This window comes from Hippocampus guttulatus, chromosome 11 (genome assembly GCF_054856545.1).
Source record: "Hippocampus guttulatus isolate MCC_2025c chromosome 11, RoL_Hgut_1.0, whole genome shotgun sequence".
Lineage (NCBI taxonomy): Eukaryota > Metazoa > Chordata > Actinopteri > Syngnathiformes > Syngnathidae > Hippocampus > Hippocampus guttulatus.
Genome location: NC_141271.1, coordinates 14,172,057 through 14,383,488, shown reverse-complemented (window position 1 = coordinate 14,383,488; position 211,432 = coordinate 14,172,057). Strand labels below are relative to the sequence as shown.

Here is a 211,432-nt window from a genome sequence, read left to right as displayed (position 1 = left end):
AGCACAAAGTTTGCACAACTCATCAAAAGCTGCTCTTGGCATGTGTGCTTGCGTGTGTGTGCGTGTGCGTATATTATATACATATACATGTACTGTATATATGTATACAGTATATATATATGTGGTAGGTAAAAAAAGTTGGGGGTTTTTTTAAGTAAATATCAATTAAATCTTATGATTTAAGTAACTTATTTGTTTTGGTTATTTTTTAAGGTAAATAGTTGTTTTGTTTTTTTTGGAGTTGATTACAAAGCAGGTCAAAAAATATCAGCTACAATATGTATATGAAATAAATGTATTTGTTTGTACTGTTTTTGAGGAAAATATGTTAAATGAGGGAAATGAGTACCTAAATTATCTTCAATAAGGTCAATGATATAATGTTACCACGGTGCAAATTTGAGAAAATGTGGTGCCGTTTATTTTTTAGTGCTGCTCATTTCTCCATGATTCTACTAATCATATTGGTCCGTTAAATATCCTTTTGGGTATATCCATTCAAAAATTCTTTTCTTTCTTTCCTTTTTTTTTTTCGACCTCCCTTGGATTTAATCTGATTAGATTGTGCAAGAGCACCGAGTGAAGTGAAAGCACACGACGTGAAAGCCATCATGTGGAATATTAATTCTTCCTCCGTCCCCTTGGTGCTTGACATTTTTCAAGACAATCATTAACGATAATGTCTAAAAGGCAGTTGTAGTTCATGACGCCACGGTTCAAGGGATTAAGAGCGGGAGCAAACATATTTCCTCACAGGCAAGTGATTCCCTGGAGGATTGTTGGCACTTCTGTGGTTGCCAAGCAACCAGGAAGGACTCGGCCAAATTCTAATCCTGGACTTGACTCAAATGTAAAAGCAAGAACCAAATTGCATTGCGTTTATTTATTTCAGACTCCTCAGAGAAGACCAGCGAGAAGGCTCACATTTGAAAGAGACTGCGCTTCATGTGCCGAATTCTATTTTAAGTGGACCACACACATCCAGAACCAATACTGAAATTGAGAATTTTTTTGATGAAAGTCATGAAAGTGTGCCAACAAGTGCACGACAAATAATTGACGCATTGGCGGTCACGCCTTCTGTCTCCGATGCGTTGTTTTTCTTCGGATGTGGTGGTTTCTTAAAAATCGAAATAAAGGTAGGCCAGAGATGATTTCTCACAGGTCATTTTAGGTCACACAAGCATGACAAAAATATATATATTTTTTGAAATTACAAACTCTACCTTTCAGTCCCTCTGAGTGGAATTGTTTCATTTCAAATTTTAGAAATACAACAGTTTTGTTTTTTTGATCCCCCTCATAATAACCACGCTGGGTGCTACATTTTTAAACGCAGCACTTTTAGACAGCAGCTTCAAAGACACCGAATTTGTTGCGCCGTAACCTGCACACTTGCTGTTGTATTATTTATTCCCTAAGACCGTATGTGTGGCTCTGTTTCTTTTTTTTCTTCTTCTAAAATCTAATGTGCAGTCAGTTGCCTTTCATTCTGCACGCCATACAAAAATAATAACTGCGATGCCGGGGACGCGCTGCCACATTGCTTCTTCCGGGTAAATCGTCTGGGCCGACGTTCATTTTCACACTTCCTTCTGTGTCGGCACAATTTGTGCTCTCATTTTTGTCCTTGCTTGGGTGGATTCTTGCAGATGCATCTCATCAGTCTGCGAGCGCAATCATAGGGCGGGCGAGGCAGGCGAGACGGGAGAGGCACCAGTCATACGTCTGAGGACGCCGCCATATGCAGTGCCTGCGGGCCAGCTATTTGCTCTATAAAACCGTACAGTACATACAGATTCTCAGACGCTTTGAAGAGAATTTAAGGCTGTAATCAGTCACGGCGAGCTGGAAATTATACGTATAACCACTTGGAAAGACCACGGAGCAAAAACATATGGTCCATGTGACTGCAGACAAACTATGGTATGAAGCGGCATCTGTGAAAAGTCCAAAGCTCCGATAGTCATTGTCTTCCAAATGATCATGAACGTATGTTTGTTTGTTTTTCGTTGGCCTATTGTCCTATTTGAACTTTTGTTTTTAAACAAGCTCATTGGTATTTTCTTCATCATATTTTTGATTAAATCATTTTTCTCACAGCCCAAATGTTGAACATGTTTTCTCTCAGATGGCCTTGAAACTGTATGAATCCGCAATCGCTATATTATTGTGAAATATGTCCATCCATCCATTTTCCTCACAAGGGTGGGGGGTGCAGCAGCCTATCCCAGCCGTCTTCGGGCAGTAGGCGCGGGACACCCTGAACCGGTTGTCAGCCAATCGCAGGGCACACAGAGACGAGCAACCGTTCGCGCTCACACTCACACCGAGGGACAATTTAGAGTGTTCAATCAGCCTGCCATGCATGATTTTGGAATGTGGGAGGAAACCCGAGTACCCGGAGAAAACCCACGCAGGCACGTGGAGAAAATCCAAACTCCAAACAGGAGGGCTGGAGCGGGGATCGAACCCACGACCTCTGAACTGTGAGGTCGACGTGCTAATCACTTGCACACCGGGCCACCTATGTGAAATGTGAACAACACATTTAATTTGAAATCCGAAGTCCTAAATAATATATCTCATAGGGTAACGCAGTGAGTGTTACCCTTTTTGTAAAGGTAATTCTACCCTTTGGTGTGGCCTGCGAGTGTGTCTCCGCTTCTGTACTTCTGCCAAGGTCTCTCTGTCTCTCAGCGGGGGAGAGGACGCAGAGCGAGAGAGGGTCGTAATCAGCGAGGAAAACAAGCTATAATCATGTTGACCTTGACGGAAAAGAAAAACCACCAGACGAGTGTGGCAAGAGAAAGGAAACTATCCCGAACCCTTTAATCAGACGTGCTGGAGGGACACGCAGACATGTTTGGTGGATATGAGCCAATAAAAGAGAGAAGAAAAAAAAAAAGAACAGGTGGGGAGCCTTTTTGATTTCATCCTCCGAGGGAAGAAAGACCAAAGCATGTTGAAAAGGAGCCGATCTGCTAATGTACACCACACGGAAATGAGGCCAGATTGAAGAAAACTCTCCCTCTACTTTATTGCATCGGAGGGGTGGGGGGGACTCTTCCTGGAGGGCTTGAATAAATTGGGGGGGGGGGGGGGGGCTGGAGGATGTTAAGTCCGGTCTTGTCATCCATCATGTGGCTCACTGCTCTGAGGGGGGCTTTGCAAAAGAAGCAACAATCGCCAGACGAGTCACGTCCGTGGGGAAAGTTAAAGGTGGATTCAGAGAGGAGCGCGGGTGTCGCTGTCTTTGTGTTGTGATTGTCGTTCTATCTTTGCGTGCCAAAGATTTGATACCCCACCTTTATTGTATCTGCAGTTTGTCTTTGTGAGGACATTTTGGCTGGTGTGTGTGTGTGGGGGGGATTTTGGTCCCGCTCACTATATAATCCTCATCCTGGCGCTTTAATGAGTCCCAACAAATGAGTGGAGACAATTATTCCAATCTGCTTTCATGCACTGCTCAGCTGCAGCATGTTTCAAAAGTCTTCTGCCAGAGAATGTGCACCCGAAGCCTCCGCCGAGAAACTATTGTTTTGGGGGGGTCATCTGTGTTTTTCTCTTTTGTTCATAGGATGGTCAAGATCAATTCCTATGTGACAAATCAGATCTATGAACTGAAGGAAAATAAAGAAATAAGACACGGTTTGTTTTTTTTGGGCCTCGGGAGGTCTGCGCTCTACTGTCCTAGTTTTTCGCAAAAGTGGCCAAAAGATGCGAAGCTCTTGTCGTGTCGGGTGTGATGAATAAATTGTTTCCTCTGCCTTTTTATAGCTTTGATAAATATTCATCTCGGTGCAGCGCAAAGCGATTGATGAACTGAGCCAGGATTTAGAGTCATAATCAGGCCGGACCGGCGTATCGTTTTTCACAACGGTTGGGGTGAGTATTCATCCCGTCGGTGGTCTTGTTCGTTATTCCTCCTGCTGATGAGATGCGATTGTTAAAAGCTTATCCAATACACCGCCCGGCAAGTAGTGGGACAGTGCGGCGCAAGCTTGCGCACCGTGTCCGATTTGTGTGAAGCCCCCCCAAAAATCTTTGTCGTGGATTGTCCAAAGAATCCTGATGTGAATGCAGTTTTTTATCATTCCGTTTCCATCTTCTTGTTTTTTTTTTCCTTCCCCCATCTCTTCCCGTCTCTCTGGGGGGAAAGAGTTAAAGGCATAATACTGGGAGCACTTGAGCATAGAGGACTCCTCTTGAATGCTAAGCAGTGTTCAAGTAGCGCACTGAAGCACAGAACTTATTCGCAGGGGTGTATTTGGGAGGGATGCACTGAAATGAAAATTCTTGATCGAAACTGAAAACCCCAAATAAGGAAACCAAGGTCAAAAACCGAAACGTAGAAATGAGAAGATTTCAGAAACTTAAGAAAAAAAAAATCCTTGGCTGGATCATTTTCTGCACTCATGTGAAGTGTGAACTGTCTGGTTCCTTCTGAGCGATGCGCACGCTTTTTTCACGGCCACCGGAAAAACAGCCCTCAGCCAGGCAGCCTCCTTGCCCCGGGCCAATTAAATGTTGCGTCGAATTTAATTGGCCTGGGATTACACTCCCCATTGATTTAAAACGGTGTAACCTTCACATTACTCCACAGACCAGTTGTGTAATTATTTATCTCATGTAAATGATGGCACCTCCTCTAATTTAGCATATTTGGACCATGATGCAGATATTTTGTAATGTATTTAATTTATTTTTGTTCTTCGGCGGGGTGCATTCAATCGGAGTTTTTAACGATGCCCTTTGATGCACATATTTGATACGCATCAGATTTGAACCCATATTTGGAAAGGCTATCTTAAGATTCCATGCATTTGGGGGGGGGGGGGGGGGTTGTCTAGTTACGCTGCCATGACACACATCCCAAGTTGACCACTTGGAAAATCTGAATTGGGAATTGTGTCACTTGAACTGTCCATCCGTCCATCCACCGATTTTCCGATCCGCTTTATCCTCACAAGAGTCGGCTGGAGCCTATCCCAGCTGTCTTCGGGTAGTAGGCGGAGTAGACCCTGAACCAGTTGCCAGCCAATCGCAGAGCACGCAGACACGAACAACCATCCGCTCTCACACTCACACCTCAGGACAATTTAGAGTGTTCAATCAGCCTGCCATGCATGTTTTTGGAATATGGGAGGAAACCGGAGTACCCGGAGAAAACCCACACAGGCATGGGGAGAACATGCAAACTCCACAAAGGAAGGGTGGAGCCGGGATCGAACCCTTGACCTCTGCACTGTGACCACTCGACATGCTAACCACTCAACACGCTAACCACTCGACCTTCGGGCCACCTTCGCTTGAACTATGCAGTGTAAATGCAGCCTCATCATGCAGAGCTGAATTCATTTTCATGCTTTGGTCTGAAAGTTCAGAATGCTATTTCCAGTAACCATCACTCATAGAATTAATAAAGGGACAGTTTGAGCCTGGAAAAAAATATTTACCTGTCGTGATTTGACAGCAAATTCAGTGAGTGAATCCACTGCACATTTGGGAGCCGCATCTCAAATTCTGCCCTTACAAAGACGACACAAAGTGCAGGGAATGAAAATATATCGCAATGCATTGTATTCATTGACACTTTTAGAAACGTTCCTGCGGCTGTTGGAATCTAAGCCAAATATGAACTTTCATCTTTGGTTTACAAAGTGTGACAAACCTGCTTGGTTTTCATGCTTCAGATACGCTGTACTATTTCCAAAAATCACAGCCATGGAAAACACACACACACACACACACACACAAATACACACCAAAAAGGCAACATTTCATCTGGATGCCACGCTGCCTACACTGATCCTATTTGAGCTCTAGTAGGAAGTACAGGGCTGCAGTATAGTGGGAGTGGAGGATGTGGATGGAGTGCACAATTTCACCCCCACTTAGTTACTGTTGCTATGTCCGAGAATCTTTCGACATGACCTTTCTGCACACCCTGAAGAAATATCCCATTTTTAGGCAATGAAGATTTCAGAACTATGCACAGTATGCCTTCAAAGTTACCATACATCAGCGTACATAAAGATGGAAGCTGATGCGTGTGCACAGATCACTTAACGTCAACGACTGCACTTCAAATTAATCATGGGTGTTCCTCTGAAGCCGATTAGATCTCAATTGACGATTACAATCATTCATAAGCAAGAATAGCTTCATCCAGTCTGTGGCACAGGTGTGTGGAGTTGCCAAAAAAAATTACTTTTGAAAATATGACTTTAAAAATAAATGCATATTCACTGTTAGCTAATAACTGGTTGGGCTACCCTCAGCAGCAACAGCTGGAGACATTTTCGCCCACTCTCCCTTGCAAAATTTTATTTTTTATTTTTAATAATTCAGCAACACTGGAGGGTTTTCCAGCATGAACGGACTATTTATAGTCATGCCATTTTAATCAGATTAAAGTCCAGACTCCAAAACCTTCAGGATTTTTTTTCAGGAGTTGACTTGCTGGTGTGTTCTATGTCATCGCCCTGCTGCAGAGCCAAAGTACACTTCATCTTGAATACACAAACTGGTGACCAAACATTCTTCCTCAGGCAGAATTCATGGTTCCAGCGATCACAGCAAGTCATCCATGTCCTGAAGTAACAAAGCAGCCCAAGACCATCACATGACTTCAGCCTCCATGTTTGACTGTTTGTATGATGTTCTTTTTTTTTCTGAAATTCCGTGTTATACCTGTGCAAGATGTAAGGAGACACACAGCTTCCAAATAGTTGAACTTTCATCCCTTCACTCAACACCAGTTTCTTCCAAAAGTCATGGACATCATTCATGTCTTGTTTGATTTGCATTAGGCGAGATTTTATTTTCTCTTTAGTCAGCAACACTTGAGGGTTTTTGAGAATGGAGAGCCTTTTTTAGGTCCTCCCGCAGCATTTTAATTGGATTCAAGTCCAGACTTTGACCGGGCCACTTTCAATTCCTTTTTTCAACCATTAAGTTCGCTGTCCTGCTGCAGAGCCAAAGTGTTTTTCAGCTGCAGGTCACAGACCACTTCCACCCATGTTCTAATCTAGAGCTTACAAAATCTTCCCCTGAAAGCCCATTAATACTGTGTATATATAAAATTCCACCTGCATTTAGTAGGTTGGCAGGTGGTAATGTCAAGCCCATTTTACTGTTACAGAGCAAAGCAATAAAGTCAACCTTAAATGTATTTTTGCATTCAATGAAGCCCTGCCAGGAAAGTCTTTGACCTCTGTTCTGCTCTCTGATTGGACAGGCTACGTTTCGGCGGGTTTGGCCCTGGGAAAGGTGACTAAGTGGGGGTTGATTCAAACACAGTTTGTCCTGTATACAACAGCCTTGTGTGTGAAAGTTGTTCTAAAGCACTCACACTGACATCCAAGCATCACTCAGCAGGCCTCCTGGCATTGTGACAGCACATCGGCATAAAGATTTCATGGAGCAGTAGGGGATGCCGTCTGCGAGCCTTTAAATGTTTTAACATTGCCATTTCTTCCTGCTATGGCGGGAAGTGAGTGTTTTCCATCCCCGTTCTCTGCCGTGTCGCTGGTCCACTTTCTGTTGGTCCTCGGCGCAACAATCCCCACGAGGCATTGACGCATTGATGTCCATGTGATGTAAGATTGACAGAATAGTTGCTCATGTCCCCTGCTCCTAGTGGCTGAGGACACCAACTAGATTTGCATGTGTCTGTCATTTTTGGTTATTTGTGTTTGTGTTTTATAAAACACTTTGCAGTGGAGCTATTTGCTCTTGCTCCTGAAAACTAATGATAATAATAATCCACCCATCCATCCGTTTAATAACAATAAATTGCATTTAGCTTCTGACAGAATTCCAATGGTGCTGTTATGAAAACAATGTTTTATTCACTATGAAAACAGTTCCAAAATAACTCAACTTTTTTTTTTTTCAAAACATAACCCAATATTTGGGGGTGTTTTGGGAAAAAATGGCCCAGTTTTGGGGGGTATAAGTTGGGTCAGATTGATCCAAGTAGTGCATCGGGCTCCTTTTTTTTTACCCAATTTGAGTTATTTTTTGACCAACTTATTTTAATGTGCTCTTTATTTATTTTTTATTTAGACTACATACAGTGGATGGATGGATGGATGGATAGATGGATAGATGGATAGATAGATAGATAGATAGATAGATGCCACTAATTCTCACTTCAAATATTTCTTGTGTGTGAAAAAAGAACATCCAGGACGATAAAGTGGTGATACTATAGTACCTTTGTGCCAGTTATTCAGTGATTCCCTTTCCTCCTATCCAAATCTGTACAGGGACTCACTCATGATGGAGTATGCCAACGTGCACCCAAAGATGGAGGCCGAGCTAACTTTCATCTTTTCATCTTAGCGTCTTAATAAAACAGCCGCACTGACAGAGATTTCATTCGACAGCCGTCGCCCACTCGCACACACACACTCTGTCGTTTTCTCACAGTTCTTTTTTCACACTTCTTGGCCTCTCTCTGACAGAACGCTTTTACACGCACGCACACGCACTCACCGGATTGAAAATGGGATGCAAGAGCCCCCGTTAAATGTAAGCCAAGGAGAACATACAACATGAAGACCTGTCAGCGCAAAACTCACTCAAATAATTCACTTTTTTTCTACACTTTTTTGCCCTCATAGAGTAAATCGATCTTTGTGCCGTCTATGCTTGCCTTTAAATTAAAAGTAGCAAAGAGCATCTTTTCATCATGCAATTTCACCATTTGAGTTAACCTATTTAACTAGACCAGTGTTTTTCAATCTTTTTCAAGCCAATGCCGCGGGATTTTTTCAATGAAAGAAATGGCACATTTCTTTCATTGAAAAAGAAATGTGCCATTTCTTTCATTGAAAAAATCCCATTCACACCACTAGCTGAAAATGTGAAACAGCTTATTTTTACATTTAAGTGTTACTTTGTTATTAAAAGCGTTTTTTAACGTTGAAAAATAACACTGTATTATAACACCTTGAATAGGAATCAAATCAACATCAATCAAATATTTTATAATCTTTCATATTCATTCCCACTCAGTGTGATAAATGTTTTGGATGAAAACAGATCTGATATCCTGGCAGCAATCGATGAAAGATACAGAAGTAGCTCTCATTCTTTCTATGTTTTTAGTTTTTACAGCAGTCAGGTTATTTATTTAGCCGCTTCGGGTCAGAACATCTCATTCACAATAGCTTTGCAGGCGGGAAGTATTACCGGTAATTGCTCTGCCGCTGGGACTTTTTGGATTTCGCCACACGTTCAGCGACATGGTAACTCGCTGTTTTTCTCATCCAAGTTGCTTGTTTCTCCGTGTATTCACGCAGGCGAACAAAATACTCCACGTTTTTGTTTCAAAGTGAAGGGTGTTTTGTTTGGAGATGCAGCTGCAACTTACTGCAACCGTAGGGCTGTTGGAGAGCTTTTCACCACATACCAAGCACTACGGAATCGGTGCCGTAGCATCTCCGGTAAAAGTAAATCCAAATGAACGAAAGCTTTCCTTGTATTGCCTCGCACCAGAAACTTCGCTTGTCTCGCAGCACAAGGCAATAAGCGAGCTGCTGCTGCTACCTACCGGTATGGAAGAGTACTACATGATTACTCTGACCGGCGATAGACCCCACAGGCATACATATTGGATAATTTCCCACGGCACACCTGACAATATCTCGCGGCACACCAGTGTACTGTTTGGTTTATTAATGACACAAGTCATGATGACGCTTGACTGATGCTTTAAAAGCATGAAAGGCAACTGAGAGTAACGGTGGCAAGCCGCACCTTGCCTCTTGGGTTATACCATTTTAACTAGACCGGGGGGGAGATAGTGGACAAACATGTACCGCGGCACAGGATTTGAAAAACACTGAACTAGACGGCGCTGATTATGTTAGCAAAATCAATATATAAGTTGAATATAGGTGCCTGTTTCCCCCAATTTGAACACCCTTGGCAGTGGGTGCTCTTTTTTTCAACTGCCAAAATTGTTTGACAGCGTGAGCGTGTGTTCGCGCGTGCTCCTTTTTTCAACTGCCAAAATTGTTTGACAGCGTGAGCGTGTGTTCGCGCGCGTGTGTGTGCGTGTGTGTGTGTGTGTAACAGAGAAACAACACTACAACAGGCATTTGCATGTCAAAACTTTTAATTGACTACAATAAAAAGGATACAAATCATAAAGGGGAGACATTAAAATCAAATGCAGGATGATGAACTAATGTTCGTACAGTTCATGCAAAAATGAATGAAGGCACTTTCAGTTCATGAGGCCAACAAATATTCAGTGCACCGTTTCTCTCTTGTGGTCATATGGCAGTACTACAACACGCATCTCACTGCGATGTACTCGTGAAAAAAGCTCGTTTTTTTTGCACTACGCAGCAAATACAGATGTAAACCTTCAAAACTCCATTTTGAAACGATAACACTTTTAATATAGGAATTTAGTTGACTTCATTTAATTACTTAATTAATGTCTGTATTTCGTGTGTATTGCATTCATTCATGCTTTTAAGCCAAACAATCTCCAAAGTCATTTTGAAATGAGGCTTGAATTTAAAAAAAAAAACATGCACAACCTCCATTTTTTTTCCTACAAATGCAGATGTGAGATTTGTGAAAATATAAACGTCGAACTGTATACAAAGATCCTTCAGTGTTTGCAGACACCCGTTCATTTGTTTCTTAAATCACACGCAAACAAAAGTGAAAGAGAGTAACATTTACACACAAACATATACAATGTTGTAAAACGAAGAATATGAACATAGTAACAAGAAAAATAAAGGTTCTGTGTGTGGAAAAATAGATCAAATGCAATCGGAATCTTTGCTAGTTTGTCAGAATAAGTGAGCGGGCATGAGTGTAATACTGGCACCTTTACAGGAATAGCAAATAATCAAACCTTCTTCATAAAAACTTTTGAACCCTGTGTTACTTTATAGACATGGCAAATATTGCCCTTGAGCCACATTTGTGTCTGCGCGGGGGGGGGGGGGGGGGGGGGTTCCAGCAAGGATTAGGACAAAAGTCTGCTTTAGGTTTTGGTCTTTGAGAAAATACCAGCGTGGGCTAAACAGTCCAGTGCATTGAAGAATAACATGTTGAATTCTGGATTGGTTTGACCCTCATTGCACAAATCAGATCATGAAGGACTGAGTTGGTTTGTAGGTCTTGATCTGGGGAGAACGCAAAGAAAAACAAATACTTTCTTTGAATTAGCCAGGGCCTTCGGTCATCAGTGAGACATAAACGGCAACACAAACAACTCACATTGTGAATGGGTGGAGGAGGAGGAGGGTTGTACGACTTGGCGCTGCAAGACAAACTGCACAAGTTGCTTAAATGTCCAAAAATGGTTGGGCAAAACAAAAGACGAGCAACTCACCTTTTTGTTTTCTTCTCTTCTGGTTGGAGGGAGAAAAATGAGAAATGGTCAGCCATTCGCATTGTCAAAATCGTGCAAGACATTTATGAGAGTAGACAGATTCCTCGCTCACAGGATAAATGCTCCCATTGTCATTTTTTAAAATAAAACCCCTCATGTACGCTCTGTAAATCTCACAGAATTTGTATGTGTCTAGGTTTCACAGTATGACCCTCGACAGCTATAATATGTACCACCTATTGATTGTTATGCTTCCAATTGGTGTATACTACATCACTCTAAAAACATTTGAGTCAAATATAACCCAACTTGGGTCAAAAATGGACCGATCCACTACTTGGGTCAATTGGACTCAACTACCCAGGGGTTGTTTTTTTTTGCACACAAAAAAAAATGCAGAATTTTATATAAAACAACCTTGAAAATTTGGACTTCTGATTGTGTTTTGCGCATGTTTCTCACTCTTAGTTTTCAAAGTGCATATGGCAGCGACGGTAAGACATTACTCACTCTTGCAGCATCCTTGACGTCGGCATACACACACACAGATGCAGCAGAGGAGCGTGAGAACCACAAAACCTGAAGCGCCAGCGATCAAAATGGCGGTATCCACTGGATCTGTATCCCCGCAAAAAAATAAAAAATAAATAAAATCTCTCGTCAGTACACACGTAAAGCACAGAAGAGTAAGTGCACGAGTGGGAAAACTCAACTTACAGTCAATAACTTTTAGTTGTTGTGCCACGCAGCTTTTGGGTGCCCCCACACTGTTGGAGGACTCGCAGCGATACATCCCAGAATCCACTTTGGAAACACTTGTAAACTTCTGCTCCGGGCAAAGAGTGAAAGAGAGAGGAAGAGCAACAGCTGCACATGTGTCCCTTCGCGGGTCCATACGAATGCACAAGTGTGTGCTTTGTGCTCGGCGCGCCATGTGTCACACAGCGGGGAGCTCACTCACCAGGGTGCCTCTGCGCGTGTCCATGCGGTACGGCGTGTTGGACGAGACCTTCAGGGCCCTGTTATCTTTGTACCAGCTGTACATCGCCGGGGGCACGCTCTGCTTGTCTTTGCACAGGAGCTCTAGGTCGGAGCCCACAAACACCGAGTGGGGCACTTCGCAAGACGGGATATGAGGCGGCACTGAGGATACACACAACAGCAGCGTTTGCAGAATACCTAAATTACATCTCCATAACATCTAAAAAGACAAATTAGTTGAAATTACATTGTGACACAATTCTATTAAAACATTCTGGCCCACATCTCGTACGTAGATTGGATTTTCAGCAAACCACCGCAATCGAGGAAAACCAACCAATCAGACACAGAAGGTGTGACCGATGAGGCGGCAATCATTTGCTGTGCACTCACAGACACATTTGCAGCGAGCACGGTCCGCTGACCTGTTACCTTTGGCTTCAGGAACAATGCTGAAACTATAGCGGAATAGCTACACCAGACAAGTTTAAAAAAAAAAAAAAAGCGAACACAAGCACAGTGAGGGGACCACGGGCAACTTGCAGCTGTGGTTCTCACCTGTTCTTGTGGTTGTTGTTTGTAAAAATCGTAACCCTCATGTCGAGAGACATTTCTAATTTGTTTTGGCATCCAAAATAAAACTGCAGCCAAAATAATAATTAGCTGCAGTACAAACTCTAACCCAAATATTCCGTTAAATGAATCCCCTGAATTATTATTATTTTTTTTTTCATACCGTGTACATCGAGGGTGACGGTGGCCTCTCCGAAACTGACGTGGTCATCGCCGGCGGTCACCTCACAACGATACTCCCCGGAGTCTTTTTGTGTCACCGAGTGGATGGTCAGAGTGGCTCCCTCCATTTTGGCCCGGCCTGCATACGAGCCTGCGGTGATGGGAAATCAGCGAAGAAAGAAATTTGCTGTTTCAAACACGGGAAAACGGAGCGAGAAGTCGTCACCCACTGGTAAATTTGTGATTGAAGTAGACAAAGGTCACGGCTTTTTCTTTCTTCTTCCACTCAATTCGAGGATTCTGGTCCTTCTCAGTGCGGAAGTCGCAGGACAGAACAGCATCTGGAAGGTCAGGACACGCTTAAGTAGGATGATGATGTCATGTGCAATATGACACGGCTGCATTTGTTATTTCTATGTGGTGCATCGGCATACGATTGACTGATTAGCCCCTTTTACACTGCCTGTTTTGCCGGAATTTTAAATTTTTTTTTTTTTTTGCGCAGTCGACCAACTATTTCTTACATCGCACCAAACGTTGGCGTTGACACGTCTCAATTCGGGTTGCAATGCTGCTGAGCGAAATCACGCAAGGTTGCAGCAAGAAGGCTCCTCTGTTTGTTTCATTCAGATTCACACACAGCAAAGTGGAGATGATGTGCTCTTACCTGTGTGTTCATGGACCTCCACTTTGGTTTTTGGAGAGCTCACCGTCACTGACATACTGAGCGGACCTGCGAGAAGCAAAACGAACGATGAACTTAACATTGACAGTTGAGATTTTGATAGCGTGTGCCCTCACGAGGGCTGATGATACATGTGCTGTAGCCTATCCCAGCTGACTTTGAGCGAGGCTTCGGGTACACCCTGGATTGGTTCACCAAAACAACTATTCAGACGCAGGATTTTGACGGCGCTAAAGATCATCTTTTTGGAACGTGAGAGGAAGCAGGAGAAAACTCACACTCGCACGAGCTTACTCTATAGAAGAAGATTTGAACCCAGGACTTCAGAACTGTTAGCCAGACACGCTAACCATGAGGATAGCTTGCTGCCCGTGTTGCTTTGTAATGTTTAAAAAATATATATCAACTGTTGAAAACTCTTTTTTTCTTTAATATATTTTAAATGCCACGGAAGAATAATTTCTTGAATGTTCTGAATTCCTGTTTCCACTGCTTGACTTCAAGAGAGTGGCTGCCTTTACAGCAGCTCCAATACTTTTTGTTCTTCAAGCCAATATTGAACTGAAAACTGTCCAAATATGCCCAAAACAGTAACTGGACCATTTTCAAAAGGTTGGTATGTGCAACATCAATCCCTCTCGTGTTATATAGTTTGATTGTCTTTTTGTAGCTTTTTTTTAATCACAAAAGATTGCCAAATAAACAACAATTGTTAATAAACAGTAACATTTTAATCAATACAATTGGATCCGATTATTCCATTAACCGATGTAATATTCGATAGAAGAATCGACTCCAAAGCATTCAATTGAAATCCCTGAAATATTTATAGCCTAATATGATTTCTTTCTTTGATATTTCCGCATCTCAACCCAAATACACAATTTGTGAGTGGATTGTCACTGTGTGTGCGCGTGTGTGCGTGTGGTGCTTGCTGGTACCAGGAGAGCTGCTGTTTTGGAATGTAAAAGTGATGGACGACTTTCAGACGGGGTGGATTCAAGGCAATACTGATAACGTCCTTCTCAAGCGTTCGTTCACACACAAAAATCCAGAGAGAAAAAAAAAAGAATGAAGTCGATTTAAAGTATTTGAGCACAACTGTACGGTACACTTGCATCGTTTTAACAAGAGCCAATGCAAGACCTGCTTCAGAAAAGTAGGATTTTAACTGCATGGCTAATTATGGATGTGAAGTAATCACATTAAACCGACCCAACTTCAAAAGGGAATTCACTGATGATAAATCGCGGTCAACGGGGGAATAATCTGCATGATAAAGACCACGTGACCACCTCTCATCAACCTTGCGCATCACCGCTTCAAACAGCATCAGAGACCCGGTTCAGTGTAAACACAACCGCTCCTTGCCTCTCAAGACCCTTCACGACTATTTTACAAACGTGAAATTGACGACAAAAAAAAAAAAAACTGTACAACAAGAAAATAAAACATGACCTCAGACTAACTGTCATCGAAAAGTCCAAAACTGTTTAACTGTTTAAAGACACGATGGAAGTTTACAAAACATAATCATCGCCATAGCTACATTTTATTTAACTTGTATTTTACTTGATATTCTTTATAGTCGATATAAATACCACAAACATTATTGTCACTCAATTTCAAAGTTACCTGACCAAACGCTGTGGACAGCATGCACGTACAGCTTTTTTTTTTTTTCACATGCAACCGATCAGCAAACTATTTGGACGTTCACACAACATGAACAGAGAACAACATGCAAAAAAAACGCCACTTTTTGAGCACTCACAGTGTATGCAGAGTAGTAAAAGAAAGAATATCATCATCGTCGTCATCGTCGTCTGTCGCTAAGCGTGAGTTCGCTCGTGCGCGCTCTTGCGCTTGCAAGCGTGTGAGCCTTCTTAAATTTCACTACACACACAAACAAGAGGGGGCAAAAAAAAAAAAAAAGGCGCGAGCGCGGGCTGTGGAGCAGATGACGACACGTGACCGTGACGACACTTTGTTTGTCTTCATCATCATCATCATCACCACTATCACCTTCATCTTCACCATCGTCATCGCCGTCATCATCATAAGTGGTAGGGGTGGTATTAGTTGTCGTAGCTAGTACAGTGCTGTGTAATATTTTACTCTGATTTTTGTGTGTGTGGGGTGGGGGGTTGCATGCTTTATCGCATACAAAGGTTTCAATTCATCAAACCAAATTTAATATTACACGGAGGAATATTAAGGAAATTCAAAATGCAGTTTCTAAATGACAATTCAATTTATCAAGGCACACACACAAAAAAAATCCAAACCTTTCTGACCCTCCGTGAAAAATTACTACCCCTTGTTAAATCGCAAAGCAAAAGTTTTGGGAAAGCTAAGTTCAATTTCCCAGGCAGCATTCTAGTACCACATTTGTTGAATCAATAGATCAAGTAAATAGAATCCGGCACACAAAGTGAAGTAAGCTACAAGATCTCAAGAAACAAACGCACCATGTCACGATCTGAAGAAATTCAAGAAATTGGGGAAAAAAGTTCTTGAAATCTATCAGTCTGGAAAAGGTTACAAAGACACTTGCAAGACTCTGGGACTTCAGTAAACCACTGTAAGAGCCATTATCCACAAATGGAAAAAACAAACTGTTTCCAGTGGTAGTCGACCAGCTAAAATTACTCCAAGAGTGCAATGACGAATCATCCAGGAGTTTGCAGAAGAACTTAGAACAATACCACAAAATCTCCAGACCTCGCTGACCATAGTTCAGGTCAGTGTTCAAGCATAAGTAAAACACTGGCCAAAAATGGCAGCGATTGGAGAGTTCCCAGGTGAAAACCACTGTTGTCCAAAAAGAACACAAAGGCTTGTCTCACGTTTGCCAAAAGATATCTTGATTATCCTCAAGACTTTTGGAGAAACATTATGTGGACTCACGAATCCAAAATTGAACTTTTTGGAAGTTGTGTGGCTCGTTACATCTGGGGTAAAAATCGCACAGCATTTGATAAAAAGAACATCATGTCAACAGTGAAGCATGGTGGTAGCAACGTGATGGTCTGTGGACCAGGACAACTTCCTATGATTGATGGGACAATGAATTCTGCTGCCTACCAGAAAGTCCTGAAGAAAAACATCTGACAATCAGGTTGCGCCCTCAAACTCAAGCGCGCTTGGATCATGCAGAGGGTCAACAATCCAAACACATCAGCAAGTCCACTGAATGGCTAAAAAAAAAAAATAATAATAATAATAATAATTACGGTTTTGGAGTGGCCAAGCAGCTGGACATTAGGATTCAAAATAACAAGACACTATGTGTAAAATGTAGTAATATGTGATATTTATGGACAATACAGTATACATTTGTATAAAATTAAAAAAAATACTAATTGTAGTACTGTATTCAAAAAGAGTAGCATATTAAACATAATGGGGGATTTGTGATGCAATGGAAGTCATAAATCATTATTTTAAGACTGAAACCTTCCTTTTTAAGGCAAAAAGTTGCACTTACAGGGATAACAAGAAACATTTACAAGGAAAAAAGATCACATTTTTATGAGAGCAATTTGTAATTTTACATTAAAATGTCATGATTTTATGAGTGGCAATTTTGCATGAAAATGTCTTAGTTTTGTAAAAATAAAGTTGAAATTGTTTTGGTGATAATGTGGCAATTTTACGAGAAAAACTAAGTAAAGTTGTAATTTGAAGAAAAGAAATGTGTTATTTTACAAGAAATAAGTCTCAGATTTATAACAGTCAAATCGTAATTTTATGACAGCTCATTTGGAATTTTATCAGAATAAAGACAACGTTTTATGTCAGTCAAGTTGCAATTATCTGAACGTTACCAAAAAAAAAAAAAGAGAGCTGAAAATTCCAGTTACACTCAAAGTTGCGGTACTTCTCAGAGGAAAACAATACAAGGATAGATAGCTGGACGGACGGATGGACAGACAGAAGGACAGACAGACAAATAGCTCGCTAGCTAGATAGCCTGTCCGCCTGTCCAGTATGTCTGCATGCGAAAATGAAATGGGAGGTGGGCCAGCTGGTCATGCTGGGGGCCTGCTGGTGTCATCGCCATGTTTTGGTGCAGCAGAAGAAACAGAGAAGAAGAAGCAGCTGCTGCTCAAGCTCCAACCGTGTCCTTGCGGATTGGGTTTCCCCTCCTGCGTGGCCCACACAAGCGCCCATTGTCGCGTGCGCTGCTTGCCTGTGCCACATGCTTACATTTGGGGCCATATGCGCGCACACAAAAAGACGGGGGCTACAAACGCACCAAATCTTCACCGCCGCACCTGTTTACTCGGTCAGCTGTCGTCCTGTGACACGCGCACACACACACACACACACACACACACACACATGACCCTTTGCACAGGCGTGTAGTCCATCCTCACATAATAAATCCCATTGGAAGCGAATCATCAGGCCACCACATTAGGTACAGCTGCAAAATTAAATGACTTCCATAACTAGGGTGGAGAAGCGTTCCTAATATTTTGGTTGCCTTATTTAGCTACATGAGAAGGGGGTAAAAGTATCATGCAATAAAAGTACCAAACGCAAGTATGCTGTTTGAGTGAGTGGTGGTGGGGCAGGACCAGCAAGGCCTCAACTTTAAAAAAAAAAAAGAAAATGCTGTAATGTTTCTTTAAGCACAATCCATAATGTTGAGCTCCACAAAAACAAAGTGATATCATCCTCAAATATTCAACCAAACATTTTTTTGTCACACCGCATGAATTGAATGGCTATTTTGCTGCTCCTCTCGGCCACCTGGGGTCACTACAAAATAACCAAACGGATATACTTTTAAATGAGACCTCTCAACTCCTCTCAGATCATCAGTAAAGCCCCAATGTTGGTCATTCATCACTACTAATGTAACATCCAAACATCACTAAACGATCATTTGCACGGTATTGGGGGAAGGTTGGTAATGTAGCGATATCCAAACATAACTAAACAATAATTAGCACGGTATTGGGGGAAGGTTGGTGATATAAACAAGCTGACATTACTCACGATATCGTCAAGAAAAAGCTCATGTTATGGGGGGGGGGGGGGGCAGAGTAACAGCAGTGACAAAGAAATAGTCTTGGCTCGTCACTTTATTGTCATGCGTTGTTTTTGGCTCAACAGTGCAAAGTATCCTGGTCTATGTCGTTCACAATGCTGTGTTTGGATGAAGTTTTAAAACAAAGAAACTGGGGAGTTCAAAGTGTTTGTTACACTTGTGTCACAGTTGGCGCTTATCGTCTGCTTTTAAAACACTCAAACATGATGTCAGAATTTTTGTTCGTTTTGCCACATGGTGTGACATGTCTGCATTACTGTATTGCATATTCATTCTATACATTTTTGTTATGGAATTTTTTTTATTTTTTTTGTCTTACAAAGCAAAGAGGAGCCCAGGTTGGACACGTGAATGCAGCAGAGTGCATTTAGGTGACAACTGGTGCAATGCCTGTCTGTGTCCACGTGGTGGCACTACGTTCCTAGTTTGGCAGCTAATGGAGCACAAACTATTCCAAGATGCTCCCGGCCCCCCTCCGCCCCGTAATTTATCTGAGAAAGGCTCCAACACAGCCACGACCCTATTGAGGATAAGCCAGATGGATGGATGTGTCAAGCACCAAAGTTTGCCCACCCCTGGTGACTAGCATGATTCCACTGTGCGGTGAACTGTATGCAGGACTTATGACGAACATATTTATAGAATCATGTATTGTTGGTTCGTCACAAATAAGCAATTAAAACAGCGTGACTTTTTTTGTGGCAGTAAATCAGTCATCGTGCAGCAGCAGACAACTGAAATAGAGCCCCCCTGTAATTCCGCAGAGGAGGAGAGCTGCTAATGCCCTGACTGGTTATTACACATGCCTTTTCCATGACTGTGACAAAGTGAAACTCACTGATGATACCAATGCTTGCCATCTGTCATATTAGGACATTTTATGTTGTCAGATGAGATCTATGTGTGTGTGTGTGTGTAGCACGCACAGCCTATCAGGCTTACGAACCATCATCACAGTTTGTGTGTTTTGCTTTCCAGGCCTGTGCACAAAGCTTAAAGCTTTGATGGCGCACCACTAATTCGCGGGCTTCATTCAAATGTCTTCCTGGTGAACACAACACAGCTGCCAGCGCCGTTCACAGTCGCACAGCTTTAGAAACACCTGCACAAACTAATATGTGCGTCAGCAATATATATCATGTTTGTATTTCTAATAGCCATCTGTTTTACAAGTGCAAAGGCATATTTTTTTCTGACAGTCAGTGAAAGAAATTATAGTGTGAAGTGAGCACATTTAATTATTTATCAACAATATAAAATATCTATTTTATTTGCCATACGGTGCCATGATATTTTTATCCATCCATCCATCCATTTTCCAGTGCGCTTTATCCTCACAAGGGTCGCGGGTGGTGCTGGAGCCTATCCCAGTCGTCTTTGGGCAGTAGGTGGGGGGACACCCTGAACCAGTTGCCAGGTAATCGCAGGGCACACGGGGACGAACAACCATCCGCGCTCACATTCACATCTAGGGACAATTTAGAGTGTACCATTAACCTGCCACGCATGTTTTTGGAATGTGGAAGGAAACTGGAGTACCCGGATAAAACCCACACAGGCACGGGGTGAGCATGCAAACTCCACACAGGAAGGCTGAGCCGGAATCGAACCCTGCACCACTGCACAGTGAGGCCAACGCACTAACCAATGGACCCACCGGGCCGCCCGATTTTTTTTATTCTTCTCAAAAAATTAGGTAATACTATATTATGAAGCTGCCAATTAAATATTTGTTTCCACGATCCATATATTGGGAGAAAAAAAAAATCATGATGCAAGAATACGGGATATCAGCCAAGAGTAAAGTATATAAACATATTTAAATGATGTAAAAAAGTATATATAAAATACTACTACTACTACTGTATTACTACTACTAATAATAATAATAATGATAATAATAATAATTGTTGTTATTATTATAATTCAGGTTAATAGGAAATCTAAAGCATGTAATGTTGACGATGACGATGAAGATGATGCTGAGGCATCCTCTCTCCCCGGCAGAGGTTAGAGGCGTGTCCCATGGTGCTGCCTCAGTCTATAAACACGAGAGCAAGGGCGAGAGGCGCAGAAAGAGTCAAAAACGAGGAGGAAGGTTCTGGTCAACTGCTTCACAAAAGGTATGTTTCATTTTACATATGATGCACACGATGGGATGCATTTCAAGGGGAATCACGCGAATGAGTGAGATGATGTTTTATATGGGGTATTAATTGTTTTGCAAAGACAGTAACTGCAGTCAGCGCTCACGCTGTAAATAAATACATGGATGTGGAGGGCTTAAAGCAGCTGTGTTTGTCGGGGGCAGTCCATTGGCGACCACAGGGACTATCACACTAAGTCCAGTTCATTCCAAAACCGTCGAGGCTTTTCGTGAGCTTATACTCAAAGCATACATCATCAATCTGGGAATCGGCACCGAAAACAAACGGGAGGATGAACAGTATCAGTTTTCTACATGCAAATGGACATTCAAAAATTTCACATTATTACACTGCCAAAACGGCAGTGGGAGTCCAGGTGTATGTTCTAATATTTCAATTTTAAAGTTGTAAAATTAACCTAAAAATCTGTTTGAATATTGGGAAAAAAGCATTGTGAAGTTTCATTGTGTTGCATGCACGGTATCTCAACTGGACGCACCTCAGTGATGGAGTTGCGCCTTTGCAGTTTCCCAGTTTTCCATGGAGGGAGTTTCCTCAATTAGTTCGACAGTCCTTCGAAAGCAACCTGAGAAGGAGAACGCGGCAGGTGATGGGATCCACAATGAAAGGATGAGAGGCACCGATGACGGTATACGTCCGGTATGCATTTCTATATAAGCTCAATTATCATGTTCACTTTTGGCTCTTGTTGGTGTGTGTGTGTGTGTGTGTCATCAGACTGTCAAGTGACAGCGGTGGAGAAGCGGCATGTCTGGGAGTCAAGCGTTTATGATGCAATGCAAAAAGAAGCCTTCTATTTCGTGGGTCATCGCATCTGCATCCGGGAGTCCACGGATAGCTTTGGCGCGCTCGTCTGGCCTGGAGTAAGTTGGTTTTGAAAATTCGAGGAGGGGTTAAAATTTATAATGTATCGCTATACTTTCAATGCATTCATACTCAGCGTCACCTATACGCAGATTTTCACTATTTGCAGGCCGGCCCGGTCCCTATTCCCCACAAATAGTGGGGATCCATTGTATTTTTAAGTGTGTTGCTTTTCATGCAGGCACTAGCGTTGTGCCACTACCTGGAGAACAATCAGCAACAGGTCAACCTGATGGACAAAGCGGTGCTGGAGATTGGAGCAGGCACCGGTTTGCTGTCAGTAGTGGTGAGCTTGCTTGGTAAGATCTGACCCTCAGAAGCCTCTGCACCTTAAGCGTTTCTTTCAAATTAAGATAAGATAAGATAAGATATCCTTTATTTGTCCTGCAATGGGGAAATTACAATCAGAATTCAGAAAGGAAAAACGCTGGGTAGGGAGAGGGAAAAAAACCACGCTCGAACTATCCTCTTCCGAGGATAATTTAAGTCCAGGATAAAAAAGACCCTAGCACATGAATAAGCATTAGACAGTTACAACAAGTCACAAGACATAACATGTATAAGGGGGGGATGAATGGGAAGGGGGGGAGGGCGGGTAGGGTAGGGTAACCGTGACCCGGCCCAAATGACCAGCTGCACGGATTCACACTAGCGCTCTGCATGTCGAACCACGTCACAAGGGAAAAAGAATCGGAGCGATGAAGACGGTGATAACAAGGATGTGTATGCGCGTGTGGTTGTCCAGTTATGTATGTGTATGCGTGTGCAGGTGCAGGCGGACGCTTCTGCTCTGCTCCCTGCCCCCCCCACCTTTTTTTTTTCCCTGCTCGCCACTTAGTCTTCTTGTGCTGTCTTTTTGTCCAACTTTTTTCCCTAGCCTCCTACCGTGTTTTCATCCGAAGAGCTAACCATGGAATTAGTTGGCTGGTCTCTCGATGTAATTGACAAAAAAATTTCGACGAAAAGAGCGGGCAGTGGGGAGCCTGCTTGCCCTCCGGGGACACTTGCTGCCGGATACGCCCTGGATCCATGGAGGAAGTGGAGACCGGTGTGCCTGACAGTACTGTCCGTGGAGGATGTGGAAGACATCTACATTATTGGCCTTTTGATAACAGGTATGCTGCTGTTTGGTGTTGGCAGCTTGCTGTTCTATCGCAAGATTCAACCGACGGGAGCGGCTCTATTGGAAGTGAAGAAGCTGCCGGTCACTCTGGATGGCTTGGCGCGAATGTCCAACACTCAGACTCAAGCGGTGACTGAGCTCAATCGCAATATTGTTGTGATTTTTGGAGCGACTCCGCGCGATCGATAATACCATGGAGACGTTGGAATCCACGCTGCGGAAAGAATTTCTGGATCAGACTGATCGGCGCCACTGAGGAGATACAGACCAAGGACTCAAGGCTGTCTGGAATTGTTGGCGGCCGTCTCTCCAAAACAAACAACGCTATCTGGCCTTTCCCCTGGATGGAAATACGCACGGAGTCTAGGGCCCCCCACCGCCCCCTCCTTCTCGGCCATGGACTGATAAGCCGGGACTGTCTTCACGATGAGCAGACCTCGACGATACAGCTATGACCTGCACACGCATACACATACATAACTGGACGACCACACGCGGATACACATCCTTGTTATCACCGTCTTCATCGCTCCGATTCTTTTTCCCCCGTGACGTGGTTTGACATGCAGAGCGCTCGTGTGAATCCGTGGAGCTGGTCATTTCGGCCGCGTCACGGTTACCCCTCTCAACCCCCCCCCCCCCTTCCCATTCATCCTCCCCCTTATTACATGTTATGTCTTGTGACTTGTTGTAACTGTCATATGCTTATTTATGTGCTAGGGTCTTTTTTTTTATCCTCGACTTAAATTATCCTCGGAAGAGGATAGTTCGAGCGTGGGTTTTTTTTCCCTCTCCCTACCCAGCGTTTTTTCCTTTCTGAATTATGATTGTAATTTCCCCATTGCGGGACAAATAAAAGATATCTTATCTTATCTTATCTTAAAAACTCATCAAGTTGTAAGTCAATGTTCGAACAAAAACAAAATCCTAATATCAATCAAAAGTTGTAATGTTGCGGGAGCAGTGTTAGTGTTCGATTAAATTGAATGTATAAATATTCATAAAATCATAATACTGTACTACCACTCAAAAAGTTGTAAGGTCACAAAAATAAAGTAGTAAATGGTCGGTATTGCTATCGAAGATGAAAAAAGAAAAGACATTTAACCGTAATCATAAGAACACGTTTTTCACTATCTCGTTTTGCTTCTCTGATCAAGGTGCTTGGGTGACAGCGACGGATCTTCCCGACATTTTACCAAATCTGTCTTTCAACTTGATTCGGAACACCGAGGGTCGTTCACGACACACGCCGCAAGTTACGACCCTCACCTGGGGTCGCCACCACCCACGAGACTTCCCCCAGTCGACCCGCCGCTACGACTACGTGCTAGCTGCAGACGTGGTTTATCCCCACGGAGACCTGGACGGGCTGCTGGACACAATGTGCCACTTCTGTCCGCCAGGGGGCGACAGCACCCTCCTGTGGGCCAACAAAGTTCGCTTCCAGTCCGACATGAGGTTCACCGAACGCTTCCAGAGAACTTTCCACGCCACGCTGCTTGCAGAGTTCCCGCAGCAGGAAGTGAGGATTTACAAGGCCACCGCCAAGGAGTGACAATCAGAAAGGAAATTTCGATATTTAAACGTGCTTTCGATTTACATTTAGTAAAATTAGTTCCACACTAAAAAAAAAAAATAAAAAATTTCAAAGTTATAAAAATGACAAGAATTAAGAATTGTCTCAAAAATCGTTATAACACTGTACCCTTATTGTATAAAACAAAAAAGAAGTATAAATCTGCCAAATAACTAATATTGTTCAAACTCCCAAAATGTTGATGAGAGCGCCACCTACTGAAGCGGAGGTAGATTGCACTTTATTCTAAAATTCATAAAGTTATAGAAATAGTCCGACTACTAAATGAAGTCAGAAAAGTACAAGAATTAAGTACGTAAGACTTAATGCTTCAAAAATTAGCTACAAGAATTATGTCGGAAGACTGCAAAAAATTAACAGTCACAAAGAAATGCAATCAGAATCCAGGAATATAAAAAAAATTCAAATCAATAAATAAAAAATTAAAATCCAGGAATAGTTTGAATATTCGATGTCCTCATATTAAAATAAGCGCAATTGTTTTGATTTTACATTCCAGAAAAAAAACCAAGTTCCACACATCAACTGCTAGATTTATTGAAACACAATTTGATAGAGTACATAATTACTTTTTTTTTTAAACCTGCCCAGAACATTTTCTCTACAAGGATATTTGCCTTACATTGTTCCTCACAAAAAAATGTAATTATGAATCTTACAGTACAGAACTATTCATCTGGTCCCTCGTCTTTGGATTGTCCATGACCAGCATTTTGTAGAGCAGAATACAGTAATTACTAAGAAACAAAAACAGTTGTCATAAATTTCAGGGAGCACAAGAAACAGACACACACAACGAGGACTTGATCAGCATATCACATTGACAGGCATTCCCGCTTGTCAATCCGCTTCGCTGTTGCTTACCGTCGTCTGCAGATCCCGCAAAAAAAAAATCAAGGGCAGTCCCTGTGCATTTCAGTCATCACTGTCGAGTGACCCGCTAGGACACGCAGCAGGTGGACGACTTGGGCTGCTCTAGTATGGACTCCCTGCGCAGGTCATTGGGGACTCCGCCCTCGGGGCCCCACACGTTGAGCTCGCCGTAAACACCCATTTCGATCATCTCCTCCTGCCAGGGGATCGGGATGTTGCCCGAGGAGAATTCGTCGAAAAAGCTCCGGTCCGGGTCCTCTAGCGTGATGCCCTTGACCGAGGAAAAGGCGCCCACGTCGTCTAGACTTTTGGCGTACACCACCCTGGGGTCCGGAATGAACGGCGGGGGAACGATGCCTTTGGAAGGGATTTGATTGATTTCATTTTGTACCCCTTTAGTTATTCATTCATACTCTGTATAATCCCTCAATTCAACTCAACAATGATGCGAAAGTTGAGCAATTGAGGAAACTCTGATTTTTGGACCATTTAAGTGCCATGTTATTTCATTCATACTCTGTATAATCCCTCAATTCAACTCAACGATGATGCGAAAGTTGAGCAATTGAGGAAACTCAGATTTTTGGACCATTTAAGTGTCATGTTAATTGACCGATTTTCATTCTGATGTAGAACATATGCATATTGACAGCAAATTCTAAATATAAAAAGACATTGCTAATTACAACGAAGTGACTGTTCAGTCAAAAACCTTCTGATTTGTGAATCATAACTATTTCATGGAATTTTTATAATAATAGATGAGTTCAATGTTTCTGCCATTGAAATTTCAAGATTATTATTGTGACTATGCACATCACATCACATACTTTCAATTTTAATCATTTCAAATGCAAAAAAATGTGTCTACACTAATGATATTATTTTAAGAATATAATAACGATAAAATACAAATAAATGAACACTACTGCATTTAAGTATTTCGAAATATGTAGATATATAAACTTGAATATGAATACCATTCATCAATTAATACAAAGGTAAGAATAGTATTAAAATTACATTTTTATACGCAAATGTGTCTATTTTTGAATTATAACACTACTTCTGTCACAAATTATTAAATATCAATATTCTAAATATTATAAAACTGTTGTGATCTGCCCAGGGTGTACCATACTTCTTCCCCAAGTTTAAACATATTATTGTGGTTAGTCTGAATTAAACTGAGCAGTCATATTTCCTGCCTCTTTTGTAGTTAAAGTAACTAAGATATTAGATCTGACTTTCGTGATATGAGTGTACACACCAAGTGGGAATCAAATCTTGAACTTGATTATGTACCTGCATTCAGCTTCCTCCAGTTGATGTCACGAAAAAAAGGGTGCGCTCGAATCTCGTCGCAGCAGCCGTTTTTCAAACCGATTCTCTTGTCGACTTCTCTCGCCAGCAGCCCGTTACATAGCGACTTGGCATTCTCGCTGAACTTGTCCGTGTAGATCACCTCCCGGGTTAGCATTCGCTCTTTCATCTCCTCGCGCTCGAGCTGAACAAAAGTCAAAGCAAAGACGTTAACCCGAGGGTCATGCGCTTTGATGTCAAAACAGGGGCAAGCAACTGTCTCTGTATGTTTGTTGCAGAATAACGAGAGACCGGACACCGGCGTGTTCGTTATGTGCCGTTGTATTCAACACTGCCGGCCGTACAAACAAGCGCACGCACTTCCCCGCGTGCTGCTGGGGCAAACCATTCTGAAAGAGGGGGGTTTCACTCCCCCTAACAGCAACCTTCTCTCCTCTGTTCCTGAAGGGGTTCTTGGCGGCGAGGAACTCAAACAAAGTCACACCCAGAGTGAAATAATCGACAGAAGTGTCGTATTTTTCTCCTTTCAGCATCTCCGGCGCCATGTAGCCTGCAAGACACAAAGTGGAACGATGACCCAAAATAAATCGTCGCAGGGGGAGGTTATTGAGTCACCGGCAACGAGTAGTAGGCTTCTATTAGAGGGGAGGCGTCTAATGTCCAATTTCAATATGTTCAGCCACTTAAAAATAGAGTAATTGATTCTTTTTATACTCCACGGTCAGCAAAGACTGTGATTTTTTCCCCCTAGGGCAAGTTTAACTGAGGTGTGGTGTTTATTTTACTAAACTGACATATTTGCACAACCTGATATTGCATGAGGCTTGCAGCCCCCCCGCCCCCTTCAGGGGAAACCAGGAATCTTCTATTTGAGGGGCAGCATTTTTTTCCAAGTGGTCACTCCACTCGGTTAATTGATGTACAGTGATCCCTCACTATATATCGCACTTTTTATCGTGGATTCACTACATTGTTGGAAAAAAAAGCAGCACGTCAATACCGATTAATTGTCTTATCATAAACACATCGGCTGCTGCGGGCATAGCTAGCCAGGAGCTAGCTGGAGACGAAAGGCGGCTACACCGTCTGTCAGAGTTTTTCTCGGACAAAGAAATAACTCGGCACACGGGGAAAATTGTCTTCATTAACGGCGGGAGGGATCTCTGAGGGCGAACGACGGTTGTTGCCCCGGTAATCACGCTCAGAGTTCCCTGCCCGCCAGTTTGAACTTTTATTGTTTGACAAATGCAAAATACAAGAAAAACACTGCCCCTGATATTTGCATACCACGCCCCCAGTCGGTAGTGATTGGTTACCTTGATTTAAGCTTTGAACCACGGGTACGTTGACGCCTTTCTGTCTGGTCTACAATGAATCAAGTTGCAGACGACAAATGTCGCCTGGGCGCGACAGGCATTCTCAAACCGACTTTTGATGTTCACCAATGCTTTGTTCCCGAATTATTTATTCCCACTTTGTGACCTAGTCTAGCCTTCTTCCCTCTGTTTGCCCCCTTGCTTTGACGTGATAATTGTGGACTTCAAAAGCCCTCCGCCCAGACGGCCAACGCCTTTGCGCACAGGCATTTCGGGGCCCGGATACGCACCCAAACGTCTAGAAGTGCCCAAATTAAATGAAACTTTAAACATGATACAATTTTACCCATAGATTTCTCTATCACCGTCAGAACGTAAAGTGAGAGTAACTCAAGTCTCTTCTGTCTTTCTCACAAGGCAATGCAGATGAATGTTAATTTCTGTATAAGGTTTTATAATTGAAGATTTAAATAAATAAGTGTACAGCTGTAGACTTTGTCTCAAATGTGTAAAGTATATATGCTGTTTACATATTTTAAACATGCTGGTGCCCACATACACTTACACAAAGATTCCGAGGGGCAATTCTGCTTGCCGATTTTCACATATCGCGGCAGCGTCACCATTAACCGCGATAAGTGAGGAAACACTGTACATTTATAAGCGTAAAGGGCTCTATTTGGGGAAAAATACGGAATTGTGATTCAAGATGGGATCCTCAAGAGTTACCTGGTGTTCCAGCATAGCCTTTGGTCATGGTTTTGCCTTCTTTCAACTCCACGGCGAGACCCAGGTCAGATATACGGACATTCCCTACCAACAGAGACATCGATCATTACAAACTTAAATGACAAAGAGAGGTGTTTACTGTCACGTCGATTCTTGAGCGTTACCGTCATTATCGAGGAGCACATTCTCGGGTTTGAGATCTCTGTAGATGATTCTCTTCTGATGCAGATGCTCCATACCTTGAATGATTTGAGCTATATAAAAACGGGCTCTTGGCTCATCAAAGCCTGGATTGTTTTCATCCACCAGATAGATGTGATACCTTCAAAGAAGAGAGGCAGCAGGCAACTTTTTCAGAGCCATATCCCAAAATGTGCTGCTTAGCGTAAATAGCCTGCAGTGTTTTTTTTTTTTGAGCGCCGTTTTGCCTCTCATCCGAGTAGGCTTCATCAATTCATCACACAAGGCACAAGTTGATTTATACAGTAGATAGTCGAGTCAAACCGGGACAACTTTTATGCGGTTACCTGATAAAAATGGGTCATCTACGACAATGCTTTTCTAGTTCATTTGGAGTCAGTCGTAAACAAGCTCATGATTTGATGGAATGGTGCAGGGAAAGCTGTCCGTTTTAATCACTTTAAGCATATATAGACCCGGATACGAGCACATACGGTTGAGCCTTAATTACTTTTCATTCGAGGCAGAAACGCTTCACATTTCCTTCCATTTTGTGATTTCATCACGTAAAACACAAGCTTAAATAAGTTTATCTTAAAAGCTGGGTGTGACGCGCTTATGGTCCAATTTTTTTTTAAGCAGTGTAATTTGAGCAGCTGCCTTGCAACAGGTGAGGTATTAAAGAAAATGAATCAAGAGCACTTCTGTACATCTAAACTGCATCTGCTTGACAGTTAAACTATCAGCACAACCTTCTAAGTTTTATGAAAAAAAAGAAAAAGACAGATGCAATAGACAGTATTGCCTTTGCAAAGGCTAGCTTCCTCTTGGAACATATTTGCATGACAATTTAACATCTCATGATTTGAATGAACATTGTGGCACATATGGCCAGGAAAAAGTGAAACAGTTGGCGAGCATACCAATAGAAAAGGCATTTACTCAAAGGTGATAGCGGGCCCATGGCATCATTTGTGCATTTTGAGAAAATGAAATTACTTGAGATCCCCTCCATTCATGATGGTCATGACCAGACACAGCTCCTCCTTTGTCTGGAAGGCGTAAGCCAGTGACACAATGAAGCGACTGTGGACCTTCTCCAGAATCCTCTTCTCCACCATCGCCCCCTAGGGGAGGAGGAGGGAGAAGCTGGATGAAAAGTACAATTTGCCAATGTGGATTTGAAAGCACTTGGTCATCAATTGGCCATAGACAAGGGCAATACATAACTGCGCCAAGCAGTTCCATGCAGAAAAGCTTTTCGGTAAAGCCCCGACTAATCACTCTATCCTTGTCTTAGGGCTTAATACCGTAGCCGACTGTAATGTAGGGACAAAGATGAGTAGCAGTAGCAACAAAAGCCACTACATATTCGTGCAGTGGAACTTAAAGAAGAGTTATAATACCGTGGTTTGCATTGATTAGCCATGCACCGAAAAATTAAATGCCAAGATGTATGCCATCGGTAAAGAGCAATTCACCAAACAGTACAGCCACTGCGGTTTGCTGTGGTGTCAAGACGCACCGCAAACATCACCTATACAGATGTCACGTCTGTCTTTGTCCAGGTTATTCATTGAACAGCGTGGTTATTTGGGTTTGCGGCGGTGCAGACATGCACTGCAAACGTCAGCGTTACAGACGCTATACCTGCAGAGGTATTGACAGAAGAGCTTGCATTTTCCTGATTGAGAATAGGAGAGGTGGCATCTGTAAAGCTGACATTTCCAAAAACGTCATTAAAAGAAGAGACAAAATTTTTAAAACGGGTCAAATTGAATTTTTAAAGAGAGCAGCACAACTTACCTCATAGCCTTTCCGTTTCTTCAGCCTCTTTTTGTTCAGTTTCTTACAGGCGTAAAGTTTCCCCGTGGCTTTCATCTGACACGCCGACACCTCGCCGAAGCCTCCTTTGCCGAGCACACGGAAGTCCAGGAACCAATCCGAGTCCATGGGCTGCATCTCTAGCCACTTCCACTGGAGGAACCTCTTCAAGTACATGCTCTCCAGGAAGAACACATAGGGCGCCTCCCGTAAGTAGTCCAGAGTAGTGGCCAAAGCGGCTGCAAACAAGTCATCGCCAACAGCCTCCTGGCCCTCTTTCACCTTGGCTATGGTGTTCTCAGAGAGGAACGGGCAGAAATGTTTGGCTGAGGCATCCATGTAGCGCTGGACAATCTTCGAGGCCTTCTTGGCACGATCCGAATCCTCCGCCAGGTCATAGTCCTCAATGTCCCGCCACAGGCGACATGCACCGTGGTACTCTGGGTTGGTTTCCAGGAATTCCCTAAAGAGACGTTTGCCGATGGGCTGTTCCACGCAGACGCCATCAAACCCCAAATCAAGCGTGTCCTTCAGGCCTTCGCACACTGTGATGTGAGGCAGCTTGAGGCGGGAGTGGTACTTCTTGTCTCGAGCCGCCGCCGGGTTGGAGCCATCGATGCTGCCACGGGCATTGATGTAAGCCGAATTTGCCACCACGGTGGTCAGTCCCCCAATATCCATGCTGGATTTTTAGGCCACGCAAAGAGAGTACATGGCAAGGCGGGTAGGTAGCAAAAGTAAGGAGAACTGGGAGAGAAATGGCGCCAGCATCTGAACCGGCGCTGTTGGCGGACGTGACAACTGTGCGCACATACACACACACACCTGAGTCAACACCTTTCGGTAATCCCCTAACACCCCGATGCCCCAGACAATGAGTGCGAGCACGTACTAGAACAGAACGACACGGGCTGTAGGGGACACTTTCACAACAAGATTTTAAATTGAGCGTGTCCTAATTGTGATCCGAGATAAGACCAATGAGGGCTCCTACAAAAGGTATTGGAAAACAATAGCTTAAACTTTTAAATACAATATAAGATTGGGGGCGGCATTTGCTCGGCCTTTTAGCATGTGGCATCAGGACTGCAGGTTCTAAATTCTAAGATCCAAACCGTCAACTAGTGGTTTGTTGGCTGAATTGTGTCACAGCCATGTCAGATGCAGACCTAACATTTAACTACCTACCAGACCTAACTTAACAAAAGTTTGTGTGGTATCTTGGGCTTCAAGAATTTCAGATTTAAATAGTGAAAAATAAAATTTTAAAAATACAGAAAACCAGTGTTTTTTCGGCTGGACTTTGCATCACCACTACGACAGGTGCAGAAATACGGTCAAAATATATTATTGCTGACTTGTTTGAATCATAAAGTGCCAGATTGTGAATACTTGGTGTACAATATCATAGCATTAAGTTCACTTCGAATTTCAAATTTTTTACCCTAATCCTCCCATCTTCAATTGAGACTCTTAAATAAGCTTCTCCAAGTAAGAGTGACGAGAAGAGACTACAGATTTCTCAAAGAAAGTTCTGAACTTCATGGTACAATGTTTTGCGTGCAGATCAGAAGGCAGCCTGTCTCTGCCGAATCAAGCCACGACGTGGATAACGGTAAATTCCACACAACTGAGGCACAATTCTTTATAATGAATCAATCAGAACAGCCATCCCCAAATGAAACCAGTTTTGTAATTGCATGTTACTCAAGACCATTTACAGAAACGTTTAAAACAATCTATATTTAATTTGAAAACTTATATTAGAATACAGAAAAAGGGTATTTGGAAGAAGTCAGTACATGTGTTGCTCAGTTTTGAAAAGGAGATCTTTGATGGGAGCATACAAAGACCTGTACAACCACACATTAATTACATGGATACCGTCTGATGGTCTAGTATCGATATCACTGGCCTCTAAGGGATACTATGAGCTACAATCAACGGGGTTCATACATGTCATTAACAAAGCTTATTTACCTATCAGGAACCTGGGTTAGGAAAACATTACCTTGCTGGTGCCATCATTTTGTAAACACGACCAAGGTGTCACACAGGCCGCTCATGAGAATTCCTTAACTGCGGAATGCAAAACAATTAAAAAAAAATAAATCAAACTAGCAAATAAGGTAATGTAAGCAGCTGCCTACAAAACAGAAGGAAACCACCTCAATTGAGTGAGAAACGGAAGAACCATTTGAACCTCTGCACCAGACCAAAATAAAACCAATAACAAAACGCATGATGGAGCCCCATCACAGGATACCAATTTTATCAGGCCATTGTGAATTCATGGCGGCCTCCTTGAACAAATACTTTGACCATTGGTGAACATTAAAGATCGTGCTGCCATAGAGAACAGTGGCGTAGCGACACTTTTTTTTTTGTCGTTCTCCAAAAGCAGTCTGTTTTTGTTTCTCATGGGATGGCTTAGAGAACAATGATCTAAATACGCAAAGACTTGAGCTTTTAGGTTAGGTCGCACGCTACAGTTCCCGGGACAAAACCCTGCCCGAGAACTGCGGTGCATGTACGAGCGATTCAAGAGGCAAAAGGGGGCACCTCACGCACGTCTCCCCTCATTCTTTCAATACTCATGTCGAGCCCTGAGAAAGCCAAACAGAAAAACAGGCATGGGAGAGAGGGGGAAGAGCAAAGACAAGTGGAGGGTGCAAGACATGTGTTTGTGTGTAAGTGGGGGAAAGGGGGGGGGGGCGCGACGGCAGTTCTACGTTCCCATGTTGGCGCTTTTGAGACACTGTGCTTATTGGAGTGGCAAGGTGTACACAGGTTAGTCTTCGTCGTCATTCTCGTCGTACTCATCCTCGTCGTCGTCGTCGCCCATGTAAGACACCGGCGTCTCCACGCGAGAGCCGCTGTAGTGAGAGTCGTTCGAGCTGGATGCCATGGTGCCATCGGGGCAGCCGTCGCTAGATAAAGGAGGGAAATGGTTCAAAATAAACGGAAGGGACAGATCTCACTTTTATAGTTGCTAGCTAATGACAAGAAAAAAACCCAGACTAAATTAGTGTTTTGGGATTTCTTTTTAAATGTTATTTTTCTGTCTCGTTCATGTGAGACATGTGCCTGACAGGACTTATTCTTTTTATTATCGTCCCAAAGACATGCTTTTTAGGTGAATCTGAAGATTATAATTTGTTATAGGTATCAATGTTCATCTATGTGTATGCTATGATGTAAGGCTAAGGGCGGAAGGCATCGGCTGGTATGAGATTCTGATGGTATGAGGAGATGAGTCACAGTACTGCAATCACAGCTCCAATATGCATCATTTTGAAATTTGGAGGGTATATTTTTTTTTTCATTGAACCAAGTGTTCTTTGTTTTTGGCATATTATTAAAAGTGAAGGGAAAAAACAACAACTGAATTTTCACAAGTAAAATCAAAAGTACCGGGTACAACCGTTAAAGTACAGCACTTATTGCTTGTGAATTGAGTATCTACTCCTCTGCTTTTCTTGATATAGTAACTTCAAAGTGAAAAAGAGCTGGCGTTAGCCGTGCTATTTAGCCATGTTATCCGCCCTCAGTAAGTCAACACTGAGAAGTTGGGGGGAAAAAAAGCGAGCCGACTCCCACCTGGCTATGTAACGGGCTCCATTGGCCGAGGACCCTCCAGTGATGTAGACGCTACTGATGGGGCCCTTTGCCATCTCTGGAGAAGGAGAGCCATCATTTTAAAACCGTGAACCTCGATGTGAAGTAGGAGCAAACGTGTGTGACTGACCGATCACGTAGGGCTCCAAAGCTTTGGGCACCAGGCTGCGTGCGACTTTCAAATCCTCCGGAGAACACTTGCCCACCTCCAAACCACAAGCCATGCCCATACGCTTCAGCACCTCAATGTCATCGTGGATCTCAAACATGCTGTCGAAGTTGAACAAGTACTCAAACCTGCCAATCAAGAACAGAAAACCTCTTCAGCAAGCGTTGAACGGGAAACATGCGCAGCCAATGTGTGTGTGGTCACGACGTGGCCTACTTGTCATTGGAGATGCTGCAGTCAATGACCGTTTTCTTGCTGGTGTTGACGATGATGAAGGGAAGGTGTATGATGGAGTTGGGCGGCGGAGGTCTGTTTGCCTGCTGCTCACTCTGCCTGTTTCTCTGAACCAGGTTCTTGAAGGCTATTTGCTGCGACAACAACAACTTGCCTTGAACAAGTGTACATGGATCACTGTAGGTATAACCGTTCAACGACAAGCAAATGCACGGTTCATTGTTCGATTGCTTTCAACACATTACATTTCTTATGAACCGTAAAACCTCTACTATTGATCCCCAGGTTTAATCCCTGCAGCGAGGCCAATGAGGCAGCCCGCCCCCCTTCATTTTTGCCACGTGAGCGAGCCAGCAGTAGCTCGTTGGCAGCTTCAGTGGCTTGGATGCAGATTTTTTTGGGGGCTTGTTTGTTATTAAATACCTGCAATAACAAATGTCACGGGCGTAACGAGGTGTTCGGTGTTCAGTGATTTCCATCACAAAATACGGATGATCCGTAACATTTGTCAACTCTGGTACAGCTTGGTGGAAACATGGCTCTCAGTCACTCCTACCTGTAGTATGAGCTCCTGAAGCTGCGACTGTTTCTGTTTGATCCTTTCCAGCCGCCTCTGTCGCTCCACCTGCCATCGACAAAAATAATACTTCTATACAAAGGAGGCAACAGAAGTGACATGCTGTGAGACTTGGAAGGATTGCGCATAGGTACCTCAAGGTTTTGGCACTCTTGCGCTGAGTTGGTGGGCAGGCCGATCCACTTGATCTCTTTCTTCTCTTTGGAGATGATATTCATGGCCATGAGGACGTTCAGGGCGTCGTACACACGCCGCCGAATGTTCTTCTGGTCATATACATGCTAAAAGAAAAACATCAGCAAGAAAAAGAGAACCTTGTAGTTTCCACCCGTTTGTGTGGTGCGTGGGTGTGCATCATTTTGCAGCAGCAACTCTCACCGAGTCGTTGGGTGACATGAGGTTGTCACCCGAGCTGAATTCTGCCACCAGCTCATCTGCCACCTCGTTGTAGGTGGTGACTCCTTTCTTCTGCACCTTCTCGCACACTTTCATGGAGAAATGCCTCAAGCCCTTCCCATTCTTCTCACCTTTCTTACCACGCTTCCTGCAAATAACAGTGAGCTCACCGGTCCATGCTGTGATTTGCCAAAAGAAAAACAAACAAAAAAATAATAATTAACTCCTCAATGTGCTTTTGAGGACTTACCCTGATGACCAAGGAGAGGCATCAGAAGGTTGAGTCTGAGTCAGGAACTGGGAATTGGGCGTGTGTGGACTGTTTACCAGTATAGTGTTGGATACCGTTGGCCTCTGGGGTGTTCCAATTACCTGGAAAAGAAAGGGCAGTCATATCCTTCTCAATCACATTTCTTCAAATCGTGGCCAGGTGTATTTAGTCACTCCGCCGCAGAGTAGCAGGTGTTTATATTAAGTGGATGACAAACTTGTGGCAAGGCTTTTAATACGTTGAGCAATATCTTCAAGTTAACAATTTCTACAAACCCCGTTTCCAATCAATTTGGGCCACTGTGTGAAATGCAAACAAACAGAATACTGTATACCGATTTGCAAATCCTATTCAACCAATACTTAAATACACTACAAAGAGAAGTTATTTCATGTTCATGCTGATTAATAATGTGACTGTTTTTATTTAATGCAGACTGGGACAAGTGAGGAATCCTTGAAAAACAGTTTGAGATTTCTTCATCTCCCATCCATATTATCATCAAGAGACTCAGGAAATCTGGACAAATATCTCCAAGTAAGCGGCAGGGCTGAAAACCACCACTAAATGCCCATAACATTTGATCCCTTAGGTGGCATGCATTAAAAACCATTTGTGGACTTGCATGACAATTAACACATCAATCCTCAACAGTATTTTGAAGGTTGAGGTATTGTCTTACTGAAGTACTTGAAACAAGGTTGACGACATCACTAGTGCTAGAACTCAGGCACTGTGAAGGTAGGCACTCGATTCCTTTTCCAAGGTGATAACTAAGCTGATTGTCACAATGTATAGATTCCATGTATGTAATGGGATGATGGATGCAATCCTGCTGACTGTAGCGCTTGATAAGCTTAGGATCAACGCCCAGCTATTTCTCCCGCCAGGTCACCTCGCAATGATAATGGAGGGGGCTTACACAACAGCGAGACGTGGCAGAAAGGGCCGGCGAGCAGAACATAATATCATGTGTGATGTACCTGTATATGTGTCTGTTTTATTGATGGTGAAGCAGGTGTGGGAAAATTCATGACAGGACTTTGTGCCAATGAGGACTTACCATGTGTGGCAAATGTTGCATGTGTGCAGCAATATTCACATTGGACGGCCCAAGCGTTTTGGGCAGGAGCTGTTTGGCCATAGGGGCGGTGGCAGGCTGGACAGCAACCAAAGACAGGACACCTAACAAGACACGTGAGAGAGTGAGCAATGAGTTCGCACTGTTGTTCCAGCTCCGACAGAAGAGACAAATAGAGTGGAACCAAAATGATGGGGCAAGCCGATAAATTTGATTGCAGGGGGGAAAAAAAACAAAACAACCCCCCCCCCCCCATGCTTTAGCGGTAATTCAAGTACAAAACAAGGATAATTGATACAGCCGTTCATTTTACATTTCTCTTTTTCTAGTGTTATTGTCGACTGAATGCGCTTGCGTAATTGGGTCTCATCTCGAAGCCTCGTAATTGAAACATTCCTGGCGCCACAAAATATCAAAAGGCCATCTGTCGGTGTGTTATTACATTCTGCTTTTATTAATTATGTGCAGCGTCAGAGGAGCACAGGTCTTGAATGACAGAATGCATGACAGCGGCTGGAACGCTTCACTCCAAAGTGCGAGTATCAAAAGTAAACAAATAACATGGCTGGCGAGGAGAATGTTTGGCTTTAGAGCAACATGAATAGTGATATATTTATAGGGCTTCAGACCAGTTGTCAAGTAGAACAAGTTGTTAGAAAGCCAGATACTGAGTATAATCACGAAATACAAGTCATACTGTATATTTTAGTGTGTTTTATATTCACATTGCCACTATTGCGTTATGTCACAGTGAAGTCAAGGGACTACCCCTAGCGTGCAATCCAGAACTTTGAGCAATCATTTTCAGAGTCAAAAGTCAGTAATTCCAACTTCACAGCAAGGTTTTTGCACAACTTTTGATAAGTATTTTCCCTCCTGAAAGGTTTCATTGAACTCTTAGTTGTAATACTTCAACTTCAAAGGTTCCAGTGGATGTGTTTTTCTTTTTAAAGTATAATTTAAAGTGTGATGTACAAACTACGTTCAAAAACAGCTTCTACCTTTGCTGGGGCTCAGATTCTGATCAATGAAAACCTTCAACTCTCCATTTGTTTCCATTAGACCAGCCTGCGAAGGACAGAAATGTTAAATAATATCCCCTCATAATCTAATCAGACAAAGTAGGGCATGTCTTAATGTCATGACATGAGCACATAGTCACTTACATCTTTAGCCATGATCCCAAAGGACCGGGGAAGTTGAGCTTCAGTTGGAAAGGGATTTCTTCTTCTGTTTCACTATTAAGACCCTTAAGAGAGAGAGACAGACAGACCAACTTTAAAGTTCCACAAAAAAAAAAAAATAGATAGTTGAACATTTGCATAGACACAGAGCCCGTGAAATTGCGGCATTAACCTGCTTTTGCATTTTTGATAGAACCCAGCCAATGGCACCAATATGCAATTTCGTAACTTTTGAGGAAATAGAGGCACGACATAGGAAAACCACCGGTGTGTAGGGGAGTTCTGCAATGCCTGGACACGAATGTGAAGCTCAACAGCAGCAGACGCTAACATATTGCACCCTGTTGTGTTGAAAGCAACGATCACTGTCTAACAAGTCTTTTCCTTGTCACACAAGACACGAGAATCATTTAAAGTACCACTGTATTCATTATAAACGAACGGAAGACATATAATTTGATATATTGCATAATGATGGTGTCACATACAGTATATGCAAACTTTCCAAATTGTAGATAACCGAAGTACGTATTACCATGAACCGCATGAAGGAGAATTTACATCTTCCAAAACGAGTTCACCTCAATTAGCAAAGTGGTTTGTCCCAAGAAACAAAGCTTATTAAAATACATATATGGCACATATACCTATTAAAATTACTGCCACTACAGAAATGGTTATTTATCCCAAAAATGATGTGCCTGATGGAGGATCAGTCACCTATTTCACCTCCTTATATCTTGGCACAATACAAATTGATCCTAAACCCTTTTTGGATCGGAGTACACGTTTGGATCCCCGCTGATAAGAATGAACCCAGTGTAGCAGCATAGAATAGGAAGTTAAGAACTTTTGAGTGGTGATGACCGCACAGGGCCTACTTCAGGTGGAGGAGAGGTGGCGAACTTCTGCTACAGGTCTTTGCAAAACATATCAACTTCACGTGCAACAACAAATATGGACAAAAAAGTAATATCACGACGTGTATAGAAGGAGTAACGGCACGCTAGGCCCGTATCCCCCCCATCGAAGCACTCTTTTGTTGAGGTGCGGCTAGCTAACTGATACCGCTAACCCACCATGGCTGGATAGAGCCCTGCTGCTAGCTAGCGAGCTAATGCACGCTTTGAAAGACATTATGGGCGAGATAGGTCCCGTTTTTCGGCCCTCGGCGTTTCAGTGGAGAAGTCCGTGATCCGTTTGGGCTAGCGTTCGAATGAAAAGGGGGAGTCAAGCGGGCGAGATTGTGTGCACTTACGAGTGTACTAGGGCTGCTTCTTCGACGGCTGCCGTTGTTGTTGGCATTTGAGAGCGGAGGAAGAGGAGGTCTAAATCCTTAGCAAACAGGAAACATTGCGAGCAAAGTCAAACTATACTTTGGGGAGCATTGTGTTTTTGTGAATAATTTCAAGTTCACTTAATTTTTTTATTCGCGAGTACGGCAGAAAGACAAAAAACACACTGCGTGTGACATGGAATTGGTCAAGACTTAAATCGGTCGATGCGGCGTTGATCTTAATCGTCATATGCACACCTGTCAACGGAAAAATAGTGGCCAATTCGGTGACCGCTACACTATCATCATAATGTATTTGCAGCAGTCTTACGCGTTCTGAATGCACAGAACTTCCTGATCATTCCGTTTTGCTTAACCGAATTCTACACTACTTTGTTTTCGAAGACTTTCAAGCGGCCACTTTTGTCTTGCAATCCTTGCCGATAAAGAGGCACGCATTCGAAACTCTAAAGTTCACAACGAGGACACTTTTTAAGTGTGAAGTGCTTGTAGAAACTAGTCTCAAGTACACAGTGACAACTGCCAACATTGGTGGCTTGGCAATTACTGTGTTTGTTAGCAAAGTGCTAACTCGCGGTCACCAATGAAAAGCCACCGGCGCTTTGTTAGCCGACCGCTAGCAGCTAGCGGCCGAGCTAAGCACAGCTGTCATTGACAAGACCACCGGACTTAGCTTTTAAAACTCAGTTGGCGGTCTCACGCCGAGTTGTTTTAGAACGTCCACACAGCCTCCGAGCCGTGTCACACACAAATATGTCGGAGGCGAGGCCAGAGACGTGTTAAAACACGTGCTTACCGGTGCACTCCACAAGTTAGCAAGCGTCGTGAGCTTCTTCTACCACTCTCGGCTAGCCTTCCTACGGCAGCGCGACTCACAATCTGATCTTGGCGGTGTCTGGCTTCGGTTGTCTCTGATTGGTCGCCTTCCGCAAGACGAAAGCTGAGCAGTCAAAGTAGTCCCCGCCCACTATCTAAAACGACGTTCCGATTGGATGATGCACAGGTTTGATATTGAGGACACTGCCACCTGTTGCAGAGGAGGTGATAAAACAGTATGGTAGTTTCCATTGAAGGCTTTGCTTTGACAAGGCTAAAGGAGACAATTTGGGGTATGCGTATGTCAGATGTCATTTCAATTTAATGATTCTACTTTTTATTCTGAAACCGTTACTATACACGGTAAACCTACATCATTTTCCCCTATACCATTTCTCTCTCTCAACCTCTTGAGAAAAATAAAAAGGACGTACAGGTACGTATACATACATATTATATTGGGAAATTGTACAGAAAAAAAAGCAATGTACATTTACCGTGAATGATGGGAAGTCGTTTGTATCAAGAAAAAAAGAGTACAGCTGGCAAAAAAAGAGAACATTAGTTTTAAGCAAAGGAAAGCAAAGGAAGGGAGAAAGGGAACTAAACTGAAAAGCGGGCCAAGGTAAGGGGGATACAGGGAGGAAAAAAAGAAGGAAGGAGTGACAGCAGGTCAGGAAGGAAGAAAAAGGCAAATATCATCAGGTGGAAGGAAAAAGCTAAGGAAGGAAGGCAGAAAAGAAAGTTTAAGTGATGGAAGAATAGCTGCATGAATAAAAACAGGTGGAATAAATAAACTGAACTAAAAGTATAGTGAATAAAAACGTGTGACCGAAAGGAAGGCAGGAAGGAGGGAAAATAGGAACAAACAAATGTCGAATACTGTAGTGCGTTTCAGCAAAGGAAGACTTTTGCACAGTACTTTATATATTATTTGTGTCATGACCCTAAGTAGGTGGTAAACTGGTTAGCATGCTGGCCTCACAGTGCAGAGGTGTAGGATTCGATTCCAGCTCATGCCTTCTTGTGTGAAGTTTGCAAGTTCTCCCTTGCCTGCATGGGTTTTCTGGTTACCTTTTATTCAACAGTATTTGAGGCGCATAAGTCTTGCTGTTGTCATCATGTAATGATACTTTTTGAGTCCCTTCATTGTAAGAAAAAAAAAAGATGAAGTAAGTCTGACAGTGACAGATATAGTCTATCAGCAATATTTTTGTGTGCAGGCGTCCACACTTGTTGCGGAGTGCATTCTTGCAGATAAAACTAATCTAAACCTGCTAGCAACAAAACTTGCTGAGCGGGGATGCAGCGCTGCAGGCATCATATTTGACTATTAACTGCAGGACAATATGATGTATGAAGACCGTTTAAATGTGTCAAGCATCTACGTTATTATTTGTATGGGAGATACTGTACTTTGTATTTCCTAATTTAAAGAAAGCATACATATTACTTCTTAATATTTGCTTATTTGTTGTAAGTTATTCTTTGTTGTAAGTTGATATATATTTCATTTCTAATGTTATTAGATACAATGTTATGAAGAGGTGTACTAAAAACAATTGCATAGACAAATGATACCATTTTTGGCCCCGCTGGCTAGCTGGTTGGGGGTAAAAGGTTTGTTTCTTTAACGTGTTTCACGCTGAAATTTAAATGTGTTTACTAAAATACAATACAATAAAACACTGTCAAACACATAAGAATTCATAAAGTTGCGCCTTCCGCAGGTCGCTTCCATGCATGCGCACAACGAGCGGCTCCCAAAGTGGTGAACTAGCGGGTGTGAAAATGGTAGGTAACCAAAATAAACACATTCCCCCTCTCGTCTCGTTAACCGCCGCGATGTCTTTTAATACGCGTCGCACCTGTCGCTTTACTATTAACACTTGCGTCGCGCCCAATCTCCACGTTGACCAACGAGTGTCGTTCGGCTTGCTGTTTCTCAACGGAAGGTCAGTTGATCTTTTTGGGGGCAGCAGCAGCTAGCTTAGCAACACAGCTAGCCGCAACGTCCCCGTGTTTGTCTGTCAAGCATGCTAACATAGCACAGGCTCGGCCACCGTAGTTATGAACCTGGAACTACGACACGCATGCAAGCGTAAGCTCACTGACACAATTGCACGCATGTTATTAACGTTAACAACAGACCGAAGCTAAATAATTGGCGTCTAGCCAGTAGCTCGGCCATGCTAACCCAGCGATTCCTATTCCCACCACCGCTATTCTTTTGCCTTTGTTATCCCCCGTATACAGAGCTCGCCATAACGTAATAATGCTTATGACGGTCCACTGTCACTTTACCCAAAACATGATGAGCGGCCTGTTATAAGCGTATAATAGAGGTGCACAACCTGCGGGTCGTGGGCCTCAGAGCTGAGCTAAAAACAAATACCACTTTTTGGGAGCTGTTATTAAAACCTCTACAAATAGTCAAGAGTGGCTCCTATTACATCAGTCATGTGAGGGCCTGCACTTGGGATCATCCTAAATGTTGCAGAGAACTAGGTCTCAACTCCCCCCATGTGCCCTGAATGCCTGTGGACGCAGTCCTGTGCGCGCTGGTGTGTCTATGCGCGCTGCTCTGTCTTTACCTGGTGTGGGCGCTGTGGGGCCTGCTCGCCACTGACCGCCCGTTTGCCCTGTTGCCCACGCAGCACAAGTTGAAGTCGTCGCAGAGGGACAAGGTGCGGCAATTTATGTCCTTCACGCAGGCGGGCGAGAAGACGGCCGTTTACTGTCTCACACAGAATGACTGGAAGCTGGAGGTGGCCACCGACAACTACTTCCAGAATCCGGACCTCTACTGCAAGGAGTCCATGAAGACGTCCATTGACCGCAAGAAGCTGGAGCAACTTTTCAACCGGTACAAAGGTAGGGATGTTTCAGTCACACTTGTTTGACACCTGAGGCCAAGTCTAAATCTTTGGTCTTCTAGTTTCTGCTGATAACAAGTCCTGATCCGATACCTTAGTGATACAGGCAAAGAGTACACATCCAACTGAGTGATTTCACATTGTTCTCTTGCCTCGTTGTTGCTCCAAATAGAATCAAAGTCACACTGACCTCTAACCTTTACCAATACACAGGGGTTGTTAAAAACATTAAATAAAATTCAAAATCAGTGATCAATAGCACATTTCACACACAACGTAATTGAATCTATTCCACATACACATACAGATCCCCAGGATGAGAACAAGATTGGCATCGAGGGCATCCAGCAATTTTGCGACGACTTGATGCTGGATCCGGCCAGCATCAGCGTTCTGGTGGTGGCGTGGAAATTTCGCGCCGCCACCCAGTGCGAGTTCTCCAAGAAGGAGTTCCTGGACGGCATGACAGAGCTGGGGTAAGCCGCTCTGTGGGAAAGAAGGTTCCGTGTCTATATATACAATAGAAATTAAACAACAGCAAGTGGCTCAAGTATCGCCGTTACATTTGTATAGCATCAAGGCTGCCATGTTGTAATTGAACCAGGAGGTTTAATGTTCGGTGCCTCTACCGCCTTGTAGGTGCGACAGCCCCGACAAGCTCAAAGCCCTTTTGCCAAGACTGGAGCAGGAGCTGAAAGACGGCAGCAAGTTCAAGGACTTCTACCAGTTCACTTTTAACTTTGCCAAAAATCCCGGCCAGAAGGGTTTAGGTAAGTAGAATCACTCATGCAGGTGGGTGGATTCAGGTCCACGGTGGGGCGGCTATGATAAAAGTCCTACTCATAAGAATAAAATTGAAAAAGGCATGTTACAAGAATAAAGTCAGTTTGAAGAAGTTTTTAAATTATGGGAACATTTTTTGGGGGGAAGCGATGGTATTACAAGGGAAAGTACAATGCATGATCAAAAACGCTTGTAATTTGGAGTAAATTCTAAATCATGAGGAAAAATGTCAACGTTGCCAAAATTTGACCAGATTAATGTCATGATTTTTATTACCATATTATGGCAGTAGACTCTTAATTTTGCTCGAAAAAAATATAAGTAACTTTTCATTCAAATAAAAAATGAAAATAAATGTAACATTTTTAAATTGTACATGATGAAAGTCCAACTGTATTATGCTGTCTTATGGCATCAATTTGAAACACAGACAAACTTCAGATGACTTCTTTGAGTTTTCCTTTTTTTTTTCTTTCCTGCAGACTTGGAGATGGCTGTAGCTTACTGGAATCTGGTTCTTTTAGGAAGATTTAAGTTCCTCGACCTTTGGAATAGATTTCTTTTGGTGAGTCAAAAATCTATGGAAGCAGCGCTGTTGAAGCACAAATAATATTAAGCATATCTTGACGCCGGGTCGTTTCAGGAGCACCATAAACGCTCCATTCCAAAAGACACTTGGAACCTACTGTTGGACTTTGGAAACATGATCGCGGACGACTTGTCCAACTACGACGAGGAGGGTAAGAGTTGAAACTTCAATGTTGACAATGGGCAAAAAAACAACCAAACAAAAAATTAAACATTTTATGAGGGGTTGCTTAACGAAAACGTATACACATAAAAAAAATTGTGATTTTTTTTTTTATGTGTATGCGGGTGTCCAATGTAACATATTTAGGCTCATGTGATGAATTTTAATTTTCTGATCCATGTTTTTTTTTCCTTTTAGGGGCGTGGCCAGTGCTTATAGACGACTTTGTGGAATTCGCTCGACCGATCATAACTGGAACAAAACGTAAAACTCTCTAAAAAACAAACAAAAAAACCCCCCCAAAGAACTGGGAAGGAGAGTATTTCTTTTACAGAGACTTCATCGGGATTTTTTTGAAGGTGGATTATTGTTATTTTTTATTTAAACAATGGTGGCCAACAGCAGCACTTAGAGGAGAGTGCAGAGGAGGGACATTTCCGGATTCATCTGGGCTCCTCCTGCCGGATCCTCAGAATCCTGTGAGCGCACTCCGCTCCGGGATGAACACTGATGCCGCGCCAAGACGAGTGTAAATGGACTGGAAAAGAAAGGACAAAGGAGTGCTCAACACCAGCACCACAACTTGACCGTACATACTGTATCTATTTACAAAAGAGAATTATATGAAGCATAATATAAATATGATCCTGTTTATAAAGCATCCTTTTATGTACTCTTGAAGATGTCTCATGGGTTTGATGTCAGTGTCGTGCGTCACCTTGAGGCTGTGATTGCATCTTCGATTTTGGTACTTGCTGTGAAATGCCCCCCCCCCCCCCCCAAAAAAAAACATTATGTTCTGACTTCCTTTGCCCAAGGAAAGTTTTGTCTAAACTGCTTGGAGTGGGAATCGGCTTTCGAAAGTGTTTAATCATGTCTTGAATGGATTAAGGCAAAATGGAGCACCTCTTGGCTGGGAACAATCGATTAACTCTCGAGTCTGCTGTTCAGAACATTTAAGACCAATCAAATAATTGAACCTGAGCAGCGTTCTTGATACTTTTTAGACGTCCCACAGCAGTTAGGAGCTATTCTGAAGCTGCATTGCAAAATGAATGATAAACAAGCCTTACCAATTATACAAATGTTATGTTTCTGTTCACTATTATTTACAGGTAGAGACAAATGAACATTCATGTAAGTACAGTATATTGTTACATTTAAAGATCAATAAAAGCATGAGTTTTTCCATAATATGGATTTAACTCCTCTATCAGTGGTCCTCAGACTTAATACCCAAGTACCGTGTTAAAAAAATACTGAGCTCTCCAAGTTCCACTCGAAGGGCCTACATGAAAAAAAACTGGGTAACCTGAATTTTGAACATTTATAACTTCATCAGCTATGCTCCGTAATATCAAAAAGTTCAGAAATCTGGGGAAGTCACTGCATGTAAGCGGCAAGGCCAAAAACAAACGGGGCAAACTAAGACCAACTTTCAAATCACTTTTATTGACCATCGTTTAGAAAACATCTTAAACAATTCATTAAAACCAATACACACAAATGAACGGGTATTCAGATGAGGAACAGTAAACAATACGGTAAACCAAAAATGATAAGTACTATTACATAATGATGCATGTTTACATACAGCCCTGTACAAAAAAATGTGAGAATGAAAACCGCAGGTACTTCTGTATTAACATTGCATGACATGTTGCAGCAGGGAAGGCACTGACAAGGAAAACAGTGATGTAAGCAGAAAACTACTCTTCAATAACAGAAAACTACTCTTCAATAACAAGGTGAGGAAAGACAACGTGCAGATTTTCCAGGATTTGTGCTAAACTAGGCTAAGCATGTAGTCAGACATTTTGAAGATATAAAATAAAGTTTATGAAGTTACCAGGTGGACTAAAAAGAGCCTTTAGGCACTCGCCCCGAAAAAAAAATTGGGGCGGGGCGTGCATTTGACAAAATTTCATTTTTGATTGAAGAAAAACACAGAAATTAATCTAACATGATGTAATGCAAAACAATGTGGTTGTCAAATAATGGTGGAGGTTAAAAAGCCAACCAAAAATCTAATTGGACCCAGATGGGAGCCTTGTGGCACTCAACTAAAAAAATTAAAAGGATTGACAAATTTGCTAATTGGGGAAATTAGTACTCAGTTAATTGAGCCTGAACCCAACATTTATGCTGATCTTGGTTTGTGATTAAAAACATTTTTTTTGTTGTCAAGGTAACCGCTAAAACAAGTAGATAGAGGGGAGGGAGCCTTGAGGCAAGCTGCACAAAGTCTGATTTAGGGATTGGCATTTGGGTTATTCTTTTGGGGATGATTGTGGGAGCTGACAGACCTTAACTCCAGATAGATGACCACAGTAAGGTTAGGTTGTTTTAGCATAAATCCTGAGTCACATTTGGTTAATTGACCATTCATTTTCCCCATTATTTTGTCAAATGGCCACCACCTATTTGTCTTGCAGAGTGCCTCGGGGTTGCCAGGTAGGTCCCCTTCATTTTTTGTTGAAGATCTTGACCTCCAACATGTGTTTGTTTGATCACCACACTCAGGTCAACAAAATGTAAGGTAAAAAATTAAAACAAAAAACCTAAGGGGACATAGACAAAAATGTGCTTCGTCTGGGTGGGTATTTAATAAAATGTGCTTAATCTATAATAGGGAATACCAACACTCAAGATATGTAGTGTAATCCAGAATTTTTCCTGAAGTAGTCTAACCTTAGTGTGGAAGTCATGCCAGAAGGCAGTCGCATGATTTAGCTGCTGAGCTGAATTTTGCCAATCCTTTTATTATCAGACCAGTCAAGCATTTTAGCACCCAAAATCCAGTTTCCTCAAACAAATCCCCCATGCCCTCTCCAAATGAGTCCATGTCTCCAATGGATGCAAGAACATTGCCACCGGCCATTCCTGAGACTTCACAATCATGACTAAACAAGCAGCCGACATTGAGGTACCTAGCGAGAGATATTGTGAATACTAGTAACTGAACGTTAAACTCCAAACTGAGACGTAGTGTCTTCACCACAAGAAACACTAGTTATTGTGCTATAAATAAACAAAACCACTACAGGTTGGCCCCCCAAAAGAAGCAAGAAGTGGCCTGAAATCCAATAATTCCCTTTACAAAATGTATAAATAGAACACAATAATGAATCCTTTCCTTTCTAGATATTTCCTCACAAATCTCACAACATCCCTTTTATTATTATGATTTAGCTTATGCATCCCCCAGGGTTAAGGATACAGGAGTTTGTGGCGTGTTAAATGTGAAAGTGGTTAATCACGGAGAGAGAAGGCTCGGGTTACCGGTACATGCGAGCGGATGCCACCTCAGATGGTCTGGTAGCCGGCATGGCTCCTCCTGCCAATGAGGTAGGCAACGAGCACGATGAGGACCAGGCCAGCCAGAGCCGCCCCGACCACGATTGCGATCAGCATGTCGTCTTCATCCATCTGGCACTGCTCAGCTAAGAGAGAGAGAGAGAGAGAGAGGTTAAGCGTTTTGTGTGTGTGAGTGGGGGGGGGGGGTGAAAAATGGAGGGCAGGCAAAACGATTGTGGGGAAAATTGACACTTGCTCGAGATGGTTTACCTGTGCCAAACTTGTTCTGAGTGAGGCCAAAGGGCTGCACCTGCAACTGGAAGGTATTGATGGACAAAGCCGGCACCACGTCAAGCGTCTGCTCCTCGCGGCACATGTACGAGAAGCCCAAGGTTCCCCGAAGGTAGTCCAGGCTGCTGTTACGTGCTAAAAAGGGCTCTGATACAGGACACAGAATGGTTTTATCATGACTACTACTTTGACAACAGAGTTAGCATAACAAAGACTAATTTCTGAAGAAAATTAGCAGTGTATAAACAACCAAAATACAAGGGGGGGGGCAGTTATTTTTGTCTGTATTTCCATTTCTTTAGTTTTCATGGGTGTACCTAATGTTGTGGCCAGGAGACTCACCTTTCATGTCCGGCCAGATTGCTGACAGAGTAATTTCACTCACGTGGTACTTATTGGACGTAGTGTTCTGGAGGGAAAATAAGATGCAATTCAAGACTTTCACTTCTGCACTTCGCTGCCGACTTGTGGCCATTCCACAAAATGCAATAGGCACAAGTAAGTTTCGAGAAACTTACAAGAGTGAAGAAAAAGGTCAGATTGGTTTTATTGGCGTCCGCCGAGAGTCGCAGCGTGGCGCTGTCTGCGTCACATGACCCGGAGGCCTTTGTGGTGTTGGGCTCGAGGTTGACGACATCCTGCACCGTCTGCAGATGCAGTGAGATGGACCGTGAAGCGTTTTACATGGAGAGATAAACAAGGGTGTGTACCAGCACCTCGTTTAAGGATGCGGAGCTGAAGCTGATGTTGAGCTGCAGGCCCATGTACGCCAGCAAGCACACGCTGCCATTAGTGCCGGTCACTTGGTAGTGCCCCGTCTCCGGTCTGCCAGGCTCCTTGTGTGGTGCATCAGTGCTGGGGGGCGTCACGGTAGCCAAAGTTTGGTGCAGGACCACAGCGGCTTCAACCACATCACACAGCATGTACAGAATATTACATAAATCCATTCTTTCATTTTCAATACCGCATTATCTTGATTGCAAAAATAAAGTCAGAAGAATACAAGTGATATTTTTTCAGTTTAAAAAAAAGGTTTTTAGGAGAATGTAGATGCATAATTTGACCCCCAAAATAAATATTATCTACTTAATAAATAAATTTGACAAAATATAACATTCACAAAAAACAAAATCCTACAAGAAAGGGTTGTTTTGTGAGAATAAAGTAACAGTGGAACCTTGATTCAGAAATTCTGCATCACTTTTATTATCCCCACAAAATTCTCAGGTGTGTATTCTGCAATGCACAAGGCCCTTTGTTAAAATGATGATATAATACAGAAAGTTTCAACAATTATTTCATATTTCACCATCATTATATTGTATTATTTAAGCCTTTAAATAAATATTCTGGGGGAGTTTTCGCAGTCTAAAATCTAAGTATCGAACATTTTCTGCGTGTTCTATCTTCTTTCAGCCATTCCTCATGGAAGGATATAACCAAAGCCTCCTCACCCCAAAAATTGTACACAGTTAGATTAAAACGATAATAATTTTAAGTGGATAATACTTAACATATTGTTGATGAAATATTTTAAAAAGCAAGAACAATGCCATATTTAAGAAGCTGGTACACGTCTCGTCAGCGTCAATAAACTTCACCAGCAAGTCAATTTCTGTATGATTAAAAAACAAAATGGTTTTGGACGGGGCCTAGTCCAGACTTGAAAAGCTGTGGCATGACTTTAAAATGGTTGTTGATGCTCAAACTCTCTCTTGTTGCTGAATTAAAGCTGATCTGCAAGTTAATAGTTGGCCAAAAATATCACCACATATTTGTGAAAGACTCATTGTCATTTATAGAAAACACATCATATAGTTTTCTAAGATTAGGGGGTAAATCATGTTCCCACACAGGGTTAAGTAGCATTGAATCGCAAAAAAAATAAAAAAAAAAAAAGATTCTTTTTTTCATTAACTGCTGCTTTGTGACATCAGTTATGGTCTCCCAAAAAAACTCATCATAGCCACGAAAACAAAATGAGACGAGTTCATGAAAAGTGATGTTATTAACATACCGCTAATAGAGCGTGCCTAAGTGTGTTTTTAACCATTAATAGCGCCTTTTAAAAACGTCGAAACACATGTATGGTTCAGATAATGTTACATATAACTTGGTCACGTGGGTTATGTTGGTAACCTTCCATACTTTCGTGACGTCCACAAGAATGTGTTTTGTTTACCTTTGATAAATCAATACATACCAAAAATAAGATGCACGGTAAATGTCAGCCACCGTGTCTGGACACCGCCAGCGCTCGTCATGTTTTTCTGGTAGTTGGTGGCGGTGAGATCTTAGTCGAAAAAGAGCTCGACGACAACAACTTCAGCTAACACAGCTAGTACGCTACCTGTCTGTATGCTAACGTTAGCATGAAGATAAGGCTTGGAGAGCGGTTAAAAGCCCCAGGCACTGATAGCTCCCAAAGTACAGCAAAATGAGTAAAGCCGTAGCGTTAACGTGTTTCTGCTGCAGGGTTTAGGCTGCTAGACTTGGACTTGGTTTTAATGAAGCGCGGCCAAAGACCGATCAACAGGACCATGTGACCTATAGTTATACGAACGCCTCCGTGGTCACGTGACAAGAAGCGCCGGTTTCTTATTTGACGACTAACATATCAATCAACAGAACTGCTTTCGAGAGGAGGCCAAGAGTTAACTTGTGCCCAAATTCATTTTTTAACGGACAAACGGATCACGTTAAAAGTAGAAGAGGTTAAAAAAACAGAACAAAATATGTATCCAATTTATTTTAACCATGGAAAACCCAAGAACCCTTTTCTTCTTTGGAAAATGATGAATTTTACATTAAATGACTGTGATATGTTCACTGAACACCAAAATGTTTTTTCAAATATTTAATGCTTTAATCCTAAAAATAGCAACAATAATATTTAATAATTGAATGATGTGGAAAACAACTGTAAATAGCACTGCGATTTATCCATTTTGTATTTATATTGCACTTAATTGGACGGTGTTTGTTTGTTTTTTCTTCTTTCTGCCTACATTCTTGCTGCTGGAGGCTGTAAATTTCCCCAGTGTGGGACTAATAAAGGATATCTTATCTTAATTTAGGATTAGGGCCAAATTTGACCCTTTGGGATTTAAGGGTAGCATTTGAGTAGCAGAATTTTTGGGGCCAAATTTGACCCCGTGGGCTCTCCAGGGTTAAATCGTTTATTTTCATAAATAATTGTTTTATGCATTTAACCACACGTTGAAACATGAACACGTTTCGCTAAAAAATGTTAAATATTTTTTGTCACAATAAATAATTAAGCATATATAAATATAATAGACAACAAAAAAGTAAGATTAACATATAGCATATACAGAATATTCTTTGCATCCTAATATAAGCGTTGTTAATGGACATCCTAACGTTTATCTTAATGACATCCTAACGTTTATCTTGACATAAGAGCAAGCTTCTCTCATTCCAATTCAAATAGAGGACAGTAGTGCTGTCCGACCAACTTTAAAAGGTTTCCTAGCTAGAAAGAAATGTTGCCTAACTCCTAACAACATAAGTGTGCTGCAACTAAATCAAGCAAAAATAAGGAATGCAAAGATAATGTCCTCGTATTGAGTGATAGAAGTTAAATGTTGCACATTACCTGCTATTTGAGACCGCTGCCCTAGAGTCTAATGTGGTTCTTTTCTCTGCCACGTCTTCATGCACTCCTGACAAGATTCTTCTGGGATCCTGTGCACCGCCGTTGTGACTCGTCACATCCATTTTGATGGCATCTGAATCTTCAAAACGGGTCTCTTGATGACGCTCTTGAGTTTGGGATAGAGGAATTTTCAAACTGAGCCAGGTCAAGGATGTTGCCCGAGTAGGACGATGCTCTTCTTGGCCAAGAACTGGACCCTCAGGCTGTTGTGATCAAGCATGTTGTCATGCCAAAAGTTGTCCTGCCACAACTCTTGCCTCTTCTTGCACACTGAACAAAGTAAAAGCTGCAGGATCTCTCCTTAAACATACTGATTGATCATTTGTCCTGTGTTGAAATGGGAAAACTCAGTTTGTCATGTGGAATTTATCTTTTGTGACGCACAGGAAGGTCCAAGCTGAGCTTCAAACCATGAACCTTGGAACTGTGAGGCAGCTGTACCTATCAGTATCCCATCATGCTACCTGTTTATTTCTGTATACATAATTACATCATTCTTAACCATGCATGATTTTTGGAAAACGGCACATGGTTAAATTTCACATGAATAACATTTCATAGTTTACTGCATTACAAATTGAATTCATTTAATGAAGAATCAGAAGTCTGGGTAGGAAGACAGAGAACCAAATGTTTGTTTTGGCAGCGAGGGAAAACGAATTAGCGGTCATTAGAACATGCTTGCATTTAATTAAAAGTCACTGGGGGCAAAACCTCAGTCAAAGTGCTTTTACATTTCACACCGTTGTCTAAACTCTTGATGTAACTTACACCAACCCGCGTGTTGAAGTCACATTGGGGTGTGATGCAGCCAACTTCAACTTTCATGTCCATAATATGAACAAACACAAGAGACAGTATCTAGCAAACATCACACACACCTGTAACCTTTGGAACAAACATTCATTGAACAATTTTGAAATTTTACACTGTCAGACAGGTAGTCATTTAACATTACATTGAGGACACTGGTTGACAGAAAAATGTTGACACAGATTTTTAAAAAAGAAAATGTCTTTACTTTAGTGTGGCACATCAGGGGTTTTTTCTTTGTAAAAACCTGTTGGGCTACGGGAAAAAAACAAAACAAGGGAAGATTCATAATCAGCAGATTTTTGAGAAATGAGCCATCGTTTGGCCGATTTTGTGCTTTGAGGAACGGCTATTCAGTCCACCTTATGAAAACAAAACAAGCTCATGTCAAAACACTTGAAAATGGTTTAATGATGTTTACAACAAAAGAGAACTGTACACTTACAGTAAAAGATTTGTATATGTGTAAAAAAAATACAGCAGACACACCCATCAAAAACTACTATGCATCCTGATTCACATACTTGAAACTCCTACAAAGTCTTTCAGTTTTATGCCACCATTGCTGGAGGCGTTTTTTTTTTGTTTGTCTTTTTTCCTTTTTGTTTGTATTTCCATGTATTTTTTTGGGAACAGTGTCCCTCAGTGTATTTAGTCCAAGATGGTAACTCTATGTTAAGAGTTCTGCTAAAAAGATTAGACCGCAGAGAAAAAAACAGTAAGAAAAAAAGGCGAGGGGAAAGTGTCCACTGTGAGTAGTTTTACACAATGACTTTCTGAAGATAGACAGAAAGAATATCTACATATTGGATTTTTTTAAAATCGTTTTTCATCATATTTTATCTTTCGATAAAAGCCCTGGTCATTTTGGCTGATATCGCACAACACGCCCAAAAACATACAAAAATACAATGTCTTCAACCTAGTAAGACAGGTCTGCAATTAGTTCCATGCTGCGACAGAGACCGAGAGAGAGAGAGAGAGAGAGAGAAATGACAACAAACAAGAAACGGACTATTATTCCACACACTTGATTTTTTTTTCTTGACAGAAAGATATCAAAATATACATCTGAGCTTTGGAATTACTGAGGCTTGGACTCAAAGCCAGTGCTGGGTTTGTCTCTTAATACACATGCTGCAGGGCGGTTAGGAAGAGAGAGACAGTTGACAAGAGATATCTTTGGTATCCGTGTTTTGCCCATACACACATACACACACAAAAGTTTAAAATATTTGGAGTTTTGCTTTGGGATCTATAGCGCTTGTGAGGGTTCCCGATGTCTCACTTGGGAGTAAAGCATTGAGCAAAGTGTCACTGAATACCCCACCGGGGGATGCATAGTGTCACAGTTGATCAGTCTGTAGTGAATGAGTGAAGGAGGAAAGGTACGGAAGGAAGGACGGGAGGACACAGTGTGATGCGTTTACAGCAGTGAAATCGAGTGGGTTTGGGATGTGTCACTCAAGGGTTGTATGTCCTGGGATGGACTTTTTTTTTTTTCTTCTTTAAACAAAGTCCTTGAGAGAGAAAGTCAGAGGGCGAAATGTGGATTCTAGTAACAGCGCTCCAAATAGACAGACGGTCAGACACACAAGGAATCCTGAGCATGTACAGAGTGCACAGGATTAACCCTCAGTGTGTATTAACAAACATCACCCAGCTACCACAAACAAGTGTCCATCAAAGAAGCCCTCTCAACCACCCCAATCCCGAGCCTCTCTGGGTACCCCCGCCCACCCACAGGCACTGAAAACTGCAGCACCGACCGTGGCGAAAACATTCGCATGCAGTCAAAGCTAATGCACCCCAAACACGTGTGGGTGAGCTGCTCGATGAGGAGCAGTGAGGCAAGAGGGTGGGCCGCATTTATGTACAATCAGTTATTAGTCTTTGGTTAATGTTGTTACCACGGGATGGCGCCACCTTGCAAAGCTGGTGGGAGGAAAGGGAAGGGGTGATAAAGCATCCACACCAGGTTAGTCAGAAAATAAGCAGGATTGTCAAATTAAAAAGGACGAGTAATCCAGGTAAAGTGTGCGAGAGACATTGTTAAAGAAAGCAAACATTCGTGAGTACTGGTGTGTACCCCTCGTGGAGGACGCATCACATCAAGAATGAGCGGGCTTCTCCGAGGACACGTTCATATGTTTTCAAACATTTTCTTATTAAGTAGGTTTCACTCAGTTTTGAGTTAGAAATGAGGTATACTGGTGCACCCACGCTTCATCTGTCAACGTTATGAAAAAAAAAAAAAGGAAAAAAAAGCGCGGTGGGTCGACTTAACGTACCAATCCACCGGGATCTGCAACTTGATCAAAATGAAGCGAAGCAAAGCCAGTTGACAAACTATTGCAGGTCTGAAACCATGAAACAGCGTTTGTCACCAACAAGTGAAAATAGGGATGGGCATTTGTCCAAATTTCGTTGCTCGAATATAGAAAAATACACTTAATTGAAAGAATGTTTTTCAAACGCTATTAAGGATGAAAGAAATAGTGGCCCAACATTAGAACCTTGAGGCGCTCTAAAAGAAAAGCGATAAGCAGTTCACAAAATTTGAATCTGTTAAAACACACACACGAACGCACGCGTGCGCGCACGCACACACTCACTTTTTCAGGAATCTCACAGGATGAGAGTCAACTTGACCTTTTATCATAGGATTGGTACGGTATAGGATAAAAAACAAATTCATGGGAACAGGATTATTCAGTAGGGGGAAAAAAATCCTCTGAGACTCAATGAGGAAAAAGGGGTGACAAACTGTTCAATGAATGAGTAAATTGCAACTTTGGTTGTTTGTTTTTTGTCACGCACTTGACCTACAAATTGGGAGTGGTATGGGAGTCATTCTGTATGGGAGCAGGACAAGAGTGGTTTTCACCAGAATGTGACAGGGTTACTATAGGATGGGATTTTTTTTCTGTGGGAGTGGGGGGTGAAAATCCACTCCTATCACCTACTAGCCCTCTCGAATGTGCACTCTAACCGCAATTGGCTGATGAATATTTAGTATGAGGGCAGACTCGGACAGTTTCATTGGTCCACTGTGATGTGTTTGATAGTTTCATTGGTCAAGATGCGTCGAAACTATGTGTAAATCTATTGGCGGCTTGAAGCTTGTCAGTAAAAATCCATAAATAAATCACCTCAAATTATCAGCCGCAGTGTGGAAAGAGTAGGGAAAAACAGCGCCTGAAGGTCAGGAAAATACATTATATTTCAAAGGAAAGCGAAAACCTGCACTCCAAAGTAGACAGAAGGAACGGCAAATCTGCTGGTTGAAACAAATAAGTGTACCTTATTTTTTCACAATTGCTTCACGACATGGTACAAAATAGCAATCTACAATCAAAAAAATCAACCAAATTCTATTAATTTTAAGATTAATCGATTATTATGCCCATCCCATCTCCAAAGTCAATGATGAAAAAAAATGCACAATGGTTTGCAGACTGCGTTTCAATACTCCACAATGCTCACTCATTCACATCCGGACGCCTACCTGTTGAAATTATTAGTAAAGCTTTTCTTACAGGCATTGCTTGAGTCACACCTAAAATACACAGGTAGCAAAGTGAGCATTTCACACTCAAAATGCCCAAAATACACCGTATCGTGTCAGTGACAATGCACCTAGCGACACTAAGCTCGAACAGACAGACACACAGACAGACGTTACAATGCAATCATGTCATCTACATTACAATAAGGCATAAATGATAACATTTATCGTCTTTGTCAAACTAAGAAAGCCAGTGATCGTGCCCTCTCACACTATACAAATCAGTTAGGCATAAAAAAAAAATGATTGTTTAAAACAGCACAGCAAATCAAGTCCAAAATGACTCAACTAAAAAAATGAACATATAAATTTAAAAATAAACATACTTCAGAGTCTCCGCTTTACCAGCCAGACGACCTGAGCGTCAAAGCGCTTCCCCCTAGCGAATAGACATTGTCATGTCTTTGACTGGCGCACTGACCGCAGTGTTTTTTTTTCTTCTTTTTTGGTCTTAACCGCTTTAAAAAAAATAAAATAAAAAATTAGGAAGATTTGGGGGTCATAAACACTACATTCAGTATGAGTAACATACAGGATCATATATAAAATATGATATCTTACACGTTTGTGTGTGTATATATATCTATATATCTATGTATAGAATTAAGAAAAGAACATTTCTCAGATTCTTAGGTCTTTCCTCAGATAAATATATCAGTAACATCCTATAGCACCGATGGTGTCCGGTTCGTCTCGCAAATGCGTTCGGATGTCGCGTGACTACAAACGGCAGCGGAATAGAACTGGCCTCCATCGGTGCGTGGCGGCCTCAAAGACACGAGCAGCCATAAGCCGGCCGAGCTGCAAAGAGAAAGGCTATTACTTTGGCAAGAATGATCTCTTCGTCAATCACCATGAATCCGCAGAAGAGAAAAATTAAATAGTAGTACGAGAAAAAGCAGTAGTTGTCCTATCATGTACGGTTCCTATGTAGCAGTATAACTTGTGAATGGCGAGCCAAGCGTTACTTATACATTCGACACTGTATTACGACATTTCAAAAAATGTGAACCTTATGTTTAAGTGCTGCTGAGGTATATTCAGTCAAAATTAGTTGACAGAAAAAAAGTACAAGACGATATCTTGCTGGCGACATGCACAGTGATTTCTTAATCACTGCTATATGGTTAGTCAGAAGCAGCAGAACAGTGACGCTATAATTTTGGGGTTTAGTTGAATGTGTGGCACATAACAGTACTCAGCCAAAAAGCTGCAGTGACGAATTGGAGCCAAGGCTCTGAGAAAGCTTTGGGGCACTGCATTGTTTAGATGCTGGTTCAAATGGTAGCGATGACCAGATCTACAGTATATGTTGACTATGGATGGGCATTTGACAAAATCAGCATGAACGATTTATCACTGGTTGTTATTTTGGGTTTGTTTGTAAATTACATGATGAGTGAACAAAGAGTGGACCTCGATAAGAGCCTCGTGGCTCACCATGGTTTATGTCTAAAGGATAAGCACTTTGCAAAATTTACTGTACTTGATCAATTTATGGAGAATATTTGAAACACTATATTTGATAGGAATGACAAATACTGTCTTGAATGTTTTAAACCTTTGAGGAGCAAACTCGACTGAATCAATGGCACCTTTGTTGGTTCCAGCCACGTAGTGGACTCCAATTTGCCCCGTTTGCTTCAGGACACTATGAATCAACACCAATTCCAAACAAACCAAATTCTTCAATTAACCTATTATGTTATGATAGTGGCGAATGAATCCACCAGTAGTGCATTCAATGTCACTTACTTTGAGACGCGATTCATCTCCAAATTCATAATCAATTCCAATGCCCATCCCTAGTGTTGACATAGTGGAGCCTTACAGACTCCTGAGCCACAAAGCCTGCTCTTCACACAATGTGCTAATAAAGCTATTAAGAAATCACGGAGGGGCAGGCTGTTAAAGCGAGCATTCCACCCGTCCTTCTCCAACTGCACCAAATCAAGAAAAGTGGGTGCTGACATTTGTGAACGGAAACTGCAGTGCTCAGACAGGCACAGCCGCTATTAAGGAAAACCACTTTGGTTCAAGCTGTTGTTTTATGGCTGTATTATTTGTACAAACCCCGCAAAAAAAAGGAGTTTTTTTCTGCTTCACAGACACCCAATAGATGCTACTAAAACAGGGCCATCGAATGGCTCTGAGAGCAAATGTTTGGGTGAGGCCCAGTGAAATAAAAATAGGAAACAAGTTTGTCATGCTGCAATCCAGCCCTTCCTTGGTTTTTGGTCAATTGTGCTGCCAATTATTATCTATGAAAGACTTTCAAATAAAAAAGGTAATCTTTGGAAAATGATGAAAATATTGCATTTTTATATTCCGCTGACAAAATGAGAGATTCTGTTCATAAATAGATCAACTAAACTACATCGACTACAGTTACGTTAACAAATATTTTTGGTATATCTTAAAGTACGCAGCCACTCGAACGACCGCAAACAAAAGGGAAAAGGTAATTTCTCTCACAACAGCTCATCAATCCAGTTTTTTTTTTGGTACAGATACTGTGCACAAGTAGATATGACGGTACTACCATTATAAAGAAAAAGATAGAAAAAAATATATTTAGTCAACATCACCCTACATTTAGTGTGACGACCACACCCCCTGACGGGTGATCTTAGTTCAAACCACTGAGCCTTGTGGATCATTTGGTTACTTAAGTCTCAGTGTCACTCTGAGCTTTACACAACACGCGGAGATGTCTGCCCTCCATCTTTAACCACTGTTTCACTCCATGTGTTTTTAAAGCTGTTGAACGTTTTCAGTCATTTTCCATCAGTGTCTACAATCGGCAATGTTTTTAACAAGCTCAGCGGCTGTTAAAAGTCAGTGTTTCCAGGAAGAGAAACCCATAGAGACCAACCAGGTCCCTGCGCTTCTTAAAGCAATGATAACCTTTATATCGGCCACTTATTACTTGTTTTTAAAGCCTTACAACCACCATTTTTTAAAAGAGATATTTAAATCTTAACTTACTATACTTGCAAAGTTGGGAAAAAAACAATACATTAAAAAAAAAACAAAGAAAATAAAAGTGATATGATTCATATCAAGGCCTGTTCCAACAAACGTAAAAGTTGATCCCCATTAATGATAACATGTATTATGAGGTTAGTAATAAGTTAAGAGCAAAATCATTTTTTTCTTCAGAAGTTGTTCAGAAAAGATGTTAAATGAGACTGCCTGAAATAGAAGGACGTATGTACAAAATGTGAGGAGCTTGACAGTATCGAGGGAAAATTATCTTCCTGGTTCAAGAAGCCAGTCCACATTTGGCTACTGTGTCCAAAGATCATAAAGATTAAGAGAGAAGAACCCAGAAGCAAAAAGGTCAAGCACAACCCTGTGTGGTGGTTGTTGTTTTGTTTTTTTGGGCGTGCGAAAGCAAAAGGGACAAGACTAAGTAATAACAGATACGATGGAGCAGATATATGTGTGTGTGTTAGTGAAGCGCAGAACCATAAATCAAACGACCTTGCCTATTTCCTGTGCCATGTGTGAGGAGAGCAGTGCACAGCTCAAGAAACAGGGCGTTCATTCCGGATGCAGCCGGACTCACTGCGCCTTGGAGGCAGTGGTAATCGTCGTGGCTTGCACAGGCACAGCGGCCGTGGAGACCTGGTGATGGCCGTCAGTGGTGACCTGCAGCCCGCCCGCCCCAGCCGACACCAGGCTGACGGGGTTGCTGGTGAGTAGCGACAGGTTCTGGGGGTTGAGGAAAAGTGGTGTGGTCACCAAGTTGGGTGCGTTGCTGCCAGATGCGTTTGCGAACAGCAGGTTGCTTCCATCCAGTGCCGTTATTGGGATTGTGCCGCTTGACGCCAGGGCTGTAGGGACACCGGTAGTGAAAAATGAAAAAGTTGTTTGGTGTCTAACAAATAAACGAAAGATGTGTCTGAGCAGTGGCATTTCTATTTGGAAAAGAAATCGGTGGAGCTTCAACCACCGATACTTATTTACTTCACTGCAAACTTGAAGAAAATGTTTGTGCAATTGGACAATAAAGATATATAACCGTTTGGGTAAGTGTGGAGCTTGTTACTTCCATGTATTACAGTACCGTCATCATGCAAATTCACCTAGGTGGGTTATTTTCTGTGGAACCCATCTCCAACTGTTTAACAAAAAACTCAATTTGTGGTTTTTGTGCACTTTCTGAAACGTCCTCAGATGCCACAAGATCATGCCCAAGATAAGTCTAATAGGAAGCTAGTGCATTCGTGCCAAAGAACTATGTTGACTTCACTTTTCGACTGGGATCTCATCTTCCCATGTAGCTGAGGAACTAAATTTAGCTGAGGTTGTTAAAAGAAAAGAGTCTTTGCCACATCTGCATGTATACATGCACTTTGGGAGGGTTTTTTTCCCCCCAAAATCAAAACACCTGTCATACATATATTTTTACGGGTTATGTTTCGGGGTGTGCATCTCTTGTATTGCTCACGCAAGTCTCGAGCTTGCGGACTTCAAGAGAACCATTACCGTTTCTCTTATATATATTTACCAGCAGTCTAGATGGTCCCTGACACCATGCTGCCACTCACGGGTCAGTTTTGGTACGACATGTGTTATTTGTATGGTGTGCAGTGTCAGTTCTATCCCATACAGCACCCCACACACATGCATAAACACTTAGAGCAGTAAGCATACATCGTGATTGTTTTCCTTGTCATGTGTGTAAAAATCGGTTACGATGTTATAAATCATTGTTTAGAGCACACTTCACAATGAGAAAGTAATGCACATCAGCACTTTTCATTCAAGTTCTTAAATTCTTGATTAGTCTAAATAAGCAGAACTATTTGTTTAATTGAGACATGGTGTCTACCAGAGTATTATCTGTGTGGTTTAAAATTAAGCCTGCACGATTATGGCCAAAATGATAAACACAATTACATTAATCACCATTTTAATCATGATTATGACTCACCTTGTGTCTATCAGGTGACCTTTTCTCTGGAAGTGGCATTTGCATACTCTAAGATTCTGTATTTTTAATGAGGCGGAAAGGTGTAGATGTCATTTTAATGAGGTGATTACATTTATAGTGGGAAAATCCATTAAACACAAATTACAAATCCGAGCAGGGATATATTGTCTGTCTGGAGAGGATATTTATCTTTTAGTATGCAATGAATGTTGCGATGATGTTGAGATGAATGTATTCAGCTCAAGAGCACTTTAGTGCAATGAATGTCCTTTGCCTTTAAGTCATGTACTGTACATATTCATTTGTAAACAATTTGATTTGATATTTTAGTAATCCACTTAAAATTTAACACTCGAAGCACACACCTGTAGAAAGCCTTGTCATAGGCTATCAAAACTGAATTGTAGTGGCAAAACATTCTTGAGCAGAACTTTTTTGTCACCCCTCGCCCCCACAAAACACTGTAATACCCCATTTTGTAGCTTTATTCTTTTCAATCATTTTCCGAAAGTCATCTTTATATTAATTGTAAGAAGCAATCATTGGTAATATTTGGTGGTTTGTTTTTTTGGGGATTTCTCTTTGCTTTTGTCAATTTTTCATTTCTCAGGCCAAGGATTTGGGGACTATGATGCCTCGCATTTGTATTCATACATACAGTACACATGTATGTAGATATATCTGAGTGATCCCACCAGAAAATATTTGTGAAGTAAAATGAGGCATAAAATGATACTTACCTTGAATTGTGGCCAGCATGCTATTGTTCATGACAGCAGGAGTCAGGGCACTGCCAAGGCCACCGGGGGTCAGACTGAGCACGGCCCCACTGCAAACACACAGTTATAAACTATGGAAGAAAACCACTGACGAGATGATAATGAAGGAGGAATTACTAACCCTGGAGGAAAGGAGGAGGAGCCCATTAATCCTGGATTCAGCCCTGCCGCAGCAGCCATGGCCGCAAAGCTCGCGCTGGTGGGCAACTGGGCAGCCCCCTGAAACGCTGTGGACAGACCTGGTGCAGCCACCATCACCTGGCCCGTTCCGAGGGTGGTGCCTATGGATGTCGGGGCCTGGGTGACGATGGCCTGCGCCTGAGTACTGACTTTATTCTCTGTGGTGTTGGACTGAACAGCCGTCCGGGACGGACTTAGAGACGGCGAGCTGGTTACTGTGGTAATCACGGGTGTGGTGGAGATGACAGATGCAGTGTTTGTGACTCCAACTGTGGTGCCTTGGAAGGAAAGTGGGTCATTAGGGATTATTTGGAGTGGGGAAAATGAGATTTATACAGTACAATGTCCCAAGTAAAAAGCTTTAAAGGTCTAGAAATTGTACTAGAATTTTCTGAATAAGTGTCCAAAATAAAATGTGTGATGTGGCGGTATATCACACAAGCCATCATGAATGCTTCAGAGTCTTGTTCATTAGGAAGGATATTGGAAAGTGAGGTAGGAATACCCACTGGAAATTATCATAAATTTGAGGTACCAGTGTAACACACATACCTGTGAAGGATAAACTGGACACACTGGTGCTGGTGAGAGGCATCACTGGATTTATAGTGAGAGTGGTGGGTGTGTTTATCGTCGGACTGTTCACCAAGCTTGCTGTGCTGGCCACCTTGAAAAATAAAATATGAATTGACTTCTTATGCCAACATTTCTTAAAAACCAAATACGAATCTAAGGGCAAATGAGCCAACTGAGCCTGTATTTCTTGTGCATGTGCTTCCTCACCAAAGGGCTACTGGGTGTAAAGATGGTTTTTATGGAGGTACCGCCTATGCCGCCTGTGCTCGGGGGGTTTATCCTTTTCTCTTTCTGACGGCGATTGCAGAACCAGACCCGGATCACCTCCTTTTCCATGTTGAGCTGGTCAGCGATCATGGTAATCTCTTCAGAGGTAGGTTTTTGGTTCTGCTTGAAGAGGGCAAAGAAGCCAAACAGACCTTGTCAGTACAGGTCACTTGTGACTACCACATCTTTTAACATTAAAAAAAAAAAAAAAAAAATGGTCCGCCCAGCCAGTCTCATTGCTTCAATTAACGATACGCAGTATGTTGCTTTAAATACAACTGGTTTCTAACCTCCAGAAAGCTCTTTTCTAAGGCCACGCGGATGTTGGTTTCTATACTAGTCCTTTTCTTCCGTCTGCGGTTGATCCCCTCAATGCCCATGCCAGGGGAGCCGAGGGCACTGGGGGTGGACAGCCCCAGGTCAGATGTCAGATTCTCTGCACAAACAGCACCGACGCAACAGAAGGAGAGGGAGGTAAAGGCGAGGAACTGTCGAGATGACCGCACCAATTGGACCGTGCACATAAAATATGTTTGAGGAGGTTCAGGGACAAACCTGCATCATTTAGCCACTTCTCCAGCAGTGGCTTGAGTTTGCACATGTTCTTAAAACTCAAATTCAAGGCCTCAAAGCGAGAGATAGTTGTTTGGCTGAAGTCGTTTCCATACAGCTTACCCATGGCCAGGCCAACGTCCCCCTAGTCACATGGAGGGACACGGAGTGTAACGAAAGACAATATTACAGGAGCCATAAAATATATTCCATGGGCAGGGTACCTGTGTAAAGCCGAGTTTGATTCGTCTCTGTTTAAATGTTTTCGCAAACTGCTCCAGCTCTTCCAGATCACTTGGCTCCTCCAAAGTGGGCGTATCCAGCTGTTTGGGTGGCGTCTGACTGTGGGGCAGCGACTGAATAGGTGTGGCTGTCGTGGTACGTGTCGGAGTTGCAGGCTAAATGTTACAAAGAAATAAGAAAAAAAAAGCAAAGCAATAAGATTTGAGAGAGGGTGCTAAAGGGGTTTTTATGAAACACGTTCATCTGAAAATAACACCAACCTGTGCTGCAAGAGTGATGCTCGGTTGCGTCGGCAGGGGGTTAGCTTGGCTTTGAGGTAGTTGAGTGAGAAGACTCTGCGCTTGCAATATGCCTACACAGTTAACAACAGCCAAGGGACGGAAGATAATAAAAATCAGCTCTTGTTACTGTCCCTCATCTTTTACTTCCCCTGAGACTGTTGTTTTCTTACTCTGCTGGGCCTGTGGTGTCTGGGAGATGATGAACTGAGCGGGCTGCAGCGGAGTGGCGATCGGGTGGCCGGGCTGCACCAGCACAAACTGGGGCAGACTTAAATTCTGCTGCTGCAGCTGCCGAGAGAAAAACAATATTTTTAAGACGACACATATGATGACTGCCATTTAGGTTTACATCATCTATAAGGGATACGCTAAATATCCTCTACTGCTGTTTCGTCGTCATGACAGGTCTGCAGCTGATGTTTTCGCCCAATATGTCGTTGCCCGTACATTGATGAATTATTCCATGTAATTCTCATGGCACAAACACAACATGAAGCTATGTTCACAATTTAGCTCAATTCCGATTGCTTTGCCCATATATGACACAGATCAGTTTGCCCCCCATACAGTAGAAACGTACAATTCGGATTTTCAAATCCAACTCCGGGCCTCTTTCGTATGTGGATATAAATCAGATATGTATGTGATGTGTCTAGTATGAATGCTCATCCAGACACATTTGACCTATACGTCATCAAAAGCCCAACATGCACTAGGCGCGGGTGTGGTTGAATGCTTGGTAGGAGATTATTGACAATAATCTTCCACAAATCTGCATTCTTTTGAGAAACAGTGCCGACTTTAATTACACTTGAAACATGAAGCTTGAAGTTGAGTTATTTGTGGTGAGAGTAATAGTTCAGTAAACGGTTCATTGATTACAAAATAATTTGGCATTTCAAAACATTACAACCCAGGGGGAAAAAAAAATTCCAAATAAATAGAAAATTGACAAGAATGATGACTATCTTACAGGAGATATCTGGATGGGCTGTGAGAGGGGTAGCTGAGTAATGGGTGTGGCTGCAGAGGCTGAGATACTGGCCCCACTGGTGCCGTTCTGCTGGTTGGCTGAATGCTGCACCGCCGCAGCCAGGAGCTGAGCCTGGGCCTGGTGGATTAACAGCTGCTGCTGGGGGGTCAGGGTCAGCTAGGGGAGAAGAGAACAACACACAAAATTAGAAAGGGGGGCGGGGGGGGAATATACATCTCACACAGAGGGAGAATTGAATGGTACAAAACATGGGTGCCCAAGTGCAGTCCTCAAGAGTCCCTATCCAACCTGTTTTTCATGTTACCCCTTGGTTCCTTGCTATAGATTGGAAGGCACGGACCTAGTGAATACAGGTCAATGGGATTACTTTATTTTATAGTCTCGTCCCCTCACTTAACTTTTCATAAAGCTATCAAAGTTGAATTTTTTTCCTGTCATAGCCTAACAAATGAAGTTAGGCAGGCAATATGGACGGAGACTAATGCAGTTGAGCCAGGCCTAAGTGCGAATATCCATGATGTCACTCAAATCAAACAGCACAGCAATTATGACTTCCGTTTACCCAGCCAACCACTCTATTACATGAAGGCATCGCCTGTGAAACATAGCCACTGAGCCGAGATGTGATTAGCCTACTGAGGCAAAACATGTTTTGCTTAAGGAAATATTCAGAGACAATCTGAGGGCCACAAAGATGGAGCAGACAGATGTGGCAAAGTTGGCACTCGCCGTGTAGCAATGAAATCGGGGCAAGCATTCTCACTTCGGTCAGCCGTATGGCCGTAAACCAGCCTATAAAGGCAAAAGGCCACTTATTCCTGCAATCCATCCCCCGGCCAACATGAGCTGGGTTTGAGGCAATGTGCTCTGGTGGACGGAGGTCGGAAGAGCACTTCCGGAGTCTTCCGACTTTGACTAGTGGATGGGGAGAGGCATAAGATGAGGGTTGTTGACTTGGTGAGCTCGTCTTTTTAGTATGGCTGAAGATGTTTTAGATCATGTATAATTCAGACCAGACATTTTGAGCCTTATTTCATGTATAATTCAGATCACAAATTTTGAGCCATCTACTAACTGATCACCTTTGGCGAGCGGCTGAAGTCTCTGCGGGAAGTGAGACGATTTCAAGTCAAAGAAAAAGTGCAAGAGCGAGCACTTAAAAATGTGCCGCAGCCTTTTGAGACAAGGGAGGTGCGAGGGAGGGCAGGCGCTGCAATTGCTAATTAAAATAGCGGTTATGTGGCGCATGTAAATCCTGCATAGATTTGCATATTCCCTGCCATCTGTTTCCAGGCAACGGCGAGAGCAGCTAATTAGCATACAGGCTTGATTAATCTGCCTTGTTGCCTGGTGACGGCAAAGGAGCCGGGGCTCATTTAAATGAGGTTGTTCTGCCTGTGTGTGTATATACATGAGTGCCAAAGAGCAAACCTCTTCAAACGCAACTTAAATTCCTTCTTCGAATACAGCGGAAACTCTTTAGTGAAACCCAGTCCATTCCGTTACGCTGGGTGACTTCAAATTGCTATAATTTCAATTGCTACAAACTAATATTTCGTCACGATAATAAAATCTTGGCAAAGTATAATTTTAAATTTTTTTATTGTTTCAGTGCATTCCAAATTACAATGCCAATTATGTGTTCCCCCAAATTTTAGTTTATGCAAATTGAACTGGAAATTTTCAATTTATCAAATATTACAGAATAATTTGAATGTTTACAAATAAACCTGATAATTTCTTTTTCAAAAATAAAAAGGAAGTTTTTGTTGAAATGCACTGTTTCAAATTATTATGCACAGCAATTTTTTCATAACATTTTGTAGGTTGTAAAGAACTGAAAATTGTCATTTGTTGAATTTACAACATCAGGCTATTGTATTTGATGAAACCAGACGCTATTTCAATGAAAAATATCTTAACAGGTCAAGTTACATTCCAACATATGACCTCTTATTTGATAGAAGCTTTGAACGTCTTGCATCCGTTGAACTTGATAGCTTTTGGACAGCTTCCGCTTTAATTTGTCTCTCTGATGTCCGCACAGCCTCCCAGAGCTGCTGTTTGGATGTAAACTACCTCCTACCCTCATCATAAACCTTTTGCTTCAAAGGTTCTCAATGGGGTTGATGGTCAGGGGACGATGGGGGCCACAAACAGGTTACTCTCCTGTTTTGCCCATAGCAGCCCATAATGCGGAGGAATTTCTTGCGGCATAACATTGTCATGCATGAAGATGAATTTGTTTCCTTACTTCTGTTCTTTGTTTTGTAGCATCGAACAAATTAGTCAGTCAGAAACTCCACATAGTTTTCAGAGGTTACTTTCACACCTTCAAGGACCAGCTCGTGTCAGGACTCTGCTGCTAACTCCCTGCCAATGTTGCTGCCTGGTTAGGGCATGGTGGCCTATTCCATCTATTTTGACCATCCAGGTGTGCACAGCACTCATCAGTCAACAATCTTATGCTGCAAGGAATACCTTTGCATCATTGGTTGCTGTGGGCACAAAAGGGGAGAAACACATGGTGCGGCCCCACATCTTACCTCAACCCTGTTCAGAACCTTTGGAGCATCCTCAAGCAAAGATCTATAAGGCTGGGAGGCAGTTCACATCCAACCTTTTGATTTCAGCATATACAGCCTCTGAATACTCCAAATGCAACAAATGACAATTTTCAGTGATTTACCAACTATAAAATGTATTGAAACACTGTTATGCACAACAATTGAAATTATTCTCTAACAGTTTACTTGAATGCTGAGTGCCGTTTATATAGACTATTTATAAACATCTGAGGAAAAACAATTTGCGTAATAATTGCAATGTACTGTATATGTCAAGTAAAAAGGTGAGGTCGTATGAGAATCGTGTAATTAAATGCAAAACGGTTCACCGTTTCAAGATTGTTCCGGTGGATTTTTATGAATATTGCTGGATTTAAGCAATGTGCAGTGTACAAGCGTTATTGTACTTGGCAAAGAAAAAAACCCCTGCCATATAAGTGAGACACGCGATTTGGGTTGAACCAACTCCAATCACCAACTGACAATCGGGCGGATGTTACAAAACTGCAGTTGTTTGTTTAAATTCAGCCTGTAGCCAACTTGAGTGACGTTTTTGACAATGTGATCGCGATATAACTTCAACATCGCAGCACCCACATAATGGTCGATGGAGATTTCCATCTAGAAATAGTTTCAGACAACACGTAGACTGTGCAAAAGAGGGATTATGGCTCTGGACCTCCTCTATGCCCAAGGCCAATGGGAACGCAGCTATTTTTTTTTTTGGATAAGATTATTTTACTGTATTTCTTGTTTCATTTTTATTATAATCATTTTAATTATTGTGTTAGTGATGATTATTTATCATCATACGTAAAGCGCCGTTACAGCTGTGATTGTTTTTTTCAAGTCTTATACAAATATACAGGAGAGGACTTGAACAAAAGTTCCACTGTAACTCATTTAAACCAGATTTTCAGAATGAAGCATGTGTGACCTTCTTGTTACCTGTTGGAGGAGGGCTTGTGCGTGTGCATTGGTGATTGCACTTGTGGTTGGCACGGTCGGCCTCTGAAAATCCAATCCATTGATTGGGATCCCTGCGGACGGACACGCAGTCAAACATCTGGCGAGTTCAAGGATGTTTTTGCTTACACAAGTACAAATACAACAATGGAAACCCACAATGAAGAAGTATCACTGCATTGCTGTCGACATCTGTTGTCAGACCTTAAGTAGCAACCTGCATGGATCTTGTTTATCAATACAACCATGCATAATCACTAGCACTTCTTTGTGAATACCACGCAATGAATATGTTTTCATCTAATGAGTGTCAAATCATTAGTTTCATTGGCACCACGCAAAGAAGAAGTTACTCGAACATTTTATCGTCGCTTTGGTCCAATTCAGTCATCCAACATGTCATCAGCTGTTTGGCAACTGTTACAAGTAGGAATAAGAGGCCTTTTGAAAGTCAAGGAGCAAAGGAAAGGAATGATGGAAAATTCACTCACCAGTGTTCCTGTCACCACTTTCCATTGCACATTTAGTAGTTTCTGACTGATTATTCACTTTAACATCTGAAAGAGACAGACAGGAGAAAACATGATGATCCAACATACAGTAATTATTCTCTTTCGATTCTAATCGCTTAAATGTACTTCATCTCGGCATGACGATCTCAATACAACCACTGTAGCCCAAAACCACAAAAGGGCTATTTGGAATGGAATGCATAAGCATAGCAGTTTCTAAAAAGTGTCTAAAAACCGTCAGGTTGGTGTTTTTCATTTCTATTGGGACCCACTACTTATTAACTCTATCGCAGCCCCGTTTAAAAAAAAACTACAGAAAAACTCACCAGCCTAAGCTCCACCTGTGGTCTCAAGCATGGTTGCAGAGACTATTGAGTGAAAAAAAAAAAAATACCTCCGTCGGGCAAACCCCTTCCCCACTTTTCAGTGCCTCCGGTGCGAGGCTCCTCCCACTGCCCTTTTCCCTCCCCCCCTCTTTCGTGGCCCACTAGCAGCGGTCAAGAGCAGCAGTCGCGCTTTACCGAGTAACACTGGGATATGCGCACGGACAACGTTAACAGGGTTTAAGCAAGCAGCACTCCTTCCTGCTATCTTCTTTTCTTGTGGCACTGCCCCCCTCTCTCTCTCTCTCTTTCCCTCTCTCTCCCCCCCTCAACTACATCACACAGCCCAAGTTGCTATAGCTACTACATCACACAGCCCAAAAGTCTTTGGCTTTTCTTGTTGCACTACTACACGAAGCGTACAAGTGATGTGATGATATAACCATTGGATAAAGGCTGGGAAAAGTTAACCACAAAAAAGAAAATAAAAATAAAAAAATTGAACCACACACAAATTTCTGCCTCAAAACTATCATTAATAATTTTAACACCATATTTATGACACCCGGAACTAATATTTGGCCACTTCAATGTTAACTGCACGGACATTAGTGCAATACTCAAATATTAAAACAATGCCCAAGGTCTTGGTTGTTATAGACTAAAAAAAAGGGAACAAAAGGTTTTATGTAGTTATTGCAAAGTGGAGATGATGGATCTTGGAGACAGGAATGTGTACTCGTGGTGACGAGCCGGCCGGCCAGTCGGCGGACGCCTACTACAAGAGGTAATAACTCCACTTTAGTGCCTTTTAAGTAAACTAGCGCTGAACAAGCTGAAGCCTTGTCACAGTGCGTCGTTCACTACTTTACGGGAGCAAAGCATTAAACGGTTAAAGTGCTCGCGTCCATTGCCTGCGGGCCATCAAAACAGCCTAAACGGCTGCGAGAGGCACTTTACCCAGAAAGAGAGCATGACACTGATTCCAAATCTGCAATCATGTCGATGATCGATGCATATTTTGGAAACTTTAACCTTTTGACTTTTAATTTGAATGTCAAATTGACCCTGATGATCACATGATCTTTTTTTTCCCTTCATGAAACGTAACCACTAACCTGTTCTCTAAAACAAACATTTCAGAGATGTTCTATTTTTTGGTTAAGCAGCAATAAGTCAAACCCTCAGATTTTCAATGAATATTCAACAAATATTCAATGAATATTCATTGAGTAATCATTGAAAGTTGAATATTCACTGAGTAGTCATTGAATATTCATTGCAAATTTAAAGTATGGATACTTTGATTCCTTATTGCTGCCAAACAAACAAAAAAATGTACGTTTCTTAAAGTTATCCGTTTTAGAGATGTGAGAGATTACATTTCCTGAAGTTTTTTAAAGTCACACAATCCACAAGGTCAATTTCACAGTCAAATTATAGGTCAAATTTTTATTCGATTTTTTTTCTCTTCCCTAAAGCATTTACAATGGCCGGCAAGAATACATGGCTTTTCAGTTTTACGAGACGGTATCCCCGGTGAATAGCAGCGATCCACTGTTGTTTAGATATTCATTGGAGGGGAGGGGGGGTTGGCATGGAACAACCTATTTGTAAAAAAAATTTTCCTCTCCACACACAACTACTTCACTAAGTCCAATTCACTAAAAAACAATGAAGCACACATTGCTTCTTTTTGGAGTACGGTTGAGTATGCCAAGCCGGGACTGAAGACATGTATCGTTTTTTTTTGCCTCGCGAATCTAATGATTTCAACTTTTAAAGTAGTAAAGTTGTTTTTCACAATTATAATTTCACATACACTTGAATATAAGAATCGCTGTAAAATCGCTCCCTTGACACTCTGGAGGAGGTGGGCAACAGAAGGATGCTAACGAAGCTAAAAGCTATGATGGACAGTCCCTCCCACACCCTCCAGCCCGCCCTGACAGCACTAGGTAGCTCCTTCAGCCAAAGACTGTTACACCCGCGCTGCAAGAAGGAGAGATACCGACGCTCGTTCCTACCGACTGCTGAATAAAAATAATAACAATAACAATAATAATAATAATAATAATAATAATTTAAATGATGTGAAAAACAATTGTAAATAGCACTGCGATTTATCCATTTTGTATTTATATTGCACTTAATTGAACGGTGTTTGTTTGTTTTTTCTTCTTTCTACCCACATTCTTGCTGCTGTAGGCTGTAAATTTCCCCAGCGTGGGACAAATAAAGGATATCTTATCTTAAAACAAGAGAAAATTAAAACTACTCAACGGAAATGAATGTGTACATATTACACTTTCAGGATCTTCATTGAGATTAAATGTATTGCGACAGTGACAGTTTGAGTATGAAACTGATTAATTCGCTTCATTTCCTGTTGGTAAAACTTGTTTTGAATTTAGAACAACTATCTGTTCGACATTGGCGCTTCCAATGTATTTGCGAAAAAAAAGTTTCTCTCCTCTTGCTAGGAATGAAACAAATGACAAGTGCAGCTGGCGCACTCCACCCGAAGCCGCCTCTTCCAACTCTATAATGATGCATAATCAGTATTCAGTTGATTAAAGCCGTATGCAAATCTTCCGCCGCCTCGTTAGAAATGCAAGACTTTGAAGTCCTTCGAGTGACGCATTTCACACCGGGACGGAATGAAAGCTTTCTGCATAATTTAAAGGGCTGTATAAATATTTATCAGCTCATTAGCATATTAATTGGATGTCTTTTAGAGGACTATAGGAAAAAAAAACAGGGAATAAGGAGGGCGGTGAGGAGCTGCAGAGGGAAGGTGAGCGCATAGCTAAAAATTAATTAGGTAAGAGCAGGTAAAGGCTGGAGTTATCCCAGACAGCAGAGTAAGTGCCTGTTGGTTGACTATTCATGCAAGAGTGGCTACTGAGATTCCACAGAATTCATGGACCCCGGGGATAGGCAGTATTATGAGGATTGCTGTAGGGATGTGAGGGTACTCAGTCAATCGGAAAGAAATAACTTTGCATTAATGCAACACAAGCATGTCATTACTTATAGGACACCCTGTGGCTCAAGCATTCCACAGCCAGTGGGTGGCAAGCAGATTGCTGCCGATGTTTATGAAGTGGTTGTGGAGGGGGATTAGCATATTTAGATTGGCTTTTACATTTCATTAGTGTTTCACTTTTGAAGGCGCTTTGAATTCGTTTTAGCCAGTGTGTTAAGACAGCGGGGGAAGCGTGTTGTGTGTGTGGGGGGGGTGCACATGTGTCCAGTGAAGCCCCAACGACGAGACTGGAATGCGTGGGACAGTCCGCAGGGGGAGGAGCTGAGCAAGTAACACCTTTATTCAACTTCTTCACTTATCCACCCTTGCCCCCGTCTGCCTGACAAGACGGATTTTGCATACTAGTCAAACAAACCCAACAGTAACTAGTATGTACGATATCATGGCAAAGCAAACACATTTGTCACTAAAAGTAAATACAGTGAAACAACACACATTCCCAGTTTAGCATTCGAATGTTATTTAGGTTAGTAGGCTTGCTGATATTATTGATGACGTAATGTGAAGGCGGGTTGTGCTGAATAATTTAACTGCTGAATGCAATCATATCGGTGGCAGTTGGTGGAAGTCTCGTATCTCCATTTTCAGGGGAAGAAAAAAAAATGTCATGTTCATCCAACCTTTCATATTGCACTGTCAGAGAGAACAAAACATTTTCAACAATGTACCCTGGTCAATGGTGGGCAAAAATAACAGACTCACATCAGGGCTCCAGACTGCGACCAAAATGGAGGCCTAGGCAACCTTTTTTTTTTAAGGTGGGTGAGTCAAAATTTAATGTGGTCGCCCATACATTTTAATGCTCCCTCCAACACAATCACTGTATTACACATTGCAGGTAAAAGTCACCACAGTTACCAGCCCTCTATAGTTTCCGCATCGTGTGCACGCTGAATGCTTTTGACTTGCTCATGGACCGCAGATGTGCATGATGTTTCATTCACATTATAGTTTGCAGCATTTACACCAGCATGGGTTCCACTCGTGCGCAATTGGTTCACGCGTCCCCATCCATCAACACCAGCATTTATACTTTGCCATGTGTGACTTACTGCAACCGGGGGGAAAATCAAGGGCAAACTGCATTCCGCTGCCAAGTGCAAATGAATGTGCCATCAGGAGCCATAGCTCATTTATTGTTTGTCGGTGATTCTAACCCATACGTACACCAGGTGATGAAACTTCAGAGATATTGCAACTTGCTACAGTATCAAACACTTAACTGCTCTGTCACTGTAATGTCACTATAATATAGCTGACATTACAGTGAAATTGCCCCACGACGAAACCTACATGGCCGAAAATCCCCCTTGGTGTGAAAAAAATCTACATGCATTAAAACCATTCCCACTTTTCTGCTCCCCTACAACGAAAAATCCCCCTGTTGCGTTATATGAAATCCTTTTCTCTGCCCTTGCCTCGCAATGAGATTCACTACAACGAAAACAACAACCTCAGCCTACAGCGACTCCTACTGCTTAGCTCGGAAACGGCAACAGGAAACACCACAGTGGCTTACACATGCGCAGTAGTACAGGAAGTATTTGTTATTGTTAGTTTCAGATGCAGCACGAACGTTGTGTTGCTAAAATGGCTACAAAAACGGACCTTTGCTGACCAAGGAGTGAAGAAAAGCTTTAACGCTTGAAGGATAAAAGTAATAAAAATGAAAGATGGAGGAAGCAAAATAAAAAACATCATGCAAGAAAATGATGTAAGTGAAAGCAAATGCTGATCGTAAATTTCGCAATATTTTTCCTTTTTTTTTCTTTCTGCGCTGGCTATATGAAGTGTCAAATAAGTGTATGCTCATACGTATGCACTGTTGGAGTAAAAATAAAGAGTACACATACGTGTGTGTGTGTTTACATCCGAGATAAATTTGCTATTGTGAAATGTCCCCTGTTGTGAAAAATTTCTTGCCGCAAACATGATTTCGTTGTCGAGGAGTTTCACTGTATATATTTTAGCAAACTACACTGGTATTCTCTGCAGCTGATTTGGGAGCAGCCAATTTGAGGAAACACAGTGCATCACATAAGTCAATTGCAAGCTGCTTTGGTTACTGTGTGAATTCGACATTTTGTTCACAGAAGTTCAAGTTTCTTGATTGCTCACTTTTTTTTTTTTTTTTATCCAAACCAAATCTCGGTTTACAACGTAGACTTTTGTTTAACATGAGTGATGTTCATACCATGGGACAGAGACTGCAAAAGCTCAGTGTACATAAGTTATTCAGCTGGTCGATGTGAGAAAGAAAAAAAGACTGCTGCGGAACAACGCATGAGACAATTACCCTGCATAGAGAATTTTAAATGGCTCTCTCATTAGCACAGTTATACGACAAAGGCTGTCAGCGGTTAATGCGAGCAGAGAGATTCAACACGAGACAGAGACCAAACATAATTAGTCCATCCACATTCCCCTCAAGCGCCTATAATCTTCATCATACACGCGGCGTACATCAAGATAACGTGTGTATGTCTGAGCAGTGAGCTGACTGTGAAACATGCTGGACATTATTCTCTGCAACTTTAAGCTTGAGGGAGTTAACTGTTCAAATACAGGCTGTGGCCTTCCTGCGTGGAGTACAATACTCTACAATCTTTATTTATAGAGCGCTTTTTGACTGATGAGAAGTCACTCCGCCTCTTAAAGTCAGCTGGAATAAGCTACAATTCATCGGTGACCATAATGAGGATAAGCAATACGGAAAATGGATGGACGGAGTTAATAATCAAACAATGTAAAAAAGTGACATCGTGTAGGATTCAAACAAACATTTCTGGAAAAATCCCAACTGGCACAAAGACAGTTTTGTTTATACTTTGGCTTTTTGGAGATCCCAATACAGTGGGGTATGATCGATGGACAAAGAGGAGAAATGTGATGACAACTACTGAAAACTGAATCAGAATTAGCAGTCCATGTGTACTAGCTACTTCCTATTCAAAAAATTGCCTGATTTCTAACACACCGACATAAAATTCAGAACAATACATACGGCATTTAACTGGCCGTGTAAAGAAATAGCTTGTCATGTTAGGACATAAATGAGTCTCAGATACGCATCACACAAGGAGTTATCTGTTCGGTGCACAAGCACACAACTGTGATTCATTACAATTTTAACCCACTGTGGTGGAGAAACTTGTGCGACTGGAGCTTTCTCTGTACCTTTGGGAAGGCATGTTCTGAATTTATTACAGCAGCGGATGCATTATTCATAACACACTTGTTTACATCAATGAATATTCATGACGCAACTACAAGGCTGAAATCGGGGTGAACTGTATAACCGATTAAATGGGGGGGGGGGGGGGGATGCAAATGGCTTTCTTATCAGATGTAAATATTCAGGAGTTTAATAAGTAACTTGTAGTTTGACCAGGCTTTACAGGAGGCATGTGCCATTAATGAAACTATCACAATCCATGATGTCACCATATCGCATAAGCTACCAACGCGGCTCACTAGACCTTCTTTGGCAAACCATCAAACGATAAACTATATATTTTTTCAAGAATGTTGACAAGAGACCAGGAATGTGACAAGAATGTTTCCAGAGAATCCTGTCCACGAAAGTTAACGAAGGGTTTGAAATCATTCTTTAACAACCACAAAGGTAAATTTAGTTTCAAAAGTCAACCAAATTGGAGCAGTGTCATTAAGCATGAGGTTCCACTGATATTGATATTTAGAATTTATTTTTGTGGTTTAAGAAAAAAGTGACAAATCTGAAGTATTATTAAACTATCACGACAATTATTTTGGATCTTTACACATTTTAATAGCTTCATAGTGTAACAATTCAATTCGTGCTATGTCAAGTCGGGAGGAGACACAAGCTCCTTTCAATACCCTGCTTTGACTTGCAAAGACACTGCATATTTTTCCTGTCTGAATGCAGCGCACACATGCATGCATGCATGGGTGGACAACATTGTCCCACTCAGTCCTCTAGGTGCTCCACAAAATTTATGAACAATGCATGGACAATGCGTACTTTCAAGAAAGTACATTTTTAACACTATTTTATTCAAATGGGGGAAAAAAGCATTGTCAGAATTTCCAGACTTTAGGGACAGCCTGCATAAAAACCATATGAGTTTTTTTCATCATCCTTTGACAAATGCCATATTATTTTAACCTATCCACTACTCGCAAAAACCAACAAACAAAAAATAATTGAAATTTGTTTGCGTGCTCGTTACATTATCTGTCTCCATGTATTGCTCCTCCTTTGCTTTAAGAGTCCGAACACCACGGCACAGACTTAGCCCATCTTTGGCGCTCAACTAAGCTGACTTTTCTAAGGAAAGCTATTTGGTTGATTTAAATCTTTGTTTTATGTTCAGTTGGACAATAAACTTCAACTGGGAGAGGCAATAAATGGCTTGAAACCTCTTTTCAGCAACCTTCTGCCAAACCACTACTTGCTGATAAGTCAGGTGAACTCACGACCACCATTAAGCATTTTTTTTTTCACCAGTCAAAGCAAAAACAACAGCTTATATCTGGAAGAGTCTCGAAGTTTGGTGACTTGTGTAAGTTGAGGGGTTCGTTGTTTTTGAATGGATGGCTCTAATTTATGAAACTGCAAAAGGAGAGATGGACTCCATTTGAATGCAGTTTTATTGACACGATCTTACACTTGTATCTAAAGGCACCACTGTTGTTGTTTTTTTCTTCAGCTGTTGTACTTCAATGAAAACTGTTTTGTAAAGTTTTTTCCCCTAATAGAATTTCTATCGAGGAGAAACGCGATACCCGAGTTTGAGGTCTAAACGTGTTAAATACGCTGACCTCCCCCCCTTTACACAAACAACAGAAAACACAGCGGCATCAAGCTGCGTCTTGCCCAGTCATGAAAGCTTCCAGTGAACAGTTAAGAATGCCCTGACTGCCTGTTATTATTGTGCCTTTCCTGGAAGTGGGCCTCACTACTGCCCCAGGGTGGGGAGAGAGGAGAAGGAGGGGGTACAGGTACTATCTTTGTACCTGTGTGGGGAGACAAAAGGTGTCGCCAATAAGTCTGAATCTTTTTGAAAAAGGGAAAGCACGGCGAAGCGTTAACTGTCCCAAAAATAATACAAAAACAACGTGAAACTGCCATTCTCTTGATGCAACTGCGTTTACTTTGCTCGTTCAACGAGATCCGGAATTTTAAAAACATCGGCCGCCGAATTCGGAGCCCATTCCTCGGATTGTTGTTACCACCGCTCGATAAAATCTGCTCAACGGCGCACTCCGGCTCGAGCAGGCCCCGCATGAATAACACAACAGGCTACTGTAGCTCCATACTGCGCCGAGCACAAAAGGATGATGGAGGAAAAAAGGCAATAAAAAAAGCATACAGAAAGTGACCATGTACTAATCACACAACAGCAGAGAGCATTGAACGGTTGTTTTATTTCAACCGGTCACAACAGAAGCAGCAAACCCCGGTGCTCGTCTCGCCGAAAAATGAATATGCAAAGCTGGTTCAAAAAGCATAGCACACCGTTTGCCATCAACACAAAGCCTAGCGCTTAGCATTCGAGGCTAACGCTAGCTCGCTCGCCATTTCAACTTCAGCGCGGGTCTTATTGAAATACAGAAATGTGTCAAACGCGGACGCGACTTGGTGTTTATTAATAAAATATGCTAAATGGTGTTTGTCGATAGAGGTATGAATATGTAGCGGCCATACAGGCGTCTAATCACACAAAGGGGGAGGCATGTTTCCCCCGTGTAATTTGTCGTCGGACGGCCAATAGCTCGTTTCCTGCTATGTCAAATTACAGCTGGCTAGCGTTTCCAGAGATGAATCGGAGGAGTCGTTATCATCCCTTGCCGTTAAATCGACGTTCCCTCCACGCGTGTATTCGTTTCTCATAAATTGTAGCGGCCGTTTGAATATGAGTATGAATATGTAAAATGCGGTAATCATTACCTGCTCCTGAACTCTCATCTTGACTCGCTGCTCCTCCGTCCGCCATTTTGAATATTTAACCCGAAAATCCCAGCCCTGCCTGCTGGGCGCGCACACGCGTACGAGCACGCGCAACCCGTGCAAAGTAAATACAGTACAGTACAGGAGTGACTAATTTGCATACATAAATAGTCATCTATTTTTTCCTTTTATTTGTCTTGTACTATAAATTTAGTAAAAAGTATCAAGTAAAAAAAGGGGGTTCGATTGGTTGAGTGACTACATTAACCCTTGACAAAAGCGGATGTGTTATTCCCCATGTATTTTTCTTATTCTGTAAATTAAGTCAAAAGAAAAGTATGTATAAAAAGGGTGTTCCACTGATTGAGAGACTAAATTAAAATTACAGCAATTAGGTTATGCTTCTTTTAATATAAATCACAGGTGTCAAACTCAAGGACAGTTAAAGTTGAACAAACTATTATTCTTGACTTCTGGTTTCAAAATTAGTTCTTTATCAATTTGTTGTGTACTGTATATGTAATAATTTGAGGGGGTACATTTATAGGGGTTCAAAGTTATAATGACACTTCTAGGAAAACTGTAATGACAATGTGGCCCGCGACAAAAATGAAAACACCCCTGCTAAAAATGGTTAGAAATAGATATATATTTTTAAAGTTCAATTTTAAAACCTGCAGCTGTTGTGAAAGCGAGAAATAAATAAAGATGTATTGTATTGTGTTGTAAATTCTCTATTCATTTTTATTTTCTGTATTGCTTAACCACAGACAAATGAAAGACAATAGACATCAAGAAGCTAAATGGAAGTGACCATATATGGTGCCAGGTCCAACTATTGTATACTCTGAATTTCCATATTTTCTAGTCTATTTTGTTCTATTGATGGGCAACTACACAGAAGACCTGCTGAGCGGAATAATAACAGGAAAATAATTTGACCTATTGGTGGCTCGTGGCTCGTCAATGGATTGGTATCCTCAGAAATATGGCTTTTCAATCCGGGTTTATCTGTTCTTCCTTTGCACAGGAGCTGCAACAAAGGATAACCTTGGAATGCAATTATTACCCCTACCTACATTAGAACAAAGTGTACCTTTAAAGGACAGAAATTCACCCTTCTTTCTGGCAAAGTGGTTCATTTTAGTCACCATACTACAGTGTATTATATGAGCAGAGTAAAGTGTGGGAGAGGTATTTGATGGGAACTTTGGAGGCGACAGAGCGCAAACACAATGTACTGAGCAGAGTATTCATCACAGGAGTGAGAGGTCACTTAGGCCCAAGTGCTACTTCCTGGCACTGAATGCAAACTACACACTCACGTTTATGAGAATTCTCAGTGACTTCCATGCGCACCTGACGTCAAACAATTCGGAATGCGACCCAGACTTTAAGGAAAACGAGGCTTGTAAAATTGGACAAAATGTCTGACATGTTGGATTATCGTGATAAATTGACGGCATTACAAGATTTAAATTCAGCGTGCAGCCAAGGAGTAACATTGTGTTTTACTTTTTCTTTGGCTTTGCAACTGCTATAAGAAAAAGAAGACACAGGAAGTCCCATTCAAGTGGGAGTCTGACTCCAACGTCCTCACTTGACAGTGAACATTTTACCTTGGCTGTGGCGAGAGTTTGCAGTTTTAAAAGCTTGCAAGATTTGAATGTAGCCCCACTCCGCTACTCTCTCACCTCCTATTGAGTCTCTGACCAAAGCCGTGCCCCTTACTGGTATGCACCAGGGTGAAGCTCAAATGTGGCCATGACATGCGATTATGAAAGTGTGCAGTCATGATAATTATAGAGGATGCACATCCAGCTTCAACACAACAACGTTAGCAATATTCAGATTGTGCCTTAGAAGGGTTTGAATTGCTTCTCCATCCTCTCACCTGCATGCTCGTCAATTGTTGGCAAACAAGCATTTTTGTTTTTAAATTTCCTGGAGCTGGATATTCCGCCATCATTTCAGCAAAACGCCTGAAGCCGATGGTAACAGTTTAGTCAGTGCAAGGCTGTGGGGGTCTGTCCGTTTTTAGTCTGCAAGATGGTGTAGGCACCTATAGAGAAAACACACTCAACCAGAAGTGTTAAATACGGTATGGTGGTTGTATCAGTACCAATTAAAAACAGATAAAGACAGAAACATACACATTCATTTTAAACATAAAAATGCATCCCAAATTCCCACGCCTTCCCTAACGTGACTACTCTTAAAGTTTGTGTGAAGTGTTCACCAGTGGTTAGCTTTTCACACTTGTATGACTGTTTAAAAAAAGTTAAAATGGCACTTAAAACATTGCCGTTAAGTGAGGTTTTACGATGGTGGCAGTTTGACGCTGCAGCAAATAATTTCTACTTCCCATTATTTCCTGTGGGAAAAATAGTTCAGAATCATAAACTTCACTGAACACTGATAAATTGTACTTCGATTATTTCCTATGTAAAATTGTTTGGAACCATTTATGTTCGACTTTAGAGGTTCTACTGGCAAAAATATATACAGTATATACCGTATAAAGAAGAAATGCTCTTGGGAATCTTCAAATGTGCAACTCATTGTCAAGAAGAGTTTCACTAAACACCTTCAGCCTTATCACTTCATCGTAAAAGCTAGAGATTATGGCAGGAAATTGATAATAAAATAGGTTTGTCAAAGGACTTGTGTATCCACTCCAGTCAAGTACAACGTCTTCACATAATTTGAAAAGATTTGCAAGAAAAACATAAATATCGAGGCTTATTTGGAAACAAATACACATTCATAAAATAACACGCTCAAACAAATATTACAGATTTTAGTTATCGTGGCAACCAATTGAAAACAATACTCGCTTCCAGCTACAACATGACTCAACCTCATTTATGGTGTTTTTATCTCTGCTGTATAGAGAGGCATGTTTCTTGATCAAGTTGCAAAACGGTTAATCAGACAGCGTCTTTATTGGTCCAATGCTACACCCTGCAGGTCAAAAGGAGGAAAATAAATATTCATGAATTTTAGGGTCATGGATGAGATGGAGCCTAGCCCAGCTAATTTTGGGTGAAAGGCAGTGTACACCCTGGACTGGTCGCCAATCCATCACAGGTCACCTAAAGAGAAACACCGAATGTGCATGTTCAAGCTGGAGTACCTTAAAACGTGTAATACAAAAAATATTTTGCCTGGAGTGTCCAACTATTACATTAATTGAACATATGACATATTTCCAAATATAATTTTGCATTATACTCAAGTATGTATCATATTATACACAGCCGAACCTCCAAAGATGCGCAGCGAAAAAGTTTTAGAATTTGTAGTTCAACCAACATGTTCTGTATAAATATGCCTCGAACGTCAAACGATACTTCAAACCTCAGCAAATCTCTCTCAATTTAAGATCAGTGAGCATCTACAGGACTCAATAAGTCCGTTTTGCTTTTTCTTTTGCTTTTTGTGCAACAACCATAGACCCAGATAAGGAACTGTTGAGAATATCTGAAACTGAGGGTCTGTTTGCTCAGTACAACATGATCAATACAATTAAATAAATATCAATTACATAGACATTAACATTATCAAGTGGATGTGAATGTAAATTGTTTTTATACACCAGTAAATGAAATTAATTGTAATGGTTTTGTGATGGCAACAGTTGGGCCCTTCGCCTCCGTTCCTCTATGTCCAAAAAAATTGAATTGAACACATTGTGTTCCGCTTTGGAGGTTCCACTCTATTGCTGTGTGCTGCTAGTCGTGGGAGAGTTTCGGTGAAACCCTTATTGGTGGTTTGGTGTCACGTGACCTATAACCGTTCACTTATTACCAGGAGGAGTCAAACACTCCTCACCTGAGAAAGCAATCGCCGAGAACGTTAGGCGGCCTTTTCTTCCAAGGACATCACGCTCATACTTTGTTTGATTTTAAAAATGACAGGAACGAAACGACTTGCATGGCATCTACTTCTGACACTAACAGGTACACTGTATGTCTTTTCTAAAAATCCACACCACACCTTGATTATATGATCATGAGAGTCAATCATTAAGCCAACGCTTTGCCTCTATACAGGAAGCAGGTTAATTTGCTTTTGTGCTGAGCACACCTAGGCAACCAGAGGAAAAAAATATTTCATTATTTCTCCTGTTCTTGTCTAACAAAAAAGCAGATTAAGCATTTCACTTTCTTTTCAGTGCTTCCCGCCTGCAGGAGTTTGCAGGTTTCGATCCCACAGGAAGAATATGAGGTTGCGAGTGGAGAAGATATTATTCTGACGTGTTCCTTTATTCCGGCAAAACCCAACTTCAACATGCTGCTTCTCACATGGGAAGCGTATCCAGACGTGGTCGAGGATCCAATGGTGAGCCATTAATTGAATGACTTTGCATTTGTTCCGTTAGCTTTAAAGAAAGTCAAACATGGGGCTTTCACCATGTCAACGTGCTTGGGGGGCATATTTGCATGGTATTTGAGGATAACTATGGCCTTTAGGGGGTTTATAATGCCTGTTAAACCAGGATTTTTTCACTTTTCGGGGGAGGGGGTGGGGGTTACTATAATGTAAATATGAAAGTCAACAACTCATCCTGCCACCTTTGGAGGTACAGTATTGTCAAAGCCTTAACAGAGGCAGGATGACACCAGTGTAAAAGGTGAATAGTGGGACTGGGTTGTGAATTTGAACACTTGACAAATCACCTCTACTGCCCTGTTGCGTTAAGACCAATTGTTGCGGTCCAAAGTTTTTTATGAGTCATACCAGAAACTGGTACGACTCATAAAAACTGGCCAATGTCATTCACATCTGTTATGTGATTGAAGAATGAAGATTTGACACATTTTTGGCATTATCCCTCCTTTGCTGGGTTCTGTATAAAAAGCATAAGCGGATAAATGCAGGATGTTCTGTTACTGTGATCTTCCAGCATGTAAAAGAGGCTGTTGATATGTTTTGATGTAACCTGTGTTATACTTTGCTATTTCTCTTTCATCAATGACAATTTAAAATTGGTGGGGTGTTGTGGGATGACTTTGGACATTATTGTGCTTCCTTTTATTCTTTGCTCACATGAATAACAAAAAGTACCTTTCCATCCATCCATTTTCTAATCTGCTTATTATCACAAGGGTCTAAGGGCGTGCTGGAGCCTACCTCAGCGGTCTTCGGGCAGTAGGCGCGGTAGACCCTGAACTGGTTGCAAGCCAATCAGTCGCTTAACATGTCTATCCATTTATTGTAAATAAATAAATCCCCCATTAAAGAACGAAAAGAAACTGAAAACATGTTTTACAACAAATAAATACTTCATATTGCCATTTCAAATTGGGTGCTACCCTGTAGTTCGGGATCGGAACTGTAGTGACTGATTCGATGAACTTGCCTGGAGAGCATTAATCGATTGTTGTTGTTTTTTTTGCATGTCTTTTGTCCAGGAACCTGTGGCCACCTATTTTTTAAACAACGCAGTTGACATCGCCCCCCCATATGAAGGCCGGGCATTCATGGAAGTGGATATTGTCAAACAACAGAGCACACTGCATCTCACAAAGGTGACCGTACAGGACAGCCGTCATTTCCAGTGCAGCGTCAAGATACCAAATGATGATGAAGGAACTACTGCGGCCTCAACTTCCCTATTGGTGCTGGGTAAAAACAACTCATATGCCGATATGGTCACTGCTCTGTCCAATACAGCTAATCACTTATGACTTTGTTTTTGTCTTCATGTTTTAGTTCCTCCCTCCAAGCCTCTGTGCAGGCTGCAGGGAACAGCAGAATATTGGCACAATGTCACCCTCAACTGCATGTCTGAGGATGGCTCCCCAAAACCGACCTATGAATGGAAAAGCTACAGTGTAGAAAACATCCCCAGACGATTTCCGCCCAAAACTACTGAGAGTATGTTTGGTTTGAGAACGCTTTCATCGATGCAAGAATATACAGTGAAAAGTTGAAAATGAAACACCACTGAAGTGGCACAGCTGGAAGAATTTGCCTCAAAAATCAAACCAAACCTCTGACATGATTGAATGCTGTTTGACATCTAAATGTTTAATTCTACAAGTGTGCTTTGCCTTTGGAGTTTTTGTGATGCCACCATAGAAGGGTACCAATGATGGCAAAGAGGAAAAATGTAATGATAACCATAGAACAAGAAATGGAACTTACTGATATTTATAATTACCTTCACACCAAAAAAATCACTAAATCTTGGAAGTCAAAAGAGAACAAATTGCATTCAGCATAGGAGGTTCAACAGTTTAATCGATGTGAATGATCACAAAATTTACCAGATGATTATTCTGTACCTTAGAAGATGGAGCGCTTTCCCTGTTTAATATTTCAAGAGAGACGTCTGGATTCTTTATCTGCGTATCAACAAACCGGGTTGGCTCCGACAGCTGCAACTTCACCTTAGCAGTGATGCCTGGTGAGTGTCAACATCTTGCTTAGCTATCAGTGATAGACCAGGACAAGTGTCACACACAGTTACTTCCGGAACATGTAGTTGGGAGGCGGGCCTAATGTGAGGATGAGGAGGCTTTTACTAGCTTTTCCTGCAGGATTAACTAACGAAGGCAAATTGCGCCCCTGACTGGTGAGCAGTCCGTCACAAGGCACATATAGAGACACTGTCCGTGATTTGGCCCTGAAAATATAAGAAGAGACCGTCTTGTCTGTCCTTCTTCCACACTCTAGGCGGCATGAACTTCGGGAGCACAGCGGGTATAATTGGCGGTGTTGTCGCTGGATTTATTCTTCTCGGCATTCTCATCTTTTGTTGCTACAAGAAAAGGTCAAAAAAGAATAAGAACGTTGACAGGTATGTCCTGTTTACTCTCACACCTCTCACACAAAACAGATCCTTAATATTAAGGGTGCAACCAGGTCTTAACGCTTTTTCTGTTTCTGTTCTTGATGCCTCAGATCCTCCAAAGAAATTCAATTTTCAGATGCTCCTGCAGCCAGACCTCAATATCAGGATGAAGAGTCTAATGCTGAAACAAATCAGGTGGAATACAAAGACGCTGTTCCACAAAACAGTCACAACATGGGAACTGTTGGACTCACACCAGAAGATAATCATCTTGGTTCCGATAGTGGTCAATATATGAATGAGCGAGACCAGGCTAGCCAGCGTAATCAATACCATGGTAGTCGTGAGTGCCTTGATAGGAATGAGTACAGAGGAAGTCGTGACAGGCTTGATGATTGCCGCGACAGCCGAGACCGGCTTGATGATCATCGCAATCGTTATGGCGGAAGTCGGGATCGCCTAGAAGAACGGAATGACTATAGAGGAAGTCGCGATAAGCTCGAAGAACGGAATGACTACAGAGGAAGTCGCGACAGGCTTGATGACCAGCGCAGTCGCTTCAGTCACGATAGGCTTGATGATCAGCGTAATCTTTACGGTGGCAGTAGAGATCGCCTGGAAGAACGGAATGAATACAGAGGAAGTCGCGACAGGCTTGACGATCAGCGCGACCGATATGGTGGAAATCGTGAACGCCTTTATGACGACTACAATCACTAGCTTCTGTATTTGATGTTAAGAAAAATAAGTGGATACATTTCTTTTTTTTCTTCATTTGTTTTAACATAGATTTTTGTTTTCATTGTGCCGGTTTTTAACATGCAAGTCTGGGAGGGGCAATTTCAATGCTGGAGGGGGCCATGTGCTTCCTAAACAGTTGTATAAAAAATGCCATTCAAATATGGACAAAATACACATACATACACGCAAAATATGTGCTCTTAATAATAAGACATTTCTTAAGGCATATACAATACTGTATAAAATATCCACTATTCAACAATACAGGGTTTGAAGCAAACAACAAAATAACTACATAGTGTGATTTTTTTTCAGTGCAAAGGCTGTTGTGCATAAAAAAATCCATTCAAGGCACAAAACAACAAACCAACATAAAGTGCAAGAACTAATTTTATATATGTTTCATGAAAATCAACTCACTCCAATTTCTTATACTATTGAGGCACTATGTTTGTCCTGCATGTAATTCCAAACCTGCAAGAAAATATTAGACGTACTGTAATAGAAGACAGTATAAGACCGGTGCAAGCGCAAAAAATATCAATTTCTACCATCTAGTGGGGGTGATTCAAGAGGTGCAGGCTGTGAACGTTAAAACTGTGTATTTTCCAATGATGCAATGAGTTGTAATTTGATTTGTTGGAAATGGCTTGGTAAGCCTTCCAATCTGACAACGATTCAACAATTTACCCTGCAATATCAGTTTTGAATAAATGTATCATTTATCAGTTTTGAATAAATGTTATCATTTATGTATTTGGGAATGTAGCACGTAAATCCGACTGAATCAGGAAGCGTTTAATACATGCAACACATCTTTTTGTACTGAAAATAAAAAAATAAAAAACGTAATAGTCAAGTCTCTATCTGTTATCTTAACTGCTTTAAAATCGCGAGGGTCGAGGCACGCTGGAGCCTATCCAGACGACGACCAGTCCAGGCCTCCCTGTAGGGAGGGCGTTCTTTTGGAATGACTGTATATCAAAAAGTTCAACCTTGGTTTCATCTGACCAAAGTAATAATAATAAGATATCCTTTATTTGTCCCACACTGGGGAAATTTACAGTCTACAGCAGCAAATATGGGTGGGTGGGGGGGGGGGGGGTAGAAAGAAGAAAAACAGTGTTTGTGAGCACAAAAATATATGTAGATAAAGAGAGTTGTACAGAGTGCATAATAATATAAATAAACAAGCAAAGTACATTACGGCTGTAGGAAATCATTTACGCTATCAACCCTCTATATTATCATTATTGCAAAGTACATTACGGCTGTAGGAAATCATTTACGCTATCAACCCTCTATATTATCATTATTATTAACACGGAAAGGAGCGTTCAAAGCATTTGGGAAAAAAAAGTAAAAAAATCCATTTCAACATATTTTTTTTCAAAATGTCAATCATGCTAAATCACACACACACACACACACACGCTCGCGCGAAATGTACCAATATTTAAACGCAGGTAAAAAGTTCAAACATTACAAAAAAACATGCCTTATGGGACTTGATTAGTGGGAGGGTGAGGAGAAACGGTTCTATCCCCTCCCCCTCACGGGTGTCATGAAGTGGTACAGTCCGTCCCGTTAGTTTGTTGTGTTGGGAGTCCCTCCTTCGCTCAGCAGTTGCCGGCGACTACCGTGTGCTTGTGCGTGAGGATACGTGCTGGTCCTGACCGACAGAGGGATTAAATGATGAATTTCCATCGTTTGGCCGTTTTAGTAGGAGCTATGGGTAAGCGCAATTGTTTCCTTTTATTTCGATTTTGTTTGGCGAGAACATTTTTTTGCAACATCAGCGCAACAGGTTGAAGCCTCTTTGAACCTCTTCACCAGCAGACGATGCTTCGTATCAAAGAACTTGCGTCATAGCCTTTGATTGGGTTTGCATTCGCAACGGGTTTTCAACTTGTTTTATGCATGTATAAATCGTTATAAAGGCAAGTGTATGATAAATCTCTGTAATTGCGTTATGGGGTATGCTATTGCTGTATTTGTGGATACGACACAATTTCTGTATGTGCTCTTATGATACAAATTCTGAGTGAGGAGGAGCTGTCCATCATGAGCAATTTTCAACTTACATGTTCATAAATGGTCTCTCTCTGCCCTCATGTTGTCATGAAATGAAAGGTATATAAATTGAAATCCTAAATGATGTACCAAATTGTGTTAATAATATATACGACTTTTAAGACTATAACAATAACCTGATAATAAGCCCTTCTATATTGCGTAATTACCATTAAATAATCAAAGTGGTAACTGATGATTACTCTCCTACTCTTATGATAAACAGCACTAAACCTATTCCAAATATATCTGTGCACATGCATCTCCAAATTAGGTGATTTTTATTATATTTGATAGCATATTTATTATCCAACAATTATACTAAAAGTATGATCTATAAAAATGTGCAGGGTCTGCCATAATAAAACATGATTAGATGAAATACCTATCTTATATTTTGTACCTTGAAAAGATCTCATCACATTGTAATGTTTTGTATTTTCAAAACAATGTATTTTTTTCCGTATCAAATATGAAACTGCTTAGTGGGTCTTATCAGTGTGAAGTTTTTGTCGGACAAATGATTCAATATGAAGGAATGTCTGAGTAAAAGCAGGAAACGTTGAAAGGAAAGGACTGACAGGAAACATGCTGCTTTGTCACTGGTATACATGTTCAAAACAGGCTTTCCCGTCATGTATTGCCGTGACTTCTATTTAAAAAAAAAAAACACGACGCACATAACTCAAAAAGTCATTTGGCAAGAAATGATGTGCCTTGTTCACAATTCATAAAATCAGCTCTTTTAATTAAAGAAAATGCCTACAAATACCCACCGTTCAGCTCTAATGTTTGGGAAACCTTGCTTTAAAGTATAGGCACAACATAGTCCCTTTTATCAAAGCAGCTGTGTAACACTCGCTGTCAACAATACTTATCGTACTGAAATGACAGTCAGGTTGTTCTGTGCTCCCACTTGCCGACTGCATTCGTGGGATCTAACGGTCCGCTATTAATCCTTAGCAGTCACTTGGTCTGTTCATGCGCAGCTGGGCCTGGCCTGATCTTCTCATTGGCTGTGAGGGAGTAAACTCCTGCCCCTTTCTGGACCTCAAGTGGGACAGGAGGGGGTGGGCGGGGGGGTGCAGCTTACAAACAATGGGGAAACAAAAGCGAAGACTTGTGGGAGGAATTTCAGAGCTCGGTCAGGGCTGTGAAATTACATACTCATCATCATGCATATGCGGGAGAGGCATTTATGATCAAGCAACGTGTTAAGATTTTAAACTGACTTTGCTATCAGGTATGTCTTTTGTGGGTGGGTGCTCATTTTATTTTGGTCATTTCCCGTCTTTAGGAGTTGTTTACAGCGATTTCCTGCCCCTCCTCAAGTTAACTTAACACGGTAGAATGCAGCCACAAGTGTCTGCTCACTTCAGCCACCCCCTCCCTCTGTGATGACTATCCCGTGCCTCTTCATACTCCCTCCTAATGCACCCACTCCCCGCACACACATTGGAATTTAACCCCCCTGACCCTGGCAGTGTGGCGGCCGCAACACACACACCGAACGTCTGCCTTTTGTTTTGATACTGGACAAGTTATCTACCAAGCGCCGCTTGTTCAGGTGCAAAGTGGTTAGTTCAGTTAGTTAAGAGGGAAGTCAAGTTAGGCATTTTTGTGACATTAAAATGTTCTACACTGCCCCACCAGTCGAAACGTGGTTTTCTGACTAATTGTGTATTTGTGGAATATGAATTGAGCAGCAAAATCTACACGGTTTTGTCCATCTAAGGGGGCTTAGTTTTATGACATCACTTTGATGCAACCAAAAAAAGGCATTTGCACAGTTGTCCAAATAAGAGCCAAAATGATGCTCGTTTCCAAAAATCAATTTATTTTAAACCCCATCTTGAAAGAAAAAAAGTTCCCTAAATTTGGTACGCGCTTTGATGTGTACAATTATGACATGTATAATTGTGTCAACCATCGTGACTTTGATCTTCATGGCGAACTATTCAAATATTTGGGAAAAGCTCTGAAAAAAAAGGTACAAATGATTCCGAGACAAGATTGGTTGTATGTCTGTTGATCGAAATGGAAAATTAAAGAAGTCATGCATGAAGTGTATGTAAGAAGTGTATGTCGCAATTGTGTGTAGGAAGGTGTAAAAATCAGTGTTTGAAACCCCCATAAAGAAAGACCTTTGAGATCTGTCTTAATGTCGAATTGTCCGACTTTTGCAAAAGAATTCACTGTGCAATTCATTTCGCCTTTAAGTGTTTGTTTCAGGTATTCTTGATCGGAACGTGTATTCTAACAACTTATTCTTATGTGTTTTGTCAGTGTGCCTGTGCAATGGCATGTACGTCACAGTGCCGGAGAAGCAGCAGTCCGCCATGCTCTTCCAGTCAGTGGTCCTACCGTGTCACTACCGGACATCTTCCACACAGCAGCCGGTGGTGCAGTGGTGGTACAAGTCCTTCTGCCACGACCGTACCGGCGACTCCTTCTTGCCTCTCCACCTGCCGGGTACGAAGGCCTCAGGGAAGGCCGACAAGTCCCACGTGGACTGCGCCGACAGGTTCCGCACGGTTCGGGTGGTGGCTTCGGCGCAAGGATCCACCATGACGCGGGCGGACTACTACACGAACAGGGACATTTCCATCATAAACAGTAATATAATTTATTACTCTTTTAACGTTTTCTTGAAGAATTCCATCCATCCATTTTCTATTGCACTTGTCCTCACAGGGCATAACGCGGGCGTTTGGCGGAATCCTCATATCTCCAAAGCCATGAAACCCCCACATGACATATTTGTTTAATAACAATAATAATAAAATCATTAACACTCATTTTAATTTTATTGCTTATGATTCGCCTGCGACCTTTAAGAGGATAAGCGGTTCAGATCATGGATGGATGGACTATTTAGAAATTATGTCGTTATGATTATTATTTGGTAACTTGAAAATGTAAAATAAATTTGACCAATATTTTGTATTTATATAACAAAAGTAAAATAATCATTTGTGCTAATTTTTAAGAAATTATGAGTAGTTTATAATTTATTAACTAAAAGTTTGATTAACTAGTTATTTAAAATAAATGTACTTTCATTTTGCTAATATGTTGTATTTATTATTTTCAATAAATCAATTGCATTATTTAACTGAATAAGTGAAATGCACACTAATTAATTGGAAAAACAGGCTAAAATATTATAATAGGACTCTGGAATATTTAACAGAGTGGACCATCAACATGTATACCTTTGTACCCCACTGATTTAAAGTCTTAAATGAAAAATAATGAGAATCTTGTCTGAATTTACACACAAAATGACTTCCAACTGTGGAAATGTGGGCCTGTTGAATTGAATGCACAAGTGAGATAATTGCAGGAAGCCAAGTCTTAGCTGATGATCTGTCAGTTGGGAATCACTGCCCTCATTAAATCCTCTTTGTATTTACCTCACAATAGGCCAACACCACTTGTGAATACAACCCTCTTCCACCTCTATTCCACTGGACCCCTTTTGAACATCAGGCCTTATCAGAAAACGGCACACGTCTTCTCATAATACGCTAGTGTGCCACTTTCAACAGGGAGCGATGCATGACGCACAAACCTTAATCTTTGCAACAAGATGCAGGTGACAGTTGAACGATCCTAAGGCCGTACAATTTGGAGTTCCCGGCACTGTTCGCTAATCAAATGTAATTAGTAGTGATGACTACATTTCACCAACGTGTTCAAAACCGTGACCAATTAAACAGTTTGCGAACATCTGGTGAACTTCTCCGCAATTGCTTGCGACCTTAGGGGTGTTCACACGGCAAGATTTGGTCCGGTGCTACGACGGGGCTGCCCCAGTAGAGCGTTCACACGTGCAAATTAGCTCCGGCGTAGCCCCGGAAAACAGCTTACACCGGACCAAATTTGATCCACCTCAGGGAGGTGGTTTAAAAATTTGCTCCAGAGCAAATGCTCGTTAGCGAAGCAGCACCGGTGTAAATTTGCACGTGTGAACGCAACTGGGTTAAATTTGCTCCAGAGCAAATGCTTGTGAAGAGTTTACGTACGGCGAGAATGCGTTGCTTTCGTGCTCTGTCGGACTTCCGTCATGTGTTTGTTTAATAACGACACAAGACTTTGCTGGTAACATCTTTCCTTTTGTAGAAGACTGGACTGTCTCGGAGTTGTTTGTATAGTTTGTTCATTTGTTGTGTGTTCACAACCCCCCGCTCCCCATATAATTTATTTTGTGATTTCCTCTCTTGATTTTCTGTTTGGCGCATTACGTGTTTGCTTTTCTGAGTGTCATTGAAGTCATCGTTGATTTACGTTTTCGGGGGCGGTCACTCTCCAGCAGAAGGCACGGAGACCGAGAAGGAGAAGGACGTACCTGTCCAGTAGTCGCTTGAGTTGTGTATACGTTTTAAAAAGAACCAACACGACAGCTCATTTGTTTTCTGTCGTTTTGCCCCGCTGCAGAAACTGCCGTGTGAACGCAAGTGGGGCTGCACCGACGCTGTGCCGGTGCAGACACGCTCAGCGGCTTTGTACGTGTGAACGCTCCACACAATTTGCTGCGGTGCAAAATATATCGCAACAAAATACATCGGTGCAGCGCCGGAGCAAATGTGTGCCGTGTGAACACCCCTCTTGAATGACTCCTGACAAGCCATCAACATTCGCCGCTCAGTGAGATACTATCTTAATGGCAGATTTTGACATTAAGGGTGGCCTGATGGCCCGTGGCCACTACAGAGGCTAAGTCAAAAACGGTCCAAAAATGCATATTTGGTTTCAGACCAAATTATTTGCCATCAAAACTACCCTGACCGGGAACATTTTTTTCCAAACGTTATTTGAATAAAGGTAATGGAGTAAATGTAGCTCATTACTGCCCACCTCTGGTGATGCCGGTCATGATTATCACATACATCCATCCATCCATCCATTTTCCGAACCGCTTGATCCTCACTAGGGTCGCGGGGGGTGCTGGAGCCTATCCCAGCCGTCTTCGGGCAGTAGGCGGGGGACACCCTGAATCAGTTGCCAGCCAATCGCAGGGCACACAGAGACGAACAACCATCCACGCCCACACTCACACCTAGGGACAATTTAGAGCTTCCAATCAACCTGCCAAGCATGCTTTTGGAATGTGGGAGGAAACCGGAGCACCCGGAGAAAACCCACGCAGGCCCGGGGAGAACATGCAAACTCCACACAGGGAGGCCGGAGCTGGAATCGAACCCGGTACCTCTGCACTGTGAAGCCGACGTGCTAACCACTGGACTACCGGGCCGCCCTATCACATACACATTTAATGTAAGACAGTCAATTATTTTATAAAAACGGGTTTCTCATCTTCGTGCAGAAGCAGACCTGCGGATCGGGCAGGTACAGTGGGGCGACAGCGGAGTGTATTTCTGCAAAGTCGTCGTCTCCGATGACCTGGAAGGCACTGACGAGGCCCAGATGGAGTTACTAGTGCTAGGTATGAAAAACACTATCTTAGGTGGACACTTCATGAGGTACGCCAATACGTAGATCAAATGAGAAATAAATCTGCTTTGACAGAGATGATCCTGCTCAATTTTGATTGACAGTTATTAAATGTCTAAAGCGTAACCGTTGGGTTCAAGTTGCTTTAACACACACATATACAGGCATTCATCCGACTCAATCCATAGCTGGAGCTCTTTTTTTTGGGGGGGGGGGGGACTTGCTTGGACACACTTAAAAAAATATAGGGGGGAAAGTTGTCTTATTGTGCCCCCAAAATTTTACTTTTTGCTCTAAAAGAAAAAAATGAAAGTCATAATACGTCACACTCAATCAGAGCTTTGAATCGGCCTAAAGCTAAGCTAAGGTTCAATTTATTTTGCCTATCCGCAAGCTAAAGAGCGGCGACTTCAGTTTCAAAACTGCTGCAACAGAAATGTAGTGGTTTCCATCCTTCAAAAACTCTCACGATGCTAACAGGCTTTATTTTGAAAGAGCTGAATGTGTGTTCAGGGTGGCTAGTGGTGATGTGGAGAGCCACAGGGTTATCCCGAAATGTCTTTTTTTTTTTGCCAAAGATTTTTTTTTTCCCCGAAGGTTATGTTCACACTGAGAGTATAATGCACAATTCGGGTTGTTTTTTGTTGAATCCGACCGTTTCAGATAGCCTTTCATGTTACAAATATAGTGTGGACAGAAAGTCTCTGAAGTGACACATATCAGCGCAAAATTACATCACAGCAGGCACAGCGGCTGCGGAAGCTATATGGCACTGTCTGTACGCCGTAGTGCTGATCCATTTTGTGGCAATTCATAAGATTTTGTGCAACTGGAGCCAACATTTTTTTGGCCAAATCATTTCAAATCATCTTTTCGCCACTGTCTGTTTTATAATCCTTTATTCACCAATGCTTTTGAGACTTGCCTGTTTTGTCTAATGTGACATTTTGAGGATGAAAAGGTCAGATGAACATGATGTGAGCATCCTGAGTTGAACAGATTGTGCAGTTCTAACCCTAAAATAAAAAACGGAATTAATATAGACTCATTATATGGTTCAGTTTTTGTTTTTGTTCTTGCTGAAAAAAACCCTTAGGTCATTATTTTAGGAACATGAAAATGTCATGCATGGTTCACTGATTTCTCTTGATCCAGGTACATTCTACATGTTCAAAAAAGTATTCCGCATGTAGTAGTAGTAGAAGGTGGTAGTAGTAGTAGTAGTATGTAAGCATTTTTCTTTTGAATGCATTTTTCTATGGCATTCACCCCTTCTGACATGCCAAGTCTGCTCACATCCTCTTATTGCCTCATATCCTAGGACCGCTTTATCTTTTATTGACTTGCTGAGTAACTCCCACTCTCTCTCTATGTGTGTTGTGAAGTATTGTGGTATGTGCATGGCACGCCAGAGTTACATTTTATCAGAGTGAACTTGCTGCTTGTTTTCCTGTTGCTCCAGAGTTGGTGGCTAACATCTTTGCATCCTGGTTTTTCTTTTTAAATCCGTATATATAAAGCACAAAAGTGATACTGTGGTGTAATTATGTAGGACCGCTTCCCATGTTAAACTGCTGTAAATTGTGCCCCAGTTACAGTTCACACGCCTCACCCTTTGGCCTTTGACAAAGAGAGCTAAAAGCATGGTGTTCTTGTGTACTTGACATGTACTGGTGTCTTGTAAAGCACTGTGTGGCCATTTGGGGGGTTAAATGTGCTATAGTATGAAAAAGGCATTTAATTTGCTTGAGGGTCAATGAATGGCTAACCTCTGTTTAGCATGCTAGCATCCCCAAAAAAACAAGCTAATACAGTACCAACTAGTTTGTTGAAGTTCAGCCGTTTCCAGATATAATGTCAGTTGTGTTATTTTAATATATTCATTAGAACAATATTTTCATATTTTGGCATTCATGAAGATGATCTGGAGCTAAAAATAAAAATAAAAAATAAAAAACAATCGGTGCTCATTTAAGAATGAGCATTTTTCAAACAATGCAACTAAATTTAAATTTCATTTGTTATAGAGATACGTGAGTCATAGTTTGTTTTGTGAAATAGTTAAACGGTGCTTGTCAGCAATGCTGGTGTATTATTGGTCATTTTTTATTTACCAGTAGTCTACTTAACGATCCACAACCGCTGATCATTAATTTAACAAGAGCTACCAATTTGGCCTGATCTTACCTGACTTCCTCTCATGCTTCCCGCGCCCTCTGCGGACCTTCCCCGCTTATCTCCGTCTCTCTACAGGCAGGACATCTGAGCAGGCTGATATCCTACCTGAGTTTGACGTGGAGATTATGCCAGGTACATTTTCAACACTTTTCTTCAGGTCTATGCTTAGACGCCTACTGCTTTTATTACTTCCTTTTTTACTTTTTACTCTCACGGGTCGATGTATTCAACCGATATTTTGACACTGTGTTGGACAGAGTGTTTCTGTTTCCTTCATTCTGTATGCATTGTGCTGTTCAAAGGAGTTCCCAGCAGTTCATGTCTCACAAAATCAGTTTTCATTTTGCTTTTTTTTTTTTTTTTTTTACTGCCAAATCCACTTTCTTCAACTTGAAACCTCAGTGTGAAAGACATTTCATCTCCTGTTGAATTCTTTTGCACCACCACATCTGAAAAATCTCGATTCATGAAGTTGTATCCTTCATTCGAGTTGGTGTCCATTTGTAAATATGTCCAAAATGCTTGACGAAGGTTTATTGTTTATGAGGTGCACTTCTTGTTTCAATCTTGAAGGGGGAATGTCAAGTCAAGGTTATTTGTATAGCCCTTAATCACAGGAGTCTCAGAGGGCTTCAGATGACAAATATTAGTGACATCCCCCACCTCCCTGCCCAAATGGGCAAGGAAAAACTCAAACCCCATATCGGGGAAAAAAGAAAAAAAATTGAAACACTATGAGAGGGGGAATCCCCCATCTGGGATGACCATAATTATTAGACAGATAAGACAACAATAAGAATGACAATGAGAAGATACTGTTAGCCACAGCTGGCAGTGTACTTCCAATTGCTAGTGGAATATGGTGCCATATGCCAGATTGTTCGTTGTTCATTGTGATATGACAGGATGATATATGTTAGCATTGTCATCATAGGTCAGATTTTTTTTTTCCGGTTTCACTTCTAGATTCAAGTTGCAGGAAGGTAAGAGGTGCCATGGCACGAGGTTGTACAATAGGGTGCTGTACAGTGTGTTACAATAATGACAGGACTCTCTAATACTGTACAGTACAATATGCTGAAATAATCGAACACATGATTTAATAAATTGGATTACATTACTTATTTCCATCCATCCATTGTTCGAACCGTTTATCCTCACGAGGGTCGCGGGGCGTGCTGGAGCCTATCCCACAGTCGGCGGGGTACACCCTGAATTGGTTGCCAGCCAATCGCATCTACAAAAAAAAAACACATGCACAGTCACACCAAAAGACAATTTAGAGTTTCCAAACTAATTACTTTTACAAGGCAGTGACAGAGTAAGTAACTCAATTACTTTTGGGAAGAAGTAGTTTGGTATTATCACTAATTAATATAATTGAGCGACTTATTCCAATTTGCTGCAACGGAAAAACTGTCCTTCGGTGTTCTTATCGAAAAGAACGGTTTGTGGTGCCACTTATTCTGTACTCTATTACTTTTTAAACACAATTATCATGGAGAAGCAAATTACCCTGGCCACTCTAGCTACGTTATTATAATACAAAGGGAGGAAACAGATGAGAATTAAAGGGTATTAAAAGAGTGTGGATAAATTGTGCACATTGAAATAGGCGCAGCGTTACACTACACAATCTGACAGCGTCATGTCAACACTGTCAATCCTTTTAAAGTATTTGCGTATGTTTGTGTCTGGATTACAGAGTGGGCATTCGTAGGCTGTGTGGGTCTGGGCAGCATCTTGTTCCTGCTGCTGATGGGCATCTGCTGGTGCCAGTGTTGCCCGCACTCCTGCTGCTGCTACGTGAAATGTTGCTGCTGCCCTGAAACCTGCTGCTGCCCACGACACTGTACGTAGCTTCACATGTCATCTCAAACAGCTTTTTTACTTAGGTCGTATGCAAAGTCTTAAGCGCATTCTCCTCATGCAGTATACGAGGCCGGGAAGAAGGCGAAGAGCGGGCCGCCCGCTCAGATGCAAATGTATCCCTACTTCATTCCTGGAGTCCCCACTGTGATGCCTCTTGGCCCTAAATCACACCCGGAGGCAAATCTCACCTCTGTTGTCTCTGTCCCCTCGATGGCCTCTATCCCTACATTGGAAAATAACCTGGCTGGTGGTGAGTGTCATTAAAACCAACAATCAACTAACACGTTCATTTCATCTCTTAATACAGTTTCATATGCAATAGAGTGCAAAGGTCTTGGGTCACCGTTGCCGTTGATATTTTAACAGTGCTATGAGTTACCAACACAGCAATGCAGCAAAGATCTTTAAACATTATCGGATAATACCAAAAAACTAAATGACTATCCTATGTCTGTATAGCTATTGTAAAAAAGTTCATTAAAATTACAAGGCTAAAAGTAAGGGCCTAAGAATTTTGCACAGTACTGCAGAAGCATGTTTTTGTTGCGGTCTACTTATAATAAATGTTTGCATGAATTTAATATGCATAAATCTATACAGTCAGTAACAACTTACTTACTTACAACCGCACAATCTTTGGCAACATGCGAGGAACAGAATGTGCAGGTGTGCCCAATGAGTGTGTGTGTGTACAGTCCTTGCATGTTTATGTGGATGCAGTACCCTCCATAATTATTGACACCCCTGGTGAAAATGTGTGAAAAGCCTTAAACTTAATTCCATTTTTATTGCAGAAGTGTACTTGCATACTGATAATTGTAGACAGAATTAAGCTCCTCCCATGGCCATCTGGGTCCATTGACCACCCGTTGAAAACCTGTGGAGAGTGCAGAGAAGAGGACTCATGTCCCTCTCTCTGTTTTCTCCCATCTTGTGAAATATTACAGGAGAAGATTAGGCGCTGTTGGTAAAACAGGTGTGCCAATAATCCCCACGGAATAAGTGCACTTTAATTTAAAATTGGATTTTCCTCACTTTTTCAAAGTTTGGTCCTATATTATTTAAAAGACTATTTAATTCATCAGTAAATAAAGAAAGCATCTTAACCAGGGTTGCCAACAATTATGGAGGGCACCGTTTGTATGTGTGTGTTCGTATCCACAGTCTGCAGTGATTACCGCCTGAAAGCCAGGCAGGACCACAGGGGCTCAATGCAAGTTCTGTACCGCATAAAAAATGAGTTGGCTCAGGTTCCCACTGCCAAGATGGCTACACTCAAACGTAAGGCAGTGTAAACTAGACTAGTGTCTTTAATCTGTAGTATAGTGGCATTGTGGCTGTGTGTGTTGTTTCCCATTTACGTCCTGCATGATTTGTGTGAATTGGGTCGTGCTTGTTTCCATTCCAATCATCCTCTTCATGTCATAACATGAAATTGTATCCAAGTATTATTGTCATCATTTAATGTTTGCGATATGTGTGTCCAAAACAGCCGCTAGTCTGTCAGAACTCAGCTCTCTCCATGAGGGAAGAAATGCTGATTTTAGACACACCTACCACACCGTCCAGGTGAAGGCGCTGCCGCCCATTGCCGACGCTGACGATCAGGTGTCTGTGAGAACGGCTCCGCGCGCACAAGGCAGAAGACGCAGGAGGGAACGAGACAACTACTCTGACGATGAACTGGAGAGGTGCTTTTAAAAATTAAGAAATGAGGATTGAGCAAAGTTGCCATTCACTTCATTGATTATTAAGAATTTGGCCAATTTTATAGAATTGTTTTGGATTGGCGGCATGCTCAATTCAAATCATGTCCATCACAAGTTTTGACATCAACATTAAGGATACCTCACTGAAATCAGATTCCGATGTCCTCAGAAATGAATGCCCACCTAAAAAGGCGCCGGCTTTCTCTCGCTGACGAACAGCTTAAAATCCTTATGTGAGCCGTCATTGAACAAATACATCAAATGACCCTCTATAGCCGAGAAGACATATAATACAGTGAAGGATCTGCTTGGTAGACGGAACGTGTAAAACTCTTGCAATTCAGAAAACACAACTGCAGGTATGCTACAAAGCATTATTGCCGAGCATTCCATCCTGTGTTGTTTTTTCTGTAGTACTGTAGCAAGTAGCAAGGTTGCATAAATTGGTGTCGGAGTTGCATCAATTCCGACAGTTTGCAAGGCTGTGAAAGGTGAATGTGATCAAATGAGAAAGAAACAATGTAGTTGCACCAATAGCAAGTCATCGACTGAAAAAGTATCAATGAAATCATTGATGACTCGGCATTGACTAACATCACTTTAGCATTGACTACAAAAAAAAATGACGTTGAAATCCTTGTCATGTGCGATATATTGATGTCTTGTTTCAAGTTTCACACTGAATAAAAGCTACAAAAAAAGCCCAAAATAAAAACCAAACAAATTCAGAATGACATCGTGTTTGATGTTTGGTTCCCCACCTTTGGTTCCCCCACCCCCCAAACAAAAAGCAAAAGACTTTGAGTCAATCTTTTGATGCATGTCCCATCCATTCCCACAGGTGGAATGCTTGCTCAGAGCACATCCAGAGAAAGCCTTTGAGCAGGAGGGGCCGCACTGGCTCACTTGACGAGCTGGAGGATTTTGCACGGTCGTACAATTCCCGCAGTCGTCGGGCCGAGCTCCCGGATAACGGGGATTACAGCCCTCCGAGACGTTGCAATAGAGATGATGATGAAGGCTGGGATCCCGGCAGCCACTTGCCTTTACCACAGAAGAGAAGGGGCACATGGGATGGCGAACTTGCCTCCCAACCGGCCTTTTACGAGGACTATGATGGCACTTTCCTGACCCACGTGATGGAGAGTAAAGCGAGGGGAAACAGGGGCGCTGCGAGGCCAGCTGAGGACAGCGACACTCTGTCCAAAGGCAAAGGTGGCAACAACTCCTACAGTCGCTCACCTAGCCACCGTCCAGACGAGGAGGATCCTTTGCCTCCGTACTCTGAGTGCGAGGCGGAGCACTGGTACCGTACCAGAGGATCTGTGAGAACAGAGCGCTTGGACAGCTCAGAGTCTACCATGAGGGCTTCCTCGCACACACGGCCCAAGCAGGGGATGTCCGCCCCACCACAGGAGATAGACAGGAGACGCAACTTGGTGAGTTATTTGTAGCAGGAGAAATTCACATCCAGTCCGCAATGTCCGCAGTCCTCTACATCGCAGTCCATCGTTCACACCACCGCTACGTTGAGTTTTTTTAAAGCGATACATTTTTATAGTTTGGTTTTGTTTTTTGTTGTTATTTTACATTATATAGTGGTACCACAGAAGTGAGCTTTGAGATTTGACTCTCGGCTCTGGCCCATGTGAGTGCAGTTTGCTTTCTTTCTCGATGAAAGGAGAGTTTAAAACAAATGTTTAAAAAACTGCAGAACTAGTATGTAGATATCGGCAAGAACCGAGGTTCACATAACGTTCTTGCGCAGTCAGATGTTAGTCTTTTGGAACGCCATCCCCGCATGATTCATTGACTGCATGGGGGGCTGGGGGCTGTACAGTACTTTATCTGAGGGATAGTTGACATGCCTCACTCAAGAGGTGTACACACACACACATTGTTGGACCAGAATGAAGAGTTTTATTTTGGCAGCCTTTGCGTATTGAAAATTGCATTCTGCTACATTGCGATGTGGACTTGAATTTGAATAACTGTTCCTTCCCAGTTGGAAGGAACTAGAACAGAGAGAAAAGTAGTCAACTCCATCAGTATTTTCTTCCAATGACCACATGCCCGAGTATTTTTGTCCTTATGGTTTACATTTTTGCTCTTCCTCTCAACAAATACCAGTCGAAGGGCAGAAAATAATCTGGCCTTTTATTTGCATGGCATGGGGGTATATGTATGCTGTGATGCATTATGAGCCTGTTCCAATCCTTCATTTCATCATCTCTCATCTTTCACAAACAGTACTAATCGAATGTAGCTTTATTTTTGTGTCCCTTAAAGAGATTTAGATGTTGCAATTGCTTGCTTCACCTCTTTACATCTATTATTTTCCAATGACCTGCTATTAACCCTGTTTCAAGCTTTGGCAACTTCTCTCCCCTGTCTCCACCAGGGATGCATGGTCTCTAACACGTGGCTCTCTCACTGTATTTTATCGACAGAGCACAACACTGAGCAGGAACACTCTCAAACTGTGACCATTGCTTCGCACCCGTCCTGTTGGTCTAACGCCATCCTTTCTGCCAGACAGAATGCGCCAGATTAATGACTTGCTAGACTGGAAGGACCTTACCAGGGCCTCACCTTTGGATGCTACAGTTTTATTTTTGTAACAGTGCAACTCAGGTTGGTTTTGAATTTGTGCCTGTTCTAATTAATGTATACCGGTAGATATGGATATCTTCATGTTGGTAAACAATAAAACTTGCAATTGTTCTGAAGAAGATATTTGCACTCTTCAAATAAAAGACAACTACTTTCCGAAATGTCATGTTTTTGTTTTGCTGCTTCGTTCGTGTTTAGCCTACAGAGGAAAATGTTGGTGGTTATAGTGTCACAACATAAACTTCGAATTTTATTTTGTTATTCCAAAATAACAAACGAAAATGTGGTCGATTTTCAGATATTGAATTTTTTTTATTTGGTTCCATGTTTTCGCCCCCCCCCCCCCCAAAAATGAATTAGTAGGTTTTTTTTAAGTAAACGTAAGATTTATTTTAAATTAAACCTCTTGTCTAAATTCTTTCAGGACCTGCAGAATCCACTTTCTTTTTGCTCAGGCTAAAATGTTCACCACTATTAAGTCAACTTTTTATGTATTCCTACCGAGTATATTATTCCGTAAATGAATTTAAACACCAATTTTAATTCCCGGTGATTTGATTTCCTTGTACTTGTCTGAGTGGGGCGGAGTCCGTGACGTAATTATGGGTGGAGGATGGGAGCAAAAACTCTGCCGCCTCCTGTGCACCTGTGGGAACATACCATTGTTTGTTGTCTGCACTTACAACGTTTACTATACTCGAATAACATGTTTTCCTGAGGGGGGGAAACATCGCTCGACTATGTGGAACGATTTTCGTCGGCCACATAGCGGGGTCCTGGTGGATTTTGGAACATCAACGGGATAGACGGCGACGCTGTCGTGGAAGAATAGAGGGAACTCTACGCAATGATGGGAAATATGATCCGCGTGACTCTGTTGCTGCTGCTAGTGTACCTTCCAACAGGTGATCCTTTAATGCCTTTGAGCGACTTTTTCTTAGTTTCTCACTTTGCTGAGTCATAATATATATATATTTTTTTTCACGGCCTTGAATGCAGGGCGAAGTCATGAAAGCAAACAAGGGTGAAGTTAATCATCAACGGTTGTAATGAGGGCAAGGCCGCCTGCGTCACGTGACCATATCGCCCTAGAGCGAGATGGTTTCATTTGGTTGTGTGCTGCGCGATTCTTCAAATGTAAAATATTTATCTTGGCATTTTAAAGGTTAGGAAACGCTGAGCTGGAAATATGGCTCTTGATGTTTCCCAAATTACAATAAGAGAATATTCCCACACCGCTACTTTTCAGCTAATTGACACCTTTACTAATCGACACCGGCGAAACTGGTTCTCCCATATTTTTTTTAACGATTGTTTACATTGTTCAGCGACTGTCTGAACTCATCATAGTCATGTCTTAAGCTGCTATTTTACAGAAATGCAGTCCGCTTGCACACATTTGATCAGGATTCATCTTACAGAAGTGGTACTGTAATGTAACCTGTATCAGTTGGTCAAAAATCATAAGTGACACTTTTCTCCACGAAGCTACGCTACTTAAGTGTACTCTGCTCTTGATGACTGACAGCTGTTATTGCTTCTAATGGAAGGCTGTAAAATGTTTTAACCTGTTCTGTCACATTTGGAGAGATTCAGCAATGAGGACCTCAGTCTCGAGTAAACATTGCAGACCAACAGACTTGACAATTGTTTATTTTGCAGTGTTGTCTTATTGTCCATTAGAGCTGCTGTGCGTCCAGGTGATCGTTCCAGAGACGGAAAGAAGCACCATGTTGTTTGCATCTGTGATCCTTCGCTGCGACTTCTCCACCTCTGCAAACCCACAGGATGTGCTAGTTACCTGGAGATTCAAATCCTTCTGTAAAGACCCAATTTTGGAGTACTACTCCACAAGTGAGTCCTGCTACTGCGGCGTTCTCGACTCGCAAGAAGCACTAAGTCAAATGGAATTTCAAAGTTCAACACAATCTGATGATTAGTCTCCCAGTTGGTTTGCCTTCAGAATGAATTTGTCACATAAGTTTCACCATGAGAAAATGTTTTATTTTAAACATTTTTACTGTCATACAAGCGTATAAATTAATCACGTTTTGGTGAAGCCCAGTAATCTACATGCATCATGCTTTTTTGCAACCATAGTTCTAAGGTTTGGGATTTGATTCCCTGCTCTTTTTTTTTTTTTGTATGAATAAATAATCATTTCTGGGGAGGAAAAAAAAGATTTGAATACAAACTAATTATATCCGGAAACAGGTAGTCTTGCCTTTCATAAACTATTAGCAAATTACAAGGACACTCGAAAGAAACCGGGTTGTATATATTGCTAAATCGCTCACCTGAAATGTATTGGATTACTCGACTGCCAAAGTGATTGTATGCTCGGCTTCATATCACTCCATTTGCTGTGTACATACGTAATTCTAACCACTGTATGTCCGTGAAGGCTACCAGGCCTCCCTGCAACTGGGTCAGGACCCAGCCAACGACTGCCCAGACCGCCAGCGCACAGTCCGCACTGTGGTCCAAAAGAGAGGCCTCAATGAGCCCATACTGGGTGTCGATTACCGGAATCGCAAAATTACCATTCAAAACAGTAAGTTTGCGTATGAAACAAAGTACTAGTATTGATTTTATGCACACTTTAAATAACATAATTGTGTGCCCCATAGAAGCTGATCTAGCTATCACTGAGGTGATGTGGTGGGATAACGGTGTGTACTTCTGCACCATCGATGCCGCCGGTGACACGTCGGGTGACTCGGATCGAGAAGTTAAACTCATCGTGTATCGTAAGCACCCTCACTTTGTCCCACAAAAGGTTCCAGACGACGGTTACGTTTACAATCAGGGCCATAAATATTGGTACATTGACACAATTCTTGTCTTTTTGGCTCTGGACATCACAACGGATTTCAAATAGAAGGAACAAGATGTGGTTTAATTGCAGACCTTCATCTAAATCTGGTAAATGGTGTAAGAATTACTGGGCAACAGATTGTGTATGTGACTCCCATTTTTTTTGACCCATAACTTCAGTGAAGCATTGTGGTGGCAGTGCCATAGTAATGAAAGTGTTGTTCATTGCTTCCCTTTATGACTACTGACAAAAGCCGCAGGATGAATTCTGAAGTGTTTCAGGCAATATTATCTGCCCATATTTAGCCAAATGCTTCAGAAATCATTGGAAAGCGCTTCACAGTGCAGATGGACAATGACCCGAAGCATACTGCGAAAGTGGACAGTTTTTTTTAAGGCAAAGAAGTAGAATGTTATGCAGTGGCTAAGTCAATCACTTGACCCAAATCCAATTAAGTATGCCTTTTACTTGCTTATGACAATTCTGAACAGAAATTGCACCGAGCAATAACACGCCTGTGTCTATTCGCTCCAGACTTCAGGCCGTAATTGACTGCAAATACTTGCAACCAAGTATTAATAGTGAAAGGATGATTTATGGTTGTTAATTTTTTCCCAGTACTTTTGGTCCCTTAAAAAGTTCACTTGATTTGGAAGTAAATATCCTGAAAGCTGAAAGTCTGCAGATAAAGGCCGTCATGTGACTTGCCTTTCAAATCCACTGTAGTGGTGTTTCGAACCAAAAACATTACAATTGTCTCCATGTCACAATTTTCATGGACTTGGCTGTATTTTAAAACTGAATTATTTTGTGATGTTTGCCAGACTGGCTGACGGTGCTGTTAATCATCCTGGGCGCCCTGCTGCTCATCATGCTCTTGTGCATATGTTGCTGTCAGTGCTGCCCGCAGAAGTGCTGCTGCTACGTACGTTGCCCTTGCTGTCCCAAGACCTGCTGCTGCCCGGAAAAAGGTACACAGGAATATAGGCTTCAAGTGCATGTTTTTAGAACCACAACACATTGATGACCTACAAAAAGCACTCAGTCAGTATTTAAAAAGCATCTGCTTTTTTTCATTGCTTTTGCTGGAATCTGGCTTGGGTCTGTGTTAAAGTACAACCTTTCCCCATTGGCTGGCTGTAAGATAATTAGTTTTTAGGCAAGAATGCATTGTAATTCAAATGATGTCATTGAGCTTGATCTCGGCTTTGTTCATAGCGGTGATGCAACACAGGATGTTGCGTGAGGCCAAGAGAGCCATGGCGCCTTGGATGCACGGCCAACCCATTTACGCTCCTATCAGCTCCAACACCTCCGTCCAGGGTGTCCCCATGTTGTATTCAGGTGACTCTGAAAACGTCCTTTATTCGTCCTGAATGTATCCTACAAATTTTTTGAAAGATAAAGTGGCATATGATTTTTACTTCCGAGCCACAGATACAGAATTGAAAAGCAGGTAAGAATGGGCGGTGCGGCACGGTGAGCGGCTGGTTAGCATGTCCGCCTCACAGTGCAGAGGTGCAGGGTTCGATGCCAGCTCTGGCATTCCTGTGTGGAGTTCTCCCCACGCCTATGTGGGTTTTCACCGGGTATTCCGGTTTCCTCCCACATTCCCAACATATGCATGGCAGGTTAATGGAGCACTCTAAATTGACCCTAGGTGTGAGTGAGAGCGTCAGTGGATGTTCGTCTACGTGTGCCCTGCAATTGGCTGGCAACTAGTTCAGGGTTGTCCCCTGGCCTACAACCCAAAGACAGCTGGGATAGGCTCCAGCATGCCCGTGACCCTCATGAGTATAAGCGGATTAGGAAATGGATGGATAGTTACTGATTGACATTGGCACCAGTAAAATAAATATACTCACCGACATACAGTATACTGTATACAGTATTGGTAGATTACCCCCAGTGAGTTATTGTTGAACATCCTCAAATGGCACGATAGTATATAAATCCAAGTCAATATTATTATTATTATTATTTCTATTGAACTGAGGGCTAGGTAGAACACTCATTCTACCTAGCACCATATGGACTTGCGAATGTAAGGTGATTGAAAAGCAACTATTTAATAAGAAGAAGAATTGTAGCTGTAATATGTTTAATTACAATTACATTTCAAAATGCCCAATGATACTTAAAGCAAAACATTAAATACAATAGTTACTAAATTTTCAACGTTTTTATGCCTCATAGTTTATTGTAATGCCTGTTTGCTAAAATTTTGTTCTGTTTTTTTTTTTAATGAATCATGCATCTGTTTGTTGTCTGTGTAATTTTTTTTTGAAGTAGGACAATAAAGACATTTCTCAGATTACAATTGATTGTTTTAGGTTGAGGTTCAGAATTCGCTGTTTAGTTATTTAATTGAGGACAAAGACTTTAATTCATCTTCCATTTCTTACAGGCTCTTACTCAGACCCAGGTAAACAAAACTTTGCCATGGCGCCCATGCAGCTCTCCCCCATGATGCTTCCACAGCAGGCCGCCCCCCCGCTCCACCTGAATGGCAGTGCTGCAGGCAGCCTCCAAAGTAACCGACATGTGTTGGATTACCTGGAGAACCAGGTGAGGGGGTTGGATGTGCCGATGCATCCTGTTCAGAATGTGCCCCCGCTAGTGGTTCAGCCACAGCCGCCACCCCCCCTTGTGCCCTACACCCCCGGCCCCCCCAGCATGCTGTCGGCCCTCGATGAGATGGGTGTAAGGGGCACGGAGAGAAGGGTGATCACGCTACCTCCCATCATCCAGCGTGTTCCCAGCTTCGCCTCCCGCAGGGGACACCGAAGTGGGGAGCCAGACAGAGGCGGGATACGTTTATCTAGCCAGTCCAGCGGTAGTACCAACCCCTCTCAAAGGGGTGTACAACAACGTAGATACAGAGACCATTCTCCGCCAAGACGGGGGATCCTGCGTGAATATAGCGATGACTCCGATTGGGAAGGGAGGCAAGGAAGAGGGAACCACCGCATCCAGAGGGACCAGAGCAGTGTCGGGTCCAGGCCTCGGACTCGCAGCCGCGACAACCTGATGGAGGAGCTGCAGAGCAGAAGCACACGAAGGGAAAGGAGCTACTCACCTCCACACCACAAACGCTCCTGGAGCTCGGATGAAGAGGACAGCAGCAGGCGAAGGGCGGCTAGAGAGAGGCATTGGCCAGAGAAGCCCCCCAGCTACTCCAGTGTGGAGAGCCAACATGGACACGCCAGCGACCGCAGGAACCACATCCGTCTTTCCGTAAGAAACACAAACACGCATTCTCTCTGTTTACTCTTTCCTTCACTCTTTGGGTGTGGACTTTTCTTTAACTATTGTAACTTATGGTTAGGATTAATGATACCACTGGTTCCTTTTTTTACTTTGTTTCCTTTTGACACTTGATCTAACCACGCCTATTTCCCTTCTCTCCATAGGATAGGAGCTCCCGTAGCAACACCAGCGTTGTCATCTGAAGCATTTCTTTGATCGCAAAAACTGCAAAAGTAAGCTGCATCCTTCTCTGTATGTCACTTGAGGATGGACTTGTTTTTAGTTTTTGTTGTTTGTAGTAGTAAGTCAATATTTGTATGCCAAAGTTAATCATTTGAGTGTATATGTCTTTTTTTTAAATCATCAAAATGTTGGAGGTTTTTCGTCTTTTTTTTCTACTTCGACACATAAATAGACTGACAACCATGACAACTGTACTATGGTATCTGGGAGAGGAAACTCGACCTCGCAGGAAACCACTCTACTCATCAGTTTTACTGTAATGTTGTTTGATGTGTGTGTTATGTTGTTGTTTTGAATAAAACACAATTTAAATCCAGACACTGGGCTGGTTTTGAGCTCTACTTACAAATAAATGACTGCAGTTAGGTCAAAATGTCCACCAGAGGACGCAGTTTTCCACTTTTTTACAAAATGTATTTTATTTATTTATGTATTTATTTTTATTGTCGGAAACAGGACGGTTCGCTTTCTGGCATTAAAGAAACACTAAATGTTAAAAATAACACAAAAAGTATTTTTTTAAATACTAAGTCATGCCGTACTAACCCATAATTAGATACCATCTCATAATTATGACTTGATCAACCACCGATAACCAAGCATTCGAAAAATGAGAGCTTGATGAAGGTACAATATTGTGTGCTTGATTAAATATAGGAAGTAATGTGGGTGTCAATTTGCGATGACGTTTGGCCTAGGCGGGTAAACACCCGGCATATTGTGATCTGATTGGTCTTCTCAGGGTTCAGGAAGTACAGTCGTACCAAAGATGTTTAACTATGAACGTTCTTCGAGTTACAAACCTATATATTGGGTCATTTTAATAACGATTGCCTTGAACTTGACGAATTGGTCATTTAGTAAATAGTGAGTTCCCTCAGCTAAATTTAACTACTATTAATGTAAACACGTCAATCGCAACTATTTGGTGAGCGGCTGTATCTCACTACCGTAAACGCGTTCAAGTTGCCCCAGCACATTAAATTAGTTTTACCTCTCAAGGTGTTGTGGCTAATGTTGTTAGTCTATATAATGTATACATGTTTACTTTAAGAGGTAGCCCGTGTAGTTTGCAGGAAAGGGTACAGTCTCCCAATTCATTTCGGAGTTGACCACTACGACATGACTGTCTTTTGCGTAGAACATCTCTAGAGTCAATGTCAAATGATCCGGGATCAGCTGCCTCCATAAGAGCCACCTCTAAAATCCACTCAGACTGTTAAGACCGTCTACATTGCGATCAACGGAAGACGCTACTGAAGATAAGAGTCACAGACCCGGCGGCGTAACACATTTAGTCACCAGGTAAGGCTGAGGTTGAGGAGGAGTGCTAGGTTAGCCGCTTGCTAGCAGCATCGAACGCGGAAACCCTTTTGTTGTACAGAGATCACTATGTTAGCGGTGATTAAACAGCTTCATATCCCCTGGAGGTGTTTATTTAATTTTTGAGGGTTTTTTTGTTGGGTGGAGGCGGTGTGATATTGAAATTAAAGGACATCAAGCATCACGAGGCAGTTTGTTTACAGGCATCTTTAAGTTGCGTTGTTGCGGTTTCTTGTTTCCAGTTTGCGGGTGACTTGAGCGTTCATATGTTGGTTTGCGCCCAGGCAGGGAAGATGAATTCCCTCACTGGAAGGGCGGCGTTGCATCTGTGTAGACGCACGGCCGTTGTGGCGGCCGGCGGATTCCCCTCTCAGGCGGTGAGGGTCTGCCACGGCGGGGAGAGCTGCAAAGGCAGCGTAAGCACCAAGAAGCGCGGCTATGACATCACTCGGAACCCCCACCTCAACAAGGTGAGCTGATGGAATTTGGATGTAAATCGGAACGCCCCGTAGAGTCTGTCACGAACATGCGCAAAAGTCATAATTAATTTTTTTCTTTTCTATTAATAGCGCGTGTCGTGTTTTTAATGGAGTAATGTTCGAAACTGTCTTGACTTTATTATTAAGTGCCAGTAGTTTTTTTTCCTGCATTGTGCAGCTGTGTTCATGTTCAATCTATGCATAATGTTCTATTGGTTTACAGTAACATTAAATATTCTGGTTTTGAATAACATTTCTTTCTCACAACTGTATATTAATACTGATCATGATGGTTGAACTTGGAAAACTTGAGTATTTTTTGAGGTGGTCCTCGTACAGATCAAAAACCACTTCCATAGAGATTATTAACAGATATATTAAGTGCTACAATGTGGCTGGTAAATGTTTTACAAAGTTTTATATCCATTTATAGTGGGATGTTTTATGAACCTACACAGTTAATTTAACACAGCAAGGTCGCTGCAAGGATTCTGTGCATTGTCGTGACATTCACACACCACACAAATGACCCAAGGCCTGGATTGCAGGCCTTGGGTAATTTATAATCAAATACTTATGCAAAATTGTGCTTTCATTGACCCTATGTCTTAACAAAGCATAATAAATCTGTTTCAAACCAGAAAGCACTTTTCTCTGCTGAGATGGAGACTGATTTTGGCCAAACTGATCCAAACCAAACATCCACAATGAGTCATCAGCAGATTTTTTTTTTCGGGGGGGAGGGGCTTGTTCCCAAACATAAATGAAACAGGAAATGCCACTCCCTTAACATTTTGATGTGTTCAGCAAGAGTCTGACTAACTTTGCTCTCTTTTATTGGGTTTACTTCACGCAAGGGAGGTCACAGTTCCTTCCCAAGTCAGTGTTTCCATGATGACTCACTGTGAAAAGCGTGCATCAGGAAATAGGTCTGCAAGTATCTGAATAGTGAGAGTTTTTATGATTATGTGCATACGTTTGTCACATAAATGCTGGTTTCACAAAACAAATGCATTTAAAATGAAAAAAAAGTTTTGTGTGTGTGTGTGCGCGCGTGTGTGTGGTGTACCCCATTACAGTTATGTCATTTTGTAGGGATAGTAGGGATAACATTTATGGAGGTTTCTTCAGTGGCTCTTTGTAATCGGTTGAACGTTATTGTGTTGTATCAGACATTAATTAACTGTTTAAATATTTTTTTAGGAAACATTTTTTTCACAGTGCAAAAAAAAAATTCAATGCAGGTGAAGACTAAATTAACTAAACAGAAATAATTACTTATTTTGTTTGACTTTCCTAAACACTGGTTTTCGACTTTGGTAAATATGTTGTAATGCAGCACAGCAAGGCACACTCAGTTTCTCCTTCTTTTGGTATGAAATAGTTGGCACTGTAGCTTGTTTTGAGTCAAAATAATCAGCCTCTCGTCTTCTGTTGGCGACCATTGGGACATTGAGGCTGGCTTGCCAAACAACTTTCACAATGAATCAGAAGGAGTTCCTTTAGAGAAGTAAATATCGTCGCGCAAGCATTCAGAAGGCACAGAGTAGCGCAGTCAAGTAGTGGAGGTGATGCAAGGGGAGTGAATTCAGCCTGTCACACCATTGGGCACAATAAATAGCATCAATACCACACTCAGCTGCGAGCCAGTTGACATGTCAGCTCAAGCCACACAACAGACTTGGCCAGTCGACAAAATATATCCGTTATTGCTACTTTTAGTGTTGTAGCTATCAAATACCTGTACTTTACAATTGATTATTTTATCGCATGTTTACTTTGCGTCAAAATGTATTCATCGATTTATTTATTTTAAAAAAATCATCCAAAAATGAATTTTCCTTATCCCGGAACCAGACCAGGTCTAGGGAGCACGACGTCACCCTGGGTATCCAACCACAGTACTTTCATTAAGATCTGATGTTACCTTTCGAAATAAAATGCCTCTAAAATATGGCATTTTTTTCTTTCACACCTGATTAAAAAAAAAAACATTTAAAAAATCTGTTTTTGGTATCCCGCATTCAGAAAAGGTCTTGGGCACACTCGGCCACCCAAGGTATTCAACCAAAGTATGATCATGGAGATGTTGCATTTCAAAATAAAAGGCCTCTGAAATAAGCAATTTTGACCTTTACAACCGACTTTTTAAAAAAATCATTAAAAATGCAATTTTTGTTATCCCTTAACCAGGTGAGGTCTAGGGCACACTCTCTAATTTGGGTGTGACTTACAGTCCATTTCCATCCCACAGGGTATGGCTTTCACCCTGGAGGAGCGCTTGCAGCTGGGCATCCACGGCCTGCTGCCCCCCTGCTTCTTGTCCCAAGATGTCCAAGTACTACGTGTCATGAAAAGCTATGAAACACGTGTCAATCCTCTGGACAAGTGAGAGGACAATTTTGAACCTTAAACAACGCCATATGTAATACCTCTGCTTGCATTGTGTAGTCTGACTGTGAACCATGAAGCAGAATGGAAGCCGCTTCTCCTTCTTTTAGCGGCTCCCTCTCTGCGTCAGGTACATCTTGCTGATGACGCTACAGGACAGGAACGAGAAACTCTTCTACCGCGTGCTTACGTCGGACATCGAGGAGTTCATGCCCATCGTCTATACGCCCACCGTGGGCTTGGCCTGCCAACAGTACGGCCTGGCCTTCAGGAGGCCACGGTAGGATTAATACACACACCCTTTTGCAGGATTGCATGACGATATAAAGGATTATTAGAGGAAGTGATACGTGGTTGGAGGAAACTTCTGCGTGAGTGCATTATGTGTTATAATCTCAAGGCCAAAAAAAAAGCCGAAATGTAATCATGTAAGGAGTCCTGAAGAATTGATCATTTCAGGTGAATTACAGAGATGACATTTAGAACAATTCTGATCAAATGTCCATGGTGAACTTGAATAATTTATACAACCAAAGTCATAAAATAACATTATATAGCATCTAAAAATAACATTGTATTTTTAAAATATCAATCATATTGTTTTGCAGTCAGTCTAATTGACTGTAGCTGTCAAATGGATTTTAAAATGTAAGTACTGTATTGACCAACTTGTCCAGTTATCGTAGTATTCATTTCATTAATTATTTGATTACTATGCTGGCAATTTCAATTTCAGTCACCCAGCAAGTGTTTGACTGCTGCCTCGGTGTACTTCAGTCATAGTAATAATCATAATAATAACAACAACAATATCAATAGTAATTAATAAATTACCAACTTAGTATTCCTCCACGCTATGATTTGAGTACTGTCTTGATTTGATACTTTTTAAAAATGTAGTGTATTTGCACAAAGTATCAGATCGGTATCACCGATACTACCATAAACTTTACTCGGGATCAGATGGGAAAGGAAATCGGTGATCTCGAACATCGCTAGAAGTTACTTACTCTGCTGTCATTCACAGAGGACTCTTCATCACCATCCATGATAGAGGCCACATTGCAACCCTGCTCAACTCGTGGCCTGAAGAGGACATAAGAGTAAATCACCTTCGTCCTCCTTGCCCCATCTTTTTATTTCATTTTGCCTCCTTCCATACCAGTCAAGATTTTTGCCTTTATTTACGTCCAGGCCATCGTGGTGACAGATGGCGAGCGTATCCTCGGCCTCGGGGATCTGGGCAGCTATGGCATGGGCATTCCCGTAGGAAAATTGGCTCTGTACACAGCCTGCGGCGGAGTTCAGCCGCAGCAGTGTCTCCCCGTGTTGCTGGACGTGGGAACGGACAACCAGAACCTGCTCAACGACCCCCTCTACATCGGCCTGAAGCACAACCGAATCCGAGGGAAGGAGTACGACGCGCTCATCGACGAATTCATGCAGGCCGTGACGGACAAGTGAGTAGGAAAATGGCGGCGACGATGCGATCATCGCTCACCTTCTTGACGCGTCGCCCTGCAGGTACGGGATGAACTGCCTGATTCAGTTTGAGGACTTCGCCAACAGCAATGCCTTCCGCATCCTCAATAAATACAGGAATCGCTACTGCACCTTCAACGACGACATTCAAGGTAGCCTGCTAGCAAAGAGTTTGCCAACCTTTATTGAGCCAAGGGACATATGTACCATATCTTGATTGGTTGGTCAGGACAAGCCCAGTTTGACTTGCAAAACAGATCTGTCTACACACATTAATACATTTCATCATCAGCATCACGTTATCAAAAATTCCAGATGATGGTTTGTATCAGTGCGACGTGATAGTGGCTGTCCCAAGAGGCTGATGAAGTCATGTAATTCACACTGAAGGCCCAGGTGTCAAATGCATCAACATCTATCTTCTATCATAGGCACGGCCTCTGTAGCGGTGGCCGGACTGCTAGCAGCTTTGAAGATCACCAAAAACAAACTGTCGAACCACACCTTCATTTTCCAAGGCGCTGGCGAGGTGATTATTCTTATTACTTTTTTTTTTTTTGCATTTTCTTTTTATGTTTTTTCAAGAAAAAAAACCCCCAACAAAAAAACAACTTTTTCTCACCAGGCTGCTCTGGGCATCGCTCACCTGCTAATGATGGCCATGGCCAAGGAGGGCTTGTCTCGAAAGGAAGCCGCCAAAAGGATCTGGATGGTGGACTCCAAAGGTCTCATCGTGAAGGTAATGCACACGCGTGTGTCTGTCTGGACAACAAGTTTTGCGATCAAGGTAAAAACAAATGCTTCTCGTTCAGGGTCGAAGTCATCTGAACCATGAGAAGGAGGAGTTTGCGCACGAGCACCCCCACCTGAAGACCTTGGAGGAAGCCGTGCACACCATCAAGCCCACTGCCATTATTGGTAAATTTTTTAAAATGTAATTGTCGGTGAAGTCATCGCTAAATATAATACCTCAAGGAACAGTTAAAGAAGAAATCAACCACAAATGGCAAGTTGTAAAGTTCTGCAAATCCCGATGTGAAAGGAATGGCGGCAACCGTGACAACAAAGTAGTCCCGCCCCTCGGTAATGTAAAGCGTTGTGATGTTTTGTTTTTGTGGCTGTAAAGGAGTCGCTGCCATCGGAGGGGCGTTCACGGAGAAGATAATTAAGGACATGGCGTCCTACAACGAGCGGCCCATCATCTTCGCCCTGAGCAACCCCACCAGCAAGGCCGAGTGCACGGCAGAGCAATGTTACAACATCACGGAGGTAGGACCCCCGCAGAGTTGAGCGATGAAGCTTTTCCATTACACAGACAGACACGGAGACGAAACGTTATGGTTAACGGGCTTGCATGTTTGTTCTTGCAATCAGGGTCGCGGGATCTTCGCTAGCGGGAGTCCATTCAGCAAGGTGACGCTGGCCGACGGACGCTCGTTCTACCCCGGACAGGGAAACAACGCCTACGTGTTCCCCGGGGTGGCCCTGGGCATCATCGCCTGCCGAGTTCGCCACATCTCTGATGAAATCTTCCTCACCACTGCAGAGGTCCTTTTTTTGAATTATTACCTGCATCACAAATTATTTATTCGTGACTCTCTGTCTGACTATAATCATCTGTGATGTTTTTGTCAGGCCATCGCTGATATGGTGACCGAGGAGCACTTGGCCGAGGGGAGACTCTACCCTCCTCTTAAATCCATCAGAGAGGTGTCCTTCAAGATTGCTGTCAAGGTTCGATATGAAATCATGTCAAAACAGCATGAGAGGAACTATCTATTAATGTGTATATATCGTTTCCAGATTGTCAACTATGCGTACAAGCACAACGTTGCCTCGGTGTACCCGGAGCCAAAGGACAAAGAGGCGTTTGTCCTCTCTCACATCTACAGCCCAGACTACGACTCCTTCACACTGGACACGTACGCTTGGCCGCAGGAAGCTATGAACGTGCAGGACGTGTGACCATCACTGCCCCTTGAATAGTGCATACTACTTATGCTTTTTATTACCGTATTGGCCCGAATATAAGATGGCCCTGATTATAAGATAACCCCCTCTTTTTTAAGACTCAAGTTTGAAAAAATACTTTTTGAACACCAAATTATTTTTTATACAGAAAATAATTACAGTGCATCTGAAACAAATGATTATAACAATATATTTGAGAGACAAAGCATCTTGAAGTTCACACCATAACTTCTCAGCTGCCGGTTAACCTGGCCGATATTCGACCCACTTTTCTCCAGATTGTCGCTACGTTTTTCCATTTTCTGTTGTCTCTTCCATTAATTTCTTTCTTATTGCTTTTTAAAAAATTTTCTTCTTTGTGCTACCAGTATTTTTATTTTTATTCTTCATGACATGGGTTCGCTTTGGCCTGGGGAGTCAAGTTCAGCATTCGCTTCAATGATATCTGCCGCCATCTAGCGTCGTGAATGGGTATAATGTCTAGACCCCGAATATAAGACGACCCCCACTTTTTCAATCTTATTTCAATGTAAAAAAAACATCTTATATTCAGGCCAATACGGTACTATTCACTTTCTTTCCTTATAATTTGCGTCAGCATTTCTTTGCACACCGTATAGTAACACAGCACTCCGACTCCTGACTGAAGATGCCCCAATGGTAACATAACCTTTTACATCACTCCGTTTACCCGATCGCTGATTTCATAAAACATGTCTTTGTTCCTCTTCTTTGCCCTTGAGCAGCGGCGACACGCTGGGCTAACAGCACTCCCTGTCAAACGTGTGTCATTTATGTCAAGATGTAGACTGAGATTGTCGATGTGACATTTTAAAGCGTGTTGATGGTGTTTTGTGCTTGAAGTTTTTAAAAGCGAACATTAAACTTTAAATTGAACTTTTCAAAGTCACACCTGGTACGTTTTGTAGATTAATCACACCATCGATTTATTAATTTTGTAGGGATCCGCTGTGACGGAAATGTAGAGAAAGTCTGGCCAAATAATGCAGATGCACCAAACGCTCATTTGTAGCCATGAAATCCCAATTTATGCTGGTGTTTATTGACAATGAATTTGTATTTGTTCAATGATCAGAAAGTGGATGGAAAAAGTCGATGTTAGGATATAATTTTAAACACGAATTTTAGAATACACTTAGACCTTTTAGAAGGTAAAATCATCAGTGCATAAATATTTCATTCAAGGTCATGTAGTGACGGGCTTCTCAAACCTTGAATTGTTTTCACAATGCATTCTCATTAAGATATGTTTGTCAGACTATTGAGAGAATAGTCATACTTTTAAAAAGACATACTCATACAGCGACTCGTTCACATTCCCAACCTCGTTTTGATTTACAGAAATCATACGGTCTTCCTGGTCCCGTTGCGGCAAACGTATGACAAAATCATGTCCATCATGTTTTTGACAATAGCCCTCGGGGGGTGAATGTTGTGCGGTTCATGGTGCGCCACACACATCTGCCAGGCGTCCACCAGCAAAACGTCGAGACCTTCGAACATGGCACGCAGCACGACGTCCAGTTGCAAAGAAAACCAGTCGCTGTTGTACAGGCTAGCTTGCCCTTCCAGCGCCTGAGGGTTGGCCGTGCGGACCACCACCACCGTCCGCGGCGCCCTGTCCAGGAGTCGCAGCACCGCCTTGCGGATATGCCGAAGGCGACGTATGTACACTTCCACGGGAAAGGTGCTGAAGTGAGACCAGATGCTGAGCGCCACCACCGTGTTGGGACCGCCGGAGAGGCTGTCCAGCTCGTTGGCGATGTAGCGCAACTTGCTGGTCATGACGGTGGAGAAGCGGATGGGTGGGCCGTGACAGCGGTACTTGAGCTGAATGTTGTGGGTGCTGTCCACCGCCATGAAGGGCCCCACCTTTTCTGCACTCTCCTGGTTGAATTCCTTCATCCCTGAAGGGCAGATAGATGCAGAAGCAAAAGGAACAATTTCAGCCTGACCCATAAAAAAGTACTTTTATGTATGTGTTGTAAGTATGTATATGTGTCTATTTGTTTATGTATACAGTATATAGATACACCAGCCTATGAAAGTACATTTCACAGTTTGTACTTTGTATTTTGTTCCCTTCCACTAGTAGTTCTGCTTTCACCACAGCCTTTTTGTAGTATTGCTCCACCTCTTTGCATCACACGAGCCAACCTGCCACGTAAACGCTCACCTGGAAGCACAGAGACGAGGTACTCGTACCACTGGCGCACGGTGGAATCACCATGCATGTAGAACAACTTGTTGGTCAAACACTGAGTGATGGCAGACGCGTCGTCAAACTGGCGCATGGTGACGCCACCCAATGGCCTCCATGAGTCCCGGTAATAGTAACCGGATGTCGCCAACATCACGGGATCCCGTTTTTGACTGCCGCTTTCTATATTGACGACGGACATAATGATGTTAATAAATCGCCATCACCAAAAAAAGCAAATTGTCTGAAGATCCGCAGTACCTTTCCTGGAAGGCAGCACAGTGATGGTGTCCGCTGCGGATGCTTGGATGGGAACTTTGACGTTTACGCCACTGAAAGGTGGATTACAAAGGTCGCAATGGGAATAGCAACAAATAGATACAACAGGGGATATTCATACAGGGACAAAAACAGGCCTACCCAGACAATTTTGTTTTTGGGGGGGGGCGGTTAACAATCCCAGCCACATCATTCTTTGATACCACATCGAACATTTCTGAGTACACAGATAATTTACTTTGAATTGTTTATTTTTAATTGAAGGTCACTTGTAGTCATTTTTTACCTTGTCTATAAGTACCTGAACCGTGAAGTTCGATATTTGGTGGTTAATTTGGATGTTTTAGGGTCCAATGACCGCTCTGTTTGAAATAACTTTTCAAAAGCTTCAATTTCAGGGATCAAGTTTCGGATACCCCAAATGTGATTTGGGTCAACAGCTTGTTGTGTTTGAAATGCCTTTGGACCAGCTCATATCAAAGGATCTTTGAGAGTACAAACCTCTGAAGGAGCAAATTTTCCTTGTTGGTAGTGATGTTTTTGCGGTAGCCTCCCTTGGCGTGGTTGATTCTTGTGGCGCAGCTGAGCTTTCGGGGCTTGTAGCAGTACCATGGTTCACCGGAGTTGAGGTCCGTGTAGTTGCACAGTGGCCGCTTCCCTTGCGGCAAGCACATGTTGCACACTGTGGTCTTGGAAAGAGAGCCTCTGCGAAAGAGGCTGACGAAGAACACCCGATCAGGCCGTTTTTCCCTCAGTCGCCGCAGCACAGTGATGGCCTCGCTCGAGTGCACCATCATGACCTCGACTTGAGCCGACCCCTCCCACAGCAGCGGGAATCGAACGGAATAAAGTCCGTTCTTATGGTCCAGCACCTGGCCGGCAACCCCCGCCCCATATTTTGGGGAATGCAACCGAGCCAGCAGTAAATCGCCGCCATAGCGCTTGGGTAGACCCTTGAAATCGTGCAAGTGGACGAGTACTTCCAGCTGGTCGCCCACATACCAATGCTGGTCTTTTTGGGAGGGGACGATTGTAAACAGGCTGTGTGCTGGGTCACTCGTCTGGGACACTTTCAGTGATGCAGAGCCAGAGGGCGGATGGGGCCAGGCGATGGAGTTCAACAGGTTGCATTCCTCCAGCTTTTCGACTAGTGACGGCGGCTGGCCCAGATGTGGACAGAAGGTGTGATTGTGATGAAACGTTGGGAGGCATCTCGTGAGATTTGATGACTGGATCCGCTTCTGGACACCATACAGTGCTGATACTATGTGGTACGTCCAGTTCTGAGGAAATGATATGCATACGTAGTTGATACATTAAGCACAAAGGCACATGAAAAAATAAGGTCCGCTCCAATGTGTTTTTCAGCTGCGTTTGATGCTAGATCGCCTCAAGTGGGGTCTCACACAGGGCACCAGTCAAGCTATGACATAACTGACAGTGCTATTCTAAAATGCCGAGTGCAGTAGTTCTCAAGCGTTGTCAATCTGGGAGTTGTCTATTTCTATTGTTCCAAAGATGTGACCCATTTTGTAGAGATTAGGAACAGCATTTCCTGACTCCGTATGTTCAACATGGAAAGTCGGTGCGCCTCAAGACTGTTCTCGAAAAAAAAATGCAATCACTAAGTACAGTACTACAATACAATTTTTTACGAGCTGTACACAACCCACCCAAAATGAGTCTGCGACTTGGCTCCCGAGCTACCGGTTGAGAATAGTTGCATTCTAGTTTAACTTAATCGCTCTGAAAATAGATTCGATATCACTCTTGTTTTCGTTTCAGAATGATACACGTGGAGACCTATTAATACAGCACGCAGAGAGAGAGAGAGAGAGAGAGAGAGAAATTAAACACACTTCTCTCACCTCCCAAATAGTGACGCTGCGCAGCAGGACGACGAAGCTAAACAGGGCCAGAAAGGTGAGCATGTACTTCCAAACATTGAGGTACATGTTATCTATGTCGCTTTGGTCCTGTTGTTAACCCGCCGCCGCCGGAATAAATCATCACACGTCTTTACCTGGCCTGTCAATGGCTCTTCCGTTCAGAATGACATTGGCTCCAAACAGGAAGTAATGTCGAACTACACAAAGCGCCGCAAAATCGGGAAAATGTTGCCAGTAAAAATAAATGTTACGACGACCAACTCCTGAAATGGAAAAGCTAACAGAGATTCAAATGTAAACAGGTTTATTGAGCTTTTTCTTGTTTACATTTTTTCACAGAACCTCATTTGCTGGCAGCCCTTGAATGCACCTCGGACGGAAGGCAAAATCGGATGTTGTCAATGTTGTTTTGCTTCTTGACTGACACTCCGGCAGTTTCTTAAGGCTCGTGCAATTAGTTTGCCTTTCATTTTGTCCGCAGGCCCTCACGTTTGTTGTTATGAGTAAATGCCACACGGTGAGGTAATTACTTTCATCGTTTGTGTTCATTATGTGTGACTTAATTTTGCAAACTACCTAACAAAATTGTCTCATAAAGTATAAATATTGGAGTAAGTGTGAAAGCGATATATAAATCAGTATGTATTGTATTGTAAGTATGATCTCGAATCATTGTGCTCCCAAATTGACTTACTCAGTGTGAAATTTGCTTCATCATATTAGAGCTGGTATGCCCACAGGAAGCATGATTTCTGATATAAATAAGAAACAAGCCTTTTGCCCCTTCAGAAAGCAAATGAAAGAACCCCCAACAAAAAGTGTAATCCACAACATCAAAATAGGCTCCTCTATTCAAATATTTTTTAATAGGATTTATGGCACTATTTTTAAAGGTCTCCAATTCAATCAATACAAACACATTTATGGACACAATATATTGAGAGAGCGCAAGAGCATTGACAGCAAAAATATTACACTTCCAAAAAAAAAAACAAATCTGCAATATAGCGGGACCGTGAAAACTGAACCGCAATATATATGTGGGCTTACTGTACTGTGATTTATATCCTGTACCTAACTATACTCTCACAATTTGCTACTTTTTTGGAAAAAAAATAAAATCGTTTTTTTCTGAAGGACTCCTTCAAATGCAGTACTCATTATTACTCTCTCCCTGGTTTGATTTACAAAAGTCATGCAGTCTTCCTGGTCCTCTCATGACAAGCATAAGACAACAACATGTTTACCATGTTTTTAACAATGACCTTCGGAGGGTGCACGTCGTGAGGTTGGTGGTGCGCCACACACATTTGCCAGGCGTCCAAGAGCATAACATTGAGACCCTTGAACATGGCGCGCAGCATGATGTCCAGCTGTAGTGCAAACCAGTCGCTGTGGTTCAGACTGACGTCTCGATCCAGGGCCCGAGGGTTGCCCGTGCGAACTACCACCACCGTCCCCGGCGCCCGTTCCAAGAGTCGCACCACTGCCTTGCGGATATGTCGGAGGCGGCGTATGTATACCTCGCCGGGGAAGGGGCTGAAGTGGGCCCAGATGCTGAGCGCCACCACCGTGTTGGGACCGCCAGTCAGGCCGTCAAGCTCGTTGGCGATGTAGCGCAATTCGTTGGCCATGATGGCGGTGTACATGATGGGCGGGCCGTGGCAGCGGTAATTAAGCACAATGTTGTGGTTGCCGTCCACCGCCATCAAGGGCCCCGCTTTTTTGGGAGTATGCAGGTTGAATTCCTTCATTTCTGCAAGGCAGAACACAATTAACACGACATAAAAGGAAACAAGTGGTCAAGAGTATCCGAGTGTCCAGTTTCAAGCACAAAAATATTTGGACATGGTCACAAGCGGTGAAAAAGGAGCAACAAAACGGTGTCCTTCCTCTAGAGTCACTAAATAATTGTATTATGAAGTGAGTATACACATGACTTCTAATATACAGTACGCCTTAAAAACATGATCTACAGTGAAACCCACCCGCATACTTGCAGTTTGGCACCCACAGATTAGCCTACTTGTGCATTTTTTTTCAATATCGCTAACATTTTGGGGTGGATGGGTTGGTTTGGGTTGTATTTGAAGGAGTCCACCCCGATTTTTGTGGAAAATGCATATTTGAGTGTGAGCCTTTTATTTTATTGTTTTTGGTCAAAATTTCTTCGGCCAGAAAAAAAAAAAAAGATGGTGTGAATGCCCCCTCAGGCGGACGCCCTTGGCCCCTTCCCGGCAGCCCCACTCTTTGCACAAAACCAACATACAATGATGCAAGACGTCCACCACCGGAGCCAAGCCGCCCCAATGTTATGGGACGGAAGCGCTCACCTGGAAGCACAGTGACGAGGTACTCGTACCACTGTCGAATGGTGGAGTCGCCATACATGTAGACCACCTTATTGGCCAAACACTGAGAGATGGCAGCCGCCGTGTCAAACTTGCGCATGGCGATATCGCCCAGTGGCCTCCACGAGTCCTGGTAGTAGTACCCAGACGTCGCCAGCTTCACGGGATCCGTTTTTTGGCCGCCGTTTTCTACATTGATGACACACGCAATGATGGGAATAAATTACCATCTCCCAAAAAGTGAGAGTCATTAGTCAGTAGATCCACAGTACCTTTCTTGGATTGCAGCACGGTGATGGTGTTCGTTGTGTTTGCGTGGATGGGAACTTTGATGTTCACGCCACTTGACGTCAAAGTCAAGACAAATATTGCAGCAGGAAGAGCAACAAATAAATACTTCCGTGATACTTGACAGGGAACGTTCTGCTCAGACAGTTTGATGGAACGGGACTCTTGGAACGGGACCAGCCACATTCCCCAAACCAAACTCCCATGCTTTGGCACCAGAAAAAACTCCAACTGGAATTTTTGGATAATTTAATTTGAACTTTCGAGTTGGCGATTATAGTCCTCTTTTCTTAAACCGTGAATTTGGATTGCTTGAGGAGTTTGGGGATGCATTTGGAGGTTTTGGGGTTCACTGATCATTTTCTAATAGTAAATTGAGTAACTTTCTCTTTCTTTTATCATTTTTTTCTCTTACAATACAATGAAACATAACTCCAATTGCGATGTCTCACTTGGCAACTTTGACGTTCACAATGTTCTTAGTTGCACTTTTTCTCTCTCCTGTGTCACGCACAGAGCAACGTTTGCTGTTGGGTGCCTTTTTTACTCGCTGAAATAAATGAGTCGTGCTAGCCGCTTTACTTTCAAAGGCCGTACATTCTTTGCATACTGTTTTTTGTTCATTGTCTGACGTTACAAACCTGTACAAATTTCAAATAACAGATAAAACTCTAACTAGCTCGTTTGTTTTCCGCCATGTCGTCAGTGGCAAATCAGCTTGTCAGCCTCAAAAAAAAATGAACACTAATAGCCGAACTAATAAAATGATAATAATAAAAAGGAAAATGTACTGGTCGCACCTACACAAGTAGCATTTTAGGTGTAAAACGTGACTAGTTAGGTGCGACCTGGTTTTGGTGTTCACAGATTGTTTTAAGTATCTTTTCAAGAACAAGTCAGACTGGGATGAAACTAGTTTCTAGGGATGAACTTTTCAGTACAGTAATCCTTCGTTTATCGTGGCTAATGGGGACCAAAACCACCCGCGATAAACGAAAATCCGCGAAGTAGCGCCCCCCCCCCTCCATATAGGTACATGTACATAATATTTATAAGGCCAAATTTAATGGCATACATGCATGTAGAAGTAAATTTTGAAGTAATTAACATGACTTAATGCTGTAAACTAATAGATTTAAACATTGGATTGGATTGGATACAACTTTATTGTCAAATGTGCTGTAACATACCCTCTCAACATAAAACAAGAAATAAGAGGATGTACAAATTAGGTTAGTTTATGAATAACGAAATATAGTAAACATATACATGTGGTACTGTATATGTTGCTCTATGTGACTCGCTGTTCGCTTCTCGCTGATCTTTTGCGGACTTAAAAAAAAAATTATGAATATGTTGGATAAAATCCACGATGCACTGAAGCCGCGATAAACGAACCGCGAAATAGCGAGGGATCACTGTACCCCAAATGTGATTTGGGGGTCATCTGCCTCACTATTTGAAATACCTTTGGAACAGCTAAAAATGTTAAACCACTGAGAGTGTACAAACCTCTGAAACAGCAATGATTCACTGTTGGTGATGATGTTTTTGAGGTAGCCTGCCCTGGCGTGGTCGATTCTGGTGTCGCAGCCGAGTTTTTTGGGCTTGTAGCAGTACCACGGCTCGCCGGAGCGAAGGTCCGTGTAGTTGCACAGTGGCCCCTGGTCTTGTGGCAGACACGTATCGCAGGCTGTTGTCTCGGAAATAAGGCCTCTGCGAAAGAGGCTGACGAAGAAAACCCGATGGGGCAGTTTCTCCCTCAGCCGCCGCAGCACGGCGACGGCCTCGCTCGAGTGCACCATCATGACCTCAACCTGCGCCGACCCCTCCCACAGCAACGGAAATCTAGCCGAATAAAGTCCATTCTTGTGGTCCAGCACCTGCCCGGCCACACCTGCCTTGTATTTTGGGGAATGCAACCGAGCCAGCAGAAAATCGCCGCCGTAGCGCTTGGGTCGGCCCTGGAAGTCGTGCAGGTGGACGAGCACTTCCAGCTGGTCGCCCACGTACCAAGGTTGGTCTTTTTCGGAGAGGACGATTGTAAAAAGGCTGTGTGCCGGGTCACTCGTCTGGGTCAGGTTGAGTGGTTCTGAGCCAGAAGGGAGTTGGGGCCAGGTGATGGAGTTTAAGAGCTTGCGCTCCTCCAGCTCTTCTTCATGTGACAGTGGCTTGCCCAGATGTGAACAGAAGGTGTGATTGTTGCGAAAGGTTCGGAGGGTTCCAGAGAGGTTTATTGCCTGGAGCCGGTTTTGGACCTTGTAAATTGCTGACACTATGTGGTACTTCCAGGTCTGAGGAGATGACATGATTTGCATGTGTAAATCAATCAATGTGAGAAATGGAGCGGGTGGAGATTCTTTTGCGCAATCACAGTACAGTATTCAAAGTCATTGATCACAAGTTGTAAATTGGTCACTAAAATACCATGAATTTGAACCAGTTACAGTGGCAGCTGGTGCAACTCTGTAGCCCTAGATTGAGATGTCCCACAGGGGCGCTGCCTTGGACCACTCCTGTATTCCATTTTCACAAATAACTTGCCATCTAATTTGCATAAAAGTGGTCCAGGTATGATGATGATTCTAGGCTGTATTACACAGCAAATACGATCATAGAGCAAGACAATGTTGTGACTTCAGCATTTGATTCGGTCTTTGATTGGATACAACAAAATAAGCTTGCAGTGAACATCTCAAAAGCCAAATAGGGTGACCCAAAAAGATGCGTACCCATATTTTATTCAATAAAAAATCCATTTTTTAACGAATGTCTTTTCTGTTGCAGGACGTGAAAGGTGAACCTATGGATTCCATCACAGCAAAAATAAGAGCCATCCCGAAAGAGGAGTGTGTAAAAGTGATTGACAACTTTGTCAGACGAGTACAGGTTTGCTTGCAACGGAATGGTGGACATTTGGAACACATCTTGGGAAAGCCATAAATTGACTAAAAATTGACAGAAATAGCTGAAACTCTGGTGAATGGTCTTCCATAAACTGAATAATGTGTGGTTGTAATTTGAAATAAATAGCTTTTTAATCAAACTCACAATTGAAATTTTCATGGGTACGCATCTTTTTGGGTGTATATTATTCGGAGAGTCTCAAGTCACAAACATCTCGACCTATAATGAGGCTGAACTTGTCTTGACTAGATGTAGTTTTTAAATATGGTGATTGCTTAATTGCGCCCACATTAAGCATATTTCAATATTTACCATCACATTGACAGCGTTAAACTGTTACATTAAAGTTAGAAACAAAGATGCATTCTTCCAAACGATAAATATTCATTTCACATTCTGAAGTTCGTGTTTGTTGAATTTTTTAGAGGGATAAATGTACTTGTCATGGTATGAGCAGTGAAAAAAATATTTTATTGTCACATTGTGACTAAGAAAGATTGCATGATTTATGACAATCTTAAACCAACTTTTGACTTGACTTGCTTGAAATTTGCTGTTGACACTTCTTGCCTTGCTTGACCCCCCCCCCCTGGTATTTGCTTGAAACACGTGACTTACCCCCACCTCTGCAAATTCCCCCGAACAGAGTTGCAAATCCAGTTTTACATTGAACAAGAAAATCAATCAAAAAACGGATGCATTGTAATTTTTCCTGGTTAAAAGTAGAAAAAAAAAGGCTTCCCGTAGCACGATCACATTCTTTAGCAATAGTGTCGACGCCACCGAACCTGAAATATCGCACAAGCAATCAAGATACAGTTAATCCATTGTCATTGCACTAAATTAGAAAATGATGGTCAAATTAAATAACCATTGCCAAAAACTAACGCCTCACAAAATACAATTGTCAAAGGTGTCCTCAAGCTGTGGAATAGCTGCTTTCACCACATTGGACAATCTAACGGCAAATCCTCACTGAAATGCATGCACTTGAGGATGGCATTCCTCAACAATTCAACACTAATCCCGTTTGACAAGTTTGGTGAAAGGATCGTGTTGCGTACTGAAGATTTTGTTTTGCGTCCAGCCAAAGTCGATCGGAACGCCACTAATTGTGCTATACGGAAATGTCTTTTAGTTTAATGCCATTAAAATAGAATGCATTTCACTCCATGGCTTCTTTCAAGAAAAGTGCATATCTTGCGAATTATGCCAATTTAAGGTATGTACATTTATATGTACAACTTCAGCATGAAAAAAAAAAAAAAGAAAATAGTTTGAAACAAACTTCTCTCACCTCCTCAGTGGTGATGTTGGACAGGAGGAAGATGAGACCGAAAAGGGTAAGAATGATGAGGATATATTTCCAAACATTGAGGGACATGTTGAAGTTCGGTCGTGCTGATTACTGGCCGTTGCCGCAGTAATGATGACGTCAGCCCACCGCCCTTACCTGGCTCCCCAGTTCCAGTGTCACACTGGCTACAACCAGGAAGTAACCTCGCCCATACTTCCTTGATGTATCACAAATAACGGAGGTAGATAGGGGAGGGGGTTCATTTTGAAAATACTGTACCTGTATATTACAATAATAATAATAATAATAAATAAATAAAATGAAGAATTACGTGCAAAAATGTAGAAGCTTGTCGTGCTGGTATCACATTAAGCCTTGAGAACCACTGAATCTTTTCATCCACTTGGTTCACAAAAAGATTTGGTTCATGAGGCACGATGTGCATACAACCCATTCAATCCATTAATCAGATTTGTGAGCTAATTAGTTTGGAAATGGACATCATTCAAGTTACACCTGGCATGTCTTTTTACAACGATCTTGTAGATTATTCACAACATACATTTATTAATTTGAACTTTTTATGAATTTCGATGTGTTCAATGATCAGAAAGTGGATGGAAAAAGTTGATGTTAGGGTAAAATTTTAAACATGAATTTTAGAATACTCAGAACTTTTAGAAGGTAAAATCATCTGTCTGTAAATGTTTAATTCAAGGTCACGTAGTAACATGCTTCTCTTGAATTGTTTTCACAATGCATTCTCCTCATTAAAAAAACTTGTCAGACTATTGAGAGAATAGTCATACAGTATTCTTAAAATACAAAAATATCCATAACATTCTCTTCACTCTACGCAGCAACTTATTCTTAACTGCAATTGGGTGGCAACCAGTTGCTGCCGCTGGACAGGTGTGATCGGCTCCCACAAGCCCCAGCCCCTCATAAGGATAAACGGTATGAATAATGGGATGAATGGATGGACTTCTTCAATTCGAACATTCCAAGTAAGGCCCTCTACTCGTTCGCATTCCCAACCTCGTTTTCATTTACAAAAATCAGACAGTCTTCCTGGTCCCGTTGAGTCAAACTTCGGACAACATCATGTCTACCATGTTTTTGACAATAGCCCTCGGAGGGTGAATCAGAATCAGAATCTGAATCAGAATCAGAATCATCTTTATTGGCCAAGTATGTAGAACACACAAGGAATTTGTCTCCGGTATAACACGCTGCATTAGTATCATCGTAAACAACAAATCATTGAACCATTTTAGAGTAACCAGTAGCAGTATTTGTAGTACAAGAAGAGTGACTACGTCAGTGACTGTTTAAGGAGTTAATGGCTAGAGGGAAGAAGCTGTTTAAGTGTCTACTGGATTTGGTGCGCATGGATCTGTAGCGTCTGCCTGAGGGGAGTAGCTGGAAAAGGTGGTGGGCAGGGTGCGGGGGATCCAGGAGGATTTTCCGTGCCCTTGTCTTGATTCTTGCAGTGTGCAAGTTCTCAAGACTGGGTAGGGCGGTGCCAACGATTTTTTCCGCCGTCCTAACTGTCCGTTGAAGTCGGATTTTGTCCTTTTTTGTGGCGGCCCCAAACCAAACCGTGATGGAAGAACACAGGATTGATTCGATGACTGCCGTGTAGAACTGTCGTAGCACCTCCTGTGGGGTTCTACGACGAAGGTTGTGAGGTTCATGGTGCGCCACGCACATCTGCCAGGCGTCCACCAGCAAAGCGTCGAGATCCTTGAACATGGCACGCAGTATGACATTCAGTTGCAGCGAAAACCAGTCACTGAAGGTCAGACTGAGGTCCTGATCCAGAGCCCTGGGGTTGGTCGTGCGGAGTACCACCACCGTCCCCAGCGCCCGGTCCATGAGTCACACCACCGCCTTGCGGATATGCCGAAGGCGACGTATGTACACCTCCATGGGGAAGGGGCTGAAGTGGACACAGACGCTGAGCGCCACCACCGTGTTGGGACCGCCTGACAGGCCGTCCAGCTCGTTGGCTATGTAGCGCAACTCGCTGATCATCAAGGGACAGAAATTGAGGCAATATATGTTATGTGATGTGTTTATTATTTTACTTTATGTTAACTGTTTTGTTAAGCGCTTTGTTACAGCTGCAGCTGTTGTGAAAGCGCTATATAAATCACGATGTATTGTATTGTATTGTATGCTGCCACCCGGTAATGATCTGTCGTGATGTAAAACCGGAACGTTGCACTCTCAACCAGTCACATGGGGGCGCTGAATAGACAGACCAATCAGGACAGTGTCACTTCCTAGCCCCGCCCTCTCTGCCAAGGTTGCAGTACAAGCCTAAAGTCACTAGTGATGGGAATTCCGGCTCCTTTTAGAGAGCCGGCTCTTTTGGCTCGGCTCCCTAAAAAGAGCCGGCTCTTTCGGCTCCCAAATGGCTCCTCAGTTTTTTTGTTGCTTAAATTAATCTACTACCAAAAATAACGTAATATTATGCGTAAAATGAATTACTAATGCAAAAAATAGACAGTATATCAAATATTTATTATTTATATGGGTTTATGTATATTCTTCTGAACATACTCAACATGGAGTACAACATGGAGTGCTACAAAAATAAAAACAAAGTACAAAGACCCATATCAAAACAAGGTCAACAAAAAGTTCCAATCTCTGAATGTTTATAAGCTTTTAACTATTTACAGTAAAACAACATAAGTCCTGTTTCTCCTCTCTGTTAATATTTGCCCTGTTTTGGAGAAGATTCTCTCAGATGTTGCGACAACACACAGCCAACACAAAATGGCTGAAAATCACTTGCAATCATTTTACCCAGTTCCTCGTCAATTGTGTTCTGTTTTGCTGGTTTATAGCTTTTTGCATAAAGTGGCTCATAGAGCTCTGGGTTGTACATTAGGCAGTTGTGACATTGCAGCAGCAGCAACAGGTGCAGACACACTAGCACCTTCATTAATAGCTGGTTCCCTTGCTTGTCTTTTCTCTTCAAATTGTACTGATGGGTGGACTTTTCTGATGTGCCTGTGCAGGTTATTTGTGGAGCCTGATCGATGGGATATTTTAACCTGCACAGTCTACACGCTGCCTTTGAACCATCAATTAAATTGAAATGAGTCCAAATGTCACTGCGTTTCCTATCCATTTTCTCACCTTTCCGCTTTACACCGTGTTGTTTTTTTCGCTAACTAACTCTCTCGTCTCCTCGTTTGTCTTGTTTGCGTGCTGCTCAGTGTGCTGCTGTGTGTCTCTTCTCTAATCCCTCCCCCTTCTCTAAACTGCAGCGTGTGTGTGTGTGTGTGTGTGTGTGTGCGTGCGTGTGTGTGTGTGTGTGTGTGTGTGTGTGTGTGTGTGTGTGTGTGTGTGTAAAACCCTCCCCTTCCTCTTCTACCACGGATCTTGACCAATCACGTGCGGCTTTAACCGAAGGGGGGAAAAAACAGGAGAAAAAAAAAAGTCGGCTCCTATTCGGACCGGCTCCCAATGAGGAGCCGGCCCCCATCGTTCACTTCAAACAGCCGGCTCTAAGAGCCGGCTCGTTCGCGAACGACCCATCACTAAAAGTCACCTCTTCGTGTGGGTCAGGGAGAAGCTAATGACAGCTAGCCTACCATCGCTTGCTCGCACACATTAGCGGACAAGCCTCATAGCATCCCTTCGCTTGATCTTGAAAGCGATCTCATCTTTCAGTATTTGTAACGTCGCAAAAAAAAATTTACAATAGTGTTAGTACGAGCTGTTTCATTGTAGCTAGCGCCTTGTTTAGCCTAGCTTCTAGCTCTGAGTGGTTGTCATCTGCCCCCTTCTCTCCAGATACCAAACCGCTATTATTCATCATGGCTGCGTTGAGAGTGTCTTATCACAGGATTCTGGACCGGATTGAGCATATGCTGCCTGCCAAACTGAGACCCTTGTACAACCACCCGGCAGGTAAAGGGAAGTTTATTTGCCGCCATTCCGATAAAAAAAAAAACAACAACTCTTAAAAGTCGTGATAATTTAAAATCCGTAATTAATTAAACTAACACCGAGATTTGAGATAACTTGTCTGTGTCTTTGATGTTGATAATCTCCATGTAAAAGCAGCAAGTAGATGGAAAGATGAGTTAAACTTTAAGCAGTGAGGCTTTTTTATATCCACAGAAGTGAGCATTCAATGCAGAAAACTGTACATTCTCCCTGGATACGAATGAGATACGAGTGGTGTGGTAAGGTCACAACCACACAGAAAAAATGATTGATGCCAAGTTTGAAGTGTGCTGTTTCCATTCCATTGTTTATTTTGGGGTGATACTCATTTAGAAATATGAGAGGAGCTATTGTGTTCACTCTCAGCAGCACATTACTCATACATCAGCATAAGCAACATAAGGGGGAGAGTCCAAAAACCTTAACTCACATTCATACTTGGGGGGTGGCGTGGGGGGTTAATAGTCTAGTCTTTGTTGTTTTTCCCCGGTCCAAGGGTATTGGAATTGTGCAAGGACAAGGTATGAAGGGGCGGCCGCAAAGAAACACCTCCCTCCCAAATGATTTGCAGAAACAGAGTCCTCTTTTTGTGTTAAGGCTTCACCACTGGTGGTTGATATGATAGAAAAGGCAGGGCTTCCAGTCTTTTATGGGCCTCCTCACCTTTCTTAGTCTCAGTAGCACAGAGACTTATGTTTCTAAAATGGAGTACATGCATACCAGCTTTTAGCATCTTCACCAAACTTTAAAATGTGAGAGACTATGACACAGGCTTCAGACTGCCACATAATACAAAGAATGTATTATGTAATAGAAGATAGGTTAGTTGCTCCTCTATCAACAAACTTTAACGATTCTAACGTTTACAGTTGTCGGCCCGACCCATTTGCAAGCAGACCGGAGGGAGGAAAAAAAACACTCTCGATTCCCCACACCACAGTGTAATTGCTCAGGTTATCTTTTCGAGACGTCCAACAATCTGGTTTTTGCTGACTTTAATTGGAAGAGAGGAAATAATCTCAAAATACACCTGATTGTCATTTTGTTTGTATGCCGCTTTTCAGGTATTTAACACCTCATGGACCTCCCCGCTTGCTCTCAGTCGTCTTTGATTTTTCACAATAATAAAAATATTTTAATACCGCATTGTTTTTGGAAAAAAATCAAAACACTGTAGTTCCCAAACACAATTCAAAATGTAGACGTTTGTTAAAATACGTTATTGTTTGTACTGCGCTGGGGCATAATTTAAACCATGGAGTCTTTTGACTGTATTACGTTCCCAACAACCAAACCAGCAGGTTTTTGGGATCCCTTATAGTTGTCTTCTCCTCTGTGCTGCAGGGCAAAAGCTTTGCTGTTAACTTTTGCATCGACTGCAATGTTTGTGTTCTGGCCAACTGGATTTCGGTTTCACCTGATTGCAAATATGAAGTTTCTTTTGTCTAAAGAGAAATCCTTCAAATACGACTGCCGTACAAAATAATGTCCAGAGGAGGCTAATGTGATTTTTCTCTTCTTCTGTTTCAAGGTCCAAAAACTGTGTTCTTCTGGGCTCCGATGTTCAAATGGGTAAGTGGTTTGTCCCCCCCTCCGCTCATCAATTGTGTGTCATGTTTCGCATTACAGTCAGTGCTAAGATCAGCAGTACATTGTTCCCTCGCTACATTGCAGTTGATCTTTATCTTTTTAGAGTATACTTACTATAACCCCTCCCATGTAGGAAAGGAGTGCCACCGTTGCCTCTGCACTTTTTAACTTTTATTGAATGGTGGGAGAACAGTTAAACACAAAAGCACACTCGCAGAGGAGCTACTGTCTGCCACAGCTCACGCGCCGACTCTCACGGACAGACTCACCAATGTCATATGCTTTAAAACATACAATTTAAAAACAATGTGGAAAAAAACGTGCCAAACAATTTTGTATTTTGATTTTTTTTCCCCCCTCCATATCGCCCAATCTGAGTTTCAATGTATATAAAACGGAATAGATTAAAGGATGAAAGGATAAGGGACCGTTAGATCGCATCAGGAATGATGAAATAACAGGTTTGAGACTTGACCCTTGTGGGACTCCGCTTGTCATTTTGGCAACAAGAGACATACTGAACCAAATCAAGCCTAAATGATTTGAGATTAATTTTGCAACTTTTTGAATGAGATAAAATAATACATTTAATATAAATGTGGTGGCTTAACCTTTTCAGGGCCTGGTTGCAGCTGGTTTAGCTGACATGACACGGCCAGCAGAAAAATTGAGTACCTCCCAGTCTCTCGTACTAACAGCAACAGGTAAGATGAAACTTCAGCTTCAAATAGTTAAGGATCAAGTGTAGGTATGCATTTTTGTGGCTTTTTTTTTCCTGTTTTAATGGATTGACGCAAAAGTACATCGTGATTCTACCTTTTTTTTTGTACTGTATTTTTCGTCAAACAAACGTTATCTGATAATGTTATGGACAAAACAGACTGTCTAACTCATGTGTACATAAACTTGGCCCTCGTCGACCAGGCCTGATCTGGTCCAGATATTCGCTGGTCATCATCCCAAAGAACTGGAACCTGTTCGCTGTCAACTTTTTCTTGGGCTGCGCCGGAAGCTCCCAGCTCTACAGGATTTGGAGGTGACCACTGACTATACCTTTTACCTTTGTCTGGAGTAGATACAGTACCAGTCAAAAGTTTGGAAACGCCTTCAAGTTGAAACAGTTGCAAAAGAATGAAGAAGTCAAGACATGCATCTGTCAGCAAACCGCTTCTTCAGGCAATCATAAGTGTTTGTAACACTAGGGAGTGTTTAGTGCGTCCATGTTTTTGCGGGACGCAAATTTTAATTCCTCGTGCACTTACAATGAACAGCCAATGTTTCTTGCGGCAGAGAAAAAATTGCTGTTGTCATTTTGAAATCAGTGTTGTAGTGGTGACTTGCGTTTAAATCTTTCATGGCTCATAGCGTCGCGAAGCAAACTAGGCAGTCATTTGAATTCGCTGAACATATAATCTTCAAACTTCACCTTTTTCTTGACTAAGGTAGGAAGCCCTTCTCTTCTCTGATGCACACGTAGTCAATATTGGAGATACTGTCGCCTAGTGGTGAACACTGTTATAACAACTGAGGGCTGCTCAGCTATCACATTAAAAAATGTATTTAAAAAAATTAAGCAGCTAATTGCCCATTCCTGGACCAAAATTACCCCCCCTCCACACACACACACATATGCTTTAATCACATTTCACTTTTTCATCATGTTGTAAATGTGTTTCAATACCCCCACAATTTTCAAGCGTAACATATATAGAAGATTCACAATCATGGGATGAAAAATAAAGATATTTCTCTCCCATGAAAAATAAAGATATTTCTCTAAGTAAGTTGTTTTAAATACTACTCCCACACACATTGCAACTTATTCAAAGAAACTTGTCATTAAACCGCACTATATTCATGTACTGTATATTCTTCATTGTGCGGCTCTTGTGTCCCTGAACAGATACAATCAGGATCAGAAGGCTAAGGGGGCAACAGAGTCCTGACCGTCAACAGTGAAGTAAGAGGTCAACTTCAAGCCGGGCCACCGACTGACCTGCGCCACATGTCCCTCTCGTTATTTGTACATCATCACGTCACCATTTCCACCTAACATCCATGCCAGCAACATGATTTGACCATATTTAGCTATTTTCCTGCTGGAAATGTGCACTTTCCCCAAAAGTTCCAAGTTTATTCAGGGTGTGTATATTTACCATAAAAAAAAAACATGGTCACCAACGCACACATTACTTGTTTAACAAGTAGTTTGATTGTACATTGTGTTTGTATATCATTTTAATGCGTAGCAATCATTACCTCATGCAATCATTTCCCCAAAACATGTTTGGTTTTGAAGAATGTGTCCAAAGCCGTTGAAGGGCATCATCATGTTGCTTTTAATTGCTTATTTATAATACTATGATTAAATTGCTTCATTTTAATAGCTTTAAATTTGTGAGAAAATAATCAGGTCATTGCTTTAAATTTTTCTATCTCATAGTGCTAACTGTTTAACACCATTTCTATTAAACCCGTGCAGCTTGTTAGGCTACACAAAGGTTGCTTGCTAACACTGATACTGAACTGCTTATATCTAAAACCTCTTTGCGATTAGGAATTTAAAAAAATATATATTTGTGTATAAATCAACTTATAAATCATGCCTTTGCCCCCACCGTAATTATAATCCCCTCACTGTAGTGGCGATAAGTGATCGGACTTTAATGTCACCTGTTCTGCTGAACGATAGAGCAAATGGCACTTTGAGGCACAGTGGAAATGTAATGCCTGTTACGTATGGTGTGGCTAATAAATGCTGTTCAACAAATACAGCTGATTTGTTGAGTCATATGCAAACCTATCCCTATTTGTAATGCCTATCAAAATGTCTGCAATTAGGTCAAAGAATGGTCATAGGGTGTATGTTCACAGCATTATTTATTTTGATTATTCATCGGAAATATATATTTTTCTATCTCTGACAGCTGTCTATATTCTGCAGGCGGAAAAAATCGATTGTTCTTCCATTGGATGGCAAAAGGTAAAATGAACCTGTGTAACCAACTACTTCTGTTCTTTATTCAACAGAGTAAGTCATGGCTCCCAGCAAAAACATTTGTGACTAAATTGAGACAAAGTCATGATTTAAGTATTCATACATATTTTTGTTTGGTGGTTTGGTTATCCATGAGATTTAAAAAAAAAAAACTTCTACAACCTTGGCTCAACGAAGGCTTCAAAACACTAATCAAAGTACACTAATCAAATTTATACAAAATTTCATTGAGAAGCAAGTTAAACTTAGTTTTTTTTTCTTCATATTGATTCGGCCAAACTTTTTTCTCTTGCACATCAGGTTTTTATAACTTATGATCGTTCCACCCCAGTGTGTTTGTATGCCGCCGACTCCCATAGCGGCAAGCAACACGATAAACAGGAGAGGAAAGAAGCAGCGTGAATGAATGTTGATGATGCATGTAAACAAATATACATGAAAATGACCATTTATCGAGTCCAAAATTGAATGCTAAGTCAATGTAGTGATTCTTGTGACAGGACATGTTTCAAAGAAGAAAAAATGCCCAGATGATGGTTACCCATAAAATTTTTATTCACAACCAAAAATGAGGAACGGGGCTTAGCGTTTTCCACCAACACGGGGCGCGTTCACCTTCATGGGCTTGGCGATCTTAGGCTTCTGTGCAGCCTTGCTGGTAGCCTAGAGGACAAGGGCACGGAAACACTTATTAACCGTGAGAATTCATGGAGACATTAGTGACAGAATAAATGAACACATAAATCATGCAGAGGCAATTGAACTACAATGACCACCACCATTTCACACATCCAGACTTTACATTTACATAAAACAAGCTAGCCTCAAAGAGACTTTCTCAACAGTACACCAACCTTGACATGCATCTAATTAATTACTCATAATTATGTGCATTGCATATCCGCCTTCATGTCAACCGCGGCTCTCACCTTAGTACTGGGGGCAGCGGGCTTCTTGGCGGCCTGCTTCGCCTTTTTGGCCTCCTTGGCAGCCCTAATTAATTAGAAAGAAAATGAAGCATATTTTACTCCCATCTCAATTACAGTGAACCTCGCCGATTTGCCAGGGTTCCCACTCTTGAGATTATTTCCAGCACTTTTTCCATCTGCTACAGTTCAAGTCGCAACATACTTAATGTAATACAATGAAACCACCAAAACAAACAAATACTTCTAAACTTACTTCACGCTTCCCTGTGCTCTTACCTGATTGCCTGCTCTCTCTGGGCCTTGCGGACCTCGGGCTTCTGGTTCCGTTTGGCCATGATCTCAGCCAGGGAGGCACCAGTGATGGCCCTCTGGAACTTGACGGCACGGCGGGTACGCTTCTTGCTCACCTCTTCCTATTAGGACATGAAATAGTCGCTAGTACAGTGAACCCCCATGAACAGTGATTCACGCTGATGCCACCAGAGCAGTGTTGTTCTTGCTTCGGCCCTAGCACAAAAATGACTGACCAAGTTTTTCAGTGAATTACACAGGACAGATTCTATGGAAAAAGAAAAAAATCACAAATTATCTCATGCAAAACTAGTGACTATTCAAGGGTTCTTTGGACTAACCAATCAGCCAAATTTAAAATAGACCAAGTTTTAAAACAATGTGTAGCTTATTTAGGCATGTGGGAGAGTTTGGAGGCTGGCCATTGGTAATGTGTCATTAACAACAACAAAGGCCAGTACTATGATCTCCGTGTGTTCTATGGCTGTGGGGTGTGGAGTGAGTCCTGATGCACAGCCTGCAAAACACAGCCCAGCAACAGCACATGACACGGAGGGACACCATGCACACCGTCTCCCCACAGCCAAACTATCGATTGCCTACTGGAGAAGTGTGATTTGCACATTTTTCTGCAAAACCAAAACAATTTGCTGAAAAATCCATCTAATCTAAATAATGTGAAAAAAAAAGACGAGAGATGAAGCAATGTGGTGGACAAAATATATTAAACTACCATATTTTGACATATAGCTTCCTCAATAGCTTTGTATGCTGTACATTTTTTAAAATTTGATTTGAAAACAGAAGTAAGAAGTTATTTATCGATTTAATAAGTAGGCAACTATTGTTTAATTTGTGGAAAAAGGCACATGGTGCTTATACAGGTCATATCTGTTTAAACAGGACATTAAATAAATTACCATCACCCTAACAACATATTTCAGATGCAAATCATGCCAAGCGGAATCTATTCAAGAGGTCTATTTTATTTTTAATAAGTGTAATAAGATCTTTTTCTGACCAACATATTTTACAGAGAAACCCGACCCAGTGGGGTGTTTGGTCCCCATCGTGAACTAACTTTTGGAAAATCGATACTTTCACATGGGGTCCCATTGGACCCCAATAAGAATATATTGCTGCTGCTGCTTCAATACAATGCCCTTAAACCTGAAAGCAATTGAGATTTTAGAAGCTGATATTAACTCTTGAAACACGGGCAACTGTTGTGTTTTTCATATTTGTGAAGCACGTAACAGAAACCACCATTCAGAATCCGCTCGGAAAGATGAAGTTACGTTTGAGCGTTCTGTAGTCAATTTTAAAGAGACATAAATAAGGCAAGACGGACTCTTAGTGGCTTGTTACTACTTACAGATTGTCCCTTCTTGTGCTTGCGTCTGTACAGCACTGTCCAGTTGATCTGTCGAGGATTCCTCTTGGCCAAAAATGCAGACTCGCATTTGGCGTTCAAGAACTGGAACACCTACAAAAATTGCATTAGAAGATCAAGCTGGAGGACTGGACGCATATTTGTTACGCGTGCTCGCCTTGCAACAAGCGGCTACGGAGGCTAGATAGCATACATAGCATTTAGCGTGTACCGGCTAGGCCTATTTCAGTTAGGCGTCTCTTCTTTAACCTATCACAACGTTAAAAGCACATCAAACATGCATACCATGCATACCGTTCATTTTAGTGAAACTTAAGCCACATCGTGGACACCAGAAGTGCCGAAACAAGACGCGCTTACAACGAGGACACTGCTTAACGTTTACCTTCCCGTCTATCCTGGCGTATCGGCGGCCATGGCCGGGGTATATTTTGTACCCGCTGAAACTGCACAACTCGACCCTGAAAACGAAAAATGTAGGTGATCACTGAAAGAAATGTGTTTATTTATTCGATTAAATGACATGATAATATGACATCGTCTTTTAAATGACGAGATGGTGTATGATTCTACTCGGTAAACTCACTTCATTACGGCTACGAGAGGGCTCAAAACCGGAAAGAAAGACGGCGGAAACGGAAGCCGAATAAGGAGACTATACGTTCGTTTCTAAACTAAATATATATTTTTCCCTAATCGTTTGAGGATGGTCAACTAAAATATATTTAACGTAAATGTATTGACTGAAAAAATACTCATGACTACGCAAGAGGATCAGTTTGACATCCGCGCGAGTTTCGTGTAGTTTTAGGTAGGTGTATCAGAACAAAACTTTCAACTCGTATCATTACTAAACGTTTTGACAACCTAACTCAAATAACACGTTTAGCACTCTTGCAACATTTCGTGGCGTTGCACCGTTTGGCGCCCCTTCGCCGACCACAAACAATGAGCTGGAAGTGATAGTGTGTAGTCTTTCAAGATATATTACACTAACTGTCATAAAGAGAAGCGAAGTGGTTGTGAACTACATTTCCCAGGATGCTCCTTAGCGAAACTGAACTTCTTTGCTAGCGACGGACGCGTTTGTGCCTGAGTATTGCAGCCATTATTCTAAGCTAACATTAACCGGCTATTTGTTTGTGAGTGTGTGGCGACGGAATGGGGGTGTCAGATTTACAATTTGATACAAATGGTAAGTATGCCACTTGTGTTCTAATACAAGCGTTTTTGTTGCATGGTTAGTTTCTGTGACTGTTGAGTTCCAGCCACCGTCAGCTAACGTGCGTTGTTTTCTTTGGGAGAAGTGAGATACTTGGAAATACCAACCTGCTGTTGTACGTATTGACAAATAGCGATGATTTTCCCCCTCAGCCTCTTTTCAAAGCACATTGTATTTAATCGCACATTGAGCTGTAATAATATTTTTGTCATGCTTATACGTCTCTCAATCTGAATGGCCACATCTTCTGACCAATTTAACTTAAACCAAACAATTCTTTAGAATGAATCCACTTTATTAAGTCCAGCGCTAGTAAACATCGTTAACCACCATGTCCTGTCGTTTACTAAACCCTCAGTCAAGTATTCGCACACCATGTGTATGTTCAATGGCTTCATGACATTCACAATGTTTAACCAATGTTCATGGTTTCATTCCCTCCCCCAAAAGGGCCTGTGGTAGATCTTTCAGCTCGGGGTATCCGGAAGATTGACCCCAGTTTCATTTGCTCTGAGGATACACACACGCTCATCCTGGACCAAAATCAAATCATGAAACTGGACTATCTGGAAAGGAACCCAGGCCTTCAGCAGGTGCGTAAGTCATCCCACCCCTGAAGTCAATGTAGGACAATATTCTTCATGCCGCATGTGTGTCCTTGGTGTTTTTATGTTTAGCTTTCTGTAGCCAGTAATCGCCTTGTCAGGATGATGGGTGTATCTCAGCTCAATGAGTTGCAAGTCCTCAATCTTCCCAATAACAGTATTGGCTACATTGAGGGACTACGGGACCTACCCAACCTCAAATGGCTCAACCTGTCCGGAAACGCAATTAAGGTAAAGATTTTCTGACTTTATGGTACAAAATATAAATAGATTAAACCATTACTTTGTCTCTCAAATGTATATTTAAGTTTGGGTTTTTGTTTTTTGCACAGGTTATTGAGCAGCTGAACAACTGTGTTTCTCTTCAACACTTGGATCTTTCAGATAATAGCATATCTAACATTGGGGATATGAGTAAACTTGTGGCGCTAAAGGTAAGGATATAATTATTCAATGAAACATTGTGATTTTTTTCATAATGTGAAACAGTTGGCTAAATAAAATTGCTATAACATGTTATTGTCAAAACATATCAAGATCACGAAATATAGCTCCCTTTTTCTTTTCTCACTGAGATTAGTTCATGCTTAGCGGCTGGCCTTGTCTCATCCAAGTGAGCAACTGTATATCTTGCCTCATATACTGCTGGGCTTTCAGTTTTCCTGGCATCTGTTTTCATGACCATTTGGGGGTAGGGGTGGCTAGCTTGAGCCTTGCAACTAAAGTGACCTCTTGTGGGAGCAGGGCCCACATTGTGTGGTGGAAAGCTCCTGCTGCTAGGTCAATTACAAATGAGAATCTGTCGTCAATTAGGGTTGAACGATTCAGGAAAATAGTTAATTGCAATTTTTTTCTCTCAATATTGCGGTTGCGATTTAATCTTTAATCCTTGAATGCAATTTAACAAATACGGTTTGAATGATCGAATGCTTGGCTTTTTTTTTTTCCTCCAATTTTGCAGACACTACTCATGCATGGAAACAGCGTGACAACCCTCCGAACTGTGCCTGCCAATCTCCCTGCCAATGTGTCCATCCTGTCGTTAGCATCCAATGAGATAACAGATCTCAATGAGGTATGCATTCCTCTTTCATCGTGCATTCGATGTGCACTTTTACAGATGCTCACTTTTGGCCGTAGGTGGCACACCTGGCCCCCCTCTGCAAACTGGAGCAGTTGTCCATTATGAACAACCCTTGTGTGATGCCAACCCCGTCACTGCCTCGCTTCGACTACCGGCCGTATGTGATGAATTGGTGTCTGAGCCTCAAAGTTTTGGATGGTTTTGTGGTGTCCCAAAAAGAAGGGTAAGTACATTTTTGCTGTCTTGCTATTCACTATCAAAGGCATGGAGAACATACACAGCATTTTTTTCTTTCAGCTATACGAATTGCTGGTGTCAGGCTGGAACTTCTTATGTCTTAAGACCCTCATTTGTATGTTTTTTTTAACCAATTCCAGACTGAAAGCGGAGTGGCTGTACAGTCAGGGAAAAGGTCGCTTCTATCGACCAGGCCAGCATGTTGAACTGGTTCAGTACCTTTCCACCGTTTGCCTCCGGACCACTTCATCGCCCTTGGTGATGGCAGAAGATGCCAAACTGGAGAAGATCCTGAATAAGCAGAGGTAGAAACCCAAGCCTCGTACGTTGCTTTGTCGCTTGTTGGAAATGGAGTATTCAGCCACAAAAATCATGAACGATAATCATCATGATTTCCTTTCCCAAGGCTTCACCAAATGCAGTTGTTAGAAGAGACCCGCGGGGAATGTCCAAGCCCTCCTCGGCCCACTGAACTAGCTGTGGAAAGGGCAGACACTTTGCCGACATCACCGCAAAGGAACACTGTAGAGGCCAAGAGCATAACAACAACACTACCACCACCACCAGTTCCTGTCCTATGCGATCTGGAAAGAGGCAAGACGAGGTCTTTAACTAATTTTGAGGAGCGGTTTTTGCAGTGTATACCAGGGACCTGAAGCAAGGCAAACAGTTGGGGCAATTTCAAACATATAAATTTAAAATATGCATTTTTTTTCTTGCTTAACGGACTTTCTGCAACTTCACTTTAGCAGCTAGCATTTTGGCATGCAACATAATAATATAGTAGGTTCATGGCTGTCCGTTTGTGAGTTTAGACGAGCTACAAAACAAGCAGCGGTGTAACAAAAAACGGTTCGAATCTGAAAACCTGTATTAATAGTGCAAGCCTTGGCGCTGACAAAAAAAAAAAGACTTCACGAAACAAGTTGAGAAATGAGTAAGTTTGACTTATTTTCTTTTGAAGGGTCCATTGCCACCTCAGATGCCGCTGAGCTGGGCTCGCGGCAGTTGAAGTGCTTGTGCTCTTGGAAGAAGTTATTGGCTTCTTGGTAACTGTTGTGATAGCAAGTGGGTCCCGTGCGCATGAGCCGCTAACCTTGTTCTGTCATCGATCACTGCATAGAGTTTTGAAATGGGCGGCAGTCGCCCTTCTGGGTCTGAATCAGACATTCGGGTTTGGTCGCTATCGCATTCTCAAGATTGCTCCCCAATTTTAATGTATTCATTTATTACTTTTTTTATGCAAATATTTTAAAAAATATTGAAAACAAATCAGCTAATCTTCCATTGACGAACCATAAGTATGCAAAGTGTCCACTAGTCATCATGTGCTTTGGGTCTTTCCATACAGGGCGATCGGTGCAGTTTAACACATGGATGAGCTGTGACTCGTCCAGCCCTTCACTTCCATGTATAAGCAGCCCACAGCTGGGAGAGGAGAACCTCCGTTTGGAAGATGTGCAGACCGACGAGGACAAGCTAAACAGCAGCATGCTATCTTCCGAGTCCACCTTCTTGCCCTTCACACCTCTCTTCGAGCCCGGGCCGCCAAACTCGGACAGCGAGGACGAGACGGAGACGTTTGAAGCCGACTCGCTGGCCCCCAGGCGTCCGTCGTCTCCCCAGTGCTCCCCCCCATCGGATCAGCGCGATAAGGAAGACTCTGTCACGGCACATTTGGAAGCCCCAGAAGAAGAAACGTTCTCACATTTGGTCAATGAGTCAGAGGAAGCCACAAGAGCAGCCGTTAAGATCCAGGCATGGTGGCGGGGACGGTACACTCGGTGTTGTCACCCCAAGGCCAGAGAGGTGCGCAGTGAGATCCGCCTGCGCCGGATGCAAGATCACATCGTCTCCTTGTCATTAAAATTCGACAGGTACCCTTCATAGACGTATACTGAACATGCTTTTCATTGGACAAAATATTAGATCCACCTTACACTTACATGTACTACTGTACAACCGCAATAATAAATGTTGCCTAGTTGACCGTCAATCAAAAGTGACCATTATAAAGGCGGGATTTTTCCCACACTTTTTGCATTACATTCCATTAACTGAGAACTGAAATATTATACTTTTATCTGCAGGGTGCAGAAGCAGTGTGAGGAGGAGAGGTTACAAAGGATGGTCCAAGAGGATGCGGTCAGGTTTCTATGGAAACAGGTGAGCTGACTTACTTTTGTGTACGTCTTTGAGTTGGTGGCTTGTGTATAACATGGCTTTGAGTTTGTGGCACGGCCAACGACTAGTTGGCACGTCCGCCTCGCAGTGCAAAGGGCGAGGGTTCAAATCCGGCCCCGGCTTTCCTGTGTGGAGTTTGCGTGTTCTCCTCGTGCCTGCGTGGATTTTCTACGGGTGCTCCGGTTTCCTCTCACATTCTAAAAACATGTATGGTCGGTTGATTGGACACTCTGAATTGTCCGCAAGGGTCATGAGTGTAAATGGTTGTTCGTTTTAGAACCAGTGACTTTATCAATGCGATTGTTTGGCAACCCGTTCAGTGTGTCCCATGCCTACTGCCCGAAGAAGCCTGGGATCGGTTCAAGCACGCCCGCAACCCTCTTGAGGATAAGCAGATCAGATCGTGGATGGGTAGATGCATTTGAGTTGTGAGCCATGTTTGTGAGTCGGGAGTTGAGAAACACTCCACCTGTCAATCACAAGCGACAAGCGTATGGCAGCTTGCCAATCAACAGCCTGCATGAGAAGCAGTCTATCGTGGTGTGATAAAGTATTTAACCCTGGAGAACCCACCGGGTCAAATTTGGCCCCTATAAATTCTGCTGCTCAAATGCTACCCTTAAATCCTAAAGGGTCAAATTTGGCTGTAATCCTAAATTAGGATTCAAGCATTGAATATTTGAATAAACATATATTTTGGTGTTCAGTGAAAATATAGCAGTCATTTAATGTATAATTCATCATTTTCCAAAGAGGAAAAGGGTTCTTGGGTTCTCCAGGGTTAAATGAAAGGTCAAGTTTATTTCACAACAGATTTTGGACTTCAATTTCATTGGCCCTTCATTGGTCATAGATATTTTTTTCTGAATCATTATAGATACACATTACAATGCATGTTCAAATTTGTATTTTGCAAGCTTTTGTCGTTCTACTCTTAAAAACAAAAACTGAGTGTCTCAAAAAGTTGATGTGCTCAGGGGGAAAAAAGGATAAAGACATTTATTTTTAATTGGCGTCGAAAATATGTTTACAGACACATAAATCAATATCTGATGTTGAATGGTGGTGTTGATACTACTGATTGCGTATTTATTTTTGACTCTGCCCAGCTCCAGTCCATGCAACAGTGGAAGCAGTCTGTCGAGGAGCAGCTGGCCAGTCTCACTCATGTCTCCCCTCCTTCCGGACCGTCTCCGGCGGCGGCTCTTCCCGTCGCTAGTTGCACTGCAAACCAAGTGGCCACGGACGTCTCCTTCCCGGACTCGGGTTTCCAAATGACGACAAACGAGGAGCAGGCCGCGTCTGAGGACAGCTTCCTGAGCAGCGGGACTGCAGAATCTGTGATGACTGTGCGAGCGCCCGTAGGAGGCGTGGACAGCACGGACTGCAGCCTCCTAGAGCAGTACGCCACCTCCTTGCAGCAGAGGGAGGAGGAGGAAGAGGAGGAGGAGGCGGGCGAGGATCGAGTAGTCGAATCGCGACCATCCTCATCCCTGCGAACCGAAGATGACCAGACAGATGTCCACTGAAACAAACTACAGCGTAAGAATGTTATATTTGCCCACTGAGGCATGCCTGAAGACTGCACTTATATTTATTGTCTGTCGCCCATGCGAGTGAGCGTTTATTAGCTCAACACATTCGACCACTATCATACACTGCTCACAAAAATTCAGGGATATTTAGCTTGCGGGCAAAAATTCAGGAGGAACCTAATATGCACTGTAACTGTTACACCTTCCCTTCCCTAAACATATTACTCCACATGACCAACTGTTCAATGATTCAGCGGTTTTTGCACATCTTGCTGTTTTCTAACAAGTGACTCAACGATGTTTGAAGTGTTTGATCCACGAATTGACCAATATGTTTTGTGGTTCAATTAGAATTAGTATTTAAACGGTCGTCTTCATTATGTTGTTCACATTTTGACACGATGAGACCGAGATGACACCTAACAATGGATCAGCAGTACCTTGCCATTGCAAAGCTTCCAAAAAGCCACTGAGTTCAGAGTGTCTCAGTGTTTCATCATCAGGTTGCAGCAGAGACAAATACCATTAGACTGGAAGAGCCACAGAAAGGCACAGGAGTGGATGTCCTTGGGAATGTACGATACTTGTCAATTCATGAATCGTATATTTGTTATGAATGTTGGTGTTCAGCTCCTTGTGTGACAGCAGCAAGTTGTGTACGGGATGAAATATTGAACAGATGGACATGTGCATTCAGAAATTTTGAAATGGTCAACCCAAGTTAATCGGTAAAGAATATAGTGCAATTTAGAAATTAGATTCAACCTGAAATTTTAACCAAAAGTCAAATAACCCAAACTTGAGTAGTGTCGTGCATCTACTGTTGCATTGTTTCTTCTACCTCTTTTGGTGATAGAATATCAACCTGTTTTCTTTGCTGATATGCATACAATGTGATTACATTGCAATAAAAAGCAGATTACTGTACATGTGTTCACTGGATGTGTTTCATTTTCAGAAAATAAACCAACACAATACATCCACATCCAAACTGCAGATGCAGTGGAACTGCCAAAGTTGAACATTGGTTCACTTCCACCAAACCAGCGATTTTCTATCGCGCCTGTACGCATTTGGGTCTCAAGTTAGCTGTGGTTTATTTCCAGGGGTTCTTAAATTTTTTTTAATGTTGTGGCCCAATATTTTTCTGTCCAAAGTGACCCAGGGCACATTCACATTATTATGATTTGTCGTGCCATTTACTATGTCTGTAATCAATAACTGAAATCCACGTATCGTTTCAAAATCTAAACCGATATGAAATAAACAACCTTATGGAATGTGATCATCAAAAAGACATTTAGTGATGTGTAAAATGTGACACGAGATGACAAACAGGCAAAGAATTCCTGAAATAAATTAAGCTTAGAGTCTGAAGTCAAGCTTATAACCAAATAATAGTTGTTTTTGTACAACCAAAAACACATGAAACATGTTTTTCCTTTTTGGTGAGGGTTGTCATAACCTTTGCTTTCTCTTTTGCTTTTTAAAAACACATCCATGATTTTTACTGTTAGGTTTCTTCAACTTATTGTATACAGTTCAGGTAAATTACTGACTGATGCTTTATCCCCCCTAGCGGCAAACATCAATATTGTAACAGAGCATCATTTGATCAACAACCGTCGTACTGATTTGATAACTAATTGAATTTGTAACGCTACCACGCAAAGCCGTTTTTTTTTCTTTTGCGGAGCGGCCCAAAACCATGAAGACGTTTAATAGCCAGTAAAATAACCTTCAAATCGATCCCGAAACACACAAACGGGAAGCCAATTCGGTGATTTTAAGATCAGTGTCATGTGCTCCCGCCTTCTGATCACGCGCTGCAGAGTTCTGAAGCAAGAAAGCAGAACAAATTTTTTTCTGGGCCAAATATAGAGAGAAAGATCCCATTGTTCTGCGACTACACTATTCCTTTTGTATCCATTCAAAATATGAACCCTCCATGAAAATACATTTTAGATTTGAAAAACAGAGTATGGTAAGGTACAAGTTTCCAATATTCAATAAAGTTTTCTTTTGTGGGGTTGATGCGGAAGTTGTGAAGAGAAGCAGCCAATCACAGTCGACGATAAGCAAACGAATATGTCATTTAACCGAGTCAGTCGTTGTGCTTTGGGATTAGTATGAATTGGAATTTGGATTTGGAAATGCATTTGTAAGATTTGCCAATAACCAGGAGGCTCGTATTTTGTAGCGGAGCGATCCGTGGGCTCCTCCATCCGCTGGTAGCGGACAGACCTCAACCCTGGGTAATTTATCATGTTCTATCAGTACTGTTTTTTTTGTATGTGTGCACTTATCACTATCATTACTATGATGATTATTTTTTTTATAACATTTTCCATAATAAGGTCTTCTTTACCTCTTGTCGGTGCCGTCAGTAAGACGCATACATTTATTGACTGCGGAGTTGTTTTCGCTAATGAGAAATTTTAGGTAAAAATTTCCAGATTTTCTTCTCTCTCTCTCTCTCTCTCTCTCTCTCTCTCTCTCTCCATTTATCTAACTATATATATATATATATATATATATATATATATATATATATATACACAATACAATACATGCTGATTTATATAGCGCTTTCACAACAGCGGCAGCTGTAACAAAACAGTTAACATAAAGTAAAATAATAAACACAACACATAACATAAAACATGGACAGTCGTGCAGTCCTAACCTAACTTGCCTCGTAATCGTGCCTCTCGTCGTATCTCGTTCTCGTGTTCTGTGCATACATTGTTTGTTTGTTTGTTTGTTTATTTGTTTATTGAACATATATAGTACACACAATAACAGGTTGACAAAAGTCAAACAAAAATTATGAAAGGAAAATTAGAAAGTAGATAAAAGAAGAAAACACACATCATCACAGTTGTATGCTCAAAGGAGTAGGAAGAAGTAAGTAACTTATCTAGTCCTACCCCTTATTTTGTAGCAATTTGAATTGATCATTTTTCAAAACAAAGAAGATATAAAATATATATATTTAAATATATATATATATATATATATATATATATATATATATATATCATTCATTTATTCACAGAACTATTCATCCATCCATAATTTGAATTGCTGAACCTCACCATGGTCACGGGCGTGCTGGGGCCTGTCTTAGGGGGAGTAGGCGAGGCACACCCTGTACTGGTTGCCAGTCAATCACAGGGCACACATAGACAAACAACCAGTCACACTCACAATCACACTCAGGGACAATTTAGAGTGTTCCATGAACCAACCATGCATGTTTTGGGAATTTGGGAGGAAATCGGAGTACCCGGAGAAAACCCGCAGCTTTAGGGAGAACATGCAAATCGAACCCCAGACCTCTGCACTGTGAGGCGGATGTGCTCACCAATCGACTACTCTATGTAGTTCACTTGTGTATTTAATATGGAGTTTTGGAATTTCCCTAGTGTAGCAGCTAAATTCTTATTCTTCAAGTTGGTGCTGCCTCATTTACTCAGTCAGTACCATATTGTTTCATTCATATTGTGCCATATGTAGTATGGTCACCTTGTAAGGTTACCAGTAACCTGGTAACCTTAGTCACCAGGTTATTTCTTGTTTACTGGAGAATTATGGATGGATATGTGGAGCCAATTCGTTTCAGAGGTACAATATTAGATTTTCGTTTTGTTTTCTCTCCCATGTGTCTTCAAGGTGGTGTGATGACATCATCTCCAGAGACAGTGGATTAACTCAACCAAAGCAGTCATGCAGTCCGGAAATGTTTTGAAATATGGCCTCACCATTATCACCCTGTTTGGTCTCATCTTCTTGCTGCAAAACATCACCAATGGCCAGGTGAGAGAAGTTAAAATCTTTTCTTGCACGCTATACTGTCACCTGAACAATATACCCGCTCTCCAACAAATACATATGTTTAAAACTGCAAGCAGCAGTGAAAGGCACCGATGACCAATCAGAAGTGCTGTCATAACAATTGCTATCTGCAGTGCTGGAAAAATGCATTGGAATGGAGAACCACCCAATCTGAGTTGAATTTCGCAGTTTCCCTAGCATTGGTAATGACCAAAACCATTTTTTTAATTATCTCTCGTAGTTAGTAAGCTAGTATGTAAACAGTCTTTAATCAAATGATATTTAAAATGCTTAAATATAATCATCCTTCTCATCCATGAAGATGAATCTATTCAAGAACAATTATCAAGGTCTCATTATTTCTCCACTGATATGTCAAATTATTGAGCTCACTGAAATTGAAACATATTTAAGAACTTCATGGTAGTGGATGCTGTCTCTACGACAGGTGGCCATAGAGACATTTCTATTTAAAAAGCAGCGACGTTGTGATTAGAAATGTCAGCCGGTGATGCTGAAGGAAGCCAGGTCTTAAAAAAAAGTCTTAGCAAGAGGAATAACGCGAGCTGAATGAATGCAATGTTAATGAATGATTTCAAACGTTTCATCGGTCGGCTAAAGCAATAACATCCAGGGAGAACATCATTAACTCCGAGGTTAAAATGTATTATACAGTTGCATCACTAAGATTGCAACAAATACTGTGATTTTATAAATAATGCATTACAGCCAAAAAAAAGTATTGCTCAGCATTGTTATTTATTCTACTGTTTATTATCGCTGTCTGCTAAAAAAAATTTAAGTTCACTGAATGACTTCAATAGATTCTTTGTGTTCTCCTTCATCTACTGTTTAGACGTGCGTAGCTAAACTACCCCAATGAAAGCATGATTTGCAGTCCTCTCCAATAACTGTTAAAACTATCCTTGAAACATGAGATACTGTTTCCAAAAAAAAAAAAAAAAAAAAAACGCAAAAAATTAAAATAAAAACCCACCATGAATCCAATGTGTCCCAAATTTCCCACGACACACCCGATGATCTCTCACTGAACGCGTGTGTGGCCCGGCACACTGGTTGCAAATCCCGACCGTGATTCACACTGTTGTTCAAAATGTCATCTCTTCAGAACTGGAAGTATCACACAATGTCGGCGCTGTACAAGTTCCAGAGCCGGATCCAGTCAATCAGCTGGAGAAGGTTGCCAACGTTTCACCACAATCACAGCTTCTGTTCACATCTGGGCCAGCCACCATCATCCATAGAAGAGTTGGAGGAGCAGGACCTGTTGGACCTCATTGCCTGGCCCCAACTGCCCTCTGGTTCCGCACTACCCACCCTCTGTCAGACAAGTGACCCGGCCCACAGCCTGTTTACAATCGTCCCCTCCCAAAACAATGAGCGTTGGTATGTCGGCGACCAGCTGCAAGTGCTGGTCCACCTGCACGACTTCAAGGGCCGACCCAAACGGTACGGCGGCGATTTTCTTTTGGCTCGGTTGCACTCCCCAAAATATAGGGCGGGTGTTGCCGGCCAGGTGGTGGACCACAAGAACGGACTTTATTCCGCTCGGTTCCCGCTGCTGTGGGAGGGCTCGGTTCAAGTCGAGATCATGATGGTGCACTCGAGCGAGGCCGTCGCCGTGTTGCAGAGGCTGAGGGAGAAACGGCCCGATCGGGTTTTCTTTGTCAGCCTCTTTCGCCTCGGCTTTCTTTCCGAGACCACAGTGTGCAACATGTGCCTGCCGCAGGACCAGGGGCAGCTTTGCAACTACACGGACCCTTACTCTGGTGAGCCGTGGTATTGTTACAAGCCCAAAATGCTCAGCTGTGATGTCAGAATCAACCATGCCAAGGGAGGCTACCTCAAAAACATCATCACCAACAAGGAAGCTTTGCTCTTCCAGAGGTTTGTACTATAAACTCAAATTGATTGATTGACAATAGCTGCTCAAAAGGTGTTTCAAAGGAAACAAGCTGTTGAGACCCAAATCACCTTTAGGGATTTTGAAAATTCATCCCTTCAATTGTTTTTATCCCAATCTGATGTTCTGCTTGGAAAATGAACACGCTTTGGACCCCAATTCATGGTTTGGGTACTTGCCGCAGGCGGAGAAGGAAACAAGTGATAATTTTCACTCTCAAAATGGTGGCTAAACTGAGTTTGATGTCAGTGCAACTTCATTGAGAAGTTCTTGATATGATAAAAAAACAAATAGAATTGTCCTTTTCAAATCCACAGTTTCGCTGGGCTGAATGCATGCGTGTTAACGTGGTGAAATGCGCTTACATCACAGATGCGCGAGAAGCTGAAGGGCGATGTACGTAAATGGTCAGTATGGTGTGGTGCTGTGTCGGGGCACCAATCGATTCAAAAATGTTGTCACAGCCCATAAAGCCCCATTTGGGGTACTTTCTAGTGTCACAGAAGGACAGGATTGAGATTATTAACTCATTCAGTACCAGCCAATTCTGGACCAAGTCTGAAAAGACGTTTGAAAACGTCTTTGGGAGTGAATGAGTTAAGGATGTGGTTGGTCCTGTTGTAAATGATCACCCATAAAATTGTCTGAGCAGAACTCTTGATACACATAGTGTCTCATTGTTCCTATTGCTGTTGCAACTTTTGAAATAAACTTTTTTTTTCTTTTTCTTTTTTACATCAGCGAGGTGAATGTCAAAGTTCCCATCCACGCTTCCACAATGGACACCATCACCGTGCTGCCTTCCAGGAAAGGTACTGCAGCGCTTTAGAATAATAATTCACTTTTTCGGGAATGGCTATTTAGTCACGTCATTGTATCTGCCGTCACCGAAGAAAGTGCTAGTCAAAAATCGGATCCCGTGAAGCTGGCAACATCCGGTTACTACTACCAGGACTCGTGGAGGCCATTGGTTGGTGTCACCATGCGCCAGTTTGACGAGGCGTCTGCCATCACTCAGTGTTTGACCAACAAGGTGGTCTACATGTACGGCGACTCCACCGTCCGCCAGTGGTTCGAATACCTCCTCAGTGTGCTTCCAGGTGAGCGCTTCTGTCTCATAGCGTTGTGGCCGTTTGGTTCAGATGGTGGACAGAGAAGGAAAAAGGATTCAAACTCTACAGGATAGATACTTGTGTCACATTTGAGAATTATGTATTTTGTATTTAATTACCTAAGTGAGGGCGGTCCAGTGGTTAGCGCGTCGACCTCACAGTGCAGAGGTACCAGGTGCAATTGCAGCTCCGGCCTCCTTGTGTAGAGTTCGCATGTGCTCCCTGGGCCTGCGTGGGTTTTTTTCGGGTACTCCAGTTTCCTCCCACATTCCCAAAACATGCATGGTAGGCTCATTGAACGCTCTAAATCAGGGGTGTCAAACTCATTTTTGTCGCGGGCCACATTGTAGTTACAAATTCCCTTGGAGGGCCGTTATGACTGTGAAATTTGTGAAGCCATATCAATGTTTAACCAAATCCATATATTACATACAGCGAACAACAAATAGATGGCACCATCAAGAATAATATATTGTTCAAACATTGTAATTATTACATTATACAGTATGTTAGTAGAGTCGCTCCACAGCACGTGCAGATTGGCATCCTTCGCCTAACATCCAAGAATGACAAGTTGAGCGAGGTGTTTCCGTCAGCCATGTATCGGCATGTTTTATTGAACAGGTGGAGAGGAGAAAAAGGCGTGTGCCTTTTTATAGGGCCGACCACATCACTCACTATGAAACAAGAGTAGAGCTATATTGCCCTCTACTGGCTCAGTCGTAAAAGGCAATCATACAATCCCAACACAGTATGTGACAATTTGAAATTTTGATTCAGACTTCAGCAAGCATCATGGAAGTTGACGTGCTCGAATTGCTTTCGCGGGCCACATAAAATGATGTGGCGGGCCAGATCTGGCCCCCGGGCCTTGACTTTGACACCTGTGCTCTAAATTGCCCCTAGGTGTGAGTGTGAGTGTGGATGATCGTTCGTCTCTGTGTGCCCTGCGATTGGCTGGCAACCCGTTCAGGGTGTCCCCCGCCAACTGCCCAAAGACGGCTGGTATACGCACCAGCGCCCCACGCAACCTAAGTGAAATTATCCTTAATGTTCGGGAAATTTAATGTTACACCCCATTGGATTTTTTTTCCAGTAATTTCTTTTTTTCTGACAATACTGCAGTCATTCCGTACCGTCCGTGCCACTATAATGTGTTCTTGCGAAAGCTACATAACTACCCAATTGCTACTGACCACTTGTTTCCTCTGCAGAGATGAAGGAATTCAACCTTCAGAGTCCCAAAAAGGTGGGGCCCTTAATGGCGGTGGACAGCACCCACAACATTCTGCTAAGGTACCGCTGCCACGGCCCACCCATCCGCTTCTCCACCGTCATGACCAGCGAGTTGCGCTACATCGCCAACGAGCTGGACGGCCTCTCCGGCGGTCCCAACACGGTGGTGGCGCTCAGCATCTGGTCTCACTTCAGCACCTTCCCCGTGGAGGTGTACATACGTCGCCTTCGGCATATCCGCAAGGCGGTGGTGCGACTCCTGGAGCGGGCGCCGGGCACGATGGTGGTGATCCGCACGGCCAACCCTCAGGCCCTGCAACGCGACGTCAGCCTATACAACAGCGACTGGTTTTCGCTGCAGCTCGACATCATACTGCGCGCCATGTTCAAGGGTCTTGACGTTATGTTGGTGGACGCCTGGCAGATGTGCGTGGCGCACCGTGAACCTCACCACCTACACCCTCCTCGGGCAATTGTCAAGAACATGGTAGACATGATGCTGTCCTACGTTTGTCGTGATGGGACCAGGAACATTGTTTGATTTTCAAAACCAGGTTGAAAATGTGAAAGGGACCTCACCGGAAAAAAGATAGAAAGATGTAATTGAAGGAGAGTTATTAATGTATACATCTATTTATTTATCTATATTTTTTCCAAAAGCTTTTTCTCTGATTTTTAATTTCCTAAAACATGTTTGCCTTTTTAAACGTATTATTTGAATAGTAGGATTTACATTATACATTAAAGTTGCAATTTAATGAGAAAAAATATTTCAGTTTGGTGAAAATAATTTCTTGTCAAGTTTGGCATCCACCAATTAAAAATCGGAAATACAGTAAGAGTAATATTGCTGTAATAAATATCTCAGCAATATCCTGCAGGAGGAAGATGTTCAAATGTGTGGCATAGCATATCAAAATACACATACAGACTATATTATTCTGTACATTTTGTAAAGTGATGATCATGGAATTTTCCATCAGATTCTGTGCTGCAGAAAAGAACACATAGTAGGAAGCAAAACCCCAAATATACTCAGCACGAAATCTGCATAATTCCAGACTGCCTGAAATGCAATAAATAAGACTCCACTCCAGAAACAGTCCAAACTGAAACTCACTTAAAGTCCAAGGGGGAACATGGGGGAAAAAAACAGGGAGAAGGGAAAATCCTCACAGGACAAGAACACAATATAGAATCATACAATCAAAAAGAAAACCTGCAAGAGAACACGTACTTCACACAAATCGGAAAGGCTTTGAGTGTGGTTAGAATGTAATGGAACTCTCACATTCTCGTCATAGAGTTAAATGGTGTCAGATTGAATTTCCGAACACACCCTTTGCGTCGCTCCCTGGAGGTCCTGCCACATGGGTGAGGTTACATCCTCTTTGGAGCCAATGTGATTCTGGGAGTGAAGTGCCAGGAACTGCTTATTCCTTGATGAAGTGGTCCCCAACCTTTTTTCTGTCATGGTCTGACTGATATTTCATGGACCGGCAATCTTCAGTTACACTCCTGCTGTGGTGATAACATACACTTATATATCCTATATCACGGGTGTCCAAACTTTTTGCTCTAAGGTGGAGAAAAATCTGAGGGATGCAAAGGCAGGTTTTATTTTTTTTAATTTTAATCTCTCAAGCACACCAAAATCAGTCAATTGCATATTGTTCATCTGAACGTTTAACGCCGGTGAGAAATAAAGATATTCAAATTAGTTTGCAAAGTAAAATGGCTGCTGGTGGATTATATGACATCTCTCAGCACTTTCTTTTATAGTTCATCCTATATATATACTGTATATATATATATAGGTATATACACCCATTGGTCCTGCATTTTTGATATGATCGTAAGCATGGATTTTTTTCACCACTTTGATTCATTCATCATTCCTAAGAACAATTCCTTCCTCCTTATAAAACTCATTTTTACCGTCTCAGTATTTCCGCTGCCATTTTCTCTCTATAACTTACATTTTTTCCACCCACCAGTTCGTTACGTTCTTATTAGACACACTTCTCCTGCTATTGATCTTTTGGCAATTCACTTATCTCTCAACTCATTTCAGCATCCTCTCCTTGCTCCCTCCCGCTGTGAGAAGCTGCAGCTCCAGGCAAAATAAAACATTTACACCTTGTTTTGCCTCGCCCAAGGTGCGTTCAAGTACTATCAGAAAAATAGTACACTTCAAACTCAAACTGGAAAACACCAATGAATCGCTTTACATTTGAACCTATGTGAGCGTTTTAATAGTAAGAGCTAATACAGTTTACATCATATTTGTTTAACATTTTGAAGGTGATTTCTTCCTTTTTTTGTGATGCTCCCTGGAGGTCCCGCCCAATGGGCGAGGTTATTTCAGGGTTCGAGTCAAGTGTTGAACGGAAGGCAGGTAACGCGATGGACCGACGTCACCATTACACGCGGCGACGGCAGTTGATCAACACGATCAAGCTCACGGTCACCATGCCCCCAAATCTTTTGAAATATATCATTATCACCCTGTTCGGCCTCATCTTCCCCCTATACAACAAGGTAAGAGAAGTTTGTCCGAAGCTTTTTTTTTTTTTTTAATGCTGAATTTGTACTCAAATTTCATACCCGTCAACTTTTCGGAGCGCCAACCTGTATAAACTACCAAAAAAAATCCTTATAAAGAGCAAAAAATCCTTATAACATACCAAAGCATTTTATATGTCTGTCACGTGGTGGTGGACCCCAAAAGGCAGGCAGGAGGGAGGAGCAGGGTGTATTTGAAGAATTGTATTTAAAACAAAGAAAACTAAATCCCAAACAAACAAAGTCCAAAAGTATCAAACAAAACCCATGACTAAAGCTAAAACATAATGAACTAAACATAACAGAAACTAAGAGCAAACAGCAACACACATGACAGTAGCAAGAAGCAACAATGACCCGACACCGAGTGTTCGGGCTAGGAGTCCTTTTAAAGCCCTAATTAGTTATGACCAACCGGTGTGCAGCTTCCGGGGGAGCCCTACAGTGCCACCTGTTGGTCCCTAAACCGAATCATGACAGTACCCCTCCCTCAAGGGACGGACGGATCCCAGACATCCCAAAGTTGTCCAAAAGGATTGCCTCGACGGGGAACAGGAACTAAAAGAGACGGCAACCCTTGCCTCGCCGCAGAACAAGAACACACGCGACGGCGACCTTCGCCTCGCCGAAATACAGGAACTATAAGCGACGGTGACCTTCACCTCGCCAGGGAACAGGAGCAAAAGCGACGGCAATCCTTTTGGCTGGGCGTGGCCTGACGTGGACGGAGCTCGACGTAACGGGGGACAAGGAACAGCCAGACGTGAACAGGGGCTCGGCCTGACGTGAGCGTGGACGTGGCATGGCTCGTCGTTGACGTGAATGTGACTCAACTCCAACAGACACGTGACGAGCCTCGGCTCAACGTAGACGCGGACGGGGCTCGGCCCACCGTAGACGCGGCTTGACGAGACGAAAACAGGACAGCCGCATCACTAGCGCTGCCTGAAAGGGGAAAGGGGTGTCGGCCGCAGACGCGCTCCGCCAGGCACATGGTGGAACAGGGACCAATCCGTAGTACCTGCGGGGTCCAGGGGTCGGGTCATCCCGTCAAGTTGCGAGGTGGTGGTGGACCCCAAAAAGCAGGCAGGAGGGAGGAGCAGGGTGTATTTGAAGAATTGTATTTAAAACAAAGAAAACTAAATCCAAAACAAAGTCCAAAGTATCAAACAAAAACTATGACTAAAGCTAAAACATAACAATGAACTAAACATGACAAACTAAGATCAAACAGCAACACACATGACAGTAGCAAGAAGCAACAATGACCCGACACCGAGTGTTCGGGCAGGAGTCCTTTTATACAATTACCAAATGACCAACAGGTGTGCAGCTGCCGGGGGAGCCCTACAGTGCCACCTGTTGGTCCCTAAACCGAATCATGACAGTACCCCTCCCTCAAGGGACGGATCCCAGACGTCCCAAAGCTTGCCTCGCCGGGGAACAGGAACTAAAAGCGACGGCAATCCTTGCCTCGTCGCAAAACGGGAACAAACGCGACGGTGACCTTCACCTCGCCAGGGAACAGGAGCAAAAGCGACGGCAATCCTTTTGGCTGGGCGTGGCCTGACGTGGACGGAGCTCGACGTAACGGGGGACATGGAACAGCCGGACGTGAACAGGGGCTCGGCCTGACGTGGGCGTGGACGTGGCACGGCTCGTCGTCGTCGTGAATGTGACTCAACTCCAACAGACACGTGACGAGCCTCGGCTCAACGTAGACGCGGACGGGGCTCGGCCCACCGTAGACGCGGCTTGACGAGACGAAAACAGGACAGCCGCATCACCAGCGCTGCCTGAAAGGGGAAAGGGGTGTCGGCCGCAGACGCGCTCCGCCAGGCACATGGTGGAACAGGGAACAGTCCTTAGTACCTGCGGGGTCCAGGTGGTCGGGTCATTCTGTCACGTTGCGTGGTGGTGGTGGACCCCAAAAAGCAGGCAGGAGGGAGGAGCAGGGTGTATTTGAAGAATTGTATTTAAAACAAAGAAAACTAAATCCCAAACAAACAAAGTCCAAAGTATCAAACAAAACCCATGACTAAAGCTAAAACATAACAATGAACTAAACATAACAGAAACTAAGAGCAAACAGCAACACACATGACAGTAGCAAGAAGCAACACACATGACAGTAGCAAGAAGCAACAATGACCCGACACTGAGTGTTCGGGCTAGGAGTCCTTTTAAAGCCCTAATTAGTTATGACCAACAGGTGTGCAGCTTCCGGGGGAGCCCTACAGTGCCACCTGTTGGTCCCTAAACCGAATCATGACAATGTCAAAATAACGGCAGAAAAAAACCCAACGAAATTTTCAATGATATGATATATTGTAGATCTCCATAATACAATGTCTGGTTAATGTCTAATCATCATTCTAGTTAGTGGCATTACTGTGTTCAGAGTTGTATTCCTGCGTTACTTTTTTCACCAACTCCAAATGCTGACCCATCGGCTCGAAGTTACAGCATCCATTCATATTTACTTTGGAAATGAACTAGCACCATTCTGTGGGGGGCGGACGGAAATTTTCAGAATCCGTATGATTTGTGCGATACGGCCATATACAATACAATACAATACAATACAATACATGCTGATTTATATAGCGCTTTCACAACAGCGACAGCTGTAACAAAGCGCTTCACAAAACAGTTAACATAAAGTAAAATAATAAACACAACACATAACATAAAACACGGACAGTCGTGCAGTCCTAACCACTTTTCCGTCTCACGCTTTGTTGTTTGAAGCAGTTTGAGATGAAAGAGGAGAGAATCAAAGTGTCCTTTAACCAGTGGATCAGAGACGTCATGCTCAAAATGTGCACACGTCGGCTACAAGCTAAGTTTCAAAGTCAACAAGAAGCTGTAGCATCCATTGACGAAAAAAGAGATTGGTTCACTTCTCCTGTCCCATGGAAATCCATTTCAATTCCAAGCGGCGACTCTCAGTTCCAAATACGCATCGGCGCTCTGCGCCAACGCTCCTCTCTCCTCATCCTCAACTTCAGCAGCCATCCATCCAGCCGCACCAACGCCGACTGTCCAACAGCGCCGACATAGCCACTGAACAAAACGGGGTTGTGAAAAATGCTGCCCATTACAGGCGCAAAAAACACAAGCGCCCCAGGTCTGTCCAGCACCGACAGTCAATGGCGCCGACATTCCTCCCAATCAACATCTGTGCTGGTACAGGCGTGCTGCCGAGAAGGCGCAACCACCAAGCACAGATACTTCTCCTTTGACGAATGTCGTGGCTAAAAAGCGCTGAAAACAGTCCATATCAGGTCCACACGATGAAACAACAAACGTGACAAAACAAAAAGACAAAAATACCAAAAAAGAACAAAAAAGCAAGGCTCTTGAAGAGCACTTGCCGAAGGCTGCCTACTCGGGCGCCATCTTGGAATATATATATATATATATATATATATATATACGTAAGATTCACCACAAAATCCGTATGAACTATGGCTAAACCGCATGAGTGGACAGGTATGAAATTTACAGACCATGGCAGAATGTGTAAAGTGTGTACCTTTCTTGCAAGAAAACTTGAATGACCAGGCAAATCACAATTATTCTATTTTTAATGGATTTCAAATTTACCTATCAAGTTTATGAAATAGCACCAGCACGCCGTCATTTCTTGACCCGTTTGTGAACAACCACCAACCACCTGTCTGCCTATTGACAAATCCGTATGGACAGCATTATTTCTTCTCGTTTTTTTTAAAATATATACTATTTTCTTTAAAATATATTGATTTTGATAGTGTAATTAAATTTCGGCAAGTAGAACAGCATAAAACGGGGACCCTGGCGGTCCGATCCTCGGCTGCAGAAGCTAGCTCTTGGGACATGGAATGTCACCTCTCTGGCAGGGAAGGAGCCTGAGCTGGTTTGTGAGGCAGAGAAGTTCCGACTGGATATAGTCGGACTTGCCTCCACACACAGCCTGGGTTCTGGTACCAGTTCTCTCGAGAGGGGTTGGACTCTCTTCCACTCTGGAGTTGCTCACGGTGAGAGGCGCAGAGCAGGTGTGGGCATACTCATTGCCCCCCGGCTCAGTGCCTGTACATTGGGGTTCACACCGGTAGACGAGAGGGTTGCCTCCCTCCGCCTTCGGGTGGGTGGACGGGTCCTGACTGTTGTTTGTGCATATGCACCAAACAGCAGCTCAGCATACCCACCCTTTTTGGAGTCCTTGGAGGGTGTGCTGGAGAGTACTCGTGCTGGGGACTCCCTTGTTCTGCTGGGGGACTTCAATGCTCACGTGGGCAATGACAGTGAGACCTGGAGGGGCGTGATTGGGAGGAACGGCCCCCCCGATCAGAACTTGAGTGGCGTTTTGTTATTGGACTTCTGTGCTCGTCACGGATTGTCCATAACGAACACCTTGTTCAAACATAAGGGTGTCCATATGTGCACTTGGCACCAGGACACCCTAGGCCGCAGTTCGATGATCGACTTTGTAGTTGTATCATCGGATTTGCGGCCGCATGTTCTGGACACTCGGGTGAAGAGAGGGGCGGAGCTGTCAACTGATCACCACCTGGTGGTGAGTAGGCTCCGATGGTGGGGGAAGATGCCGGTCCGTCCTGGCAGACCCAAACGTATTGTGAGGGTTTGTTGGGAGCGTCTGGCGGAATCCCCTGTCAGAAGGAGTTTCAACTCCCACCTCCGACAGAGCTTTTCCCATGTTCCGGGGGAGGCGGGGGACATTGAGCCCGAGTGGACCATGTTCCGTGCCTCTATTGTTGAGGCGGCCAATCTGAGTTGTGGCCGTAAGGTGGTTGGTGCCTGTCGTGGCGGCAACCCCCGTACTCGCTGGTGGACACCAGCAGTAAGGGATGCCGTCAAGCTGAAGAAGGAGTCCTATCGAGCCTTTATGGCCTGTGGGACCCCAGAGGCAGCTGACGGGTATCGACTGGCCAAGCGGAACGCAGCTTCGGTGGTCGCCGAGGCAAAAACCCGAGCGTGGGAAGAGTTCGGTGAGGCCATGGAAGCCGACTTCCGGACGGCTTCGAGGAAATTCTGGTCCACCATCCGACGTCTCAGGAGGGGGAAGCAGTGCACCACTAACACTGTGTACAGTGGGGATGGGGCGCTGCTGACTTCGACTCGGGACGTTGTGAACCGGTGGGCAGAGTACTTCGAAGACCTCCTCAACTCCACCAACACGCCTTCCTTGGAGGAAGCAGAGCCTGGGGACTCTGAGGTGGGCTCTCCTATCTCTGTGGTTGAAGTCACCGATGTGGTTAAAAAGCTCCTCGGTGGCAGGGCCCCAGGGGTGGATGAGATCCGCCCGGAGTTCCTCAAGGCTCTGGATGTTGTGGGGCTGTCCTGGTTGACATGCCTCTGCAACATCGCGTGGTCAACAGGGAGAGTGCCTCTGGATTGGCAGACCGGGGTGGTAGTCCCTCTTTTTAAAAAGGGGGACCGGAGGGTGTGTTCCAACTACAGAGGGATCACACTCCTCAGCCTCCCTGGTAAGGTCTATTCAGGGGTGCTGGAGAGGAGGGTCCGTCAGGAAGTCGAGCCTCAGATTGAGGAGGAGCAGTGTGGTTTTCGTCCCGGCCGTGGAACAGTGGACCAGCTCTACACCCTTAGCAGGGTCCTCGAGGGTATGTGGGAATTCGCCCAACCAGTCTACATGTGTTTTGTGGACTTGGAGAAGGCGTTTGACCGTGTCCCTCGGGGAGTTCTGTGGGGGGTGCTTCGTGGGTATGGGGTACCGAACCCCCTGGTACGGGCTGTTCGGTCACTATACCACCGATGCCAGAGTTTGGTTCGCATTGCCGGCAGTAAGTCGGAATCGTTTCCAGTGGGGGTAGGACTCCGCCAAGGCTGCCCTTTGTCGCCGATTCTGTTCATAACCTTTATGGACAGAATTTCTAGGCGCAGCCGAAGCGTTGAGGGGGTCCGTTTTGGGGGCCTCAGTATTGCATCCCTGCTTTTTGCAGATGATGTGGTGCTGTTGGCTCCTTCAAACAGGGCTCTCCAACTCTCACTGGAGCGTTTCACAGCCGAGTGTGAAGCGGTTGGGATGAAGATCAGCACCTCCAAATCTGAAACCATGGTCCTCAGTCGGAAAAGGGTGGAGTGCCCCCTCCGGGTCGGGGAGGAGATCTTGCCCCAAGTGGAGGAGTTCAAGTATCTTGGGGTCTTGTTCACGAGTGGGGGCAGGAGGGAGCGGGAGATTGACAGGCGGATCGGTGCAGCGTCTGCTGTGATGCGGACGTTGTATCGGTCTGTCGTGGTGAAGAAGGAGCTGAGCCAAAGGGCGAAGCTCTCAATTTACCGGTCGATCTACGTTCCAACCCTCATCTATGGTCACGAGCTATGGGTCGTGACCGAAAGAACGAGATCCCGGATACAAGCGGCCGAAATGAGTTTTCTCCGCAGGGTGTCCGGGCTCTCCCTTAGAGATAAGGTGAGAAGCTCGGTCATCCGGGAGGGGCTCAGAGTCGAGCCGCTTCTCCTCCACATCGAGAGGAGCCAGATGAGGTGGCTTGGGCATCTGATTCGGATGCCTCCTGAGCGCCTCCCTGGTGAGGTGTTCCGGGCATGTCCCACCGGGAGGAGACCCCGAGGAAGACCCAGGACACGCTGGAGAGACTATGTCACCCAGCTGGCCTGGGAACGTCTCGGGATCCCCCGGGGAGAGCTGGAAGAAGTAGCTAGGGAGAGGGAAGTCTGGGCTTCCCTGCTAAAGCTGTTGCCCCCGCGACCCGGCCCCGGATAAGCGGTAGATGATGGATGGATGGATGGATGGATGGATACTATTTTCTTTAAAATATATTGATTTTGATAGTGTAATTAAATTTCGGCAAGTAGAACAGCATAAAACCTGAATTGCAACCCCCCCCCCCCAAAAAAAAACTCAACGGAACGTAATTCCGTGATTCTCAACCTGTCCTGTGGCACATTTGTGGGCCATGAGAGATTATCAGGCGTGCCATGGGAAATTATCCAATGTCAATTATTTGGACAAAAAAAAAAAAAAAGACTTTCTACCAAAAAAAAATGTTTTTGTTCATTTCTCTTTGCCAACTTAATAGGCAAAATCCTGACGAGGGTCACGGGCATGCTGGAGCCTATCCCAGCTGTCTTCGGGCAGTAGGCGGGGCACACCCTGAACTGGTTGCTTTTCAATCACAGGGCAAACATCGGCGAACGACAACTATTCACACTAACTATCACACCTAGGGACGTTACAGAGTCTTTGTTTAACCTATGTCAGAGGTGTTCGCTCGGACCGTTGATCAAGCAGACTCGGGAAGAGATTGTCTTTTCTGCCGTCAGGAGGCGCAGTTTTCTACGAAGCCACTCCGTGTGCGCTTCTCAACTGACACCTAACCTCTGCAGCCTCTGCCGGCTTTTTATTGATCGTGTATGCAAATTACAAGTGATATATCAGAAAAACACTCCCTTCTTCATTTACATGTCATGCCTCTAAGCCCAGTCCACCGATATACCCCTCAGTGGGCACCTGGAGGCCAAAACATCTCTCGGTACAAACAATGGATACCTTGTTACTTCAAGGGGGAGATTTAGGATGAATTGAGACACTGTAACAAACTCAAGGACATCTTATAGTGCTGCGCACCCGAAGTTGAACCTACTTGTCTGTACTATCAGTTAACAAGGCCTCAGTTCCATTCAGCTCAAGTTGGCCCTTTTTTTCTGTGTGCTCTAAGGCTGTATGAACCCACGCGTTCGAAGTCAATCAAGCATACAACAAAATGAAACTTTTAAACATGATAACTTTGAGTTTGTCTATACTCTATCAACCTACCATGCATGGTTTGAGAATGTGGGAGGAAACTGGAGTACGCGGAGAAAATTCTGATGGAACACCACGCAACATCTCCCTCAAGAAAAAACATATCACAAATCACAAAAGGTATTTCCACTGAAATAAGGATGGTCCCCTGTCAGTTTAGTCACAAATTTACAAGAGTGTAGCGTGGAACGTGTGTTTGTTTTGTTGAGCCTGCAGCTGTTATTCGGTTGTATGAATGGCAGCATGTTAACTGTACCTTCTGCCATCTTGTGAAAAAGCAGTACATATTCTGCCGATCACGATGCGTTGCTGGCGTAGACAGACGAACAGAGAGAAATAGTTTTCTGACCAGTTCAGTAAAACTGGAATTTTTTCTGTGGTACACCTGATGGTCTCTTGCTTGGAATACATTGACACATATTTTAATTGCTTAACATGTTATCTCTGCAGAGTTGGAAGTACCACACCGTATCACCACTGTACAAGGTCAATAATCACTTCACGTCATCAAACTTCTCTGCAAGCCTCTCGACATTTCACCACAGACACACTTTTTGTCCCCACCTGCGCCAGCCACTGTCACCTGAAGAAGAGCTGGAGGAAGATAACCTGTTGAACTCCATCGCCTGGCCCCAGCCGCCCTCTAGCTCTGAACCACTCAACCTGTTTGAGACGAGTGACCCAGCTCATAGCCGGTTTACAATCATCCCTGCCAAAAACGACCAGCATTGGCACGTGGGTGACGAGCTGCACGTGCAGATCAATTTGCATGACTTCAAGGGCAAACCCAAGCGCTACGGTGGCGATCTGCTGTTGGCTTGGTTGCACTCCCCAAAATACAAGGCGGGTGTGGCCGGGCAGGTACTGGACCACAAGAATGGACTTTATTCAGCTCGATTCCCGCTGCTCTGGGAGGGCTCGGCGCAGGTTGCGGTTATGATGGTGCACTCGAGCGAGGCCGTCGCTGTGCTGCAGCGGCTGAGGGAGAAACGGCCCGATCGGCTGTACTTCTCCAGCATCTTTCAAAGAGGCAATCATTCTGAGAAGAAAGTGTGCAACATGTGTCTGCCGCAAGACCAGGGCCCACTGTGCAACTACACCGACCTTCACACCGGTGACCCTTGGTATTGCTACAAGCCCAAAATGCTCAGCTGCGACAGCAGAAACAGCCACACGCTGGAGGGCTCCCTCAAAAACATCATCACCAAGCAGGAAGCGTTGCTCTTTCAGAGGTTTGCACACTCAGTGATTGTTTGACATGAGCTGTTTTCTCCTTGTATCAACTTTTATTTTAAAGTAATTTCAAATGGGACAATCCTCTGACCCTCGAAAAGCCTCATAGTCCCGTTTGAGGTCCTTTCCTGTGCCATAGACTCAAGTGGCACTGTTGGATGGATCAGCTTAATGGTGTGTTCAAAAGGCATTTTAAACTGATCAATCTGTTGACGCTGAAAATTGTGTTTCTCGTAGAAGTAGAGGAGTACAACTTGGTTGAATTAACTTTCAACCTACCTGTGGACCCACATATCCCAGTTGGGGTACTTTCTAGTGTCATAGAAGGATGGGAGTTCGGTTTTAGTGAGGTGGCTGTTACCATTGGAATAGCTCTCCTTGTTTTTATCCACGCACAAGTATCCCTGTAGTATCTCATTGTTGCTATTCCCGTTGTAACCATAACTTTTTGACATCAGTGGTGTGAACATTAAAATTCCCATCCATGCTTCCACATCGGACACCGTCATCGTGCTGCCTTCCAGGAAAGGTATTGTTGACGTTCAGAATAATGATTCAAACTTTTTGGGGATAAATCACAACATTTTGTCTGCCATCACTATAGAAAATGGCAGTCAAAAACTGGATCCGGTGAAGCTGGTAACGTCTGGATACTACTACCAGGAAATCTGGAGGCCATTGGGTGGCATCAACATGCACCAATTTGATGGGGCGTCCAGTACTCAATGTTTGGCCAACAAGTTGGTCTACATGTACGGCGACTCCACCGTGCGCCAGTGATACGAGTACCTCGTCTCTGTGCTTCCAGGTGAGTGTGTCTCATAGCTTTGTGGTGGTTTTGCTATCGTGGTGGACAGTAGCGGGAAAAGTAATCACACTCTGGTGATGCTGGTGTTTGAAAAATAAAATGGCCAGGGTAGAAATAAAGATTCGGCACATTTAACTCATTCACTCCCAAAGACGTTTTTAAACGTCTTTTCAGACTTGGTCGAGAATTGGCTGGTACTGAATGAGTTAATTAAGTCAGTAAAAAAATGGCATACTCTCTGAAATATACTTGAGTACGAATTCAATAACAGGAGTGGGAATTGATCAAAATTGAACAATTCCAATTTCATTATCAATGCTGCTCATATGCCAAGTTGCTTCTCGATTTTCTTATCGATTCACATTGAATATAGGAAGCAAATAATACAAATGGGTTGAATATGATTTGCAAATTATTATGATCAGTTTTTATTTACATTTTATACAACGTCCCAACTTCAATGGAATTGGAGTTGGAGACACTGTGCCACAGGAGTCAGATATCTGAGCTTGAATGATTTGCATTTTCTATAAAACCCAATATTCCACATTATTTATTGGAATGCAAATTCATACTTTGTCATTTTAAATTAATGTATAAATAATAATATATTAAATAAGTATTTAAGTGTATAAGATGTGCAGTACAATATCAAATTGCCTAAAAAAAATGTGGATTTCCCAACCAGCCATTACAGCCTTGTACAACCAGGTGAAAGAGGACTTTGTGAAGGATATAAAATGCTTATAATTTTACTCTGTCACGACAGATAATACTGTATGTGGTGTATGTGTTGCACTTGAGCAGTTCATTCCTCTTATGGAGCTTTGTTGCATTCTGCCCTGCAGGGATTAAGGAATTCAACCAGGAGAGTACACAAAGGGTGGGGCCCTTCATGGCGGTGGACAGCACCCATAACATTCTGCTCAAGTTCAGGTTCCATGGCCCACCCATTGTCTCCTACACCTCTGTTATGGCACACAAGTTGCGCTACATTGCCAATGAGCTGGACGGCCTGACCGGCGGTTCCAACACAGTGGTGGCGCTCAGCGTCTGGGCCCACTTCAGCGCCTTCCCTGTGGAGGTATACATACACCGCCTTCGGCACATCCGTAATGCAGTGGTGAGACTTCTGGACCGGGCGCCGGGGACGGTGGTGGTAGTCCGCACGGCCAACCCCAGGGAGCTGAATCCGGAGCTCAGTCTGATCTTCAGTGACTGGTTTTCGCTGCAACTGAACATCGTACTGCGTGCCATGTTCAAGGGTCTCGATGTCATGCTGCTGGATGCCTGGCAGATGTGCGTGGCGCACCATCAACCTCATAATGTGCACCCTCCAAGGGTCATTGTCAAAAATATGGTAGACATGATGTTGTCCCATGTTTGTCGTGACGGGACCAGGGACACTGAATGATTTTCATAAATTGAATTAGTTAGGTTAAAATTGCTAACCAGTATCAAGCCACGTGCGGGAACAAAAATAGGCGTACAGTAGTATGACATCGGTGAAATTTGGGACATATGGTGAATGTATTTTTTCAATTTTATTAAGATTATATTTGACATTTTTATAGGTATTGTATGTTTTCTCTCTTTTTTTAATAACTGTACACCTACTGTACTTTTCCACGCCTGGGTATGTACTGTATCTATTGGCTTTAAAAGAACGTAGTTCATCAATACTTGGTTTTAAAAGTCATTTAGACGAGAGTTACTTTATTAGTTAGATCCAACAGATGCCAACAACCCCGCTTCACATAAAGTTGACAACTTGTTCTGTCAATGTTTATTTGGAAGTGCATTTTAGACCGTGACGTTTGAGAATAAATCTTCATTCATTCATTCATTGTCCGATCCGCTTATCCTCACGAGGGTCGCGGGGGGCTGGAACCTATCCCAGCTGTCTTCGGGCAGTAGGCGGGGGACACCCTGAATCAGTTGCCAGCCAATCGCAGGGCACACAGAAACGAACAACCATTCGTGCCCAAACTCACACCTAGGGACAATTTTGAGTGTTCAACCAGCCTGCCATGCATGGTTTTGGAATGTGGGAGGAAAGCAGAGCACCCGGAGAAAACCCCCGCAGGCCTGGGGAGAACATGCAAACTCCACACAGGAAGGCCAGAGGTGGAATTGAACCCGGTACCTCCGCTCTGTGAAGCCAACGTGCTAACCACTCGACTACTAGGCCACCAATCTTTATTATTTGATTGAAATCGAAAAAGCAAATAATTATAAAGCACGCATTAGATAACTAAAATGAAAATAATTTCATGCAATCATCTTTTTTTAGGGGGGGGGGCGGTGGCTTCCTTTTATATCTGATAAGTACAGCAAAGTATGTATAGTATGTACAGTATACTTCGTTGCTTCCCACCACTTAGCGTACCGCCCCACACGCGCCTGACCAACGATATACAAATCGAGCATACTCTCACTCCTGCTTAAACCTCGCAGTTTATCGCGTTGTTTTGACAGCTGATCGTTCGCCTGCCTATTCGACAAAATAAAGCAGGCCAGGCTTACGGGACGCACAGTTACTCCCTCAGGGAGTGGGTGAGCTGTCGGGCTACAAGCAGGAAGCGACTGCCGGGACGGGAATCGAGGAACTTCTCATCTCACTTCCCGTCATGAAACTCTGCACTGTCGCGGCTAGCTAACGTTAGCATCGTCCCGACTGATAGGGACCGATGGCCAAAGAAATCCCCGAGGCGGTTAGCTTAAATTCCAATGTTGTTGTTTATTAAAAGCCACCCTCGGTCACCATGTCCTGCTCCGGGAACCTGGTCTGGGATGTAAATAAACGCCTCATCGGATACAGCGAGCCAAACAACATTCGGACGAATTATTTAGGTAAGAATGGAACAAAGTGGGGAAAGCTAGCGTGTTTGGACGTAGTAGAATGTCGCCCTCTTCCCGATATGTTGGACTCTGCCTAATGTTTACCACAGACAAGAACACTGCATGTATAGCACCTGCACTAAATATCAGAATAATTTCAATTTACAGTATATTTTTGTCAGATCAGATTTATGTTCTTGAGAAATTGCTGTGCACATGATTTACGAAGTGAATTACTTATCGCTGTTATTGGTCCTATCTACGGTGTCGTCAAGCTGTTTACACCTGATTGGGTCTCAGTAAAGACCGAAGCCCCGAATAGGTACGGCAGGTGCAGTTTTAGTCACTGCTGTATTTAGCTTGACAACCTAAAGCTCTCATTGTGTTCAGTTACATTGCAGAAGCCGCAGTAGAGAAACAAGCAGCAAAAACAGCAGCAGCCCCAGTTTATATTTAGCCTGGAAAAGGAGACGGGGGACAACTTGTGGGTTGTGTTCCAATCCCAGAGTTTAGCCTTGCAAAAGGGGATTCTTAGATTTTTTTTCTCCAAATCAAGACTCACATTTTAAATGTGATTCTCCCCCAGATCCCCAAACTTTAGAAAATAGATCATGCACTTCCATAACATTGACATGCACTTCACCCAACTCAATGCTGAAGAAAAGAAAGGACTAACATAAAACACAATACTCTTTTGTGCCTGCTTGTTGACCAAGAATATAAAGTTCTGTACTGTGAACCTTGTGGAAAACCTGAAACGGGGGAAAAAAGTATGAAGTGAAGGAATTTGTTCCAGGCTTAAACTCTCGGCATCACAACATCTTTATTAATTCTACAGGAAGTGTTTTAAGAACTCAACTCAAGATAAAAATGGTTACCTTGTTTTGTTGTCGTTATCACTTAAAAGATCCATTTACATTTCCTCAAATCTGACTGTTTACTTGCTTATAGTGGCAATAAATAAAATTACATTTGGACTAATCAGTTCAATAGATTAATAGAAGAAACTCAGTCAGCATGCACTTTTGTGGCTGACAGTTTATTGCTTCTTCACTTTAACAAATCAGGCTAACTGAAATGAATGCAACTCAACCATTTCATGATTATTATCGTTATTGTGTAACAAACACCCAGACTCTTCATCTTGAGGTATTAATTATGCTCTGCAGAGTGAGGGAAGAGGAGGAGTTTCACAACACTTCTCAGACACTGGAGCTTACATGCATCTAGTAAATAAAATGATTTTCCAATTCAAATGTCTTTTTTTTTTGTTCTATCCCGAAGTCTATCCTTAAAATTCTGTGGGTTTAGTTCACCTCTCACTGTCATTTAAGATAAAAATAAAGTAAACCACTCCATTTGGGATGTCCCAATCATATTTCTTTGCAGCAGAGTCCGAATTACATGATTTAGTATTTTTCCCGATTCTGAGTCTTGGTCTGATACCTTGGAAATGCATTCAGAAGAAAAAAAATAGCGCACATTTGACAGGAGCATTTGATCACTGGGTTTTGCTGAAAAACGTAAGTGTATTTTAATTTTTTTTTTTTAAACACACAATATGTCTTTAAAAAAAAAGCGTTTCTCCATATTCATAATCAAGTTGTGCAATTTTAATTGTCAGGTTTTCACGTTATTCTCACGGGAATAATAAACACGCCTTAAAATGTGAAGATCATTTTTAAGTTATGATCCTTCATACAACGTTAACATCATTACTACAATCGCGCATGAACAAAAGATGACGCGATTGATTGACACTTTCGTCCGGTGGCTGCCGGCTAGTTATTAGTGGCTTAACTGCTCACGTTTGCATGTTTGCCCTACAACTGGCAGAAGTCCTAAAACTTATTTCCTTTGTTATCTGCAGGTAGGAGAGAGTTCGTTCAGAGACTGAAACTAGAGGCAACGCTGAACATACACGATGGCTGTGTGAGTACTTCCTCCTTTTGACCGTTGACTTCAGGCCGAGAGAAACCTGAACTGACAGAAGAGTCACATGTCGAACCGTGTCACCAACACTCTAACAACTGTCGGGCTGCGCATCTGAACTTGTCCCTTGTTTTATCATTACCTCTGTCAAGCCAAAACCCGGATACAACAAATAATTTTATGGATTTACTGTATGAGAGCGTTTGGGTGAATTCTTGAGAAAGCATTGAAATGTTTGCGGAATGGAAAAAAAGTATGATCCTTGGAAAACGGCCGCAATACTTTCATACGGTTTAGTTTTAAAATGCATGAAAAAAATTGTCTGACTCTTTGATAAATATTACTTAAGATACATTTGAATGACAATAAACCGACTTGAGTTTTTCCTCACAGTATTTCTGTTCACTGTGTGCTGACTCTTCCACTCGCTGCAGGTCAACACGATATCATGGAACGATACGGGCGAATACATCTTGTCAGGTTCAGATGACACCTTCCTGGCCATTACCAACCCGTACAACAAAAAGGTCTGTATAGAACATTTTGTAAAATAGGAAAAGAAAGGAAGTTGAAATAATGTTTAAAAAAAAAAACTAGTTCAAATGTTAACGTTCCTCCCTTTGACGTAAGGCGTATGTGTAATGCTGTGAGTTCATGATGGCGCTTCGTTTTTCAACATTCCTATTTCCACCTAGCAGAATTAAAAACCCACGTTTTTTTTAAAATAAATCAGAACCATTGATTAGTTGCCAAAATAATGAGAAGATGAATCGATCATTTAAATAATCATTAGTTGCCGCCCGAGATGAAACGAACTGTTCCCACTTTTTAGCGCCATCTTGTTTCCACCCGACGTCTTCAGGTCAAAAAGTCCATCCGCTCTGGCCACCGGGCCAATATCTTCAGTGCAAAGTTCATGCCTCACACCAACGACCAGGAGATCATCTCCTGCTCTGGGGATGGAATCCTCTACTATACCCACACCGAAAAGAGTGCCGAGTTCAACAGACAGTGTCAGTTTACCTGCCATTATGGCACCGCCTATGAGGTAAACAAAAAGGCGTCACAAATCCCTCTGTTGGTGACACTCTTTTTCCTAACGTAGTCGTTTGTTGCGTCGCCAGATTATGACAGTACCGAACGACCCTTACACCTTCCTGTCCTGTGGAGAGGATGGCACTGTGCGATGGTTCGACCTCCGCATGAAAACCAGCTGCACGAAAGAGGACTGCAAAGACGTACGGTGACATCTGTTTCACATCTCACAATTTGTCCGATGTTTACTGTTCGCCTGAGAAAGAAACCACCACCCTTCGTTGTTTTTGTTGGACCGGTAATTAACTCGAGTTGATGTCATCCTGCTCCAAAAACTCATGTTTCATTCACGGCATCTCTTGTTTTGCACCTGACTCAGTGTTTTCGAGATTGCATTACGCGCGCCGGGCAGTTCATTAGGCACACACGCGCAATGGGGGTTCGTATTCTGGTCTCCTCACTTGCTATGTGGAGTTTGCATGCGCTTGTGGTCTCTGCTTCCTTCCACGTTCTAAAAAGAGGCTTTTTTGGGAAGCGAGTGCGGCGTGGTTGAAATCGTCAGAACTGTTGCACAGTGTATGGGATTCCACCGCTAGTTTTCATAAGGCTTAATTGGCCTTGTGTTCATTGAAGACTTGAATTTGTTCTTGGCTATGAACGATGGTTTGAGGGGTTGTCTCTGCTATTGGCTCGCAGCCAGTCCATAGTCTCTTACCCAAAGTTATCATAGCTCACTTCCAGCTCTCTCACAACCCTAATGAGGATAATCAATGTTGGAAATTATTGAACATGAGAGGTGGGATAAAATCACAATATGATAGATATCGCAGTTATTTCTCATGTGCAGTGTTGATATGCCGACAACAGAGATTGATACTGGTATAGTTTCATATCATCTTCATACTTCGATACATTGCACCGTTATTTCTCACATTGCCAATAAGTTACGGATATTGATACAGGTTCAAAATATCAATATTGTAATTTGCAAAGATGCAATGTCACACCACTACACCAGATGTAGTAGCAGCCTGAGTGTAGACAGGAAGGATTTAAACTGATGCGCCTTCCATCTTCCGTGTGCCGTGTGAGAGACGGACACAGAGTTGGCGGGCCTTCGCTGTACGTATCAGAGGGGGTATTAAAACATGCACTCGAGCTGTGCGACCGGATTAAGTTTTTACCGGCACGCATTGAAAAAAAATGGGAGCATTTGCGAACGGAACGGGTTGCAGTGTCGAGCCATAATAAACCATCAGGAATTCTGCTTTCTAGCGGTGTGTCGCTTTGGTGTTTGACAGGACATCCTGATCAATTGCCGCAGAGCGGCAACGTCCATCTCAATCTCGCCGATGATGCCCTACTACTTGGCGGTGGGCTGCTCGGACAGCTCTGTGCGCATCTACGACAGACGGCTGCTCGGCACCAGGGCCACAGGTAAAGTATGCACTGCGGCTACAGGGAAAATAATGACTTGTCGCCTTTCTTTGACTGCCGAAGTTTGACTGTGAACAAACACGTCCTGCAGTTGTAGGAATGGTTCAAATCCCCTGCCCCATGCAGTCCTCTCTCTCTCTCTTAATTTGACTTCATTTAGCGCTGGCTTATTCTTCGCGAAAATGGACATCGCCTAGATGCTTGTTGGGGTGAAGCTTCTCGCGGTTTTACCATTGTTAAAAAAAAAAAGCCCAAAAAACATTTGAGATTTCCCGGGGTCTGGTCACGTGATCGGAATTCAGGTCCAATCACATCGTTTTCATCTGATTGAGGATCGGGGGGAAATGTTATAGGCCAGAAAGTAACCAAATTCCATATGTTTACATTTCGTTCCCTGAAATGTGAAAAGTTAACGTGATAAAGCAATTTCTCCCTTTTGTAGGCAACTACATGGGCCGGGGGACGACGGGCATGTGCGTGAGGTTCGTTCCCGCTCATCTGTCCAATAAATCGTGTCGCGTGACGTCGCTGTGCTACAGCGAGGATGGCCAGGAGGTGCTGGTCAGCTATTCATCCGACTACATCTACCTGTTTGACCCCAAAGACGACCAAGCGCGAGAGCTGAAGGGCCCCTCGGAGGAGAGGAGGGAGGAGGTAAGCACCAGAAGAATTGTGTGTCTTCCAGTACATTAGCGTCGCTTTAGTTTGCCCATCCATCCATCAAGCCATCCATTTTCTATGGTGCTTTTCCTCATGATGGGTAAAGGGGGGTTGCGACACAGAAATTTCCTGGTCGAGCGCAGCCAGACACCCGTCTAGCATCTCGATGCCAATGCTCCGCTCCGCGCTTGTGCCCTGAAAAGTTATCCGCCGAAAGACTCCGGTGGCTGGAATATGTCATATCGCACCTGTTAATCCCTCGGCTTTTTCCGTGACGAGAGGGGGGCAAGGCACCACCCAGCCTGCATGCTAGCCTGGACTCCTCTTGGCCGGTGGGCCGTTAACCATCAGACACCAATTTCGACATGCCCCCCCCCCCCCCCCCCCAAAAAAAATCGATAAACTGAAATGGTCAAAAATTGTTGAACTCTATCACTCCACAATTGAAGGCTATCGTACATAGTTGTCAGTATTCAGCAATTTTCTATATTGTGTAGACTGTATTTAGAAACTAATATTTTCATTCTTTTGACAGATGGCATTTGATACTGCCCCGAGGTAGAAAAGCACCAGGTCGACTTTGTTCCCCGCCCGTTCTATTTTGGTACCATTTATACAGAACAGCAACACGGAAAAGGGGTGGCTTTTCCAGAGAATGTCGATGTGGCCTGTGATGACCCTGCTGAGAAAAATGTCCTCTAAATGTAGCTAGATTGGCGCCCGAAAATCAGGCGAAAAGAAAAAAGGCCTCCTGTGGTCTTTGGTTTGAATTGCGGATGCGGTGTTTTTTTTCCTCCCGTCGACCAATGGGGGTCATGACATGGGAGCACGTACTTTGGAAAGGGGATCTGTCCGAGGAATTGCGTCCGAAATGTGCTCCATCATGCTGCCAGTGTTTCAAAGCCTCGTGAGTTCAGCTGTGGCGAGATGGCGACCCAACATTCCTTTCCAAATAGAGCAACCCATGCACACTGTGTTCCCACTCTCCTCAAATAGTTCGAGTGGATGTTCTGTTAGAACTGGTGTGGTGAGTGTCCTCCCCACCCCCCCTCCGCATTTATCTCGACTTCCTCTGATTGAGTGTGCGTGACTTCCTCATTGAAGTGGTCGATACTCTTTAAGACCTCCATCTTCTTCTATTTCTGGCCCTTGCAGCGATGGGGACAGCATGGGAACGGGCAGAGTGGTAGACTGACGGAGATGTGCGCCGTTTGGCTTTGGCAGCGGGGCTATTTTTGAACACGCTTCGACTGACGAACTGCTAATCTCTCCGTGCGTGCGCTCGTGCGCGTGTCTTTCCGCAGCTTAGGCAGCCGCCGGTGAAGCGCCTCCGTCTGCGAGGTGACTGGTCAGACACCGGACCCCGAGCTCGTCCCGAGAGCGAGAGGGAGCGAGATGGTATGTATATCACTGTTGACCGCCACCCCTACAACACCTGCAAATGTATCTCCCGTGGCTGTTTTTCCAACGGGTCGGAATAAGGTCACACAAACGTAATCCGCTCGTTGACTACACCTACACAATGTGCAGAAATGAGTTCAAATATGAGAAACACATCTCAGGACTTGCCCGAGGTAATAACATTGCATTGATGGATATTGTTAGAGGTGTCAATTTGAGAAGATTTTCTTACGATAAAGACGGCAACACATACATTCTGTTTTTCCCCCTTTAGGGGAGCAAAGCCCCAACGTGTCCCTTATGCAGAGGATGTCGGACATGTTGTCACGCTGGTTCGAAGAAGCCAGTGAGGCTCAGAGCAGTCGAGGAACTCGCCCTCAGTCGCGACCCCGAGGTGAATTAAAAAAAAAAATCAGTATGGTTTTACCTAGAAATTGTTTATTTGGTGTGTGATATTTATTTTTTTAAATCGCTTCGCTTCCAGCAATGGCTGTTCCCGCTGCCACCGAAAGGGTCGCCAACCGGGGGACCAGAGCCCTCGAGAGGCCAGCGGGAGCCGACTCTTCGGACGTACAAAGCAGTTCTGCTGCGGTGGCGCCCTCGCCTGTGTCCTCTTCCTCGTCTGCGTCATCGCCGGCCGCTACCGTACCTTCTGCCTCTTCCAGCGCATCATCAGTTGAGAGGTCAGCACCTTCATCCTCTGAGTCACGGAGACAGACCCCGACTGTAGGGACCACGGCAACGACCATGTCGGAGACGGCACCCTCCGGTAAGTGTCTACCTGTCATGTATATTATAAAAGGTGACATGGGAAAATCTTCTTTCTCTGGGTCAAACTCTGGTTCAAACATTCATGGCTATGCTGTGTTGAAGGTTTTTTTTAGGGGGTGAGCTATTTCGAGAGGGTTATTCTTCTAATTGTCGGGCCATTTTGATGAAGGCATTTGAAAAAAAAAGCGTCATCGTACATCTCTTTGTAATGTTTGAGTGCGTGTGTGGGCGTTCCTCTCCTTCAGCAACATGTCCTCCATTTCCTGTTATGCCCCCGCCCCTCCTCCTTCCATAACCTCCACCCTTTCTCCCTCCGCCTTTCCGTCAGAGTATGGCCCTCATCGGCTGCCCATAAGTTTAGTGTGTAGGCGTTTGCAGAGGTTACTTCGCCTGGCCGACCCCCCAGGGCAGGGGCGGCGAGCGACCCCTTCTTCTGCCTCCTCCTCTTCCTCTACACTCCCTGAAAGACTGGACGCCACTGCTGCTCCTGAGATGCAGCCCCATACAGGTTTCCCTCACCCCATTCCCCTCTTGTCATTATTTTTTTTTGCCTGGCCCTTCCCCTTGCCATCTTCCCCTCGACATGCTTGCGTTGAGCCAGTTAGGCTCCACAATGACCACTAATCCCTTTGTGATCCTTCCTCCATTCACAAAAATACCTCCATGTGCTTATTAACATGCCACGAGCCTCTTTTACTTCGATATCAATTTCATTCATTCACAACAACAGGACGGGAGAAGAGAGTGTGAAACCGCACACCCGTGTCCCGGCCATTATGCAATATACCATTTTAAATATGGCTCTAATGTTGTACTATACCCAAACGTGGCCTGTTGGCGGGACAGCTTGAGTCAGAAAAGGACAGAAAAATGTCTTTCACACAGCAATCCTGCAAAATTGGCACATCGTGGACATAACACAGAACCAGCAACTAATACTGCTTACGCACAGCGACAGGACATTCCGCAATCAGGTAACTAGATGTGGTCAATACTCTCTTGGTGTGTGACATTTAGAATCCTTATTCGGCATTTACAATTACTTTAATCAAACCAAGTTGAGGAGAAGTGAGTGTTTGGTGTCAAACTTTTCACCTCCGTCCTGACATTGCGGGATAGCCTACAGGCAATTTGCTTCCCGCCTCTGTTATGGCCATGATATTGTACTTCTTTGAAAATGGAAAATTGTGTTGTTTCAGTCCTTTATATAGAAAAGACTTTCGCAACCCTGTCCTGCCTTTGCCGCATTCACAATTTTCCCCAGGTGTCCTTGCTCAGATACCGCAGTACCTCAAATAACCCAAAACAAATCCCATCTTGAACAGGCTGTATAGGAGCCCATTAAAATTGCTCTCCACCACCGCGCTGTATTACTCCAGTTTCTTCTTGCGGTTTTACTTGCAGCCCTAACCCTTTTTAGAGTGGCCAGAGCATGTACACAGTAGACTGTCCTCTTTGCTGTCAGTTTAATATCTTTTAAAAAAACAATTGAAGTCCTTTCTTCAAAAAGTTAACTTTGCCTGATTGCTGTTATGCTCACTGCATGTTTGGCGTCATGGGTGAGGGAAGGTAGAGGAGCGTTGACTACGTTGCTAAGTAGGAGTTAGAGATACTGTATTCATGTTCTCTCACAAGGCAGTTTATAGCAAAGTTAGATTTGTTGCTGGTGTTGTGCAACAACTAATTTGTGATAGACTTAATTTTTCTCTTGTTTAATTAACAACATCGCAATGCAATGAGTCGGTCGCTTGCGTTCCAAATTCCTCTGCATCGTGACTGTGCAGCTCCAATGTTTGGCCCACAGGTGGTGCTTATCTTTTTTTTTTTGTTGTTGTTTTTTGTTTTTGGACACATCTTTTTTTATTTATTCATATGTTGCAGATTCCCCTTCATCGGTGGTAAACAAGCAGCTGGGATCCATGACTCTGGATGAGCAGCAAGGTGCGTTTTGAAACCGTTATAGAGAGGGCATCACTTGCGTCGCCCCCGTCCAGTGGCATCGACACGAACGCGCACAACATTTATATCTATTGATTGAGATTATTTTAACTGCACTAATGAACCGCTCGTGTTGATGTGCTGTGCGTTTACTTTCGCCTCACAGGTGGCGTATCTGTTTCACAGTCGGACGACCCTCCTCTGCCAGCCATCTGCAGCTCTCCCTCCACCTCCAGCACCAGCCGATCCGGCGCGGCGGAACCGGTGCTCAGTCTGCACTACAGCTCAGAAGGAACCACCGCCAGTACCATCAAGCTGGACTTCACTGATGAGTGGTAAGCCCACGGAAGACATTGGATTTGATACTGTATAGTTTTTAGTCTGCATTACAACAACCGATCCGATGATGAGAAAATGTTGTGAAATGATTTTGCTTCTTCAGGAGCAGCAGCGCATCCAGTTCTCAGGGCAGGGGCGGTCCCAAAGCATCTGACACAGGGCAGAGCCGACAGAGTGTGTCCACAGAGAACCCTGTGCTGGAACGTGAGTAATGTCTTTGCAATCAAAATTGATGAACATATCGATGATAGTTATGGTCCACGATAACTCGTGGCTGTTTGTTTTTCTTTTTTCGTGTTGTGGTTAATTCCTGCATGTGTGCGGTTGCTCTCCCTTGCTCTCTGCTGATTGGTGGCCCTTGTTCACAATGTGGCCGACCAATCAGATTAACCACCACTGTCCTCATATGACCAAACTCAAAAAAACAGGTGAGCTGTGATTGGTCCTGACCTGAGCACTGAACAACAATGATGTCATTTTCAGTCGACAGCAAGTGGTCAAATGGCCGCCCCCCGAGATGGATAAAAATGTGTGGATTTCCTTCTCCTGAATACATACAAATGTAGATTTGAATATCACTTGTTGGTGGAGGTAAATGAGTTTTTCTTTAGTTATCTTATTTTTACACTTGTGTGACTAAGCCAACAAGTGTTTCATCCGCCTCGTCATTCAAGTTAAGACCTATGTGTTTTATTGTCTTTCATTTTAATTTGAACCGTGATGAATTCATTCACTTAAGTGTATGAATCTTTTCCCTTCAGCTACAATTGACTCTTCAGGGCATCAGAGTGGGACCTCAGGGAACATGGATCCCCCGTGCGACCCCTCCTGCTCCGGTGCTCGCCACAGGCCGGCCGCCGGTGAGCCAACGGAAGGCTCGTCTGAAGAGAGGAGTCCTGCTGATCCGCCGGCGGAAACTTCGGGGGACTGCCGGAGACAAGAGCCCCCGGGGGAGGATGGGCCAGATGTGGTCTCGGTGGTGGATGAGAACCGGAACCAGCCCGCAAGGAGGAACCAGGACTCTGACGACAGCGATGACGACCCCATCCTGATCCCGTCAGCCAGGTTTCGAGGACAGGGCCAAAGGTACGTTGGACAGCTCGACTCTCACAATCTCAATATCTGCTTTTTCACATTCGTCAAGTTTTATCATTGTTTGTCATACTGCACATTTAGACTAAATTCCAGAGGATCTGCTGTAGGAGATAGAATGATCAGGTAACATTGTGTGTCATGAGGGCAACCACTACACACACATGCAATCACACCAAACTAACTGCATGTAGGTACTCACGCCACTGAGTGTGTGATGCACCGAGCCGGACTCAAACTACTGATGGACAAGGATATATTACTGACCCAAGTCAGGGTGGAAATTGCAGGGTGATATACCGGGTTGTCCCGATCACAATTTTATTTTTTATTTTTTGCGTTCGAGTCCCAGTTACATGATTTTGAGTATTTGTTGAGATCCGATCCAGTGTCTCTGTAATGCAAATTAAAAAAAAGATCAACAATCCAAATTGTCATGTCAGTTGGATCGGGACAATCCGAATACTATTGTTTCACAATACAGCGATTGTGGGGGAGGGGGTCAATATCCATCCATTATCGGAGCCGCTTATCCTCACGAGGGCCGGGGGCGTGCAGGAGCCTAACCCAGCCGTCTTGGGGCAGCAGGCGGGGTACATCCTGAACTGGTTGCCAGCCAATTGCAGGGCACACAGAGACAAACAAGCACTCGCACTCACAATCACACCTCAGGACAAGTTGCAGTGTTCCATTAACCTGCCATGCATGCTTTTGGAATGTGGGAGAAAACCGGAGAAAACTCACGAAGGCACGGGGAGAACATGCAAACTCCAGACAGGACGGCCGGAACCAGGAATCGAATGCTGCACCTCTGCACTGTGAGGGGAACGTGCTTAACCAGTCGACCATCTTATCGCCCAATAATTAATATATTGCAACCCCACCCTCCGCTCCAAAAATTATGATTTTGATGTAAGGATATCTTATCTTATCTTAAATATTGATGCGGGTCAAGCGTATCCCATGTTATTGAATCTAAAAATAGACACATCCTCTCACATAATTTAAAACAAATAATCCTACTCATACAAAGTAATAACACATGGGCTTCATTACTGTTACATTGTGATTTTTCTAGGAATGTTGTCAAAGTGAGCATTTGAAAACGTGTTGTTGTATCTTGGCATTGATCTGTTTCCCAATTTATTTTGTGAGATATCATTAACATGGTCAGTGCCATCACATCAATGAATATCAATAATTCTTAATAATAACATTATTTAAGGTAGTTTGAGCAAAGCTGCTACTGGTAATTCTTGGCAATAATCAGTACCCCAAATCGTTGGCTTCTTAATCGGTGTCAATACAGGACATTGAGTTTCACAAATGGCAGTTTTAATTTTCCATCAATAACATTGAATTCACTTCAAATGTCCTATAAATGCCAGATTTTGATTAATTCACATGATGTCTTGCAGTTTAGGAGCATAATCTAGTTTTTAATCAGTTGAACCATGAATAAACATTTAGTTGTGTGTATGTGTGACGGCTGGGGTCGCTCATTTCAGGCAAGTGGCTTGAAAAAGTCTAAGTCTTCAATTTGACTACCTTAAGCCACTTGATAATGGCTTTTGGTTGTCAAATTAAGTTTTCAGGGTATGAACCCTGAAAACTGAAATGGAATCTAATGAGTAATGAAGCATGTTTTTAAAGGTTGTTTACATAATACTTGGTCAAATTATGGCATAGGCAGTCGCAACCTAAAGACGAGGAAGACATACCAATGTACAGTATGTGTGGATACTGTATCAAACAATGTGAGACACGACAATATTTTGCCCCACCCCTAACGCTGAGGTCATGATATTGTGAGCTTGAGTTCCAGTGACTTTTTTTTTTTTTTTGCCTGTTACAAGCTTGATTTCATCCAAATCAGAAGCATGAGGTTACTAAAAAGCAGCGCGCGTGTTGACTCACACCCTGTCCTCGCGTTCCAGACGTTCGGCGGCGGCTCGCATCCAGGAGCTGTTTCGCAGGAGGAAGGAGAGAAGAGAGATGGAGGAGAGCGAGACGCAGAACATCAGGAGGCCCTCGGTCAAAATGGTGTACAAGGGCCACCGCAACTCTCGCACGATGGTACGCATCCGGCTGCTTTCTGTCTCCGTTTTCTGGAGCGCTTGACCTCAGGAGGGGGGTCACACAGGAGCTTGAGCCTAACCCAGCTGATTTTGAGTGAGGGACCCGAGACTGCTCGCCTATCAATCGCATTCACGCCCAATTTAAGAGTCTTCAACGAACCTAACGTTTGTGTTTTTTGCAATGCGGGATGAAGTCGGAGTACTCGGAGAAAACCTTGCACAAGAGCGGAGAGTACATGCAAACTGCACGCAGGAAGGCCAGAGCCGAGATTCAAACCCAGAATTTAAGAGCTATAAAGCAGAGCGCTCACCACTAGAGCACCGTACGGCATGTTAATAATCATTTTGTTTGTAATTACAGCATTTGGAATATTTTTTAATGGTGAAACAAATTTCCTTAAGTGTACAGGCAACGTTGAAGGTTGCATTTTCCCATCTTAAAAATGCTCCGTAGTTGCAACATTACAATTTAACATTGTAAAGTTAAGCGTATATATTTCACACTTTTGAATTCTAATCTCTAAACCCGTCATGTTTAAATAGTAAGTCGACAAATGTTTTTCTTGTGCCAGATAAAGGAGTCCTGCTTCTGGGGCAACAAGTTCGTGATGAGCGGCTCCGACTGCGGCCACATCTTCATCTGGGACCGGCACACCGCCGAGCACCTCATGCTGTTGGAGGCAGACAACCACGTGGTCAACTGTCTACAGCCGCACCCCTACGACCCCAGTGAGTCCCTCTCGGAACCTTCTACCGTCACTCCACCGCACTCATTGTTTCCCTATTCCTGTCCAGTTTTGGCTTCGTCCGGAATAGACTACAACATCAAGATCTGGTCCCCGCTGGAGCAGTCGCCATCTTTCAACAGGGTTCTTGCTGATGAGGTACGACAATTGAGACTTCGGCGATGACCGAAGTTTGAAAAGTCTGTACAATAGCCAGCCGTAAAATGCAAGCAAATTATTGTGGAGATAGCATGTGCGCCTCAGTTTTCAGGTTCTGGGTTTGAATCTCAGCTCCGGAAGGCTCTGCTTCCCGTTTGCCTTTGTAATGACAGCAAGTGGTATCGCCACCCATGGTGGGTGATGCATGATTTGCTTTTCAGATGCCACTCAAAAGTGGCCTTGGAACTTTGGCCAGCCTAGCTGACCGTGTCATGGGCGGAGAATCTTGGTAGCGGTTGTTCTGTAAAGTAACCCCAATGTTTTATGCAGAAGTGTGGAACGTTTGTTTCACCGGCACATTTTCAGAAAACTGCCTGTCAAACATTTACTGTATTTAAGTGCTTAATTTTACTTGACAGGTGGGCAGGCACTCAACTATTTTTATACAAGCCATTCAAACGTAACATTTTCATAATATATCCCCTTTAAAACATTTTTTTCCCCTTTTACTGGCTCCCTCTTCCAGGTGATAACAAGGAATGAGCTGATGCTGGAGGAGACGAGGAACACAATCACAGTGCCTGCTTCCTTCATGCTGCGAATGCTGGCGTCCCTCAATCACATCCGATCAGGTACACATTTTGCACATGCTCTTCAACTTTTTACCTGCGCACCCTCAAACTTCTGACCTTTTTTCAGATCGTCTCGAAGGCGAACGCTCTGAAGGTTCAGGCCAAGAAAACGAGGACGAGCCGTAGGCGGGTGACTTTTTTTTTTTTTTCTCCGCTGGAGAGCACTTCTTTGTACAAGTGTAGAATACTACCTTTTGAAGCCCCACTTCCCACCACTTTTTTTTTTAAAGAGACTTTCTTACCAATGTTTATGTAAAAGGGTGAACTACGTGTGCTTGAATGCAAAGGTGTCCTTATACATCAGCTGTGAGAGGTGGGTGGTGTGTGAGATTAAGTGCAATATTCTTATGTCAGAAGAGAGCATAATTAGTTTTCAGTGTTAACTTGGACTTGGAGCGATGTAAACGAAGGGTACTTGCTTTGGCTTTTGTTGGAGAGAGGAGAACAAAAAATATGGCTTATGTCGATAAAATCTTTTACAAATTTGGAGAAAAAAAAAATAAAGCTACAAGGCATCTGAAAGATGCCCGCGTGAAAAACGCGCTGCCGCACCATCATTTGGTTGACTCATTGCATGTGCACTCCATGTGACGTGAACAAAACAGCACTCGTATCAAACTTTTTTTTATAGAAACTTGATACAAGTCTTAGTTACAATGTGGAGAAAATCAAAGGTTACATCTCACTTAAAAAAAAAAAAAAATTCAAAATACAACCTATGAGGTAAGACTGAAGCGCTATCAATGTGCTCATGTTTTCCGAATAACATCCTCCCAGAGTTTCGTTCGGGACTGTGGCGTCAGATTTAAAACACACACTGAGAAAATGTGCATCTTACACACACACACACGGACGTGCACACAACACACGACTTGCGCAGTGGAACATCTTATGTGCAATGTTCTAAAACTTTGTACATTTTGCAAGACTGTACCTCAAAAATCAAAAGCCTTCGATTCAGTTTGCATCTCAAGTATTAACTCCAAGTGTGTTTTGGGTTCTTCGGCTTCTTTTTTTTTTTGCCCCACTGCACGGGACAGTGGTCAAACACCTTCCTGTCTCTCGTTTGAATACATATCAGGTGTCCGTTATGTGTGAGATTTACTAGTTGTATTTTTTACAGTTGGTCAATGCCCTTTATATAGTTTTTTTTTTACACTCGTGGTTTTCGCCTGTAATCCACTCTACATTTATCTTTTTAAGATTATATTTCCCATCTTAAAAATGCTCCGTAGTTGGAGCAATTTGGAATTCAACTATTGCACCAACTTGTGTTCCACTTTGAAGGTTCGATAGCAACCATCAAATGTATCAAGTAAGCTACCGCTGCACGGTACCGACTTAGCGCTACATGTTGTTGATAATTTTCCATTGACAAAGCTAGGTGCTACGACAGTACTTGGTCGAATGGATTTCGAGTAACATTTGAGTGTGAATGTAGGAATGAAGGATGTCTTTTCAGTCTTTCACATAAAATTGTTCACAGTCTGAATGATCCCTGTGGAAGATTGCGAACAGACCCGCTCGTCATTGTCGTCTTTGACGATGCCTTCATCGATGCTTTCCAGCCTCAGTCTCTGACCGTCCAAATATCTGGGCCTGGGTGCGACCCGGGCCGTGAAAAGACTTGCCGGAGCAGCCAAAATGTCCCCGAAGAGGGTGAGCTTGGCGTCGCTCTCTATGGCTTTGGCCAGGCAGGAGGCGAAGGTGTCCAGTGACTTGTGGACCTCGGCGTGGACCTGCACTGACGCTGCATGCTCAGCTGTGTAGAGGAAGAAGCGGGTGAGTGAGCACAAGGGTACTTCTTGGCCCTTTTACTAAAGGAGGAGCTGCTTTCAGCGGTGGGGGTGGGTGGGCTGTCGAATACCTTTGGAATGCTCCACCTGGTCTTCAAACGTGACAGAGCTCCTCCTCTTCCCAGACGGATTGAAGGAATAATGTGGATGGCAGGAGCCATCAGTGGAAAAGTTGTCAAGCAGCATCACATCTGTACCTGTGGGGGTGAGCATGCAAACGAAGTGACGGGGGGTTCAAATATCCAAAATAGTAACAAAGGAAACAAACTGTTCCATGATCAAACTATCCATCATCAATTATTTATGAACAATGTTTTAACGAACACAGTATAGTGTTTCCCGACCTGTCATGAACCAAGCTACATAGTGCTGACAGGCAAAATAATTACATTATCCACTAGATGGCAGACAATACGTGTCTAACCCAGGTCGTATTGTAATACATTGATCCCTCGCTATTTCGCGGTTCGTTTATCGCGGCTTCAGTGCATCGCGGATTTTTTCAAACATATTCATAATTAAAAAAAAAAAAACATATACATGAGTACATTACTGTATATGTTGCTCTCTGTGACTCGCTGTTGTTTTGCAGCTTCTCGCGGGCCATTTGCGGACTTAAAACAAGTACACACATATGTGTGTATTTGTATATATATATATATATATATTTTATTTTTTTTACCTGTATATGTTTATTGGTTGCTACTTCGCGGATTTTCGTTTATCGCGGTTGGTTTTGGTCCCCATTAACTGCGATAAACGAGGGATTACTGTACAATTTTTTGGGGGTGCAAATATAGTAGAGAAAATGTAGAAAGAGTAGTCCAATATCCTAACAGGTGCAAGTTAAAGCCACCTTGTAGAATAGTACTTGAGTAAAAGTCTTGAAGTATCTGACATTTGCTGGACTAAAGTATCAAAAAACAATGACCTGACATTAAATGTAGGCTACTTAAGTCTTGGAAGCAACAGTGTTAAAAGGAAATGTGCACACCTTGCTTTGGACTATTTTCTTCTGCTTTGTGCAATGCGTGTAATATACTGCATATATAAGTACAGCGATGGGGAGATTCTCCTTAAAAAATATTTTCACTGCGTGGTGTGTGCACGACACTTACACGAGTCCTGAGTAAAACTGAAGCCGGTGTCTCCAGTGCTACTCCCCGGGGTCAGAAGCTGGCCGCCTCCTGCCAACATGGCCGTCAGGTGGGGCGACAATCCCAAGTCTGGTGAAAACAAAATTATAACTTGAACATCTATTGATGAATGGGATAAAAATACATTTTAAAATTTCTGTTGCTTGATTCAAAAACTTTTTTTTTTTTTTTTTTACCGATGGACAAGACCATGCACCAAGGTGGACTCGGTAGGATTTAGTAACTGGTCTGTAACATGTCATAAAATAGATAAACATGATCATTGGTTTTCCAAAATACAAGATGTTTGCAAATGTCTTATTTTAGCTATACGCAAAAATAATTGGTCTGCTTTCATGGAACACGACAGAAATTTGAGAATATTTTAAGGAGTTGGATAATTTTTAAATGTTCAACATTATTTGCTATGGAATATATTTCGTTGGTTTTGATCAGACTTATGAGAATGGTTTACAAAAATCAAGGTTCGTTTGCATTTTTAATTTTCATAATGGGTGATTTGTAAAAATAGTTCCCTTGAATGTGTTGTGAAAACTTATGTTAAGATTACTGTTGTTTACCGATGCGCAGTGTAAAAAAAATTCTACATTCTCGAAAAAAAGAAAAAGATGTATATATTTTCAATACATTTTGAAATGCACAGGGGGCCAAAATTCCAGTAAAATGACTTGAAAATCAAAACTGCACAAACTAGTTGAACGCAAACCTGTGATCCTGTTGGAGATGCTGAAAAGGCGCGAGGTCCTGTGCCTCGTGGCGAAAGACTCTCTATAGTAGCGATCACCGAAGCACATGCCCAGAAGCTCCTTCCTCACAGTCTTATTCCACAGGCCGTAGATGAGTGGGTGGCACACGGCGCTGCAGAAGGACAGCCACACCACCAGAGTCTCCAGCCCATGGGAGACACTCCCCTGTCCGAACAGAGCCTCTGTACAAACCACACCCACATAGGGCCCCCAGGTCATGAGGAAAGTCCCGATCACGACCAGGATGGTGACGAAGGCCTTGCACTGGCTCCCGGAGTACACCAAGCTCCGCCGACTACCACTGGACGACGTCGACGTGCTCGAGTTCTTGCGTCCGTTCCTCTGCGAGCCGCTGCCGCCGCCGTCCTCTTGGGAGACGACCACCGTACCACAGTGCACCTTGCGGGCTTTAATGCGGGCCACGCGGAAAATAACGCTGTAGCACGCCAGCATGACCAGGAAGGGCGGCAGGATGCACCAGGCTACCCAGAAGGCCGTGTAGGCTGGCTCGCGGTGCCACGACGCCACGCAGGTCCACTTGAAGCAGTCAAACTCGAAGGAGGACCAACCGAAGAGAGGGGGCAGGCAGCCCACCAGGGAGTGGAGCCACACGTAGGCGATCACCACCACGGCCCGGTTCCCTGTGATCTTCATGGGGTAGATCATCGGGTAGAGCACCGCGTAGTACCTGTCGGGATGGGACGGTAATCTTCCTGTTAGGGCACCGGGTGCCATTTTGTGGTGGCCCTGCCAGAACCGCCACTGGCCCTGTATCGTCATCATGTTGTCACCTCAAAACAATATACCCCCCAAAAAACTTACTACTTGTATGTCACTTGCTGCATGCGTGAGTTGATTGGTCATGCCTGAATCCAATTGATAGCAAATGGACAGACGGTAAACATGAATGGATCATGATCTCATGCTAACCTGTCAATGGCGATGGCCCCCAGTGTGAGCACGCTGGCCGAGCTGATAAGCAGGTACAGCAGAGCGGTGAAGTTACACCACACCACGCCGAAAACCCACTCCCTCTTGGCTGAACTGACGGCCACAAAGGGCAGGACCAGGGCTGACAGCAACAGGTTGGACAGAGTCAAGCTGAAGACAAATTTGTTGCTGGGCGTCAGCAGGTAGGGGCGGCGATAGAGCGTGGCCACGATCAGAAGGTTGCCCAGGCATGCCAGTAGGGTGATGGTTATGATGGAAACCGACTCCAGCGCAGCCAGCCCACCGCCACCCCCCTGTGGGGTGCAGTTTGTACTGATGTTCATGCCGATTGGAGGACCCACTGAAACGGCACACACCAAACGGCAACTTAAAGGAACCAGCACTGACACGTTTTCCATGAAATACTCACATATTGATCAACAAGTGTCAAATTGTCAAACACTCGCTCTCATTTTTTGAAGCAAGTTTTCTATACATTTTGATCACATTTTTAGGTGTTTATCTTATTTATCACAAAGCTTACTTTTCTAAATGATTTTGAATCATGTGTTGAAATTAACTATTTGAGAAATTCCCCTTTTAATGTTTTAACCGCCCCAAAAATAGTCACATCATTTCATAAATTGATCACAATTAACACATAAATTCTCAATTTTCATTCCATTTCTCACCATTCTATCTATAAATGTTTGTCATATTTTAATATACAATATAGAAGATAAGAACACCTTTATTTGTCTCATCATGGAGAAATTACCAATTTACAGCAGCAAAAATTATGAAAGGGAGAAGTAGAAGAACAAAAGTATATAAGCAAATATAAATGATAAAATATAAATATGCGTATTCAGAATGAGCGAGTGGGGGGTTCTCACACGTGTCAAATTTCTTTGAATGTTTGGGATACTTTTTTTTGCAAATTCCTTGGAAAATTTCTCACGATTGAGAAATTACTTATTTCTTTGAGTCTAGGTGAGATTAAACTATGTTTAATAAAATAATACTGAAATATATATGTTGGGGTTAAAATTAAAAATATTATTTTAAGAATGGGAACATTTCAGACGCTCAAAGTCGAATGCGAGTTGCAAGTAGTGACGTCAGTAGGAAATCGGAAACGTTTCACAAACTAAAATCTCTTGCAAAAGATCGGTTTAATTGCGTAAAATGTTGGAAGAGCAGAATCGACTCTCAGCGTCTCGCTCCGTTAGTTTATATATTATCTGCAGCAGCGGAGAACTCCGTTCATTGAAGAGAAAGTGTGACATGAAACGATGTTTGTGTTGAAATTGGAGTTGGATGTGAATACATTCAGCTCCGAGTGTGGTTTGGATTTTTTTTAAGCACTCTGTTCGAAAAGTTTAGTAGCAACTTGGCTAGCCGGTTAGTTAGCCAACTAAGTTGGGCAACTTTCTTCCATTTTGTCTTCCTCCTCCTCATCTTTCTCTCCTTCTTCATCCCCACACTTTACCTGATTTTCTTTTTCGAAGGCGTGCGCCCGCATTTTATCCTCCGGTTCAAGCGAACCACATTTCCCAATCGTCCGTGTCCGCATCCCGGCAGGCCGAGGGTCCGCGCGATCACTGTAGCCGACACATGCGTCCTCGAGCCGGGCGAGCGTCCGTGTCTCGACCCGCGGAATCCCCAACATAATAGTGATGGGAATTCCGGCTCTTTTTAGAGAGCCGGTTTTTTTGGCTCAGCTCACTAAAAAGAGCTGGCTCTTTGGCTCCTAAACGGCTCCTCAGTTTTTTTGTTGCTTAAATAAATTTATTACCAAAAATAATGTAAAATTATGTGTAAAATGAATTACTAATGTAAAAAATATACAGTAGATCAACTATTTATTATTTATATGGCTTTATTTATATTATTCTGAACATACTCAAAATGGAGTACAACACGGAGTCCGACATATCGCGATCCAAATCGCTCTTCAATTCATCGTTTTCGCCGTCGTCTACAAGACGATTCCAACGAATCGCTGACGTGTGCCCGGCGTAGGCCATGCGAAGCAATGCAGCCTCTTTGCCGTCATCGCTGGAAGTCGCCGGGGAGACGATTTGTGGGCGATGTGGGGCATCGGGAGGCACAAAATGCTCTGCCAAGCGATGATCGCTGACGTGGAGCAAGTTCATCTTCATCAGATGAACTCGAAACTCGGCGTGAGCTATGCGGGCCGCGTGTAGCACGCCATGTTTGTGCAGGCCGACGTTTGTTTGACGGGTGCCGCTTTCGATTAGTGACCGAAGCGTCATTTTCTCTTCCACACAAACACCATCTCCTTTGTTGTTTTGTTTTGAGGACGCTTTTATACTGGAAAAAAAATCATTTTTAGTTAGTTATTTCCTTTTCTCCATCATTGCTAGTTGCTAATGTTCCAATCCACTATCCACATATGCCCCTCCTTCACTGTACGCCCTTTCTACTACTTCTGCGGCGTGATCCTGGTTGATTTTTGCACCACTGCCACCCGATGGCTATTTTTTTGCTATTTAACATTGGCGTCAAGCCTAATCCTGTGGTGAGAAGTTACATCAGACTCTCTTGCACCCTCCCCCATGAAAACACGTGATTGACGTATTAATACGTCATGGGGAGGGAGCGGCTATGCGCAAATTGGCGTGTTTATACGTCAAAGGGTGTAAATGAGTTGAGAGCGGCTCCCTATTAGGAGCCGGCACCCGTCGTTCACTTCAAAGAGCCGGTTCTAAGAGCCGGTTCGTTCGCGAACTACCCATCACTACAACATAAACAAACGACCGGTGGCGGCTACAATGGCGTCTCCTCCCACCCCGACTTCGCCTCCCTCTTTCCCCGTCAGGCGCCTTACTTCATGCACGCACCCACACGCGGCGTGTGGGTGGTCGTCGAGAAATTTTCGATGTCGTCGCTGTGGCTATTTCTTATCGTTTTTTTCTGCAAGTATTTCGCCCTTCCCAGTCAGCAAAATTGGTCTGGCCCAGCTCTGGGGCAGACACTGCACGTACACTCGGCCCACATACCTCAATGAATGACGGTCCTGCAGTGGCCCACGTCTGGCATCCATGATGTGGGCCGCATTCGGCCCAGATCTGAGCCGCATTGTAAAACCATATCTGGCCCTACTCCGGCCCGACGCTGGGCCCGAACAGGTTCCTGATATCAGCCTGAATTCAACCTCAACTAAGCCACATCTTTCATGAGCCATATTTGACCCACATTTAAAAAAAAGTCTCAAAAACGACTGTTATAAAAATATGTTTATTGTCATAATTTGTGAACCTCACATATAACTCCACATACACTGGAAAAATGCACTTTTCTTTATTTCACAGTGAACACAAAGTCCAAATTGGGATGCAGCTTACTCTTGAACGGTATTTTTCTGTCCATCAAATTGTTGCGCTCTCCATGTCCTCTTTTCTTCTCATGCTCTCCTTCCTGTCACCATCCCGATCAGGAGCCAGATGGAGCCATCTTTTGATTGTGACATCAATTTCCTGGTCTGAGGCCCAAGATGTTAGGCTGTTAGGTCTCACAGCGGCTGTAAGAACTGTAAGAAAACAAGAAGGGACAGTGTGTTAGGAAAACAAACATTTGTACATGTCATGAACAATGAATAGTCAGTAAAAATAACCCCTGAAATTTCTTATAATAATAATACAAATACATTTCATTTATAAGCGTCTTTCAAGAAACTCTAGGACACTTTACAACCAAAACTAAACTAGGTGTGATGCTGTGGGGCGGAATATTTGCCACCAAAAACTAAACGTGAATAACTTTTAAATAGTTTATACTGAATTTGAATTACGTGAATTGAAGGTCAGTGGCTCGGATAATGGATGGATTTGTATATTTTACTCTGAATCATATTGAATAACTGAATCTGAATTGTACAATCTGAATTTGAAACGATATACTTTTTTTTCTTTGAAACTGTATTTGATCCTCACTGAAAATTAAATTCTGTTTATTTTCATATTCAGTCTTACAAATACAAAATAACGTTTTTTTGAACGTCAGATTTTGTTTTTGAATTGAGGTACTAAGTTTTAAATTAACTTTATGGTCAAGTATGAAGTATCCGGTTTGTATTGCAGCAAACAGAATCAAAATTAATTTCATTGTATTTCAGTGCAGAAAGGGTTCTTTTTGGCAGCACCTCTGACTGTTCAATCACCTACATTTTCACAAGTGATGTGTCGGTCGCGAACGAGCCGGTACAAAGAACCGTTCACTTTGAAGTGAACGATGAGCCGTTTTTAGCCAAATAAAAACGAGCATGGTTAAGGCGTTTTTCGATGAAAAAAACGACCATGAATAATAGTAAGGTGTTTTGAGCCCAAAAAAAAACGACCATGAATAGTAAGGCGTTTTAACAAAAAAAAAAACGACCATGTATAATAAGGCGTTTTGAGCTGAAAAAAAAGGACCAAGTACAGTAAGGTGTTTTTAGCCGAAAAAAACAACCACGTATAGTAAGGCGCTTTTAGCCGAATAATATGACCATGTATCGTAAGGCGTTTTTAGCCGAAAAAAAACGACCATGTATAGTAAGGCGTTTTTCAACGAAAAAAAAATGACCATGTTTGCTAAGGCGTTTTTAGCCGAAAAAAAAAACGACCATGTATAGTAAGCCGTTTTTAGCCGAAAAAAAGACCATGTATAGGAAAGCGTTTTAACCCGGAAAAAAAACGACCATGTTTAGTAAGGCGTTTTAACCCAAAAAAACGGCCATGGATAGTGAGGTGTTTTTCAACGAAAAAAAACAACCATGTATAGTAAGGCGTTTTTAGCCGAAAACCCCCCCGAACATATATAATAAGGCGTTTTGAGCCGAAAAAAAGGACCACGTACAGTAAGGCGTTTTTAGACGAAAAAGATGACCATGTAAAGTATATAGTAAGGCGTTTTTAGCCGAAAAAAACCCGACCATGTATATAGTCAGCCGTTTTTAGCAAAAAATCATGACCATGTGTAGTAAGGCGTTTTTAGCCGAGAAAAAACGACCATGGATAGTAAGGCGTTTTAACCCAAAAAAACGACCATGCACAGTAAGGCGTTTTTCAACGAAAAAAACAACCATGTATAGTAAGGCGTTTTTAGCCGAAAAAGATGACCATGTAAAGTATATAGTAAGGCGTTATTAGCCGAAAAAAACGACCATGTATAGTAAGGCGTTTTTAGCCGAAAAAAATGACCATGTATAGTAAGGTGTTTTTAGCCGAAAAAACGACAATGTATATAGTAAGCCGTTTTTTGCCAAAAAGAAAAAAAACAACCATGTATAGTACGCCGTTTTTAGGTGAAAAAACCCGAACATATTTAGTAAGGTGTTTTTAGCCGAAATAAAGGACCACGTATAGTAAGGCATTTTTAGCCGAAAAAAACGACCATGTGTAGTAAGGCGTTTTTCGACAAAAAAAAATACCATGAATAGAAAGGGGTTTTGAGCCGAAAAAAACGACCATGAATAGTAAGGCGTTTTAACAAATAAAATAAAAAAAGGACCACGTACAGTAAGGTGTTTTTAGCCGAAAAAAAACGACCACGTATAGTAAGGCGCTTTTAGCCGAAAAAAAAGACCATGTATAGTAAGCCGTTTTTAGCCGAAAAAAACGACCATGTATAGTAAGGCGTTTTTAGCCGAAAAAAACAACCATGTATCATAAGGCGTTTTTAGCCGAAAAAGATGACCATGTAAAGTATATAGTAAGTTCTTAAAATGTATAGTAAGGCGTTTTTGGCCCGAAAAAAAAACGACCATGTATAGTAAGGCGTTTTTAGTCGGAAAAAATGACCATGTATAGTAAGGCATTTTTATCGGAAATAAAGTGACCACGTATAGAAAGGCGTTTTTAGCCGAAAAAAACAACAACCATGTATCTATTAAGGCGTTTTTTGCCGAAAAAAGCCCTACCATAACTAATAATCCATTTTTAGACCAAAAAAACGACTATGGATAGTAAGGAGTTACTATCCATGGTATCCATAAAAAAAGAAACGCCGTACAAAACATGGTCATTTTGTTTCGGCTAAAAACACCATACTATACATGGTAGTTTTTTTCGGCTAAAAACGGCTTCCTATACGTGGTCGTTTTTTTCAGCTAAAAACACCTTACTATACGTGGTCCTTTTTTTTCGGCTCAAAACGCCTTACTATATATGGTCTTTTTTTTGGGCTAAAAACACCTTACTATTCATGGTCGTTTTTTTCGTCGAAAAACACCTTACTACACATGGTCGTGTTTTTCGTCTAAAATCGCCTGACTACACATGGTCATGATTTTTGGCTAAAAACGGCTGACTATATAGATGGTCGTTTTTTTTTCGGCTAAAAACGCCTTACTATATACTTTACATGGTCATCTTTTTTGGCTAAAAACGCCTTACCACACTGGGGACAAATAAAGGATATCTTATCTTTTTTATACATGGTTGTTTTTTTCGGCTAAAAATGCCTTACTATACATGGTCGTTTTTTTTCGGCTAAAAACGCCTTACTAAACATGGTCGTTTTTTTTCGGCTAAAAACACCTTACTATACATGGTCGTTTTTTTCGGGTTAAAATGCCTTACTATATACTTTACATGGTTGTTTTTTTCGGCAAAAAACGCCTTACCATAATGGTCGTTTTTTTGGGTTAAAAGGCCTTACTATACATGGTCGTTTTTTTTCGGCTAAAAACGGCTTACTATACATGGTCATTTTTTTTCGGCTAAAAGCGCCTTACGATACATGGTTGGTTTTTTTCATTGAAAAATGCCATACTATACATGGTCGTTTTTTTGGGGTTAAAACGCTTTTCTATACATGGTCGTTTTTTTCGGCTAAAAACGCCCTACTATACATGGTTGTTTTTTCGGCTCAAAAACGTATACTATGTCGTTTTTTTCGAGCCAAAAACGGCTTACTATACTATGTCGTTTTTTTCGGGCCAAAAACGCCTTACTATATATACGATGTCATTTTTTCGGGCCAAAAACGCCTTACTATATATACTATGTCTTTTTTTTCGGGCCAAAAACGCCTTACTATACTATGTTGTTTTTTCGGGCCAAAAACGTTTTTTTCGGCTCAAAAACGCTTTACTATACTGTCTTTTTTTCGGCTCAAAAACGCCTTACTATACTATGTCGTTTTTTTCGGCTCAAAAACGCCTTACTATATATATATATATATATATATATATATATATATAGTATGTCATTTTTTTCGGCTCAAAAACGCTTTACTATACTATGTCGTTTTTTCGGGCCAAAAACGCCTTACTATACTATGTCGTTTTTTTCGGCTCAAAAACGCCTTACTATACTATGTCGTTTTCTTTACGCCAAAAACGCCTTACTATACTATGTCGTTTTTTTCAGGCCAAAAACGCCTTACTATACTATGTCGTTTTTTTCGGGCCAAAAACGCCTTACTATACTATGTCGTTTTTTACGGCTCAAAACCGCCTTACTATACTATTTTGTTTTTTCGGGCCAAAAACGCCTTACTATACTATGTCGTTTTTTTCGGGCCAAAAACGCCTTACTATACTATGGGGTTTTTTTCGGCTCAAAAACGCTTTACTATACTATGTCGTTTTTTTCGGCTCATAAAACGCCTTACTATACTATGTCGTTTTTTTCGGCTCAAAAACGCCTTACTATACTAGGTTGTTTTTTTCGGGCCAAAAATGCCTTACTATACTATGTCGGGGTTTTTCGGCTCAAAAACGCCTTACTATACTATGTCGGGTTTTTTTCGGCTCAAAAATGCCTTACTATACAATGTCGTTTTTTTTCGGGCCAAAAACGCCTTACTATACTATGTCGTTTTTTTCGGCCCAAAACGCCTTACTTTACTATGTCGGGTTTTTTTCGGCTCAAAAACGCCTTACTATACTATGTCGTTTTTTTTCGGCTCAAAAACGCCTTACTATACAATGTCGTTTTTTTTCGGGCCAAAAACGCCTTACTATACTATGTCGTTTTTTTCGGCCCAAAACGCCTTACTATATATACTATGTTGTTGTTTTTTTCGGCTAAAAACGCCTTACTAAACATGGTCGTTTTTTTTCGGCTAAAAATTGCCTTACTATACATGGTGGTTTTTTTCGGCTAAAAACTCCTTACAGTACATAGTCGGTTTTTTCGGCTGAAAAAGGCTTACTGTACATCTTACTGTTGGACTATCGGCGGCTGGATGGATGGATGGCTTGTGGAACCGACGGTGAGAAGAAAGGAGCGTCAGCGCAGAGCGTCGATGCGTTTGTGGAACGGGGAGTTGCGGATTGGAATTGAAGGTGGTTGTTTTTTTGGGCTGTAAATACGCCTTCCAAACTTAAATATGTTCCAAAAAAAAAGCATAAGTATTCATAGTCATATTTTTTTGAACAACAGTCTCATATTGAGGCAATGCCAGGAGTTCGTAGCCGGCCTGCTAGTCAAGTGGTTAGCGCGTCTGCGTCACAGTGCAGAGGTGCAGGGTTTGAATCCGGCTTCAGCCTTCCTGTGATTTCTTAAAAACATGTGAGGTCATCCATTTTCTGATCCTCTTCACTCTCTCATTCACACCAAGAAACAACTCACAAAACGCCTTCTGATACACGGTGGTTTTTTATTGTGAAAAATGCCTTCCGACACAAATAAAAGCCATCCTATTCATGGGCTCGTATTGTGAAAAAAGTGTCTTTTCTTGGGACAATGTGAACTGCTCATGGCTGTCCTGGTAGTCGAATGGTTAGTTCAGCTGTGTCACAGTGCAGAGGTGCAGGGTTCGATTCAAGCTCTGGACATCCTGTGTGTTCTCAGAAACAAGCGCGGCCATCCATTTTCTGATCCTCATCTCTTCGCACTCACACCAAGGAACAATTCACAAAACACCTTACTGTACGTGGTCGGGGTTTTTTTGGGCTATAAAACGCCTTACTATACATGGTTGGGTTTTTTTCGGCTAAAAATGCCTTATTATATACATGGTCGGGGGGTTTTTTGGGGCTAAAAACGCCTTACTATACATGGTCGGTTTTTTTCGGCTAAAAATGCCTTATTATATACATGGTAGGGTTTTTTTGGGGCTAAAAACGCCTTATACATGGTCGTTTTTTTCAGCTAAAAATGACTTACTATATATAGTCGTTTTTTTGGGCTAAAAACGCCTTACTATACATGGTCATTTTTTCGGCTAAAAACGCCTGACTATACATGGTCGTTTTTTTTCGGCTAAAAACGCCTTACTTTACATGGTCGTTTTTTCCAGCTAAAAATGACTTACTATACATGGTCGTTTTTTTCAGCTAAAAACGCCTTACTATACATTGCCGTTTTTATCGTTAAAAAACGCCTTACTTTACATGGTCGTATTTCCAGCTAAAAATGACTTACTATACATGGTCGTTTTTTTCTGCTAAAAACGCCTTACTGTACATGGTCGTTTTTTTCAGCTAAAAACGCCTTACTATACATGGTCGTTTTTTTTCGGCTAAAAACGCCTCACTATACATGGTCGTTTTTTTTCGGCTAAAAACGCCTTACTATACTATGTCGTTTTTTTCGGCTCAAAAACGCCTGACTATACTATGTCGTTTTTTTCAGCTCAAAAACGCCTTAATATACTATGTCATTTTTTCGGGCCAAAAACACCTTACTATACTATGTAGTTTTTTTCGGCTCAAAAACGCCTTACTGTACATGGTCGTTTTTTTCAGCTAAAAACGCATTACTATACATGGTCGTTTTTTTTTCGGCTAAAAACGCCTCACTATACATGGTCGTTTTTTTTCGGCTAAAAACGCCTTACTATACTATGTCGTTTTTTTCGGCTCAAAAACGCCTTACTATACTATGTCGTTTTTTCGGGCCAAAAACGCCTTACTATGTCATTTTTTTCGGGCCAAAAACGCCTTACTATACTATGTCGTTTTTTTCGGCTCAAAATCGCCTTACTATACTATGTCGTTTTTTTTTTTCAGCTCAAAAACGCCTTACACTATGTCGTTTTTTTCGGCTCAAAAACACCTTACTATACTATGTCGTTTTTTCGGCTCAAAAACGCCTTACTATACATGTCGTTTTTTTCAGGCCAAAAACGCCTTACTATACTATGTAGTTTTTTTCGGCCCAAAACGCCTTACTATACTATGTAGTTTTTTTCGGGCCAAAAACGCCTTACTTTACTATGTCGTTTTTTTCGGCTCAAAAACGCTTTACTATATTACGTCGTTTTTTCGGGCCAAAAACGCCTTACTATACTATGTCGTTTTTTTCGGGCCAAAAACGCCTTACTTTTATGTCGGTTTTTTTCGGCTCAAAAACGCTTTACTATGTCATTTTTTTCGGCTCAAAAACGCCTTACTATACTATGTCGGTTTTTTTGGGCCAAAACGCCTTACTATGTTGGTTTTTTCGGCTCAAAAACGCCTTACTATACTGTCGTTTTTTTCGGCTCAAAAACGCCTTACTATATACGTCGTTTTTTTTCGGGCCAAAAACGCCTTACTTTACTATGTCGTTTTTTTCGGCTATAAAACGCTTTACTATACTATGTCGTTTTTTCGGCTCAAAAACGCCTTACTATACTATGTCGTTTTTTACGGCTCAAAAACGCCTTATTATACTATGTCGTTTTTTCGGGCCAAAAACGCCTTACATGTCGTTTTTTTCGGGCCAAAAACGCCTTACTATACTATGTCGTTTTTTTCGGCTCAAAAACGCCTTACTATATATGTCGTTTTTTTTCGGGCCAAAAACGCCTTACTTTACTATGTCGTTTTTTTCGGCTATAAAACGCTTTACTATACTATGTCGTTTTTTCGGCTCAAAAACGCCTTACTATACTATGTCGTTTTTTACGGCTCAAAAACGCCTTACTATACTATGTCGTTTTTTCGGGCCAAAAACGCCTTACATGTCGTTTTTTTCGGGCCAAAAACGCCTTACTATACTATGTCGTTTTTTTCGGCTCAAAAACGCCTTACTATATATGTCGTTTTTTTTCGGGCCAAAAACGCCTTACTTTACTATGTCGTTTTTTTTCGGCTATAAAACGCTTTACTATACTATGTCGTTTTTCCGGCTCAAAAACGCCTTACTATACTATGTCGTTTTTTACGGCTCAAAAACGCCTTACTATACTATGTCGTTTTTTCGGGCCAAAAACGCCTTACATGTCGTTTTTTTCGGCTCAAAATCGCCTTACTATAACTATGTCGTTTTTTTTTTTGTTGCTCAAAAACGCCTTACTATATATACTATGTCGTTTTTTTTTTGGGCCAAAAACGCCTTACTATACTATGTCGTTTTTTTCAGGCCAAAAACGCCTTACTATACTATGTAGTTTTTTTCGGCCCAAAACGCCTTACTATACTATGTCGTTTTTTTCGGGCCAACAACGCCTTACTTTAAAATGTCGTTTTTTTCGGCTCAAAAACGCTTTACTATACTACGTCGTTTTTTCGGGCCAAAAACGCCTTACTATACTATGTCGTTTTTTTTCGGGCCAAAAACGCCTTACTTTTATATGGGGGTTTTTTCGGCTCAAAAACGCTTTACTATGTTGTTTTTTCGGCTCAAAAACGCCTGACTATACTATGTCGTTTTTTTCGGCTCAAAAACGCCTTACTATACTATGTGGGGGTTTTTTGGGCCAAAAACGCCTTACTATACTATGTCGTTTTTTTCAGCTCAAAAACGCCTTACAATACTAGATTGTTTTTTTCGGGCCAAAAACGCCTTACTATGTCGTTTTTTTCGGGCCAAAAACGCCTTACTATACTATGTCGTTTTTTCGGGCCAAAAACGCCTTACTATATATACTATGTCGTTTTTTTCGGGCCAAAAACGCCTTACTATACTATGTTGTTTTTTTCGGCTCAAAAACGCCTTACTATACTGTCGTTTTTTTCGGCTCAAAAACGCCTTACTATACTATGTCGTTTTTTTCGGGCCAAAAACGCCTTACTTTACTATGTCGTTTTTTTCGGCTATAAAACGCTTTACTATACTATGTCGTTTTTTCGGGCCAAAAACGCCTTACTATACTATGTCGTTTTTTTCAGCTCAAAAACGCCTTACTATACTGTCGTTTTTTTCGGGCCAAAAACGCCTTACTATATATACTATGTCATTTTTTTTGGGCCAAAAACGCCTGACTATACTAGGTCATTTTTTCAGCTCAAAAACGCCTTACTATACTGTCATTTTTTTCGGCTCAAAAACGCCTTACTATACTATGCCGTTCTTTTCGGGCCAAAAACGCCTTACTATACTGTCGTTTTTTTCGGCTCAAAAACGCCTTACTATACTATGTCGTTTTTTTCGGCTCAAAAACACCTTACTATACTATGTCGTTTTTTTTTTTCAGCTCAAAAACGCCTTACTATACTATGTTGGTTTTTTCGGGCCAAAAACGCCTTACTATATATAATGTCGTTTTTTTCAGCTCAAAAACGCCTTACTATACATGGTCGTTTCTTTTCGGCTAAAAACGTCTTATACATGGTCGTTTTTTCCGGCTAAAAACACCTTACTATTCATGGTCGTTTTTTCATCGAAAAACGCCTTACTGCACATGGTCGTTTTTTTTTCGTCTAAAACCCCCTTACTATACATGGTCGGGTTTTTTTCGGCTAAAAACGCCTTACTACACATGGTCATGATTTTTGGCTAAAAACGGCTGACTATATACATGGGTCGTTTTTTTTGGGTTAAAACGCCTTACTATCCATGGCCGTTTTTTTCCGGCTAAAAACACCTTAGTAAACATGGTTGGTTTTTTTCGTTGATAAACGCCGTCCTAGTCCCATTTTCTCTTCTCCGTGTTGGTCTACAGTGTGACGTGCACTACTTTTGGGACATTAACCCTGAGACGGATAATTGGACTTTTGCAAATTGACCCAAGGGCTGTTATTTTTCCTCAACGTCTGTATAATTTGTATTTATTAATCTTCCATATATTCATCAAACAGGTCGTCTTTGAGAATTTTTTTTAATTCGTTTTTGTGTACTGTATTACTTTGCCATACACAGGATCAAAAATTATTCCAGGCCCTTTTGATAATACGACAAATATTTCAGAGATTCTCTCGTGGGTTTTCATTCAAATCAAAATAAGCAGTTGACCTGTGGGAGTATCGAGGGATCAAACAATACGGAATCCATGTAAATAAAAAAGGCAGGAAAATTTGTAAAATATCAAAATTTACTGCAAGGTGTGCCGTGGCCATAGAGGTGGCTATGGCCATCCCCGGTCACCACGCAGCTCCGCCCATGTTTATATCCACATACGAAAGGTGCTCAATTCGGATTTGGCTTCTTTGTTAAACATGCCGAAATGCCTAAACATAATGTTCAACATAAATATCAGTGAGCACAGAAATCCTACATTCCCTGAACGTTTCATATTGGGGCACCTTTAATTGGAAATGAGTGAATTGGTTTTGCAACTCCTGGCCAAATTACGCCTCATGAAAAAGACATTGTAAAGACAATCCTGGCCACAAGAGGGTACTGCAACTAACAAACTGATTGAACGACACACACAACTGAAAGCAAGTTAATCATTGTTGAAAGTTAATGATTATTTCTACTCGTTACATGGAATGTTTACATAGTCACTTCAAGGCACACTATACCTAACTTAAACAGTGGATAACTACAGAAGGTGGCAGCAGTGAGTGAAAAGAAGGGGACATCAGGACGCGAAGCTGATTGCGAACCGCGCCTTCACATCCAGCCTTCACATCAGCTGGACGCTAGTCAGCAGCGCGTACCAGACCTCCAGCCACTTGATACTTTGCAGGTCTTGGACTTGATACTTGTAATCCAGCTGCTGCATGTCGTTTAAGGTCAGGCGGAAAGCGTCAGCATCACACAGGATGACAATCTGGTCGGCAACAAAAAGTCAATAAAGCGCGCTTCAATCGGGAATCAGTTTCAAACAGGAGCACAAACAGATTGGTCACCAGTCAGTCTTAAGTCAAAAATACTTCATGAAAGAAAGCTGCAGTTTTAAAAACTGACAGACATCCAACTTTTGCCCATTTCACCCTTTGCAAATATGAGAATGATATTTTGGATTTTACGGTTGTTTACCCTTGTCCTCATCCTCGGGACTGAGGACAGAAAAAGCTTCATATGAAAAACGCTTCCAAAATATTGGGGCGGTTGTTCTAAATTTGACAAGCAGTGATGTTGGGTTGAAGAGGTAGAGTGTGGGGATACCTTGAAATCTCGTCCGGCTCCAGAGGGGCACTGTTCGGCAAAGTCCTCCGTTTGCGGCTCTCCCCACGAGTTGCTCAGTTGGGAGTTGAGCACGATGGTTCCACCTTGAAAGTGGAACGCCAGGCGCAACGCCGTCGGATTATCGCCGTCGGCGCCAGCGCTGTCGGACACCCTCAAGTTGACGATGAGCCTGCCGCAGAAAGGCGCATCAACGTGTTGTCACGGTAACGGGCCTCTTTGTTGAGGGATGGGGGAACCGCCTATTACCTCTCTGCATTGGGATTGGCTCGTCCTCTGATGACGATGCTGCGGTTCACGCTGAGGCCGTGGTCGAGCGCAGCTTTGAATCCGCCATTCTGCGCACACAGTTGAGAAAAATGACAATACCCTACGCGTTTTACAACACAATTTTTTTTTCACGGACGATGTGGACATATATTTTTCAAGACGTCTTGAATAAGGTCAACTTAAGCCAATGCCTTCTCCCCATAAAAATGAAACGAGATGCTGCTCAATTCTTCCAGAAAACACAGTTTTTGTTCCATGTAAATCAACAAACATCATATTAAACAAAATAAACAATGTCAAGAAGCACTCTGCGGACGGGCTTGTTGGTACCGTTTAAGGCAGAGAAGTCAAGTGATGAAGTAGAAATACGTTCTTAACTCAAATAGTATCTACATGTCGTGGAGTAGTTATTTTTCAGCATTGTCGAGGTGCGAGATCGAACTAAGACTTCAGCCAAATATTATGGGGTTCATTTCTTGTATTTCATTGGCTGGGTAGTCTGAGGGTGAGCATTCCGATGTGAGCTGTGACCTACAGCGGCTCCTTGCCAGTGCTTTCACTCTGTCCTGCACGCCCGGGCACGGCAGCGACTTATTGTTCCATTTTTTTTCTCCCTACTTTACTCGAGCGGCCGCCTCTCCGAAGTTCACAATCTGCTGACGGAGGAAAATCACCAGCAGGGGGACGCTGAAATCAAGCTCGCGCTTCAGTTTGGTGTTGATGTTGAAAAAAGTTATTATAATCGCTGGACAAGCTCGAAGAATGTAAAAACCAAAAAAAACCAAAATGCTCCTTAGCATCCACAGCATCCACAGTCGATTTACCGGGTTAGCAACCATGGCGAGCAGGCAGGAGCATGTGATGTCATTGGAGGAACACGACGACTGACTGGGCTCGCTCGCGCAGATCTCGGTCTCCAACGTCTGCATGGTCGGGTTGGTCGGAGTGGTGACAGTAGGAAGGGCAACAGTAGGGCAGGTATGAGGACAGGTAGGAGCAGCAGGGCAGGTAAGAATTGGGGTCTTGTCTGCAGGGATACAAACAGTTAGAAAAGAGCACATTAGACGACATGCAAATGTTGTCATGGTAGCACCATGACTTTCAATGGGTTACCCCCAAACCTGAAAATTAACATATTGCGGACTCACCTATGGCACGCTTGCAGATGTAGGCCTGGACCTTTAAGCAGGAAACGTGGTCCCAGTCCTTTGCCCGGGACATGATCTCAGCACAGTGGCTAAGATGAGGGGGGCTTGGTTTACCATGATTCCAGGACCTGAAACAGATCAACTTTCACACAGAGATGTTCCAAAGAGCTGCAGCGGACAAGAGCTCGGCTGCAGGTCCGTCTTTGCATTTCACACACAAGCTAATACGCATGTGCCCATTTTTTGCAGTGCTTGTTCAAAAAAAAACAGAAATGCAATTGAATTCTGTAGAAGTGACAGTCAGGGGAGCTACAAGATGGCGCCTGAAAAACAAACAAACACGTGACCGCCTTAATAGCTAATCACTCTCCATGGAGCCAAGCTGCAAGAGCTTAAGTTGGCCAGACTCTTTCTACGCGGTGCTGACATTTAGGCTTCGTCAGCCACCATTGGCGAATCCTCGCAAGTGAAGCTTTCGACACACTGTAAATGTTCCGGCATTGCTGCCGTGCCGTTGGATTCGAGCTGGCAACAGTGGGAAAAATAGTCACTTTTGCTTTCTTTGACATTTCGAAGCGGGACTTCCTGTTGACCTTGACCTTATTTCAAAACCTGAAAAACAGCTGTTCGATGAAGTGATCATCAATATCTGCAACGACAACAGCAGAATACTTACGATGCATGAAAAAAGTAAGGTGTATTGTCTGTCCATTTCCACTGTTTTGGAGGCCAATTAATAAAGTACAGGCCAATCCAGGCGCTGCTCACAGACGTTCGTGCACCCACCCAGGACTGCAAGAAAGGGAGAGGGAAAGAGATTGTGACATGGGTGGGGGAGGGTGAGAGAGCCAGAGCCAGAGAGACAGAGAATTGGAAATATCACCAGCTCTTCTCTGTCCCAAATGCTCGCCAGGTGGCCTCCCTTGGAGAGGCAGCTGTACTCAGCATGTGGCCATGACATTCGGTCCTTGGAGAAGTAGTAACAGTGCTCCCTGAAGCCCAACCAGCTTGTTGGACACTTGGACAGCGCTGGAAGAACAACATGTGAAAAACTACACCAACACCCACCACGGTCTGACCTCTTTCATTGCAGATGCATGAAAACTTCAAAGTCCAGCGGTCAAGTCAAGTCATGTACAACTTTGTCAAATGCGCTGTATGTGCAACATACAACACTGATCATTTCTTCCCTCTCAACTAGAGGAGCAGCTGCGGGTGCCCGCGCCGCCATCAAAAGAACAGTTAACATAAAATGAACCACTTTTCCTGCACACACTTTGTGGTTTGAAAGAGGAGCGATTCAAAGTGTCCTTTTCACCAGTGGATCAAAGACATCATGCAACAGCGTCAACATTTACCATTCTTTCATGGCCTGAGGTTGAGGGCCCGAATAGCAATTTGCAATCCCTTGCATGAGGCAGAGTTCCGCTTTATTCATTTCAGAAGCTAAACGATATTTTATTATGAAAACTTATCGGATTCTCTTTTACATCTGTCTACAATATGTCACTTGATGCGCGTGAAGGCGCGCTTCTCGGTCACGTGACAGGTTACCTCTAAAATGAAACCCAGGAACCAGCGAAACGAGTTTAAAAAAAACAACAAAAAAACGTCTTTGGAACGTTTCTTTGGGAAGGGGAAAATGCCCAGTCAGGAGACAGAACAGGGGCCTGCGATTTACAAGAAAAAAAAGCTAACATTTCATAGACAGTATCAGGAGTCCTACTTAAAAAACGGATTTGTCTCAACGGGAAATTCCCACGCACCAAGCCCATATGCGGCGATGGTGCGTCCTATTTTTCATGCACTTTCTTTTTGCGCCGTATCTTATTTTGCAGGCACGTTTAAGTGACCATAGCGACCAGAGAGTTGCGACCAGATCGGACGTTCTTCACGTCATGATTCGGGTTTTGTATTATGTTTCGAAAACACCGTCATTTATCCGTCACACCTGAAAGGCCCTGAAAATATTGTCTGACATTAAACCGGTCCGTGGGGCAAAAAAAAAAAAAAAAAAAGGTTGGGGACCGCTGACGAGACGATGACAATCAATGAAAAGTGCCAGCAAGACAAGCGCGACCCAGCACACTGCCGCAGGTCGCCTTTTAAAGCAAATGAAATCCAGTGATTCGTGTGTCATTAAAATCGAGATGAGTAAAAACGCACGAGGTTTGAGACGAAACCTCAATGATACTTGACCGGCGAAGAAAGCGAAGACACTGCGACATGAATTTCGGCGATTCGCATCTTGTAGCCAAAAGGGAATTATTTACTCACCTGTACAAGTCCACCAAGTGCACACGGTGACGACAAGCGTCGCGATGAGTGGCGTACTCATCTTGTCAGGGTTGTAGAGTGGGCCCGACTCTGCTTGAAACTTGAATGCGGGCGGCGAGCAACGATTGAGGATGATGCGTCCGGCCAAAAAAAGTGTCTCCAACTCAACTGCGTCGCTTCTCCCGACCTGCGCCAGTTCCTCCGTTTATAGGGGCGGTCGATTTGCCCAAACGTCACAGAGGACTGGAAAAGAATTGTGTGTACGCTCGAATGATACACGTCATGTACGTGTAAAAAAAACAAAGAAAGCTTAATTACTTGCTTTCGTGTGAAAAACTGCAATGATCGTCACCAAGTCACACGCTCGTCATCTGTACTGAGGCCCGCCGTAACCTCTAAAAAATAACAATCGCCACAATTATATATAATACATAGTAATGTAATCGGACACTTTTGCCTTCAAGAAGCAACATTGCGCTGCAGTGAGCTCCTATGAAGAGGGAGACGTTCATGTCCATTCAATTTAATATGTTGGTGCTGAAGTCTTTATTCTGTTCATATTTGGTCATGCTGTGTGGCTTTCCCATGCCCGCAGTGTAGCTTGGCGTCCTTGTAACAATCATCACCTAGAATTGGAATACGCCCTGCTGAAGACGCACAAACTTGGGAATGCGCCAAACTGAGAATCGGTTTCGGAGAAACGCACAATTTGTGCCTCGCTACCGCCCTTCTGATAATATAAAAATGATGTGCCCGGAATATTCTGTTCCCCTTTGATGGACAACGTGGGTCAAAAGTGACCCGGCTGAGTTTTTATTTTCAATATCTTTGCAGTAAATTAATTTCATTCATTATTTTTTTGTTTCGATTTATATTTTAGCATTTGACGAAGCATGTAGTTTGATACAAAGTTATTTTGCGGGTTATTCAAGTTTGGCAGTGCTGTGATGTGTAACTGATTGGACCGCAAAACAGTTACAGATTGAAAGCTTCATTCGTCTTTCTTACATAAAGCTAAAGTAACAAATAAGACTGTACACGTACAAAAGAACAAAATCTGGAGAACAAAATGTGCTGAGCAAGAAAAAAAGGATCTCTCTCTCTCTCTCTATATATATATATATATACACACGTGTATGTGTGTGCGTGTATATATATGGATATGATTTAAAAAAAAAAAGTAATATACGGAATAGTTAAAATTGTGAGACATTTTGCGTTCAGTATTTTGCGATGATACAAATTTTGATGCCATACACTTTTTATGGTCATTGCCTATCACAGAAAAATGTCTTCATAGTCATCTTTCATGTTTCATCTATCCATCCGTCCATTTTCAACACCGCGTATCGCGGACACAATTCCAAAGGCGCAACAGACAATCACAGCTGGATCTTGTTGTTGAAGAAGAGATGCCTTGAGTGCACCTAAAGTTGACATTAAAACTTGAGCGTTGGTATCTGTGGCTTGTAGTCAGTCAGGAGTGACACCATCAAACCCTGCGAAGAGAGGGATGTTCAAGTCTGGGGTCATTTTATTGCCACATGGCTGTTATCATTGATTTTACTGCCCACTGGACACTTTCTCACCATGATTGTCCACTTGCGATTCTCTGCCTCAGGGAAGACGAGTGACCGAGACGAGTAGAAAACTTCATCGTCCACCTCCTCCTTTTTGCGAGGAAGACAGTGCAAGAAAGTCCAATCGGGCCGGGCTACATTTCCTGTCTGTGGGTGACGCAAATTGACAAAACAACAGTAAATGCCTTTTTTGAAAGAAGAAAAAAAAAAAATAGCAGCCTCGATTACCTGCATAGTAATCTGGTAACCGTGGAAGTCTCGGAGTCTCTTTCTCTTCTCCTCCTCCTGGCCCATGCTCACCCAGGTGTCGGTCACCAAAACGTCGCTGTGGAGAGCCGCCTCTGTCGGCTCGCAGGTCAGCATGAGCTGGGTACTGTGCTGGGATAGAATGAGATGTTGGAAATGAACCGGAAATAAAAAATAAAATAAAAATTGGTAAGTTGAAAAGGGGCTATGCCTTTTTCGAGAGTCTCTCAGCTTCTTCAATTATGCTTTGGTGTGGCTCATAACCCTGCGGTGGGGGGGGGGGGGGGGGGGGGGGGGGAAACGTTTAGTTCAGATCGGCAGTGTTACGATTTGTAACTGATTGGACCCCCAAGTAATTACAGAGCGTTCGAAAGCTTTCGTAGTCTTTATTACTCAAAGCTCAAGTAACTTCGCATGTGCAAAATGGCAAAACCGGGGAACGAAAAGGGCGAAGGAAAAATATCAAACTAAACGTCTGATCAAACGACATGAGCGGAACAAACAGTAATCATGAGCTAGCAAAAGAACAGAACAAGGAACGAACATACAGCACCACCAAAAGTGCTGCTTTACAATGACAAAGTACAAATAAACATTGCGTAACAAGCCAGAGAATATTACCGCAAAAATATATATATGTATTTATATTGTACCAAAAAAAACAAGGGGAGCATAACATATCCAAAATGGAGCAAAACAGAGTGTACACGGGAAAACAGGAATGATCCGTCCTGGTAAACTGAAAAGGTCAAATTAACCCTTTCATGCACAAATAAGGCTAACCTTTTTTTTTTTAGGGATGAAAGATAGATAATGGCAGTGGATGGCAACACACCCAAGGGTCCATTATAGTGGGTGATGCACAACTGTGACATGAAGATTAATCGATAGAAGAGAAAACCACATTTGAATAGCTGTCCGCTCTTGTAATCGCTGCCCCTGAAAGGCTTCAACTAAAGTAACTCTACTCACTTGAATTACCCGCCCACTCCCCTCTGCCGCATAATAATTTTCTGTATAAAATCTTTCCAGTATGCATGCGTACCCATGACTTTTTCATTAGGACTGGGCAATAATTGGGGGGGGGGGGGGAACAAACAAGAGTTAGACTGGTTTTGATTGGTATTGAAATCCCGATTATTCACCACAATAACTTGTGTTCCGCCGTCTCGGCTTCGCTGTATAAATCATGCACCCTGCAAACATGCGCGGCAGTAATACACACAGTACCTTGGGGGTAGCAACCTTCAAGTTTACTCCCAATTTTGGTGCGGCCATCATGAAAGAGTGCAGGACATTGTTCCCATCTCCAATCCAGCTCACTGTTAGTCCAGCCAGGGACCCATAATGCTCCTGCGGGTGGACATTGATGTCGAAGTTGAGCAGATGAATGTTATTCTGAAGAACAGAGGTGCTATTTTGCAAGGCACCTGCAAGGTCAGCAAGTCAGCCAGAATCTGGATTGGGTGGAAGAGGTCTGACAATCCGTTCACCACGGGAATGGAGCTCTCCTTATCCAGTTCCTCAAGTGCGGAGTGACTGGACACCCGAGCTAGGATGATGTCGCACAATCCTGATAGAACCCTGTGGGGAGGAAGCGGTGACGAAAGGCTTGAACAGAAAGAAATGACATTGTCAACGGATGTGATGGGAAAGGCGAGCTAAATTTGAAAGACGTCCGTTATATCGACACAACGTGTAGAATCGAATAAAAGCGGAGAAAATGATTAAGGTTCAATCACAAAAAAAGGTTTTTTAATGCATGAGGAAAGCTAGAAGTGTGTCACACAAAGTATTCAAAATCAACTGAAAATGTTGCCATTTATTATCTAGTGTCAGAGAAATTTGGTGATATAGGCGAGAAATCCAGATGCGATTAAAAATGAGGAATAAAAAGAGAGAAAACGACAAAAGAAAAACGGGCGGTCCGGTGGTCGACTGACTTCTGCCCGCTTCCTGCATCAACTTCCGGCGATGCAGGTCACGCGCCACCTGAGGTTAAAGGTTTTTTTTTGTGTGTGTGAAAGTGAAACTGATTCTTACAATGTATCACATTAATTACATGCACACAGACACACAATTTTTTTTTCGGAGGGGGGTGGGGTTTTTTTTTTTTTTTTTTTTCCCCCTCTCTACACCCCTCGCGATCGACTTGGGACCAGTCCGGGAGCTACCAGTCAATTTTGACCGACGTATTGGGCACCCCTGGTCTAAAGAATATTTCTGGACCCAGAAAATTTAATTTGGCAAAAGGCCTTACTTTTTCAGCATACGAGAGGGACAAACCTCGCAGTGTCGGCGCAACTCTCGTTCACTCCCAGATGGATGTCTTGGGCTGTGAGGAAACAAGGATGTCCACCCAGCAAAGCGAAGCCTAAAATGATCATACATGTTTTTATTTGATTCTTTTTTTTCTCTCTCTCTTTTGGCAGCGTTTGCGTTGCACTGTATCATAGTAAAATCAGTTTCTAATATTTTGGACCCTCTTTTGGAGCTAAGCGAAATAACTGTGCCCACAATTTGAACCGGGGAGTGCTGTGGTAAAACTTTATAGCGTTTTCAGAATGTGCACACGTGCATCGCGCTCAGCAGTACTTTTGTGTCCAGCAATGCTGAGCGTGACTGTTTAAGGTGGCAACACTGTGTGATTTGTTGTGTTTCAGTGGCACCAGTGTGTAAATGGTTGCTCAGTTCAGAGAAGATTTTTTTTTTTTTAAAGCGCATGTTGCTATGTGAGGGCACCTGTTTCTGTGGACATTCTTGTTCTGGTGCTCCTCTTCTCAAATATCATTGCGATGGACTTCCCTTGCAGAAGCGGCAGATACTAAAAACGGAAAGCAGGGAATACAACACGTGTTGCTTCAAACGCCGCCATGTGCACGACATTGGAATTAAAAAAAAAAAGCAAGTGCATGCACCACTGACCTGTTTTTCATGCTTGAAGCGATGTTTTAAATCAGCAGACACCCACAAAAGCTTCTTGATTTCTTCTGCGGTGAAGTCTTTCCATGTCAGACAGCTGCGACCCTTCAAACTCACACTGCAATTCGCTGCGATCTCACTCCTGGAGAAAGGTAGGCAAAAAACAAAACAAAACAATGAATTGTGCTTATTATTTCGAATAATGAGCACGTAGAGTTCTTACCTAAGTCCACGCAAAATTGTGTTTTTAAAAGTCTTCAAACGTCCAGAAATGAAACTTTTACGGGCAAAATATTTCAAAGACATTGCAAAAGTATCAGATGCAGGAGTGGTGGTCAAGTAGATTGATTCGTGTGCAGGGAGAGAACACTTTGCTTGAAAAGGCACCGCGGCTTCTTGATTTTTTTTTTTTTTTTTTTGCAGGGGCGTGGGAGGGGCGTTGGACCACCACCAAAAAAAACCCATTACAACTTGACATGGATGTTCAATCATTCATTTAAAATACCAAATCTGTTGTTTTTTTTTTGCCACTATTTTCAAATCGTCTTCATTCCCCAAAATGAAGAGTGTGTGTGTGTGTGTGTAAATGGCTTGTACTCTCAATTCTACATTTCAAATTTTGAATTGTATTAATTTTTCATTGCTTTGCTTTGCTCAAATAAATAATCATTTGCCTATGAGCAGAGATGCCAAGGTCATTTTTGAAAATATCTCTGCATCTCTCTATCTATCTCTATAAACTGTATTTCTCTCCCCTCTCTCTCTCTCTCTCTATATATATATATATACCTGTATATGTTCAGAAAATAAACAAAAAATGCAGCAAATAAGAGTATGCCAGTTGCTTTGATTCAGCCTGTGTGAAAGACCATGACTGAGGACAAACACAAAAACAAAAATAAATGTTTTAGCAAGCACTTCATTAGATACACCCGCACTTCCCAAGAACTGTTTCAAAGAATTTATGTTATGAATATACTGTATATTTGTTTTTTATGTTTTAAACCGGTTGAAATCAGTGGTTTGCTCTAACGTGGCGCTCCATTTTACATCCAGAATGTGGCAGTGTTGCAGCAAAAAGAAGAAAAAAAAAAAGCACGGGACCGAATGTTGTCTGTGATGTAGTGTCTGCTGTTTTCCGGGGATGTTCTGTGCATCCATTTAAAGAGATTGATGTCAGCGTTCCACTAACACTCACCACTCCTCAT

At 42.7% G+C, this 211,432-nt stretch overlaps 21 protein-coding genes, 1 long non-coding RNA gene, 1 other non-coding gene and 1 pseudogene across 39 annotated transcripts; 12 read left to right on the top strand and 12 right to left on the bottom strand.

Moving 5' to 3' along the window:
• Positions 1–10,114: 10,114 nt before the first annotated feature.
• On the bottom strand, positions 10,115–15,723 carry jam2b (junctional adhesion molecule 2b). 2 transcript variants are annotated; one of them, XM_086123807.1, is made up of 10 exons: positions 15,550–15,723; positions 13,758–13,823; positions 13,321–13,431; positions 13,092–13,241; positions 12,336–12,517; positions 12,092–12,200; positions 11,885–11,992; positions 11,375–11,393; positions 11,260–11,314; positions 10,115–11,165 (listed from the first exon to the last, which is right to left on the bottom strand). In XM_086123807.1, the coding sequence occupies exons 1-10, from the start codon at positions 15,593–15,595 to the stop codon at positions 11,127–11,129; spliced, it is 885 nt and encodes a 294-aa protein (XP_085979933.1). In that variant the 5' UTR covers positions 15,596–15,723; the 3' UTR covers positions 10,115–11,126. The 2 variants fall into 2 exon arrangements, with proteins under 2 accessions (XP_085979933.1, XP_085979934.1); XM_086123808.1 differs by having other exon boundaries at positions 11,260–11,302; positions 15,550–15,722.
• Positions 15,724–21,505: 5,782 nt separating this feature from the next.
• On the top strand, positions 21,506–24,550 carry LOC147198244 (methyltransferase-like protein 21E). Its single transcript, XM_086124099.1, has 4 exons — positions 21,506–21,633; positions 21,723–21,868; positions 22,051–22,168; positions 24,153–24,550. Exons 1-4 carry the CDS (start codon positions 21,525–21,527, stop codon positions 24,548–24,550), a joined length of 771 nt encoding a protein of 256 aa, XP_085980225.1. The 5' UTR covers positions 21,506–21,524.
• A 554-nt stretch (positions 24,551–25,104) lies between these two features.
• grk1a (G protein-coupled receptor kinase 1 a) lies at positions 25,105–31,674 on the bottom strand. Its single transcript, XM_086123868.1, has 7 exons — positions 30,820–31,674; positions 30,013–30,140; positions 28,998–29,155; positions 28,834–28,917; positions 27,214–27,338; positions 26,771–26,972; positions 25,105–25,822 (listed from the first exon to the last, which is right to left on the bottom strand). Exons 1-7 carry the CDS (start codon positions 31,516–31,518, stop codon positions 25,533–25,535), a joined length of 1,686 nt encoding a protein of 561 aa, XP_085979994.1. The 5' UTR covers positions 31,519–31,674; the 3' UTR covers positions 25,105–25,532.
• An 891-nt stretch (positions 31,675–32,565) lies between these two features.
• LOC147198242 (transcription factor Dp-1-like) lies at positions 32,566–40,609 on the bottom strand. Its single transcript, XM_086124436.1, has 13 exons — positions 40,461–40,609; positions 39,626–39,702; positions 38,350–38,432; positions 38,185–38,251; positions 37,166–37,287; positions 36,082–36,203; positions 35,814–35,979; positions 35,570–35,716; positions 35,415–35,483; positions 34,841–34,992; positions 34,586–34,752; positions 34,438–34,513; positions 32,566–33,767 (listed from the first exon to the last, which is right to left on the bottom strand). The coding sequence occupies exons 3-13, from the start codon at positions 38,359–38,361 to the stop codon at positions 33,629–33,631; spliced, it is 1,239 nt and encodes a 412-aa protein (XP_085980562.1). The 5' UTR covers positions 38,362–38,432; positions 39,626–39,702; positions 40,461–40,609; the 3' UTR covers positions 32,566–33,628.
• A 1,572-nt stretch (positions 40,610–42,181) lies between these two features.
• LOC147198241 (DCN1-like protein 2) lies at positions 42,182–45,571 on the top strand. Of its 7 annotated transcripts, none has more exons than XM_086124443.1 (8): positions 42,283–42,435; positions 43,138–43,167; positions 43,231–43,354; positions 43,664–43,832; positions 43,996–44,126; positions 44,622–44,704; positions 44,783–44,879; positions 45,089–45,571. In XM_086124443.1, the coding sequence occupies exons 3-8, from the start codon at positions 43,300–43,302 to the stop codon at positions 45,166–45,168; spliced, it is 615 nt and encodes a 204-aa protein (XP_085980569.1). In that variant the 5' UTR covers positions 42,283–42,435; positions 43,138–43,167; positions 43,231–43,299; the 3' UTR covers positions 45,169–45,571. The 7 variants fall into 7 exon arrangements, with proteins under 7 accessions (XP_085980564.1, XP_085980569.1, XP_085980567.1 ...); XM_086124440.1 differs by lacking the exon at positions 42,283–42,435 and adding an exon at positions 42,604–43,044; XM_086124438.1 differs by lacking the exon at positions 42,283–42,435 and adding an exon at positions 42,182–42,274 and having other exon boundaries at positions 43,138–43,354.
• Positions 44,782–51,036, bottom strand: LOC147198240 (lysosome-associated membrane glycoprotein 1-like). 2 transcript variants are annotated; one of them, XM_086124445.1, is made up of 7 exons: positions 50,682–51,036; positions 49,195–49,379; positions 48,997–49,125; positions 48,821–48,887; positions 48,458–48,625; positions 48,173–48,333; positions 44,782–45,428 (listed from the first exon to the last, which is right to left on the bottom strand). In XM_086124445.1, exons 1-6 carry the CDS (start codon positions 50,740–50,742, stop codon positions 48,197–48,199), a joined length of 747 nt encoding a protein of 248 aa, XP_085980571.1. In that variant the 5' UTR covers positions 50,743–51,036; the 3' UTR covers positions 44,782–45,428; positions 48,173–48,196. The 2 variants fall into 2 exon arrangements, with proteins under 2 accessions (XP_085980571.1, XP_085980570.1); XM_086124444.1 differs by lacking the exon at positions 44,782–45,428 and having other exon boundaries at positions 46,324–48,333.
• A 2,321-nt stretch (positions 51,037–53,357) lies between these two features.
• On the bottom strand, positions 53,358–78,750 carry LOC147198239 (POU domain, class 2, transcription factor 1-like). The gene is made up of 14 exons (XM_086124446.1): positions 78,705–78,750; positions 69,377–69,442; positions 68,868–68,959; positions 65,332–65,508; positions 64,529–64,646; positions 64,338–64,429; positions 64,059–64,232; positions 63,843–63,979; positions 63,573–63,732; positions 63,223–63,405; positions 62,992–63,106; positions 62,381–62,717; positions 62,221–62,309; positions 53,358–60,377 (listed from the first exon to the last, which is right to left on the bottom strand). Exons 1-14 carry the CDS (start codon positions 78,748–78,750, stop codon positions 60,106–60,108), a joined length of 2,058 nt encoding a protein of 685 aa, XP_085980572.1. The 3' UTR covers positions 53,358–60,105.
• A 3,778-nt stretch (positions 78,751–82,528) lies between these two features.
• LOC147198238 (cell surface A33 antigen-like) lies at positions 82,529–86,987 on the top strand. The gene is made up of 7 exons (XM_086124435.1): positions 82,529–82,666; positions 82,882–83,048; positions 84,122–84,335; positions 84,423–84,587; positions 85,003–85,119; positions 85,389–85,512; positions 85,617–86,987. The coding sequence occupies exons 1-7, from the start codon at positions 82,618–82,620 to the stop codon at positions 86,224–86,226; spliced, it is 1,446 nt and encodes a 481-aa protein (XP_085980561.1). The 5' UTR covers positions 82,529–82,617; the 3' UTR covers positions 86,227–86,987.
• An 866-nt stretch (positions 86,988–87,853) lies between these two features.
• Positions 87,854–102,310, top strand: LOC147198237 (immunoglobulin-like domain-containing receptor 2). Of its 3 annotated transcripts, XM_086124418.1 has the most exons (10): positions 87,854–87,982; positions 90,607–90,936; positions 93,650–93,769; positions 96,031–96,087; positions 97,661–97,807; positions 97,889–98,077; positions 98,992–99,108; positions 99,320–99,518; positions 100,378–100,975; positions 101,987–102,310. In XM_086124418.1, the coding sequence occupies exons 1-10, from the start codon at positions 87,940–87,942 to the stop codon at positions 102,020–102,022; spliced, it is 1,836 nt and encodes a 611-aa protein (XP_085980544.1). In that variant the 5' UTR covers positions 87,854–87,939; the 3' UTR covers positions 102,023–102,310. The 3 variants fall into 3 exon arrangements, with proteins under 3 accessions (XP_085980544.1, XP_085980545.1, XP_085980546.1); XM_086124419.1 differs by lacking the exon at positions 96,031–96,087; XM_086124420.1 differs by lacking the exon at positions 98,992–99,108.
• A 455-nt stretch (positions 102,311–102,765) lies between these two features.
• On the top strand, positions 102,766–108,775 carry LOC147198236 (immunoglobulin-like domain-containing receptor 1). The gene is made up of 8 exons (XM_086124408.1): positions 102,766–103,054; positions 103,833–104,003; positions 104,554–104,703; positions 104,780–104,899; positions 105,792–105,938; positions 106,186–106,311; positions 107,375–108,204; positions 108,381–108,775. The coding sequence occupies exons 1-8, from the start codon at positions 102,997–102,999 to the stop codon at positions 108,417–108,419; spliced, it is 1,641 nt and encodes a 546-aa protein (XP_085980534.1). The 5' UTR covers positions 102,766–102,996; the 3' UTR covers positions 108,420–108,775.
• A 500-nt stretch (positions 108,776–109,275) lies between these two features.
• On the top strand, positions 109,276–117,015 carry me3 (malic enzyme 3, NADP(+)-dependent, mitochondrial). 2 transcript variants are annotated; one of them, XM_086123677.1, is made up of 15 exons: positions 109,276–109,764; positions 110,067–110,252; positions 112,516–112,649; positions 112,783–112,932; positions 113,680–113,755; positions 113,847–114,112; positions 114,177–114,286; positions 114,566–114,663; positions 114,760–114,873; positions 114,947–115,052; positions 115,261–115,403; positions 115,509–115,682; positions 115,770–115,868; positions 115,938–116,119; positions 116,726–117,015. In XM_086123677.1, the coding sequence occupies exons 2-14, from the start codon at positions 110,076–110,078 to the stop codon at positions 116,097–116,099; spliced, it is 1,809 nt and encodes a 602-aa protein (XP_085979803.1). In that variant the 5' UTR covers positions 109,276–109,764; positions 110,067–110,075; the 3' UTR covers positions 116,100–116,119; positions 116,726–117,015. The 2 variants fall into 2 exon arrangements, with proteins under 2 accessions (XP_085979803.1, XP_085979802.1); XM_086123676.1 differs by having other exon boundaries at positions 109,279–109,764; positions 115,938–117,015.
• Positions 117,016–117,146: 131 nt separating this feature from the next.
• LOC147198234 (NXPE family member 3-like) lies at positions 117,147–120,840 on the bottom strand. Its single transcript, XM_086123679.1, has 5 exons — positions 120,474–120,840; positions 119,107–119,888; positions 118,588–118,658; positions 118,303–118,509; positions 117,147–118,033 (listed from the first exon to the last, which is right to left on the bottom strand). The coding sequence occupies exons 1-5, from the start codon at positions 120,558–120,560 to the stop codon at positions 117,471–117,473; spliced, it is 1,710 nt and encodes a 569-aa protein (XP_085979805.1). The 5' UTR covers positions 120,561–120,840; the 3' UTR covers positions 117,147–117,470.
• A 493-nt stretch (positions 120,841–121,333) lies between these two features.
• Positions 121,334–127,499, bottom strand: LOC147198233 (NXPE family member 3-like). The gene is made up of 5 exons (XM_086123678.1): positions 127,338–127,499; positions 124,646–125,427; positions 123,118–123,188; positions 122,828–123,034; positions 121,334–122,250 (listed from the first exon to the last, which is right to left on the bottom strand). The coding sequence occupies exons 1-5, from the start codon at positions 127,422–127,424 to the stop codon at positions 121,688–121,690; spliced, it is 1,710 nt and encodes a 569-aa protein (XP_085979804.1). The 5' UTR covers positions 127,425–127,499; the 3' UTR covers positions 121,334–121,687.
• LOC147198232 (uncharacterized) lies at positions 127,472–130,465 on the top strand. Its single transcript, XR_015102258.1, has 2 exons — positions 127,472–127,578; positions 128,198–130,465. It is a non-coding gene; the product is annotated as an uncharacterized LOC147198232 (long non-coding RNA).
• Positions 130,466–130,836: 371 nt separating this feature from the next.
• mpc2b (mitochondrial pyruvate carrier 2b) lies at positions 130,837–135,666 on the top strand. Its single transcript, XM_086123682.1, has 5 exons — positions 130,837–131,267; positions 132,838–132,878; positions 133,516–133,600; positions 133,821–133,932; positions 134,800–135,666. The coding sequence occupies exons 1-5, from the start codon at positions 131,174–131,176 to the stop codon at positions 134,840–134,842; spliced, it is 375 nt and encodes a 124-aa protein (XP_085979808.1). The 5' UTR covers positions 130,837–131,173; the 3' UTR covers positions 134,843–135,666.
• A 759-nt stretch (positions 135,667–136,425) lies between these two features.
• On the bottom strand, positions 136,426–139,237 carry rpl24 (ribosomal protein L24). The gene is made up of 6 exons (XM_086123680.1): positions 139,094–139,237; positions 138,893–138,968; positions 138,490–138,600; positions 137,100–137,236; positions 136,824–136,887; positions 136,426–136,557 (listed from the first exon to the last, which is right to left on the bottom strand). Exons 1-6 carry the CDS (start codon positions 139,096–139,098, stop codon positions 136,477–136,479), a joined length of 474 nt encoding a protein of 157 aa, XP_085979806.1. The 5' UTR covers positions 139,099–139,237; the 3' UTR covers positions 136,426–136,476.
• Positions 137,511–137,692, bottom strand: LOC147198230 (small nucleolar RNA SNORA23). The gene has a single exon (XR_015102388.1). It is a non-coding gene; the product is annotated as a small nucleolar RNA SNORA23 (small nucleolar RNA).
• Positions 139,238–139,330: 93 nt separating the features above from the next.
• Positions 139,331–146,301, top strand: cep97 (centrosomal protein 97). Its single transcript, XM_086123675.1, has 11 exons — positions 139,331–139,702; positions 140,180–140,322; positions 140,407–140,565; positions 140,667–140,768; positions 141,296–141,409; positions 141,475–141,641; positions 141,796–141,960; positions 142,062–142,249; positions 143,007–143,532; positions 143,746–143,821; positions 144,949–146,301. Exons 1-11 carry the CDS (start codon positions 139,669–139,671, stop codon positions 145,366–145,368), a joined length of 2,094 nt encoding a protein of 697 aa, XP_085979801.1. The 5' UTR covers positions 139,331–139,668; the 3' UTR covers positions 145,369–146,301.
• Positions 146,302–147,461: 1,160 nt separating this feature from the next.
• LOC147198227 (NXPE family member 3-like) lies at positions 147,462–154,548 on the top strand. Its single transcript, XM_086124523.1, has 6 exons — positions 147,462–147,629; positions 149,050–149,193; positions 150,341–151,119; positions 151,877–151,947; positions 152,029–152,235; positions 153,462–154,548. The coding sequence occupies exons 2-6, from the start codon at positions 149,104–149,106 to the stop codon at positions 154,022–154,024; spliced, it is 1,710 nt and encodes a 569-aa protein (XP_085980649.1). The 5' UTR covers positions 147,462–147,629; positions 149,050–149,103; the 3' UTR covers positions 154,025–154,548.
• Positions 154,549–155,915: 1,367 nt separating this feature from the next.
• LOC147198226 (NXPE family member 3-like) lies at positions 155,916–167,687 on the top strand (annotated as a pseudogene). Its single transcript, XR_015102274.1, has 5 exons — positions 155,916–156,024; positions 164,288–165,069; positions 165,529–165,599; positions 165,675–165,878; positions 166,727–167,687. The product of XR_015102274.1 is annotated as an NXPE family member 3-like (transcript).
• A 662-nt stretch (positions 167,688–168,349) lies between these two features.
• dcaf6 (ddb1 and cul4 associated factor 6) lies at positions 168,350–183,472 on the top strand. 4 transcript variants are annotated; one of them, XM_086123711.1, is made up of 21 exons: positions 168,350–168,731; positions 170,590–170,651; positions 171,086–171,178; positions 171,514–171,699; positions 171,776–171,889; positions 172,988–173,123; positions 173,566–173,777; positions 175,088–175,181; positions 175,459–175,578; positions 175,669–175,953; positions 176,284–176,463; positions 177,837–177,896; positions 178,060–178,228; positions 178,336–178,436; positions 178,994–179,318; positions 179,409–179,450; positions 181,262–181,400; positions 181,975–182,131; positions 182,198–182,286; positions 182,813–182,918; positions 182,986–183,472. In XM_086123711.1, the coding sequence occupies exons 1-21, from the start codon at positions 168,644–168,646 to the stop codon at positions 183,042–183,044; spliced, it is 2,817 nt and encodes a 938-aa protein (XP_085979837.1). In that variant the 5' UTR covers positions 168,350–168,643; the 3' UTR covers positions 183,045–183,472. The 4 variants fall into 4 exon arrangements, with proteins under 4 accessions (XP_085979837.1, XP_085979836.1, XP_085979839.1 ...); XM_086123710.1 differs by having other exon boundaries at positions 171,484–171,699; XM_086123713.1 differs by lacking the exon at positions 176,284–176,463 and having other exon boundaries at positions 171,484–171,699.
• A 54-nt stretch (positions 183,473–183,526) lies between these two features.
• gpr161b (G protein-coupled receptor 161b) lies at positions 183,527–189,208 on the bottom strand. The gene is made up of 6 exons (XM_086123714.1): positions 189,040–189,208; positions 187,548–187,908; positions 186,578–187,305; positions 185,833–185,940; positions 184,786–184,911; positions 183,527–184,680 (listed from the first exon to the last, which is right to left on the bottom strand). Exons 2-6 carry the CDS (start codon positions 187,889–187,891, stop codon positions 184,385–184,387), a joined length of 1,602 nt encoding a protein of 533 aa, XP_085979840.1. The 5' UTR covers positions 187,892–187,908; positions 189,040–189,208; the 3' UTR covers positions 183,527–184,384.
• An 11,303-nt stretch (positions 189,209–200,511) lies between these two features.
• LOC147198223 (uncharacterized) lies at positions 200,512–205,647 on the bottom strand. The gene is made up of 8 exons (XM_086123793.1): positions 205,477–205,647; positions 204,083–204,228; positions 203,876–203,991; positions 203,200–203,327; positions 202,876–203,078; positions 202,031–202,119; positions 201,764–201,953; positions 200,512–201,425 (listed from the first exon to the last, which is right to left on the bottom strand). The coding sequence occupies exons 1-8, from the start codon at positions 205,535–205,537 to the stop codon at positions 201,279–201,281; spliced, it is 1,080 nt and encodes a 359-aa protein (XP_085979919.1). The 5' UTR covers positions 205,538–205,647; the 3' UTR covers positions 200,512–201,278.
• A 1,111-nt stretch (positions 205,648–206,758) lies between these two features.
• Positions 206,759–210,585, bottom strand: otc (ornithine transcarbamylase). 2 transcript variants are annotated; one of them, XM_086123770.1, is made up of 10 exons: positions 210,448–210,585; positions 210,228–210,366; positions 210,045–210,126; positions 209,589–209,676; positions 208,733–208,886; positions 208,533–208,655; positions 207,514–207,567; positions 207,285–207,434; positions 207,066–207,203; positions 206,759–206,975 (listed from the first exon to the last, which is right to left on the bottom strand). In XM_086123770.1, the coding sequence occupies exons 1-10, from the start codon at positions 210,528–210,530 to the stop codon at positions 206,916–206,918; spliced, it is 1,071 nt and encodes a 356-aa protein (XP_085979896.1). In that variant the 5' UTR covers positions 210,531–210,585; the 3' UTR covers positions 206,759–206,915. The 2 variants fall into 2 exon arrangements, 1 of the variants encoding a protein (XP_085979896.1); XR_015102266.1 differs by lacking the exon at positions 207,514–207,567 and having other exon boundaries at positions 207,285–207,429.
• Between the last annotated feature and the right edge of the window lie 847 nt (positions 210,586–211,432).

Bases quoted from the DNA above. Each gene is read 5' to 3' on its own strand.
- me3 (XM_086123677.1), top strand. From the start codon at position 110,076: ATGAATTCCCTCACTGGAAGGGCGGCGTTGCATCTGTGTAGACGCACG. The intron at 114,664-114,759 runs GTGATTATTCTT...TTTTCTCACCAG, and splicing joins TTTTCCAAGGCGCTGGCGAG to GCTGCTCTGGGCATCGCTCA. The intron at 114,874-114,946 runs GTAATGCACACG...CTTCTCGTTCAG, and splicing joins CCAAAGGTCTCATCGTGAAG to GGTCGAAGTCATCTGAACCA.
- rpl24 (XM_086123680.1), bottom strand. The intron at 138,601-138,892 runs GTAAACGTTAAG...CAATTTTTGTAG, and splicing joins ACGCCAGGATAGACGGGAAG to GTGTTCCAGTTCTTGAACGC. The intron at 136,558-136,823 runs GTGAGAGCCGCG...CTTGTCCTCTAG, and splicing joins CCGCTGCCCCCAGTACTAAG to GCTACCAGCAAGGCTGCACA.
- mpc2b (XM_086123682.1), top strand. From the start codon at position 131,174: ATGGCTGCGTTGAGAGTGTCTTATCACAGGATTCTGGACCGGATTGAG. The intron at 131,268-132,837 runs GTAAAGGGAAGT...TTCTGTTTCAAG, and splicing joins CTTGTACAACCACCCGGCAG to GTCCAAAAACTGTGTTCTTC. The intron at 133,933-134,799 runs GTGACCACTGAC...GTCCCTGAACAG, and splicing joins CAGCTCTACAGGATTTGGAG to ATACAATCAGGATCAGAAGG.
- LOC147198223 (XM_086123793.1), bottom strand. From the start codon at position 205,537: ATGAGTACGCCACTCATCGCGACGCTTGTCGTCACCGTGTGCACTTGG. The intron at 203,328-203,875 runs GTAAGTATTCTG...GATCTGTTTCAG, and splicing joins CCTTACTTTTTTCATGCATC to GTCCTGGAATCATGGTAAAC. The intron at 203,079-203,199 runs GTGAGTCCGCAA...GTATCCCTGCAG, and splicing joins CATCTGCAAGCGTGCCATAG to ACAAGACCCCAATTCTTACC.
- LOC147198233 (XM_086123678.1), bottom strand. From the start codon at position 127,424: ATGTCCCTCAATGTTTGGAAATATATCCTCATCATTCTTACCCTTTTC. The intron at 125,428-127,337 runs GTGAGAGAAGTT...TCATCTCCTCAG, and splicing joins CCAACATCACCACTGAGGAG to ACCTGGAAGTACCACATAGT. The intron at 122,251-122,827 runs GTGAGCGCTTCC...TCTGCCTTGCAG, and splicing joins CCTCGTCACTGTGCTTCCAG to AAATGAAGGAATTCAACCTG.
- LOC147198237 (XM_086124418.1), top strand. From the start codon at position 87,940: ATGATGAATTTCCATCGTTTGGCCGTTTTAGTAGGAGCTATGG. The intron at 90,937-93,649 runs GTAATATAATTT...ATCTTCGTGCAG, and splicing joins GGACATTTCCATCATAAACA to AAGCAGACCTGCGGATCGGG. The intron at 100,976-101,986 runs GTGAGTTATTTG...TTTTATCGACAG, and splicing joins TAGACAGGAGACGCAACTTG to AGCACAACACTGAGCAGGAA.
- jam2b (XM_086123807.1), bottom strand. From the start codon at position 15,595: ATGACGACGATGATGATATTCTTTCTTTTACTACTCTGCATACACT. The intron at 13,824-15,549 runs GTGAGTGCTCAA...TGCTTCTCGCAG, and splicing joins TTTACTACTCTGCATACACT to GTCCGCTCAGTATGTCAGTG. The intron at 12,518-13,091 runs GTATGAAAAAAA...GTGTATCCTCAG, and splicing joins CGTCACCCTCGATGTACACG to TGCCGCCTCATATCCCGTCT.
- otc (XM_086123770.1), bottom strand. From the start codon at position 210,530: ATGTCTTTGAAATATTTTGCCCGTAAAAGTTTCATTTCTGGACGTTTG. The intron at 210,367-210,447 runs GTAAGAACTCTA...ACCTTTCTCCAG, and splicing joins ACAATTTTGCGTGGACTTAG to GAGTGAGATCGCAGCGAATT. The intron at 207,204-207,284 runs GTAATCGAGGCT...CGTCACCCACAG, and splicing joins GTTACCAGATTACTATGCAG to ACAGGAAATGTAGCCCGGCC.
- grk1a (XM_086123868.1), bottom strand. From the start codon at position 31,518: ATGGATATTGGGGGACTGACCACCGTGGTGGCAAATTCGGCTTACATC. The intron at 27,339-28,833 runs GTAACTCTTGAG...TGTGTCTTGCAG, and splicing joins AGGCTATGCTGGAACACCAG to GCTACATGGCGCCGGAGATG. The intron at 25,823-26,770 runs GTACATAATCAA...TCCCTTCCAAAG, and splicing joins CTGGAGGAAGCTGAATGCAG to GCATCGTTCCCCCGCCGTTC.
- LOC147198236 (XM_086124408.1), top strand. From the start codon at position 102,997: ATGATGGGAAATATGATCCGCGTGACTCTGTTGCTGCTGCTAGTGTAC. The intron at 104,900-105,791 runs GTAAGCACCCTC...GATGTTTGCCAG, and splicing joins AGTTAAACTCATCGTGTATC to ACTGGCTGACGGTGCTGTTA. The intron at 108,205-108,380 runs GTAAGAAACACA...TTCTCTCCATAG, and splicing joins GGAACCACATCCGTCTTTCC to GATAGGAGCTCCCGTAGCAA.
- LOC147198239 (XM_086124446.1), bottom strand. From the start codon at position 78,750: ATGGCGGACGGAGGAGCAGCGAGTCAAGATGAGAGTTCAGGAGCAG. The intron at 69,443-78,704 runs GTAATGATTACC...TGTCTCTTTCAG, and splicing joins AGATGAGAGTTCAGGAGCAG to ATGTTAAAGTGAATAATCAG. The intron at 64,430-64,528 runs GTAAGAAAACAA...TTAACTGTGTAG, and splicing joins GACACCACAGGCCCAGCAGA to GCATATTGCAAGCGCAGAGT.
- dcaf6 (XM_086123710.1), top strand. From the start codon at position 168,644: ATGTCCTGCTCCGGGAACCTGGTCTGGGATGTAAATAAACGCCTCATC. The intron at 173,778-175,087 runs GTAAGCACCAGA...GTCTTTCCGCAG, and splicing joins CGGAGGAGAGGAGGGAGGAG to CTTAGGCAGCCGCCGGTGAA. The intron at 177,897-178,059 runs GTGCGTTTTGAA...TTCGCCTCACAG, and splicing joins GACTCTGGATGAGCAGCAAG to GTGGCGTATCTGTTTCACAG.
- LOC147198227 (XM_086124523.1), top strand. From the start codon at position 149,104: ATGCAGTCCGGAAATGTTTTGAAATATGGCCTCACCATTATCACCCTG. The intron at 149,194-150,340 runs GTGAGAGAAGTT...TCATCTCTTCAG, and splicing joins AAAACATCACCAATGGCCAG to AACTGGAAGTATCACACAAT. The intron at 151,948-152,028 runs GTACTGCAGCGC...CCGTCACCGAAG, and splicing joins CGTGCTGCCTTCCAGGAAAG to AAAGTGCTAGTCAAAAATCG.
- gpr161b (XM_086123714.1), bottom strand. From the start codon at position 187,891: ATGAACATCAGTACAAACTGCACCCCACAGGGGGGTGGCGGTGGGCTG. The intron at 184,912-185,832 runs GTAAGTGTCGTG...TCACCCCCACAG, and splicing joins CAGTTTTACTCAGGACTCGT to GTACAGATGTGATGCTGCTT. The intron at 184,681-184,785 runs GTATTCGACAGC...TCCTCTACACAG, and splicing joins CCAGGTGGAGCATTCCAAAG to CTGAGCATGCAGCGTCAGTG.
- LOC147198242 (XM_086124436.1), bottom strand. The intron at 35,980-36,081 runs GTAAGTCCTCAA...TGTTATTTGCAG, and splicing joins GCCTCTCCTTGGTCATCAGG to GAAGCGTGGTAAGAAAGGTG. The intron at 35,484-35,569 runs GTACCTATGCGC...TGTCGATGGCAG, and splicing joins AAGAGTGCCAAAACCTTGAG to GTGGAGCGACAGAGGCGGCT.
- LOC147198238 (XM_086124435.1), top strand. From the start codon at position 82,618: ATGACAGGAACGAAACGACTTGCATGGCATCTACTTCTGACACTAACA. The intron at 83,049-84,121 runs GTGAGCCATTAA...TCTTTTGTCCAG, and splicing joins ACGTGGTCGAGGATCCAATG to GAACCTGTGGCCACCTATTT. The intron at 85,120-85,388 runs GTGAGTGTCAAC...TCCACACTCTAG, and splicing joins CACCTTAGCAGTGATGCCTG to GCGGCATGAACTTCGGGAGC.
- cep97 (XM_086123675.1), top strand. From the start codon at position 139,669: ATGGGGGTGTCAGATTTACAATTTGATACAAATG. The intron at 141,410-141,474 runs GTATGCATTCCT...TTTTGGCCGTAG, and splicing joins AGATAACAGATCTCAATGAG to GTGGCACACCTGGCCCCCCT. The intron at 143,822-144,948 runs GTGAGCTGACTT...GACTCTGCCCAG, and splicing joins TCAGGTTTCTATGGAAACAG to CTCCAGTCCATGCAACAGTG.
- LOC147198244 (XM_086124099.1), top strand. From the start codon at position 21,525: ATGGAGGGAGTTTCCTCAATTAGTTCGACAGTCCTTCGAAAGCAACCT. The intron at 21,634-21,722 runs GTATACGTCCGG...GTGTGTCATCAG, and splicing joins GATGAGAGGCACCGATGACG to ACTGTCAAGTGACAGCGGTG. The intron at 21,869-22,050 runs GTAAGTTGGTTT...CTTTTCATGCAG, and splicing joins GCGCGCTCGTCTGGCCTGGA to GCACTAGCGTTGTGCCACTA.
- LOC147198234 (XM_086123679.1), bottom strand. From the start codon at position 120,560: ATGTACCTCAATGTTTGGAAGTACATGCTCACCTTTCTGGCCCTGTTT. The intron at 118,659-119,106 runs GTTTGTACTCTC...TCCACCTTTCAG, and splicing joins GAAAATTTGCTCCTTCAGAG to TGGCGTAAACGTCAAAGTTC. The intron at 118,510-118,587 runs GTACTGCGGATC...TCGTCAATATAG, and splicing joins TGTGCTGCCTTCCAGGAAAG to AAAGCGGCAGTCAAAAACGG.
- LOC147198241 (XM_086124437.1), top strand. From the start codon at position 43,015: ATGCCTGTGGACGCAGTCCTGTGCGCGCTGGTGTGTCTATGCGCGCTG. The intron at 43,355-43,663 runs GTAGGGATGTTT...ATACACATACAG, and splicing joins ACTTTTCAACCGGTACAAAG to ATCCCCAGGATGAGAACAAG. The intron at 44,880-45,088 runs GTAAGAGTTGAA...TTTTCCTTTTAG, and splicing joins GTCCAACTACGACGAGGAGG to GGGCGTGGCCAGTGCTTATA.
- LOC147198240 (XM_086124445.1), bottom strand. From the start codon at position 50,742: ATGACGAGCGCTGGCGGTGTCCAGACACGGTGGCTGACATTTACCGTG. The intron at 49,126-49,194 runs GTGCTGGTACAC...CTGCATCTGCAG, and splicing joins GCTCCGCATCCTTAAACGAG to ACGGTGCAGGATGTCGTCAA. The intron at 48,888-48,996 runs GTAAGTTTCTCG...TTTTCCCTCCAG, and splicing joins TGACCTTTTTCTTCACTCTT to AACACTACGTCCAATAAGTA.